The 274,229-nt window shown below is 62.5% G+C and overlaps 9 protein-coding genes across 16 annotated transcripts; 6 read left to right on the top strand and 3 right to left on the bottom strand.

Annotated features, from left to right (window-relative positions):
* Positions 1-79,437: 79,437 nt before the first annotated feature.
* On the top strand, positions 79,438-112,661 carry ADGRA1 (adhesion G protein-coupled receptor A1). 2 transcript variants are annotated; one of them, XM_057737432.1, is made up of 7 exons: positions 79,438-79,676; positions 80,339-80,531; positions 87,868-87,995; positions 89,100-89,223; positions 93,422-93,567; positions 109,848-109,946; positions 110,983-112,661. In XM_057737432.1, the coding sequence occupies exons 2-7, from the start codon at positions 80,529-80,531 to the stop codon at positions 112,202-112,204; spliced, it is 1,722 nt and encodes a 573-aa protein (XP_057593415.1). In that variant the 5' UTR covers positions 79,438-79,676; positions 80,339-80,528; the 3' UTR covers positions 112,205-112,661. The 2 variants fall into 2 exon arrangements, with proteins under 2 accessions (XP_057593415.1, XP_057593416.1); XM_057737433.1 differs by lacking the exon at positions 109,848-109,946.
* A 17,294-nt stretch (positions 112,662-129,955) lies between these two features.
* Positions 129,956-184,350, top strand: KNDC1 (kinase non-catalytic C-lobe domain containing 1). The gene is given in 35 exon segments (XM_057735075.1): positions 129,956-130,048; positions 136,856-137,054; positions 137,295-137,353; positions 149,888-150,034; positions 150,241-150,358; positions 151,578-152,326; positions 154,719-154,833; positions 155,713-155,778; positions 155,876-155,937; positions 162,274-162,432; positions 162,686-162,763; positions 163,289-163,382; positions 163,982-164,144; positions 164,215-164,885; positions 165,150-165,294; positions 165,351-165,423; positions 165,876-166,353; positions 167,001-167,195; positions 167,198-167,311; positions 167,314-167,351; positions 174,006-174,099; positions 174,168-174,265; positions 174,433-174,653; positions 176,210-176,323; positions 176,874-176,886; positions 176,888-177,022; positions 177,093-177,244; positions 177,662-177,685; positions 177,743-177,947; positions 178,297-178,379; positions 178,594-178,744; positions 182,224-182,346; positions 182,427-182,486; positions 183,206-183,363; positions 184,119-184,350. Coding segments are annotated over 35 exon segments (5,679 nt in total).
* Positions 184,351-189,531: 5,181 nt separating this feature from the next.
* UTF1 (undifferentiated embryonic cell transcription factor 1) lies at positions 189,532-190,703 on the top strand. The gene is made up of 2 exons (XM_057734326.1): positions 189,532-190,108; positions 190,222-190,703. Exons 1-2 carry the CDS (start codon positions 189,541-189,543, stop codon positions 190,701-190,703), a joined length of 1,050 nt encoding a protein of 349 aa, XP_057590309.1. The 5' UTR covers positions 189,532-189,540.
* Positions 190,704-201,645: 10,942 nt separating this feature from the next.
* VENTX (VENT homeobox) lies at positions 201,646-203,016 on the top strand. Its single transcript, XM_057735074.1, has 4 exons — positions 201,646-201,870; positions 201,940-202,184; positions 202,783-202,905; positions 202,971-203,016. Exons 1-4 carry the CDS (start codon positions 201,646-201,648, stop codon positions 203,014-203,016), a joined length of 639 nt encoding a protein of 212 aa, XP_057591057.1.
* An 891-nt stretch (positions 203,017-203,907) lies between these two features.
* On the top strand, positions 203,908-209,596 carry LOC130853353 (collagen alpha-1(I) chain-like). Its single transcript, XM_057735073.1, has 7 exons — positions 203,908-203,924; positions 204,065-204,218; positions 204,588-204,732; positions 205,623-206,349; positions 206,400-207,603; positions 207,785-207,895; positions 208,904-209,596. Exons 1-7 carry the CDS (start codon positions 203,908-203,910, stop codon positions 209,594-209,596), a joined length of 3,051 nt encoding a protein of 1,016 aa, XP_057591056.1.
* An 11,955-nt stretch (positions 209,597-221,551) lies between these two features.
* Positions 221,552-233,676, bottom strand: ADAM8 (ADAM metallopeptidase domain 8). Of its 3 annotated transcripts, XM_057734751.1 has the most exons (24): positions 233,210-233,676; positions 232,010-232,113; positions 231,037-231,113; positions 230,800-230,878; positions 230,635-230,706; positions 230,289-230,477; positions 229,969-230,031; positions 229,831-229,899; positions 229,431-229,600; positions 229,252-229,333; positions 228,814-228,962; positions 228,547-228,724; positions 228,228-228,317; positions 227,950-228,139; positions 227,774-227,855; positions 227,327-227,489; positions 226,818-226,895; positions 226,165-226,249; positions 225,333-225,444; positions 224,612-224,798; positions 224,107-224,172; positions 223,869-223,919; positions 222,111-222,188; positions 221,552-221,747 (listed from the first exon to the last, which is right to left on the bottom strand). In XM_057734751.1, exons 1-24 carry the CDS (start codon positions 233,637-233,639, stop codon positions 221,697-221,699), a joined length of 2,895 nt encoding a protein of 964 aa, XP_057590734.1. In that variant the 5' UTR covers positions 233,640-233,676; the 3' UTR covers positions 221,552-221,696. The 3 variants fall into 3 exon arrangements, with proteins under 3 accessions (XP_057590734.1, XP_057590735.1, XP_057590736.1); XM_057734752.1 differs by lacking the exon at positions 223,869-223,919; XM_057734753.1 differs by lacking the exons at positions 229,252-229,333; positions 231,037-231,113.
* A 1,497-nt stretch (positions 233,677-235,173) lies between these two features.
* On the bottom strand, positions 235,174-254,567 carry TUBGCP2 (tubulin gamma complex component 2). 5 transcript variants are annotated; one of them, XM_057734757.1, is made up of 18 exons: positions 254,411-254,567; positions 251,746-251,931; positions 250,351-250,446; positions 249,466-249,630; positions 248,572-248,731; positions 245,064-245,271; positions 244,673-244,872; positions 244,233-244,422; positions 243,686-243,831; positions 242,083-242,263; positions 241,432-241,612; positions 238,854-239,026; positions 238,582-238,710; positions 238,338-238,458; positions 237,739-237,882; positions 237,476-237,604; positions 236,720-236,883; positions 235,174-235,720 (listed from the first exon to the last, which is right to left on the bottom strand). In XM_057734757.1, exons 2-18 carry the CDS (start codon positions 251,893-251,895, stop codon positions 235,585-235,587), a joined length of 2,673 nt encoding a protein of 890 aa, XP_057590740.1. In that variant the 5' UTR covers positions 251,896-251,931; positions 254,411-254,567; the 3' UTR covers positions 235,174-235,584. The 5 variants fall into 5 exon arrangements, 4 of the variants coding, with proteins under 4 accessions (XP_057590740.1, XP_057590741.1, XP_057590739.1 ...); XM_057734758.1 differs by having other exon boundaries at positions 235,175-235,720; positions 244,233-244,302; positions 250,351-250,479; XM_057734756.1 differs by lacking the exon at positions 254,411-254,567 and adding an exon at positions 252,893-253,919 and having other exon boundaries at positions 235,177-235,720; positions 250,351-250,479.
* On the top strand, positions 254,434-258,047 carry ZNF511 (zinc finger protein 511). The gene is made up of 6 exons (XM_057734759.1): positions 254,434-254,691; positions 255,043-255,116; positions 255,384-255,585; positions 255,737-255,912; positions 256,965-257,114; positions 257,761-258,047. Exons 1-6 carry the CDS (start codon positions 254,539-254,541, stop codon positions 257,837-257,839), a joined length of 834 nt encoding a protein of 277 aa, XP_057590742.1. The 5' UTR covers positions 254,434-254,538; the 3' UTR covers positions 257,840-258,047.
* A 274-nt stretch (positions 258,048-258,321) lies between these two features.
* On the bottom strand, positions 258,322-272,448 carry LOC130853347 (collagen alpha-1(III) chain-like). Its single transcript, XM_057735067.1, has 6 exons — positions 272,235-272,448; positions 271,217-271,583; positions 270,275-270,577; positions 270,092-270,179; positions 269,544-269,714; positions 258,322-258,555 (listed from the first exon to the last, which is right to left on the bottom strand). Exons 1-6 carry the CDS (start codon positions 272,446-272,448, stop codon positions 258,322-258,324), a joined length of 1,377 nt encoding a protein of 458 aa, XP_057591050.1.
* Positions 272,449-274,229: the final 1,781 nt, after the last annotated feature.

Raw genomic sequence — 274,229 nt, 5'->3', positions numbered from 1 at the left:
CCAGCCTTGTCGGCCAAACGGGCCCAGAGTACCGTCTTTGCTGTCAAGAGAATAAAACAAATGCAGGCGATGATGACCGCTGGTCATTCACAGCACGTTTCCGGAAGGGCTGGCCTGGCCTCGCGTGGAGTTTCTCGGCCCGATGACATCACCTGGGCTTCAGCACTGAGGAAACCGGAGCAACCCCAACACCCGGCTTCCGGCTTCCTCACGCGACGGCAGGTCCAGGACCGCGTGTGCTCGCTGTTGCCAAGCTGTCGGGCGGCTGCCGTCCCGCAGCGCTCGGCCAGGCGCCCCTCAGCCCCCGGCCCTGCCCGGTGCCCCCGCCCCGGGCCGGCTCTCCTCCCCGGGGGGAGCGACAGCAGCTGCCCCGAGCCCGGGCGGTGCTGCAGCCGCCGAGCCCAGCGCCGAGCCCCGGGCCTGCTCCTGCCCGTCCGTCCGCGCGGGAGCAGCCTTCTCGGGCAGCCGCTCTGCAGGCGGGCCGCCTGCCGTCTTCGGCGCCGCGGCGAGCCAGCGCCGGGCCCGTGCCCGACGCCCTCCACGCCCACCGTCTGCCTCCCCAGAGAGGCCCTCACCCCCGGGGGAGCGCCCCCGGGCGTAGCTGCCGGCCTCTGCCCGCCTTGGCTTCAATGCCCACGGCTGACCTGGCCCGTGACCCAAACGGGCAGAGCTCGCGCCGACCTGCGATTTCTGTGCCTTCGTGTTTCCACTCTCTGATTTTAAACACGGTTCCCCACCCCTCACTCCTAGTTTTCTTTTAAAACCCTGGCCCTTGCCCTTCCTGCCCTGCTCACGGCTGGCTGAGCTGCGGTCTCCCCGGATGCCGTCACCGGCTGGACCCCGGCAGCCAGGAGACGCCCTCCCACGGCCCAGGGCCCCCCACCCCCAGGCCGGCTCCTCTCCCCACGCTGATCTGGTCCAGAGACGCTGCGTAGAGCGGATACTCTCCGAGTCGAGGCCCGTCGCCCCATTCCCAGCGCCGTTTCAGACCTGGACGTTTCCAGAGAGCACTTTGGCCCCAGGACGTGGTAAAGTCATCCAACGTGAGCCCGGCACCAGGAGTGGAGTGGACGGGCGGGCACCCAGGTGAGTGTCTGTGCAGGCTCCGTGCACGCACGCCTGCAGGCACACATTTACACACAGGTGTGTGCACACCCATGCCCCACCCCCGTACAGGTGTGCGCACCTGTGCACACAAGACGCACACACCACACTCACCTGCACACCCACACCCACACGTGTGCCCTCGCCTCACCCCTCAGCCCCGGCACCTCCTAACCTCTTCTCCGTTTCTGCAGCTTCTCCATTTCCAGGCTTCACGCCTAGTGTAACCCCGGGGACTGGCTCTTTGCCCTGAGCGGGCTCCCTGGAGACTCAGCAGGTCATCCCCGCGTTTCTAGGGCTGAGTAGTCTTCCGAGGTCTGGGCGTGTCCCAGCTGCCTAGTGTTGAAGAACATCTGGGCTGTACCTACACTCTGGCTGTTATAAATAAAACTGTCATAAGCATTCGTGCATAGGTTTTTGTGCAGAAACTAAAATGTTCATTTCTCTGGGATAAACGCCCAGGAGTGCAGTTGCTGGGTCGTATAGTAATTGCATGTTTAGTTGTTCTTTTTTTAAACGCCAAACTGTTTTCCAGAGGGCTCTACCGTCTTACCTTCCCAGCAGCTGTGTCTGAGGGATCCCGTTGCAGCCTCCTGCCAGAATTTCGGGTTTTCATCTTCGCCATTCTGAAAAGTGTATGGTGACACCTCCCTGCGGTTTTCATCAGCGTTTCCCTGATGGTTGGTGACGCCAGACATCTTCCCGTGTGCTAGTTTACCACCTGCAGACCCTCTGGGGGACACCCTTCGTGGCTCTTGCTCACTTTATAATCAGATTATTTGTTCTCTCTTCTTTTTTTTTACCTGTTGAGTTTGGAGAGTTCTTTATATGCTCTAGATGCTAGTCCCTTGTCAGATATGTGGTTTGTAGTTTTTTTCTCCCGGTCCTTAGCTTATCTTTTCATCCCCTTAATGGAGTCTTTCACAGAGCAAATGTTTTTGATTTTGATGAAGTCCCACCTCGCAGTTTATCTGTTTATGAGCTAAGCCTCTTGATGTCAGGTCTAAGAACTCTGCTTAGCCCTGGATACGAGCAAGCATTTCCTCTTACGCTTTTGCTAAGGGCTCTGTTGTTTTCCCTTCCACAATGAAGTCCACCATCCACTTCGAGTTAATTTCCACATGAGGTGTGAGGTTCCGGCCAAGGTTCATTTTTCCTGCCCGGGTGCCCACTTGCTCCAGCACCACTTGTTGAAAGACTGAGTTTCCTCTACTGAATTGTCTCTGTGTCTTTGTCACAAGTCAGCTGAGCACATTGCTGTGGGTCTGGGTCTGGGTTTTCTGTTCTGTCCCACCGACCTGTGTGTCTGTCCCTCCACAGACACCACCCAGTCTTCTAATAAGTCTTGACACTGGATAGGAAAATCTCTCCACCTTTTCCTTTCTTTCTTTCTTTTTTCTATGCTTTTCCATATAAATTTTAGAGCAGCCTTGCCTATACATATGAAAAGCATTAGCTGGAATTTCGATAAGCGTTATCTTAAGCCCGTATGTCAGTTTGGAGAGAGCTGGTGTCTTTCATGATCATTGTGTAGTTTTTACATAAAAGTTCTCTACGTGTTTTGGTAAATTTATTACAAGTAAGTCTTTCTTTGCTCCTCCCTTGCTTCCTTGTCTTCCTTTCGTTTGGGATTTGAATGTCAGTTTACCTTTAATTTTGAGTTCCATGTGTTTATGGCTAGTATATAGAAATATAATTGATTTTGTTGATCTTGTATTCTGAGACCTTGCTGTTAGTTCTAGGTGGGTTTTTTTTTAAGATTTTTTTTTTTTTTTTGATGTGGACCATTTTTAAAGTCTTCATTGAACTTTTTTACAATACTGTTTCTGTTTTATGTGTTTTGGTTTTTTGGCTGCGAGGCATGTGGGATCTCAGTTCCCCGACCAGGGATCGACCCCGCACTCCGTGCATTGGAAGGCAAATCTTAACCCCCGGACCGCCAGGGAAGCCTCCGTTCTAGGAGTTTTTTGTTTGCTTTTGTTTTGTGTGGGTTTTTTGTTTGCTTGTTTGTTTGTTTTCGATAGTTATTGGGATCTCCGACATAGACAGTCGTCTCATCTGCAAACGTGGACAGTTTCGTTTCTTCCTTTCTGGTCTGTGTGCCTTTGACCCCCTGTTCTTGCCTTCTTACGTCCACCAGAAGTCCCAGCACAATGTTGGACAAGTTACGGGCGTGGACATCCTTGCCTGTGCTTCGTTCTAGGGGAGAACACTTAGCTCTCCACCATTCAGCATGAAGTCCGTGTGGGTTCTTCTCAGATGTCCTTTATCAAGTTGAGAGTTTTCTCTATTGCCATATTTCCAAGAGTTTTAGTCACGAGTGTGTGTTGACTTTTTCAAATGCTTTTTCTGCATCAATCAATATGAACACATGATTTTTCTTCAACGTGTTCAGTTGATAGATCACACTGATACATTTTCAAAAATTGAACTAGCCTTTCATCCCTGGAATAAACTCTACTTTCATGGTATAAAATTGTGTTCATGTGTTGCTGAATTCTGTTCACTGACATTTTGGAAGGATTTCTGTGTCTATATTTATGAGGGCTGATGCTCTGTGGTTCCCCCTTTCTGTACGGTTTTGGTATCAGGGTAATACTAGCTTCATCGAATGAATTAGGAGGTCTTCCTTCTCTTATTTTCTGGAACAGTTTGTATAGAATTGGTGTTAATTCATCTTTAAATGTCTGTAAAATTCTCCAGGGAAACGATCTGGACCTGGAGATTAGTTTTGGGAGAATCTTTTCATTATAAACTCAACTTTATTCATAGTTATAGGGCTATCCAAATTATTTGTTGTGGTAGTTTGTATTTTCTGAGGTATTGGTCTCTTCTGTCTAAGCTGTCAGGTTTATGTTTCATGCTGTCTGCAGTACTGCTTCTCTTACTATCCTTCTGACAATAAGAGGGGCTCTGCAGGCTCTGAAGTGACATCCTATGCTTTATTCCTGATATTAATCTGAATTTTCTCTCTTTTTAATCATTCTTGATAGAGATATGTCAATTTCATGTATATTTTCCAGGAACCATCGCTCTTTCATTGATGTACTCCATTTTACTACTTTCAGGTTCATTGATTTCTGCTCTTTCGTATTTCCTTCCTTTCAGATTTCTTTTGCTCTTCCTCTTCGAGGTTTTTGATGTGGGATCTTAGATTATTGATTAGACATTTCCCCTTTTCTGATATATGTATTCAGTGTCATACATGTACCTCTCGGCCCTGCCTTAGCTGCATTGTGCAGAATTTGATGTGTTGTATTTTTATTCAGTTTCATGGGTTTTTTTTTTTAATGTGGACCACTTTTTTAAAAATCTTTATTGAACTTGTTATAATATTGCTTCTGTTTTACGTTTTGGTTTTTTGACCACGAGGCACATGGCATCTCAGCTCCCCGACCAGGGATCAAAACTACACCCCCTGCATTGGAAGGCGAACTCTTAACCACTGAACTGCCAGGGAGATCCCAGTTTCATGTATTTTTAAAATTTCCCTTGACACGTCCTCTTTGACCCATGGGTCACTTAGAAGTGTGCTGTTTATTTTCCAAGCATGTGCAGTTTTACCCGTTATCTGTTCATTATTGATTTCTAGCTTGAGTCCATTGTGGTTGGAGAACACACTCTGTATGATTTCAGTTCTTTTGAATTCATTGAGGTTCTTCTTTATGGCCTGCGACATGGTTTAATGTCGGTATGTGTTCCGTGGGCACTTGAAAGAACTCTGCTGTCGTTGGGTGGGGGTTCTTTAAACATCAGTTAAATCCCTTTGGTTAATAGTATTGTTGAGGTATTCTATATCTTTGCTGATGTTCTATCTTTCCGTACAGATGGATGGAAGGGATGTTTAACTCCCCAACTGCAATTGTGGCTTTGGCTATTTCTCCTTTAAATTCTGTCACTTTTGATTCACACACCTTAAGGCTCTGTTGTTTGGTGCAGACACATTTAAGACTGCTGTGTCTTCTTGGTGAACTGACCCTTTTATCACTATGTAATATGCCTCGCTATCTCTCTGTCTGTAACTGCTTCGCCCTGAAGTCTCTACTGTCAATATTAATGAAACCGCTTCTACTTCTCTTAATTAATGCATGCATGATACAGTTTCATTCATTCTTTTACCTTCACCCTGCCCACATATTTGAAGTGAGCTTTTGGTAGACAACAAATGGTTGGATCATGTTTTTTAAGCTACTCTGCCAATCTCTCTCTTTTAACTGATGTATTTAAACTATTCATATTTTTTTAATTACGATACAATTCACGTACCATAAATTCATCTTTTTAAGCGTGCAGTTCAGTGGGTTTTAGTGTATTCACAAAGTTATGTAACAGTCACCACTATCTAACTCCAGACGTTTTCATCACCCTGAAAGGAGACCCCACGAGCAGCGACTCCCCGTCCCTCCTGTTCCCCTGCCCCAGACAACCGCTCATCTACTTTGTGTCCCTATGGATGTGTCTATACTGAGCATTTCATGTAAATGGAACAATACAAACGTGGTCTTTCGCACCTGGCACTTTCCACTTAGCGTCATGTTCCCAAGGCTTACCCATGCTTTAGCGTGAATCAGCCGTTCGTCCCTCTTAATGGCTAGACAGCATTCCATCACTGGAGATCTTTCATCCGTTGAAGGATCCGCGCGCACTGCCTTTAACTCAAGAACTCTGACCTGAAAAGAAAGGGCTTCAGCCACACAGAGGCTGCTGTAGATGAACCGGATCATGAGAATGTGAAGCCATGCTGTGTGCCTCTCAACACCTTAGAGAAACCGTGAACAGAAGCCGTTTCTAAACGCCCACATGGAGGTAAATAAAGAAAGCTGTTCACATACAGTGAAACCGAGCCCGAGACCAGAGTCTCTCTGAAAGGACAAAAGCTCCAGGTGACCCCAGAGTCCTGCAATTTGGGCCACCCTGCACCTCGGGACCCATCCTCCCCATGCACCCCTCTCCCCCAGGCCTCACCAGACCCAGCGGGAGGGCAGGCTTGGGGGCCCCTCTCTGCGGGAAGAGACTTGGCCCGAGAGACCTTGATGGGGGTCGGGGTGGCTGTGTGGACAAAGGGACTGGGCGGGGCCTGGAGAGGTAGGGGTGTTCAGGGGGAGAAAGCGGGGGAGAGGAGGCGTCCTCTTTAAGAACAGAGCGCTTTTAAGGGCCAGCGCGTACACCGTCTGGGGAGACCCTGGGGCCGCGGGAACCCCACGGTGTTGGGGTGAGGCTGCCTACAACGCTGTGTCTGGGTGGGTCTCTGACCAGGTTCTCAGACCAGGGTCCTGACCACGCTGCAACCCGCCCCTGGTGAAGACACGAGAGCGCCCTGTTCCCCAAACGCGCCTCTGGTCGGAAGATAAGCAGACTAGGCAAATGCATCCAGAAGTGAGCAAGAGAAACCCAGGCAGTGGGCTGGAGCCGTGAGCGTCCCTGGGATGTGCTGGGAGGCGGCAAAGCCCGGCTTTCGTGAGCGAGGGCGTCGCTGCGGCCAGAACTGCGATCAGAGACCCCTGGCGGCGCGGAGTCCGACCCGGGTCTTGACCACGCGTGCACATTTCCCGGAGGAAACACTTAGCAGTCCTTGGGTTTGAATCCATACCCAGCTTATTCAGGTTACAAATTCAAACGTCTTTCCTTAAGCCCCTAGGCTGAACTCACAGACCTTGTCATGTTATTCATGGATTTATTACTGTTGGTATAAGAGTAATAAATATCATTCTCCTTGCCGTCTGATTTATGCTCAATCAATTCATAAATATGACAGTTTCCCCAAAACATTTCACAGCATTTACAAATTCAAACACATTTCCTCCAACATGTCAAACTTCAGGCACAGATTTGATCAGCGTCTCTTTGAGACCCTTCCGGGCAGGCCCACCACCCGACCAGATCCCCCTCCTCGGCGGGAAAGCACGCCCGGCAGCCCCGAGGACGCGCAGGGCGCCAGCGAGCGGAGACCCCTCGGGCCGAGCGCGCACAGAGCGGCCCCGGGAAGACGCCTGGCAGCGGGGGCGGGGGTCTGCCGTCCCTGCCGGCCCCGTGCACACGCGCCCCCTCAGGGCGGCCGGGCGGCACCCCGCGGCGAGCGGGACCCCAGGGGCCCTGGGTGGGGGCTCTCGGAGGTGGCGCGGGGCAGGGGTGGGGCCAGAGCAGGCGGCTGGGAGGGCGCTGGCCGCGTGCCTCGAGCAGCCGGAGCAGGACGCGCCGGGGGCCGGGGAGGGGTCTGGGCGCGCCGCGCGGCCCCGCCTCAGGGCCCCTGCCCGCAGCGGCCTGCCCCCGGGGGGCCAGGCTCCGCTCAGCCCCGTCCGCCAGGGAGGGCGTCGCTGTTTGGGCCTGGAAATGAAGCGCCACCGGCAGAGGCACAGGCAAACGGGACCAGACGCCAAACCCTCCTCGGAGACTCGGGGGGGCCGAGGGCGCGGCCCCGAGGGCGGCCGGTGTGGACCCCGAGGCCCGGGCGCCGTGGGTGAGGGCAGCAGCCGTGTCAGGGGGGCCCCGAGGAGTGCGGGCCCGGCGCCACCGGCTCCGGGGGGTCCTGGGGGACGCGGGGGGCCGGGGGAGCCCTGACGCGCCTCCGTGTGCGGCCCTGGACTGAGCGTGTCCCTCCACCCCTGCCCTCTTGTGGCTCCAGTTGCCCCTCTCCCACGGCCCCTTACCTGAAACGCCTGGTCAGGGACCCAGTGGGTGTCTGAGACCCAAACTTCATTTCATGAGCTTCTCGCAGCAAAACCGGGAACGCATGCTGCGAAACCCTGCAGATGCCCACGGGTCCCTCTGGAGCCTGGGCAGCCAGGGGGAGACCGTCTGTCCCCTTCGGGCCCACGGACGGTGCCTTGGCCCCCCCAGGCCGGCCACCCGCCGCCCACAGTCCAAGCCCAGAGGGGGTGGGCGAGCGGGTCTGGGCCTGGGGGCGGTGACGCCCCGTGAACTCTCCTGAGGAAGCCAGAGACCACCCTGGGGCGGGGCTGAGCAGGGGCGCCTGCTGGGGGTCCCGGCTCCTTCCCGTGTGGGGCGCAGAGGGGTGGGTGTGGACGGCCCCTCCCACGGGCGCCCCTTCCATCCCCGGCGCGCAGGTGCCTCTCACAGGGGACCGGGCCTCATGCCAGGCCCTGACGGGCAGCAGTTATGTCCGTAGAGGTCAGTGGTCATGTCCCAAAGGTCAGCTGATGCCCCAAAGGTCAGTGGTTGTGTTGCTGTGCCCAGACGATGCCGGAGGGGGCAGAGGCTCACCGCGATGGCCCCCGGGGCCCGGGCACCCGCAGAGGTGGTCTGCCCAGAGGAAGCTGCAGCCCAGCGCACACGCTTCAGACTGGGCTTCACCTGCGGTCCACGTCTGCGGGTTGACAGGAGGCTGGAAGAGTGCCTGTGAGCCTGGGCCCGGGGAGGGGAGGGCGGCCAGGCTGCGGTCCGTGCGGGGCTGCCCCAGGCGGCGGGGCTCAGGGGGGGTCCGCGGGCGCGGGGTCGGCAGGGGCCTCGCGGCCTCTTTCTGGCGCTCAGATGAAATGCCCTGCAGTGCAGTGGACGGGAAGGGCCCAGTGGGCACTTCCTGGTGCCTCCAGGCGTTCTGCCTGCCCGTGCGCCATCCAGACCCCAGGGGCCCTCGAAGACACTCCAACAGGAAGGGAAAGTCAGAAATGCTGAGGCCACCGCCCTCAGGGAGGACACGGAAACCACCAGGCCTCCCACCCTCCCTCCTTCCTCCTCTGGAAGGATGGACAGGGGACGTGAGCTCGGTCTCTCTGCAAACAGCCCTGCCCCTCTTCCTGGGGCATTTCTGGGACACCTGGGCCTTTTCTGAACATGCTGGTGGGAGTGTGCCTGTCCCGGAGCCGGGGCCTCGGGGCAGCCTGCAGAGCTGAGAGGGTGAGGCCCGCCCAGAGGGGACCCCCCAGAGACGGACGCCTCCATTCTATGACCTCCCGCCCCCACAGGAACCTGCCTTCAGGTCCCAGTCCCCCTTTCCAGGGAACTCCTCCCCAGGGTCCTCTGGCTTCATGAATTTCCTTGGTGAACTGGAGCCCATGAATGCAAGGGTGGACCAGCGGGCAGAGGCCCTCGCCCCCGCTCCAGGGCTCCCATGCCAGCCTGGGGAGGCAGGCGGCGTCGGCCCCGCGTCCCTGCCCGTCCTGCCTCCCGGTCCATCGCTGAGTCACTCAGCATCTGCGTTGGGACAGAATCTGAGGGTCTGAGGTTCTGGATCAGGGACCCTCATTTACGGTTAAAATTGGGGACCACGGTTCGTGACACAGACGGCGGCCAACGCTAGGCCTCGGAGGAGGGGTGAGCAGACCCGAGACGGCGGCGCCAGGCGTCCTGAGGAGCTTCGCCCTCTCAGGTTCCAGATCAGAGCGCGTGCTGATGAAAGGCCACACGCCTCTGCAGAGAAGCGCTGTTCCTGGCTGATCGCAGTGGCTTGTCCAGGGGACGGACGTGTAAAGGTGAGGCGGGGCCCTCCGGTCCTGGGGAGAACGCTTTGTCAAGACCCGACGGAGGGCCCCCTGCTAACGGTCAAGTACGGGGGTGGGGAGGCGGGTTCCCGTCACATCTCCTGAATCTGTGAGAGCAGAGCGTCCTGTGAGTCTGTCACCACCCGCCTGGCTACGTGGCCTGTCCAGGCAGAGACACCCTGGGTGAGTGTAAGTGCACTCAGGGCGGCTTCTCTGGGCTGCGCCGTGGTAGGGAAGCTGGGGTCCCGCTTCAGGACTGGCTGGTTCAAGGTGAGGAATCAGGAGGAAGAACGACAAGGGCCCTCCCGAGAGGGTGGGCTCTGATCAGTGGCTCCCGAGGGCAAGTGGTCTGAGCCTCCCTGAGCCCCTCCTTAGAGACCCTGCTGGTCTGGGGACTGCTGAGCCCCCAGGTCTCCCCTGGGCCGAGAGCGAGGGGACCAGAACGCTGGCTTCACCACGCAGCCACCCGAGGCTCCGGGGCTCGTCTGCCACGCGGCGGCCAGGGCTGCGAGCAGCTCCCCGGCTTGGGGACAGTACCTGCGGCTCCTCGGTGAGCCTCCCGGGCCGGACCCCCCAGCTGTGAAGTGTGGAGACAAACGCGACCGTCTGAGGATTAAGTGAGGAAAGAGGCCGCGTGGAGCGCTTGGCGCAGCCCCGGGAGCCAGGAAGCAGCGTGTGCTGCGTGCACACTGGGGAGAGGGTCTGGGCCCCGTTTACCGCCGCCTCTAGTGCCAGGCTGCGCCCTCGGCACGGGATGGACGGTTGCTGAATGCATGCAGGGCGCGGGCGGGGAGCGGAGGACGCACAGCCAGCCAGGACCTAAGCCCGTCCGGGCAAACGTGACAGCAGGAGGCCCGCCCCGTGCGCTGCACTCAGACGAGGGCCCAGGCTCCAGACAGGCTGGAGTCACGAGGATGAGTCCAGCCCCGAGGTGCCCTCCTGCCCCAGACACGGGAGCAGAGCCGGGCAGGGGTGGCGGGGTGCCCCGCGGGGTAACCGGCTCCGTCTCTCCCTCCCGTGAGGGGCACAGCCCACCGCGTGGGTGCAGAGTCCTTCAGAGCCTGCGTGGACAGATTTATAGCTGTGCTCTGTGAAAAAAGAAGCTGCCCCTCGATGCTATAATAAATCACTTAAATCATTCACTTGAATCTCCCAACAGTATAATAAATCTCCGTTGTCACCACGTGGGGGATTGCATTATATTTGGGGAAGGATTGAGAAACTTAGTGTGTGATAGAAAACGAGACAGAATCACAAAGAATCCCCTGGAAACAGGGTTGGTGCTGCTGCCTGTGGTGGTGCCAAGGTTTGATCAAGGTCAAGGTCGACATCCAAGAAAGGACGAGAGGGGTTTCTGCAGTGCCCCTCGGAGTCTACTGGGATTTTATTGGTGGCTTTTTTACGATCGAAACGAGAGGAGCTGGTTAGCATTCCTCAGACAAGAAAATGACGTAATTTTATAACAAGAACAAGTAAATGCTTGTCCAACCTTTTGCAACTAAATGTGTCCTAGGCCCACACCCAGGGAAGGACGGGAGCCCCTCACATGTGGGGGAGTCCTATGGCCACGGCTCAGAGCCTGTGTGGACTCGGGGCGTGGCCCCCAATCCTGTGTCTCCACCGTGTGGCCTGGCTCCATCCCGGGGCAGGGCTCCCGCGGGAGAGGCCCTGTGGGCAGCTCAGTGCTGGCCCCTCGTCCTGGGGTGTTTCTGTAGCTTTGATTCTGAAGACTCTCAGGCTGTCCCTGGAGAGGACGCCCAGCAGACGGGGCTGGAGGCGGCTGCTTTGTCTCCGAGGGACCCTCCTGCCTGCCCCGCGGGGCCCTGGAAACCCTGAAGAGGGCACCTTCACCCCGCACCTGGAGGGCCCTCATTGCCTGTCAGATGCCAACACCAGGATGTGCGTGTGTGCGTGTGTGCGTGTGTGCACGTGCGTGCATGTGTGTGCGTGTGTGCATGTGTGTGTGTGCGTGCATGCGTGTGTGCAGGTGAGTGTGTGTGCATGTGTGCGTGTGTGTGTGCCTGTAGGCACGTGAACATGTGTGCACGGTTATGTGCGCTTGTGTGTGAGTGTATGCGCGTGCCCCGGGTGTGCATAGCTCGTGCGTGCCCACGTGTGAGTGTCGCGTGTGTGTTTCCGACGTGTGTGCCTGTGTGTGCACGTGTGCAGTCTCCCCCCCACGCCAGGCACTGGGTTTCCGGGCCGAGGGCCCTGTCGTCTTGGGCCCGTTTCCCGGGAAGCAGAGCCGAGACCAGCGCCTGAGCTGCTGCTGTGTGAGCCTCCGTCTCAGGACAGCGGGGTGGGGGCCTGGGAAGCCCCCTAAGTGCAGGGGGAGAGCATGCATCCACTGGCGCCGGCTTCCATCGGTGCCTCCCCGCTGCTCTGGGGTCCACAGCCACGGCCCACGGGGGGCCCAGAGAGCAGCAAGAGGCCCACGTGTGGTCAGGAGAGGCCCATCTGTTCTGGGGGGCAGTGCAGGCGTCCCAGGGGGGCGGGCAGGAGGCACAGGGAGGGCTGACCAGGCGACCAGCAGAGGGTCCGATACAGGGGACCCGCACCCTGGCTCCCTTTGCATAGGGGCCTCCACTAGCGGGAAGACTGGGTACCGGCCCACCACTGAGGGTGCTGCTGGGGGATGGTGCCGGCGGTAGGCAGCTCTGGACGCACCCGGCTACAGCCCCTGGTCAGTGCTGGCCTGTGCCTGGAACTGGAGGGACGGAGGGCAGCTTTGTGTCAACCCTGCCCTGCTCCATGCTCTGAGGGTCCCTCAGAAGCCACAGAGGCCAGGGAGGACCCTTCTCGGGCACAAAAGGAAGCTGCAACACCGCTTTGTCACTTCGGGCTCCCCCCAGAGGGGCTTGGGGCGCAGACCATCACCTCCTCGAGGGCCTCAGGGTCCCTCCTCCAGAGGACCTGGCCCTGGACTTGGGGTTGGGAAGCCGGTGGAACTGGATCTTCCACCGTGACCGCTGCTCCAGCCTCTTCCCCACCAAGTCTTTCTTTTTAATTAATTAATTTATTTATTTATTTATTTATTTGCTGCATTGGGTCTTCGTTGCTGCTCACGGGCTTTCTCTAGTTGCAGCGAGCGGGGGTTACTCTTCACTGTGGTGTGCGGGCTCCTCACTGTGGTGGCCTTTCTTGTTGCGGAGCAAGGGCTCTAGGCGTGAAGACTTTAGTCGTTGCAGCACATGGGCTCAATAGTTGTGGCCCACAGGCTCTAGAGCACAGGCTCAATAATTGTGGCACATGGACTTAGTTGCTCCGCAGTACACGGGATCTTCCCGGACCAGGGCTCAAACCCGTGTCCCCTGCACTGGCAGGTGGATTCTTAACCACGGCGCCACCAGGGAAGTCCCTTCACTGCCAATTTTTGAACTTTCAAGTTTAAAACTAAGCAACGGCCAGGTTGAATGTCCACCTCTCCTGCCCTGGGGACCCCACACTCTGGGGCCGCTGCCCCACGTCCTCGCAGGACAGGCTGCACCCCGGCCTTCCTGACCCTCCTGGTGGGCACGGCCCCTGTGCTCCGGTGGGCACTGCCGGCCTCTGCAGACCTGGACAGGGCCTGGCAGGGCCCAGCCACCCTGGACTCGCTGGGCCTTCTGGAAACGGAGGCATCTGCACCCACCTGGTGGTCCCGGATGCCGTGCACACCTGACCCCCCAGGTGCTGCAGCCTGCGCTCGGTCTCGGGGGAGGGGCCGCTGGACGCCCCGCGGTGGCTCCCTGTCCCTCCAGGATGGAAGGGAAGTGTGTGTCGCGGAGTCCCTTCTCCCCGAGTCCTTTGCCGCTGAACCAGGATGGGGCTGTGGCTCGCCAGGTCCTGTGGAGGCCCCCTCCCTGCTTGTGAAGCAGAGATGCGGAAGGGCCCTGAGGATGCTCACAGGCCGGTGCTTCTGGTCAGCAGCTGAGGTGCAGACACAGAGTTGAAGGACTCACTGCCTGATTTCACGACTCACTGTAAAGCTGCAGTAATCAAGACTGCTCACAAGACAGCAGACACGTGTGTCAACAGAGCAGAACAGAGAGAGGCCAGAAATAGACCCACGTGAATGTAGTCACGGACTCTGAGGAAGATGCACAGGCAGCTCAGTAGAGGAAGGACAAGCTTTCCAACAGCTGGTGCTGGGACCTCCGGCCACGCAAAGAGCAAACTCAAAACTCACTAGAAACATGAAGCTGTAAAACTCCTGGACGACAGCAGAGGAAAATCCACATGACCTGGGGTTTGGCAACAAGGTTTACGAGGATAAGTCAAAAATTATCTGCACGCTGGCTGTAGAATTCATTTTAATTAACTTTTAGTAAAGACAAATACATCATTTTTTGACATAATCTCTTTGCTTTTCAATACACTTTGTCCATCTGTCAACAAGCTTTCGTATCCCCTCATTAAAAAATGTTTTAGGCTGAGCTGCGGGCCACAGAGGCACCACTGTCTTCATTTCTTCACCAGAAGTGAATCTTCATCCTCGTAGGGCTGCTTTCAGGGGACCAGACAGGTGAAAGTTCGATGGAGCAAGATTAGGACTACAGGGAGGACGCTTTAACACCTCAAAACGAAGTTTTTGCAGTGTCGACAGTGTGGGCAGAAGTGTGCGCACGTGCACACCCTCAGACCACAAACAACGAATCCCTGCACGCTGCTCTTCTTTCGTGCACATCACATGTGGGGCATCCGTTTCTGCTCGCACCGCAGTTACAAATGAACGGGTGTAACACATGCACGCCTGCACAGCAGTGACTGGGGAGACAGCAGTCTTGAACAGAAAGCGCTGATAAGACAGTGAGGCCCACAGAAGCTTTACTATAACCGGAGGGAGGAGAGTTTTTGACTCAGCCTCGTAGATTCAACGCCAAACACATGATCCGTGAAAGAAAAAGGGGACGAGTCAGGCTTTATTAAAGTTAAAAATCCCTACTTCTGTGAAAGCATGAATATACAAGCCACTGACTGGGAGAAAATATTTGCAAAACACATCTGATCAAGGATTCGGATCCAGAACATACACACAGCTTTAAACTCAACAAAAAGAAAACAAACAGCACAACTTAAAACTGGGGGAAGATCTGAACAGACGTCTCTGAAAAAGATACACGGTGGCCAATAAGCACATGGAAAGATGCTCCATGATGTGAGATTAGGGAAACGCAGATGAAAACAGCAGTAAGATTCCTCTGCACGCCCATCAGAGTGGCTCAAATCCAAGACCGGGGACACCCACGCCTCGAGAGGCCTCAGAGAAACTGGAACCAGCATTCCTGGTGGGAACGCAGCGGGACAGCCGCTGCGGGAGACAGTTCAGGGGTCTCTTCATAAGTCTAACCACAGTCCCGCTATATCATCACCAATCATACTCCTAGGTATTTACCCAACTGATTTAAACCTCTTTGTCTACACAAAACCCTGCACATGAGTAAAAAGGTGTAACCAATCAGGACCCTGGGGGGCCTTCCTGGGACAGACCCCCCCCCCCACCTCTGCCTGCTCCTTGTCTGTAGAGAAACTTCAGCCTCCTAGGCCTTCCCTGAATTCCAAAGAATAAATTTAATCAGAAAAGTGAGAAAATGCAGAATTAAACGAAAGTCATCAAGCAAGACAAAATGATCAGTTTAGTCATAAAACAAAGTCAAGGACCTTCACGGGCTTCCCTGGCAGTTCAGTGGTTAAGACTCCACGCTTCCAATGCAGGGGGCGCAGGTTCGACCCCTGGTTGGGGAACTAAGATCCCACATGCTGTGCAGCACAGCCAAAAAAAAAAAAACGTCCAGGGCCTTTAGTTCCTGCTCAAGGGCTATAGAGGATATTCTGAGCTGTGTCCTTTGAGCTGTTTTGCAGATACTGAAGCCCCACCAGGTGGAGAAGTTAACTGTGTGCTGCCCACAAGCACACAGACCCCAGACCGGTTGGAACCAGAAGGTAGGTGATGCTGACTCCGGATGACCTCACCACCCGCCAGTCACAAGAGTGTCCCCGAGCTGGTCACACACCCCACAGCCCCCCGCCCTCACCCTGTCTTTAAAACTCTTCCCTGAAAGTCACGAGGAGTTCGGGTCTTTCAACGACTAGCTGCCTGGACTGCTTGCTTGGCGCCTGCTATAAACGCTGCACTTTCCTTCCCCACGACCCGGGCTCAGTAGGTTGGCTTCGCTGCACGCGGGCACGTGGGCCCAAGTGTGGTTGAGGAGCGATTTTGGCAGCCCGGGTGGGACAGAATTCTGGCGTGGGCGTCTCGCCCAGGGCACGTCGGCCTCTGCTGGTGGCAGCTCTTGGATCCTGTCCAGCAGCTGCCCAAGCACCGGCCCCTGACCAGCCTTCACTGGCCCATGGCGCTTCCAGCTCTGTGATGGGGGACAAGGCTCTGGGCCTCGTCAGTCTGGTCTGGCTAAGAGCCCCTCTGGCAGGTGACGACACCAAGGTGTTCCTACCTCAGCGGCTTCACCCACTGCGGAGCGATGGTTGGGATTCTCCCTTTAGGACTAAGGCTCAGTCCTTTGACTTTGTCTCTGGTGGGGCATTTCCACTGCCCACAAAATGGGAGAAAATATTTGCAAATTATGTACCAGATAATGGATTTAATACTCAGAATACAGAGAGAACTCCTAAAATTCAACAACAACAAAAAGAAACCAAACAACTTCATGTAACCATGGCAAAGAGGACTTCCTTGGTGGTCCAGTGGTAAAGAATCCGACCTGCAATGCAGGGGATGCAGGTTCAATCCCTGGTCAGGGAACTAATATCCCACGTGCCACGGGGCAACTAAGCCCATGCTGCAATTACTGAGCTTGGGTGCCACAACTAGAGAGAAGCCTGTGCGCTGCAATGAAAGATCCCACATGATGCAACGAAGACCTGACACAGGTCTTATTATTATAATAAAATAAAAATGGGCAAAGGATTGAATAGATATTTCTCCAAAGACAGCATACAAATGGCCAATAAGCATGAAAAGATGTCCCACATCACGGATCCTCAGGGAAAAGATCGAAACCACGGTGAGGTGCCACTTCGCACCCATGAGAACGGCTGCCATCGGAAAGCAGAGACTGACAGCCGCCGGTGCGGGTCTGGGGAAATCGGAGCCCTTGGGCACCAGTGGTGGGAATGTAAACTGTGACACCAATGCGGCAAACAATACGGAGGTTCCTCAAAAAATTAAAAATAGAACTAACGTATGATACAGCGAGTCCACTCCTGAGTGTACACCCCAAATAACTGAAAGCAAGCACTCAAACAGATATTTGTACATCTGTGTTCACAGCACAGCTAAAATGTAGAAGAAACCTAAGCGTCCATGGATGGGCGGATGAATAAACAAAATGGGATCCACCCATACAAAGGACTATTATTTAATCACAAAAGGAAGGAAATTCTGAGACAGGCTACCACATGGATGAAACTTGAGGACGTTATGCAGAGTGAAATAAGCCAGTCACAGAAACATAAATACTGTATGATTCCACTTACTGGAGGCACTTAGAGTCATCAGAATCAGAGAGACAGAAAGTAGAATGGGGGTTGCCAGGGCTTGGGGGGGATGGGGACTTGGTGTCTAACGGGACCAGAGATGCTGTTTTACAGGATGAAACGGTGGGGGCTGTGTTGCTGACAGCATGCGGAATGTATTTCCATCACTGAGCTGTGCACTGAAAAATAGTCAAGATGGTCAATTTTCTGTTACGTGTATTTTACCACAATAAAAAAAATGTCAAGGTCGTCAAAAACAAGGGACTTCTGAGAAACTCACAGCCCAGAGGAGCCTAAGGAGATACAACAGCTAAATGTCACGTACCCTGCACGGGCTCCTGGGACGGAAAAAGGCTGTTTGGTAAGAACTGAGGAAATCTGAGTAAAGTATGAACTTCAGTAACTGCACCCACATCGGTTCACTAATCGTGTCAAGTGCACCACACTAAGGTGAGATGTGATAGAGGAACCTGGGCATGGGATACATAGGAATTCTCTCTACTATCTTCCCAGTTTTTCTTTTACTCTGAAACTATCCTAAAATTAAAAGTTTACTTAAAAAATAAAGAAATGCAGCATGCATGGTGGTTGCTTAATCAATTAGCTTCTGCAGGCGAGGGAGCTAGACGGGGAAAAGGAAACCTGAATCAGTGACTCAGAACATCGCATCCAGCTGCACGGGTCCAACGTCCAGGGAGACATCTCCAGTCACGGGCCACTGTCCTGAGCCCCGCCGGCCTGGGGAGAATCTGCAGTGTATTGTGTATTCCTGCATCCACGGTCACTGCAATGGAACTGACAAAACCCTTTGCATTCATTTTTTCTGTTTGTTTTCTCACCAAAGGAAGCAGCCTACTGGTGTTCCTCCTACTGGGTGTAAACCTGCTGTTGGCGGTGACTGAAGCCGTGGTCACAGCAACGCAGTGAGAAATGGTGGGCGGATTGTCTCATGTGTGTCCGTGTCCCCCAAGGTCCCTCGGGGCTGTGTCCCCAGTAAGCTTCACCCCACACTGGTCGCTGGTCCCTAGCAAGCCCCGCTTGCCTGGACGACTCTGCATCACAGAGCTGAGCCTGTCCAGATAAACCATAGCAGCAGCTACAAACCGCCAGCGCAGCACGTGCTCAGGTACCAGCTAGACGCAGCCCCGCCGGGACCGGGGCTGCTTGTTTCGCAGCATCGCCAATGGCTGTTGCTTTGCCACCTGCTGCAGCCACACCTGCCACCTGGAAGAACGAATTTGGGCACCAATTTGCCTGCACCCGTTACTCCTTCATGGGCTTGGGTGCAGCGATGAGACCACCAGACAGCAACTGCTCAAATATCCGGCCACGTGCGGCCCCGAGCTCCCTCAGGGGCCCGCATTTTTGTTTCTGTGGAGGTTGTTGCTGCAGACAGGAAAAGTCACAATGGGGAAATCTGAACATAAAGTGAAATCATTATTATTCATCTGGAGTCAAATGCGGTGAGTCTTCAAAGAAGAAAATAAAACAAATCATTACAAGTGAAAAGCTGCCTAAGAAAATGTGTGGTATGTTCTGGAAAATGACAGCCTCTGACGACGTCTCACCTCCCGCCAAACACAGGGAGGTTCAGTGCATGTCGGCAGCTCAGCTGGTGCCCGTGAGACGTGGCCCCGCCAGCCTCGTGACCACTTTCTAGACTTTTCACTTAAAAGCAGTCTGTGCAGATTGGGCCCTCGAGGCCTGGTGGGCACTGTCTTCCTCAGGTGACCTCTATGCAGGCAGGTGAAGTTGAATGATATTTACCGCAGCGTTTCCGGCCCTCTGGGAACACGTCTGTGTCACCCCATGGCCGTGGGGTGGAGACAGGGTTTGGGAAGCAGGATTCTGATCTCTTGGAAGCGGGAGCCATGTTCTGAGCACGCAGACTCGTGTCCCCGCTGCGAAGTCACGGAGGGAGCGAGGTGGGGAGTCGCTCACCAGACCACGCGTGGCTCTGCTAACGGCGTGTCCCCACGGGGCCTGTGAGTCTCCTCTCAGGAGGTGACCACCCTTGCTGGGACGGGGTGACCAGCAGCGCCAAGGGGCTGGACTCCGGGGTGAGATGGACAGGAGCCTTTCCAGATGCACAGACGTCTGTCCGTCGGGTGGCACTGGAGCCACGACGGGGTGTCCGGGCCTGGGCTGGAGCCTCTGCCTCTCAGCCGGCGGGTCCCGCGCTGGGGAATGGATGTGCCACTGGTCCAGTCGACGTGGACGGCTGCCGTGTCTGCCGGCCGATTTAAGTATCCAAACAGTGACATCAGCAGGGAGATGTGTCTCGGGGCCCCAGACGACCACGCAAGGAGGGCAGGGAGAGATCTGTGCTGTGGCTGGGCCCCGGGACAGGGGACGGGCCATCACCCGGTCCACGTTGACATCACTGTTCGCTGGTGGTGTTTCTCTACCTTCTGTGGGTTTGGACAAACGCTCCACCTGTTCACCGCTTCCCTCCCCTCCACCCCCGGCAACCACGGATGGTGTTACTGTCTCCCTCGTTCTGCCTTTGCCGGAATGTCATGTAGTTGGGGTCATGCGGTGGGCAGCCTTTGCAGACTGGCCTCTTTCACTCTGTCATAAGCATGTAATGTTCCTCCCTGCCTTGCGTGGCTTGGTGGCCATGGGACGTCTTTGTACGCTGGACGCACCAGCGTCTACTCACCTGTTTCCCTACGGAAGGACATCTTGGTTGCTTCCAGGTCTTGGCAGTTGTGAGTAAAGCTGCTGTGAACATCTGTGTGCGGGTTTCTGTGTGGACGTACGTTCTCAGCTCCTGTGGGTAAATACCAAGGAGCGCAACTGCTGGATCACTTGTGTGGTAAGAGAATGTTTATTTTTGTGGGAAACCGTCACACTGTCTCCTGAAGCGGCTGCACGGCTGTGCGATGTAGGAGAGCGCCTGCTCCTCCTCGTCTCTCCACAGCCCTGGTGCTGTCGACGCTTCGGATTTTGACCGTTCTCGTAGGTGTGCCGTGCTGTTGTGTGCTCATGTGCACTTTTCTGATGACGTGATGGGGAGCATCCTCTCATATGTTTATTTGCCATCTGTGTATCTTATTTACTGAGGTGTCTGTGAAGGTCTTTTGCCCATTTTGTAATTGGGTTGTTTTCTAATTGTTGAGTTTTAGGAGGTTTTTTTTTTTTTTGTATATTTGGATACCAGTCCATTATCGGATGTATCTTGCAAATCTTTTCTCCCAGTCTGCAGCTTCTCTCATTTTCTTCACATCGTCTTTAGCAGAGCTGAAGTCTTTAATTTTAACGGAGTCCAGCTCATCAATTATTTCTCTCACAGATTCTGCCTTTGGTGTTGTATATAAGAGGTCTTCACCACACCCAAGGTCCTTCTCCGCCTGAGCAGAGGGAGGCGGAGAGAGGGGACCCTGCGGGTGCCCTGGTCGCCTGGGCTGCAGCGCCTGGCCAGCGGGTCAGCCTGCAGCGCCCAGAGCCCGGCAGCCCAGCCCACCTGCCGGAGGGGAGCCACCTGCAGCTCTTGGGCACACACGCCCACCCCACCCCCCCCTCCGCCTTTATCTCTGTGTGTTTTTCCGGTTTCTGACTTGTCCACCTGCCTGCGGGTGAGCCGGCGTGCATGAAACCTGGGTGTGCGTGTGCGTGTGCGTGTGCGTGGGTGTGCGTGGGTCCCTTCCCATCGTCTTGGAAAGCCTGCAAGCGTGTTTCTCAGGGGCTCCGTTGCGTGCAGTGGGGCGGGCAGGCTCCGGGCGCCCCGTGCCCCCCGCCTCCTGCTGCCCCCCGCCCCGTGTGAGCCCCTCCCCTCAGGTGCGTGTCTGGGGTTGGCCTGGGCCTGCCCCCCCGCCTGCCCCGCCCCCACAGGTGCAGTGGCTGGCCGTGCCCGCCAACGCGGGGGCTGCGTCTGTCCAGAGCCCCCCCGTCTCAGCTCAGATTTCTGGCAGAGGCCTGCTGAGCCCTGAGGTTTCCAGCCTGTGAAGGAGCCCAGCCCGGCCCCCTCAGCCTCCCAGTGGCTGTATCCAGGGAGGGTTGAGGGGTCTCCCTTCTCCGGGGGACTCCATCCCGGCTTCGGTCCCGCTGGAGGGAAGGAGGGACCCGCTGGCAGCAGGACCCTCGCTCGGGGGGTAACGTACCCCCAGATTATGAGCAGGGCAGGACACCTGCAGACCCTGGCTCGTGGCTCCTCCCCAGGTCTCTGCCCCCAGCCCTGTGCCCTTGGGGGTGTGTGGAGGCACTCCAGGTGAGACGCGGGGTGGGCTCTGCACCCTGACCTCTGTGTTCAGGGGCAGTTTGTCAAGTTCAGGCCTCGAGGGGTGGGGCTCACCACCCCCCCATCCCCCACATGGCCAGCGGCTTTGTGCGCCGGGGGAGAGGATGCAGGGCCAGTGCGGCCAGTCTCGGAGGCCCTGCTGCTTTGGGACAGGTCACTGCAAGCCCGGCGACTGTCCCAGGGGCCCCACAGTAAAGAGGGCATGGGTTAGATGTGCCTTGGAGCCTCAGGGTCCCTGTCCCCTTGGGAGGCACCTGGGGGTCCCCAGCGCTGAGATGAGGAGGCCGCATCTTGCAAGATGCCTGACTAACGTTTGAGAAGATCTGCGGCGGGACGCGGAGCCTGTGCTGAGGCGCCCGTGACACCCTGATGTCCAGGTTCGGGGGTGGGGCTGGGGGAGGGCGTGTGCAGAGCCGCCGGCGGTGGCTCCCAGCCCCCAGCCCGCTGAGCTCACGCTGGTGGGTATTTTCAGAAGCACCAGCACAGGCTCGCGCGCGCCTCCTCCTCCCCTGAGGCCCTGGACCGGCACTTAGAAGGCTTTTCTCCTGAAGCATAAACAGCGGCGAAGATTCCCTTTAAAACCGTGAACGGGGCCACGCCGCGGGGGCGCCGTGTGACGCCCAGGAGCCCGGGCGCCGCCGTCGCTCCCCGGCCTCTGGGCCTGTGACCAACCCTGCCCGCCCATCCGAGCACTGGATTCTGCACCAAAGCGTCCGTGCAGAGCGGCACAGCGGTTTCTGGGGGATGGAAATGCAACCACCCCCCACTTGCCCAGCTCTGTCTTGGTTTGGCTCAGCCCCCCAACCCCCGCCCCGCCCCGCCCCGGACCCGGTCTCTCCGCTCCGGCCACGTGCTCCTAGCGACGGCGCACACCGCCCATGTCCTGCCCCTCCTCCCAGCCGTGCCCCTCCTCCCGCACCCTCCCTCCGACCCCCTCCTCACACTGAGCCGGACTCCGTCTCCCCCCAGGGGCCAGCGGCCCCCCAAGACCCCAGTCCCGGCCGCATCTACCCGCCCCCCACCCCGGAATCGAGCCTGGTCTCAGCGGGTCCTGCCTCCTCCGGGCCTGTGCGGAACCCCCGCCTTCCCTGCGCCCCCGTCCCCGTCCGCAGCACCTCCCCCCGGTCCTCCCAGCGCCATCCTCCCCAGGCCCGGGGAAGCATGCACCCTGCAGCGCCCCCCCACCCCGCTGGCCCCCCTTGTCCCCAGGCCTGGGCCCCGAGGTGACCAGAGGTGCAGACGCCCAGACGACGGCCAGGGGCCTGCGGTCCATGGTGTCCGCCATGGTGGGGAGCGGCGCCCCTGCGGAGGCGGCCGGCGCTGTCGGGGCCCAGGTCTGCCCACGGGGCCAGGCCCCACCGGCCTCCTGGGGGGGGGTCCCGGCAGGCGGGGGCCTGTGCGGACGGAGCGCGCAGACGCGGGCAGGGCGGGGAGCTTCAGCGCCTCCCGCCCCCGCCTGCTCGTCCCTGGACCTGTGGGGATGCTGTGGAGCACGAGGCCGCCTCGTACGGAGGAGCACCCCGTCCTCACGGGCGCGTCTCCCCGCGGACGCCCCCGCCACCGGGCGAGGCCTGGGACGGCCCCGCGGCCGAGCCTGTGTGCCCGTCGGCTCCCGGGGCCGCGGCCGTGCCCCGTGGGCTTTTCCCGCTCCTGTGCAGGCTGGCGATCTTCGACCAGATCCAGACCCGGTGGGCTTTGCGTGGGCGGGGCTGGGTGCTGGGGGCTCCTGTCCGGGTTCTGGGCTTTGCTCCAGGATTCTGTTACATCACTTGATGCTTGCGGACCTTGCTTCTTAAGATTTGTGCGGTGGGACCAGGGTGGTGTTTTCTCCAGGGCCCATTCTTTTCCACCACTGAAATCCTGCTGTGAGTTCACCCAGGGCCTGGGGGTCCTGAGGTTTTCTCATCCGGCTGCAGGGAGGCCCCTCTAAGCCTCTCGCTGGTCCTTCCCCGACCTCAGGTGGTTTCCACACACACGTGCCGAGCAGGGTCCAGGAGGACGCACAGGGGACCCTCCGTCCCCGTTCCAGCTCCTCTCCTGCACAAGAGGCGGGCTGATGTTCCATCACGGGGGATCAGACGGGCCGTTCGCAGCACCGGGGCCTCCCGCCAACCCCCCGCCGACCCACAGCCAGGCAGGCTGTAATCAGGATGAAGAATTGTTCGCGGGCACCTCAGCACTTGTCACCAGAAACAGGGCAAGAGTGGAAAACCCAGCAGGCTTCAAGAGGAGGAGGGGCCTGGTGCTGAGCTTCTCCTCTCCTGGGGGTGTCGTGGCCTCACCAACCTCCTTCCTCATCCTGAGGCCGTCAGTGCCCACAGGCTTACACTGGTCTCTGCTTTGACCCTTAAAGGTCGAGCACCCGCAGGCTGATGAGGCTCTGTCCTCACGACCCTGCTCACAGGCCCCCCCGCCGGGACGGCGCGTCCGTGCAGACCCCAGCCCGAGGGCCACGGTCTACGAGGCGTTGGCCCTGAGCACAGGACAGCTGCCCCCTGGGAATGTCATCCACAGAGCACCCTCCACGGTGACGTGGAGGAGAGCGGGGCCGTGGGGCTGCCATGGGAGGGTCTCCGGGAGCCACGGCAGCAGGCGGTGCGGACCCCCCATCTCGGAGCGCCCGACGCAGCTTCGGGCCAGGACGCCCCCAGGTTCCGGACACAGCTGGTCTGGGTGCGGCCAGCCTGCGCCCCTCAACGGGCCCGCGCGGACGGCTCCTCCCAGGCCCCCGCGAGAGAGGCAGCAACCTGGCCCCGTGAGCCCGGCGGGGCCGACCCTCGGGGCCTGATGGGGCTTCTTGCCGTGCGGGCACTACATGGGCCCTGCATTCCCGACACTCGTGAGCACGGGGTGGTCACACTGCCACACCGAGCAGAGCTTCTCCCCAGACCCCGGCTCCGCCAACACCCTCCCAGGACCCCAGGCTGTGCTTGTCCTCGGCCCTCGGCCTGGGCAGTGGGTCCCTCCCTGCGGGGCACAGGGCACGGTTCCAGGTGGAAGTCACACCTCCAAACCTGCACCCACGGGACCACCTGTGTGGACGCCGGGCCTGCAGGACAGGGGCCCGAAGGCCTCCGTCCCCCGGGCTCCGTTGGGGAGGGAGGTACCGGGCTCCCTGAAGACTCACGGACACCTGTTAGCGCCTGTCTCGCCACACTTCCCCATCCCGGTGCGTCTGACACGACAGCTGTGGTTCTGACTCGTGTTTCTCTACTGACCAATGATGCTGGGGTCTTCAGTGCACGTGTTGGCCATTTCTGTATCTTCCTTGATGAGATATCTATACATATACGTTCTATTTGGATTATTTATCTTCCTGTTATTGAGTTGTAGGAGCTCTTTATGTATTCTGGATACAGGTTCTTCATCAGATACATGATTTCAATTACTTCCTTCAGTCTATGGCTTATCTTTTCATTTTTCTGTCTTTTAAAATCCAATCTATCGATTTTTTTAATTGTTGTGCTTTCTGTGCTGTATCTAAGAAACCTTTGCCTAACCCAAGGTAACTAGGTCTTACTCCTGTGTCCTTTTGAGAGTTTTGTCATTTCAGTTCCTCATTGCGTTCTTTGACCCATTTTGATCAAATTCACCTTTTTTGCATAAATCCTTCTTCCTGCCCGAGGATGCGCAGGGTCCAGCATCACATGTTAAGACCGACCTTTCCCCAGTGAGTTCGTTTGTGCCTTTGCTGGAAATCAGCTGATGGTGAGTGAGGGTTTATTTCTGGATTCTGGATTCTGTCCCAGGGATCCGTGCTCCATCCTTGTGCCAGAACTGGGCTTGATGACGGCAGCCTCGCGGTATTTTTTTAAACGTACTTTGTTCTTTTTTGGGGTTGCTCAGCCTCTGTGAGGCTTTGTGTTTCCACACAGTGGGGTTGGTGTGTCGGCCTCTGCAGGTGCTGGTTCTTGCTGGTGGTGTCAGCGCCGCCCTCCGAGCCTCCTCGCCGGTGCCCACCCTGAGCCTCGTCCCGAGGTCTGCGGGTCCACGGCTGTGATGCGAGCGGTGTCAGCCCCGCGGTGGTGGCGCGCCTGCAGGAATAGGGGCTCCCGCTGGTCACCCGGCCAGGGTCTGGCCTGTGTCCTCCGGGCACGGTCACAGTGTCTGATGTCCTCCCGCAAGGGCACTTGGGAAGCTGAAGGTTCCAAGAAATCTAACCGGGTGGTCTGGATAAGGCCACGGGGGTGGCCGAGGGGCACACCTGGGTCGTCCTCACCAAGAGCTGAGCATGACAGGTGGATTTTCATTTTCTCTGTAAACAGCCTCAAGCCCACATACCGTGTGGAGGCTCCTACAGCCCCTTCATTGCCTCCCCGTCCAGACCAGGGCCAGACGGGTGGGTCCCAGGACAGGAGCGACGTCGCTGCCCAGAGCCCTGGGCCCGGACAGGAGCAGATGCCAGAGGAGAGCAGAGAGACGCGGGCTCCGGCCCCATGTCGGGGGCCCCTCAGGGAAGCACGTGGGCGCGGCATCAGCAAAGCAGCCGGAGAAGGGACACGTCTGCCACCAGCCTCTGACCCTCCCGACCCAAAGCCAAGGGCCCTGCCTGGCTTGACGGGTGTGTCCGGGTTGATTTATGAAAAATAATTTCCCCATAGTACTAAACATATCAATAGACGCAACTATTTGGCCCCACCCTTCCATCATTGTAAAGACTTTGATACCTCTGGTGGCTGACTCTCCAGGGCCTCAAGCCCAGCGACTTGTGGTTGACATTTAAGCGTCTCCCGTAGAAGGACCAGGAGTAACTGAGGGCTCCTTCTCATCTCCCGAGATCAGGGGGTAACCGGACCGGCTCGGTCAGCGGGGGCCCGGCCTGGGCGTCCGGGCCCGAAGTGTCTGTGAGGATTAATTCTGCTTCCGCTGCGCTGGCAGCGGTGCGCCTGTGGACATCCTTCCCGCGGCCCGATGTGTCACCAAGCAGAAACGACACACGTTCTCCCGGAAAAGGGCAGAGTGCTGCCTGGATTTCAGCTTCTTTATTTCTGTTTTGTTCGTGATTTTTCTCTAGATTGACATTTTGTATACCCTACTTTCAAAGCGCTTTTAAAGGAGGTTTTTAAAGGATCGTTTTTGCCTTGGAGCGAAAACAAAGAAACCTCCTGTTAAAAAGTGCCAATAAAATAGACGTCTGGACACGTGCTGGGGCTTTTCTGCAGCTAATGGGTTTTAACAGCCTAGATGTGGGCAGCGTGTTTGACAATTGGGTCTAAACCATTTATACGTGAAAAGCTGCCATGACAACCCGGACGTTCCCCAGAGCGGGCAGCGCGGGCGAGGCAGGTGGTGGGGCTGACGTGCACGCGTCCCTCTCCGGGGCCCACGTGTCCTGCCTGTGTGCCGGGGGCCCCGGCTTTGCCCGTCCCCAGACCCGGCAGAGGGGTCCTGAGTCTCCCGTTTGGCAGGCGGGGGTCTGGCCCCGGCCCGGGGTGACGGACAGGGTCCTGACCGCGTGGCACCAGGATGGGGAGCCCCCCCCGAGCCCTGGGTGCGGTGAGAGCCCCCAGGGTGCCCGTCTCCTTCCCTTCACCCTCCCCTGAGGAGCAGGACGGTCCACCTGAAACCAGACCCAAGCCCCATGCCCGGTCACACCCCCAGGGGCCGGCCCTGCCCACAGGGCCCCCCGAGGCGGGACAGAGTGCCGTTGGGGGTGTCTCTGGGCAGAGCCGGAGTTCAGGGGCACCTGCCCTCCAACCCTTGGCCTCGGCACCCAGGTGGGGACAGGGAGGCTCCCACCAGCACAGGGGTCACCAACCTCCGACGGGCCCCGGGACTCCTGGCGCTGAGGGTTGGCGAAGCCCCGGCAGGGGCAGCGGGTCTGTGGGAGCAGCCGTCGAGGGAGGGGGTCTCCTGTGCCCAGCCCTCCCCCATCACCTCTGAAGAGGTCGTTGCCACGACTACCTCCGCCAAATTCCCTTCCCTTTCCTGCAAGGGTTTCGCTCAAGAAAGTGGATTATTTAGTAAACTAGAATTTTTCTGTGCTGTGCTGTTTCATGCCCTCCTGGGGTGACCCCTTAGGTTTTCTATAAAACCCGCTCTCTGAGCCTGCGGGAAGCGCCCATGACGGGGCGGGCTGCTGACCTCCTGGGCCTGAGCTCCGCTGCGGCCCTCGCGCTGTGGCGGCTGGAAGAGCCCGGCCTGCCCGGGGCTCCTGGAGCAGCCCCGGGGTCTGTCCGCCTGGACGGCAGCGGAGCCGGCCGGGCCGGGACAGCAGGGGCTTCCCGCCCGCGTGCACCCTGCTCCCACCGCCCGCCGCGCTGGGCAGTTCAAGGCTGAAGGCCTGGTGCCGCGGACGGGGCGGCTGTGACACGTGCTGGCGGTGCAGAAGCTCGGGCGTGTTTTCATCAGCGCCCCACGCGGGGCGCCTGCCCTCACCTTCCTCAGCCCTTCCCAGGCGGGGCGCCCCAAGGAGCTGAGCCCCCAGCTCCCCGCCTGCCCCGCGGAGCGGCCGCAGGGGAACGAGGGGACTCAGGGAAGCACACACGCGAGGGTGACAAGGGGAAGGCAAGGGTTAAAACCGGCCCCTGAGAGGCACCTGCGGAACCGAAGTGACACCTGATGTTTGTGCGAGGAGTTCTAGTGCCAGCGGGTCGTTCGCTGCTGGATTACGTAGAAAACGTCCTTCTGTCTGAAGCACAAGTAATTTTTTAAATCTGGGCTTTTATATTCAATGAAAATAATGCATCATCCAGCCACGGGTTTGCAGCGGCTGTGAAACGTGACGGGGTTTTCTATTCTTAGTCGAGCCCGTCTCCCCGGCCAGCAACCGCCCGTAACTGCGTGTCGGGCTCACGTGTCCCTGGAGCCACAAGGGTGGATGGCGACGCCGCGGGACACGGCCGTGACCTCCCGACACGACATGCGACGGGCACTCCCGGGGCTCGGGGCGCGGCTGGGGGGGGGGGGCTGCAGGGATGCCGTGGGGAGCAGGGACGCCGCCCGCGGGGCACAGCGTGGACTCCGGCGACCCCCAGCCCTCCCTACTCACGCTTTCCTACTTAAACCCACACGTAGCTCAAAACACGGGAGGAAAACCAGGCGGCCAGCGCCTTGCTCGAGGCCCGGCGGTGAAGCCCAGAGGACGCACCGCCCCCGCCCGGCAGCCCAGCTGCCCTCGGCCCCAAGGCGCTCAGTGACCTGCTCAGGGACGTGGCTGAGACGGGCCAGAGGTGGCAGCGGGCGTGTGATCGCCTCTCGTGCCCCCTGGGCGGGGTGCCCCGGGCCTTGGCGCAGAGGGAAACCGCGTCCCGGGCCACAGGGCTGCGCTGGGGCTCCCCCGGGCCTGCCCAGACCGGGCTGCAGGCCTCCCTGTGGCGGGGGTGCCCCGGGGAGCACGCTCACGAGGCCGCCTCTGGGGGCCGGTGACGTGGCCGCGTGGGGCTGGGGGGCTGGGGCGCTTAGCAGGCGCCCTCTGACCCGAGGAGGGAGAAGAGGGCGCCCCCACGGGGCCACCAGGGTCTGGTGGCCTCAGCATCAATGAGAATTTTCCAAGAACTTCTTTCCTTCAAGACAATATGTTAGCATTGTCACTATGCTCGTTTTTAATCCAGGACAAAGTTCAGAAACTGAGGGGGAAGCTGGAGCATGGGGAAGGCTGCAGGGCTCTGGGTGAGTCAGGCCAGCTGGAAGGCCACCCCCCACCCCCCCAGGCCTGGCCTCCAGCCCCCGCTGTGGGCTCACCCTGGCTCGGCCGGCTGTGCCCAGGACCTGCCATTCTGAAGAAGCCAGGGCCCGTCTGAGGGGGCATCTCACCCCATCTAGCGGCCCACCGATGCCCTGGCCACACGTGGAAAGGGCCACGCGCCCACGGGTGTCTCCCTCTGGGCCTGGACACCAGGAGAGCCCCTGTCAGGACCAGGCAGTCTCGTGCAGCCGGGAAAAATGTTTGGGACCAGGATGAAGAGTCACCATGAAAATCTCCATGAAACCTTCTCCAGCTCCCTGCTCAAAGGGCTTCACACAGAAATCTCCTGGACACACTCTAACTTTACAACAGAGTCTCCCCACTGCCTCCAACGTGAGAGGCCGGGAGGGGCCCTCCTGTGCACAGAGGGGGGGAGGGGGCTGGGGGGCTTTCCTGCAGGGACCTGGTCAGCACGCCGGGCACCTGGCGATAAATGGCTGCAGCCCTGGACCGTGCCCTCGGCCCAAAGCGGGCAGCCGCTCTGCCCTCTGGTCCCCGCAGACCCCAGCGAGCCGGGGCTGCCCGAGGGCCGGGTGGACTCCAGGCCGCAGGCGTGTCCTGAGCTGCCCACTCTCCACGCGGCCCCTGCCCCGGGGAGCCTGCCCACCTGATGCAGGCACGTGGACGTGTCTTAGTTCCAGAGAGCCGGCTCCACGAGGCTTCCGGGCCCGAGGAAGGCTCTCATCCCCGCGATGGGCCCGGCTCGGCCCCTCCTCAGGCCCGGAGGCCGCTGTCTCCCGGCTCAGCTGACGCTTGCTCCACACACGCCCTGCTCGCCTTCGTGAGACGTGAGGGGGCAGGTGCCCTGCTGGGCCCTCTGCAGCTGGGCCACAGGCTGAACGTGGTCACGGAGCATCCAGGAGACCACGCCTCGGGCCAGGACGCAGCTCTTAAGGAGCTGGAGTACGTGTCCACGGAGACACACTCTCTAGCTCAGCAGGTGAGCTTCTTCTTTGATGAGTGTTTTCAACAAAGGGCCTGAGTGACCAAGGGGCCAGAATGCACTCTCCACACCGTCAGTGCTGCTCCGGCCACGTCTGGACGGAAATGGGTCCGTCCTCACACGTGGACGGTGAGGCCAGGAAAGAGAGGGCACCGCCAAACTGGAATTGCAGATGAACCGTGAATCCCTTTTTTTAGTTTGTCCCTTGCAATATTTGGGACATAGTTATACCAAAATAATGTGTATCTGAAATTCAAATTCAGCTGGGCATCCTCTTAGCTGCTAAAGCTGGCAACTCTTTGCAACAGTCCTATGAGGAAGGGAGACAGGTAACACCTGGGGCACTGCCCACGTTTATAGATACAAAACCAGAAAGGAGAGGCTGAGTCACGGTCTGAGGGCCCACGACCCCACGCTCAGACCACTGGGCAGTCATATCCAAGGCGCAGAAGGTCCTCTGTCAGCTCTGGCCCAGAGGGCAGGATGGAAAACATCATTCCTTCTTCCACGGGGTGGAGGCGAAAGTGGCATCAGCCCTCGTGAGCTGATCTGGGGGCCACGGCTGCAGCACAGCGTCTGAGAAAACGCACCCCCTCCTCACCCCCCGCTGCCCTGTCAGTCAGGAGCTCTGGGAACTCTGTCCCCCGCCCCGGGAGGTTTGGGATCAGATTGTGAGAAGCCTGTCGGGCTGGGGTCTGGGCACCAATGAACAATCCACTTGACCCTGTGTCCTCCCTGGAATCGGGAGCAGAGCAGCCGTCCCACCTGGCGTGGGAGGTGGCGGCTCTGCTGAAGGCCGTCTCCGCAGCCGTGGCTGTAGCTGTTCTCCGGAGCATCTGACCCTCTTATATCCTTGTCTCATTTGGGAGACGTGGACGTCTGTCCTGCCTCTTCGGGTTTTACTCACCAGCTCTCCGGGTGACATGCTGGCCCAGTGCCCTCCGCCTGTGCCTGCTGCCCGCATGTCACGGAGCCAAACCTAGGTCCTCTCGGCACCCCACCCCCCCGCAGTAAAGCCAATCTACTGACCCCGGGTGGTGGGGAAGGAAAGTGCAGCGTTTATGGCAGGACCAAGCAAGGAGTCCCAGCAGCTAGCGCTCAAAAGACCCGAACTCCCAGAAGGCTTTCAGGAAAAGGCTTTCAGAGACAGGGAGAGGGAGGCGGGCTGTGGGGTTGTGGTCAGCTTGTGGACTTTCTTCTGATTGGTGGGTGGTGAGGTCATCCGGAGTCAACATCACCTACCTTCTGGTTCCAACCCGTCTGGGGTCTGCGTGCTTGTGGGCAGCACACAGTTAACTTCTTCCACCTGGTGGGGGTTTCGGTCTCTGCAAAACAGCGCAAAGGACTGCGGGGAGCTGCCCTGAACAGGGGTCCTGGCTTCCGTAGTTGCCCCCGAAAAGGGGCCTTGGTCTCCAGGACATGGCCCTGGGAGCTGCCTTACTGTAAGGGCTTGCCTGGGCAAGCATAGCTCTCTGTCCCGCCACCCCTGACCTTTGACTGTGTGCTATGGAAAAAGGCATGTGATCCCCTGGGCTGCACGATGTGCGCCCACAGGTCTGTGATCTCGCTAGTACATCTAGAAACAATCAACAGGAGGTCTTGTGCTCACTACGGTAGATGGTTATGGGGAAAACACATTGTTCTCTAAAGTAGGAATCATTTTTCTTTTAGCCTTGCTGTCAATGACTCCTCTGCTTTAATCTGTATAAAAAGCCGCTGTAAAATAAAGACGTTTGTCCGTTGCCTATGAGCCTCTGACCCTCTCGACCCCATCTTTTGTGTGTCTGTCTGTCTTTATTTCCTAGCCGCGTCGTGTTTGCCTAAGGACCTGATCGATTTTGCCGGCAGGCTCCGGCAAAGGACAGGCTGAGAATATCATCTGTAGCCCCTGAGGAGGAACTAACGGTCCTTGACTTTGTTTAATGGGTAAACTGTTCGTGTTTTGTCGTGCTTGACTGTTTTCCTTTGCTTCTGCATTTTCTCACGTCTCTGATTAAATTTCTTCTTCGGAAATCCGGGAAGGCCTCGGAGGCTGAAGTTCTCTACAGACAGAGGCGGGCAGAGGCCACGGCCGGGGCCGGGGTGGGAGAAGGCGTCTGTCCTGGAAAAGCACCCCAGGGTGCTGCGGGATTACACACAGGCCTCGAAGCTCTTCACAGACCCGGTGCCCGTCCCGCCCAGGCCCGGCGGACGGGCTGCTTCCCTCTGCTGTCCGTGGTCCAGCCCTCCACACCCCACGTGCACCCATGAGGTGTGACCACCTGACACCTGGCCAGGGGCAGGGCTGCAGCTGCTCCCCAGCCGGCAGCCAGAGGCTGGCTCTACGTGTGCCGGAGAAAACCACAGGACATCCTGAAAAGGGCCCAGATTCAAAAGCAGTTTCCGCTCTCGGAGCTAACACCTGCTGGGGACCTTCCCCATCCCCGTCTGAAGCCGCTCAAGGAGGTCATGGGAGAGGAGGTGGAGGTAAGCCCCACCGTGGGTGGTGGTCGCTGCCTGGGCCTGGGTCTCGATGCTGCGAGGCAGGACGTGTGCCCACACACGGGCGCCTCCGCCTTCCAGGCCGTGCCCCGAGGTTCCGAGGTCTCCGCACCCTCCACACCTGGGGGGCCGTCTCTCTGTGGGGGAGGGGCCTCTCAAGGCTCCACCAGCCGCTCTGGCCGCCCGGCCACCGCGGTGGCCCCGCAGGTCCCCGCATCCTGGGGTGCTTGCTCTGTGCCTCTGTGGCCCTCGGGGTGGTTCTGGCCAGGGCCCCTCCTCAATGGGAACTCCGCGGAGCCCCGCGGGGTCCAGTCTGCAGAGGCCAGAGAGCCCCAGCCTGGGCCCCGCTGCCCTCACCCGTCCTGGCCGAGAGAGACGGTCAGGAGGGGGCGACGGATGAGGACCAGCCTGTTGGGGAGACTCCAGGGCGCGAGGAGCTCCCACCCGCTCCTGTGTATCTGCTCCACGTCCACCAGCAAAACAGGACCTTCCCCTGCCCCACACGTCTCCCATCCCAGCGGCCCAGGCACCTGTGTCCCCGTTCGAGGCCCCGGGGTTGGGGCGGGTGCCCCCAGCCTGAGTGGGCTCCTTCTGTGCCCAGGGCAGGAGCTGCAAAGAGCAGCCCAGGGTGGGGCTGGCTCACTCGGCCCAGACACGGCCCCCCCAGCACCCAAATGCTCTCCCCTAGGCTGCCTCCCGAGCCTGCTGCTCTCTGGGACCTGGTGTTATCTGAGAGGCACAGTCCATCCTCCTCTGAGGACCCCCAGGCCGGCGACACCACCCGCACTGGTGCCACCTCGGTGTCCCCACAGGGAGGGACGGGCCAAGGAGGCCAGAACGGGGGCTGAGTCCACGGAGCAACTGAAGGCCCCCATGCAGGGGTCCCGCCGGGTGGGCGCAGATGGACATGAGCTGGGCCTGCCGTGCGAAGACGCCTCCTGAATCCCCCGGACGTGGCTCCCACGGGGCCTGGCCGTGCGCGCATCAATCATGGGGCCTCCTTGGGGCTAGGATGCCGGGTTTTGTTTTATTTTATTTTATTTTATTTTATTTTATTTTATTTTATTTTTACGTTCGGTCTTGCCAGCAAACAGGTGGTGAACTCAGAGCTCGTCCCCCCGGAAGCCTGTGTGTCTAACACGGCAGAGGCATCCTCGCAGGCGGGGTCTCCGTGAGCAGATGCCCTGTGAAGTCCCGCTGTCCTCAGTGCGTCCCTCTCCAGGGCCCCGCACATCCCCGCAGAGACCTCTAGGAGGTGCCGGCGGGCGGAGGCGACCGCGTCCCAGGACGTGGGGCTGTGCCGTCAGCACCCACCCAGGGAGAGGCGACGCCCTGGGGCACAGAGAGTAGGTCCGTGAGCCCCAGGCGGGGGCGGGGGGCCTCTGCACGGGGGGGTGAAAGAGGCGCCAGGAGGGGAGAGGAGTGGCCGGGGGCCACAGCGCCAGTGCTGACCTGCGGAGTCTTCGCGCAGGTTTAGGTGAGAATGTGGGATGCAGCCAAGCCCGAGGACCGCGGACTTCGGAGGCAGGGGAGGGCCCTCCCGGGGGGGTGGTCCGGTGGCAGCAGGGTCGGGGCCCTGGCCCTGGAGGGGGGCTGGCCCTCCCGGTCACCCCCAACTGGCCATCACCAGAACGCCACCCTCAGGCCTGCTGCTTCCTGGGAGGAGGTCTGAGGGCTGTGGGTGGTGACTCTGCTGTCCTGGGGTCGGCAGGCGGCCCCACTGCCGGGCCGCCCAGTCCAGGGTAGAGGCGAGCTCAGGAGAGTGGACGGCACAGGCCCCGAACCTGCTTTTGCTGGGTCTGAGGCCACGGGGACGATGGAGGGGACCTGAGAGCCTGTGGGGGCGGGCGCGGGGCCGACTCTGGAGCCCGGCACAGGCGGGGGGCCCTGCGTGGGGGCGCCGGGGGGACGGACCCTCTGCAGAGCCTCGGGCAGCAGCACGGCCAGGGCGGGGAGCTGGGAGGGGCCCAGAGGTCCGGGCGGGACTGACGGCACCTGCGACGGGACGGGACGGGACCGGGACCCACCGGCCGCTCCCCGCACGCCTGCCCTTTGGGTCGCCCCGAGGCCATCCGTCACCCAGACCGCGAGGCGGCCCCTCCTGGGCTTCTGCAGGGGCGGCCCCCCAGCCCTCTGCCCCGCGCCTGCCCTCAGGCACAAGCCGGCCTTCGGCCCATTTTCTCGTCTCAGCTGCTGTCTCTCTGACGTCCTGCAGCCCAGGGGTATCAGCTCTGCAGCCAGAGTCTCTCCCCAGGGAGGGCTCGCGGGACACGCGACACACCTTCAAGCCCCCAGAGACGCGCACAGGGGCTGAGAAGCGGGGGACGCCTCTCGCGTTCGTCAGCACCGTGACGGCAGGGCTGTGCCCAGGGCTGGAAGCAGGCTCGCGCTCCGAGGTGGCAGCCAGCCCAGGGCCGGGTACCGAGGGGCTCCCGGGGCTCCCGGGTGGGGTCCCCGCTGAGACACGGGGTGTCCTGGCGGTGGGTCCGCACCTTGTGACACTGAGGGGCTGGAAGGGTCGGACCCCCGCGGAAAGGGCACAGTTTCCCCGGTGCGTAAACCCGGCTTTGTAGGACAGACCCCAATGCCCCCGAGCCCACAGGCCCAGCCACTGGAGAGGCTCAGGCCTTTGTCCTGGAGATGCGGCCGGGGAGGGTCCCTTCAGCCAGGTACCAGTGGCACCCACCCCCACACCTGCTCACCTGCCCAGCGCTCCGCCTTGCGGGACCAGGCAGTGCTGTGTCCCCACCCGGGGCCTGCCTGCCTTGCACGGGACCCCACGGGGGAGGGAGGAGACGGTGCTGCCCCCGGGCAGAGGAGGTATCCCCGGGGCCCCCGGGCAGGGGGACCTGTCCCAGCCGATGCCCTCCCTGCACCCGGCACTGTCGCAGGCGACGGTGGCCACTGCCGCGCACTGAGTGCCACACGTGGGAGCCCCTCCCAGGACGCCTCATCCTTCACGGCTGCCTCAGCCCCAGTGCGTCGCCCCCGGGCCAGCAGCGCCCAGCTGGGCTCCTCGGAGAGCGGCGCCCTGCGCCCCGTCGCCCGTGGCAGCTAAGCCGCCGCCCGCACGCAGTGGACAGTGGACGGACGCCACCAGGGTGAGGCCCGGCGTCCACGGGAGGCCCCGTCTGCTCCCAATGTCAAAAGCAGACCCATACGCACAGGGTGCGGGGTGCAGACACACGCGTGTGTACACACACGCACACACGCACACATGCCCATGTACACAGCACTACACACGTGCACACGCCTGTATCCACGCGCGTGCACACACGCTGGGGCCCACGTGCACACATGCATGCTCCCAAGAGCACACTCGTGCCCACCCACGTGTACACCGTCCCCCAGGGCCACTGGAGGCGTGTGCGCCCGGCACCGACCCTGCGAGCTGAAATTTCCCAGCTGAACCTCGGGGCAGCTCATGGGAGTCTGTCCCTCCAGCGGCCTCGATCAGAGGGCAGACCGAGCGGCTGAGAGGGGAGGGGAGCAGCGCGGGGATGCCTGGCAGTGTCGCTGGTGGGCTCTCCCTGGTGGGCTCCTGCTCGGGGAGAAAAGGATTTCTTGGTCCGCGGAACACACTTCCCGCTGAAACCCCAACAGCTGACCTGATTTGTAACACCATGGCTTTATTCAGGGCGGGGGTTGTTTCATGAAAGGACTTTTCTACCCTGAAAAAATACCATTTTGCTTCTGCACATCTGTGGAGGGGCCCCTGTGATTTCTTTTCTGTTCGGTGCAGCTTATTGAGCTACGAGGCTGGAGCTTCCTTCTGACAGCTGAGTATCTGATGGCAGCCGAGGCTGCCCCAGCGAGACGCTCTTTCTGAGCAAAGAAAAAACGCATCTTACAGATGGAGATGAAAGGTGGTGCCGTTCCGAGTCTGAAACGTTTTCTTTCTCGTGAGGTGCAAACGTGCATGCCGCCCCGACCCTCTCCTGTGCCGTCCACACCGACGTGGAGCCCCCGCGAGGCCCCGCCTCGGGCCCCTTCCCGCCACACCTCCGCGCTCTGTCCTGCTGGTGTCCTGGGCTCGGGGACCCAGTATCGGCTTCTGTGGGGACAGGGGGACGGCCCAGGCCTGGGCTTCTGCTGCTGGACGCCGTAGCAAGCCCAGCCCCAGGTGGCCGCCCGCAGCCCAGCGCCCGCAGCCACCGGCCGGAGGAGCGGACTCGAGAGGCACGTGGGCTGAGAGGGGCCCCTCCTCTCCCTCCACGGGAAGGGGTATGGGCTCCACGGACCCCCTGAGGCACCACGTTAGTGTTGGGACAGAGGCCAAGACCGGCCTCCCGGAGTCAATGCGAGTGAGAGGGGAGAGCAGGCCAGGACAGCGCCTCGTCCTCAGAGGGGCCTGGTGGCGCCACGTCCTGCAGGGAGCAGGGCGCCCTGTGCTCACGTGGCATCTGCACCGGGCCCTCAGCAGAGCACACGCGTCCCGTGCGCTTGGGTGGGCATTGGTGCTAAGCGTCTGCCCGTGTGGACAGCGTCTTCGGGCAGCATCCTCTCTGTGACACGGAGACCAAGAAGGGGCCCTTCCGAGGGTGTGGGGTCTGAACGTGGGTCTGCGGCCCTCAGCCTCCACCAAGTCCAGGGATGTCAACACCCGTCCACAGGCCACACGGCATTCCCTGATGCTCGGGGCTGGGCACCGGCACCCCGGGAGCAGAGCAGCCAGGGGAGCCCCAGGGGCAGAGTAGCCTCTGCCCGGCAGTCCTCCTGGGGGAGCGCGTTCGAGCTGCACAAAGCCAACCAAAGCTCAGACCACCCCGCGGGCAGTCGGCGTGACCCAGACAACCCGAAGCTCGGGTCTGAACGTGCAAGCCGCCAGCCAGGACCCTCCACGACCGAGGTCCCAGCGGCGCACTTTGGAGGGATGGGGGTGGGGTGGGGACAGGCTGCCGTGTGGCCCAGGGAGCAGCAGAGACGCGGGCCCTGCAGGACTGCCCCTGCCTCCAGGTGATCAGGGAGGAAATGTGACCCCACGGCTCGCGGAGGCTGAGGCTTGCGGCGGGGATCTGGAGAGGGAGACTCGTGAGAGAGCCGGCTGGTTCCTCAGAGACACAAAGCAAGGGTGCCTGGGAGGCCCGCGCCACGCAGGCACAGGGGAGTGGCCCTGAGGCCACGGAGCAGGGGAGGGACGGGAGCTGCCCCCACGTTCAGTTCTGCACAGGCTGGACCGCACCCACTCGCTCCTGCTCTCAACCATGCTTCCAATCATCCAACACGATTTAGGTTTAAGATCCCTTCGCACATGTCCACACCGCAGCTCAGCAGCGCGTGGAAACGTGTCCACAGGGAACCACTGAGGCAGCACTGTCCGTCCTGACCCTGACGCCCCTTGAGAGCTGTGGCCCAGCTCTGGTGTGGGCTCTGCAGGGGCGCCGTGGACAGAGGCCCGGGCGTCGTCCTTCCCTCCACGCAGCGATCAGGGAGCCCTCAAGACAGACCCTGCGAGCCCCACCTGGAAGGGACCCACCTGCTTCGAGCCCTCTCTACACTGGGTGACGTTTCTGGCACTTTGACATGCATGGGTTCACGCCTGACGCTCGCCTGGCTCTTGCCTGGCTCATGCCTGACTCATGCCTGGCTCTCACCTGACGCACACCTGACTCGAACCTGTTTCACACCTGGCTCACGCCTGGCTCACACCTGGTTCACACCTGGCTCACGCCTGGCTCATGCCTGGCTCACACCTGGTTCACACCTGGCTCACACCTGCCTTGCACCTGTTTCACACCTGGCTCACACCTGGCTCACACATGGTTCACACCTGGCTCACACCTGCCTTGCACCTGTTTCACACCTGGCTCACGCCTGGCTCGCACCTGGTTCACACATGGCTCACACCTGCCTTGCACCTGTTTCACGCCTGGCTCACACCTGGTTCACACCTGGCTCACGCCTGGCTCACACCTGGCTCACGCCTGGCTCACACCTGGCTCACACATGGTTCACACCTGGCTCACACCTGCCTTGCACCTGTTTCACACCTGGCTCACGCCTGGCTCACACCTGGTTCACACCTGGCTCACACCTGGCTCACACCTGGCTCACACCTGGCTCACACCTGGCTCCATGGCCAGGAGCCAAGCCCCGTGGGAAGGCTCAGCCTCCGTCCCCATCGAGGTGCAGAGGTGCTTCTGGTCGCACCAGGACTGCGCTGCCCCGCGAGGTGGAGTGTACCTCAGTTAACGAAGCATGCGTCTCTGCAGCTCTTCGGAGGCAGGGTCAGTGAGCCCGGAAGCTTCTGGGTCGTGTATGCTGAGCAGGGAGGAGGTGGATGGACCTTTAAACTCCTCTCAGGATTCTGGTTCTAGATACTACGCTGTGCGTGCAGAGCTTGGGACAAAAATGGACTCTTACACCACCCCTCCTCCGGAGCTGAGTTTTGAATCATTATCTACAAATCCAGACACTCGATTGTCACTTGGGTGACCTTGGGCTTCTGGCAGCTAAAAATATCTGAACTCACCTTGACAGTGATCTCTGTGAGCAATCCATTAGCCCCATCAGCTCTGAGCACGGGGGAAGGGGCAGGCGGGGGGGGGGGGGGGGGGCGGGGGCGGGGTTTCCTCTCCTCCCAATTCCCTCGGGCATCTAATCACATAATCAGGCACCATCAGAAGATTAGCCTCTCCGCGTCACAGGGACAGCGGTTCGTTTAGGAAGACTGTGCTGAATGTCTGCGCGGCTCGGGGGGATGTTTGCAGAAGGCCGTCACCTCGGGGGCCAAGAGGGGTGCCACGTGGAGATGGCAGGACGTGTCTCAAAATCCTGCTTCCTCCCCAGGCCCGACGGGTCTGTGTGGCTGTAGAGGCCCAGGCCCGCACGGGCCCCGATCAGGGCTGCCCTACAGGGCATCCGACCTCACGGGCGTCAAAGGAAGCAGCTGGGAGCTGGTCCTGACCTTGCCAGGTGTCGGAGCTGTGCCGCTGCTACGCCCACTCCCGCCAGATTCCGTCAGGGCTCAAAGGATGGACCGCGTTAGTGACGCAGGCCTAACGGGCCGGCTCAGGGCTTCCTCACAAAGCATGAATCACGTCAGCATGCGTGATCCTGAGCGATGCTCCACACGCCCCGCACATGCGTCCGTGCAAAGGCCGGGCTGGTGTCCAGAAACCCGGCCCCACCGTGGGCTCCTGGGAAGCGTGGAATGCTTCCCAGGCAGGGGGTGCCTGGAGGCCGCCTGGTGGCCTCTGCCGGGCAGCAGGATGCGTGGGCGCCCGCCCCGGGTCCGTGCACCTCTCCAACCGGCCCGCTGGCGGGGCCCCGGGCGGTGGGGGGACACCTGCCGACGCCCGAGTCATCGCGGCAGCAGGTGAGTGCGTGGCGTCAGCTCCTGTTTTGGGCTTTCTTATTTTTTTCTCTGTGGATTGAACACAATGTCTCTGAAAACTCGAATCAGGCGCCTCTGTCTCTGCGGAGCGTGAACCATCACGTGCAGCGGCCCAGCCCCTCGCCTGTCTTCAGCCACGACTCCGGGCGCTGCCGGGCGGCTCCCGCCCGAGGCTGGCGCTGCTTCTGAAGGGCGCGCGGCTCCTTGGGGGTCGGCACCTCCTGTGCGGGGTCCACGCGTGTGGGCGACCGTTGGGCTGGAGCCCCCAGGACCCTCCTCAGCCGCCTACAGCTCTGCTGCTGTCACGGGTGGGCGGTCAGGACGTCCAGTCTGCGCCTGTGAAGTATCTCCACCCGGGCGCTTCCTGCGGAGAAGACCCCGGCCACGAGGGACGCGTCCCGGGGGCTCGGCTCTGCCCCCAACCCAGCGAGGCTTGGGGGCCCGTTCAGGCACGAGGGTCCCGGGGAGCTGGCTGGACACACCCCCGGTCCAGCCGGGCTGAGGACCACCTCCTCGTTCCCGTAAAATTCAGACAGGTCACAGGCGAGACCCAGACTTCATAAATTTTTCTAGGCAGCCGTCTGATTTCTTTAAAGCTGCCCTAGGATTTCTTGAAGACACTGTGCTCTCCACTGTGATCTGAGCAACACGGGCGTGTCTCCTAGAATAAGGCAGCCCCAAGTCATCATTAACCTTGAGGAGAGGCGGAGGCGTCGCCTGAGACCCACTGGACGGGGAGGCTCTGGTCACCCCAGCCTCTCGGCCTCAAGACGGCTCAGCGGGCGTCCTGCCTGGGAGGGGGCGGGGGGTCCCAGGTCGCGGGTCGGGGGGCCTCAGCCCCGGTCGCAGACACACCCCCAGCAGCGGTCCCACAGCACGCGCCCCACAGGGGCCCCGTCTGATGGCCCGGGGGTGGTCTGGCCGCAGGGACAGCCGCGCCCGCGTCCCTCAGGCACGTGAGGGCGGCCGGCCTGTCCGGCCCTTCGCTGGCTGTCGGGCTGTGGGGCAGCAGGAGCCCTTGGCCCCGAGGCTGGAGCCCCAGGGGCACCCCTCTGTCCCATCACGTCCCCCACGCCTGGGCCCCCCGCGCGCAGGACAGGCCACGACGTGTGGGGCTGCGGGGCTCTCCTCCGTGCCCCTTGGCAAGACCGCCAAGGCCCACAGCCGCCTCCCGGGACCGCCCACCAGCCCCTCCACACCAGCGAGGGCCGGGCCCGCACGGGCGCGCACCCGCCACCCTGAGGCCCCTCGCAGGACGGAGCCCGCGCCCGCCCCCAAGGACGGGGAGGCTGTGGGAGGCGAGGGATTCACTGGCCTGTCAGAGGGTGTGCGTTTCTGCGGAGGAGCGGGGGGACGGAAGCTGCTCGGGCGGGCGGGGCGCAGGCCGCCGAGCGCGGGCGGGGGGTCCAGGCTGGAGCCCCAGCCCCGCGGACAGAGGCGGCGGGCAGCAGACGAGGCCCCCACCGCACCGCCCCCATCACAGGAGGCCTGGGCCCGGTGAATAATTAAGCTTCTTAAACAGAACACGAGAAAGTCAGGCGGACCCACAGACCAGGCGGGCCTCTTCACTGCCGTGAGAGTACTGAGCCGGCCGCCACGTGGCCTGTTCCGGGTCACGTGCACGGGCCAGAGGCCGCTCTCGAATCTGGCGCCAGCCTCCCCTCGCCTCTGACCCGCAGGCCACAAACCAGCCAGACCACTGGCCACGCCCCCCGCCCCGAGCTGTCAGAGACCCAGCAGGGCACGGGGGAGGCGCGGGGCAGGGAGGCGCCCACCGCCCCTCGGGGACGCGCGGGGTCACAGCCGCCCGCAGGGAGGCTCGGCAGCCTGTGGTGTGGGTTTTCACGCGGATGTAGGAGATTCCCTCGTGGCCCCCCGAACCCCCCGCCGGTTGGTGTCACGGCCCCTGGTTTTCAACATCCCAGGTCTTGTTCCAGAACCCGTGCGCATCCTCCGAGGCCGCTGTCAGGCCCTCACGCGGCCGTCCCCCAGGTCAGGAGCCCCCCCACCCACGCCCGCGTCCTGGGCATCTGTCAGGGGTCACCGCGGAGATCGCACCCCCACCCGATGCAGCTCCACCCACAGGTAGGCCGGGCGGCAGACGCCGGAACCTGCGATTTCAACACAAGCATGTCTCCTGGGTGGGACCTGCCTGTCCCCCGGCCCCAACCTCAGGGGCTGGATGTTCTGGTTAAAAATAAAACTTTAGAAGCCCATCACCCGCGCCAGCATCGCAGGCAGCACCACACGCCCGTACAGAAACCCTAGGAGCCCGGGCACAGAAGCCGGAGCCTGCGATGGCACTCCTTTGCTTTAACACCAAAAGGTTTGTTAAAATCCTGCAGCTTCTAACAAGAGCCAAGGATGCGCTGTCCCCGTGTGACAATCAAAAGGAGAGGAGGACGCAGCCCTCGTGACCGAGCCTGCCTCGGAGGCCACCCCATGCCGCGCGTGTGCAAAGCCCGCGGCTGCCTCTGGCCTCTGAAGGCCCCGTGTCAGGACCGCAAGCCCTCGCCCCGGCTGGGCCCTAGCCCGAGAGGCCGCCTTTGAGGACGTGTCCGCAGGCCGGCCCCATGGTCGGGGACGCCGAGGCCACTGTCCTGGCAAATGGGTGCAGTGGGCAGAGAGCGGCCCCAAAGCGGCTGGGCCGGGGGCGCGGGGCAGCGGGGGAGGCGAGGCCTGGCCGGCCCGGGGGCGGCTCTCGTGACACGGCTGGACGCGGACGGGCCGGCATCCCCCTCAGCCCACGCTTCTTCCGCGGACCTGCCCGGGCTCCTGCGTGTGACACGTGGCACCATGCCTGGAGCACAAGCGTCTGCGGACGCGGGCGGGACGCGCTCCCGTGTGTAAACGTCTCCCCCGCTTCCCTCACCGGGCAGGGTGGACGTCCTCCCCCACGCGATTCTGGGAAGGGAGGGCCTCCCAGGCGGCGGGAGCCCCGGGCCTGCCCTGCCCGAGACGACTCCACCTGCGGGAACCGGGGTTCGGGGCTCAGAGGAGAGAGGCCAGCTGGGTGGCCCCCACCGCCTCTTCAGGCCCCGCCCCGCCCTCCGGTTGGCAGCCCGCGGCCCGCCCCCCGACCACCCGAGCTCTTTGCTCTGCTGGGAGCGCGGCCCCTTGCCCTGGAATGGGGAGCACGCGCTCTCTCCTCCTCCCCCGGGCGTCCCCTGCAGACCGTTGTCCAGCCCCCAGCCCAGCCTGCAGGGAGCCCTGGAGCCAGGGTGGGCCGGGCCCCTGGGCACCCGCCCTCCTGCACTGGGGCGGGAGCTCGGGGCTGCCCGAGGGTCAGGTGGCAGAGGCTGCGGGATGTGCAGGCACAAGGTGCTCTCAAAGGCACCAGAGGGACCAGGAAAACACCTCCCGCTGGAAACCCGCTGCCTTGGATGGCCAGGCTCTGCCCAGATTGTCCGAACGGAGCCAGCCGGGCCCATCCTCTGAGGCTGGAGAGCCCTCACTGACCAGGAAGGAGACCCGCCTCGGAGCAGGGGGTGCCAGCAGGGGACTCAGACTTCCTGGGCCCCTGGGCACCAGCCGGCACGCCCGGCCCAGCCCCACCTGAACCCGTGGCCCCGAGGCCGGGTCACTGGGCGCCTGGCATCTGGAAAGCTCGGGTGCAGGAAACGCAGGCGCCTGGCTTGGGGGGGCGGGGAGGGGGCCTGAGGGGGTGGCAGACAGGATGGGAGGGTCATTGGTTATTGGAGCTGATGGGCTGTAGATTCCAGACGTGGATAAGGCTCCAAGAAAGGAAGCACGCTGTTAGTGAACCAGGTGAAGGCTGGACGGTCCCTCCCTCCCCGTGGGCTTCTGGGGCCTGCCGGGCCGCAGGTCACCCCTTGGCTGCCAGGGAGGGGCGCCCACTTCGGGGCCCCCAGCGCAGGGCCCAGGACCCCCTCCCGGAAACTGGAATCACCGTGTCTCCAGGGGAAGCACACCCGCAGCCACACCACCCACAGACGCGGTGCCCGAGAGAAACAAGACCCTGATCGAATCAGCCTCCTCTCGTGGTGAGAAATCAGATTTCACACGTGACCCCAGATCGCCGGCTCGGAAACGAACGGCTCTGTCCTCCGGAGCCCTGGGGGCTGCCGGTCAGGCGGACGCCTTTGCCACGGCTCCCCCCTCTCCCCGGCGCCCGCCACCCAGTCGGCCGCCTGCAGCAGGGGCGTTCCTGGCTGGTCCTTGGCCGCGGAAGGGACAGATGGACGGAGGAGGGCAGAGGGCACAGAAGCGAGGCCAGGGGTGCTGTCGACGTTAGAATAAGAACGCCACCGTTTCAAGCAGCGGGTCAGGAGGGACGGCTCAACAGCGGTCGAGGCTGACCAGCCCCTTGGAGAGGTGACGGCGGCAGGAGCTGGCCCACAGGAGGGGCCGGATGTGTGCCCGGGGCGGCGGGGCACGGCCCCCCCACCAGAGAGTGCCCTCGTGCCAGCGCCCTTTCAGCACTGGTTTCTCAATGAAAGAAAATGTGCCTCGAAACACCTTCCGGGGGTCCTGGCTTGCGGCCAGGGCAGGGGTCAGAGCAAGGGCCCGGGCCTCACCACCTCGCCAGACGTTACCAGCCGCGGCTGTGGAAGCCTGGGGCCGGCGGGGCGGCCACGGCTCGGCAGACCGAGCGGCCGTCCCTGTGCCGGCGGACGACGCGGGCCCCCACTGCCTGCCCATCCCCCGGAAGGTTCTGGGCCGAGCCGGGTATAGGAACCAGCCCCCGCCTCCCTGAGTGCCCAGCGACCCAACCCCGGGGCCCACCCGCAGGCTCACGGCCCCAGATGGCACGTCCCGCTCTGCACACACGGCTCCTGGGTGAAACCAGCGCGGGTGGTGGAAAAGTCACCATCCTGGCAGACGCGGCCGGAGGCGCTGCAGCAGGGAGTGGCCGCCGGGTCGCGTGTGGCTGGGAGGTGGACTGAGGAGCCTGCCCTCGGCGCAGGAGCGCTCTCCGCGGGCGCCTCGCGCTGTCCGCCCAGGCAGCTCTAGCTGGTGCCGGGCCTCCGCCCGTGTGGTGCTGGGCTGGCAGGGACCCCGGGACTCAGCTCCCCCAGGCGCGCCTCAGGTGTGTCTTCCCGGGTGCTGCTCTTGGGACGCCACCTCCCCATCCACGCCGTGAAATCACCCGTCGGCGAGCCTGCCGACAAGCGGGGTTCCGGCACACGGACCCCACCCTCCTCTTCGGGGGGACCTGAGCTCCGCCCAGCCTCAGCGGCAACCGCGTCCCCGGTGGTGGCGGGGGTGCCCACGGGGTCGCGAGAGCCCCGCGCGTGGGTCTGGGGACCGGCCTTTGTTCTCTCACCGCCCTCTCCTCGCTGCCCAGCAGCCCAGGTGGGGCTCCCCTGCCCCAGAACCCCTGCGGCAGGGCTCCGTCCCCGAGGCTGCAGCTTCAGGGGGAGGCAGCAGGGCGGCCCCGCCGCTGCGGGAGGGGGCCTCCTCTCCTCACGCCCCCGTGGCATCCGGCTGCAAGGCCAGGCCCCCGTGCGGCCTCTGTGAGCTGGGCCTGCTCCCTGCTCCCTCCTCGTGACCTCGCAGCTGCTCTGTGGAAGGAGAGCAGCCGGTCACCATGGGCCTTGAGCCCGGCTTGGGCTCCTGGACCAGGGCAGGGGAGGGGCACGTTCTCCCTGGGGGCGGACGGCATCTCCTACAGCCCGAGGATGCCTCCTCCTCTGCGGGGGGCCGTGTGGGGCCTGGAGTGCAGGCCCCAGCTCAGGGCCTTCTCTGCCTTAGACGTGACCCCGAGGGAGGCTGCAGACCCCACCCCCACCCCTCCCACAGCCTCAGGGCCCAGGTGTGTCAGGGGCAGGTGGCCCGAGCCGGGTTTGCCCAGAGATGTGGCCCGGGGAGCGGTCAGCACGCTCATACGGCGGCCGTGCCCGTCGCAGGTGCACCCTGCCCCCGGCACCGCTGTCCGTCGGTCCCACACGTGGGGAGGACGCCCCCCTCGGGAATTCTGCCCACGCGTGCGCCCCTTGAGGATGTGGTGCCGTGGCCAAGAAACAGCGTGAACAAACTTTGACGCATAGGCACACCCGGGTCTCCTCTTACTATCATCTCCTGCTAAAACGGTTTGAGCTTGAGAGTTAACCCACTTTGCCAATTTGTAGAAGCAGCTCCTCGAGGACGGCCCTGAAACGGGAAGGAAATGACTCCCCACGTCCGTCTCCGTCCACGCACGTGTGGAGGGAGGGGTGCACCCTGCCCCACCGCTGCACACAGGACGGTGCCCGCCGCAAGCCCAGCCCACGTGCCCAGCAGAAGCCAGGTCAGCCAACGAGGCTGGGGGAGGCCCCAGACCTGGGGGGCACCACTCACCCCGCTGGAAACTACGGAGCAATAGCATCGTCTCCAGTCGCTGGAGCTACTGCCCGCCCCCCAGACCGGCAACCACACCGGACACGGGTGGAAACCTGAAAGGTCAGGACCTCGGCTGTCCGGACCCAGGCTGGACGCTGCGGAGTCCACACGAGGCTGCGTGTCCGAATGGCAGGGACCCGTTCCACTGACCACCAATTGGTCTCGAGGGTCTAGACAGGCCCTGGTGGAGGAGGCCCCACCCCCGGGAGGGGCCGAGGGAGCCTCAGGTGCAGGACGGCAAACCCAGCAGCCGGGGTGGGGGGGCTGTGTGCAGACCCAGGGGCGACATCCTGAACAGCCTCGCTGGGGAGGAGAGAGGCGGCCTGTGCAGGGCGTGGCCGTCGCCAAGAAGGCCAAGGCGGCCGTGGGTCCTCCCAGCCCCTTGGCGCACGGCCTTCCCCACGTGGAGGCCCGCGAGGCTGGGGTCGGCGGCCGAGCCACGCCAGGAGACGGGGGCTGCAAGAGGGGCGTGGGTGGGGAGGAGGCCAGCAGCCGGGCGGGGGGGACACGCACCCCGTCAGAGTGGAAGCAGCAGGTCCAGGAGATGCCGTGGGTCTCGGAGCAGGGACGGAGGTGTCTGCGCCTCCGAGCAGAAGAGGCAGTGCCGCGACCGGGGGAGCTCTGGCCGCCCCGCCCCGCCCGCGGGGGCACGCGGGGCCCAGCCGAGGGCAAGGGTGTGACCGGGCGGAGCGTCCAGCGGGCGTGGGGGGGGATGGTGGCTGGTGGGGTCTCACAGTGGAGGGGCCTGGGGGGTCACACCTGAAAACTCCGCCCGATGCCACGGACGGGGCCGCAGGGCGCAGCGGTGGAGAGATCCCAGGTCGAGGCCGCCAGTGTGTCCCTGTCCCGTGTCCCCTTCAGCAGGGGATTTACAAGCAGGATGTTCCTGGCAGGTAGAGCAGCAACAGCAACACGGAGGCCGAGGGTGAGGGCCAGAGGGACGGGGCGCGGCTGTCGGACCCACGCCAAGTGCGAACACAGGCATTTGTTAAAGGGCGACCGTTCCAACCACTGAGCACGCGCAGTGTTTTTCTTCAGGGCAGTTGGTCTCAGCTTCGGCTTCTCGTTAAAGTCCCGGGGGGGCTTTTAAAGCATAAGCTCGCCAAGCGCCCCTCCGGCCAAGCAACTGAGGCTCTGCTGAGGCAGCCAGAGGGCCGGTGGTCCCCGAGGCTCTGGGGGGGTCTCCTGTGCACAGCCCAGGGTGAGATCGGGGCTCCTGGGGGCCTGCGAAACATCTCTGACCAGACCGCAACTCTTTTAATTAATTTATTTACTTATTGGGTGCATTGGGTCTTCGTGGCTGTGTGTGGGCTTTTTCTAGTTGTGGTGAGCAGGGGGCTACTCTTCCTTGTGGTGCGCGGGCTTCTCATTGCAGTGGCTTCTCTTGTTGCGGAGCACAGGCTCTAGGAGCTCGGCTTCAGTAGTTGTGGCACTCAGGCTCAGTAGTTGTGGTGCAGGGGCTTAGTTGCTCCGAGGCATGTGGGATCTTCCCGGACCAGGGATCGAACCCGTGTCCCCTGCACTGGCAGGTGGATTCTTAACCACTGCGCCACCAGGGAGGTCCCAGGAGAGCCACTTTTATCTGATATTCTCTTCCATTAGGTTCACGTCAACCAAGTTTTCTTTGGTTAATTTCCAGTAAAATTGATTGGGTGTGTTTTATTAGAATACCACATATATATTATCCCAATTTTCAAAAATGATATCTGTCTTTCTAGCTATAAAATACGTGCAAAGCGGTATCTGTGCTGATTGGTTGGATTTGGGGGTAGGTTTTTACTTTCTTGGTGGTTTTCTGTGTAGCTTGAATTTTTCTTAATAAAGAACATATCATACTTTACAAAAACAAGCCATTACAGAGAAAAATAGAAAAATACGATGGAACAAGATGATCAAATGTCCTGTGAATAAAACCCCGGGGCCAGGCGTGGGGGGCGGGGGGCCTGGGTCTGGGTGCTGTGTCCTCCCTGGGGAGGGGGCGCGGGTAGCCCAGCCTCCTTTCTCCTCCAGAGCAGGAGACAATTGCTAACACCTGCCTTCCCCTGCCCATGGGTTGTTTTTTTAGCTCCAATGAGATGCTGGTGTTTGTGAAAGATGCATAGGCCGTGAGCAGCTGTCAGATACTCCTGGCGGCTCAGGGCGGCCAGTCGATTTGCGCTGAAGAGAACACGTTGATTCAACACACCTTGAAGTTTTCGAGGAAGGATGGCCAACCAACCTCCAGAGGAGGCTTTATGAATTATTTAGGATGCAAAATGTTTTAACAGACTAAACACATTAATGTTTAAAAAATATGGAGATGAGAAAGGGAAACTTGTACCCAGTCCAGGGGGGCTTTAAAATTTAAGAGTTTCAAATAAAGCTAATGAATTTTTAATCTGCAAGTAAATGCAGTTTCAAAATACTTTAGGAAAAACTTTTATGATAAACTTTCCATTTCTGCTAATGTATAACATTTTAAATTATATTTAGTATAAAACGATGGTGTTACATTGTAGAATTTCCTCTGCACACCCCATTCCAAAATTGGGAAAGTAGGAAAAAAAACTGGAGTAACTTGAACGAAGAGGGAGCATTTTCTTTTCCCAAGAAGTATCTCAGATCCTCAGGTCCAAAGTAAATTCCAAATAAATAATAAAAACTGAGTATATTATGCCAGAAGCACTGAACCCAACCGTTCAGGGGGAAAGGGAGACCCGCTCTGGTGTCTCAGGCAGATCCGCCTGTTTTCAGGGCTGGGGGCCCCTCACCAGCTCCCCGTGTCACAGCGACCCAGGAGTGGGGGTGCACCCCAGGCCCCCACACGGGCTCAGCACGGTCCGAAGGATGCTGAGTGCGTGGGGGGAAGCCTGACAAGCGGACACGAGAACCCTCACCGTGACTCAGTAACTAACTCCCGGCGGGGCCGCGGGGCCTGGGGCGCCGCGGAGTCCTCCCTCCGCGGGAATCCACCGTTTCCATGTAAATCGCACCCCAAGTCGTCACATTAACATTTAGATTAAGTCTCTTCCACGGAATGACTGGGTCTTCAGAAGCCGCTTGGCGGGGCGGGGATTAGAAGGTAGCTTTAAATATCTTGTCAGAAGCCTTTCCTTCCCTCGGGGTAAAGAAAAGGGATGCCCCCACCCCAGTTGGTAATTACGGGGTGTCAGCAGACTGCTCTCTAACGAAGCTTCTCCCAGGTGTGTCCCAGAGGCCTTTGCACCTACTTGTCCGCTGGGTTGGTGCCCTGGCCCGCCAGGCGCCCCGTGGAGTCCTGGGGAGGCCGCAGCTACCAGGGCCGTGCAGCCTCGGCTGGAGGGTCCCTTCCCGGTTATTCGAGGACGACCGTGCGGGAGGAGGGGGTGGGGCCGGGCCCAGCTGCGCGTATCTGTCCAACCGGGGGTCCTGCCGGGGCCCGGGAGGTACGGGATGGTCCCTGCGCGTCTGGATCTCAGGCTTTAAGCTCAGCGGACTCTGCCCGCCCGGCGGACGGTGCCTCCCGGGCCTGGATCCCAGGAAAACTGTGATGATTGGTGTGAACACACGTTTTCATTGAATTCTCAGCATTCACATTAATTACAGCGTGACAGTAACCTCAGAAGAATATTATCTGGACCAGACATAAGAGCACCGAAACCCACGTACGCGTGAGGCGTCCTCGCGCTTCACCTCGGCGGCCGTGAGTCACCCTGCAGCTTCCTCTCAGGAAACCCTGGACGCGCAGCCCGGACGTGGCCCCCACTGCCTCCCCGAGGCCCGAGCCCATGCCCTCTCTAACGGTGGGCCACCTGACTGCAGGCCGCTGGCCTTTGTTTCCCTGAGAGAGTGATTTCTGTTGTCTTCAGCCCCCAGACGTGGTAATCGCTCAGGGCGGCCCCCGGAAGCTAAGAGAAAACCCTCTTCCCAGCTGGGTTGCAGCGGTTTCCCTACGCGGTCAGCACGCTCTGCTTGGTTTTTAAACACAATTGCATTAGGTGAAAACCGTTCCTTAAGTCCAGGTGAGGAGAGGCCTCGGGCCAGCCCCACATGCTGGAGGTGCCTCCTGAAAACCTCTCCCCTCTTCCTGGGACCCCTGGGGCTGGTGCCAGACCCCCCACCCCACCCCAGGCCCCCCGTGGCTCCATCACGGACCCGAGCCTTTGAAGCCGCATCCCGTGCACCAACCAAGCGCCCCTCCCGCCACGCGCTCCTGTCTGCCGCCTGGAGCCAGGACACCTGCGGTGGCATCGCCCATATCCCCACCGAGGGGGCTGCACGGACAGAGGCTGGGGCTGGACAGCCTTGGCTGAGACCGGCCAGCCTCCACCACGACCCCCGGTGTGGTCGGGGAGGCAGGCTTGGGGAACGGACTCTGTCGGACTGGCCCTCAAGCCATCTTCCCGGGCAGAAACGCCTGGGCCTTCAGCAATGTTTGCAGGCTGGGGCCGGTGTCGGGGCTGGTACTGGTGCTGCTCTGGGGCTGGTGCTGCTCTGGGGCTGGTGTTGTTACTGGGCAGACCCAGGAGGTTCCGTGAGTCCCACATCCCCTCCAGTCACACCCTCCCATCCCCCCTGCCCCGCGACCCCTCAAAGTGAGGCCGCCGCAGCGCACGCGTGTGGTGCCCTCCTCACGCGCCCTCCTGCTGGCTGTGCGTCCCGCAGCTCGGAGAGGCCAGGTGGGCATCGCCGGCACTGCAACACGGTGGACAGGCGTGGAGGGGGTGGCCGCCCGCCGGCCCCTGCACCTTATCCGGCCTGGGGGAGTCGGGAGGGGACCGAAGGGTCCAGCCGCACTTTCCAAGCCCAGGAGTTGGGGGGAAGGTGGGGCGGGGGTCTGGGCAGGAGGTGGCTCGTCCCCGTGCTTCTGTGACCCTGGAAATGAACTTGGGGACCAACCCCTGCGCCCTGGCACGCAGCCCTGGAGGGGCCTTGGGCAGAGGAGGAGTTTGGGGAGGGGGCCCGGGGCCCCCCACTTCGGGGTTTGAGGAAAAAGGGGGAAAACAGAGCCCAGTGCCCTCCTCCCGCCTCGCCCCCAGCGCCCCACCGACCCTGGGGCCGCCGCTTACCGACAGGCCCCGGACTGAGCACTGGGGCCCGGACAGGACCGGGCCCCCCCGTCTGGGCCCCCCTCCTCGAGGGGACCTGCTCTCCAGGGCTCGCTGTTTTCCTCATTAAGTCCCGTTCTTCCATCCGGGTGAAATTTGCGGAGACCACGAGCCCTGGTCTGTAGAATGTCCACGAGGGCCGGAGCGATGCCGTGAGACAGACGTGTCACCGTGCGGTGCACGTGTCACTGCGGGGCCCCACGTGGGGCTCCAGGCTGCGCTGGGTGCGGGCGGGGCCGTGGGAAGGCAGCCCCCGCCGGGACGGGGCGCCCGGCTGGGCTCACGGGTCGGCCAGGCGGACGCTGCAGCCCGTCTGCCGCGTGGAGAGGCATCTCCGCGGGTCCTGACCACCGGCCGCCGGAACCGGGCCGTGGGCTCCTGACCGGCCGTTCGGCCGAGGCACCCAGCGGAGTCTGTGTCCCTGAGAGGAGACCGAGGGGCGTGCGATCTGGGCGTGGGGGGCAGTGCGCCCCCCCAGCAGGGGTTCCCGCCTGAAACAGCCGCCCTGATCCCCGGCTTTGTGCTCCCCAGGAACTCTGCGCACGTAACTCAGGGCCTGAGTGATGAATCCAACGCCCCGTAGCGACGGATTTCCTAAGTGGCCCCTTTGCATATTGTGATGAATCAGGCGTCCCGGGGCTGGAGCTGGAGGGGGTCAGGGTGCGGGCGTGTCCTCTCCCACCCCCGGCTCTGGGTCGCAAACCCACCCCCCACGCAGCACCCGCACCAGCGGCCACTGGACCAAGACGTAGGGACCCAGGGGACAGACCTGGAAGGCGGAAGGCACGGCCCCACAACGACGCCCTTGGCCGTCCCTGCCGGGGGAGAGGCTGGGCCATCCAAGTCACCCGGGCATCCGTGATGAGAGACCGGACGTCCCTGCCCAGGGCAGGGCCCCCTCAGGCCTCAGGCCGCGTCCAGCGAGCACTGCCAGTAGACGAAGGCTCTGACCCTCCTCAGCCGTCTCTCCAGCCCCAGCACGCCGCACCTTTCAGAAGAAAGCCGCGTGATGAGCCCTGCAGCTCGCAGGGAGCCCTGCCGGCCTTAAACCTGGGCAGAGAGAACCAGGTTTGGGGAGCCCATTGCTCTTCCTGCCCCCAGGCTGGCGCGGCCTCCAGATGCTCGGACCAGCTGCCACCCAGGCATCTCTGGAGAAGGATTCGGGACCCAGGGACTGAGGCCAGCTTGTGGTGACTCTGGCCAGATGGCAGCTGGACTTGGCAGTCAGCCCTCCCTGGCCGGGGGCAGCCTGGGGATCACATCCAGCTTCAAGCGGCTGACACTGGACAGCTGTCCCTGAGGACACGGGACTGAGGCTGACCGCTGGGGATGGGAAGGAGTCAGGTTCCTGCCCTGCCGGTGCAGAGAGACGGCCCTGGGTGGCACCGGCCACGGGCAGAGCAAGGGTCAAGGAGGGCTCAGGGGGCCTAGGCCGTGTTTTGAGACCCTCACCCAGGGGCACGGCCCCCTCAGGCCTGGGCTGGAGCTTCCCAGGGGGCGCAGGGGTGTTTGAAGCACATCCACCCAGAGGGGCTGCCTTGACCTCTCCCTGCCCAGCCGGGCTCACCCGTGGTCCTGGGATGTGTCCTCTGCAGGGAACACGAGCTGGTGGCCCCGTATCTCCTTGGGGGCACTTGGCTGCGTCTGCGGTGACTGGGGTCAGGGACGTGGGGGCCTTTTAGGCAGAGGTCGGGACAGCAAGGGTCCAAGTGGACAGGAGTCCACGAGGATGGGCGGACGCTCCCTCTGCTCCCGCAGGAAACTCAGGCCTCAAGCCTGGGCCCTGGACCTGGAAATCTGCCGTTTTCAGGGATGCGTGAGCCTAGGCCCGCCTCCCCCAGGCCCCCTCCCCCAGGCTCCCCTCCCCCAGGGCCCCTCCCCCAGGGCCCCCTCCCCAGAGCCCCTCCCCCAGGGCCCCTCCCCCAGGGCCCCTTCCCCAGAGCCCCTCCCCCAGGGCCCCTTCCCCAGAGCCCCTCCCCCAGGGCCCCTCTCCTCCTGGGTCTCAGGGCAGCAGAACAGCCCCCCCCCACGTCGCTGCATCTCCGTCCACGGCTGCACGTGCCGGCCCCCCTCGTCCGCTGTCCCACAGCCTCGGTGACTCAGCTGTGGGGTGGGGGCTTTGTCCATGAGCACCGGGGTGACCTGCACAGGATCACTTTGATCCCGACAGGAGCTGGGGGAGCTCTAAGGTCTCCCCCGCAAGCCTCCTGTGGGCTCAGCCCTCGGCCCCCGCGGTAACCAGATCGTGGCCCCAGCTGTGACCCCAGCCCACCGCCGTCCAGGACACAGGTCCCACGGGTCGCTGCTCCCCGGTGCTCAGGTTTTCTTCCCCTGGACCCTCCTCCCCGCCGCCGACAAGCCCAGTGTCAGGGAGCGGGCTGGAAGTCAAGTGACCGAACGATCCCGCTCTCAGGGGCGCGGGCAGCCACTGTCCTCAACCCGTGGGTCCACCCACGTCCAGGGACCCTCTTCCGTCTGGCTGCACACTTGCAACAGACTCCATTCTCCCCCAGCGCCTCTGGCCTTCGGAACGAGACAACGATGCGCTCCTGCCTTGGGACGCTCTAAAACACGCGTGACAGGTTTTTAGAGCCACAGAGTCTCACCTCCCGGTCCAGCTCTGGCGGCACGGCCTCCGTCAGCGCAGCCCCTGCACGAGACCCTCCCACTTCCTTCCCCTCGTCCGAAGCCGACTGACCAGCTGCCCTGAGGTCAGGGCGGCCTCAGCGAGCTGATGAGAAATCCAGAGAGCCCCCGGCATTCAATCGCAGCCGCGCCTCTGCCCCCTCCCCGCGAGGCCTGTAGGGAGGCTGGGCTGTGGGGAGGCTGTAGGGAGGCTGGGCTGTGGGGAGGCTGGTTCCGACCCCCGGGGCCCGAGGGAGGGCAGGAGCGGAGCCCAGCTGACACCCGCAGTGACAGCCAGGCCACTTCCTTTGTCCTGGGTTCACAGATGCTCCTGTGGCCAGAACGTCGCTCCCTCCCGTGACCTGCCCGCGGGCCTCCTGACCTGGAGGCCGAGCGAGGAGCTGGCCTTGCTCCCGCCCTCTCTCCTCAGCTCCTGTCTGCTCTCGCCCAGCGGTGTGTCCGGGGGGTTGTGGTCACAGTGACCGGGCCCTCGGCCCTGGAGTCAGGTCAGGATGTAAACATCCCCACCCCCGGCTCACAGAGTCGCCTGGTGCTGAGCCTCTGAGCCACAGGCCTCAGATGAGAAAAGACCAGCCTCAGCCGTGACGGGCCAGGGTGGTGCCCAGACGCCGTCCTGGCCTTACTGCCCCGAGGAGGGGAGCCCTGGATCCCTTCTCCCCCTCCGTCCACGGCTCTGTGGTCCCACGTCCTGTGGTCTCACCCTCCCGGTGGCCAGCGCTTGGCAGCATCCGTGCTCCACCCTCCATGACGGAGCCCGGTGCCCACGTGGGGCGGTCCAGATGGCCCGAGGGCCCTCGCCACTCCCAAGGGACGTGTTCACTGTAAAAACTTTTAAAAAGAGAAAGCCCCAGGACAAAGTGACCGTTAGCCGTAATTTTCAGTGGAGAGTATTTTCCTGAAAAGTTTCGTGCCGGGCGAACACACCCTGGCCCCGTGTGGCGTCTTGTCTGTGGTTCTGTGGCTCGCTGGGGGCGTGTCTGCTGAGTCCTCCCGCCTGGGCGGTCGACACGGCCGCACGGGGTCCCTGTGGGTCCCTCCGAAGCCCCCGTCCCCGAGCATCGGCCGCAGCTGCCGGCAGCTCAGGGAGTGAAACCCTCGCTCTGCCCTCCTCCTGCTCTAAGCCGTTTCGGTGGCGTTCCCACCGCTCCGAGCGGTGCCAGCAGCAGGTCCCCAGGAAACGCCACCCTTTACGGCCCTGAGTGGGGGTCGCCATCCCCTGGGCAGAAGAGATTTGCTCTCCTCCGTTGAGTGAAAAAATGTCCACACGTGTTCCCAAACCGGAGACCTTGCAAGTGTCGAGAGGACATCACCGGAGGACTTGGTCCCGGGGCCGCAGCCGCATCCCAGACCCGCCGCTCTCCCCACGTGCCTGACAGCCCAGCGTCCAGGCAGGCCCACAAAGGTCAGAGGCTGCCCCGTGGGCAGGGAGGTGGGGGAAGTGCACAGACCGGCTCCCCCCCACCCCCGTCACCTGCCGTGTCGCCCGCAGCCTCGTCCCGGGTCCTGGGCGTGGTCCTGGGGAGGGTGGGCACACACGCACAGCGCTGCGTGGACAGCACCACGCCCCCAGTCGTGGTCCTCTGCCCGGTGGTCCCGGGCCCCGCGGAAGGAAACGCCCCTCACCCACTCTAAGGGCGCTCCCGCCGGGCGGGGAGATGGCTGCAGGGCTGCTGTGAGCAGTTCGTTGAATCTGCCCTGAAACCGGAGTGACGTGTGCAGTACTTACACCCGCGTGGCTGCACAGGCACTGCGGCAGAGATCCCACTGCGGCACGTGGGCCGCATCCCCCCACGCCCTCCCCGCCTGCACACGGTGCCAGCTGCCCCCCACCCCGCCCTCTGGGCACACTGCCCGCCTCACAGCTCTATTCACGTCACACAGAAAAACTCAGCCTTTTTTTTCTTGGTTTTGCTTTTTTGATGAGAAGAGAGCCTTTTCAAATGCAAATGGTTTTAGCAAATTGAGTCCAAATCAAGGAAGAAAACTTGAAATTAATTTCTTAAAGTCTCTGTGTGTTATTGGTCAACACCCAGACTAACGAGACGTGCAGGATGCGGTGGGGACTGACCTCTGCTGCAGGCGGGAGGGGGGCCGGCCACCTTGGGAAGCAGAGCGGGGTCTGGTCGGACCGAGGAGTCCGCTCAGCAGCGATCCAACGGTCTTACGGGCAAAAGCTCAGACATGGTTTTCTCCTTTGGAGGTCGATCCAGAAGGGTCTGACCAGGGCCCTCTGGGCAGACTTGGGTCATGTTGGGGAGCAGCAGGTCATTCCCCAGAAGACTCCCTCCAGGTGTTCCCCCAGGTGTCCCCCAAAATCCCTGCCCACAGGACCCCCGCCCACAGAACCCCACGACAGAAAGGAAACACGCCCACGTCTCCCCAGGGTCCTTGACCACGCAGCCGCCGGCAGAAGCAGGTGGAGGACAGGTGCCGGGTCCCCAAGGGACGGAGCTCGGAGGCTGCACCTCACTCAGATGGACAAACAGCCAGACAGGACGAGACTCCAGGCAGCGCGGCCTCCGGCCATGGGCGCGGCGGCTCCTCCAGGCCCAAGGCGGTTTCGTCTGAGCGGCCCTCAGCTCACCGACCTGGTCGCGATGCCCAGGGCCAGGCCGGGCGGCTCCACGTGTGAAATGGGAAAGTCCCCCCTTGACGCGTGGCCTGAACTCCCGCCAGCTGGCGGCTGTGACTTGTGGGTGGAGGAGGAGACTGACCCGCGTCCCATCTAAATCTGGTCTCAGTCTCCGGGGGACAAAGATGCGCAAGGACGGCTGCCCGGGGGTGGGGCAGGGTGCGGGGAGCAGCGTGCCGGGTCCCCGGGCCCCCTACAGGCACCGGGACGGGGCGGGCACAGGGGACAGGGGACTCGCCCAGGTTTCCTCGAGGGCACGCGCGCGCACCAGAGGCTGGAGCCCTGCGCTGGACGGGTGCACGAGCCCTGGGAGGCTGCGGCCCCTCTGAGCCGCGGTGCGGAGCCGTGGACTGGACCGCGGGGCCGGAGGCGACCCCCGCCCGCAGCCCTCTGGTGCTCTCGGAGGCACTGCCAGGTGGGAGGTCGCTTCCCAGCTGCTCCTGACCGGCTGGACAGCAGCCTGGTTGCATCCGCACCCCCAGCCCCGCGTTCGCTGGTTGCCTCTGCTTGCCACGTGCAGAAGCAGCTCCTGAGTCCGGCCCGCGGCTCCGGGCGCGCTGCCGGGCCTCAGTCCCCACCCGCCTCGAGCCGACAGGGGCGGCACCAGCTCCTCCGCCCTCTGTCTGGGCGGACCCTTCTCAGTGGAGTGCAGGCCTGGCCTCTGCAGACGCCCCGACTCGGGCTCAGGGCCAGGTGGGAGGGGGCGCCTCCGTCTGGTGGCCAGGTGACGGGCGTGTGGGGGGTGACACCTTCCCGCCTGCCCGCGTCACCCCAGGCAGGACAAGGTCCACCCGGGCCCCTCAGCGCAGGGCCGTCCCCCCCTCCCCTGAGGACGTGCTGCCCCAGGGGGCCGGGTGAGCCCCTGCCCCCGTGACCCAGCGCCCCTCAGGTGGGGTTGCCTCAGTCTCCCCCACACGCCCCCGTCGGGCTGGAAAATAGGAGGGGGTGTGGTGACGGCTGTGCACGTGGGGCGTCAGCGAGGCCCACCCCTCCCCGCAGGCTGCGGACCCCCGGGGAGACGGCTCAGGAAGACGCTGGGGCTCGCCTTGGGAATGCGGGTGGGGCCCAGGTGGGGCCCACAGGGCAGTGCTGTCGCCTCCACAGCCCCAGCCCCACACGGACAGCACCACGGGGTCGGGGGCCCCACATCCAGCCGGGTCCCTCACCCGCCGGCCTGGAAGCCCTGACCGCTGCTGGCGTGGGACGTGGCAGGTGGGGCGGCTCTCGTGGCCCTGTGCAGGGAGGGCTCGGGCGACCTGGTCCGTCTCCCGCTGTTCCGTGTCCGTGGTCCCCGGGCTGCACTGGGTCGGGCTCCGCGGCTCCACGTCCCCGGTGGGGAGCCGCAGGGCTCCGTCCTGGAGCACACCCGCTTGTCCTCGGTACGGGGAAGCCTGTCCCTTTTACAAGGTGTTCCCTCACGTGTCACCAGGAGCCCACGCCCTGCATTGTGCCTTCACAGGAGCCCGGTGGGCACAGAGGCAGGACCTGACTCAGGCGGGTCTCCTATGAGGAGGTCACGGTTAAGGTGGAGGCTGTATCCATCCTGACCGCGGCTCTGCCTGGAAGTGCTGACTCCAGCCCTGAGGGCACCGTGAGTGACATCTTCATTTAAATGCAGATTTTGGACGGGAACCAAGTCACTTTCCTCTTAAGACATTGCCAGTGACCTTGCACGCTGAATCACAGCAAGATGACTCCAAGTTACGCGGAAGTCACCGTCTGCGCCCCGCCCGGCAGTGGGCTGCGTGTTGTCCGACACGGAACAAAGCTGGGGTGGAAACACAGGCGCCCCTCCCTCCGGGGCAGCTCGCGAGGCCACCGCATCCACCTCGGCTGCAAGGTCACGTGGCAGGACTGTGCCCACGGTCTGTGACGGTCGGTCCCGGGAGAGTCTCCAAGGTGGCCGCCACCCGAGCCCGGGTGCTGGGCTCTGCTGGGACCCAGGTGGGCGCGGGGGCACTGGGTCTGTGGTGCAGGCACAGGTGGGGCCTGGACGGGACGGGCGGCCAGCTGTGGAGATGCTGGGCTGAGGCTGGGATCCCGGCAGCACCTGAGCCTGGCAGGGCCGTGCTGGCTCCCCCGCCCCTCCCCACCGCGGGCCCTCAGAGCCCCAGGCACCGGCAGCCCCACGGCTCACGGGTGGGGAGAGACCCTGTGGCCACAGCCCCGCACCCGGGTCTCGCCTGCAGACTGAGCCTCTGTTCCCACCCGAGGCCGTGGCACCCACAAGCCCACCAGGTGACAGAAGGGGCCTGAGCTGCTTCAGGTCAGAGGTCACAGGGGGCTGCGGTGGCCCAGCCTCAGACGGGCCCTGGGCTCTGGTGTCTGGGGGCGGCAGGCATCCTGCCTCTGAAGTGAATGTGCTGGACCATCTTGCAAATGACCGGAGCCCTGCAGCCCACAAAGGCCTGGCGGGGCTGTCTGGAGAGGGTCTTGGGTGCTCTGGGTTTCTGCTGGGCTCAGGGTTGGGAGAGCAGGGAAGGGTGGTCAGGGTCTGGCCTTTCCTTGTCCGTCGCAGTGAGGGACTGCACCCTGTGTCCTGGGCCCTCACTCCGCAGGCTGCCAGAGCTCACGGCCGCCGTCCGGCCTCTGATGGACGCCAACATTCCCGTCTGTCTGTGCTGACCCGTCTCCTCTCCCGTGTCCGCCAGCAGGTGGCAGGAAGGAGCCAGGCAGCCCCGCCAGGGTCAGCCCTCCCCCCCCAGAGGCGCGGGCAGGGCAGGGCTGGAGGGCGGGCACAGCACCCGAGGCCGGGGTGGCGGCCGCTTGGGCACGTGGATTGGCTGAGAGGTTGGCCTGGGGCCGTGGCCTGGGCCTGCCAGGGACCCAAGGCCGCCTGCGTGCTGGGGGCGGGGGGCGGAGGGCTAGCACAGGCCCTGGCACAGCCGGGTGGGCAGCGGGGGGAGGAAGACCTGCAGGCCTCTGCTCACCACAGAACCAGCGCGGGTGGGGACCTGGCCACCTAGGCTAGGCCGTCCTGCCAGGAGGGCAAGAGAGACTGTTTCCATGGCCAGTCGCGAGAGGTCCCCTGTGGCCTTACCCGACCTGCGGGGCCTCGGGGACGGGCAGGCGGGGTCAGGACGGGGTCTCTGTGCATGTGGAGGGCCCGGGGAGCGTCCGGGACAAACAGGCCCCGTGCTCGCGCTCGGGCCCACAGCCCTGGGCTGGCCGGCACGCGCTGCCCCGTCCGGCCGCCTCTGAGTCCAGAGCAGAGGCCAGTCGCGCTGAGCCCAGGCCTTCGGACGGCCTCATAGACCCGGAGACCCGGCTGGGAGCCTGGGGCTTGAGGACACAGGCCCAGGGCCCAAGGTCGTGGGACGCACTGTCCACGTGGGGGTCACGTGAGCCACTGCCCACCACGCGGGTCTGCAGTGGAAAAGAGGCAGCGAGGGCCGCCGGTGGGCGGGCGGGCGGGGGGGAGAGTGGGGAGGACGCAGGCACATCAGTCCTGTCTGCGTCCCAGGACGTCCTCCCAGAGCCTTCCGGCCGGCCGGGAGAGCTAATTTAGAGAGAATCTAATAAATGACATCGACCTTGGCGAAAACCTCGTCTGAAATCATTTCGCTGCCCGCACACATCACTTGGAGACTCTGAGACCCGGGATGTGGGTGGAGGAGGGTACTTCAGGCTGAAACCCTTCCATGGCCTGCCCCCCTCCCGCTCAGCCGCACAGCCCGGCCAAGCTGGAGTCTGGCGGCAGCGGCCACGGGCCCCCCAGCCCCGCCCGGAGCCGTCTGGGCGGTGGGTGTGCAGACCCGGGCCCACGTGGCGGCCAGCGTGCGGGCCCCAGTCCAGGCCAGCAGACAGGGGGCAGGGCTGGGGGGCGACGAGGGCGGGACGGGGACCCCAACGGGATCCAACAGCCCCCGGGGGCCTGATGAGGAGCCGACCCCAAAGGACAGGCGGTGGTCAGCCTGGGCCTCGGGGCAGGACTGCAGTCCAGCCCGCCTCTCACAGAGCAGGGGTCCTGTGTGACGTGGCCGGAGCCTGGGCCCCGCCCTTCCCACCCAGCGCCGGGCGGGGGGAAGGGGCTTCTCTCCAGACAAAAGGCATCCAGGGTCCCTCATCGGGGCCCAAGTGCCTGGTGTGACCCCCCTGTGAGGAGGTGGGCAGGTGTGCAGGGCCTGGCTTGGTGTGCGTCACCCGCACGGCCCCCGGCAAGGACATCGGGAGGAGAAAGCGCAGGTGTGACGGGTGACGCAGGGTGGGGGCTCCAGGGGGAAGGCTCCACGGCAGGTGCCACGTGCTCCGCCGTCGCTGGCGCCTGTGGCTGCTCGGGTCAGGGTCCCGTGGCCTCCCGGCGCTGCGGAGCCGGTGCTCTCCCGACCCGCAGAGGAGCTGCCGCGGCGAGACCCCGGCGGACGAAGGGCGCGACCTTCACAGGCGCCAGCCACGGCCTCTGCACCACCCCCCACGCCCGTGACCGCGCGCCCTCCGTGCCCGCACGCACCCCTGTGCCTCTCCGAGGACGGTCCCAGCACAGGGAGCAGGGACGTGGCAGCTGCGCTAGCTCAGCGCCCAGAGCCCAGCATGAACGGGCGTCGGCTGCCCCGTCCGGAGACGATGGCGGCCGGGCGCTCGTGCCAAGGCCGGAGCAGAGCAGACCTGCCGCGGCCTCCTCCAGCCGACGTCACGTGGGAGGAAAAGCGGCGCAGCTTTGAGGTCAGCTCTCCGCCGGTTGACACGTTTTCAGGAGACATTTAGGTTCACGCCTGTTTTCCTTCCCTCTCCCAGGGCTAGGCAGCAGGTCGCGAGGCTCCGCGGGCAAGCGAGCCGGCCGGAGGGTGAGGGTCTGAGAGGAGGCTCCGAGGTGGCTGCCCCGTGTGGTGGCACCGCCTCAGCCTCTCAGGGAGGCCAGACCTCGAGGGACCAGAGCGGGAGGCACCCCTCCCCGCCCCAGGCCTCTCAGCACACAGGGCCTTGGGGACCAAAGGCAGGGAGGCCACAGCCAGGACCTGCAGCCCTGCGGCTGCTGGGGTCCTTTGAAAGGGATGGACGGGTGGATGGGCGGACGGGTGGACGTATGGGTGGGTGGACGGGTGGACAGGTGGACAGGTGGACGGGTGGACAGGTGGACAGGTGGACAGGTGGACAGGTGGAGGGGTGGACGGGTGGACAGGTGGTTGGGTGGACAGGTGGATGGATGGACAGGTGGACGGGTGGACAGGTGGGTGATGAGTGAGTGGATACACGGATAGGTAGGCGGATGGGCGGGTGGGTGGAGGAATGGAAGAGAGAGGAAGACAGAAGAACCAGACGGCCGGAGAGTGGACACGGTGGCCAGGAACCTAGGATGATGTCACGTTTCAAAAAGAGGAAAGTTTTCTCCAAAGAAGAGCATTTCCCCACGAGCCAGTTACTTCCTCCTGGCGGGTATCACAGCTTCGTGAACACTGACAGCACACGGGGAGGACGTTATTGATCTGCTTCACAGGGAAACTGTCCTTTAAAAATTCAAATATTGGGTGAAATACAATGAAGCAGAATCATGCTTCAGACCCTACGGAGAAACAGTGAGGAAGTAATGATAAAAACGGGACACAGAAAGAACACCGTTGACAGCGTCCCCGTAGGTCAGAGACTAAATCTGACCCCAGAGAAGGACGCTTCCCAGGGAGCAGCTGCAGCTCCGGCGGCAGCGCCCCGCAGCCCGCGGACGCGGTCACACACGTCCACCCGCGGGAGCCGCCGGGGAAGGGCGGGCGTGGGGCCCAGCTCCCGACCAGCTTCCACGGTCACCGCCCCCACCACCCTGCAGTGGCCCGGAGAGCTGCCCGGCCCGGCTCCCGCCTGCGTCCCCCTGTCTCTCTGCGTTCCCTCGAGCCACCCCTGCCCCGCGGTCCCTCCTCCCTTACCCACCTGCAGACCCCTCCCTGCTTTGGGGATGGCCCGGGGCCCCCAGCGTCGAGGAGTGGGTGTCCCCCTGCCGTGGGGGATCGGGGGCTCCTGGCCTCAGGGTGGCCGCCGGGCCGCGGGGGTCCGGTCCCTGCACGGCTGCCTGTAGCCGAGACGGCACACAACGGCCAGACCGGCGCAGCCCCCGCCGCGCCCCCACAGGCACAGCAGCGATGCGTGGGGACGAGGAGGAGGCTCGGGGCGGGGGGTCTGCGGCAGCCGGTGCCCCGAGCCCACCTCCCTGTCGTGACAGCTGGGAGCCACGGGGGGACGCCGTGGGAGTCGGGCTGTCCGGGCAGCGGTTCCCCCGAGGGGCTTGGGAGCCTGAGGGCCCCGAAGACCACGAGCAGGGTGCTATGGGGGCGCCGCCCTCACCCCTCGGACCCTGAGCCCCCGGTGCACACCACCCGGCCCTGGACGGGCGCCCGCAGAAAGAGGGGAGGGGCCTGCCTGACCCCCCAGGCCTCCCAGGCTCACGGGGGCATCACCCCACCCCCCAGGGAGGGTCTGGGGTCTTGGCGAGGGGCAGCTGGAAGACAGGCGTGAGGGCAGCGGCTCAGACGCAGGCTCGTCCTGGCTCCAGCCTGTGTCTCGGACCAGGGCAGCGGCCTGGAGCCCCAGGGTCCCCCGGGGATGGGCCCCAGCACCTCGGGCTGCACGGGGCCGCTGCTGCCCTCCGAGACCCAGAGGCGCTGAGTGTGGCCTTTCGCCGGGTCACAGAAGGGCCGGCCGTCGGCTCGGTGCTCGGCCCCGAGGCCCGGGGACACCACGGGGCATCTCATGGCCTTCAGGTCCACTCTGCGCGCTCAGCCCCTCTGGGCTCCGGCTCAGGGTGTGGAGCAGAGCTGGCCACCGAGGCCAGAGGTCAGGGTACGCTCCCCGGAAACGCAGGCAGCCTTGGGCAGAGGGACACGGTCTGGGGGCCCCGCGTCTCACCCGAGGTGGCCTCCTGGCTCCAGGTCAGCCCCACAGGCGGCCCCCGGAGAGGTCGGAGGCTCGGAGGGCTCTCCCTCCTGCAGGTGGGAGCTGCGTCCGGCCCTTGGCCTGTTCCCCAGACCCTGACCCCACTGGCTCCCCGGGTCCTCGGAGGCCCCGCGCCTCGGGCACTTTATTCTGTTAATTCTCGCGCCCATGATGCCCTCCCGTCTCTTCTCTGACACCAGGTTTGGGGCACGTCGGGAGACAGGAGAGATTTTCTTGTCTCTCTGACGGCAACCACTGGTTTTTAATTACTGCAAAGCCCCTGGGTGCCTTCTCTTCTGCTTCAGACCGAAACCAATAAACACATTCATTTACGTCTGAGTGACACGCGCCCCCGGGCCTCGGTGCAGTCCTGCGGCCAGGAGGTCACAGGAGAGGCCGACCAGGTCCTTCTCCCCCGGAGCTGGGCAGGGTCGCCCCGTGCGGAGAAGGTGTGCCCTCCATCAGGCCAGGAAGCGGGGCGGAGAGGTCGCCGTCCTGGGAGGCCTGAGGCCGGACTCTGAAGTGTCCAGCCCACCGCACGCGCCGGTCAACAGACATTTGCTGAGCCACAAAAGAAGGAGTGGAAACGGGTCTGAGGTTTCTTAGAAAAGTGAGAAACGACGATTTTAATTGCATTTGCCAAAGGACGCTTAAATCTCCTCAGGGTAACATAGGAAACTCTGCCTGGACAGTTCAGGACCGGCAGCCATGGGGTGTGGTCTTGGAGCAGAGACAGAGAACCAGGTTCTGGACCCTCCGCCCCCCAACCCCGAGCTGACCATCAAGTCCAGGTGCCTTGTCCCTGGGCTTTCGCAGAGCCCCCCCCCACCCAGGGGCCCAGCGAGCAGGGAGGGAGGAGGCCTGCCCACAGGACCCACTAGCGCGCCTTCCAGAAAGGCTGCCAGGAAGCCCTTCCCACTTTGTGGGCACGCGGTCTCCGGTGAGCGGCTGGCTGTGTGCGGACCTGCGCTGCAGCAGCAGAGGTCCTGCCTCTCAGGGCTCTTGCTGCCAGCTGGGGGGGCGCCTGGGCTGGGGTGGGCCAGCGTCAGGGCCCCCGGCCTGGGCTGCCGGCACCAGAGGGAAGGAGCCCTGCAGCCTGAGCTATTCTGGGGTCGGGGGGCAGGAGCTGCTAGAGCCTCAGAGGCTCCTTCTTGGCCCACGGCCCCACTGGGGCCCAAGCCAGGCCTGCTCGCCGCCCGAGCCCCCGTCACCCTCGCGCCAGCCCAGTCCGGGGTCCCCGCGGCTCCTCGTCCAGCCGTCCCCCAGCCTCGGGCCTCCCCTGCGGGCCGGTGCTGACTGTCACTCCCCACCTGGGAAGTGGGGCAGCTTCCTCCTTCGAGGCATCCGGTGAGCCGGCCGGACCCTCTGCCGTGTCACTGCTCACGGCCCCGTTGGGCCAGGCCCCTCTGCAAACACGTCGCCCTGCCTGCTCCCTGCCCTGGCCGCACGGTCTCGCTCCACTCGGTGGACTCCTGGTCACCCTTCAGGGCACAGCTCAAAGGCTGCCTCCTCCCCGAAGCCCTGCCTGCTCGCTCCTCCCCGTCAGAGTGGGTGGCCCTGTGCGCCAGGCTCAGTCTCGTCCACTCGTCTCTCCCCACACGCAGGGCTTCCTGGCCGCTCCGCATCCTCCCACAGACTCTGCCCATCGCAGGAGCTGAGTGAGCCTCGCGCCCAGGATGAGGACGGTGCGGCCCTCGGGGCGGCTTTGGAGAATATCCTTTCCTCCATTTGCTCTCAGATCCAAATGGAGACCAACCCCCACCCCCACCCCAGTCTCCAGGGGGTCCAGCCCTTCCACAAACGGAGGACTGCCTGCCAGGATAAATGCGTCACCATGGAAACCACTTACAGTGACATCCAGGTGTTTGTTTTGGTGGCATCCATCACCATTGAGCAGACAGATCGCACAGGAGTTGGTGACCCTGAGGGCGTGTGACTTGAAGGTCGCTTGGATGGTGGGGGTGCCCGGGACAGACGGGCGGACCACCTCACCTGAGAGCCTGCAAGCGGGAGGCTGCGCCCTCAACCCTCCCAGAGCAAAGGCTTCTGGGAGGCCCAAGCCCAAGGGCCTGAGCACCCACGCTTCTGAGGTCAGCTCCGCGGAGACACGGGCAGTGGCTAAGCAGGTGTGGAGGGGTCAGTGCAGACTTGGTCTTCAGGGTCCCTTGTCCCAGCTCCCTTCAGCCGCCCAGCACAGAGGTTCCTCCCGTGTGTCCCCCTTCCGGGGCCCAGCGTGCCGGCAGCCCTCCAGCTCACTCCCCTCCCTCTCTGTCTCCGTCTCTCTCTCTCTGTCTCTCTATCTGTGTCATGAGGAGCAAGCTGAGCCCTCGCCCCAGGGATGATGAAGGCCGCCAGGAGTGGCAGCCGTGCTCGGGCAGCCGCCTGAGGGGCTGTGACCGGCGGACCTGACGCACCCAGGAGGTCGAGGCAGCGGCCCCGGGGAGAAGCTCACGGCGCTGGGACACCCCCCGCAGCTGCCGTCATCACAGGAGCCTGTCTCAGCCTCCACTCAAAGTGTCAGATGTACATACGTTTATCATACCTCGTTGAGAATTTAAGAACCACAGGTACCTCATTTACAATATTTGCACGTTAAGCTTTTCACTTCACTCCATTGTCTGGCTAGAGTCTAAAGCGCTTCTCCCCGACGCGGTCTCGGGGCACTGCCAGCTTGGCGCCCACCCTGAGCACGCGTGGGTCCCAGGACACGGGTCGTCACTGGGAAGGCAGCCAGCAGCCCTGCGCACAGAAATGCAGCTGTTCAGAAACAGGCATCTTTATTTTCCGGAATTTCCTAGGCAACAAATAACCAGGGGCCGCCAGCTTGCTTGGGGAAGTTGATTCTGGGAACAGTGTTATTTTTACTTCTGTCTTGTATCCATCTCACCGCCTCCCGCCTGGCCCCCACCCCCCGCACCCGCCTGCATCCGTAGGTGAGGAGCTGCTGTGTGCGGGCGCTGGGCCTGGGCGGGCCTGGGGCTGCCCGGGAAGCCGGGGGGCGGGGAGCCAAGGCAGCAGGGACCCGGAGCACGTCTGGGGCCGGGGCGGCAGCTGCAGAGCTGAGGCCAGCAGCCAGCAGCCGAGGGGGGCAGACGTCACCAGAGGCTTTGCCCAGCCATCGGGGGGTTTCGGCAGGTGGCACAGGGCCACATGCCTTCAAGGAGACGTGGGGGTCAGAGCCCAGCTCTCACTGGGGCCCCCACTCACAGAGCAGGTGCCGGGTCTTTGTAAACACACGGCACAGCCACGCACACACTGCACCGTGAGGGTCGGAGAGAAGCGCGGTCGCCCAGCCCTCATGGTGGCAGTGTGGTCACTGCACCTCCGCCCCCTCTCCCTGCGCGCGCACACGCGCACACACACACACACACACACACACGCGCGTGCACGCACACGCACATGCACACGCGCGCACACGCGTGCATACACACGCACACACGCTCACACGCACACAGGTGACTGGGAAGCAAAGCCCAGCGGCTGGTCATCCCCCGTGAAAGCCCAGCAAGTGCAGCCCCCACACATCAGCAAGGAGAGTCCTGGTTTTAATAAATGTTTAGCCCGGGTTCACGTTTTCCGGATCGTCTCACAGTTTTCACAGCTCATTTTTAAATCGGGCTCTAACCGTCCCGGAGCTGGGACCGTGCGTGTGTCTCCTCCTCCCCCCGGCCGTCGCTTGTTCTCGTGTCTGGCTTTGCGGCGCTGCCCCGGGTGCTGTGTGTCCCGAGGCCGCTGGGTCCTGCATCGGGCGTGACAGGGGAGCACGCGGGCCACCCTCCCCGTGAAGGTCGCGCTTATGTCACCAGCTCGCTGGGGCTGCAGGACGGGTCCGTCCTGCGTCTTCCTTTTGCCTGGGGTGCTCGTTCACAGGACGGGCAGGACAGGCGCTGGACTTTTCCCTTCATTAACCCATTTTCACAACAACGAGTTCGTGCCCCAGAATCCTCCAGACGTGACCGGCGTGTCCCGTCCTGAACGTGCGATCCTGAGCGGGAGCCCCAGTCGACCTGCAGGAGATTGCGTGCACTCGGCCGCGGCCGCGGGCGGCTCCTGACCCAGCAGAGGCGGTGGGTGTCGGCGGCCTGCCCCCCGCCGCCCCCTGCCCCAGGAGACCCTGCCGGAGGGCGCCCGGGAGGGCGCGCCCGGGGCCCAGGAGCGCTGTCTGAGCTCACCCAGCCTCGTCTCCTCAGGAAGCTCTGGGTGGGCGGGCGCCCTGCCCGGCCGCGGAGGCCCAGGTTGCCCTGAGGCCACCGGTCCACAGGGGTCCCCCCAGAAACGAACGCTTCTAACGACCCATCCCGTGATCCATCCCAGCTCAGAGGGAAGATGGGGTCACCCTGAGGATGACAGCTCATCGCCCAGGGGCTGGCCCCTGTCCAGAGCGGGACTTTTTGGTCCCCCTCCCCGGAGTGGGGTGCCGGCCTTCAGAGGTGTGTGCTGGAGCTCGGCGGGCACCCCGGGACCAGACCTGGGGCCCACGGTGCCACTGTCCCTGAGGCCTCGCCCACAGCACCCGCCCGCCGACCGAGGCTTCGGCCGGAAGGATTGTCACAGTCTGTGCTCTCCAGATGGCAGCCCCTGCTCCAGGCATAAAGCGACAGGTTCGCCCTGAGGGCACTGGGCCCCTGCCCCCAGCACAGCGAGGAAGGCAGGCCAGGCCCCACGTCCACAGCCCCCGGGCGGCCCCGCCATCAACACAGGGACCTCGCGTGCGTTCCCAGCAGGCAGGCTGGGCGGGAAGGTCCAGGGTGCGGAGTTCGGTGCCAGGACCCGCCGCAGACACAGGAGGGGGAGCCGAGGGGCGGGGGTGGGGGCTGGGGGGCTCAGGAGAGGCGGCCCCGCCAGGCGCGCGTCTCCCAGGAGCGAAGCCCCTTCCTCTGGGCCCGCACCTCGAGCTGCCGCGGGGTCTGTCCAGGTGCAGCCGCGGCTCCCACGGCCCCACGCAGCCTGCGGGGCCCCCGAGGGACGGGCCTGGGGTCCGATCGTCCCCCCACCTCTGCACACACCCTGACCCCCGGATCCTGGGCCCTTGAGGTGCAGGGGCCGCCTGTGAGCTCACTTCAGCGTCGGAACCCGCTGACCCTTCCAGGAATGAGAAGGGACCGTCGGACGTTCGCAGCAGGATTGGAGATCAGCTTGAAACCCTGACTCGGTGGGTCCCACTGTGTCCAAATTGCATCTGGAGACAAGCACCGAGGCAGGAGTCTTTATTAAACCGGGGATGAGGAGGACTTGTTTTCTCAGTGGTTTAGGCGTGACAGAGGGACTCAAGGTAGGAAACGGAAACTTCCTGCAGGGCGGCACCCCTCACGTCGGGTAGGGGCCCCGGGTGCGGGGCTCGTGGGCCTCACGGGACTCCCTTGGGGTGATGAACACAGAGAGATCCAGTCTGGCTCCCTTCTCCACGATCAGCCCAAGCCCGTCCTTGACCATCTAGCGGGCGTCTGTCCCGTATCTCTAGCCACAGGCACCCGGCAGGCGTGCTCAGGCCCAGGGAGACGCGCTCTGACAGCTGGGACCCGGGCCTGAGCCTCCCTCCTGGGTCCTGGGTGCCATCGCTGCCCCCGTGCCCAGGCCAAGCTCCCCACTCGGTCTTGGCAGCCGGCACCCCGCAACCTCAAGGGGCTGAGGCTGTGCTGAGTGGGGGCTGCGCTGCAGAGGGGCCAGGCACCGTGCCCGTGGGAGGACCTCACACCCTTCCTTCCCACAGGACCCCGCTGCTCACCCCACGGATATGCCGCCCGGGCCCCGGGCTTGCTGCAGAGGGGCTCAGGCAGGGAGCAGGGGCTCCGGCGGGAGGCCGCCATGTGGATGACGTCTGCCCGCCTGGACAGAGGTGCGCAGGGCGGAGCTGACAGCAGCCCACTTGGTCACCAGCGATGCCCACAGGACTGCCTGAGGGGCCAGGAGCCTCTGCCCACACTGCCGGCTCAGGGCAGCGCCAAGGAGGCCGTCTGGGGGGGTGGTTTGGGTCCCTCGGGGTGCCCAGGGGCCGGGGCAGTTCACACAGAGGTCAGCAGCCACGGGGCACGGGGAGGCGTGGGGGGGAGAGGTGGTGCAGGGGGCTCGTGAGCCCCACCCGGAATGGGAGGACCCTGGGCCAGTGGGACCTCAGTCCCTCCAAGGGAAGCGTGAGCTCCCGTCAGGGGAGAGGAGCACGGCTTCCAGGCGGGGGCGGGGCGGAGGTCGAGGGTCTCCTCCTCCGGCCGTGCCAGCTCCTCCGGGTGACAGGCTGGCGAGCAGGACGGGTGCTGGTGGCCCTGGCAGGTGCTCCCCCGGGGGCTTGGCTCCGGGGCCCCAACCCTCCCTCCGCCTCCCTCACATCCACTTCCTCCCCCGCTGCGGCTCCTGCTGAAAGGGTTTGTGGAGCCTGCAGACGTACTGATCAAATGTTTGGGATTTGTGAACTGTATGTTGCAATTAATGAGGATCTTAGCTTTTGCAGACTTGGGAGGAAAGGACTGGAGTCCAGCGTGAGGCCAGGTCATGGACCTGACTGCCACCCTGAGGAGTTGGCAGGGCCAGGGCGCCCAGACCGGACAGGAGGGTGGCCCCCGTGCGTCCCGGGGTCTGGGCGCCCCGCCTGCCACCCTCCCCTGCAGGCGCGTCCGCCAGGTGCTGCGAGACAGGGGCTGGGGGAGGGGAGGGCTCCTTGTCACCGTGGCCCCGCCCCGCAAAGGCGTGCAACCCAGGACCCTCTGCCCACTGCTTTCATAGTTTACCCGGTTTGGGTAAAGGGGGATTTTGAAAATGTTTTATCATATTCAAAAGTTGTGATCCTTTTCCAAAATTCAAGGGTTTTTCTACTTTCGTTTCTGTTTGTCATAATGTTTGGTTTTTCCTTATTTCCTGATTTTTTGGCTGGTAACTAATTGCAGTTATTTTGCCTGCCCTGCGTGGTAATGTAGGCAAACTGTGGAACAGACCAAATAACTACAGCTTAGGAGTCAATCAAAAAACCTCAAGGTCACAACCATTAAAATTTTATATTTTTTGTTTTTTAAACTGATTTTATTGGGGTTTCTCTTTACCAAAAAAACAACGCATGGTCAAGAAAGTAATATCTAAAACACGGAGGCAGAAGAATAAGCTGACCAGTGGTCACCGTCCTGCCCAGCTGTGGGTACCAGCGCCAGCCCCGGGCCCCTCGGTGTGCCAGCGCACACGCACAGGTGCACACACTCACGCCATTACACGTGTCCTGTCACATGACTGCTGGCCTCCCCTCCAAGGGCGGCTGACCAGTCACCAGCCTGCAGGTGCCAGCTACTCCCACCCTCCCCTTAGACACTCAGCTTGTTCCAAATCTCTGCTATTCCAACAGCTCAAAGCAAGACTAACAGGCTGAAAATGATTAGATATTAAAATGTAAAGATTATTTTTAGGCTTAGGGATGTTTTGAAAAGAAGAGAAACGTTTCAAGATACAAAGCGTTGGAAGTCTGTCCTGCAGTGTGCCAAATGGCTGATGCTAGAAAAACCAGAGACTTGGGAATATTAATTCTCAATCATTATTTTAACAAAATTGCCTTGTGGAGCAACTTGCTTTTGACCACATCTAATTTGGTAAAATTGCTTTGGCCCAAATGCCAGAAGCGTTGGCAGGGATCGGGCAGCCGGGAGGCAGGGTGGATGCCACGGAGGCCAGTCGGAGCTGGGCCAAGTGGGACGGGCCAGCCCCGGTGGGGCCCCACAGGCAGGGCGCGTCACGCGGGGAGGGGGAGGGCGGCGGGGTCAGGCCCGGGCTGGCAACAGGATGGACGGCTCTGCTGCGGCCACTCTGCCTCTCCTCTTCCCGTGTCCACGGCTCCAGGGTGGGGGCCGCAGGGGGTGGTGACACAGCAGGCACAGCAGTGAGAGGTCTCCGGGCAGGAGATGCCCCCAAGACCCTCCACTCTCGGGGCGACCCGACAGGCAAACCCAGCCCCACAGACAGCACCAGGCCCCTGACCCTGGCTCCAGTCCCAGGAGGCCGAGTGTGTCCACGAAACAGTAAGTCTGGTTACTGATTTGGGTCTGGAAACTGAACTAGTCCCTTAAGTTTATTTCTTTTTTAATTTCTATTTTATATTGGAGTATAGTTGATTTACAATATTTGTTAGTTTCAGGTGTACAGCAAAGTTCAGTTGTACATACACCTGTTTCTATTCTTTTTCAAATTCTTTTCCCATTTAGGTCATTACAGAGTATTGAGCGGAGTTCCCTCAATACCGCAGGTCCTTGTTGGTTATTCATCTTAAATATAGACGTGTGTACCTGTCAGTCCCAAACTCCAAGTCTATCCCTCCCCCACCCTCCCCCACGATGACCATAAGTTCCTTCTCCAAGTCTGTGAGTCTGTTTCTGTTTTGTAAATAAGTCATTTGTATCATTTTTTTTTGTTTCCACATATAAGCGGTATCATTTGATATTTGTTTTTCTCTGTCTGACTTCACTCAGTATGACGATCTCTAGGTCCACCCATGTTGCTGCAAATGGCATTATTTCATTCCTTTTTAGGGCTGAGTAATATTCCACTGTGTATATGTGCCACATCTACTTTATCCATTCATCTGTTGATGAACATTCGGGCTGCTTCAATGACCTGGCTATTGTAAATAGTGCTGCAATGAATATTATGGTACATGTGTCTTTTTGGATTATGGTTTTCTCTGGGTATATGCCCAGTAGTGGGATTACTGGGTCATACGGTAGTTCTATTTTAGTTTTTTAGAGGACCTCCATACTGTTCTCCATAGAGGTTGTACCAATTTACACTCCACCAACAGTGCAGGGGGGTTCCCTTTTCTCCACACCTTCTCCAGCATTTACTGTTTGTAGACTTTTTGATGATGGTCATTCTGACTGGTGTGAGGTGATACCTCATTTGCATTTCTCTAATAATTAGCAGTGTAGAGCACCTTTTCATGGGCCTCTTGGCCATCTGACTATCTTCTTTGGAGAAATGTCTGTTTAGGTCTTCTGCCCATTTTTTGATTGGATTGTTCGTTTTTTTTATATTGAGCTGCATGAGCTGTTTACATATTTTGGAGATTAATCCTCTGTCCACTGATTCATCTGCAAATATTTTCTCCCATTCTGAGGGATTTCTTTTCATCTTGTTTATAGTTTTCTTTGCCCTGCAAAAGCTTTTAAGTTTCATTAGGTCCCATTTGTTTATTTTTGTTTTTATTTCCATTACTCTAGGAGATGGATTGAAAAAGACATTGCTGTGATTTATACCAAAGAGTGTTCTGCCTACGTTTTCCTCTGAGAGTTGTATATTATCCAGTCTTACATTTAGGTCTTTAATCCATTTTGAGTTTATTTTTGTGTATGGTGTTAGGGAGTGTTCTCATTTTTCACATGTAGCTGTCCAGTTTTCCCAGCACCGCTTATTGAAGAGACTGTCTTTTCTCCATTGTATAGTCTTGCCTCCTTTGTCATAGATTAGGTGACCATAAGTGCGTGGATTTCTCTCTGGACTTTCTATCTATATTTCTGTTTTTGTGTCAGTACCATACTCTCTTGATGACTATAGCTTTGTAGTATAGTCTGAAGCCAGGGAGCCTGATTCCTCCAGCTCCGTTTTCCTTTCTCAAGATCGCTTTGGCTATTCATGGTCTTTTGTGTCTCCATAAAAATTTTAGGATTTTTTGTTCTAGTTCTGTGGGAAATGCCATTGGTAATTTGATAGGGGTTGCAGTGAATCTGTAGATTGCTTTGGGTAGGACAGTCATTTTCACAATATTGATTCTTCCAATCCAAGAACATGGTATGTCCCTCCATCTGTTGGTGTCGTCTTCAGTTTCTTTCATCAGCATCTTATGGTTTTCTGAGTACAGGTCTTTTGCCTCCTTAGGCAGGTTTATTCCTAGGTATCTTATTCTTTTTGACTTGATGGTAAATAGGCTTGTTTCTTTAATTTCTCTCTCTGATCTTTCATTGTTGGTGTAGAAGTGCAATAGATTTCTGCATATTAATTTTGTATCCTGCATCTTTACCGAATTCATTGATTAGCTCTGGTAGTTTTCTGGTGGTGGCTTTACGATTTTCTATGTATAGTGTCATGTCATCTGCAAATAGTGACAGTTTTACTTCTTCTTTTCCAATTTGGATTCCTTTTATTTCTTTTTCTTCTCTGATTGCCATGGCTGTGACTTCCAAAACTATGTAGAATAAAAGTGACGAGAGTGGACATCCTTGTCTTGTTCCTGGTCTTGTTCCTGGTCTTTCCAAAGAATCCGCTTTTAGTTTCATTGATCTTTGCTATTGTTTTCTTCATTTCTATTTCATCTACTTCTGCTCTGATCTTTGTGATTTCTTTCCTTCTACTGACTTTGGGTTTTGTTTGTTCTTCTTTCTCTAGTTGCTTTAGGTGTAAGTGTAGATTGTTTATTTGAGATTATTCTTGTTTCCTGAGGTAAGATTATACTGCTATCAATTTCCCTCTTAGAACTGCTTTTACCACGTCCCATAGGTTTGGAATCATTGTGCTTTCATTTTCATTTGTCTCCAAGTATTTTTTGATTTCCTCTCTGATTTCCTCAATGATCCACTGGCGGTTTAGTAGCGTATTGTTTAGACTCCACATGTTTGTGTGTTTTCCAGGTTTTTTTCTGTAATGGATCTCTAATCTCACAGTGTTGTGGTCGGAAAAGATGCTGATACGATTTCAATTTTCTTAAATTTACCATGGCCCTCTTTGGGGCCCAGCCTGTGATCAGTCCTGGAGGATGTTCTGTGTGCACTTGAGAAAAACGTATATGCTGCTGCTTTGCGGTGGAATGCTCTAAAAATATCAATTAAATTTGGTTAATGACTCAGGTCTGGAAACTGGACTAGTCCCTCACGTGTAAAACCATCTGACCACCGGATGTTGCTATTTCTGTCCTGACCCCGGGTTTGAGGTCCACATGGGCGACCTCGATGCCAGCCGGGGAGGAGGAGGCGATTTGACTGAGGACTGTTGAAGCAGAGGACACTGGCTGTGAAGCTCTGCATTCACAGCTGCCCTGGGACCCACACTCACCTCTGAAAGCAAAGCATCTTCCTGCTCTCCTCCCATCTGAGGAGGAAGGGAGTGCTGTCACCTTCCCACAGCCGAGGTTGATGTTCGCTGTCGTGTCATATGCAACCTTTACTGTGTTGAGGTATATTCCCTCTATGTCCACTTTCTGGATAGTTTTTATCATAAATGGGTGTTAAATTTTGTCAAAACTTTAACAAAAGCTGGGGCTCAGCTGTCTCCCCCTTAGTAGACCCTTTGCTGCCCTGCCTGTAGTCAGCCGGCCTCCACAGCATTGTAGACAGGAGGCCTCCTCGCCCGAGCCCGTGCTGGCGTGTGCTCTCCACCAGGTACTGGTGGGAGTACCCCTTGGTCTGTTGAACCCCAACCTCATGTAGAGGGATCAGGGGTCTCCAAGGCTGCCGTGCGTGTCCGGGACTGCCTGTGTGGGTGCGCAGTCCAGACCCTCGGAGGTGACAGTAGGCAGAGGCTGGTCTACAGCTCAGGGTCCTGAGTCCCGGAGCACATCTGGAGGACCGATGGCACATTTTTTCCTGCTTTGAGACTGTCCCTAGCAAGTGTTCTGTTTGTACAGTTTGCGAGGGAAGCTCAGACTAAGAATGGAGCTGTGGGTTTGTGCTGTGCAATGCCGGCTCTGGGTACGATGGCAGGAGCTGCCTTTGGGATGTACCACGTGGACCTTGCAGAGGACGGCTGTGGACACCCTGTCTTGAGCGGACGCCCTGAGGCCCACAGCTGTCACGTGTGGCAGAGCGCCTGGGTCACCACGGCTGTCCCACTGATGGTCTCACCCAGGGTGTCGGGAGGAAAGCCGTGCGCTGGGTGAGAGGGTTGCAGCCCCCACGTGGCCTCAGGGGAGAGCAGGGCGCAGGGCTGGGGGCAGAGCTGAGAGGGGACAGGCTGACCCAGGAGCCGAAGCAAAGTGGCAGCTCTTCAAGCATCACCGTGCAGCTGAGGGCAAGCCTTCCCTCCCCACGCCCTCCCCCAGCAGCAGCCCTGATTCCCCAGGCCCCCCAGCCGGGTCCCAAGTGGCATCCCAGGCTGTTCTTCCTACGCGTACATCCTCCAGGCAAACTGGCGCCCTGGGGGCCCTCAGCGAGGCAGGGCCTCTCCCTCCCCCACCCCACCCCCCTCTGCCTGAGCCCCGCGCCCCCGCCCTGTCACAGGCCAGCCCACCGGCAGCTGTGGCTCCAGGACGCTCTCCGGAAGGGGGAGGGGCTTGCAGTGAGGGTTTGGGCTCCAGGAGGGTCTGAAGGTTACGAAGGAGAAAAGATGTGATTTGAGGGGAGGAAGGAAATAAAAATTGGGGTAAATTGGAAATTGCCAGAAAGAAAAACAGAGAAATGGGCAGTATACTCCTGACATGTAAGCGTGGTCTTCTCCAGGTGTCCCTCGCTCTTCCCCTCCCTTCAAGAGTCTTCTTGGGGACCCTTCTGATGGGCCAAGGATGCAGCTGGTGGGCCAGGGCTGAGAGCCCCGGGGGACGGGGGGCCCGGGGCCGGCCGCCAGCACGGGGCGTTCAGAGTCCACAGACGGGTCCCGCCCCCACCTCCCCGGACTCCGTTCGCCGTGCGGTGGCCCCACAGCCGGCCTGACCGTGGCTCGTGGGGCCCGAGGGGGGCCTGCTCAGGCTCGGCCACGAGAGCCCTGCACTCTGCGTGCACCCGGGAGCCCGGCAGGGATGTGCGTGGGCACAGACCCCCGCAATGCTTCTCAAGGTGAACCCCCGAGACCCCTGTTCTGTGAGGGGCCCACGAGCCCCCGGAGGCTGCCCAGTGGTCACCGGTGGCAGCGAGAGATTGCATGGAAGTAGCCTGGTCCTCTGGGGGCTCCAAGAGGCTTCAAGAGAGGACGGGCGACCATGAGAGCTGAGTGCGTTTGCTAATTTTACTATTTGGTTCTCAGACTCGGCTTGACCTCAGGGTAGAGTGAATTTGTTGGCGTAAATCTTTGTTAGAAACGTTCTGCACAAATTCAAACTGACGCTGTTAGGGGAGAGGGCTGGTTGCCATGGCAACTGGAGAGCGGGTTTCCATTCCGCTGGGTGAGCCGCGGATGCGAGCGCACGACGGTCGGGCATCCAGCCTCGGGGGCCGGACTGCGCGCAGCCCGGAAAGGCCGCCAATGCCAGTCTCGTCCAGCACGCGTGGCCCCCGGGAAACAGCCAGAAAGCGAGAAGCCCAAGGACCCCTGCCGTGCTCACAGAAGGACAGCTCCGGCCCGAGACGCCTCAGCCCCCGGGCCCTGCGCCCAGGCCTTGTCCCGTCCTCAGTGTGCGCCTGCGTGTGGAGCTGGGGCCAGACCTGCGCCCAGGGAGAGGGGCCAAGGCCTGTGTCCCCCGGAGCTGACCCCCAGCGCGTCGTCTGACCTGTGACCCCGTCCACTGTGAGGCCGTCCAGAGGAGCCCAGCAGCAGCATCCGGCTGTTCTTGGCCTCACACCGGCAGCCTGCAGGTTCCCGGAGGCCCCCCACCACCCCGGCTCTCCACCCACGGCAGGGTTCCCCTCCCAGAGGAGGCGGGCCCCACGCTGCCCCCGAAGAGAGCCGTGGGTCACCCCTGTATCAGAAGTGACTCTCCCTCTTGGGGGGGCGGATAGAGGGCTGGGGCTGCCCAGAGGAGGTTGGGGGGGCCGCACCGCCGCCTTCAGTAGCGGGGAGTCCTGAGCTCACGGAATGCGCCAGAAAGGGGCCTTTAGGGAAGGGAGGTGGGGACTCAGTGCGGTGAGGTCACCGAGGGCCTGCCCTCTGACGCAGACACTTGTTTCACCGCGAAGAAGCGCGTCTTTCATGTGGATTGAACGGCAGCCACGCCACACAAGTTCCAGGAGTGAGTTCTAGTGCTAACGGGAGGCCTGGGCCTAGTGGATGTGGCGCTCAGAAGATGAGTCTTTGGTGCATGAGAAACTGTAAAGGGCAAAGAGTCCACTGAACCTGTCTCTGTGGTCGGCTGCAAATTCTAGAAGGCAGGGGCTCCGCTCACAGACAGCAGAGAAGCTCAGGGAACAGGGCAGAAGGCGGCCCAAGGCTCCCCAGTCAGGGCCACCCTGAGGCCCCAGGAGCAAACGAGGACACGTCCGCATCACCAAGCACGGTGCCCGTGACTCTGGGACGCAGCCCCGTCCATGGGGGTCCCTCGGGGTCCTCTGAGCTGAGGCCGTCATGTTAGGGAGAAGGCCTGAGGCTCCTGCAATGCCAGTGGCTGCGGGCACAGGGCTGGCCCATGGTGCCCCGCTCTCCCCGGCCTGGCTCTGCCACACTGACCCACGGGCCAGCAAAGCAGCCAACAGCCTCGGTTTCCCCATCTCACAGGCGTGCTGCTCTGCGCCAAGTACAGAGCCTGGTCACCGTGTGGGGCTGCGCGCGGGGACTGCGGGGCCCACGTTCCTTCCCCGGGCAGCTCGGAGGCCTGGGCCCTGGGTAGCCAAGCCCACGGAGGAGGTGGTACGGCAGCTCCCAGCCCCTCACAAAGCCCGAGGACCACAGACGTGGCTCCCGGGGCGGCCTCTTCCTGAGAAACCACCCCATCCTCACTCAGGCTAATACTGGGGTTCAGGGGGCGGCCTCCACCTGGTCCAGGCCCCCGTGTACAGGGTGAGGATGTCAGCAGCCAGACAGGCCTGTCTGCCTGAAGTGCCTCCTTGGGGGACCCCCACAAAGCGACTGGGGACCCTCTACGTGCCCCACCCGGACCCCTGGTGAGTCTGGGGCTGGATTAACCTTTGCCTTTGGAGCCCATGGGCCCTAGTCCCAAGCGTACAGGGTGGGACAGAGGCCTGGCCTGGGAGGGGCTGCTCAGGCCCCCCCTGCCCCTGCCCTCTGCATCCCTGCGGCATCTCCTGTAAGTTCTCCCAGAACACCTCTGGTGCCAGCCCCCACCTGCCTGAGGCCAGGGCAGGTCACCATTCCCCGGCCAGGGCACAGGGACCGCGTGGGAGGCGGGGCCGTGGGCAGAGGGGCGGCCGCCCCAGGGCCCCTTCCTCGTGCCCCTCCTGCCGCCTGGGCACCTCGGCCCTGTGACGGGCTGCTCGTGCCTTCCTTTCTGTCACCTCTGGGCTGGGAGCCCCTGACCCGTGCCGCCGGTGCCCCTTCCCTGGACAGCCTTGGAGGCAGCTGCAGGTGGGCTCAGCCCTGCGGGGACCACTCCAGCCTGGGGGAGTCTGAGCGGAAGGCCCCCAATCCAGGGCGGGCCTTCCCATCTCCCCCCTTCACCCCACTTGTCCAGGGCCACCAACCTGGGCCCCCAGGGAGCTCCGGCACCCTCCAGTCCTGAGGGAGCCGCCCCAGGGCACCAGGTGGGCCGGGCCTGGGCGGGAGGCTCTCCACTCAGCTCCGACACCACTTGCTGGGAGACTGAAAATCCTTTCACCCCTCGGGGTTCCCTGTCCCTGGCTGGCATCAGGACCACCGCAGCACCCCGCAGAGGGGCAATGGGAACACCGGGAGGGACGGGCACAGCAGTGCTGGGAACTGGTGGGACGGGGGACAGGCATGGGGAGACCCCACTCAGAGGGCTGCTGGCCGGGCCCCCCCCCCGGCCGCTGCAGGCAGGGTCCTGCCGTGTCCCCTCCTCCCCTCCCCTCTGCTCGCTCGCCGTTCCTCTGGGTGCCCCGGCACCGGCTCTAGCACCCAGGCTGGGGGCTGGGTCCTGGACGGGGAGGGGTCTGGGGGCGCCCTTTGTGCATGGCCGAGACCCGTCCACCCTGGCAGGTCCACCCTGCTGACTCACGCTGGGTTGGACTCGTGGGTCCACCTCAGTGTGGCCATATTTGGATTTGAAAATATTTTAATACAAAGACTGAAAATTCCTCCAAAATCAACCTCCCTGCTCACACTTCTGTCCTCAGAGCCCCAGACGGACAGGGGTTTCCTTCAAGAATAAAACAGAATCGCCCGGTCCCCCTTCTGCCTCCTTCAGGGAGACGTTCTCATGTGAGTTGTCCAATTCTGTTGGAAGCGAAGGCAAAACCGCCGGTTGTCTCTTTAAATCGGCTCCGCGGTGTGATGGGGCCGGCCGGCTGGCTGGGAAGAACCATTCCCACCCTGCCGCGGGGAGCCGGCATCCGCGCCTCCCCCATCCCCATGGTTACGGCTCCTGCTTCCCGACCGTCCCTGGTCCCTGGCTGTCGCCCGCCCGCGGGAGCAGGCGCAGGGGCCGCTGGCATTCCTCGCGCGGAGTCCGGGAAGCCGCCTGCTGAGCACGGCAGCGACTGTCTGCTCCTCGGCTCTGACTCATCCTCCCGGCGGCGCAGAGCCCCGGCCGTCGCCAGGCTGCAGCCCTGCAATCTGTTGATAACTCTCCTCGCGGGCTCGGGCGCGCGGCCCCTGGGATGGAAAACTGCTCCCCAGACCGGGGAACTCGCCGCGTCTCGCTGCCAACGGGAAGCACAGGACCACGGCCACTCCTGCTGTTTTCGCCAAAATAGGTGAGAAGCTGGGCTGTGTTTCTCCGGGGTCTGCACGGCAGGCGGGCCCTCCGGGCCAGGAGGCAGCAGGACGTGGGGGGAGGCGAGGTCGAAGGCCGCTGGCCGCCGCGTCCACTCCCCCGGCCGCTTCCTGGCCATCAGCGCCAACCAGGGGCGGGCGATTCCTGCTCTTCAAATGCAGATTCTGCACAACTTTGGGTTACACGGACGGCGTGGGGCCACCCGGGAAACCGGTCTGTGTGGGGAGGTCTGGCCACGTCCAGGAGCGGAAGATTGGCCCGCCCGGGTCTGGCTGTTCGCTGGGGGTGACTGGGGTCTCTTGACTTGCACGGACAGGCATGCCGTACGTGCCTTCTGCAGCCTGAGGTCGGGCGGAGTGTCTCGTGCGGGGAGGGCCGGCCGGGACTGGGTTTTAAATGTGGAGAAGGATCTGCTCCCCCGGGCTCCATCCCGCTGAGGCCCTGAGGCCCCAGGCTGTCCCACAGCCTCTGCCTGACCCAGACGCCCCGAGCCAGAGACTCCAACAGGCTGGCCGGGTGGGGCGCTGCCAAGAGGGGGCAGACTTCGGGAGATGCCGCTGCCCGGGCTGGGGGGTGGGGGGGCCGCGAGAGGCAGGTGGCCGGGGGGAGCCCCGCCCGCCCTGACCTGCTCTGTCCTTGCAGATGGGGGCAGCCCCTCCACCCTCACCCGCCCCATCGCGGTCGCCCGGGGCTCGCCCCTGTGGCCGCTGCCTGGGACCTTGACCTTCCGGACGGCCATGGAGGCTGGCGGGGAGCAGGGTGCGACGTAATTGGCCGCGCCGTGGGCACCGTCTCCATCCCCTGCTCACACTTCAGTAACTTTGCTGCTCTCATGGTGAGTCCACGCGGGGGCCGGGGGGGGCGGGGGGGGGTCACGCCAGGGCTGCCGCCCCTGCTCACGGCCCCCAGGCAGGACACCCGAGCTGCCGTGTGGTCAGCGGGGGGCGGGGGGCGCGTGCCGGTCCGCAGCGGGGGCCCTGGGGGCGGGCCCGGGCGGGGGGGGCCGGGCTGCCTGCTCCCCTGCTCTTCAGCGGGTGGCTCCGCGTGCCCCATACTAATTAGTGGCAGGCGTGCTGCAGTGGTGAATCACCGAATCCGTGGAGGAGACGGCGTCCCGCCCCGCCCCGGGCTGACCCCGGGCTGGGGTCCCTCCCGCTCCCGGCCCCCTGCCCCGCACCGACCCCCCTCCCGTCAGAAAGTTCTGGCCGAAAGGCAGAGGACGTGGGTGGGCTTCAGCGGCAGGTAAGGCAGGCGCGGCAGGCACAGAGGACGCCCCGCTCGCCAGCCACGGGGGTGCGGCCGGCCGGCATGCGGGGCTGGGCCTGCAGCCTCGGGCGCGTCCCTGGCTGCTGCCGGCTGGATCCCGGAAAGGGCGGTGCGCCGTGAATGGTGCTTTGTGCGAGCGCGCGAGGGGCAGCGGCCCAGCGCGTGCAGGGAATGCCGATGGTCGAGGACAGCGGGCCGCAGCGGCCGAGCCTCGGTCCCGACAGCGGGGCGTGCGCGCAGACCTTCGCAAGCCGCGGGTGTCTGAGTCACGTGTCCATTTTCCTCCCGTGGGAGTCGCGATGTCCAAACAAGAGAGGCGTTTTTTGCCCAAGGTCAGCCTCGTCTCGCAGAGCTGCCCCGTGGCCCAGAGGCTGGGAGCCAGAGGCCTCTGCCCCCCGGGTGTCCGAGGGGGTGTGTTCCAGGCGCAGCCCGCCCGCGCCCGGCTCTGTGCCTGTCACCTGTTGCCCGCAGGCCCCACCCCCAGCACCGCCGGGGCCTCCGGGAGCTTTGCATCCTAGGATTGAGATCCTCATTTGCAAAATGGACCCTGCGGCGGGCAGACAAAGGGTGGACAGAGCCGCTGCAGGAGGTGGGGGTGGGGCAGCACCGCCCCGGCGGCCCCACCGCACTGGATCCAGGTCCCAGCATCAGGCCCGGTCTTCGCCTCCGTCTCTGACCCTCCGGCCCTTCTGTGCAAAACTGCGGGGCCGCCCGAGTCCATCCGCACCCCGCGCTCGGCTGCCAGCCCTCTGCAGGCTGGCCAGTGCAGGACTGCGCCAACCCACGGAGCGACCCTCACCTGGAGAGTCTGGAATCTCAGCAGTTTGTCGGGGTTTTATTCCTAACAAACAATATTGACACGGCAGAGTTTCTGAAAGGAAAGGAGACGCCAGCCTAACCTGTGAGGCTGCGGTTCTGCGGCGAGCACTCTCCTGCGAGCGTCTGGGAGCGTGTGGGGTCCGCGTCCATGGCCGCCGGGGGCCGCGGGGAGGAAAGCCAGCGGGGGCGGCTCCGGCCCCGCACCTGGGCTGCCGCGCTCCGGCCGCCGGCTCGCGCCTGGCCCTGGCGGTGGGCCGGCTGACACCAGCTCCTGGGCCCCGAGGGCTCCTGGGGGACGGACCCAAGTGGAGTCGTGCTGAGTCCTGAGGGTCCTCGTGCAGACCCGTGGGTGCCTGTGCCTCCTCCTGAGTGCGCTGCCGGTGCCCCTCGCGCCGACAGGGTGGCGAACGCCCAGGCCCCCCCGGGGGCTGGGGGCCTGCAGCCCGGCCTCCGGCAGGGCAAGCCCGGGCCTCACGGCCCGCCCAGCGCTGCCCCTCGTCACAGCGGGGTGACCGCAGGATCAGACCGCACGGCTGCTTCTGCGGTGATGCTGCTCAGATTCAGACTCAAGCAGGTCCCAAAACACGTGTGCCTTTGCCCGCGTGGTCGCCCACGTGGTCATCCGCGGTCCTCAGCATCAGGGCAGAGGAACACTGTCCGAGGGTGCGAAGGGACAGGTCCGGAGCTGCAGTGAAAACCGTGCACGCCTGGGAGCTCTTTCCTTCCCACGGGCGGCGCCGGCACAGCCACTGCTCCCCAGCCACGCCTGTCGTGGGCAGCGCGATGGGCGGGCCCCGCACGCGGCTTCCCCGTGGCCTCCAGTCGGGCCCAGAGGGTGACCCCCCCACCCCCACTCACGGATGCTGTGGGGCAGATGCCACAGAGACCCGCCTGGCGGCGGCGCTTCCACACGGCCCGGGCCCAGGAGGCGGCCGCGCTGGCTCTGAGCAGGCTGAGCAGGTCCTGCAGGGCCCGGACCCGGGCAGGGTGAGAGGCCAGGCCGCCCTGAGGGCGGGTGCCACACGGGACGCCCCGGGCCACACCGAAGCACCGAGTTCCAACAGGAAGGGTGGAAGTAAAACCGCAGAGAGACCAGGGTGGACGCAGGGCCGGGGCCGAGGCGCGGCGGGAGGCGGGGAGACGCGAGGCGCCGTGGGCTCCGTCCGAGCCGGAGGGACGCGGGCCAGGCCCGCGGGGGCGCCCGCTCCCACCTGCCCGCCACCCACGGTGCTTCAGCGCTTCCGCGAGTCCCTCCAGTTTGCTGCTTCTTATTCAGTCCAATATTTAAATGTCCAACAACTTATAAAACCTGCCTTCGTCTCACAAACAGCGTCTGTCGCCCACCTTGTGCTTCCTTTTAGTGTTGACAGTTTTAAGCAAGTAACCCCCGGTCCGGAAGGAAAGGCCGCGGTATTTCTCAGTGTGTTTTCTTCAAAGTTCTTCCTAATGCGACCAGCCCACACACCCTCAAAATAAGACGGCAGCAAACCACACAAATGTCCAAGCAGGGTGATTTGTAGGCTGAATGAACAAATCACTTCTCTCCTGTGTCCGCCCCTCCCCCGGGACGCCGTCAGGGAAGGCTGACAGGGGGCGAAGTTCATGGCTGAAAAGCAGACATCCGGCCGCAGACTCCACCGAGATCCGTCTTGGTCGGGACAAGCCCGGGCGGAAGCGCCAGCCCTGCCCACCTTCGGCCGCCGGCAGGCCCGGGCTGGACGCCTGGACGCACGGGAGGACGCCCTAGACGGTCTGGACGCGGGAGGATGCCCGTAGACGGTCTGCACTGCGGCCAGGAGAGGCCACTTTGCTGCATTTGATCAGACAAGTGACCCCTGACCTAACCTCTTCCGTCCTTTCTTCTTGTCTTTCTTAACAACCTGATTTGTTTGATTGCAGAACGTACCAAAAAGAACACATCCAACTAAAATCATAATAAGATGTAAACAAAAGGGAGAAACCGAGTGGCCCGGGGACTGCTGCCCTGGGACCGTCGCTCAGAGCCCCCAGGCTCTGGGAAGCAGGAGCCCAGGTTTCCCAGGAGACACATCTTGGCCGTGGCTCCTACTGCAGCCCTGCTGGCACGGACGTGAGCGGGGATCGTGGGCTCCGGCCCCACAGCCGGGTCAGAACCACGGCTCCTGGCAGCTGGCATGTGGCCTCCCTCACCAGGAGGCCGGTGTGGCCTTCGGCTCCCCACTTCCTCGGGGGTGCTCTGGGCCGCTCTCCAGCCTCTCTGCCCTGAGGGCCACGTTCCATCCACCATCCCTGGTCCCCAGAGCACTGCTGGTTCCACAGCCTCGAAGGGCCTTGTCCACCCGACACTGTCTGACCACATATTGGACCGTCAGGAGGGTTTTGCCCGTGGAATGCCTGCAGAGTAGCTTCTTCCAAGAGGAACTCGTACATGTGTGAACTTTAAAATATAAAATACGTCACCATTTTGCATTACCTACTTTGAATTTTAAATGTCACCTCTAAAAATGTAGAAAGCACTGTTGATAACTCTGATGTGGAGAGAGGGAACGAAAACAGGAGGCCAAATAGAACTGAATCTCTGTTTCTCCTGAAACATATACTGTGGGTGCAGCTGCTGGGGTGTCAGCGCCCCCTCACCAGCATGTGACGCCTCGAACCTGGGCCCTCGGGTGAGAAGGAAGGGGCCCGAGAGCGGGGTGACCTCCAGGCTGCCCCAGTACCAGGCTGGGCCCTGTCGGGAGACACGCCTGTGTCCGGAACTGACGCTCTGAGATGTTTTCCTGCTGCAGGAGAACCGGTTCTGACTCTCATTAGGCTTAACTACAGGGGTTTTGTGTGTGTGAACCGAAACCGGCAGGTAAGAGGCGTTTGGAGGTCAGCCCACTGCTGCGGGGACGGGCGCTGCACGGGCCTCCCCGTCGCGGGCCGCATGTGCCGGCGGCCCTCAGACACAGGGCACGGGAAGCACGCGCTGGCTTTGCTCACCCCTCCCCCGCCAGCCCTCCCCCCACCAGACAAGCGTCAGGGGTCTGACCTCAGTCTTTAGGCCAGAGCCCACAGAAAACAGGGAAGGGGCTCGTGAGCCCCCCGAGGGGTGGACGCAGCCCGGGCACGTCAGCTCCAGGCCAGGCACCAGAACACGGGTCCCAGCTGAGCCAGTGAGAGAAGGCTGGAGCAGCTCTTGCACATGGACGTCAAACCAGTAACAGAGGCCCAGGTGCACCTTTGTGAAGAGGCAGGTGGTCTCAGGCCCGGCTGACGTCACGGGAGGGACAGACCGTTGTCTCTCGTGAAAAGAACGACACGCACAGGCCCGGGGACGCCACCGGTGCCCAGTCAGACCCGAATCCAAATGCTTGACCCGGAAAACCTGCTTTTCCTGGACATTTGCAGTGAGTTGCATCTGGCAGGAGGCCGGCGCCCGCAGAGCCTCACAAAAGCAGAAGCACCCTGGGACTCAGCCCGCGGCCCCTCCCGCCCTCGCCCGTCGGCAAAGGCTGCAGAACTCGGGACGCGTGAGGCCCCGGCAGGTAGGGCGCCAGCGGGAGCCCAACGCCCAGAAGTGAGAACGGTGGGCCGTGCGCCCTCTTTCTTGTGGAGCATCTGTTCTCCACCAGGAGACCGCCCTGCCCCTCGTCACGGAGGCCCAGCCCCGCCCAGACGGAGGCTCCTGGTTGCAGGACGGTGGGCCCCGCAGCCTCCGTGCTCCCAGGGTGTGGTGTGAGGCCTGCGGGGATCTGACCACAACCCTCGCCTGGGCCGAGCTTCCCGGCTGGAGCGGGCGGGACCTCCAGGTCTCTGCCGGCACCGCAGCCTCTGCGTCCTGGTCACTCTGACGCCGGCGTCTCTCGGCTGCCTTTCCTCCCGAGCGCGTGACTTCTTGGACTTTGGGCTGTGTGTGCAGCGTGCCCCCAGCTGAAACCCTGTGTGTCTGGACAGGGGCCGTTGGTGTTCTGTGCACGTCTACACCTGCCCTTCAGGCTTCCCGGTCCACGGACGGTCAGGATGGTGCGCAAGGGCTACCCGTGGTCTGCCGATCGGACGGCGCCCCTCCCTGGCCACCTGCTCGTGCTGGGTCAGGGCACTATTTCTGGTTCCCCACGTCAGCGGGGCCCCTGAGCAGCCAGACCCTGAGGCCCCCTTGGCGTCCGGGCCACTCACCGCCTTTTCTCAGGTGACTGAGCTCCATCGGCTGCTGCCACGACCACAGAGACCCCGTCACCAAAGTCCCTGCATCGGAGCAAAGTCGGGGCGCAGAGGCCCCAGCCGGGCCCCGGGGTGGCTCCTCTGAGCACGTCCCCGGCTGGCCGGGCCTCGTCTCCACTGGGCTGACAAGACACGTCCACCAGGAGAGAAGCAGCCTGAGCCCCGAGGCGCTGGCTGCCTTCCTCCCACCACGGACAGCCCAAGGCCGTCTCGGGTTGCCTCTCCGTCCGTCCGTCCCCCACGACTCCGTCCTGGAGGAGCCGGCAGCCGCCTCCACGGCCCTCGTGGCCCCGGGAGGCGCCGAGCACGCGTCCACGTTGCTCCCAGCCTGGGGCGGGTGCGTCGGCCGGGACGCCGCTGTGGTCTGGGGCACAGGGCCGGCACGGCGACAGACCCGCGACCCTGACCACCGGCCACGTGGGCACAGCTGGGGCAGCTCAGGCAGCCTCACAGGGGACGCCAGGCCGCCCCCCACAGGCCCCGCTGGCCTCTGGGCACCGGCCCCCAGCCTGCCCCCCAGAGCCCGGCCTGTCCCCAGGGCGGTGGCGGCAAAGCAGGCGTTGAGAGTGGGGGCTGGGGGGCAGGTGGGGACTCCACCCTCGGACCTGGGCAGCGGGGACCAGAGCAGCCGCTCGACCGGGCGCGGTGTCCCCTGCAGCAGCCGTGAGGAAGCCCCACCGCGCAAGCGGCTTGTACCAGGGAACTTCCTTCTCAGGCCGGGGGGCTGGGTCCACGGCCCAGGGCCTGCAGGGTGGCCTCCCCTGAAGCCCCTCCCGCTGTGTGTGCCATGGCCTCTCCCCTGCCATCCTCCTTCGTACAGCGACTCTGGCCCCTTTGGGGCAGGGCCACCCCGGGACCTTATCCAAGCTGAGCCGCGTCCCTAAAAGCCACCCCCCTGGACTGTGGGGACAGCTCGTCCACAGCAGGGTTCTCCTGCGACGCGGTGACTCACGCCACACAAAGCGTCCAGAACAGGGCTCGGGGCAGGCAGAGGGTCGGAGGTCAGAGGTGGAGGCCACGGGCTCCTGCCCCAAACTCCCAGCCTCGTGTGCCCTGAGCCCCCGGTGCCGCCGCAGCAGAGGAGGGTCCGGCCCCTCCGGGCCCCCCCGCCCCGGCCCTGGCGGGTGTGCCTGGCTCCGCGGCAGGGCTCTCCGGGGGCTGCGGGGGGTGGGGGTGGCCTCGGAGCCCGCGCGTCCGACGCAGAGGCGGCTCAGCTCGCCTGCCTGCTCCGAACGTCCCGCCCGGGGCATTCTGCCCTGCCTTTCACATCCTCCAGGGAAAATGTGTGTCCTCTGAACGCTGACCTTCGCCCCTTTACCTGGGCTGTGCCGCACACGGAGGCGGGACTCCCTGGGGCGCTCCAGCCGGTTCACACCTGCTGCGCTTTCTCCACTGACCTGAGTCAGCTCTGGGCGGGCTCACCGAAACGTGCTACAGATTCTTCCGGGAGACCCTTAAAAGCAGGCTTTAAGGGGGTGTGAGGCTGGAGAGGGACTGGGGGTGATTTGGGGTGAGCCTCACGGGGACAGCTGTGCCGTCAGACAAGCACACTTGACCGAAGCAGGCGGCCCGGGGGGCGAGGAGGCTGGGGGGCGAGGAGGCTGGGGGCCGACCAACAGCGGCCTCAGCGGGAGGCTGCCCCGGGGAGGGGCCGTCAGAGCCCCCCGTCGACGCCCGCCGCCGAGCGGACGGTGGGGAGCCCACGGGGCCGCGCGCCACCTGCCCTGAGCGCTCCCCGGGGTGGGGGGCCCTGCCCCGGCCCCGGCTGGACCGCTTCTGCTGAGACCTAGCAAGCCTCCAGTGGATGCAGGAAATGCCTCCAGCGCCTTGCAGGGCGGAGGCTGGACCTGGGGAAAGCCCGGCCACGTGTGTCACACGGGCCCGCTCCGTGTCCTTTCCAGGATTTGAGGACTGTGCTGTCCCTGCCCCAGTCCCCAGGGGAGTTCCTGCACCCCGTGGTGTACGCCTGCACGGCCGTCACGCTGCTGTGTCTGCTGGCCTCGGCCATCACCTACGTTGTCCACCGGAGGTAAGGCCCGCTCTGCGCTTCACCTTCAAGGCACCCTCTCCTGCCCTCACGTAGCGAGGAGTCCCTGGAAGGGACTCCATGTGTGGCCGGCCAGCTCGAGCCTGCCCAGAGCGCGGGTGGTCCTGGCGGCCGAGGGTGGCCGAGTGCCGGGGGGCAGCCACGCCTTCCGTCCTGGGCCTCCCCACCCCCTCCCCCATTCTTATCACATCGGGTGACACGCGTTCTCCTCCAACGGCACAGCGTCAGGTCAGGGGCCCCGACAGCCCACGTCCTGAGGGAGTTAGAGCAGACGCAGAACCTTTGAGCAGGTTGGCCCCCTGCCTGTCGTCTACAGGGGAGTCCAGTGGGTTTTCTACGGAGCTGGTTTCCTGGACGCCTCTGCCTGGAGGCGGGGACGTCCCTTGAGGGCGCCCTGGGAAACGTGAGGAGGGGTCCTGGCCACCAAAATCAAGGTCGTGGGCGCAGCCTAGGCCACGGTCATAACCACGGTCAGGGAAGATGCTTGAGAACGTCCAGGGCCACGGTCATAGGTGGAGGCTTGAGGGTGTCCGAGGCCAAGGTCAGGGGAAGAGGCTTGGGCGTGTCTGAGACTGTGGCCATAGGTGGAGGCCTGGGAGTGACTGAGGCCACAGAGGAGCTGTGGGCCTAGGCTGAGGATCTGTGTTTGCCGTGGCCAGGGCCGGGGGCTGGTCGTGGGTATCCAGGTACAGGCGCGGCTACGGGGTCCCGCCATGGTCGGTCAGTCACGGCCTCCTCCTAAGGCACAGCCTCTGCTCAGGAAGGGAAGAACCCTCTTCCGGGGCCCAGGAGGCAAGACTGGCTTTCCTCCCCATCCTCCCCCCGCGACCTTGGACACGTCACAGAGTCCCAGGGCCTCAATGTCCTCATCTGTCCGACGACCAGAGGCCTTCTGGTCACGGCCATTCCGGGGTGGCCGCCCGCTCAGGCGGGTTCAGGACATCCATCCGTCCTGCCCTGCCCTGCCCTGGTCTTCCTGGGGGGCTCTCCTCGGCCCGTCTCCATCCCACGTGGACGGGACGTGGCGCTTGGAGAAGGGGGCTCCCTTCCACGTCCGGCCCTGATCCGAAGTCTCCGTCCCCACAGCGCCATCCGGATCAGCAGGAAAGGCCGGCACACGCTCCTGAACTTCTGCTTCCACGCGGCCCTGACCTTCTCCGTGTTCGCCGGCGGCATCAACCGCACCGAGCACCTGATCCTCTGCCAGGCGGTGAGTGCCGTTGGGCCTTCGTTTTGCGACAGAACCTGAAGTGTTTACCGAATGTGCTACCAAGGGGAAATGTGATGATTGCCTTGTTGATGAAACAATGTCCGAGTGGTTGTGCAGATGTTTCTTATGAGGGGACAGTTAAGCACCCCGTGCGCCTGTATCACAGGCTCCCCTCCGTGTGCGTCTGACCCACTCGCGCAGCATTCGATCGCGTCGTTTAGTTTATTTTCCAGTCGGACCCGTTTCCTCCAAGGCCCCTGGTGACACGGTAACGAGACACTCACTGTCCAGCAAACAGGCTCATCGCGGGCGTCGGGACGCGTCTCCCGCAGAGACGGCGGGGCGGGGGGGGCAGGAGCACAGGCTGGACCCCCGCTCCCCCGGCCCAGGGAAGAGTCCGCGGGCGCTGGCGAGCAGCTCCTCATCCGGGAGAGAGTGCTGTCGCTGGCAGGTCACCAGGGGTCCGGGCCACGGAAGATACACGTGCCCCACCCCCCAAGTGGGGCTCCGCGGGGCTCGCCCTGGGGAGGTCCGGCCCTCTCAGGTGAAGGGGAACATCGAGAAGAAGTCGCGGAGGGGTCCTCTTCCCACCCCACGCTCCCCTGACCTTCCTTAAAAGGGGAGGAGTATGACCTACCCTCCAGTCCTGACAGTGCCCAGAAGCAGCCCTTCTGTCAGCGGTGAGTCAAGGGCAGAAAGTCCAGGCGACTTTGCAGCTGGACACCGACGCCCCTCGTGATCTCCCGCCTGCAGCCTCTTGCCAGCCTGCCCGCTCCTGGCCTTAGCTCAGCCCAGTGCACAGTTCCCTCCAGGTGGACAGTCCCCTCCAGGCGGGCAGTCCCCTCCAGGCGGGCAGACACCTCCAGCACACAGGCAGGGTCCGCTGGGGGCTTCCCCACGGACCACAGGCCATCTCACCAAGGACCCACCAAGGATGCCCTGGGGAGGAGTCAGGCTGCGAGTTCCTGCCCCCCACGCCTTCCCACCTGCACACAAGGTGCCAGGCCTGTGAGGCAGGACCCCAGGGGCCCCCACACAGAGGAGAGGTCACTTTTCTGGGAATCCGTGTTGGGTCCAACCAGCCTATCGGGAAGACAATGCTGCCACCTGCTCGTGGACCCCGGCAGAAAAGTCACCAGCACATCCTGAAAACCATGCAGAGGGGCAGACACGCTTCCGAAGCCTCTCTACAGCATGGGAACGCCCCCCGGGAGAGCCTCGGCAAATCCAATTTACGGTCCGCCTGTGAATACCTGCTGAGACGCGGAGCCATCTGGAAGCAGTAAAATGAACTGTCACCTTTATGTCCACACGTTGTCACCAGCACTCCACGTGCCAGGACCCTGTGGTGGGAGCCCCAGACCCGGCAGTGCAGCCAGCCCCAGGCCGCCCCAGCCCCTACGGCCCTGGGAGCCCCACCCCCCAACCTGGGAACTGTCCCCAAGTCCGCTGGCCCAGACAGAGGCTCCGGGGGCCAGATGTCCCTGTGGCGGCCAAGGCCTGGCCAGTCCAGCCGGTTGGACCCCGAAGTGCGTGATGGGTGGGGGCGGGCAGGCCTGGAGGGTCTGGAGAGGCAGGGTCTGCAGAGGTCCTGTTGGTGTGAGACACACTCGGTCCCCTCGTGCTGACAACCTCACGGCCCCATGCGGGGAGCAGCCTCCGCCCCGGAGTCCGTGCCAGTCTGGCTTCCCGACCACGTTTCCAGCAGGAATCACTGGGCCGGGGGTGGGGCAGCACGAACAATGTCCCAGTGGGAGGGCCAGCCACGCGAGCTGACGTCACCCGCCGAGCGCCCGCAGGAAAGCTGGGGAGAGAGCAGGTGCGGGGCTGGTGGCCGCCCCGTGGGGCCTCCGCTCGCTGGAGGAGAGAGACACCGGAGACAGAGCCCAGAACCAGCACGGCTGGAAGGTGTGAAGGTCGATGTCCTGTGTCGAGCCGCCCAGCCATCGTGCCCAGGCGTTTGGTCCAACAGCTTTCTGCACGTGTCTGTGGGGGTGTCTCTGCGTGACATGCACATTCGAGCCGTGGTCCGAGGAAAGCAAACTGTCCTCCCCAACACCGGCCTCATCCAGGACCCCCGGCCTGGGCAGAACACAAGTCTCAGTAAGAGAGACCCCTGCGTGTCCTGGGGCTGGGACCTCCATCTCCCGCCTTTGGACGCGGCTCAGACTGAAAGCACACGGTCGGCTGTCCTGCAGATTCTAGGCATCTCTGCCTCCGTGATCACACAACTCATTGGCGTAAGTGTGGTTCTGCTCCGACCGGCAGCCAGCCTGCCCGCACCGTGACAGCGACAGCTCACCCCTGCCCCTAGCCTGAACACAGACCCCGCGGCCAGCCCTCCCCATCCAACGGTCACCCGGAAATGCGTTACAGGGACATGATGAACGAGAGCGGTCCAGCGCTCGGGATGGCTGGAGAGAACAGACGGTTGTTATGGTGATGAAACCATGGCCGCAAGCCTCCCTCAAGGGCTCTCTGACATCCCCAGCACAGGCAGCCGCCGGCCCACTAATCCCTGCGCGTCAGCGCAGCCCCGGGTCCGGAAGCGTGGGCTCTCTGGACGCCGCGGCGGTGACCCTGCGGCCTCTCCCCGTGTCCAGGCTGAAGCTGGTATCTGGGAGGCAGAGTCCTGCTGTTTGCCCCTTTTCATCATCCACGAGCCTGCCCTGTCCGGACAATGCTCGGAGCAGACGGACCAGGGGCAGGGCCGGCCCCCCCCCACCTCCCGCCTCCCGGCTCCGGGCTCCAGCTCCTCCTCCCGGTCCAGGATCAGCCCCTGAGGCCGAGGGTGGGGTTCCTTCTGAGGCCATGTCTCTTTCTGTTTGCACATGACGAGAGCCACCCTGCGGCCTTTCAGCCGAGGGCCAGGCCGACACGGTCCCCTTTCCTGCTTTTCCCGCTGCAGGGAGTTCCGGCCCCTGGGTCCCTGGCGCCTCCTCCTCTCAGCCAGGCTGGGGTGAGGCCGTGAGCGCGAAGCCCCCGCGCACACACGGCGCGACCAGGAGGCCCAGGCCGGGGGGCCGAGGGAACGGCTGGAGCCCCCCACCTGCAGGGAGCCACCCGAAGCTGCAGACAGCCCGGGGAGTCCCCCACCCGCCCCGCAGCCTTCCCACCTGCTTCTGTGGAGCTTTCTCATACGGAGAAGTTGAAGTCTGGGTTTGATAGACCATCGTAACCGTGCGATGTTCCCTTTACCCGGAGAATCTCTGTATTCCTTAAACACGGACGTTCTCTCCAATTACAGTCATGTTTTACGTGTCATTGCGGAATGTCAGGTCATTACTTCAAAGTAACCTCATTTTACAGAATCGGATGGAGATGATGGGGTGTGGAATACGTAATTAGCTAACGCAGAGCCGCCGCCGTGGGCAACTGGGGCTGTTTCCATAGTAACGAGCGACCCTGGCAGGGAGTGAACTTTGGCCTCTGACCCCCAAGGCGTTTTTTTGGGGTTTTTTTTAATACATTTATTTATTTATTTATTTATTTATTATTTATTTATTGGCTGTGTTGGGTCTTTGTTGCTGCTCACGGGTTTTCTCTAGTTGCAGCGAGCGGGGGCTACTCTTCATTGTGGTGGCTTTTCTTGTTGCAGAGCACGGGCTCTAGGCGTGTGTGCTTCAGTAGCTGTGGCACGCAGGCTCAGTAGTTGTGGTGCACGGGCTCAGTTGCTCCGCGGCGTGTGGGATCTTCCCAGGCTGGGGATCGAGGTCACGTCCCCAGCATTGGCAGGTGGCTTCTTAACCACTGCGCCACCAGGGAAGCCCCCCCGCAAGGCGTTTTTTTCTCACCCGTGTACCATGAACGCCGGCGTCCCGGGAGACCCCACTGCACCACCGCCCCTCCCCCTTCCCTTGGTGGGTACCCGTGGGGCGGAGCCACGCCGACCACACGGGCCTGTGCACACAGCCCTCCTGTGGGAGGGTGTGCTCGCCACTAGGACCACGCCCCGGGCGTCGTGCACACACCTCTCTGCGGGAGGGCCGCGCTGACAGGTCCAAGGGCCCTCCCGGCCCATGCGTCTCCCCCGAGCTCTGAGCCCCTGTGACGTGTGGCGTCTGCCCTGAGGACCCCCGTGCCCCCTGCTGGTCCCACTTCCGGTCACCACAAGCCGTGTCCTGAGGATGCCGAGGGGGGGGCGTTCGGGCTCGGGGGGGCCGGGGCGGGGCGGCCGGCTCACGGGCTGTCTCCCCAGGCGGGCATCGCGCTGCACTACTCCACGCTCTCCGCCATGCTGTGGATCGCGGCGACCGCCAGGAACATCTACAAGCAAGTGACCAAGAAGGCCCCGCTGTGCCCGGGGCCAGAGCAGCCTCCGTACCCCAAGCAGCCCCTTCTCAGGTACCGTGCTCGCCTGGCCACCCCCACCCGCCGGCTCCAAGACCCCCCGGCCCTGGACACAGCAACCCAAGGTTCCCTGTGGCCTGAGGGTGATCGGATGGGAAGGTGGCCAGGGGTGGGCTGGGGCGCTCGCCTGGGAATGGGGTCCGCACCCTCCAGTGCGGCTGAGTTGCCGCTGGGAGGGCCCGGCGCCCGCCTCGGGTGGGCACGGGTGGAGACGGCGCCGCCTGGGTCAGGGCCATCCCAGCGGCCTCGGTTTACTCGCGGGTCTCGGAGCGCTGAGAACGAAACCTGATCTCAAGGTGGCCGCACGGCCTGGGCACGGAGCCGGACGGGGGCCCTGCTCCAGCTGGTCGTGCCCATCACTTCCTCGGGCCCGGAGGGTTCGCGGTGGACACGGTAGGAGCAGGCCTGGGGCCAGCGGGAACCCCAGACTCTCTCCTGGGGTCCGAGCCAGGGAAACCCTGGGGCACCAGCCTGCCTGGGCCACGGCGGGGGTGCGTCCCACGTCACACCGAGGAGCCGTCTCCGCTCCTTTAGACAAGGACACGCCTGCCCCGTCACTGGGCGGCCGTCCGTGGCGATGATCAGCGTTCTGCTGGGCTCTGCCCTTCCATTTTCTGAGCCAAGACTGACTCCAAATCAGCCGCTGGCGAGAGCCAGGCTCAGGGCGGCCTGCGTGGCCCTGAGCCTGGGCCCCAGCTGCCCAAAGCCGTCCGGCCCGCTGCCGTCTCCAGGACGTCACCTGAGCTCAGAGCGCGCGCGCCTCGACCACCTGCAGAGCTGCCTCAGGGTGCCCGCGGGTGGTGGTGCACCGCTCGGCCGGAGGCTGCCCTGGGGGGGGGGGGGGGGCGCTTGGTATTCGGGAGCCTTTTGCCTGGCATCCCTGAGACGGTCCCACCCAGGGGGTCCCTGGGAAAGGCAGCTGCTGCCGCTGCGAGGCTGTGGCCTGTGGGGGCCGCGGACGCGCAGCCCCTGCGACAGAGCTCTGTCTGGCTTCACGTTTGAGGGGCCGCCGGCCCGTCCTCAGGTAGCCCACAGCCCGGCAGAAGCGCCCACTCGTGGCAGATTTAAAACAGGCCCTGCGTTGTTTAAGTGAGTAACGCGGACCCCCCCCATCCCCCCCACCCCCCAGGTTCCCAACAACGATTTTCAGGTGGAAACAGACGCGTTGCCAGGTAGCAACCAGGGCTGGTGGCGCTTCCACAGCGGCTCGGGCCAGGCAGGCGGGATTTCATCATCTCGTCCCCTGCCCAGGTGGCCCCGCGTCCCCTGGGTTTAAAAATCACTCTCGAAATGCGTTTCCGGGTCTGAAACTGATTGAAGAGCTGCCTGGTTTTTGAAGGATGGGGTGGAGCCTTGGAGAAAGCTGTGCTTTCCTCGGACGGCTTCAAAACGCGTGTAACCCGGCTGGGCAGCCGGCGCTGCGGGGCTCCACGGCCCGGGGGTGGGGGTGGGGGCCGGCCCAGCCGCGCTGTCACACCTGCAGGTCGCTCAGGGAAGCTGGCCACGGCTCCCGGTACTGCCTGGGGACCCCTGCCACACACACCCCCGCCAAGGCCCACTTCCTCTGGTACCAGACGCCTTGATGCTGGGGCGTCCACACCGTGCTGTGACCCCAGGAGCGCCCTTGGTTACCGCCTGCCCGTCACCACCCCCTCCCGGCATGCCCACCCCCCACGGGTGCAGACGTGGGGGTTGGGGGCGTCTCCTCCAGGCTCCACCGAGGGGCCTGCTCTCCCCGCCCACCGCCACGATCTGCCCTCTCTGGCGTGGCCCGGCCTGGGGCCGGTGGTGAGTGTGACGGGCCTGGGCCTTCTCCAAAGAGACCAGATGCTGACCGTGGGGACCCCGGAGGCTGGGGGTGACCGTCCGGGGCTGGAGGCTTTCCTCCCAGGCCCCCGGGGGCTGACAGAATGCCCCCCCCACTGCGGGTCCTGCAGCCTGTACCATCGTCCTCCTCAACCCAGACGCACCCTTTTCCGGGGGATCTTCCCGCTGGCCCCACCTGGGCATCCTTTCACTGCATGCCCGACCCCACTCCCAGGACTGGTAAGTCGCCTGTGCTTTACCAGCAGCAGCAGGAGTTTAGCTCCTGCAACTTCCTGGGAGAGGCAGGCTGCCAGGGCGTCGCGCGTAAGCTGTCAGAGCAGAGCACAGCTTGTCTTGCTGGACCCCCGGGAAGGGCAGGGCAGCACCGGCAGAGGCCAGAGTCCCTGCACCCTCCCAGCCAGCTCCACAGCTTTCCAACGAGAAATAAAAAGAAAACAGTTGTGAAATCCCACACAAATGTTAAAATCATTTTCTCTGTTTTTGCAAAAGAGGCCATTGGACACTGCATGGAGAATGCATTGAATCTGGAGGGCATGTTAAGAAGTGTCACCATTTTAACATTATTAATAATATCCAATCCATAACACAGGGTGTCTTTCCATTCACGTAGGTCTTCTTTAATTCCTCCCAGGAATGTTTTACAGTTTCCAGTGCATGTATCTTGTGCCCCGTGGTTAAGTTTTTTCCTAAGTATTTTTTATGCTGTTGTAAATGGGATTGTTTCCTTAATTTTACATTCAGGCTGTTCATTGCTAATGTATAGAAATGCAACTGACTTTGTGTGTTGATCTTGTGTCCTGCAACTTGGCTGAATTTGCTAGCTAGCTCCAGTAACTTTCATGTCATCTACACGTAGGGAGTTTTACTTCTTTCCCATTTGGATGCTTTTCTTCCTTTTCTTGCCTAAACGCTCTGGCTAGGACTTCCAGGACTGTGTTAGTCCTCTCTCTTTTGCTCTTCATCTAGCTAACGGTTGATGAATTCTCTTAATCTTTTTAAAGAACTGACCTTGATTTCATCAATTTTCTCTATTTTTTAATTTTTTTTTTAAATAGGAGACATTTATTGCACACACTCCATCAGGCTCCCTGCTAAAGGGCTGGCTGTGTTTTACAATTATTCACAGTTTGTTTAGAATAGAAAATGTGTCTGACATAAAGTAAGTTTAATAATACCTCATAGTTTATAAAGTGCTTTCACACATGGAGGGAACATGACTATTAGTATTTTACAAAATGAGGAAACTGAGGGATAAAGAGATGCAAGGGCTGTCCCAGTTCATACATCAGCAGCTAATTCGTGGTCGCCTCTATTGTACTTCTCTCTGCTCTAGTGTCTATTATTCCCTTCCTTCTATTGATCTGAATTCAGTTTGCTCTTCTTTTTCCTAGTTCCTTACAGTATGAAGTCAGATTCTTGATTTGAGATCTTTCTGTTTCGACTGTAGAACTTTTGACTATGAATTTCCCTCTGGGCACTGCTTTTGCTGATCCCAGAGGTTGTGGTATGTTGTGAGGTTTCTTCGTTCATCTCCAGATCTTTTATGTTTGCCCTTGTGATTTATTTCTTCCACCCACTGGTTATTTATGAGTGTGTTGTTTATTTTCCACAGATCATTAGGTTTTTGAGGGAGGCAGGGAATCTCTCCAGAATTGTTCTGAAAGCCTTAGAGACAGCTGAGTGAGGAAATTCCAGCTCGATTGAAGGGCCAAGTGACTGAGGGGAGAGATCTTGATTCCTATGATGGGACACATACAGCATGCCTGCCACATCGCATGCCATGGTCACTTTGCATCCATCACCCCCCCACACCTACCTGGTACCTCACAGTTTCTTCATAGTCATGTGACTGTCACCCCACAGTGGACACCAACCTCCTATATGCATCACGTCACCTGTGTCACCCCCCACCCCATGTTTTACTGTCCCATCACATGTGTCAGGACACGCCAGGGGCACTCCGCACATGTCACCGTCCCCCCCACGTCAGTGTCGCGAAGCTGGGCGTTGCCCCACGTTGCTCCCTTCCCCCCCCCCACATCAGGTGGAGCCCCATCTTCCCAGCCTTCCCTGCTCTGTCCCCCCAGCCCCTCTCAGCCACCATGGTCCTCTCAGACCACTCTCCATTCTGCAAGCCTCCCCCCGCCTCAGGCTTCCACCCACCCCCCATTGCCCCAGAGTCCCCTCCTCGTGTGGAAGCACGTGGGGCCCTGACGCTCGGCTGCCACTCCCCAGCCTGAGCCCCCGCCTTCCCCCGGCCACCCCTGTGAGGACGAGGACACCTGCTCCCACCCCATGGAGATGGCCCCTCCCCATGCCTGCCGCTCCCTCTTCTCCTGCAGGAGGGTCTCCCCGGATCCCATGGAATGTTGTCAGCAGTCACCCCCGGACATACAGCAGGGACTTTGCTATGTCGTCCCCCTGGACCGAGGGAAAGGCCTGCCTCCGCCCCTTTGCCTCCTCAGAACTGGGCTCACAGCTCCTCTTCGTTAATGTCGAAACCACACATAGATAAATGATAGCCATTCAGTAAATACTGTTTAATTTGGCCTTGAATGCGTAGCAGTGCTAATCTGAGCTGGGTGCTGGGGGAAAGCTGTCTAATCGAAACCCCGTTCTGACACGAGGACCAGAGGCTCAGCCTTCATCACGGGACCCCAGGGTCCCCCCACCCCCACCCCCGTCCCACTGCTCAGCACAGAGGTGGCAGCTGCATGGCTGTGGTTCCATAGAGGGACCAACACGGGGCTGCAGGGGGACAAGACCCCTCAGGCCAAGTCTGCGAGAATCTGCGCAGGCACTTAAGGTGGGGAGGGGGTTCTAGGAATGTAGACGCTGGATGAGGGGTGATAAAGCATGGCCCCAGGAGGAAACGTGGACATTGTACTCACGGAGGGGCCGTGGAGCCACGCCAGGCACACAGGGCACAGCCAGGGTGCTCGACTCACAGGTGGGGCCTTGCTGGGGCCAGGGGTGTGGTCAAGGGGCATTGGCACCAGGGAATTTCACTGGATGGTCCAAAAGCAAACCAAGCAGCAGGAACAAGCAGAAGACCGAGTCCAGGGCTGGGTTTGCCCCCCCAGGTTCGGCTGGTTGGAGTATGATTCAGGTTTGGGGGTGAGAAGGCGCTGAAGCTCCCAGCAGGAACCCAGATGGAGGAGTCTTCCCACGGGAGTGTCCTTCCTCCAGGAGCAGAACACACACAGGCTTTCTACCCAGGGAAGCCAGCTGGGGATGCGGTCAGGTCTGCCTTGGGGACTGGACACACGGGTGCCCCCTGCAGCCTGACAACCACAGCTGGTGACCTCCAGACCCTGGAGGAAGCAGCTGTCCCCAGACCCTGCCATTGGCACAAGTGTCCAGGCCAGCCCGACACACAGACCAACCTCATCAGTCAGTGACGTAGGGAACTGCTGAGACCCAGGTCCCCAGACGCCGGCCTCAGGGAGCAGAGCCGGCCTGCTGGTTGGCACTTCCAAGTGTCCCGGTGAGAGGAAAGGGAGAAAGCCAGGGCGGGAGAGACTGGCTGGAGACAGAGGAATAACAAGGCGGCATCCACACTGAGGGACCAAGAACTCAGTGCGGCCACTGCGAAAGGCCACCACTGCGAGGAGGGCTCAGTGCCCACACTTCATGACCACTTGGCTCTTCAACCTCATTCAGGCCCTTCTCTGTCCATGTCTCGCTTTCCCTGCCTGTGACATCCCCACAGAGGGTGTCACGTGTAACCCTGCCTGTGACCATGAGTCTCCAAGCCCAGCTGCTCATGGGCAGTTCCGGCAGCTCTGTGGGAACCACTGGAAGAGCTGTGCAGGGTGCAGGGCGTGGTCCACAGCGTCCATGGATGGGACAGGCTGGCCAAGGCCCCCAGCCAGGGTCTCTGGGTGGACAGACCTCCCCACCTCTCCCGCTCCCTTAGTCTTAGTCCATTTGGGTGATGAAAACAAAACACCACAGGTTGGAGGCTTCAAAAACAGACCCTTGTTTCCCACGGTCCTGGGGCCGGAGTCCAGGACAAAGGCACCAGCAGATCCAGCATCTGGGGAGGACCGGCTTCCTGGTTCTTAGATGTCCATCTTCTGGCTGTGTCCTCACATGGCAGAGGGGCGAGGGAGCTCTCCAGGGTCTCTTATAAGGCGCTAATCCCATTTGCGAGGGCCCCACCCTGACCAAGGCCTAATACCACGACCTTGGGGTTAGGATTTCAACATAGAAACTGGGGACATTTAGTCCTTAGCAGTTGGCCAAAGGGAATCTACCTCAGAATCAAACAGAGCTTCTCGTTGTGATTTTACAGATGCTCGGGGCCTAATTCCCAATTTAGCTACATGTAATTACATCTTAATTTTGCAATCTGTTCTGCCCTTTCTGATAAAGTGCACCTAAGTAGTTTCCTATTACTTAAGGTCGGCTGGTGGTTTTCTTATCAGAAAAATGCAGTTGGCACTGGTGCCAAGATGCCTATGTCCTGGGTGACAGGCACCTGCAGAGCAGAGGGCACTGGTTCGTCCGTTAGTCCACGTGCAGTCAGCCCCGACTCTGGACTGCCCTGCCCGGCGGAGGGGTAGTTCCCTGGGGCTCTCTCTGCCAGGAGCCCCTTCTCACAGCAGTGATTGAAGACGGCCGGGGCTTGGGATCCGCGCGGCAAGCACGGGGCCGGGCAGAACCGCACAGCCCCCCGGGCGCAGCCACGGGAGCAGAGGGCCCCGGGGCCACCAGTGAACTGAGCAGGACCGTCTGAGCCCGATGCCCAGGGCCCCGTGAGGCCACACCTGGGCACCCGTCCTGGCTCACAGACCTGGCCCAGGAGCACAGGGGCTCTTTTTAGATAAAAGCAATCACACGGCCCCGTGTGCCGGCACCTGTCACTGAGAGAATCATGGCCAAGCGTGCCACTGCGTTCTCATGCCACTTGGTCTTCATAAAGCACCCCGGCTACATTTTAAACACAGGGCACACTCTGAACGGGAGACCACCTTGGAGCATCTGCACGGCATGGTCAAGGCTCGGACAGACGTCCCTCACTTTCTGCCAGGGCCAAGGCCTTTGTCCACCAGCTTTTCTCCAGGCATCAAATCCCCAAGGGTTATCACCTTCCGCTGTCCACTCCCAGTCAGTACAAGCTGGATGTGAGGGTCTGCGTCTCAGAGGAACATCAGTGTCTCAACCTCTCAGGTTTCAGAAGTCCTGACCAACACGAGGAACGCTACCTGCACCAGGAGATGGAGGCCTCTCTGAAGGACCCCGCGGGTCTGAAGGGCAGTGCCTGGGCAGGTCCACAGGTCATCCTCCCTCTGACCTCCAGCCACCGGCTGCCCCGGTCTTCCCCAAATCCCCAGCCCACCCCTCCTCTGAGTGCATTTCCCCTCCTCCCCGGCAGCAGTGACCCCACTGAGAGTCGTTCATACCCGCTGTTCATGTCAGCGCATCTCGTCCACGGAGACTCAGGATCCACCAGGGCGTGGACCGGCAGGTGTCTGTCAGCCGACACCGGTTCCTCGGGCCGTCCAGGGGGCGGGTGCCTCGAGCACACCTGGCCCAGGACAGTGGACAGACCGTACAGGGGGGTGAGGGGGGCTCACGGCCCTTACCCTGCCCGCGGTCGGGACACTCCTCACGGCCGATGCGGCTCCTCTTCCCAGGTCCTTGCCACGAGCTCGTTCACCCGCGGGTCCTCTCTGGTCACAGAGCCACGGGGGGAGAAGCTGGCCCCTGCTGGCCTCCATCTCCTGCGGCCGCTCAGATGCTCGGGGAAGCGTTGCTCCCCTTGACGTGGAAAGAGGGTCCGCTTGGCTCACCCGACACAGGAGAGGTGCTGGGGGGGGCCTTGGGATTTAAAACTCAGGTTTCCCCGTGGCCCAAGAGGGCTTGCTCTTAACTAGCCTAAACGTGGAAAGGGGATTCTTAAACAAACACCCCATTTAAAGGACCAAAGCAGGGGGGCTTCCCTGGCGGTACAGTGGTTCAGAACCTGCCTGCCAGTGCAGGGAACACGGGTTCAAGCCCTGGTCCGGGAAGACCCCACATGCCCTGGAGCAACTAAGCCTGTGTGCCACAACTACTGAAGCCCACACGCCTAGAGCCCATGCTCTGCAACAAGAGAAGCCACCACAATGAGAAGCCCTCGCACCACATCGAAGAGTAGCCCCCACTCGCCACAATTAGAAAAAGCCCACACTCAGCAACAAAGACCCAACACAGCCATAAATAAATTAATTTATTTAAAAAAAAAAAGAAAAGACTAAAGCTGAGGGACTTCCCTGGTGGCATAGTGGTTAAGAATCTGCCTGCCAATTCAGGGGACACAGGTTCGAGCCCTGTTCTCGGAAGATCCCACATGCTGTGGATCAGCTAAGCCCATACACCGCAACTATTGAACCTGTGCTCTAGAGCCCATGAGCCACAACTACTGAGCCCATGTGCCCCAACTACTGAAGCCCACGTGCCTAGAGCCTGTGCTCCACAACAAGAGAAGCCACCACAATGAGGAGCCCGCGCACCACAACGAAGAGTAGCCCCCACTCACCGCAACTAAAGAAAGCCCATGTGCAGCAATGAAGACCCAACGCAGCCAATAAATAAATAAATTTATTTTAAAAAATAATAACAAGATAAAATAAAACACTAAAGCTGGAGTAGACGGGACCCGTGGTGCTGGAGTCCTAAACCCCGGTAGCCTGAGTTCATCGCCTGCCAGACAGTCACTGAGACCACATCCTCGAGGGCAGCTGGGCCTGTGTGGAGCTGGGGACAGACACCGCAGGGACTCCCCGCCTGCCCCACGGGTGCCCACCCAGGACCTGGTGCCTCCATCTGGGCCGCGTGCCCACGTCCAGGCTCCTCTGTCCCAGGGGCTGGTTTATTCAGACTGGATGTGGGCTCCTGTCGGCATCCAGGAGAGTGTGCAGGGCGGGGCCCAGGCCCAGCTCGGAGGGCAGGACAGAGGACAGGCAGGTGCCCAGGAGGGTGGGCAGCAGGGCCGGGTGGGTCAGAGCTGCCGGGGCCCCCACCCCCGGGCTCTGCCGCATCCCTGGCTCAGGGAGAGGGCTGGTCCTTTCTTTTCTTTTTTAATTTAACTTTTTTTTTGAGAAATAGAATATTTACACCCCCACGTCTAAAACATCAGCTCAGGTTTATGAAATTGTCGTGTGCCCTTCAGGAGAAGGAACGGGAGCCTCCCCTGCGGAAACCTCAGCCATGCCCACGCCCAGCCCCCTCTCTGTCCTGACTCGTGACTTGTATTCTTTTATTGTCTTTTTTTATAGTTTCACCGCCCAAGTATGCACCCCCAGTTTTGTCTGCACGGACTCTGGGCCGTATACTCATGGAATCCCTCATTTTGTATTTTTATCTGGTGTCTTTCACTGCACAGCGTGCTTTTCAGGCCCGTCTCTGTAACTGTGTCACCATCTGGCCACGTGTCGTGGAGGAGTGACCAGCCCTCCTGTAGGAACGCTGCTCCCGGTGGGGCCGGGGGAGGGGTGTGACCCCGCCAGCCCCCTCAGCGCTCGCTCAGCTTTCCCCGGGGGCGGGGCCGCCTCCCAGGTCCCACCTGCGGTTGCCGGCTGAGCAGCCAGCCTCCTCCCTCTGGGCCATCCGTCTGTCCGTCCTTCCTTTGCTGTAGGACTTCGCACGTTCTCAGCATCACCTGCGGCTGCTTGTGTTTCAAATGGCTCTTCCGACTCCCGCCCGCCGGGGGGGCATCTTCCGAAGTAGGAATCTGGGGTAGACCGCGCGTCCATTTAACAAACCCGTCCTTCTCTCCAAACTGCCTCTCGCATTCAGCTCCGTGATTCCACGTCCACTTCTAATTCTGTAATTTCCGCCTGGGGTGTGAATTTCTGGTGTTGTAAGCTTGGGGCCAGGTTACCTTCCTGCTCCTGTTGAAACAAATCACCGCAAATTCAGGGGCTTAAAACTACACAGATTCATCATCATGCGGTCCTGGGGCCGGACGTCCAAAGCCAGCCCCCGTGGGCTACATCCAGGTGCGGGCAGGCCTGGCTCTTCCGGAGGCTGCAGGGTCGAATCCGTTCTCGTGCTTTTACCCGCTTCTCGTGGTGGCAGCCCCCTCGACGCGCGGCCCCCCCAGCACGGGGCTCATGACCTCCCCGCGAGGCTGTGATGCCGTCGGCGGGTGGGGCGGGGAGCTGAGGCTGCTGCAGGAGGGTCCACGCCGGGGCGGGGCCGGGGCAGGGCCCCGCAGGTGTCCTGCACACCCACACCGATGGGCGCCCAGCGCCCGCAGGGAGAACAGCCGCCCTGGGCGAGGGCCTGCGGCGGCCTCCAGCGCCCTCTGCTGACCGAGCCTGCACGGCGCCCTGGGACCCACACGCGGCCGTGGCCCCCGACAGGTGTGGGCTCGGAGCCGGAACAGCCCAGGCGGAGGCCAGGGGAAGCTCCCTGCAGAGGAGGAGGCGCTTGAAAGGCCCTGGCCAGGGGCGGCAGAGGCCGTGACGGCTCACCCTGCAGGACTCCAAGGCGAGAGGGGAGGGCTGCAGCCTCGAGACCCTGGGGGAGGGGGCGGGGAGCAGCCGGCGGGCGGGGCTGAGCCAACCCAGCGGCACCTAACCCCCCGGGGGAGACCCACGGCGGGGTCTCCAGGCAAGCTGTCCCCCCGGGGGCTGTGGCCTAGCCGCGTCACCCCCTTCTCCATCCACCCTGACACCAGAGAAGAGACCACCCTGGGCAACCCACCCCCCCACTGTGGGGCTTCCCGAGGGCTCCCTGGGCCCTGGGGCTGTGGGGTGGGGGCTGCAGGCTTGAGCAGGGGCCCTTCCACGTTGTCACATCGCGCAGGGCAGCCTGCGATGCACCGCGCAGGTGCTAAGGCGCCTACTGCTCGAACCCCAGGATTTCTGTCCACGGAGCCCCGCCAGCCGTGGGAGCAGAGCGGCCGCATCGCGGGGGCGTGGGGGCCGGCAGGCCGGATCCCTTTGCTGTGGGGCTGGAGCAGGACCCTTGGGCCGGGTCCTCAGCCGAGCGCTCGCTCCCGCAGGAAGGTTTCCCCGGCTCGCTGAAGCAGGCGGCCGTCGTCCCCGCAGTTGTATCTGCTGCCGCACGTGGCGTGCCGAGCTGGAATCCAGGAGGCTGGTTCACGGTGCCTGCGGGGTCTGCAGACGCTGCTCGCTTCCCTCGGCCCCGCGTCTGGCCCTCGGGCCACCCTCGCTCAGGCCTCGGGCCACGCTGGCCTGCGACAGCGTCCTGCAAAAATGGCCTGCCTGTTTCTGGGCACGTCGCTTCCCTTCTCCTTCCGCTCTGGGCTGGCTGCATGGGCTGTGCTCACACCTGGAGCCCCGGGGAAGGCGCTTGGAGCTCAGGGCCCTGAGGCGTGTTGTGGACAAGTGCAGGACCCGCACCGCTGGGCCCGCTCTCACCTGCAGAAAGTGAACATCCTACCGGAACAGAGACTCAGCACGACTGCACAGCAGCTTGAGGGGAACGGGGTGGGCGAGGCCCCCGCCTTCGAGGAGAGCGCGCAGGTGCCCACTGGAGGTGGCAGGTCTGGGCCCGGAGCGGCAGGATGGGCAGAGCAGTGCGAGGGCCCGGGGTTTCGGGCGGAGGGACGGAAAGCGGAGGCCCAGGCAGGAGCCGCCTGGAGGGGCTGCAGGCGGGGGACGGGGATCTGGCCCAGGGAGGCACTTGGAGGGGCCCGGTCACCCGTCGCTGGCGGTCATCTGGCTGACAGTGCTAGCTACACAGGCCCCACCTCCCAGAAAGAACCCTGACAGTTTCTCTTCAAGCGAGGTGCCCCCAGCCGCGCCCCAGGCAGGGGGCCCCCCAGCACAGGGGCCGTGCCCAGCTGTCCTCTCCGCAGGAGGACCCCTCGCCGGCCTGGAGGAGCCTAGCGTCCCTGTCCGCTGTCAGGCTTCCCTCCAAGACCACATGGTCCTGGTGCTGGGCTTCACACTCTGCCCTGCGGTCAGAGGGTGTGACCCTCCGTCTTTTTTTCAAGATGTCTTTAGATGATCAAGGCCCCTCATGTTTCCATATAAATTTTAGAATAAAATTTTCCACTTAAAAAAAAAGAATCTGCTGGGATTCCCGTTTGCTGTCATTGTAAATAGCATTTTTATTTCGCGACGGTTTCCTGCTCATGTACAAAGTATAACTGACGTGTGTGTGATAACCCCACAGCCGTCTAAATTCACTCGTCAGTCCCATCAGCTGTCTTGGGGATTTTTCAGGTACCAGTCAGGTCACATGCAAACACAAACGTACTTACTTTGTTCTCACTGGTGCCTTTACTTCTTTGCTTCCTATCACGGTGCAAGGACGTCCAGGACAAGGTTCAGTGGGACTGGGCAGAGGGCCTTCTTGTGGGTTCCTGATCTCGGGGGAACCTCCACCGTCTCACCGTCACAGACCACACTGGCTACCGGTTTCCGTAGATGCCTCCCGGCACGTTGAGGAAACGCATCAATTCCTAGCTTGCTGAGATTTTTCTTATGATGAACGCATCTTAAATTTTCTCAAATGCTTTCGCTGCACCTACTGAACAATCACGCGCTTTCTCCTTGTGTTTATATGATGGGCTACATCCATCGGTGTTTATGAATAGCAAGCTGATTTGCATTTGTGATCATTCTTATTTGGCCATGACGTTTTGTCCTTTTCCTCAAGTCCTAGATTTCATCTGCTGACATTGTTGGAGATGTCCATATCAGTGTCCATGAGGGGTGCTGGGTATCATCAACCCTTTCTCAAATGTCTCTGTCTGGGGTGGGAATAGCTCATGCTGGCCTCATAAATGGAGACAGGAGGTGTCCCCTCCTCCTTTATTTCTGGAATAGACTCTATCAGATTGGCGTCCTCTCTTCCTTAGCTGTGTGTTCAGATTCACCGGGGACACTCGCAGGGCCTAGAGTTTCTCTGTGACATATTTGTGGATATTGAAGTCTTTTTACTGGAAAGAAGACATTCAGATTTCCTAATGCTTCTTGTTTCAATTTTGGTAATTTGTATTTTTCTCAAGGAATTTATCCATTTCATCTAAGTTGTGGAATAGTTAGCCTACAATTATCTATAATATACTCCCATTCTCTCAACGTCTGTAGGGGAGCAATGCTGACCCATCTTTCCAGATGCTGGCAATCTGTGCTCTCTCTCCTTACCCCTAATCAATCCAGCTAGGAGTGTGTAGTTTTGTTGATTTTTTTTTTCAAGAAATCAATTTTGGCATGATAATTTTCACTATTTTTTTGTTTTCTTTTTTCATTTGTTTCCGCCCCTGTTTTTGTCATCTCCCTCCTCCTGGTTGCTTTGAGTTTACTTTGCTCCTTTATTTTCCTGCCTTGTTGAGGTGGAATCTTCAGTCTCTGAACTTTAGACCTTTCTTTTTTTCCTCGAGTATTCATGGCTACGAGTGTCCCTCTAAGCTCTGCTTTAGCTGCATCCCAGAAATATTATACTGTATTTTCTTTCTCATTCTGGTTAAAATATTTTCTAAATTTCCTTGTGATTTCTACTTTGATCCATGAGTTATTTAGAAGCATGTCATTTCATTTTTCAGATATTTGTGGTTTTCCTAGTTATTGTATTGCTATTAATTTCTAATTTAATCTCATTTTGATCAGAGAATACACTCTGTATGATTTCAGTCCTTTTAAACTGATTGAGACTTGTTTTATGGAGCATCACATCATCTGAGATGGTGAATAGATCATGGGCACTTGGAAAGAATGTGTGCTGTGCGATTACTGGGTGTGATGTCCCAGAAAGAGCAATTAGGGAAACAAGATTAATGTTATGTTCAGGTCTTCTATTTTTTTACTAATTTTTTGCCTACTTACTCTGCTAGTTTCTAAAAGGGGAATTCAAATCACCGACTATGATTTTGGAATTATTTCTCCCTTTAACTTTGCCCATTTTTGCTTCACATATTTTGAACCTTGCCTTTGGCCCTCACACAGTTACAGTTGTAATGTCTTCCTGTGAACCAACACTGATGTCATTACAAAATGCCCCTCTTTCTCTCTTCACTTAAAGTTTATTTTATTTGGTATTAATGCAGGCGCTCTGGACATCTTGGGCTCAGTTAGTGTGAATAGCTTTTTCCATCCATTAATTTTCAACCTCTCTGTGTCTTTTTTTTTTTTTTTTTTTTTTTGGTAAATTTATTTATTTATTTATTTATTTATTTATTTATTTATTTATTTTATTGGCTGCATTGGGTCTTTGTTGCTGCACACAGGCTTTCCCTAGTTGCTGCAAGTGGGGGCTACTCTTCATTGTGGTGTGTGGGCTCCTCATTGTAGTGGCTTCTCTTGTGGAGCACAGGCCCTAAGCGCGTGGGCTTCAATAGTTGCAGCACATGGGCTCAGTAGTTGTGGCTCACAGGCTCTAGAGCACAGGCTCAATAGTTGTGGCACACGGGCTTAGTTGCTCCGTGGCATGTGGAATCATCCCAGGGCAGGGCTCGAACCCATGTCCCCTGCATTGGCAGGTGGATTCTTTACCACTGTGCCACCTAGGAAGTCCTCTCTGTGTCTTTTTATTTAAAATGTTTCCTCCTATTGTAGACAGTATATAACTGGGTCTTGCATTTTTTTTGCTGTTGTTAAACTATTCTGATGATCTCTGCCTTTGAATTGGAATATTTATTCCATTAAAATTTAATGGAATTTTGACTTGGCCTCCATTTCACTATTTGTTTTCTGTTTTTACTTTTTTTTTTTTCTCTTTTTTTTTTCTTCTGCCCCTCCCTTCCTTTTTTATTTTCTTCTTTTGGGTTATTTTAATATTTTTAAACATTTCATTTTAATTTATCTATTAGCTTTTTTGCCTATTAACTTTTTGTGGTTGCTTTAGGGATTAAAGTTCATAGCGTTTTCATAGTCTATTTAGTTTGAAATTTTCACTATTTCATGTAAAATATATTAGAAACTTTGCAACTGTGTGGGACCATGTCACCTCCCACCCTCTTTATGCTACAGACGCCACAGATACTACCCCTACATATATTGTAAACTCCATAAGGCTGTGTTAAAATTATTTCTTTAAACAGTAATATATATTTTAAAGAAATTAAGAGGAAACAAAACCTTTTACATTTACCCAAATATTCAGTGTTTCTGATGATCTTCATTCTTTTGAGTTTTTATCTGGTACAACATCACTTCATCCTGAAGGATTTCACTTGACATTTCTGGAAGTGCAGGTCAGCTGACAACAAATCCTTCTGGTTTTATTTTTGTCAAAACATGTCTTTCTTTGTCCTTCATTCTGGAGGACGTGCCCTCTGGATACAGAACTCTGGGAGGCACAGAGTCCTCAGCCATCACCGGGTGTGACCACGTGCAGGGTCATCCCACTCCCACCTGTGGACCTGGAATCCGCGTCATTCCCCTCACTGAGGACCTGGCACCCTCACATTGATTTGGGCGTTTGCAGTGTCCTCTTACAGGGGATGATCCCCAAGTCGGCCTCTTGGTCTCCCCACCAAAGTCACCACCCATCGCTGTATGTGACCACCAGCATTCTCCGTGGCCAGGTGCCCATGGCACGTGTGCTTGGCTGTCCCCGGCCCTCACCCTCCCAGGATCCCACTCCAATGCCCTTGGATGGAGCTGCGGGGCCTCAGACAGTCAGCTCACGCCAGGGGCGTGGCGACTTCCATCCAGGTGAACCCCTGTCCTCCCGGGGAGGGGAGACGCCAGCACTTGCCCCCAAGCAGCTGAGAAGCTGGCCTGCCAGGCAGCACACAAAGGCTCAAGGAACGGCCCCTCCGAGTTTCTCACCCTGAGGTTATCAGGCCAGCTGGCCTGAGCACACACGGCTAGTCATGGACGGCGGCCACCTGCTGGGACTGGTGTGACCTGGGCTCTGGCTGAGCGCTCCTGGCACTGACGGGATGAGCACCTCTGCCTGAAGGGGGCTGGGCACGGACCACAGCATCCACCACAGCCCCATCCTGTCCCCCTTGGAGCTCGCAGAGCCCCCACCCTGTCACTGTGGTCCCACATCCGCCCAGGTGTGGTCTCACCTCACGATGTTCCATTATTTCTGCCGTGTGAACCAGGGCACCACATGCCCCCAGACACACGTGCTGGGCACAGCCACGGTCACCTCTGTGCGAGCATAGCAGCTGGGGTGGGGGGGACAGGTGGGGGTGGGGGATGTGGGGGACCCGGAAGCGGAGGGGGCGGGGGAAATGGAGGAGAGGACGAGGGTGATGTGGGGGTGGGGGCACGTGGGGGGATGCAGGGTGCGTGGAGGACGTGGGGGGCGTGGGGGGCACAGGGGGACATGTGTGGGGGACATGCGGGAGGCCAGGTCAGGCCGGGTGCTGGCAGCGGCTCCTCAGTCAGGCTGGGCCAGTGCCGCGCAGACAGCTGTTCGGCCGGGACACCTGGGCCTCGCCCCCCCACTTTGCTCTGAGGAAGGTGAGGGGGGCTGCCCCGGGGGCGCAGGGGGCTTCAAGGGCAGCGAGCGGCCCCTTCCCGCAGGGTCTACCTCATCAGCGGGGGGACCCCTGTCATCATCTGCGGTGTCACGGCTGCCACGAGCATCAGGAACTACGGGATGGAGGACGAGGGCTCCGCGTAGTGAGTACCGGGCACCACACGGCGGGGGCGGGCGGGGGCCTTCCCAGCACCTCCTGGGTGCCCCGGAGCCGCCGTCCTCCCCGCACATGGGCTTCTCCACCTGCCCCATCCCCCCACCCCCAGCACCATGCGCTGGTTTTCTTGGATGGGAAGGGAGGGGGCGGGGGATGGCAACAGGGCCTCACAGCGCAGGACGGGCACGGGCGCACCCCCCAAGCGTGGCGCCACGACACCCGCAGGCTCGGCCCTGCGAGCGCTGGGCCCCCCCGGCCCCTCACTCCTGGCGCCCCCACCCCCAGCTCTGTCGCCTCCCGCGCCCCCGACATGCCCAAGGCTCCTCTCTGGCCCGTGGGCAGGGGGAGGCCCTCTGCCTTGATGGTCCTGCCCAGGCCACTCCCACCAGGAGGGCACCGGTTGGCTCCGCCTGGCGGGGACCTCCCCAGGAGTCTCAGGCTCCAGGGGTGCGGGTACCCCCGGGCGCTCCCCACGGCTGTGCCTCCTGCCCTTCACAGCAGAGGCTCCTGGGGAGGCCGGTCAGACCCTCAGGCCCACAGGCGCACAGCGCCCGTCCCCGGTCACCGCACAGCCCCCAGCAGACCCCCACGCTACAGAGCCACGCCTGCACCCGCCACACTCTTCCCCGTCTCCAAAGCGCAAAGCCCCGCGGGACACACGGGCCCATCCTCTCCCGGGCTCGCCCTTCCCGGGCCAGCACTGCGGCCCCGCCACGTCCCGCGGAAGCCGGGAGGAAAAGCAGCCTCTCGAGGAAAGCGACTGCGCCAGAGAGACGGGCAGAGGCTCGACACCCAGGCCTGGCTCCCGTCTGCGCCCCCACCCCACCCCCGCCTGCCCTCCCCCACGCCCCTGAACTCCCACCACGCTGTCTGGTGGCGGCAGGATGGGCGGCCTGGTCCCGAGTTTGTGTGTTTCCTTATCACACGGTGACCCCCCCACGAGCTCAGGGAGGCGTGAGCCCTAGTCTGACCCGACGCCCTGCCTGATGCGACCCCCTAGCTGACCTGCTGTCCTCCCACAGCTGCTGGATGGCCTGGGAGCCCAGCCTGGGCGCCTTTTATGGACCAGCGGCCTTCATCGCCCTGGTCACCTGCGTGTACTTCCTTGGCACCTACGTCCAGCTGCGGCGCCACCCGGAGCGCAGGTACGAGCTTAGAGAGCGGACGGAGGAGCAGCAGCGGCTGGCGGGGCCGGAGGCCGGTCGGAGCCCCGGGGCCCCGCCGGGCACGCCGCCCACCCACGACGCCCTGGCCGCCTCGATGCTGCAGAACGAGCACTCGTTCAAAGCCCAGCTGCGAGCCGCCGCCTTCACGCTGTTCCTGTTCGTGGCCACGTGGACCTTCGGGGCCCTGGCCGTGTCCCAGGGACACTTCCTGGACATGATCTTCAGCTGCCTGTACGGCGCCTTCTGCGTGACGCTGGGGCTCTTTGTGCTCATCCACCACTGCGCCAAGCGGGACGACGTGTGGCACTGCTGGTGGTCCTGCTGCCCCTCCCGCGGGCACCCCCGCACTGCGAAGCTCGGCGCGCGCCCCGCACTCGATGCCAATGGGGACCTGCTGGGTCACGCGGCCTGCCTGCAGGACTCACCGTGTCCCAGCAAGACACTGGGCTTCGGCCACCCGCCAGCAGGCCACTGCAAGATGACCAACCTGCAGGCCACCCAAAGCCACGTCAGCTGCCTCTCGCCGGCCACGCCCTGCTGCGCCAAGATGCACTGCGAGCAGTTGATGGAGGACGCGGCCCACGTCCACGTGCACGAGGAGGACGCCTTCGGGCACGACCCGCACCTGCATAGGTGCGTCCAGGGCAGCACTAAGCCTCACTACTTCAGCCAGCACCGGGCGGCCGCGGCCGAGCAGGAGTACGCCTACCACATCCCGTCCAGCCTGGACGGCAGCCCCCACAGCTCGCACACAGACAGCCCCCCCAGCTCGCTCGAGGGCCCAGCGGGGCCGCACTCCCTGGCCTGCTGTGCCCAGGGTGACCCCTTCCCCTTGGTCAGCCAGCCCGAGAGTGGCAACGCCAGCCCTGTGCTCTACGGCTGTCCCCCGCGGCCTGGCAGGGAGGCGGCCCGCGGCCCGGCCCACTTCGAGATGCTCCGGAGGACACAGTCCCTGCCCTTTGGCGGCCCCGGCCAGAATGGGCTGGTCAAGGGTGACTCACGGGACGCAGCGCCCTTCAGCTCCGACAGCACGGGCAACATCCGCACAGGGCCCTGGAGGAACGAGACGACTGTGTAGTGGATGGGGCTCTGTCACCTTTGCCCACGTGGCCTGGATGTGCCTCAGAGCACAGCTGGGGCCTCTGCTACGTGAGATGGGCAGGGGGTCGCCATGGGACCCAGCCTTGGTGGCACCCCCGCCGACTCCTTCACTGTAAGGACCCAAGCGGGAAGACACATTGGGCTGCGTCTGCCCCCACAAACTCCAAGGTCAGACGAGCCGTCCACAGCCACAGTCACCTGTTTTCCATCCCATAGTGCCCAGCCCCCGGCAGCCCAGGGCGGAGGACCTACCTTCAGTGCCCGGCACGTAGCCCGTCTGCCCCGGCACCTTCCTGTGACGGGCCTGGCCGCAGCAGGAGAGGCACCGATGTTTCCTAATGTCTGATGTGGGTGTTCTGTTAAGGTTTGTTCCTAGGGGCAGGCAGGCATCCTGCCGGTCAGTCCAGAGCGCTCTGGGAAGCTGCCCCAGGCTCCTCAGCTGGCGGGGGGGCCCCGTCCTGCAGCCCCGCCCCTGAGGCCTCGGGGCAGCAGCCACACTCTGTGGACACAAGGCAGAGGGACCGTCAGTGGCCCCAGCCTTTCCAAGGTCCAGCAGGGTCTCTGAGGGGCCCGTGCCTTTGGGAGCGCCCACAGGTCCCTTAATGTTGACTCAACTTGCCAAGCCAAGCACCGTCAGGGCTGCACCCCCCTTCCACCCCCCACCACAGGCATTTGGGAACAATAAAGTCCCCTGCCACAAAAAGAGAGGCTCTGGCATTTCCATGAACATCCGAGCACACAGCCGTGACTCGGGAGACAGATGTCGATGACAGAGACCCTTCTGTGACAGCAAGCAGCACGTCCCACGGGAGGGGGTCCATGGGTCCCCACGGAGGCGGACGCCCAGGCGCCCGGAGCCTGTGCAGCCTTCGCGCCCTCCCTCCCCCTCCGGGTCTGTGGCACATGTGCGGACGTCCAGCCACACACTCACGTACGTGTGCATCACATACACGCGCCCCACGCGTGCACAGCACACCATACACGTGCGTGCACACGTATACGTCACACACGCCACCCGTGCACACATGTGTACGGCACACGGCACATTACGCACACGCAGGATAGTCTGTTTTCCAGCCATCTGAGCCCTGGGCTCTCCTTGCCCTGCACTCAGCCCCATCACCAGGACGTGTCAGCGTCTGCAGGGCGCGCGGGAGGGGTCCAGGAGGGGCAGATCCTTCCTCAATCTCGCCTGGCAGGGGCAGGGCAAGGCCAACGTCCCAGGCGCGATGCCCAGTATCTGGGCCCTGGAGTGTCGCTTCCTGAGATTCTTGTAAAGCTGACAGTGACCTTGTAATAGACTGCGGTGTCCGGCGCCTGCCCCGAGCCCCGTGTGTCCTCACAGGTCAACCAGACAGGCGACCGACCACCGCTGGGGGGCTCCTGTCTCTGCAGCCAGCCAGCCAGCCAGCCTGCTCCCCTGCTCCCGCGGCTGACACGCCCAGCGCCCGGGGGCTGTGCTGTGCATGCACGACAGACACAGACCCGTCGACGAAATACAGTGTTGTCCTGGTTTGTGCTTTGTGAGGCTGGTTCATCGCGTCGTGAGCGTCTCTCTCCCTCGAGGGGGAGGCCGGCCTTGGTGCCTGGGGCCAGGGGAGGCCGGGGGGCCGCAAGGTTGCCCTTCCCGGCCCCTCCAGAGGGCTTCCCCCATCCTTCCTGCCCTGGCACCCTTGGCAGAAGAGGGAGAACAGCTCATCATTCAGACCAAAGAGACTGGACATTAACTATTAAACATCGTGTGTTTCAGTAGTGGCTCTGCCTCCTGAGTCCACGTTTGCAGGTAATGTTTTCCAGGAACAAAAATCCACGGCACAACCACATCCCACGCGGACGACGCCTCCAAAAGGACTCGGGGAGGGAGGTCAGAGCCACAGCCCATGGACGGAGGCCTAACAGCGTGTGTGAGTACGTCCACGTGCCGAGTGCGTGTGAACCGCGTGTTCAAGCTGGTGTGTGCACACGCGTATGTGCACATCACACGTGAGCCCGTCACGGGTGCGTGCGCTGTGAGCGCGCGTGCAAGGGTGGGGCCGTGCTTCTGCGTGTGCCGCGCTGTGAGCTGGGTAGGCGGGCGCGTGAGTGAGTGCAGGCGCGTGAGTGAGTGCAGGCGCGTGAGTGAGGGCAGGCGCGTGTGTGCTGTGAGCGCACGTGAGCGTGTGCAGAGGTGCCCGTGCGCGTGCACGCGCGCGGGTGCGGATCCTACGGGGAGGAGCCGCGTGTGCGAGCGCGCGGCTGCCCGAGCGGCACGTGCTCCTGCCCTCCCCGCCTCGCTGTGCTGCCGCGCGGCCGCCACACGGGGGCGCTGTGACAGCCGCTCTCGGCCGGACGCACGCGTCCCGCGCGCCGGTGCGGCGTCTGCCGCCGGGGCCGCAAAGGCCTCGCCCGCGGCCCGGCCCGCCCGCCGCCTGCAGGGGGCGCTGTGCTCACCCCTAGCCCGCCGACGCCCCGACGTCTCCCAGGCGCCCCCCGAGAGCCGGCGCTGGCGGCCGGGTCTGCGGAAGGGGCCGGGCCGGGCCCCGCGGCCAGCCTCTCTGCCCCTCGCCCTGTCGGCCGGCCCGCGGAGCCCAGGGCGCCCGGAGCCCCGGAGCCCAGGGGCGGCCTCCTCGGGGCGGGGCAGGGGCACGATTGCGTCTGCAGCGGCGGGTGTCCGGGGGCCGGTGCGCGGGGCGGGGCCCCCCACGGGCTGGGCGGCGGTGGCCGCGGCCGCGGCTCCGGGAGGCCGGCCCTCCGCCAGGCCGGACGCACGCGGTCAGCTCCCGGGGCCCCGCGCAGGGGCGCAGGCCCGTGAACAGCCAAGCGCAGCCCCGGTGGCCGCAGCGCGGCCGCATCCGCCCTGCGGGCACCCAGGTTGCCCCTGCAGTCCTGCCACCTGCCCCAGACCCTCCATGCTTCCCAGGTGCTGGCCGGCCGCGGGCCTCGGGGTCGCCAGGGCAGCAGGTGTGTGCTCTGCCCCTGAGGATGGCGGCGGGCCCCGCCCCGCACGCCCCCAGGTTCGTCTCCCAGCCGAGGCTTCAGCAGCAGCTTTTACTGCAAGGTGGACCATCAAACAGGCCCCTTGGGGCATAAAGTTGCCTGTTGGATCCAACAGCAAAGAACATTCTGGGGCCTGCAAGCTGGGTTGGGTGCACCTCTGGTCCTGCTGGAGGCCAGCTCTGCGTCCTCCATAGAAGGTGGGGCAGGGGGGCAGGGGACACAAGGTGCAGTGCCACGGTGACCAAGCCAGCCGCACGGTGGAGGGCGCGTCCCTGGTGGGCGCCTGGGGAGGCCGATCGGGTGTAGGGAAGAGAAGGCCACGTTGGAAGCTCTTGGGGGCCAAATCTGAGAGTTTCGGCCATTCAGGAGGGCGGGCGCAGCAAGAAGAGGCACCCAGGAGACCCCCTGGCACGAGTGAGAAGGGCATCCACCAAATGTGACACGGGCCCCCTGTGGCCACTTCTGGGAAGTGGGCATCCACCTCATGTGGGAGCTCAGCCTGCAGGCATTGGGGTGGCAGCAGGACAGACCCCCCACCTCGGGCCCCGGAAGGCGTGGGGTGGGGGAGGGCCTCTCTGGATCCTTCCCACCACCGCCCTCCGGTCACGGTGCCACCGTCCTCCCCGCTGCCCTCACACCCCGCCTCCTGGGTGCCACACACAGCGCGGACCAGCCGGCGGGTGGCTTGGGCTCTGTCCTGCTCAGGGGCCCAGGCGGGCACTGGCCACAGCCTGCCCCACGCCTGGGGGTCCCAGGCCCTCCCGGGGTGGGGAGGGACACTGATTTCCGCTCCCTCTCTGTGCACAGACGTCGAGGCCTCCCCCGACACCGGCAGCACACACAGCTCTGGCTTCACCCCCATGTGGCCCCTCCGGGGGCAGCCCTGCAGCTCAGGCCCAGGGGGCGGGGGCTCCCAGAGCGCAGGCCCTCCCGAGAGCTGGTGTCCGGAGCCTGGTCCCAGGGGTGTCTCAGTCACTCGGATCCGGAAGACACATGTCTGTGTTGGAGCGAGTATGGAGCCGAGGACAGACGACCAGCGTCCTTTTCAAAAGCCCATGAAGCTCAAGCGCGTCTCCGGGGAGGGCGGCTGTGCGCAGAGCCCCGGAGGCATCAGCACGTCCTGCGGCCCCTCTTGTCCGTGGTGGCGGGTCCCTGGAGGCCCAGCAGAGAGTTCAGGCCGGGGACTGGGCCCTGCCCTCAGAGGCCAACACCTCAGCCCCCCACAGCCGGCCCCTGCAGGCAGGGAGGGTGGGACGGAGACCACACGTAAGGAACAGGCTGTCGCCGCCCGGGAGCCGGGAGCCAACCCTCGACGGCCCCATGTGGCAGCCCCTGAGGAAACGCACATGCATGAGGGCCGTGGGGGCTGCAGAGAGGGCTGGTGCCACACAGCTTCCATGCACCCCACGGCAACATCTCCAAACGTGGGGGGTGAAGCAAGCCTCCCTCTGTTTCCAGACCCCCCAGGAGGTCGCAGTGCAGCTGGGACTTTGCAGAGGAGCCGTGGGCTCCACAGGCCAGCAGAAGCCCGCCTGCACCGTCGCCGCTGCCGGGGTGGGTCCTGGGCAAGCGTGGGGGGGCCTGCAAAGGCGGGAGGGCCCCTGCGGCTGGTCAGACACTGAGGCCACCTCTCAGGAGCACGTGGAGACATCGGCAGGGGATGGGGGAGGCCTGGAGACGAGAGCAGAGGGCACGGGCTTGAGGGGGGCTGGGGGGGGCGCTGGGCGCCCCGGGCTCTGGAGGGGGAGGCTGTGGGGTCGGGTGGGAAGCACGGGCTGGAAGCTGTCAGCTCCTTGGCGGGTGGAGTGGGTGAGACACTCAGTGCAAGATTGAAGGGCCCCCAAACTCAGGAATCAAGCAGGTAATGTGAGACACAATCGTTCAAAAAGCAAAATTGATACAAAAAAATTTTTGATTGATTTGGTGACCAGCATCAAAATCGCAAACGGAGACAGAATAAGTGTTACTGGTAGTCCCCAGGGCCCCACTGTGGGAGTTGGGGGTGCTGACATGACATGCGGCTCAGGGGACGGTCCCTCCAGGTATCCGCCAGGTCCTCACCAGAGCCAGCGGCAGATGGGGTCACGGGGAACAGGGACAGAAGGACCCCAACCAGGCAAAGAAATGACCCAAACCAGGCAAAGAAACGACCCCAACCAGGCGAAGTGGGCGGAGAGGTGCTGGACGTGCCGGAATCAACAAGCAGACAGAGGAGCGGCCACCTTCTCTCTCGTGCTGGAAACATACAAAACTGTAAACACTGAAGCTCAGGGCAGGGCCGCCAAAGTGCCTGTCATCCCTGCCCCGGGACTGGCCTGAGAGGGCCAGGAGCGTGCACTGCACTTCACAGTTTACAAAGAGCTGCCACTTCCAAGCCGGGGCAGGAGGTGAGGCCTCGGGGGAGGAGGGGACCCATGGCGGGTATGCAGCCTCATCAGCCCCGCAGCGCTGGGTCCGGGGAACCCTGGGCGCTGGGTGCAGGGGAGTCAGGGTCCACGTGGACAGCAGCTCCCGCCCACAGCCTGCAGCCAGCTCAGGACATCAGGACGGCTCAGTGACCCCCATCTTCCCTGATTTTGTCATCCCCCCACTTCCAACTCAGGACCAACCCGAGAACGCAACTTCCCCAGCCTCCTTCAGGGCACACCCAGGCCCCTTCACCACCTACATCCTCCACCCCCGGCCTGCCTTCCGCTCTCCGCCAAACCCAAGTGACCAAGCAGGCCCGGCCAGGTGCCCTTCACGCGTCACCTGTCAAGTGCTCACATCAAGCCCACTGAACAGGCTCAGAGATGTTGAGCACTTGCCCAGCATCACACAACCAGGGTGGGCAGAGCCACGGCATCTGGGACCCGCTCCCCCGGCGCCTCCAGGGAAGCAGCGCTCGCTGGGCCCCCACTGTACCAGGCGTGTGGGGGAGGGGGATCATCCGTCAGCCGGGGACCCTCAGTCTTCACACAATAAGCCCGTGGCAGGCTGTTCAGAGCCACCTTCACGGGAAGATGTGGGGGCCCCTCCTGGACCAGGGAAGGTGCATGGATGGATGGATGGAGCTCCCCAAGCAAAGCCTCCTTCAAGGCCTCCCACTGAGCTCATGGGATAAAGGTGACGGACAAGTAAAGAAACAGAGTTCTCTCCTTTCCTACAAATGCTCAAAAACCTGAGGCCAGTGAGCAGAAACACCTGGAAGGAGCACCTTCTGGAATGTTCATGAAGATGTGGGATTTGCTTCACCAGCTGCATGAAAACATCCTGCACAAAAAGCGTCAGCCTCCGGTTCCAGGAGAGGGTGACACCCGCCTCCCCCCCCCCGCCCCCCCGCAGAGCCGCATCACACGAGGAGGGTCACGGGGCACTCCCCTGGCGCTCCAGTGGTTAGAACCCACCTTCCAATGCAGGGGATGCAGGTTCGATCCCTGGGCAGGGAACTAAGCCCACACGCCGCAACTACTGAGCCCACGTGCTCTGCAGCCCACATGCCGCAAATAGAGACGCCCATGTTCTGCAGCGGAGACCCAGTGCAGCCAAAAAATAAAAAAAAAAGAGGATGGGCACAGCCAGCAGGCCTCGCGAACCCCACCCAGGGAGGAGCCAACTGGGGTTTGGGGATAAAAGATAGAACTGAACTCTCCGCAAAAAAAAAAAAGAAAGGAAGGAAGGACGGATGGAAGGAAGAACCAGGTCACGAGTCAGAGGGTGGGAAGCACTGAGCGGCAGTGGCCAAGCGGACACTTGAGAAGGGCCCAGGAGCTCAGCCCAGGTCCCAGCTCTGTGGAAAAGTCTCCAAAGCCGTGTCCTGCAGGGACTTTGGGAACTGGACACTGCGAATAGGCAGGCCATCCCCAAAAGGAAGAAACTCACATGGAGTATGGAGCAAAGGGGACGCGGCCACCCCAGGAGAGCAGGGAATTCCTGTGCCCTGCCCCCACCCCACGGCCCCAAGGGTCCTTGTGTTCAGTATGTCAAGAAACAGATAAAAGAAGGAAACTAGAACTGTGTATCTGAGTCCCAAACCTTTTCATCTTTTTCTGAGAAATGTACCCCACTGCAGTGAATGAAATGGAGTTTCTGCTATTTTTCAAGAACGTCAGACATCAGCACGTCCCCAGGAGAGAGGGGCCCACACTGTACAATCGGCGCTGCATTTCATGCAAAGGGGGAGTAGCCAACAAGCGCCATGCTGGCAATGTCTTGTTTACAGTGGGCTTAATTGAGTTTATGCTGGAATTTTGTTTTTAAAGATCAACATTTGCTTAAGATGCATCAGTGCTGGTCTAGGGGCCAAGAAAACCTCAGGCGGCCCTGCCTGTCCGTTACAGAGGGACTACTGACCCTCCGCCGCCGGGGCAGGGGCGCCAAGCACAGCCAAAGCCCTCTGTGAAACTGGTTCCATGAATAGGAACAAAGAAAAAGAATGCTGGTTCCCGGGTGAGGGGCACTGCTGTGCTCACAGACCCAGGATGGGAGCGCCCGCTGCAGGGAAGGGCTCAGCCTTGCCAGGACCCTCCAAACTTAAACAAAATCCACACTGAGCTTTTTATTACAGAGAATCCAGAGCTGTGGGGGGAGCAGAAGAGATGCCGCGGTCGCCCCACCACGGGGCAGGGGTAACTCTGCCCTTGAAGGACCTTGGTGTGCGGGCAGCAGGAGGCCCCAGCCCCACCTGCCCCTGGCCAGCATGCGAGCAGCAGGGCTGGGCCCTGAGCCCCACACCTCACCCATCCTGGGCAGGAACCACTCACGGGCGGCCTGCAGGGACGCACCGTGGATCTCAATCGTTGACGCTGCAGCGGCTGCCTGGCTTGGGAAACAGCCTGTAGAAAGGTGGGCTGGAGGCCCAGGGGCTCCCCCGACACCTGAGCCCGTCCCACAAGCCAGGCCAAGTGGAACAGGAAGGTCTACCTGGCCGTCAGGTGGGAACAGCACCTCTGTCTAGCAACTGCACAATCAGGACACGCGCGGCCCCAGCCTTGGGGCTGCAGACAGTCTCCGGGGCCGGGCCCTGCTGTAGGCGGTCCTAACACAGGGAAGGCTGCCTTCAGAAGCTTTCGCGGCAGCACCAATGGAAATACAGACACGCAGCCAGCTCAGCAGCGGAGAGAGCTGCACGCCACGTGGCCCAAAGCTCAGCACGCTCTCCGGGGAGCAGGCAGAGCCGCTCTGTGCCCGGCGAGGGGCTGCGAACGTGCCTGCTGTTTCTTTACGGTTGCAGGACCAGCTGCGCGGACCCTGTTGTGAGTCACATTGTGCCCCTAAAAAGACGTGTTGAAGTCCTGGCTCCAGACACCTTTGCACATGACCTTATTTGGAAACAAGGTCTTTGTAGATGTGATCTAATATGATGGGGTCTTTATGGAAAGAGGGGAATCTGAACCCAGACACACAGAGAGACACGGGGGAGACGGCCAAGCGATGGTGAAGGCCGCGCCTGGAGCCTCGGGTTGCCGGCCCCGCCAGGGCTGGACGCTCCCCAGGGCTTCCAGAAGGAAGCAGCCCTGCCGCGTGGGCCTGCTGACACCTTGATTTCAGGCTGTAGCCCTCAGAACTGTCAGAGAATACATGTCTATTGCTTTGGACCGTCTCGTTTGTGCTCATGTGTCCTCAGACGCCCCACAGACATTGGTTTTCTGGGTGAGCTGTCTGACACCAGCAGCTTCTGTGATGATGGCACCTCCCACTCTGCATGCACCCACTCTGGCCTCCCTGCTCTTTCCACACCAGGACAGGCCACCTCAGGGCCTTCGCACTGCTGTCCCTCCCCAAGGGTCTGCATGGTCACTCCTTCACCTCCTCTGAAAACTGGCCAAATGTGACCCCGGTGCACCCCTCAGGTGAATACCTGTTTTAATTGTCACATGCAGACCCTAACCCCCGACATACCTACCTCCTAAAATGCTTTATTTTTCTCCAAAGCACCTACAAATCTCTAAATACTGCATATTTTTTTATTAATTATGTCTGAAATTTACTTTAAAATAGTTAGCATAAATAATACCAAAGGAAGAAACTAAAATCCTCTCTGAGGGAAGATAAAGTTATGTTAAGCCTCAAATTATTTCCAAGAATACTTTTGGAGACCCAGTAGCCAACATAAAATTTTAAATAACCAAGCATCCCAATTTAAAAGACCACACAAATTTTAAAAACAGTAGAAGACAAAAGAAAAAGACATGGAGGGCCTGTAGCTGCTGGACTGATCAGACACATGTTAGAATATCCAAGCTCAACAGGACATCAAAGATGAGGCTGAGGATTTTGGCAGAGAAGCAGAATCCATTAAGGAAATTAATAGGAATAAATTCTAGAGGAAAAATTATAACTGAAAGAATGGGCTCAGTGGATGGGTTTAATGGTAGATTAGACACAGCTAAAGAAGAAATTCATGAACTGGAATATAGACCAGATGAAAATATCCAGAATAAAGCCTAAAAAGAAAATACAAGAAAATACAGAAGAGAGTAAAAGATGGAGGACAGTGTGAGGAGATCTAGCACACATGTAATAGGAGTCCCAGGATGGAGAGACAGAGACAGAGAGAGAGAGAGAGACAGAGACAGACAGACAGACAGACAGAGGCTGAAATAATGTCTAAAGAAATAATGGTTGAAATCTTTCCAAAATTGATTTAAAAAACACAAGCCATGGATTCCAGAAGTTCTACAAACATTCACACTAATATAAAGATGAGATAATAAGAGAATAATTGATTTATACAAAATAAGGCAGAAGAGAGAAAAAGCATAGAGCAAGTGGAGAAATAGAACAAAGTGCAGATTTAATGCAAATTTCAGTAATTAGACTAAATACAAAAGGATTAAATGCTCCAATTAAGATATAAAAATTGTCACACTGGAATATACACACACACACACACACACACACACATATACATACACACACACACATTTACAAGAAATGCATCATAAACATAAGGGTGGAAAAAAGCTTGCTATGAAAACGGTAAAAACAATTGTGACCATATTCATATCAAATATAATGTAGATTTTAGGGCAAGAAGTATTTCTACAAATAAAAAGTGTACTTCATAAAGACAAAGGATCATTTCAATATGAAAATACAGCAATTGCAAATTTCTCATGTATATAACAGCAAATATTTCAGATAGAGCCAGATTTAAAAGAAGAAACAGCAATTTCAACCACAGTGAAGGGTCTTCACATACTCTTCCCAGTACCAGAAGGACCAGCAATCCCACTGCTGGGCATATACCCAGAGAAAACCACAATTCAAAAAGACACATGCACCCCAGCGTTCACTGCAGCACTATTTACAATAGTCAGGACATGGAAGACCTAAATGCCCATCAACAGATGAATGGATACAGAAGATGTGGTACATATATACAATGGAATATTACTCAGCCATAAAAAGGAAGAAAATTGGGTCATTTGTAGAGATGTGGATGGACCTAGAGACTGTCATACAGAGTGAAGCAAGTCAGAAAGAGAAAAACAAATATCGTATATTAGAGCATATGTGTGGAATCTAGAAAAATGGTACAGATCAACCAGTCTGCAAAGCAGAAATAGAGACACAGATGTAGAGAACAAACACATGGACACCAAGGTGGGAAAGCGGCGGGCAGGGGTGGAGGGGGTGAACTGGGAGAGTAGGACTGACATATATACACTGATATGTATAAAACAGATGGCTAATAAGAAAAAATACCAAACTGTACACTTTAAATATGTGCAGTTTATTGTACATCAATTATACCTCATAAAACCCTTTTAAAAAGTCACTAACAAAGAGATAACTAGAAAAGTCCCATACACTCGGAAATTTAGAAATAGATACCTAAATAAACCATGGTCAAAGAAGAAATCACAGTGGAAATTAGAAAATATTTTGCCTTGAATGTTTATGAAAATATGACACATCAAACCTTTTCATTAGATCTCCTCATGAGTCCTCCTCATAAGAAAAAAAAATTATAACTACATGAGGTGACAGAAATTAACTAGGCTTACACTGGTGGTCATTTTGCAACATATACAAATATAAAGTAACCATATTGCACACCTGAAACTAACATAAAGGTATATGTCAATTATACCTCAATAAAAGTTTTTAAAACTTTGTCTTGCTAAAATTGTGCTTAGAGAAAATTTATAGCTTTAAATAAATTATATCAGAATAGGAAAAGGCTGAAAATTAGTGAGTTATGCATCCATCTCAAGAATTCAGAAAAATAATAGTAAATAAAACTCTTCCCCAAGTAAGTTGAATGTAATAATGAAGAGAAGAAATTGATAAAAACAAATATCTATTCTTTAGTAAACGTAATATAATCAGCATTATCCTGGCAAATCTGATCAAAACAAAAGAAAGACGGTACCAGCAACAGCTGTTGGGAATTGAGGGAGGCATCACTGCGGATCCCACAGACACTGGAAAGACAGAGAGAGCAGTACGTGCGCCTCCACGCCAGGAAGTGCGAAAAGCTGGATAAAACAGAAGAATCCCTAGCAAAGCACAGCTTAACAAGGCGGACCTAAGAAAACACAGAAACATTACAGAACTGAATCTCTCAATCCCTTAAAACCTTCGCATTAAAGAAAAGCCAGGTCCCGATGGCCGTATGGCTTCCCCAGAGAACTCCATAAACATTTGAGGAAGAAATCATGTGAATTTCACAAGAAGCTTCCGGAGAACAGACCAAGAAGAAACACATCTACTTGCTTCAGGAGGTGAGCATGGCCTTGGTAGCGGGGCATCACGAGACAGACAAACCTACAGCCAATGAAAATACACGCAAAAATCCTCACCTGATCAAACAGCCAAATGCAGCGAGATCTGCGACAGGTACTGGTCACCAGGTGGGTTTTCCTCCCAGAACACAAATTAGTCTCACGTAGACATGAACACATTAACAGAATAAAGGAGACGATCAAACCATCACCTTAACAGACATAGAAAACACGGCTGATAAAATTCAACATCTCTTTGTGATTTTAAAAGAACACTTGGCAAATTAGCAATAGAAAGGCACTTCATTAACCTACAAAAACCTACAGCAAAATTATCCTTGACGGTGAAAAAGGGAGGCCCAACTGCTCACCTTGGGAACTCAGACCAGAGGACCGTCTCACCAGGTCTGCTCAGCAGGGCGCTGGGGTCCCCTCAGGGCAGTGAGGGCGGGAGAGGCATGCTGTCCACGAGACATGGAGAAGCCAAGCTCACTCCCGGGGAGTGTGGCCATTCTCGCAGGAAATCCAAGCCAGTCCCCAGATCAGAACCACTTGGCAGGCTTAGCGCGTTGCTGGACACAAGGGTGTCAGACAAAAGCCCATTTGACTCCTGTAGGCCAGCACTAAACGAGAAACAAAATTTTCACAATGATGCCATTTACAATAGTACCAAAATACGTCCAACATTCATGATAAATACGATAAAAGAAATGCAAGTCCTCCTCACAGAAAACCAGAAAATATTACTGGGAGCCTGACTCTACAGGGAGACACCCACGTTCAGGGTTAGCATACTTGCTGCTCCTCGAAGGGGGTGAGCGGACTCCTCGAAATCCCACTCACATCCAACAGGTTTGTGAAGGCTCAAGCAAGCGGGCTCTCACAGGGCCAGGAAGGGCCGAGAGGCACGTGGAGGAGAAGGAGGAAGCGGGGAGGACGCAGAGCCCCAGAACTTCCAACCGGTGCTTCTGCAAGGCTGACCACGGACCGATGGACACAGACTCACACGTGTGCACATGCACTGCTCGGGCAAAATATGTCCCAAGTGACGCCCCAGACCTAGAACAGCCCAGACGTCCACCAGTGGTGGATTCGCGTATTTAGCACAATTCGGCCACAATGAGCAGATTCCCGCTCCCAGAGAAGCTCTGAGTGAGAAAAGCCAGACAAAAAAAGAAAATGCACACAGTGTGATTCCATTTATACAAATTACCAAAAAAGAAAAAAATGAGCAAAACTAAATTATGTATTTAACGACATATGCTTAGTGGTAAAACTATATGAAGAAAGAGAGCAGGGAAGTCTCTTCTCACGGGCAGGATGGTGACTGCCATCAGGGTGCAGGGGGCGGATTGGGGGGACGTCGCCCCTCTCCCTGGACATCACAGTCCACAATGTACAGTAAGTTCTCCAGCGGCCCTTCTCTGGGGCCCCCGGGACCTGCCCTCCACAGGGTGTGACGCCCCCTTGCTTGGGGCTGGCTCCCCGACATGCTGGTGGCTTGATCTACGTCTCAACAGAAGGCAGGCTCACTGTGTCACCTGGTGCCACCAGACAGGTATCCACGCCAGAGCCAAGGAGCTCTGAGGTGGACCCCCAGCCCGCCAGCCCAGCTCTGAGCTCTGGGGCCAGGACCTCGCCTGGGTGTTCACAGGGGCAGCAAAGCCCCCCAGGGTGGTGCGGGGAGGACGTCCGCGTTCAGGGGTAGGGAGACGGGTGGTTTAGCCCGCAGAGCTCACACGTGGTGGCATCAGAGTCACGCAGCATTAGGGGAAGAGAATGGTTAGAGGCTCAGCTTCCTGACCAGGGCCCCCCACGCTCTGCGCTCCTCTCACCAGGACCCCGCGGGCTCTGTCCATGAGGGGATCCCAGGCTCGTTCAGCCTCCCCAGGTGTGAGAAATCGCATGTGGGGTCTCTGAAGGCTGCCCATCAGGCATGTTCCCGTGCAGGGCAGCTGGACTGGGGGCCTCTGTGGGTCGCGACCTCACCCCAACCCCCCCGAGCGCCATAAGGCGGCCGCAGCACGTCCGAGGAGGCAAGGCGCTCGGCCCAGGGGCGCGGGCAGCGCGGGCGGGGACCGTGAGCTCCCTCGGCCCCGAGCCCACGACTCGGCTGCACGCGTGCGGGGCTGCGAGGACGCAGAGGCGGCCCAGGCACACGGCGCCCGGGGGTGAAAGGAGCTGGTCTGGGCACGAGGGCGGCACAGCCCCTCCGGTCCCTTCTGCAGAGGGGACATGCTCGGGACGCGGTGCTGGCAGGCAAGGGCGGCCCGAGGGTCCTGGGGGCCAGATCTCTGGGGAGGGCCCCCCACCCATGCTGGGGTCCCTGGGGTGCGAGGAGGCTGGCTCTGGGAGGTGGAAACAGGATCCAGCCACCGACGGCCACCGAGTGACAGGTTCCCGCAGAAGAAGCAGGTCAGCGGTCTAGGTCCCAGCGCCGGGAGAAGCATGGTCCAAATATTTCGATACTGTAAAATGAGTCTATGGTCATTGGAAACGGAAATGTTTAAATCTATTACTTAATAAACATTCAATTTATTAAAACTTACATGCGTTTCTGTTGCAAAGTATTATGGAGAATCTACAGAAACTTTCAAGCATAAAAGTATATCACAGTAGGATAAAATTCTGGCCGAAGTTAGAGGGCTGTAATGAGTTTAAGGGAATATTATGATGAAGATTTCCAACTATCAAAGAAAAACATGTTTATGTGTTTTTCTAAATGATTGCTAGTGGGTGTCGAAACCACTTTGGTTTTTAGCTCCTTGGACGCATTTACAGGAGTGACTAACAGCTTTATTTCAAAATGTTAATATTTATACCACACGAGAAATTACATGCTTTGCAATTATTTACATTTTTTATTTTTTCAAAATTGTAGATGCTGACTTCAAAATACAAGTGGTGTGACAGCTTTTCAAAATTCTTTCAGGGAAAATAGGAAACAAGGCTTCAAAACGCACCCCCCCACACACCCACACACCCCCACCCTTGCACGCGGCCTGGTCTAGCTGAGCGCCGACTGCATACAGAAGCCAGGAGAGAGTGCGTGACGAGAGCCCAGGCTGGCGTGGAGCTCCGCTTTCCCGGTCGCTGACCCAGAAGGAGGCCAGGGAGGGCTGAGGTCTGAGGTTGGTGGTGGACAGGGAGAGCACTCAGGCCAGGACCTGCCTGGGGGCAGAGGGAGGGTTTTGGAGGAGACAGGGGTGGAACAGACTGAGTGGACGGGTCGGGGAAGCGCAGTGAGGAGCTGGGACTCCACCAGGTCGTGGCCCTGGCCGTGGAGCTGACCGTGAGTCCCGGAAGCCTCTGCGGGATTCTGGCAGCCCCTAAGAGTCCCTGGAAGCAGGCTGGCACGCTGGGCGCGTGCTGGACACGAGGGTGGTGGGGAGAGGCCGGCACAGAGACCGAGGCAAGGGGCCCCTTTCAGCAGTCTGCTTGTGAGGACTCTTGGCTCTGTTTGGAGCTGAGCTTGGAATCAACTTTGAGTGGGCACCCGGGACTGCCGGGACGTCGTCGTCCCATCTGAGCTGTCCCGTCGGCTCTGGGAAGGCGGGGAGTGCCCGATCTGGACTCACTCTGATCTCGAGAGTAATGTCACAGTCACGTAGTGACACTGATGAGGACCGTGCCCAAGGCACCGGGACACAGGGTGCCACGCCCCTCTTGGGAACCGAGCTTGCCATGAGGGCCGGTAAGTGTGCAGACGTGCCGTCAGACTCACAAACACCCAGCAGAAGCTTCCGCTCACTCCACTGAACAAGGCAGACCAGTGACCACAAACACTTCCGGGGATGCAGGCAGGGAGAAGAAGGGAGCGCAGTGCGGCCCCTGCCAGGTGCCTCCCCTGGGCTCCCACCGGCCCCTCCCCGCCGGGCCAGGCACCCCGGTCCCTGCTTGACTGAGAAGATGGGAAATAGCCACTAAGCGCTTTTAGGCTGCAACGGCCAAAGCTGACTCAGCCGGCATCGGCCCATTTGGTCTGTATTTTACCCAGATTGGATGCACCTTTTCCTGAAGGGGACAAAGCCCTCAGGCCCAGAGCACTGGTGATGCGACAGCTCCTTCAGTTAGGGGATTATCTTTTCCCCCGCACCCCATTCAGTCCTCAGCCCCGACCCTGGGCCCGGCTGCAGAGAGAACTCAGAACCAGGTGACAACGTCAGCACCCTCCCTGTGTGCCCACAGCAGCCGAGGCCCCCGAGTGCAGTGAGGCTGGGTGGCAGGTGAGGGGTGTCGAGGCCACACACAGGCTTCGACAGCCCTGGACAGAGGAAGTGGCGGCCCCGACCCTGCAGCAGGGCCCCTGCAGCCAAGGCACTGGGCTCCGCGGACCCGGGGTCCGAGCACAGGTGCAGCTGGAGGCCGGGGCTCTGCAGCAGGGCCGGCGCCTCTGAGACGGTGCGGTGCCCACCGACAGCCCAGGCACACGTCTCGAGATGGCTCTTCTCCAACTGCGGCCGCCCCCGGCCCCCACCCTGGCGGCGGCTGCAGCTCTAACCACCCGACCCATTTCTCTCAGGTGCCTGGGGGGGGGCGGGGGAGCTGCACAAGGTGAGGCTGCCCCGCCCCCCAGCCGCCAGCCTGAGGCCTCTCCGCGCACCTGTTCCTCCCCTGACCTGGGTGCTCTGTGCCCACTTGGGGTCACATCACAGGTCCCCGAGGCCACGAGGCCTGAGCCAGGAAGGAATTAGTCCCCTGCATCCCCGGACCCTGCAGGGCCTGCCACCAGCCCCGTTCCCTCACACAGAAGCGTTTACGGCGCGGCCGCTGTGTGCCAGCCCAGGCCAGGCTGTGGGGACGGGGCTGGCCACCTGGCCGCGGTGCCCACTGTTTCGTGGGAGCTCTGACCCCCACGCCCACACAGGTTGATGAGATCACCATCCGCCCTCCTGTGGAAAAGGTGGGGGCTGTGCTGTCTGGCTCTTGGCTTCACCGGGGTGGGGGGGTGGCACCCTGGATCTTGGCCAGGCTGGGGTAGGGCGTGCTGCTCTTTGCCCAGCCACAGGCCCCAGCTTAGGGCAAGGCTCGTCTCAGTGCTCGGGAAACCCAGCCCGCGGACCCTAGTGGGGCCGGGAAGCGGTTAGTACCAACCCGCAGGACTGCCGATGGAGGAGAGGTGGTCTGTTCTTCGGGGGTCCTTTCCACACCCAGGAGGCGGCTGGCCAGGCTGGGATGCAGCTCTAACTGCTGATCCCTACAGTAGCATCCCCCGGACCCTCACGCAGGAAGGGGGCAGGCCAGACGGCAACCGCTCAGACGGGTCCCCTCCCTGGTCTCTACCCCGCCCCCCCGCCCCCCCGGCCCCCCCACCCCCCGGCCCTGCCCGCCCGCCTGGGCGCCTCTGCAGCCGCCACTCCCCCTGTTCGCGGGGACTGCGGCAGCCCCGCCCTCGGCCGGTGGGGGCGGGAGCAAGGGGGACCCGGTGGCGGGTGGGGGTGGGGGGTGGGGGGTGGACGACCCGCCCAGCAGTCCGCGCGGGCTGGGCCACGGCCCCGCGTCCGTGTGCGCAGGTGGGCGCAGACCCGGGCGCAGGAACACCGGCCGCCAGACTGAGCCCGCCCCCACACGGTGCCGGCGCGCACGGGCCTCCACCCCCACCCCCCGCGCATCCCCCCGGAAAGCGGCCAACGTCCCCGGGGACAGAGTCCCCAGAACGCCCTCGGAGGTCCCAGTCGCCCCCCAATTGCCGGCCGAAGTGAGCACCGCCCTCCGAGCGCCCGGACCCCCGGTCCCGCGCCCAGGGGTCCCCACCCCGTCCGCGCTGGCTCGGGTGACACTGCGGCAGGGCGCGGGCGGGGCGCCCCGGGGGCGGGGCGGGCGGGGGCCGCGGGGGAGGGCGCGGCGCGGGGCGCGTTGCCATGGCGACGCTGCGCGCGGGGCCGCTCCCGCCGCGGGCGCGCGGAGGAGCCGGGGCCGAGGCGGCGGGGCCGCGGGCGGGGCGCGCCCAGGCGGGGAGGGGCGGCGGGGGCGCCTCCGGCCCGCGCGCGGCGGCACAGGCGGCGGCCGAGTGCGTGGCGCCGCGGGCGGCGCGCGCCAGGATGCAGGCCATGGACGCGGCGGATTTTCACGAGGACGGCGAGGACCTGGACTTCTACGACTTCGAGCCGCTCCCCACTCTGCCGGAGGACGAGGTGAGCCCCCGCCCCACGGCGGGACCGCCGCCGTCCGCCACGGGGGGATGCCCGGAGCGTCCCCGGGCCGCCGCCCCCGGGCCGGGTCCTGGCAACAGGGCGACCCCGCAGCTGTTCCCAGCACCGCCACCGGCCTTTAACCTTTCCTCCCAGAGGGGACAGGACCCTGGGATGCCGCCTGGGACAGCAGCAGAGGGTGGGGTGTCGCGGCAGACGCTGGCGCCCTGCCAGGGTGGGCTCCGGACTGTGGGTGTTGTGGGGGCAGCTTGGCCGCGAGGCCCGAGCGGTGTTTTCCTCCTCGAGGCGGCCCTAGGAGGTCGGTGGAAGGCTCGGGCCGCAGAGCGCGATCAGGCCAGACTGCTGAGGAGCTGGGGGGGGGGGGAGGCGCCCATGACGGAGGGCTGATGCCTGCTTACAGAGGCCGAGGGTGGCCTTCAGTCAGGAGCCCAAGTCCTGAGCCCCCAGCCCAGGTGCGGGGGGGCTCCGTCACACGGGCCGGTAGCCGCCCCGCCGCGGGCGTTTGTCCCATAGCTCTGGCTGCCCCATGGTGCCCCACAGACTGGGTTGGGGTCACATAAACTCTGTGTGCCTTGAACAAGCCAGTCCCCTCCACGTGAGAGGTGGCCCCCAGAGGAGGCAGCGGTTCCCAAGAAGACCCTGTCTTCTCTCGAGGCGGCAGGGTCTGTGCAGAAGGCCCTCCCAGCCCCCAGCGGCGCAGGCCCCCATCTGCAGGGTGCCGAGCAGCCCTTCGCGCCACGCTGCTTCCCTCCAAACGGCAGGAGCCTCCACGTGGCCATCTGGGCAAGCCCCCCGGTGAGGCAGACCCGGCCAGCCCCTCCTGGACTGGAAACTGTAGTCCCCAGGCCCCTTGGCCTCGACTGGTCCTTGCCCACTTCCCCAGCAGAGCCGGTTCTAAGGACAGAGGGGCTCGCGCCCTGGGAGCGGTCCTTCTGGACGGCAGAGGCTGCCAAGGGGGCCGCTGAGGCGGTGCCCCCGGGGTTGGCGCTGCCTCCCCCCCCCCCCCGTGGCCTGGATTTGGCGAGAGAGACGACTGTGGAGAGGAAAGGGAAGGGCATAAATAACCCTGTGGCTATCTCCATGGCTTTGATGGAGAAAGAAAGGGTGCTTCCAGCCTGCAGCCTTCAAACACTGCCTGGAGGACGCATTTCTAAAGTGTCTGCTGGAAGACTCATGTCCCCGCTCCGAACCACCCTCGATGCAGAATGTGGTTGTCCACACGGAGCCTTTCCACACCGGCCACCCCACACTTCCGGGGCCTCCTCCGTGCCTGGCACACGGAGCCGGTGCCCACTGCCAAGTAAACAGGACGGGCAGAGTGGGATTTGGACCCAAAGCCTCAGTCCCGAGCCCGCCGTCTGTGCTCCTGCCATGCCCTGATGCCTTCTCCTGGTGGCAGTGTCCCCAGCACCCCTTGGGGTTGGAGCAGCCCTCAGTCGTGCACAGTGCGTGGGCAGGGGGTCCCCCCGTCCTGCGGCCATCACCTCCAGGTGACGTGGGACGCTGCCGTAGCAGTAGCATCCTGCCAGGAAGTTCAGGGCTCCTCAAACTTCTCGCATCCTCTCAGGGGAGAGAGGGACTGCCTTTGGCTGTGTTCTCCTGAAACGAGAGGTCTGTCCCTGGGGCTCCAGCCGACGTTCTGTCCCTGGTCCAGACTTCGTACTTCCTGCACGTGTTGGGTGTGGTTGGTGTTGAAGGTTTTAAATCCCCACCAGGGACACGTGACCACCAGGTACAGCGTTGTGTCGTCAGGTTGTATCCCAAAAGCCATCCTGTGTGAGAGGAGGAAGGGCCATGCTGAAGGAGCCCCCAGAGGGAACCAGGGGCGAGGACAGTCGGCAGCTTCCAGGGAGGGACGGTGGGCACAGACCCAGGACTGTACAGGCCGCATGAGACACAGGCATTTGCTGCTTGTACAGCTAATTATGTCAACCGACCACAGTGAGCTCAGGAAGTAGAACCCTGTGAACCCCCGACGGCAGCCCCTGGAACGTCCCTGCCCTGTTGTTTCCCCAGAGAAAGTCCAAGTTGCTGGTGGACATATGAGAGGATGTTCGACTTCATTATAATCAGGGAACACGAAATATACCTGCCATGAATGCCCTCCCACGAGCACCAGGTTGGCAAGGGCCAGCCTGCTGGACAGTGGGCCGAGCTGGCTGGGTGTGGGCGGCCGCCCTCCCTCGCTGCTGGTTGGGGGGCGCACGCAGTGGACCAGCCTCTTTGGAAAACAGTCTGACATCTGATAGTAGAGTGGGGGTGCCCGCAGCTGTGTCCAAGCAACTTCACTCTGGGTGCCTGCCACAGAGACATATGGCCCGTGGGTGACGCGTGGGCACAAGAACTTGGGCCTGGAGACCCCCCGGGAGGCGTGCTGAGTGGGCCGGCCCTGCCCAGCAGGGTCCTGAAGGCCCCAGCCTGCACAGTCCCCGGCCACCTGCACGCAACACCGCTGCATCAGCAGAAACAGACGCCAGGCCCTCAGGAGCCAGGCAGTGCCACTGGCCTCCAGGGCCCTTCGGAGGGCAGGGCGTCTCCCAGCCCCTAGACTCCCCTGAGGGGTGAGGAGTGTCCTTACCCCTCCTGCGTCCAGCGGGGCGTCTCCCAGCTTCTGTGGGCCGGGAGCTGCCCTGGGCCCGGGGACCTGAAGGCACACGGGGAGCATCTGAAGTGTCAGAACGACCCGCGGGCCCCGCGGCCCTCCCGCAGCCCTGGCGCGCAGGCTGCGTCTGAGGGGCAGAGCTCCTGCACGGCCGGCACACTGCCATCCCCAGACAGCGGCCTGCGCGGCGGGACACGGGCGCTGCCCTGGGGCACCCAGACTGGCGGCGAGGGGGCTGCCCTGGGGAGTCGCGTCTGCCTGCCTCCCCGAACCCCTCCTCCAGCCAGGATGGGGGGTGTCTGTGCCTGCACGGCTGCAAGGGGGGACCCCTGCTTCCTGCCCTGGGTGGTCCCACCCTCAGACCTACCCCACGGCCCACCCAGGCAGCACCTTGCTGGGCAACGTTGAGGGGTGGGGTGCGAGCCCCGGCAGGCTGGCTAGATTTTGGAGAACCTTCTGGGTCTGCCCAGAAGGCTGGGTCTGTACCCGGGAGGTGGCGCCTCCGCCGGCTGGCCAGCTGTGACCAGGTCAGGCCGTGTGGGCTGCGGCGGCTGATGCCTTCCCCAGGCTGCAGCTGCCCTGTGGGTGCTGGGCCCGGGGTGCCCAGGGCGGGGCTGGGACCCAGACGTGCAGAGCATCCTGGCTGGCTTTTCTATTCGTACCACGTCACCGCCCCTCCCCCACCCACACACCTGTCTCGGCCTGTGAAGGCCCCTGGGGTGTGGATCAGGGCCCCCTGGCGTGAGGCGCAGGGCCCGTGGGGTCCTGAGCTGCCCCTCCAGGAAGAGCACAGGCTCCTGTCTATCAGGGCTGGAATTCGCGGGGCGGAGGGGCCGAAGGGACCTGAGCCGCAAACACGTGCTTCCCAGTCTCGCGCTGTCCTTGTCTTCCGCCCGTTAGCCAGAGCCGCCCAGCACCCCCAGCTGCCCTGCTTGGGCCGTGGATTCAGGCAGGGAAGGGTCCCAGCAGGTGGACCAGAGGGTGGCAGGTCCCAGAGGGAGGTGACTGTGGCCCAGGGTCCGGGACCCCTATCGGGCGGCAGGACCTCCCCTCGGCGTGTCAGGAGCCTGTAGCCTCCCTCCGTGCTGCCCTGGAACCCGCTTCAGCTGAATGCCTTCTTCCCGTCACAGCAGTGCGGGTTTCAGGGGGGCTGAGACCTGGGAGTGGAGGCCTCGGCCGCAGGGAAGCAATGACGCAGGGCCCAAGGAAGTCACCCCGTAGAGTCACGCAGAGAACCCCCCAGCAGGTGCTCCCCTGAGAATGCGTGCAGGCCTCCAGCTTTGCGAGCAGTTTCCACCTCACCCGGGCATCTTCCCGCCGCGCAGGGGTGGCAGAGGCCTGGCCTGAGCAGAAAGCTATGCCGTGGGCCTGCCCTGGACCCCCTGCTCCTGGCAGCCTGTCTGTCACAGCTGCACAGCCACAGCCAGGGGGCCCGCTCAGACTCGTGCTCCTGAGCAGCCAGGCCCACGGGGTCCTCAGGCTGTTTATTGTGCAGGGCTCTGGGTGTGTCCCCGGGCACCTGTGTGCACATGCATATGCGTCCACGGGCATGTGCGTGCACGTGTGTGTCCGCGGGCATCTGTGTGCAGATGCATGTGCGCGCACAGTGCCCAGGCGCCTCTCCTGAGTCCTGAGGGGGCCTGGGTGGGGCAGAGAGGCCCCAGGTGGAGCCAAACCAGCAAGGCGCCGTATCCGCGATCCCGGGAGCGCAGACAGGAGGCTGGAAGCCGAGATTTCTGGGGTCACCGCCCTCTCTGGCTGCCCAGTCTGGTCGTGCACCCTCTTTCTGCTCTGGCTTCTCCTTTTAAGGCGTCCCGTCCCCACTCCCTGCAGGGTGTGCGCCCGTCCGGAGCCCGGAGAGGGGCTCTCTGCTCTCGGAGCCGCGCGGGCCCTGGGGCTGCCTTTCCTCGTCCATCTGAACCGCCCCCCCCAGTAGAAGGAGCCGGGAGGGCCCAGGAGGGTGTCATCGAGCCCCTCCCTGAGCTGAGAGGGAGCGGACGTGGGATGAGCCTGCTCACACGGGCAGACCTGCCGGACCCCTTCCTGTCCCCCAGCCGCACGCGGGGTTGTGGGGACCCGCACAGCACAGGTGGGAGAAGTTCAAGGGCAGGAGATATGGATAGAAGGGTCCTTTCGGGACCCCACAGCTTGGCTACACTTGAGAACCTCCTGTGTGCTGGGGGGATGGGGCAGAGGAGCTGGAGGTGGAAGCTAGGTGGGGGGGCAGGGGGCAGGGGCGCCTCTCTTCTGTACCACCCCCAGCTCACCCCTCCCCTCCCCCCAGCTCACCCCTCCCCTCCCTCAGCTCACCCCTCCCCTCCCCCAACTCACCCCTCCCCTCCCCCCAGCTCACCCCTCCCTCCCCCCAGCTCACCCCTCCCCTCCCCCAGCTCACCCCTCCCCTCCCCCCAGCTCACCCCACCCTCCCCCAGCTCACCCCTCCCCTCCCCCAGCTCAGCCCTACCCTCCCCCCAGCTCACCCCTCCCTTCCCCTCAACTCACCCCTCCCCTCCCCCAGCTCACCTCTCCCCTCCCCCAGCTCACCCCTCCCCCCCCAGCTCACCCCTCCCCTCCCCCAGCTCACCCCTCCCCTCCCCCAGCTCACCCCTCCCCTCCCCCAGCTCACCCCTCCCCTCCCCCAGCTCACCCCACCCTCCCCCAGCTCACCCCTCCCCTCCCCCCAGCTCACCCCTCCCCTCCCCCCAGCTCACCCCTCCCCTCCCTCAGCTCACCCCTCCCCTCCCCCAGCTCACCCCTCCCCTCCCCCAGCTCACCCCTCCCCTCCCCCAGCTCACCCCTCCCCTCCCCCAGCTCACCCCTCCCCTCCCCCAGCTCACCCCTCCCCTCCCCCAGCTCACCCCACCCTCCCCCAGCTCACCCCTCCCCTCCCCCCAGCTCACCCCTCCCCTCCCCCCAGCTCACCCCTCCCCTCCCTGCAACTCACCCCTCCCCTCCCCCAGCTCACCCCTCCCCTCCCCCAGCTCAACCCTCCCCTCCCCCAGCTCAGCCCTACCCTCCCCCCCAGCTCACCCCTCCCCTCCCCCCAGCTCAGCCCTACCCTCCCCCAGCTCAGCCCTACCCTCCCCCCCAGCTCACCCCTACCCTCCACCCCACCTGCGAGGCTGGGTGTCCAGGCCTTTTCCCGACCCCTCCCCCTGCTCCCCCAGGCCCCAGCTCCCAGCCTGGCTCCCTCAGCCCCCCTCCCCCCCTTAGGCAGGTGGTACGTGAACACGCAAACACACGGAGCTGACCGGGGCATCAAATAACAGACCAGGAAAGGGCTGTGAGGTACAGGGTGTCTGATGTGTGTGAGCCTGTGTACTGCGTGCACCTGTGATGAATGTGTTTGTGCATGTGTGACTTTTTTTGGACACGTGTGGGCACATGTGTGGGTGTGCGGGTTTTGCATGCCTGTGCATCTGAGTAAGTAAATGTGTGGGAGTTGTGTGTACGTACGGGAGCGCCTGTGGGCGTGTGTCTGTGAGTACACACACACGTGACAGTGTGTTAGTATGTTGTGTGCACACGTGAGTGCGTGTGTGGGTGTGCGCGTGGGTGGCAGGAGCACAGCGGAGTCAGATGTGGAGGGGAAGCCAGTGTGGCGTGGCCTCGGGGTCCGGGGGGAGGAGCCACATGACTGTGTGCCCTCCACATGCACCACCTGGAGCCCGTGTGCTGGCAGCTCTGCAGCCGTGCTGTCACGCATGTGTTCTCACTGGTCCCCACGTGTCCCGTGACTGTCGTAGGCTCCCGCCGCATTAGTTAGGCTGGCGGCTCCCGGCTCATGGCGGTGCCTTCGTGGCACTTGCTCCATCTTTCTGCACCTCTACATCTGCTCACCTGCTCACAACCTGAAAAAGATGAGGCTCCCTGCGTGCCCGCCGAGCTCGTGTGCTGAGCCCGTGGGCCCAGGGCCACTGGCTGGGTCCGGCTCCAGGGCCAACACCTGCTTCAGCAGCGGCTGACGGCTCAGCAGATGCTCTGCCGTCCTGACAACCCAGGAACGGGGCGACGTCTGGTGGGGTTTCTTAGGACGTTGCCAAAAACCTCCTCCCAACCTAGAATAAATGTTGCCGCAGGGCGTCTGCTTCCGGGAGTTGCCTGGAGGTTGGCGGCCCTGGGGGCCTGGCCCCAGACCCGCCGCCGCCCCGCAGGCGCCCGCGGCTCAGCCCAGGCCTGCCTTGCAGGAGAATGTGTCCCTGGCCGACATCCTCTCCCTGCGGGACGGCGGCCTCAGCGAGCAGGAGGCCTGGGCCGTGTGCCTGGAGTGCAGCCTGTCCATGAGGAGCGTGGCCCACTCGGCCATCTTCCAGACCCTGTGCATCACGCCCGACACCCTGGCCTTCAACACCAGCGGGAATGTGTGCTTCATGGAGCAGCTCAGCGGTGAGGCCCGGGCTGCGCCCGTGGGGTGGACGTGAGCGCAGAGGCGGCCTGCGTGGACGCAGGCCCTCCCCGGCCGCGGTGGTCCCAGAGCCGGGGCTCCATGGTAACCTGCTGGGATCTCCGCCCCCGTGGGGCTCGGGACCTGCTGGCTCGCGCCGCCCCCCATCCTGGGAGAGCCTGGAGGCCCGACTTCCCCGGACGACCCGCCGTGTGACCCGACGCCTTCTCTTCCCTCCCCAGACGACCCCGAGGGAGCCTTTGTCCCCCCAGAGTTCGACGTGACTGGGAACACCTTCGAGGTACGTGGCAGCAGTGGGGCCAGCGCACGGCCCCCCCCCGACCGTCGCCTGTGGCTGGTCGGCCCCCAGGGGCTGCAGGGGGGCACCCCCACCCGGTCCCCGCGGGTCCCCGGCAGCTCGGCTGCAGGGACGGCCCGAGGCCGCACGCTCCTCACTACGGCGCGTAGCACACTGTCTGGGTGTGAATTTACTATATTTAAGATGTTAAAAGTGCCTAAAATTACCAGTGGCGGCTGGCGGGAGCCGCAGCTCCTCTGAGGGACGGGCGGGGGCCGCTCTCTGGGAGCCTCGCGCCCCAGACAGTGTGAGCGGCTGCCACGCCGAGGCCTGCAGGGCCCCTCCCGGCAGGCTGGACGGGCCCCTGGCCCCCCCAGGGCGGTGAGGCGGGCGGGGCCCAACCTGTGCTGTTTTCCCCTCTGTCAAGAGCCTCCTGCTGCGTCCTAGCTTCTGCAGGTTCCTCTAACAGGGCTTCCCCAGAGGCGACCGCGCTGGGTGTCGTGTCCTCGTGTCCTCGTGGGGGAGGCCTGCCGGGGTCGCGCTGCTCTGCGTGGCCTCCGTGAGTCCAGCGAGAGCCCCCGGCGGGGCTGCTGCCGAGCGGGCCGGGCCTGGGCGGCTGTCCCCGAAGGGGCTGCCCGAGGGGCACCCCCACCAGCGCGGAGGGGGTCCGCGCCCCTCCTCCGGGATCGGTTCCGCTGGGGTGGCCGGAGTTTGCGGGGCGGTGGGCTTGCAGGCGGTGGGTGGGGGCTCCCTCTGGGGGGACGCCCGCGTCTATGCAGTTGTTCCGCGGTCCTCCCTGCGTTTTCATCCGTTTTGTCAGGACTGCTAATGCCGTGTCCACCGTGTGTCTCACGTCCTTGAAAGCAGCGGTTCTCAAACTTTTTGGTTCTTGGAACACTTTACGCTCCTGAAAACCGCTGAATACCCAGAGCGCTTTGCTGATGTGGGTTGTATCTGCCAGTACTCTCTGTGTTACAGGTTAAAACGGAGAAATGCGTGTAAAGTCCACCCATTAATTTATCTGATGACAGTTTACACATTCGTGAATCTCTCGCGGGCCCGGCCCGGCGGCGGCCCGGGCTCTCACGGCAGCGTCTGCGTTCCGTCTGCGGCCCCGGCAGGCGCCGCGGCCTGTTGTGACACTGTGTAGCCTCTGCAACCGCCTCCCAAGGCATCCTCTGATGAAAAACAAGGTTCTCGTTTCTAATATAGTCAAATTACTGGTGTTTTCTTTCACTGTTAGCGTTTTTGTGTCTTAAGAAACCTTCCCAACCGCAAGGTCCAATGGATAGCTGCTGCCACGTTCCACCAAGCGTTCCGAAGTTCTGCTCTCCCCCTCACCCGCCCGCGGCTCATCTTGTACGCGGTGTGCCGCAAGGGTCCAAGTTCGTCTTTTTCGACATCAGGAACTGGTGTTCCCAGCTGCCCGTTGGCGGGCCCCGGCTCACACGACCTAAGCCACACACAGCCCAGTTCCAGACAAAACTGGGTCTGCTCCCGGGCCTCCGCTCTAGTCCGTGGGGGTCCGTCCACCCCTGCACCAGAACCGTGCTTGTGGACGCGCCCAGCCTCTCCCGGGGAAAGGGCTCACTCCCTGTTCTTTTCAGAAGCGTCCTGACTGTTCTTTATTCTCCCACGTGAATCTTGCAGTTAGTGTCAAGTTCCACGAAAAGCTCTGTCGGCGTTTTGGCTAGAATGGCTCTGAATCTCTAGATCAGTCTGGGGAGAATTCGCACCCCTGTAGTATGTTATACACGTCATACCTCTTCGTTTATTTAGCTCTAATTTACTGTCTCAGTGACATTTTAAAACCTTCACTGTAGCTTTTACTTGGATGTCCCTTACTAGTTTATTCTCAGGAGTGAGGTATTTCCTGATTCGATGCTCAGCGCTTGGTCCCCTTTATAATCACGTTTTTCTGTTTTTTGTGGCACGTCTATAGAAGTGCGGTTCACTCTAACATCTCAATCTTACATCAGCCGTTTTGGTAAATTCTTCTGTTATTTCTGATAACTTACAGCATCTTTTAGTTTTTCTATTTCATTGATCAAATCACCAGCAAAAGGTGGCAGGCTGTGTTTATCCCGCCGTCCAAAGGCGTGGTGCCGGCTTTCCCTTGCGCGCGTCCTGGGTGGGCCCGGAGCGGCGGTGTGACGGGCGGGGGTCCGTGGTTTCTCCACGACCCTCAGAGAGCCCTTCCCACCTCCGCACCCGGGGTGACGTCGGCAGCGGCCCCCGAGGTCCCCGCTGTGCCAGAGGCGTGGAGTTCTATCAGGAAATGCTTCTGCTCCTTTGAGATGATCGTCGAGATGTTAATATCTCCCTGTTTATTCTCTAACATTAAATCAACCTTTCCTACTTAGAGAAACCTACACTAGCCGCGTCCTGTCTTTTCTTCACACCATTGCATTTGATCAGCTAATGCTTGCCTTGGGTCTCTGTGTGCTTTTCACGAGCGGACGGGCAGTTGTCCATTCTGTTGATGTTTTTGACTGGTGTCGCCATCAGGACTGTTCTGGTCGTTTGTAAATGCCCCTCCCCTCCCCCACCTGCCCCGCTTCCTTTGCCGTGTAACGTTTATGTAAGAATGGGATGGTCTGGTCCTTGAAAGTCTGGTCAAACTTGCTTATGAAGTCATCTGCTTCCTTGGAGCAAACATTTTTAATGACTGCTCTATTTTTTTTATATAAATTTATTTATTTTATTTATTGGCTGCGTTGGGTCTTTGTTGCTGCACGTGGGCTTTCTCTAGCTGCTGCGAGTGAGGGCTAATCTTCATTGAGTTGTGCAGGCTCCTCATTGTAGTGGCTTCTCTTGTTGCAGAGCACAAGCTCTAGGCGCGTGGGCTTCAATAGTTGCGGCACACAGGCTCAATAGTTGTGGCTCACGGGCTCCAGAGCACAGGCTCAATAGTTGTGGCGCACAGGCTTCGTTGCTCCGGGGCATGTGGGATCTTCCTGGACCAGGGCTCGAACCCGTGTCCCCTGCACTGGCAGGCAGATTCTCAACCACTGCGCCACCTAGGAAGTCCTACTGCTCTATTTTTAATAATTATAGGATTTATCTATTTTGTATTTCTTATCGAGTCAGCGTCTTGGTAAACCATACATTTCTAAAAATTTACCCATTGTTACCTATGTTTTTACAGTTGCAGGTGAGAGCCTTTCCTAACTACTGCATTAGGGGAGGTGCCCTCTTCCCCTCCTTGGATAACTGATTTGTGCTTTCTCTTACCAGTCTTGCCGGGGAGCGGGGGGGTTATGAATCATTTTCCTGAGGCTACAAAATGGGGGCTTATACAGGCACACCCGCAAAGTGACTTGCTTGTCAGCAGTTAGGACTCGGAGCTGCAAGAAGTAAGGGTGCTTGTTAAGCCAGCAGTGGTCGGGGTCTGAGCCACTGCGCAGTTACCAGGGGAGATTTGAGACCTGAGGCGGCGGGCGGCAGGTGTGGGTTTGAGGACGGCTGGTGGTGTCCTTGTGTCAGATGGAGTCCCGAGGTTCAGCCCCTCGGGGATGCAGGAGCGTGTCTGAAGCCATGTCCACAGCGGCCACCCAGCTCCGTCCTGGGTGCCTGAGCCACAGTTACTCCATTTTGATTTTTAAATGCATCCGTTTCTCTAACAGTTAAAGCAGTTGTACCGTGTGTGCTCAACGGGCCATAAGATAGGCTGCTCTACATGAATGGGTAAAGAAGATGTGACGTATACGTACATGTGATACACACACACACACACACACGCAATGGAATACTACTCCGCCATAAAAAAAGAGTGAAATAATGTCCTCTGCGGCAGCGTGGATGGACCTAGAGACTATCGTGCTACATGAAGTACGTCAGACAGAGAAAGAAAAATACCACGTTATACCAGTTATACGTGGGATCTCAGATATGACACAAATGAACTTATCTATGAAACAGAAAGACTCACAGACACAGAGGACAGACGTGTGGTTGCCGAGGGGGAAGGGAGTGAAGGAGGGGTGGGTTGGGAGGCGGGGGTGAGCAGATGCAAACTGGTGTATATAGGGTGGGTGAACAACAAGGTCCTACCGTACAGCACAGGGAACTATATTCAGTATCCTGTGATACGCTATCGTGAAAGGAGTGTGAAAAAGAATATATGTATGTATAACTGAGTGACTTTGCTGTACAGCAGAAATTAATACAACACTGAGTCAACTGTACTTCAGTTAAATTTTTGGAAAAAGACAGGCTGCGTGTGAGCCCAGCTGACACGGCACAGCCCACATGATCTGCCCCCAGAAGGGCACACGGGCCCCCTCTCTGCACCCATCAGGTCCACCACCTTCCAGAAGCCTCGCAATCTCTGCGTCCCGTGGGCGTCCCCACCTGTCTGACGCCCTTGGCCCCGAGGCTCGCAGCAGCCCTTCGTGTCGTGAGTGCTGAGCCAAGTCAGTGATGAGATGCTTACTGTGATGATGGGGATTATCAAGTGACGGTCACGCCCTTTGTCCTCCGGGAGCACAGGGACGTGTATCAAAAAAAAAAAAAAAGACAGGCTGCTCTGGTCAGCACAGAGTTCAAGCCAAATCACACATGAGCCGGAGCGACCTCCCCAAACCTCAGGACATGAAAGTTTCTTCCATCAGCGTTCCAGAGAGCCCACCCGTGCGGTGTGACATCCCCTGTCCCGACTCGGTTTCTTCTCCTCCGGCAATTCTGCTCTTACGTTTCAGTCTCCTCCTGCTTGTACTTGTTTCGAGTTTTCCTCACTTGAGCTGGACACTCAGCTCAGCAGTCTGAGCTCTTATTTCCTCACATCAGGGTCGACACCTAAATCCGAGAATTTCCCTCCAAACGCGCATTTTGCTGCGTAGCATTTGCCGTATCATTCAGTTCTAGGCATTATTTTTTTTTAAGATTTTTTCGACAGGGACCATTTTTAGAGTCTTTATTGCATTTGCTATAGCATTACTTCTGTCTTATGTCTTGGTTTTTCGGCTGCAAGGGATGTGAGCTCCTAGCTCCCAACCAGGGACGCAGCCGCACCCCCTGCGTTGGAAGGCGACGTCTTAACCTCTGGCCCACAGGGGAGCCCCTCCAGGCGTGTCTTGATCTCCACTGGGATTGCTTCTGAAAGAACAGGTTGGGTTTTTCTTACTTTTCTCTGCGATGCAGGCAGACCTCACTTTGCTGCACTTCACGTCACTGTGCTCTGCAGATTCTGCATTTTTTACAAACGGAAGGTTGTGGCCACCCTGCATTGAGCAAGTCTGTTGGCGCTGTTTCCCAGCTGCATTTGTTGACTTTGTGTCTCTGTCACATTTTGCTAATTCTCACAATATTTCAGACTTCGTAATCACTAATACTGTCATGGTGACCTGTGAGGAGTGACGGTTAATGTCGCTATTGTCGTTGTTTGATGGCGCAGGGAAGTGACGAACGCTGTGTGCGTTCTGAGCGCTCCGCTGACCGCCGTTCCCCGTCCCCTCCCTCTCCTTGGCCTCCCCTGTTCCTTGAGACACAGCAGTGTTCAAATCAGGCCAGTTAGTAACCCTGCAAGGCCTCCAAGTGTTCACGGGAAAGGAAGAGTCACAGGTCCCCCCGTGCTTTGGGTCGTCCGGGTCTTCTGTCACTTTGTCACTTTTCTTTTCTTGCTGAGTTGTCTGCTCAGGGAGGTGCCCTGAGGCCTCACTCCGCGGGTGTAGACGGCGCTGTGTTCCCTCCCTTTGCAGAGACGGCTGAGTCCAGCAACGGAAGGGAGCCGCCATCCGTTTCCCAGGGGACAGAGCTCCCTGGGCGGCGGGGCTTTCCCGGGCAGGGACCCCGCCTGCCGCGGGGTGCAGGGACAGGCAGGGCTGGGCAGGCCCACAGCATGGAGGGAGGGGTGATGGGGGACGCGCTCGGGGTGGAAGGGGGCTCCCCGGAATCTTCCTGTGACGACAAGTCTTGTTCTCTGCATCGCCTTAACTCCCGTCAGGTGATCGGTGACTTTCCCTGTGGCTCCGCCCACGGGGCAAGCAGGTCCTGGTCCCTCACACCTGTGTCCGCGTGGGCGCTGGCACCCAGGTCCTGGTGTCTGCGCTGCCCGTGATCCTGGGGTCCCCACTCAGGTGGCAGCAGAGCAGGTGGGATCCTGCCTCGTGGTCCACATGGGACGGACGTGACGTGAGTAGGGTTCACAGGATCACCACCGGGGGGCTCCCGAGACAGGAGTTAAAGATGGAAAGACCTCGGGGGGCAAAGACGGTGGTGTTGGCCAGTGTGTAGTGGACATGGTCGTCCGACAGCCGATGAGAGCTTTGTTTGCTGAGTTATTTTCAAACTAAAAGAGATGGATGGATGGATGAAGGTGGGCAGAGATAGGAAGATATAGATGCAGATGCAGGGAAAAGTGGGAAGGGAGGGAGGGTGGAGGGAGGGAGGGGAGGGAGGGAGAATGGAGAGAACTGTGGGTGGTGGGTGGACAGAGAGGGGGTGGACAGATGGATGGATGTGTGGATGCGTGGGTGGGTACAGGGCACTAGTGTTCCTGGAGGGAACAAGAGGGGGTGGAGGGCAGGAGCAGATACCCTGGTGCGGAGCCAGGTTTCACCCCCAGGGCTGTGACTTGCTGGGGGCCTCACAGCTGTGGCCCGGCCTGCAGGTGGGGGCTTGTAGGGTCTTCCTTTCCTTCCACGCCCAGCACCCAGCAGGGCTCCCAAAACAAGGCGTCTGCCTGAGTCCGTGCAGCAGCTCGGCCTACGTTTGGCCCTTTCAGGAAGCCCTGGGCGCTGGCTCTGCAGGGACCCAGGTGGAGGCCCCGGGTGCAGTGGGCGAGGTCACTCGTGAGGTGGGGAGCAGACTGGCGTCCACGTGAGGCCCGGGACGGGGGTGCCAGTGTCTCCCGGGAGAGGCTGGCAGCGGCGCAGGGCCACAGGGAGAGTGGACAGGCCCCGGGCCGTCAGGGCGGGCGTCCACCGTGCTCACGGGGCCCAGCGCGCAGCCGGCTGCCCTCCCTGAGCAGGCTGGCGTTGTCTGTAGGGGACGCGTGTGGGCGCCTGGGAGCCCAGGGGCTTCCGTGGAATACGGCAGAACAGGGGCCTGCGGAGGCCAGCAGAGGACAAGACATCCTCGAGCACGCAGCCTGCCTTCATGCGAGTAACTGCCGGTTAGAGAGGAAATGGAAGGTCCCCTGTGCGAAGCGACCACCACAGAAAGCCCGGGAGTGAGTGTGGCAGGCAGGGCTGGGAACGTAAAGCAAACCCTTTTCTAAAGATGAGAAAACGAGGCACAAGAAGGCAAGGAGACCGACCCTGTCCCTACAGGTGTTTTTTCCAGCTTTATTGAGACAAACCTGACGTTTAACGTTGTGCAGGTTCAAGGCCTACAGCCTGACGCTTTGATACACTTGACGCACTTCCGAGCTGTCTCCGTGGTGGGGCTGGTGACTGCCTCCACCGCGAACGCCCACTTCTCTTTGGTCGTGAGAACACGTGAGATCTACTCTCGCAGCAACTTTGAAGCACACAGTGCAGCACGGCTGCCGAAAGTCACATGCCAGGCGTTCGATGCCAAGAACCCATTCGTCTCACGGGTTTGTGCGCATCGAGCCGTGTCTCCCCATTCCCCACCCCCAGACCCCTGGGAGCCTTTATTCTAGTTTCTGTGAGTTCAGCTTTTTCAGATTCACCGTGTAAGTGCCATCGTATAGAACGTTCTCGGTCTGACTTATTTCACTGCGCATAATGCGCTCCAGGACCACCCTCCCTTCCTGCAGCTGGATGACGTGCCGTGATGTGTACGGACCACGGCGTCTTTACCCGTCCACCCAAAGACAGACGCTTAGCTTGTTTCCACGTCGCGGCTTTTGTGAATAGTGCTGCAGTGAACATGGGGGTGCAGGGATCTCTTGGAGATCCTGATTTCATTGCCTTTGGGTATACACACAGAAATGGGATTGCTGGGTCATATGGAGGTTCTAGTTTTAATTTTTTGAGGAACCTCCATACTGTTTTCCACGGTGGCTGCACCCATTTACATTCCTACCAACAGAACACAAGGGTTCCCTTTTCTCCACATCCTCACCAACACTTATCACTTGTCCTTCTGATAACAGACATTCTAACAGGTGTGAGGTGGTACCTCACTGTGGTTTTGATTTGCATCTCCATGATGTTGAGCATCTTTTCGTGTACCTGTTGGTTATTTGTACGTCTTCTTGGGAAAAAGTCTGTTCAGTTATTCTGCCCATTTTTTAATCAGATTATTTTTTTGCTACTGCATTGTGAGTTATCTACTTTGGATATTAGCCCCCTATGAGACAGATGGTTTGCAAATATTTTCTCCCATCCCATAGGTTGCCTTTTCATTTTGTTATTGTTTCTTTTGCGGTGCAGGAGCTTTTCAGTTTGATGTGGTCCCGTGTATTTGTTTTTCTTTGGTCTTGTGCTCCTGCTGTTATATCCAAAGAAATTACTGCCAGGACCGATGTCAGGGAGCTTTCCCCCTGCTTTCTTCTGTGAGTTCCACAGTCTTCAGGTCTTACGTCTAAGTCTTTAATCCCCTATGCGTTAGTTTTTGTGTGTGGTGGAAGACACAGGTCCAGTTTTCCCGGTACCATTTATTGCAGAGACTGCCCTTTCGCTTTACGTGTTCCTGGCTCCCTCGTCAAGTATCAGTTGGCTGTATATGCATGGTTTCACCTCTGGGCTCTCAGTTCTGTTCCGTTGGTCTGTGTGATTGTTTTCATGCCACAACCATCCTGGTTTGACTACTAGAGCTGTGAGATACACACACCAGGGCGTGTGGTGTCTCCAGCTTTGTTCTTTTTTTACATTGCTTTGGCTATTTGCAGTCTTTTGTGGTTCCGTACAAACTTTGGGATTGTTTTTTCTATTTCCATGAAAACGCCATAGGAATATTGATAGCAATCGCATTCAGTCTGTAGATGGCTTTGGGCAGAATGGACATTTCAACGATATTCATTCTTCTGATCCATGAACACAGGGTATCATTCCATTTATTTGTGTCTTCTTCAGCTTCTTTCATCGAAGTCTTATTCTTTGCAGTGTACAGATCTTCTACATCCTTGGTTAAATGTATTCCCAAATATTTTATTTTTAAATATTTTATTGTTTTTGATGCTATTGTGATTGCAACTATTTTATTTATTGTTTAGATATTTCATTGTTAGTGTATAGAAATGTACCTGACTTATGTACGCTGATTTTGTATCCTGAAACGTTACTGAATTTGTTGATTAGTTCTAAAAGGTTTTTGGTGCAATCTAAGATTTTCTATATATAAGATCATATCGTGTGAAAATAGAGACAATTTTATTTGTTCCCTTCTAGTTTGGATGCCTTTTATTTCTTCTTCTTGCCTAACTGCTCTGGCTAGGACTTCCAGTGTGCTGAAAAGGAATGGTGAGCACGGGCACCCGTGTCTTGCTTTGAACTTGGAGGAAAAGATCTCAGCCTTTCACCACTGAGGGTGCTGTGAGCTCTGAGCGTGTCGTACGTGGCCTTTGTTATGTTGAGGTGCATCCCTTCATACCCAGCTGATGGGGAGTTTTTACCATGCAACGATACTGAATTTTGCCAAATGCATTTTCTGCTTCTGTTGAGATGATCATATGATTTTTATCTTTTATTCTATTAATGTGGTGAATCAACACTGATTTATGTACTTGACCCATTTTTGCATCCCAGGGACAGATCCCACTTGACCATGATCCTTTTAATGTACTTTTGAATCTAGTTTGCTGATGTCTTGTTGAGGGTTTTTACATCTATATTTATCAGGGATATTGGTCTATAGTTTTCCTGTACTGTCCTTATCTGGCTTTGAGGTCAGGGTAATGCTGGCCTCATAAAATGAGTTTAGGAGTGTTCCCTCTTCTTCAGTTTTTTGGAAGAATTTGAGAAGGACTGGTATTAATTCTTCTTTATATAAATGTTCAGTAGAATTCACCACTGAAGTCATCTAGTCCTGGGCTTTTCTTTTTTGGTAGGTTTTTTGATTGCTGATTCAGTCTCCTTACTAGCAATAGTTTGTTCAGAATACCTATTTCTTCATGATTCAGTCTTCATAGGTTGTATGTTTCTAGGAATTTATCCATTTTTTTCTAGGTTATCCAATTTGTTGGCATATAAATAGTAGTCTCTTATGCTCCTTTGTGTTTCTGTGGTATTAGTTGTAATGTCTCCTCCCTCATTTTCTGGTTTTATATACTTGAGTCCTCTCTTTTTTCCCTAGTTCGTCTAGCTAAAGGGCCTACAACCAGGACAGAGGTGTGTCTGCCTCTCACCCGATACACAGGTGGGCCAAGCTCCTGCCAGGTCCCCTGGCATATGGTGCTGGATCTCACAGTTCCCACAAAGGAAATTTTGTCCACAGATGGATGCCAAATTGTTGCTGGGGGGGGGGGGAATACAGCCATCTTGCTGACATCCAAGTATTTTATCTTGTATGACATTGGTCCATCCCAAATTCTGCAACGTCAGACCTGTTACAAAAAAAATTCCAATGCCTTGGGATTTTTTTTTTAATGGGAATGGGGGAACCTATATATATATATATATATATATATATATATATATATAATATACAGATTAAACCTGAGAAATGTGAAAGTAATCAAACATTTTGGGGGAAAAAATGAAGTGCAATTTGTCCTCCAGGTATGAAAATGCACTCTGGAGAATTCCCTGATGGTCCAGTGGTTAGGACTCAGCACTTTCATGGCCAGGGCCTGGGTTTGATCTATGATTGAGGAACTAAGATCCCACAAGTGGTACCACTTGGCAAAAAAAAAAAAAAAAAGAAGGACGGAAGGAAAGAAGGAAATGCACTCTACCATAATTAAAATAGCACAGAAGCACTGTCTGGACAGAGGGAGAGACCCAGAGTAAGAGGAAGGGAGGCCAGCCAGAGCCCAGGGCCCTGGGAAGCCAAGGGCAGCAGGACGAGGGCTCAGGGTGGACAGAGGTGGCACTCCACCAAGAAGGAGACAAAACCAGATCCCTGCAGCATGCCAGCTCAAAGACACATCCCACATGGATTAGAGTTAGAAGCTTTAAAATTATAAAAGTATTAGAAAAAACAGAAGTAAGCTGTTTTTATCGTCTGGGGCTACAGAAGGTCCTCCTAAGAAGCCAATAAAAAAGTTTTCCAGTTTCACAGATTAAACAGAATTTTTGAATGTCAAAAGGCACATGAGCAGAGTTAAAAGATGAGTGACAGAACATACTGTGACACACAGACCAAGGATCAGCCCCTTCACATGCCAAGAGTGCCCCCAAAGCAGGCAACAACTCAGCAGAGAAACTGGCAAAAGTCCACGGATGGGCGAGAAGGGGAAAAGTTAACACAGCGCATGGAGATGACCAGATGCTCAGCCTCACTCGTAGTCACAGGAACGCAGGCTCACAGGAGACCTGAGCTCGGGGAAGCTGCGGAGGCCGCGAGCCGGGGTGGGGGAGGGGAGGGAGTGACCACACACAGGGCCGGGCGGTCACTCCCGAGGGACCCTCTCAGCAGCTCGGGAAACTGCACGCAGATGTGACCCAGACCAGCAGCCCCACCTGTGGGGCCTGAGCCTTGGTGATGCACAAGGACGTCCACGTGAGGACGGCCACTGCAGCACTGGTCACAGCAGCACAATACAGGAACCGCCCTGAGTGGCGCGGGGTGGACCCCCATGAGCCCGGCTCCTGAGATGCCAGGGAGATGGGTTGGGGGGGGGCATCTCAGCCAGGCAGCCCTAGAGCACCGGCGAGAGCTGGCGCTCCCAGACCTCCCCACAGACCGGGAAGGTGGGGTCCGAGGGTCACGTGAGGAGGCCGGGCAAGGCCTCCAGGGAGAGGGCCGGGACCCCACGCTCAGCCACGCTGGGTCCGTGGCAGGGGTTGCCCCCGGACTGGAACAGGCCGGGCACTGGAGGTGGCGGACTCGCCAGGGAGTGGGAGTGGAGGGAACGCCAGGGCAGGGAGGCGGGGAGGGTCGGCCTCTGGAGGCCCGGCCTCTGCTCCTGAGCTGTGTGACTGGCCTCTCCGGAGTCACGTGGCCCAAGGCCCTCACCAGCTCCTCCCAGCCGGGCTGTGTGGCCCTGGGCAGGTGCCTGAACCTCTCTGGGCTCAGCTTCCTGCAGTGAAGCGGGGCTGACAGAGCCCCGCGTGCGCAGTGCTGGGATGCGGCGGGAGGGCAGGTGGTGTCGGCGGCCACCGGCCACGGGGATCCGCAGCCCCTGCGGGGCTCCAGGGCCGAGGCCTTCCCTGCGGGCCTGTCCAGCAGGCACGGGGTGAAGAGCCCCACTGCGCACACCCGGGAAAAGCCTGACTTCAGACGCAGAGAAACCTGCCTTTCCTCCTCCTCGAGTGGGCTTCTGGAGCCCGGAAAAGAGCAGGAGGGCCCTTCGGAGACGGGGCGGGTGCCGAGAGCGCCCGTGCCCAGAGGCGGGCGGGCGGCGGGACCAGCAGGGCCCGCGGCCGAGAGCGCGGGGGCGGGGAGGCCGCCCCGTGAAGACCGGGAGCTCCCGGCCCCGGGGGCACGGCCCCTGCCCGCGGCCCAGCGCGCTCTCTGCTGCCGCAGGCGCACATCTACTCCCTGGGGGCCACGCTGAAGGCTGCCCTCGACTACGTGACGGAGCCCGAGCCCCGGCCCCGGCTGAGCCAGGAGCTGGAGGCGCTGCTGGGCCAGATGCAGGCGGAGGACCCCGGGGAGCGGCCGGCGCTGCAGGTAAGCGCGCGGGGCCCCCCCCCCCCACGCTCCCGGCCGCGTGCCCGCGCGCGCACACCCCGCAGGCGCGCGGCCCCGGCGCCCGGCTCCCTCCCTCCCCACGCGCGCGATGAAGGGCGACGCCGAGTCCGCCGGGGCCTGTGAGCGCCGGGCGCCCCGCCTCGCCGTCCCGGGCCGCGCGGGCTGAGCGCCGGCTCCCGCTGCAGGCCATCATCGCGCTGTGCGAGGAGAAGATGCAGCTCACGTCCTCCTGCCGCCTGTGCCGCAGCCTCTCGGCCGCGGGGAGGAGGGTGCTCTCCATCGAGTCCTTCGGGGCGTTTCAAGGTGAGCGCACGCGCGGGCCGGCGGGCACGCGCGCCCCGGCGTCCGCACGGCTCACGCGCGCGTGGGTGCGGAGAAACACCCGCCGGTCGCGTGCGCCCATTCTCGGCAGCGTCCTCGCACGCCACGGAAACACCGCACCCCACGCACGCGTACGCCCGCCGCACACGCGGAAGCGTGCGTGTATGCGCGAACGCAGACACCCCCGTTCAGACGAGCAGATCACGCACGCAGGACACATCCACGCACGCAGCACACAGCCACGCACGGCGCGCACACCCACGCACGCAGCGCACACCCACGCTCTCCCGCACGCGGCGCCCCACGCGCCCGGGCCCACGGGTAGAGGTGGGAGGCGGCTGCCTCGGGGCTGCTCGCCTCTGGCCTCGTCCGTGGGTGTGGGGGACGCGGACGCAGCCCCAGCCGCCCGGGGGCCGCTCACCTCCCCGCCCCGCAGGCTGTTGCGGAAGCAGCTGGGGTCCTCACCGCTCTGGAGGCGGAACCTCTGGCGGCGTCTGCTCTGGGCTGTGCCTGCAGCCCGAGCCTGGAGGGCCCGGGTGGGAGGCCTGGAGCCCCCGGGGGCGGCAGCCCCCCGCCGCCAGCCGAGCCAGCGACGATTCCCTCCGAGGCCACGCTTGCGACGATGCAGCACCGGGCCCGCTGGCGGCGCTGACAGCAGGGAGGGCGTTAACACCCAAGAGCAGAGGCGCCGCAGGCGGGGCTGCAGGCCGGCGGGTTGGCGGGGGTGGGGGGGGGGGGTGGCTCGGACAGACACGTGTGTGGGGAAGGTCAGGCGTCAGGACGAGGTGCGGCTGCAGCCAGACTTAACTTATTTCTCTGGGGAGTATCACTTGTGTGATTGTAACGGGAAAACGCTGCGCTTTTAGGAGGAGATAATTAGGCCTTAGGAAACCCCTGCGGGAAGCGCATCCTGGATGGCGGGGGGGGGGGGGGGGGGGGGGAGAGACAGGGAGCCTGCGGAGATTCATTAATTAGCCAGGATGGTGTGATTACAGAGGCAGATGAGGACGCTTCTGGGCCGGTAGGGAGGGAAGGGAGGGAAGAGTTGGGGGGCCTGGGAGGCCCCGTGCTCTCCGTGATGCGTGGGCGTCCAGGGGTCCTGCAGCAGTGGGCTCGTCGGTGGCCACGGGCAGGGTGATTGCAGGGGGAGGCCCCACCCAGCCGTGATCCTCGGCAGTAATCTTGTCTTGCTTTTGCCCAGATGTCAGTGAGACCGCCTGGAGGGGGAGGCTGGCTCCAAAAAGTGCGGGGCCCAGGAGGCAGCCGGGGGACCAATCCGCCGACCCAGAGGCGCCGCCTGCCCCCGAGGGCCGGCCCCCGACCCCCGCCCGGGAAGGCCCAGAGCACCCAGGGGCCCCACCCTCCAAGTCTCTGCTGTCAGCCCCTGTGAAGAACGGAGAAAGCCCGGGCCGGGAGGGGCTGGCCCGGGAGAGGCTGGCCTGCCTGCTCTTGGACGCCCAGCGGCCCCTGGCCGACCTGGACAGAGGCTTCCTGGGGAGGAGCTGCCTGAGGAAGGTGCAGACGCTCTCCCGGCTCCCGCCCGACGGCCCCGAGGCCAGCGTCCTCTGCCTCTCATCGACCCGCGCGAAAGTCCAGCCGTCCGCGTCGGAATTCTTCCCCCCCGACCCCAAGGAGGCCTTTACGGGGGAGAGAGGTGGCCTTGCCAGCTTCCGGGCGCAACCCGAGTCCCGACTGCGGCGGGAGCCAGAGCCCGAGCTCCGGCTTGGCGGGGACGGCGGGGCGCGTGGCCTCGGCCCCGCGGAGGAAAGCCCCCCGCCCGGCTTCGAGGGCCGTCGCGATGCAGACAGAGACCCGGGGCCGCCCGACCCTGACCCCGATGAGCGGACTGCGGACGGAGCCGAGGAGCCGGGCAGAGCAGCCACGGCGCAGGTGGGTGGCCGCGTGCCCGGGGAGGGCCTGCGCGCTTGTGCACACGCGTGCCCTCCGCAGGCCCGGGTTGTTGCGCGCTGGGCATTTACTGCAAGGAAGGCAGCCTCGGCTTCACTCCTGGTCAGTGATTTCCAAGCTGTGAGACGCAAAGGCAGGCGCGGCTCTGCTGGGTTCGTTTTCCTCCCAGAGACGCCCAGGGAGCAGCTTTCCCAGGAGGAGGCCCAGCGGGGCTGTCTCTGGGCTCTGCTTGCCCAGTTCTGGTGTTCAGGGGCGGCTTTAAGTGAGAAACTAAGGCTGCGGGTTGGGGTTGCTCACCTGTCAAGCTTGGTAGGTGATTAAAAATCGCCAAGAAGCCTGGGAGCCAGCGGTGCACTGTGTTCTCACCCACGCTGGGCTCTGAGCAGCTGCCTGGGGGGAGGGGGGGGTCTCCCCAGAGGAGGGTGGGGACTGAGGGGAGAGGCCTTCCCCCTCCAGGGTGGGCTTAGGCTTAGGCTTAGGGTCTGGGGGTGGGGAATCTCCCCTGGGGGGTGGGGACTCCCAGATCTGACAACGTCCCTTTGTCAGCTCCGAGGGACAGAGGACTCCTTTAGAACCAGGGTCTGGGAAGTGTGGGTGTTTTGGAGTGACCACAGGTGATCAGGGTGGCCTGTGGCCACAGCTCTCCCGTGGGCGGAAGACTTGACCCCAGCAAGTCACTCCCCCAAGGTGGGTCCCCGTGAGCATGTCGGGACAAAGCCACCTGGGATTCGGTGGCCCAAACACACGTGTGTCTGTGGGGAAGCGCCGGCTCCACCAGCCTCATTCCCACCATGCTTTGCCGACCCAGAGATCAAAGGGGAGGACAGACTCTGAGTTACATTTTTATTCATATCCTTATAAGCACCTGAGGGTAACCTACGTGAAAAATACAGTTACTTTAAAATGAAAGTCCGTCCCCAGCGCACTGACACTGTGCGCGATGCCCACATGCTGTCCACTCAGCTCGCACCGTCTCCACCGGCCTCCTGGGTCCACCCACATGGCCACTCTCATATACACAGAGCACCCAGGCACCAACGTGAAAACCTCAGGCCTGAGCCCAGGGCTCCATCACCTTCAAACGCCCAACAGCTTCACAGATGGGTAAACTGAGGCTTGGGGCCGCCATGTGGAAGCTGGGCAGTCGCTGAGGGGCAGAGCTGACCGGGAGCCCAGCCATGGTCTTAACCACCAGACTTCCCTGCCCCAGAGGCCTCATGAGATCAGGGCCCACCAGACCTCAGCCCGCACAGAAGCCAAAACCCATCAGGTGTCAGGGCTGGCCCGGAGCTGGGGACCCAGATCTCCTCTGGAGAGCACGTCTGGGTGCAAAGTTGGCTGCTCCGATCCCACATGCAGCAGGCAGTTGGGGGGCCCTGTGCCCCAGAACCTGGGCCACTGGCCAGGCATGGGCTGGGTGAGATGGGGAGGGAAGTTGCAGGACCAAGGGGGCTGCACCCCGGGCACAAGGGGGGTCTGGGAGCGGTGAAGACACTGCCTCTGGAACCTTCCTCTGAACATGCACTTCCACATCCAACGGGGTGGCTGTGCTCTCAGCTCTTCCCGTGGGCTCCAAGCGGAGCACTCCGTTCCAGTGGGACTCATTCTTCTGACTCTGGGACTTTCATGGGGGGTTTTGTGCGAGGGAAGGGGTCACATAATGTAAAATTTGCCATCTTAACCATTTCACGTGCACAGCTCAGGGCATTAGGTACGTTTACACTGTTGTGCAACCATCACCACCATCCAACTCTGGAACATTCTCATCTCCCCACACTGAAACTCTGTCCCCATTAAGCACTCACTCCTAACCCCTCAAAGCGCTGGTAACCTCTGACCCCCTGTCTGTCTCTGTGAATGTGACTGCTCTCCGTCTTTGGTGTAAGAGGAATCAGTGTTTGTCCCTTTGTAACTGACTTATCTCACTGAGCACGGTGTCCTCAGGATTCATCTGTGTTGTGGCCGCGTCAGAATTTCCTCCCTTTTTAAGGCTGAGTAGTGTCCATCGTGTGGATGGACCACGTAATGCGTATCCACCCGTCCACCGAGGCACGCGACTGCTCCCGTGTCAGCTCTCGAGAACCACGCTGCCTTGCACATAGGTGCAAATGTGTCTTCAAGACCCTGCTTTTGAGTGGAATTGCTGGGTTAGGTGGTGGTTCTGCGTCTGATTCTTTGAGAAGCCTCCATGCTGTTTTCCACGCAGCTGCACCATCTCACGTTCTCACCAGCCGTGCGCAGGGTTCTGGTTTCCCGCACGTGAACCCCCGGCACCTGCTGTGCTGACATGGGGGCTCTCCCAGCTGGTCGTGCCAGGAGTGCGCTGTGGGGGGCACACCCCACGTGTGCGAGGTGGTCCTCGCCCGGTCGCCCTGCTCCGTGAGTCCCTCCGAGGCGCCTGCACGCTGAATGTGGCCCCACCCCCACCCCCCAGGGCGTCTCCCTGCAGGACCTCCTGTCTAAGCTGGGCCGGCCCTTCAAGGAGTACGAGCTCTGGGCTCTGTCCCACGCCTGCCTCAGCACCCTGCGGACGCACAGCCAGCACCCAGGTGACGCCCTCCCACGCATCCCCGTCCCGCCCGCCCACCCCCACCCCCCCCCCCCCCCGCCTGTCCCGGCAGGGACCCGGGGCCGCACGTGGTCTCCATCCCCCGTGTGGGCCATGCGGGTAGCCTGGGGCCAGGCGACCGTGTCCACGCTGTGAGCGGGGGGCGGCCTGGGGGTGTCTGCTCTGGGCTCGGGACCGAGGGGTCGGAGGGCAGTCTTAGAGCAGGGGCCCTGCTGAGGAGGAGCCGGCGCTGTGCCGGGCCTGGCCCACACCCTCTCAGCGGGGGCAACACTGTCCCCGGGGAGACCAGAATTGGCTGGGGGGCGGGGGCCTCAGACAGCACACTGGTCTGTGGCGCTGAAGCGCAGCCCTGCCAGGCGGAGTGCGCGGTCTCTGGCCCCGCTGTGGTCTTAGCGCGTTGGGCGAGGGGGGCCGGGGGTGAGCGAAGGTGCTGCCGTCCGCCTGCCCTCGGTCCCGGGGGCCTCGGACCTGTGGGTAGCGGGCGCCCAGCCTTCCCGGGACCCCTCCAGGGGCATTGTTTGGCGAGGGGCCGCGTTCCTCTGTCCGCTCCTCTTCCCGCAGCTCCTGTGCCCCCGGCTGCCGGCGGCAGACCCGGGGGTGGGAGGGCGGCTCAGAGGGCCTTTCCGTGCTGTGCCCGCCCGGCAGTCCACCCCCGGCCTCTGGGGAGGGGCGCCAACATCTGGCCCCTGTGCTGCATCCGACAAGGGCCCTGGTGCCCGCGCCTCGCCTGGGGAGCCTGGGGGGCCGTGGGGTGGCCGAGAGGAGGGGCTCTGACCACCCCGCCCGTGGCTCTGCTGGCCCTGAGGGGGCTGGGTCCCCCAGAGAGTCCGGCCGCCCTGACCCTCGCCTTCCCTTGCAGCCTACCTGTGTCTGGACTCTGTGCGGGTGGCCGAGGATGGGGCCGTGCTTTTCGGGCCCCCCTCCGGCCAGTGGTGCGTACGTGGGCTCCCTGGGGGCCGCCCCGCTGCCGACAGCCGGGGCTGCGGGAGAGCTCAGCCGGGGCTGGGGGTTTTCTCTCTCAGGTGCTCACAACCCGCTCTTCCTGGCTCCCGAGGTTGCAGAGCAGAAGCTGACGACCGAAAAGGTACCCGGGCCGTACCCCGCTCCCCGTGGCCCCCTCCCCCCCTCGGTGGTGCCCACACCCCCTGTGCAGAGAGCCTGAGGGGGTGGGGGGGTGCAGGGAGGATGGGCCCGGCGTCAGGACTCAGCGGAGGCAAGGGGGCCCCCTCAGCGCGGCCCCGCGTCTGGAGCCCGGCTCTGCAGGGGCCCCCGGAGGGTGACGGGGTGACCTCAGCTCCAGGCAGTGCGTGTGGGCTCGCGAGACCCCGCGGCTAAACTTTCAGGGATGTTTGCGAGGCGCGCGTCAGACGCAGCTGTCACTAAACATGAAGCTGCACAGACGTGCGATCGAGTAGATTATATTCAAAACCGAGGCAGAGCTTCCGCTCCCGGGAGCACGGGGGAGGCGTCCGTTCCCTGCCCCCGCCACAGAGCACGCTGTTCTGAAAGCAGGCGTGCGAGGACGGAATGGCCCGGGGCCCGCGCCCCGGGAGCGCCGGTCCCGAGAGCCCCGGGCGTCCTTCCCGCCTCACACGCGGAGGGTGGCACCCGCGGGCACAGCGGGAGCCCAGCGGGAGCCTGCAGGCTAGCGTCAGAGCCCCAGCACGACGGGAGGGTGGCCCACCCAGGCCAGGTGCTGTCGGGGACGGCTGAGCTTCCAGCCTACCGCGAGGACCCCTCCCGCCAGTGAGAGGTGCCCCCCGCCCGGGTCAGGGGCAGGGGGTGTCCGTCACAGGAGGCCTCAGGAAGACTTGGGACGTTCACCGTCACCCAGCAGTAACAAGGCCACCCCTCCTCAAAAGAAAAATCACTAAAAAAATGAAATACTTAGATGTAAGTCTGACAGAGCATGTACAGGATTAGGATGCTGAAAACTAAAAGAGAAATAAAGTCTCAACTCAGTAATCTAAGCTCTCACCTCAAGAACCAAGAAAAAGAAGAGCAGGATAGACCCAGAGCACAAAGAAGGAAACCGTGAAGCTGAGAGCAGAAGTCAATGAAATGAAAACAGAGCAGTGGAGAAAACCAGTGAAATGACCAGTAACATTAACAACCTTCTAGCAAAACTGACAAAGCAAAAAGAGAAGGAAGACGCAGGTGATCAACACAGCATGAGGAGTGACGCGCGGGACGTCCCCGCAGACCTGCAGGCGTCGGAAGGGTGATGGGATAGCGCACGCAGAAGTGCAGCGACTTAGATGAAACGGGCCGATTCTGCAAAAAAACACAAACTGCCGCAACTCACCCAGCCTAAAACAGACCTTTGACTAGCCCCGCAACCGTGCAGGAGAGTGAATTTGTAAATTTTAAGCTCAAAATTAAATTTCTAGCCCCAGTTAGTTTCACTGGGGTGCTTTACCAGATGTTTAAGGAAGAATTAACACCAGTTCTACACAGAAGTGAAGACTTCCTAATCCATTTTATGAGACTAATATCACCCTGATACTGGAAACAGACAAAGACGGTACAAAAAAATATGTATGTAAGCCAATATCCCTCATAAATATAAAGGCAAAGGTCCTTAACAAAGTATATGCGGGTAGAATTCACTAATATGTAAGAAAACAATTATAAACATAACCAAGTGCAGGTAATTCCAGGGATATAAGGCTAGTTCAGTATTTGAAAACCAATCAATGTCGGCCACCATATTAACCAGCTAAAGAAGGAAAATGATCACATTATTTGATGCAGAAAAACCATTTGGCAAAATTTAACACATTTATTTAAAAAAAAAACTCAGAAAAATAGCAATAGAAGAAGCTTTTTCAACTTAATAAAGAGTATCTACTGAAAAACCATGCAGCTAACATTATGCTTAATGAAAAGACTAAATGCTTCCCCTTAAGGTCAGGAGCAAAGTGAGGATTACCCCCTCTCACCGCCCTATTCAACTTAGCACTGTAAGTTCTCACCACTACAATAACGCCAGAAAAACAGGTTAAAAAGCATAAAGGCCAGGGACTCTCCTGGTGGAGCAGCGGTTAAGAATTCGCCTGCCAGTGCAGGGGGACACGGGTTTGATCCCTGATCCGGAAGATCCCACGTGCCACAGAGCAATTAAGCCCCTCTGCCACAACTACTGAGCCTTTGTGCTGCAACTACTGAAGCCTAGAGCCCATGCTCCGCAACAAGAGAAGCCATGGTACTGAGAAGTCCATGCACCACAACGAAGAGTAGCCCCTGCTCGCCACAACTAGAGAAAGCCCACCCACAGCAACAGAGATTCAACAGAGCCAAAAATAAAAAATAAAATAAAAAAATTTTAAATGTTATTAAAAGAAGCACTGTTTGGGGAAAAAAAAAGCATAAAGGCCAGGAAGGAAGAAATAATAATGTTTGTAGATGACTTAATTGTCTACATAGAAAATTCCAAGGAAAATACAAAAGAAAAATCTCCCAAAACTTAGGAAAATTTGAGGTGAGTTGTGAAAGATTTTGGATATAAGATAAACATTCAAAAATCAATTGTAGGTCGAGGGGTGGGGGAGTCAAGGAAGGGAGGGAATACGGAGATATGTGTATAAATGTGTGTATAAAAACAGATGATTGAACTTGGTGTACCCCAAAAAATAAATAAATAAAATTTTTCAAAAAATCAATCGTAGGGCTTCCTACATGGCACAGTGGTTAAGAATCCACCTGCCAATGCAGGGGACACGGGTTCGATCCCTGCTCCAGGAAGATCCCACATGCTGCGAAGCAGCTAAGCCCGTGCACCACAACTATTGAGCCTACGCTTTAGAGCCTGTGAGCCACAACTGTTGAGCCATGTGCTGCAACTACTGAAGCCCATGCGCCTAGAGCCCATGCTCCGCAACAAGAGAAGCCACCACAATGAGGAGCCTGCACACCACAACGAAGAGTAGCCCCCACTCACCGCAACTAAAAGAAAGCCCACACACAGGAAAGAAGACCCAACACAGCCAATAAAATAAATAAATAAATAAACTTATTAAAAAAATCAATTGTATTTCTATATACTAGCAATGAACATGTGGGCACCAAAATTTAAAATACTCAAAAAAATGAAATACTTAGATGTAAATCTAACAAAGCATGTACAGAACTTGTATGCTGAAGACTACAAAATGCTGATTAAAAAAAATCAAAGAAAATCTTTGGGATGGAGGGCTGGCAAAGACTCTTCAGACTTGACACTGACAGCACTATCCATACGTTTTCCACAAAAGGAAAACTGGATAAATTGAACTTCATCAAAATTTAAAACTTACTGAGTGGCACTTATTCCATGTATGGAAGCCTGGCTCAGCAACTGAAAATAAATGTGATATATCACATGGACTAAAGAAAAAATTGTATGTTTATATCAATAGATGCTAAGCTTGGACTTCCCCGGTGGCACTGTGGTTAAGAATCCACCAACACAGGTTCGAGTCCTGGTCCGGAAAGATCCCACATGCTGCAGAACAACTGAGCCCATGCGCCACAACGACTGAACCAAGTGCTGCAACTACTGAAGCCCATGTGCCTAGAGTCTGTGCTCTGCAACAAGAGAAGCCACCGCACTGAGAAGCCCGTGCACCACAACGAAGAGCAGTCCCCGCTCACTGCAACTAGAGAAAAGCTCACACAGCAAGGAAGACCCAATGCAGCCAAAAGTAAATAAATAAATAAATAATTTAAAAATCTTTAAAAAATACAATACCATTTATGTTAGCACCAAAATTATTTATAAAATATAACAAAATGTGTATAAGATTCACATGAGGAAACTGTAAAGCTCTGATGAAAGAAACCAAAAAAGATCTGAATAAATGGAGAGAGAGCCCATGTTCCTGGATTGGAAGACTCAATGTTATTAAGATGTCAGTTCTTCCCAATTTGATCTGTGGATTCAGTACAATTTCAGTGAAAATCCCGGCAAGTTATTTTGTGGATAGCAGTGAACTGGTTCTCGGGGTTTTCTGTAGAGGCGAAAGGTCTACGATAGCCAACACAGTGCTGAAGCGGAAAAACAGAGGACTGAAGCTGCCCTGTCCTAAAACTTACCGTAAGCAACAGTAAGCAAGTGTGGTTTTGGCAAGAGAAAAGAGACAAAAAATAAATGGAACAAAATAGCCCAAAATAAACCTCCACAAATACAGTCACCTGGTCTTTGACAAAGGAGCAGAGGCAATCGCTGGAGAACGATAGTCTTCTCAACAAGTGGGGGTGTAACAACAGGACACCCAGGAGAGGGGGGAGTCTTTACACAGACCTTGTACTTTTCACAGAAATCAACTCAGAATGCAGCATAGACCTAAAAGTAAAAAACATACAGCTGTAAAACTTCTAGAAGATAAGGTAGGAGAAAATCTAGGCAATGGCACAGCACCAAAAGCAATTAAAAAGTGGGCTAAAGACCGAAACAGACACTTCACCAAAGGAGAGATGGATGGCAAACAGGCATCTGAAGGGTGCTGCCTTAGGGCATTCGGCAAATGCAGGCGAAGCCAGTGAGCTGCCGCTGCACACTGACTACGAAGCCCGAAATCCAAAACACCGACAGCACCCAGTGCTGGCCGGGACACGGAGCAGCAGGAGCGCTCGTCCCCGGCGGGTGGGGGCGCGACGTCCTGCAGTCCCGAGGAAGACAGCCTGGTGGTCTCCTGCAAAACTAAACTTGCAACCCCCGTACAACCCACAGACTGCACGTGCAAGACGTTTTTCCTGGAGAAGTGAAACTTACGTTCACACAAAGTCCTGGACACAAATGGGGTTTTTTGTTTTTCTAAAGATTTATTTTACTATTTATTTATTTTCATGTTTGGCTGCATTGGGTCTTCATTGCTGCGCACGGGCCTTCTCTTGTTGAGGCGCGTGGGGGCTGCTCTTCGTCGTGGAGCACGGGCTTCTCGTTGTGGTGGCGTCTCTTGTGGAACATGGGCTCTCGGCACGTGGGCTTCAGTAGTTGTGGCTCGTGGGCTCAATAGTTGTGGCTCACGGGCTCTAGAACGCAGCCTCAGTAGTTGTGGCTCACGGGCTTAGTTGCTCTGCAGCATGTGGATCTTCCCAGACCAGGGCTCAAACCTGTGTCCCCTGCATTGGCAGGCGGATACTTAACCACGGAGCGCCCCCGGGGAGGCCCAACACGAATGTTTATAGCAGCTTTATTTGCAATAGCCACAACCCGGAAACAGCTCGGGTGCCTCTCGGTGGGTGGCACGTCCACACCGCAGCAGCCGCAGCAGTGAGAGGCGCGGAGTGTTGGCGGGATGACCAGCACACAAGAGAACACGTCGGCCTGAAAGGCTGCATGCTGTGTGGTTCCACGTACAGGCAGTGAGGAGGGCAGGTGCCAGTGACAGGGCGGGTCCTGGGGATGGAGCTGGGGCAGGGTGCACAGAGTCTCTTGGGATTATCTTCAGCAATCCTATGGGAACCTTCAGTTACCTCCAGGTTAAAAGCTTAATGTTTTTAAAGGTTGATAAGTACTCAAAACTAGCAATTTCCTAACGGTTTGACATAGTTGACTGTCATCTCTGCCACCAGGCAGGAGCCTGTAGGAAGGGGGCACCCATGTCTCCGCCCACCGCCCCCATTCACCGGCACCACCTGGGCAGCGTGGCGCTGGCCGCGTGGGAGTCTTCACAGCGTGGAGACCAGCCCGTGCGGAACTCGGGGCTTGATCCGTGTTGTTGTCACTCAGCTAGACTTGCCGTGGACAGCGTGGTTAAACTGAAAAGTGTGCCGGGTCTGTGCAGAAGCTCCGAGAGACTCTCCTTTGGGGATTCGGCCCCGGTCACCTGACTCAGCACGGATGTCAGCTGTGCCTCCAGTTTCAGTGTCTTTCACTTTTTGAGAGAAACAGGGTATCAGCACGTGCACCCCAGAGCCCGTGTTGCTCGCAGGCGGCTGCAGACGCCAGAGTGGAGTAAAAGTCAGGGAAGGCACTCAGGCAGAAGCTGCTGACGGCATGGAACCTACAGAGAAGAGCACCGCACCTTCACCATTATTTGCTAGTGCAAATTTTAAAATAAACCTCTGCCTGTACCAAGAGGCCTTGGTTTTTGTTCAGAGAGCCTGTCCTTAGCCATTTAGCAGCACAGCGTGGTGTAGGAGGACCCCTGGCCTGAGGCTCCCCGAGGAGTGGCCTTTGCCTCTGTGGAGAGAGAGCTGGGAAGGCCGGGCCGGGGCCCCAGGTCGGCCTGTTCACCCTGAGCCTCTGACGCCTGTGGGTACCAGGTAACCATGCAGATCCCCAGGCCAGGCCCCCGGGTTCCGGCTCAGGGTCTGCGGTGGGGCCTCCAGGCTCTGAGGAAGCGCCCAACCCTGGGGACAGTGCCGGGGGGGCCCCGGGGGACCAGGCGGGGGCGGGTCTGCTGAGCCGACCGGCCCTCACCCCTCCTCCACCCAGGCCTCCGTGTACTGCGTGGCAGCGGTTCTATGGACAGCAGCCAAGTTCAGCACGCCCCGAGACCACAAGCTGGCCCTGCCCCGCAGGCTGAAGGCTCTGCTCCTGCACATGGCGAGACGCAGCGCCCGGGAGCGGCCATCCGCGGCCGAGGCCATCGAGGTAACTGCGCTGCGGTGGGCGGGGGTCCAGCTCGAGGACAGCTGGAGACTGAACGTCAGGCCAGGCCCCCCGAGGCTGGGGTACACACAGCTCCTCCCAAGAAGGGGTGCCGCAGGGTCCCCCTGGAGAGAAGCCCCCAGGCCCGCCAGGCTGCCACGTGTGCCCCGCCGGGCTCCACTGCGGGCGTGAGATGAGCTGGAGCCGCAAGCGCGTTTTCACAGCCTGTCCGGACGCTGGCCTGTCTTGCTTTCAGACCTGCAGTGCTTACCTCCTGCAGCGAGGGATGGACAGCAGGAAGATCCTAGCCCACCTGAGGGCATCCACCTGCACGGTAAGCTGGGCCCGCAGGGACCCGGAGACCCTTTATCCTGCCCCGGGGCCGCGGAGGCGAGGCTGCTTGTTCCTCATCGAGTGGCTGCGTGGAGCCTTTAGGGACAGGACATCCTGCTGAGGTGACTTTCCTTCTGCGGCCCCACGCCCGCCCTGGTCTCTGTTGACCCCAGCATGTCGGGGCGGGGGCACGTCCTGGGGGTCCCGTCGGGTGACCCTCAGTGCCCCTTGGCTTCCTGGCACGCTGGCTGGGCGGGGCCGGGTCGGGCCGGGCGGGGACAGGGCCCCCCAGGTGCAGATGGGAGCGCGTAGCAGGTCTGCAGAGTGTGGGCTCTGGCGGCCCAGGGCCTCGGAAGTGCCCCAGACGCCCGCCGGAACCCCCTGCATTCGGAAGCCCCGTGCCCAGTGGCTCCCTTCCAGGGAAGCAAGCCCGGGCCTGTGAGTCTTCGCGGGTGGGGGCCCCACTCTGCACCTCCAGGGCCTCGCACTGGTTTCGACGGGGGCCGTCCGTGTCCTCCTGCCCCAGGTTTACCAGGAGGAGGAGACCATCGGTCTGCAGAACGCTCTCTCGGTGGTTGAGCTGAACCGCAGCATGGTGCCCACACCCGGGCCCGGCTCAGGTGGGCCCCGGGACCGGCCCGTCCCACCTCCGCGGCCCCGAGGTCCCCCGTGCCCACACCGCCACCCCTGCCACCGTCCCACCAGGGTTTGTGGCCTGGACCCAGGCGGGGTGTCCGGAGCTGGCCCCGACGGCCCCAGCCGTCACTCCTCTGAAGCCCCAGTCACTCAGGCCTCCCTCCGGTGCGCCCTCCCGTCTCCTCAGCCGTCAGGACAGTCCGCTCCCGCGCCCCTCCCGCCGCAGCCTGGACCTGCCGCTCCTCCGTCTCAGCTGCGCGCACCCCATCCTGCTGCCCGAGGAGACCCTTCCCCACAGGCCCGTCCTCGCCTGCTTTGTGGCCGGGTCTTCTGGCCTCTTCCATCGCTCCAGCCCCACCAGGCACTGCACCCCCTCCCTCCCAGCTCAGGGCAGCCCTGGATTCCAGACCCTCCCTCGAGCCTCTCTCCCTGGAGTCTCCCTTCCTCCCAGTGCCCGAGGCTTCCTGGGCCTTTGCCGTCAGCACCCTACTAAGGCCGGCACCCCGTAAGGCCGTCACCCACTAAGGCCGGCTCCCCCCGCTAAGGCCGGCACCCACCCCGCTCACCCCGTGTTTGTCCCCAGGCTTCGTGGGGACCAGCGGGGACAGCAGGCTGGTGGCCGTGCGGGGGCCGGGGCCCGGTCCGCCCTCCTGCCTCCGAGAGGCCGCGTTGCCGCCGGAGGCGTTCACCTCGCCGGCCGCTCTCTTCAGGCCCCTCGTCCTGGCCGCAGACGCGGGTGTCGCCAGGTGAGTGTCCCCGCCCCGGGGCCGGCCGGGTCCCGGGCCCCCCTGAGTGCCGTCCCCTCTCCGCTCGCAGGGACACCCTTGCCCCGGCCTCGGGGCCGGCCGAGAGGCCTGAGGAGAGGAGAGGCCGGTTGGACGGGGCGGCTGACGGGAAGCGGACTCCTGAGGCCCTCGGAGCGGCCTCTGGCCTGACGGCGCCTGAGCAGCTGGCGCCCCCGGGGCCCCTCAGAGGGTCCGCGCCAGGAGACGCGGCCCAGGGGTGCCCCTGCCCCCCGGCCCCTGCCCCGGCCGGCCCCCCGGGCGGGGCTGCACGGGGGACCCCCGCGTCTCCGGCCCCCGCCCCGCCCGCAGCCTCTTCCGCCGGCCTCCGGCCCCGCCCCCCTGCGCCCAGCGCAGCGCCCCCCGGGCCTCGCCGCCCAGCCAGGCCGCCCGGCAGCAGGGCCGCCCAGGGCCCAGGCCAGGAGCCCGAGGGTCCCCTGTCCGCCCCGCGGGGCCCCTCCCCGGCCACAGGGAGTCCGGGCGGCCCCGGGGGGGCCCCTGTCAGGGAGCAGGACGACAGGGCCCCAGAAGGCCACCCCGAGCGGCCCCGGCCGGCAGACCGCACGCTCTGTCCGTCCAGTGTGGACGCCTCGCCCCCCCCGGAAGGGACAGCCTGCGCGTCGCTGCAGGAGGCCACACGCCTCATCCAGGAGGAGTTTGCCTCCGACGGCTACATGGACCACGGGCTGGAGGCCCTGATCATGGGTACCACAGGGCCCACGGACCAGGGACGGGCCCTGGGGAACACCGTGCACTGGGGGAGGGGCCCCCACGCTCCTGTCTCTGCACAAAGGGGTGCAGAGCAGAGTCCCCAGGGGCCGGCCAGCAGAGGGGCCTCGGGCAGGAAGAGGGTCTCAGAACCCAGCTGCCCGCCTGCCCCCCCGCACCGTGCTCCCTCCCCCTCGCCAGCTCCCAAAGAAACGCGCTCCCCGCGTTTTAACTCACCCCTGTTGTTTTTTGCAAACGCAGGGGAGTATATTCACGCCTTGAAAGACCTCACCTATGCCACTTTCTGCGGGGCCGTATCGGAGAAGTTTTGTGACCTCTACTGGGGGGAGAAGTTGCTGCAGAATCTTTTCAAAGTGGTGAACGGGAGGACGTCGCCCTCCGAGAAGTAAGAGCCCCTCCTCGCGCCCCGCCCACACCCCACGCCTCCGCTGTGCCCCACAGGGTCCTCCTCCTGCCCCCACGGCCCGCTCATCGCCCTCCCCGGAGTGGCCGCCCACGGGGCCCCTCCTTCCAGGCCCGAAGCCCACCCTGCTTCCAGAGCTCTCCCCGCAGGCAGTGACTCCTCTTGGCAGGAAGGGGGCTCGTGGGGTCACGGGCGCGGGGGACACGTCCCCCTCCCTGGGACCAGCTCAGGAGGCAAAGCGAGGAAGCCCGGGGTCAGAGGGCAGGAAGCCCCTGCAGGGCGCGGCATCTGCCCCCGCCGTGCAGCTCCCCTCCGGGTGGTAGACGGTGCAGTGACGGCTCAAGCAGAAGCGGAGCAGGCACCTTCCCTCTCCCGCCCCCCGCCCTTCCCAGGACGTGCCTGGGCGCCTCAATGCCAGGCCTGGCCCAGCCCCTCCCAGGGGCTGCAGAGGGCAGTGGGGGGGGGGACCCCGGCGGGGCCTGTGCCCGGAGGGGCCGGGCGCCCTGCCGCCCGGGCCAGCCTGAGCTCACCCAGCCCCGTCCTGGCCCCCCCTCCCGCCCCAGCCCCCGCACGGAGAGCCGGCACACACCCTGCTGTCCGCCCCAGCTGAGCCACACGTTTCCACAGCACTGGGGGTGGGCCCTCGAGGGACCCCAGGAGGCAAACACCCAGAAAGTCCTCTGCCAGAGGGCCCGCTGTCCGTGACCTCTGTGGCCTGCGGCTGGGCTGCCCCGGAGGCGTGCGCAGGGCCTCCGTCCCCGAGGCCCCCACGCCACGCCCAGGGGAAGCCTCTTGTGAGCCTGCGGGACGCCGCGCTGTGCGTGCGGGAGGGTCCCGGGGAGCCTGCAGTGTCCTCTGTCCTGATGGCAGCGCCACGGAGGAGGCTGGGTCACAGCCCGAGGGCCACGGCAGCACCAGCGCGCCGAGCATCTGCTCACCATCCGGCAGGAGGCCCTCGCGTCTCGGAGCGGGTGAGACCCTTCACGGCCGGCTCTTCTCCACTCTCGGCCCGGCTACTCTCTGTCCCTCCAGGGTCCCCAGGTCAGGGCCCATCCTCCCCCGGGGGGGCCTGTGCTGTGAAAGGGGGTGTTCTCCGCGGGCCGGCGCGTGGACAGGAAGGGCAGGGCTGGGGCCAGCAGCTTGGTGACCCGGGAGGTCTGCATCTTCCGCGGAAACGTGCCCTTTGAAGACCCTGATGCTTATTTCCCGGGATCCGAAGCCCAGGATTCCCTGATAACTGACATCTTTGTAATTTCCCCAGATCTGCTCTGAGAGGGACAAGGATTTAGGGACCCGGTTGTGTGGCTGTGATCACACACAGGGTACCACGTGCACCCTGGGGCAGTTGGAAAGCAAAGTGGAGATGCCCAGGGAGGAGCCCATCGCCTGCTGGGACCCCTGGTCCCTGGGGGACTCTCTGCTTCGTCTGTTTGCAAACAGTTCGAAGTTCCCCCGGATCCCCACTGCGACTCCAGCCTGCACGGCAACCCGTTTGGGAGGGGACCCAGGGGCCCCGACCCTGAGGGCTCTTTGTGGCCCCTCTAGAGCAGAGGTGAGGCCGCCTGGCCATCCCGAGGGGCCTCCCGCCCCCCACTTGGGACAGGTCACCGCTCCGTGCGCAATCAGGGATGCCCCCCCCCCCCCAGGAACCCACGTTGTCACGTGTGACCCACCTCTCCCCCATCCAGGGAAGGAGAAGCCAGGCGTGGACTCAGACGCGCTCTCACGGGGCAACTTGGAGGTGGGGTTTCGGCCTCAGAAGTCGGTGAAGGCCGGGAGGGAGCAGCAGCCCCAGGCAGGAGCGGCCCGGCCGCAGGGCGGGGGCCTGGCCGGGGGCTGCGAGGCAGTGGCCCGGCTGGCGCGGCCCCTGGGGGGCGGCCCGTCCGTGAGCCCGGCGCGGCGGGCTTGCGGAGCTGCAGCCCCGGCTGGTGCAGCGCCTTCTACGAGGCCGACTGCTTCGGCGCCGACGTGCACCGCTACGTGAAGGAGCTGGCGACGCAGAGACCGCCGGCCACCCCGACGCCGACGCCCAGAGCCTGGTGAGTCCCGCGCGCCTGTTCGCCGCCGGCAGTGAGGGTGCCGGCCCGGGCCCCGTGGCCACGAGGACGTGTTCTAGCCGAGCTCCCAGGCCCCTCGGGTGGCGGAAGGGCCCCCGTGTCTCCCCCTCCTGGCGCCCACCTGCCTCCAGCGGCCGCCACGCTGGTCTGCGCCCCTCCCTGTGTGTCCTTCCGAGGGAGTGTTGTGCTCGTGTGCACGCGTCCGCCCCGCGTAGAGCAGGAAGTGGCTTCTCTCTCTTTGGGCTCTTGACCACCAGGGCACAGTTGGCAGGACACCTCGCTCTGGTGACCGCGGTCGAGTTTGGGCGGCAGGGTCCGTCTCGGGCAGCATCATAAGATGAGAAGCGGCACAGACGCCCCTGGCCCGTGGCGGTCAGCTCGCGCCAGGCTCCGGGGTGGCTTCTCTGGGGGCAGTGCACTCTGTGTACCACCCTGGGTCGGGGCAGCCCGGGCGCCTCCCGGGTCAGCAGGGCGCGTGGAGGCCCTAGACTGGAGCGTGTCCAGGCCTGGCCAGCCGTGTGCGGGGCAGCCCCGCGGAGCTCTGCACCCGAGGTCACTGCCCGTGCCGCTGCGGGTCTGCCCCCCTGCTCTGCAGTGCAGCCCCCACTCCCGAGTGAGCTGGGCTACATCCTTCCTCTGTGACGTGGGGCTCCCACTTGAGCCACAGCACGTGGGGCCCGGGCCCCAGGGTAGCAGGCAGGAGGGAGCCATCAGCGGCCAGACGTCCCCCTCCTGCCCCCGCCTCACCGTCTGCAGCTGCCGAGCCACGAGCCCCAGGAGCGGCATCTCCACGCATTTCAGTACCGTCCAAACCCTCTCGCTTGGCTGCTGAGTCGCAAGCCAGAAAGAGCCTCTCGTGCCGCAGGCGTGCATCCCGGAGCACAGGCGTGTGCACGTGGGGGTCACGGCGCCCCCCCCGGGTCTCCTTGAAGCCGGGCCCCACACGTCCCTGGCCGCGAACGGGGGAGTGGGAGGGCTGCAAGGGCGGCCTGCACAGCAGATGTGCTTCAAAGCCCCGGCCCACCCGTGTGGTCCAGGACGGGGGAACGTGATGCCTCTGTGTGCCAGTGGCCCCCGGCCCCCGTGCCGACCCACGAGCCTCCGTCTCCTTCCTCCCACGTCAGGGCCTGGGGTCCCCACTCCCGCTGCCCTTTCTTTGTTGTGCCTTTGTGCACAGTGCAGCTCACTCGGAGCTGCTGAGGGTCCTGGTCCCGGAGAGCGCCAGCGCAGCGGCACTGCCGTCGCAGAAGAGGAGGCTGGGGGACGGGGGGGGCGTGGGGACGCGGGGGTGGGGGCCGTTAAGGGACTTGAGAGGCTGATGTGGGGGCCAAAGTGGAGCATCAGTGATGGGGCCGTCACACAGGTCAACCCGGAACAGCGCAGGCCTGGTGGCCGGGCGCGGCGCTGGTGGCCGGGCGCGGGGCTGGTCCCTCCCGAAACGCAGCCACCCCAACAGTGGAGCATGATGAGGAGCCTGGGGCTTTGCTGGCGTGAAGGGTCCTGGACACGGTGTTTGCTGTGAGGTGGTTCCAAGAGGCGGTGGAGAGCCTAACATGCATCTGTAGGCTCCGAGTGTCTCAGTCAAAGGAAGCAGGGCTCCTTGGAGACATGGCTCATCCTGGGACTGGGGCAAGAAAAATACAGGACGAGCTGGGAGCATCTCTAGTGCCAGAAAGTAAGGAAGTGGTCAAGACGACAGCGAAGGCTTCCCTGGGGGCACAGTGGTTGAGAATCCACCTGCCGACACAAGGGACACGGGTTCAATCCCTGGTCCGGGAAGATCCCACATGCCGCAGACCAACTGAGCCCATGCACCACAACTGCTGAGCCCATGTGCCACAAGTACTGAAGCCCACACACCTGAAGCCCGTGCTCCGCAACAAGAGAAGCCACTGCAATGAGGAGCCCGCGCACTATAATGAAGAGTAGCCCTCGCTCACCACTAGAGAAAGTCTGTGTGCAGCAACGAAGACCCAACACAGCCAATAAATAAATAAATAAATTTATAAAAAGAAAAGAGGTTGGAATAAAGGCAGCCTAAAAAAAAAAAGGACCATAAAGAGGGTGTGTCAGAAGTCACAGGAACCAGCTGAAGCTGGAGCAGTGGGAGCTATAAAAGAAATAACGCAGGACGTCCCTGGTGGTGCAGTGGTGAGGACTTGGCGCTCCCCCTGCAGGGGGCCCAGGTTTGATCCCTGGTCAGGGAACTAGATCCCACAGGCGTGTCGCAACTAAGAGTTCGCATGCCACAACTAAGAGTTCGCATGCCACAACTAAGGAGCCTACAAGCCACAACTAAGGAGCCTGTCTGCCGCAACTAAGACCCAGGGCCGCCAAATAGATAATAAATTGCAAAAAAGAAAAGAAAAAAAGGAATAACACAACATTGGACTCTGACTCAAAGTGTGGAATATCCACGCATCAGTACTGATACAGAGGCTGAATTAAAGAGGGAGAGACGGCTCTTCTTACAGAGAGAGAAAGTCCCATCCAAAAATTCATATGGGATCTCAAGGGACCCCGACAGCCAAAACAATTGTGAAAAAAAACAAAGCTAGAGGATTCACACTTCTGATTTCAGAACTTATTACAAAGCTACTGTAACCAAAACGGTGTGGACAGGCCCAGGAACAGACGTATGGACCAGTGGAACAGAGTAGAGAGCCCGGGAATAAAGCATCAGTGAAAGAGTGCCATGGCCATTCAGCAGGGAAAGGACATTCTTTTCAACACTTGGTGCTGGGAAAGCCGGATAATCCCCTTCAAAACACTGAACCAGGACCCGTGCCTCACACCATATACAAGAATTAAGTAAAAACCAAAAAGCCAAACATGAGAGGTAAAACTATGAAACTCTGAGAAGAAAACATAGGGGAGAGCTTCATGACTTTGGATTTGGCAATGCTTTCTTGGCTGTGATGACAAAAGCACAGGCAACAAAAGTATAAAATAAATTGGACTTCGTCAGAGTTAAAACCTTTTGTGCATCAAAGGTCACTGTCAACAGAGTGAGAAGGCAACTTATGGAATGGAAGAAGAATTTTTGTAAACCATGTATCTGTTAAGAGGTAACATGGAGAATACGTGAAGAACTCATGAACTCAGCAACAGCAAGTGAAGGACTTGGACAGACTTGTACAAAGGAAATACGTGAATGGCCGCAAAGCACATGGAAAGGTGCTCAACACCTTTGTCATTTGGGAAGAGCAGACCAGAACCAGTGAGCTACAACTTCACACCCATTGGGATGGCCATCCATAAAAGACGTTTTTAAAAAGCAGAAAACAGCAGGCGTCGGTGAGGATGTGGAGAAATCAGCACCTCTGTGCACCTCACTGGGAATGTGGAAGAGTGCAGCCGTGTGAGAAACGGTGTGGCGGAGCCTCAGATGTTAAACGCAGAGCTCTCACGTGAGCCAGCAGTTCAGCGTCCCGATGTGCACCCGAAAGAACGGAAAGCGGGGACTCAGGCAGACGCTCGCGCCCCTGTGTGCACAGCAGTGTTTTTCACAACGGCCAGAATGTGGACGCACCCCACGTGTCCTCTGGTGGCATTGGCAACATGGGGTCCACCCTACGAAGGATGTTATTCAGCCTTAAAACAGGTGGAAATCCTGGCACTTGCTGCAGCGATACCCCTTAAGGACATTATTCTAAGTGAAATAAGCCAGTTCAAAAGGACAAATACTTTATGATTCTACTTATAGGAGGTCCCTGGAATAGTCAGAGTCAAAGAGACGGGACGCAGAATGGTGGTTACCAGAGGCTGGGGAAGGAGGGCATGGGGAGCTGGTCCTTAGTGGGGAGAGAGTTTCGGTTTGGGAAGATGAGAAACTTCCGGAGATGGCCGTGGTGATGGTCCCACAACAGTGTGACTGTATCTGATGCCACCGAGCTGCACAGGGAGACGTGGTTAAAATGGTAAATCTTATGTTACGTATATTTTGTCACAATTAAGAAATTGAAAAATATAAAAATGTTTAATGAGTTGAGAACAAAACGTGGGGAGGGGTGAGCATTGGCCTTGGGGACTTGAGGGTTGAAGCGCACTTGCATACGTCACTGCAGCTGAATCTAAACAGGGAAGGGACCCTGGAGGTCCCTGATCCCTCATGGGCTTCCCTCCCCCGCCCCCACCTCCAAGCCCAGGCGCCCACAGCATCCCCCCGGGGGGGGGATGTCACACTGACTGTGGTGTCACACTGACCTCAGAGCTGGACCACGAGATGGGCCCCCTGCTGACCGGGGCCGGCGCGTGGCAGGGCCGGGAGCCCACATGCCCGGGAGCAGCCCAGCCCTAGGGAGGACGGGGCCCCTTCAGAGGCCTGCCAACAGCTCCTCTCAACAGCTGGACAGGGTGGGAGACTGGTCCCTGTGTGCCCTCTGACAGCATGGGTCACGCCCCCCAGTGTCATAGGTCACTCTCTGACACCAAAAGTCCCGTCCTCTGGCATCATAGGTCGCAGCCTCTGACATCACAGGTCACGCTTGCTGGCAGCCCAGTCTCCAGCCTGTGCCACGTTCAGGACCATGGAGGGTGGTGCCCTGTGCAGGTGCCTGGTCGGGGCCGAGGGGCCTTGTCCGCGGTCCTGTGCTGTCCTGGGGCGGCCGCTCTCTGGGGGGAGCCCTGGGTGCCCCCCGCCGCATCGCACAAAGATGGTCCTTGAAGGCGGACGCCGAGACCTGTTCAGGTCCCGGGTCTGCCAGGCCAGCGTCTGTTCTCATCTGCTCGCGGTCGTGGAGTCCGGGCGAGGCTCCCACCCTGGGTGCCACGGCGGCTCTGCGGGCGGCTCTCGTGGGGGACGACCTGAGGGGGCTGAGCTGGGCTGGGAGACGCCAGGCGGGCGCCCGGTGACCGTGTTCCTCCCTTTTCCCTGCTCCCCTGGGAAGGCGAGTCTCCTGGAAGCGGAGTGCAGGCAGGTGAGTGCCCTGTGCCCTCCTCTGCCTCAGGGGCGGGGTGGAGGCCCCAGCCCCAGGTCCACACTCCCTTCGAGACCTGCTGTGCGTTTCAGACAGGGGCCCCAGGAAAACACGAGAGGCATAAAACAACGAGTGGACGCATTTCACGTTTGCTGCCCCAAAAGAGAGCGACCGAGAGAGGCCAGGCGCTGGGGGGGCGGGGCGGGCGGGCGCCCTTTCCATTCCGAGAACGGCCGTGGTGGGTCAGGCCCGGAGGAGGTCCCTGAGCTCAGCGGATCCCGAGCACCTCGCTTTGACCCGCGGGTCCGATCAGCCGGGGCCCAGGCTGCCTGCGCACCTGCCAGGCCGTGGCCCGGGGGTGGCGCCAGCTCACGCCGACCGCCCCTACAGCGCCGTGCGTGTGGATCTAGCCGCAGAATCTGTCACGACGGCCCTTTTCTAAGAGCCATCTGCAGTTCAGTGATGTGAGAAGTGCTACGGACAAGCCTCCCGCTTTATACACCGAAGTGATGGACACGCTGAGGCAGGAGGCTGTCACAGCAGGCGCCCACCCCCCCCAAACTCCCGCGAGCCCCTCCTGGGGGGTTTCCTCAAATCAGCGTCTGGACAGGGGGGAGGTGGGGTGGTGAGGAGCTGGACCTGAGCCGCGCGCCGGAGCTCGGGCCGGGGTCTCCGCCACCGTCCTCGGGAAGCCACTCCCCAAAAAGAACAGCCAGCGCCCCCGCCGTCAGGACCTTGGTCCTCATTGACGGCAGGGGCTTCCCCGGGGCTCCGAGCCGTCCCTGGGCCTCTGCTCCCGCCCGGCCCCCTTCTGTGGCCCGTCCTCGTCACGGTCCCAGCTGCAGACCCCCCAGGACTCAAGGCCCAGCTCGCGAGGACCCCCAAGGCTTCCCAGAGCCCCCTCCTGCCCCGGAATCACGGGCTTCTCTCCCTCCTTGAAGGGAGAACCCACAGACTCGCTGGGAAGGGCTGGGACCCGTCACGTTGCTGCCCCGGCTCCCCTGCAGCCTGGGGGTCTTGGTCCCGCTGCCCTGGTGAAGACCTGGCCTCACGGAAGCCCCCGCTGTGTTTGGGTTTCTGGACGAAAGCCCTGTGCTGGCAGGGCCCTTGGCCGGGGGCTCAAGGGGGCCTGCACGGTGGGCTCCGGGTGGGCCTGTCTTGGCACGTCCACTGGAGTGGGCGCCGCTGGCCGTGTCCAAGCTTCGTGTTCACGGCAGGGTGGCCGAGCGCATGGGGGCCTGGGGAGGCCCCTGGCCCGCGCCGCACAGGGGTCTGGGGGGGCCGCAGTGCACGTGGGTGGGGGCCTCGGTGGGGGCACCTGGGACCACAGGTGCCGGTGGACCAGGGAACCGCAGGAGGCGAGGGCGCGGGCCCCACCCCCAACCGTATTCGTGGTGTCTGGGCATCTCTGCAGAAGGCAGGCCTCGGTGGCCGGGACCCGCCCCGTCCGGCTCTGCCCGCCTCTCCTGGGGGGCGAGGGGCGGGAGGAAAGGCTGGTGCTCACGGTGGCCTCTCACACTTGGCCTCATTGTTGAAGCACGTCCAGCGACTCTGGTTCTCTCCAGCTTACTGAGACGTTTGCTAACCCATCTGGGTGGCTGGTTCTGTTGCCCAGACGGGCACGTCCCGTCTCTCGGCCGAAGGCCCGCCTCAGGGTCTGCCTCCCTTGAACCACCGAGGGGTGGGCGCCGGGGGCTCACTGCTCCTTCCTCTCCAGGAGCTGGAGCAGCAGCTCATGATGGAGAAGAGAAACTTCCGGAAGACACTCAAGTTCTACCAGAAGCTCTTGCAGAAGGAGAAGCGGAACAAAGGTAGCCTCGCCGCACGCGGGCCAGGGTGTGGGCCGGGGCCGCTCTGTGCTGACTCTGCCTGCCCCCAGGCTCCGAGGTGAAGGCCATGCTGTCCAAGCTGAAAGGGCAGCTGGAAGAGATGAGGTGCAAGGTGCAGTTCCTCGGGCTGGTCAAGAAGTACCTGCAGGCAAGGCCCCGCCCCCTCCCTCCAGAGGCCTGGCGTTCCCAGGGCTGCTCCTGCTGAAACCCTGGAGCTCAGTCCCCATGAAAACACCCCACCTCTGAGAGGCCGCCCCAGGGTCGGGAGGGGGACCGGGCAGCCGGCCAGCCCGACAGCCGTCACTCGCGCCCCAGGTCGTGCAGGCGGAGCGCTGGGGCCTGGAGCCCTGCGCCCTGCCCACGGTCGTGAACGTCCCGGCCGCGCACTGCGACACGCTGGACTTCAGCCCCCTGGACGCGTCCTCCTCTCTCATCTTCTACAACGTCAGCAAGCATCCGCGCGGCAGCCGGCAGAGGAAGGCCCGCGTCCTGCAGGCCGGCACGCCGCTGGGGCTCATGGCCTACCTCTACTCCAGGTGCCAGGAGGGGGAGGGCTCCCTGTGCCCCCCGGGTCTCTGGAGACGAAAGGGGCAGAAAACAAACAGGCCGGGGGGGCGGCGGCGGCGGGGGGAGGCTCGCCTGCGCTCGTCTGAGGCGGGTGTGCACCGTCTTCCTCGAGAGAGTTCCCGTCAGAGCCTCAGCTGCCTTGCGCCGGCTCCCGCTGGCCTCCTTTGCCGGGCTCCTGGCGGGTGGCCTCCGAACCACGGGCCCGAGTGGACCCGCACCTCTGGGCCCAGGCGTCTGGGTCTCAGGTGGACAGCGGCCGCTTTGAACGCAGCCGCCCGGGACTCACAGCCTGGTGGGCTTCTGAGTCCGGACGCAGCCGGGAGCCTCAGAGGCGCCTGGGCCCCACCCACTTTTCTGAGCCAGAGCCCCGACTCATCCTGGGCTCGGGGCTGCAGGGAGGGTGGACCCAGCCGGGTCTCTGCAGCGTTTCTGGGCACGCTCGGGCCTTAGGCTCGCGGGGGCCCCTGCTTAACCCTGCAGGTGCGCGGGCTCCCCTGCGGCAGGAAGGGCCAGGCCACGCACGCCCAGGGGCACAGGGGCCCGGGGCCGCCCTGACCCCGCCGTCCCTCCACCCGCCCCCCCCCGGCTCCACCCTCCACCAGGTGCTCGGGCATAGGTCCTGGCACGTCCCGGGCCCCATCAGGGTTTGGTACAGACCTCCTGCCCGATGACGGCGGAGGCCTCACCCCAGTGTGGACTGTTAGGGACTCGCGACACCAGTCAGGGCCCCGGGGGTCTTCTTTGGGTGGGAGGCTGTGCTGACCCCAGACCTGAAGGCTCTCGGCAGCCAGCGGGGAGGAGGGAGCGCTCCTGGGCAGCCACCTCCAGACCCAGCCACCCCCCTGCCCCCTCGCGGAGGGCTGATGCGGCCTCCTGCTGGGCGGGGGCTCCCCTCCTCCTCCCCTGCAAGATGGGGCGTCACGCGCCGCCACCGGCCACAGTGCTATTCCAGGGGACGTGCCTGTGTGTGCGTGCGCTCGTACCCAGGTATCACGAGGCATGCTGTGTGTCACGTGTGAGCACAGCATCTCCGAGAGGGGAGGGCCTTATCCCCACAGACCCCTGGGCATCCCCTCTGCTGAGCCAGGCAGCAGTGTCCCCAGCAGTGGCCCGGGGGATAGGTGACCGGCCCCCCCACCCCTTTCGCGCTCCCCTGGCTCCCTGGGGACCCTCCGCGAGAGGCGAGGACGCCCCTGCCCTCACCTGCCTCTCTCCCAACGCAGTGATTTCCAGCTGGGGCTGGACCCCGGCGTGCGCTCAGCTTTCTGAGTTCATAGTTTCTGAAAGCAGACACCGTGAGCACCTCTAAAACGGAGGCTAGAAAAGTCCTCAGGCTCCAGATATGTAGGCATGTCTCGTGTGGTCGGTACCCACCCCCGCATTTTCCGAGCGGAGCTCCTGCTGGCCGCCCTCCCGCGCCGGGCTCACGCACGCACAGACACGCGCGTGCGCACGCGCCCAGCCGGGCCCTCGGGGCTGGGGGAGCCGGCCACGTCCTGGCGGCTGACTGCCCCCTCCGCCCCAGCGACGCCTTCCTGGAGGGCTACGTGCAGCAGTTCCTGTACACCTTCCGGTACTTCTGCAGCCCCCACGACTTTCTGCACTTCCTCCTGGACCGCATCAGCAGCACCCTGTCCAGGTACATCCAGGGCTTGGTGAGGACCAGGGCAGAGCCCGGCGGGAAGGGCCGAGGCGAGGGCAGAGGAGGCGAGGCGGCTGGGGGTGCCCGTGGTGGGGTGGGGGAGGGGGAGGCGAAGGGTGGGGGCTGGGGCGGGGGGGAGGGCCGCTGGCGGCCCTGGGGGGACCCTGCAGGCTCAGCTGGCAGGCGGAGTCAGCCAGGGAAGGGGCGATGGGCAGTGCTGGACGCGCTGGCCCTCGCTGGTCGGCCTGTCTCCGCCCCACAGGCTCCCGCGCCCGTCCAGACCGGGAGCCCCGGGAGGGCAGGGACTCCCCTTGAGATCCCAGCCCCCTGCTCCCCCACACGTGGCGCGGGTGCATCACGCGGGGTGTGGGGGGGCTGCCGCTGCCCCCTTCTGTGCCCAGGTGGGGGGGGCGGGGCGGGGCTGAAGCGCCTCCTGGGACAGAGCCCTCTGGCTCGAGGGCGACGCCGGGCGGGTGCCGGCCCCCGCTGGGCCCTCGTGGCGCGGCGGAGGGGACTCTGCGCGGCTCAGGCCTCTGTCTGCCCCCAGGGCCCACCAGGACCCCCCCCTCCACCTTCACCAAGATCTACAGGCGGAGCTTCTGCCTGCTGCAGGCCTGGCTGGAGGACTGCTACGCCGTGGACTTCGTGAGGAACGCCGGGCTCCTGGGGAGGCTCCAGGACTACCTCTCCTCCCAGGTGGGGGCGGGGCGCGGGGAGCCGGCGCCCCTCCGGGAAGCAGCCGGTGACCCCACGCGCCTCTGCCCAGGTTCTGCCCCTGGACGGGTCCGCGGAGCACCTGCTAGGCCTCCTGGAGGTGGGCACCGAGCGGTGGGCCGACGCGGCGCCAGACGCTCGGTGCACCTCCAAGGAGGCTAGAGGTGACGCCAGGCCCCGTCAGGGAGCCCTGGGAAGAGGCTCGCGAGGGTCACGGCGTGCTCCCGGAGGGGCGGCCTTTCCCGAGGAGGGCTGCCAGCCCCCAGCCGGCGCGGGGACGTGCACACAGAGGCACGCACACACGTGTACGCCAGCACACACACGTGTGCCCTTGTACACACATACAGGCACACATGCACGCGCTTCCCGTGTTGCCGGTCCTGGGCACCAGCCTCGCGGGGCTGGCACTTCCTGCCCCCCCGGCCCTGGACAAGCATAGCAGAGGGCCGACCAGGGGCTCAGACCACCCTCCCTCCCTGACCCTGGGGTCAAGGCGGGGTCAGGAAGTGGCCTGGGACGGGGGCAGGGTCTGAGGGAACCTGATTCATGCACACAGCCCCACACCGCAGCAGCTGCGTCCACAGGGGACCCACTGGAATGACCAGGACAGGCGTCCTCGAGCCAGGACGGCCGCAGGAGGGAGGGGTTGGCCCGTGGGACCTGGAGGGGACCCTCCCCACCTGGCCTTCCTGCCCTGCAGAGCTTCCCCTGGCGGCTGTCCCGGGGCAACGGGCTGGCGCTGCCCCACCACAAGGAGCGCCAGTACAGCATCGCGTCCGCCCTGCCCAAGCCCTGCTTCTTCGAGGACGTCTACGGCCCCTACGCCAAGGCCTGCGAGAAGGGGCCCCACTTCCTGACCGAGTACAGCACCCACCAGCTCTTCAGCCAGCTGACGCTGCTGCAGCAGGTGGGGGGGCACTGCCACAGCAGCAGACCCCCAGCGGGCACACGGGCCCCCGAGGGCCCCCAGGCTGCGCAGGGCGCACTCCCCCCGGCGCCGCGGCCCAGTGAGTGTCGGGCCCTCCCTCCTGGAACTGGACACCCAGCGCCCAGGCTCCCCTTCCCGGGGGCCCCCCCGCCCCGGTCATCCTGTGCCCGTCACTTGGCAGGTGACAGCAGGGTCGGGGACCCAGCGGCCCCCCCCCACCCCCATCGTTGTCTGGGTGGACGTGGAGCGTCCCTGGGGGGCCCAGCCCCATGACTGCAGACACCCCCGGCCCCAGTGCTACCTGACCTCTGCGTCCTTGTCCCGGCAGGCGTTGTTTCAAAAGTGCCATCCCGTCCACTTCTTAAACTCACGGGCCCTGGGCGTCACGGACAAAAGTGCGGCCGTCCCGAAGTGAGTGTCCGGCGTGGGTGTCCAAGGAGCCTGGGATGCAGGGTTGGCTGGACGGTCTCAGGGGGCCTCACCCGAGTGTCTCCTGGACACTCTCAGCGGAAGCGCGATGCCTCGTGGTGCTCTGCTGGACACCCTCCCCCCGCCTCCTGGGCCCCGAGCGCCACCCCAGGTCCCGGCGGGGACGCGCTGGGACGTGCGCCTGCGTCTCTTGCAGAGCCAGCTCCGCCGAGTCTCTGTCAGCCAAAACCTGCAGCTTATTTCTGCCCAATTACGTCCAGGACAAGTACCTGTTACAGCTTTTAAGCAGCGCGGACGACGTCAGCACCTGGGTGGCCGCTGAGGTCGTGACCAGCCACACGTCCAAGGTCGGTGCCCGCGGCTCTGCCCCGGGGCAGGCTCGGGGCTGCGGGCGGCAAGGGCACCTCCCTGGGGAACCGCCTCTTCTCGGGGGTGCGCGGGGCTCTGGGCCCGCCCAGGCCTGTCCCCGCGCACGGACACACAGACCCCACGCAGGCGCAGCCCCCACACACGCCCACACACGCAGTGTCGTCCCGCCCACAGCCCCTCACACCCGGGGTCCACCCAGAGCGCAGCCCCGGGCGCCGTCCACGCTCCTGCCTCAGTCGAGACCCAGGGCGGGGGACTGACCGCCGACAGCCCCGCTGGCCTGAGCCCTCGCGGCCCACCGTCACAGCCGCACGTGTGCACGTGTGTCCTCAGCCAGTCTGTGGAACAAGTGGAGCACTGTCCAGTGGTCCCGTTAGAGTCAGGCTTCTCTAGACCCCCTGGGCCTCGGCCTGGACCAGCCCACCTGCTTCCGGCAGGCCCGTGGGCTGGCCACCAGGGACGGTCGCCTGCCTGAGGGCCAGCGCCCCACTTGGGTTCCACCCACTCCGAGGCCCCCAGAGGCCCCCTGCGAGGACCCTGCTGCCAAGGCCTCTGACGTCCTCCCACCCGAGGCCGGGCGTGGGTGGGGCCGTGGGGCCGGCCTGCACGAGACGCCCACGGCGACACGTGGGAGCAGCGGTGAGGCTCCTGCTGTGTCGCGAGGGCCCCTTCCCGTGGGCGGATGCCCACCGCCTCCCGGGCCCCGGAGTGGGCTGAGCGCAGGGGGCAGCGGGGGGCGGGGGACCCTGTAGTCCTGCCCCGGGAGCGACCCCAGAGCCCACCGCAGCCACCCCCTCGTCAGGCGGTGAAGCCGGGACGTGCCGGTTCCAGAGCCTCTGCAGTGGGTCTTGCCTTTTGCAGTATCCCTGCGTCCCCCGAAGCCCAAGGGGCAACCCCAAGGCCCATGAACGAATGCACGGTTTTCCACTCTTTCCCCCTCTGAGGCAGAATTTTCTAACTTCAGGGGTTAATTAGCTGACAGACTGACCCGTCCTCACCTCTGCCAGGAGGGGGGCCCAGGGGGCCTGCCTCCCGCCCCCCATTTGTTCTGATCCACGATGTTAACACCACGACATCAGAGGGCAGCTCCCGCGACCGGGGCATCACGGGGCCTGTGTGGTCGGGCTTCTCGAGGGGATGCAGACGGGGACCTCGGCTACCAGGGAGTCCTGAGCCTCAGCCCCAGAGCCACGGGGCCCCACAGAGAGGCACCGGCCGCCCCAGGCCGCTGGACGGAGTGGTCTCCAGACCTACCTGAGACCCACCCCGGGCACCCGCCAGGGCGGTGACCACACTCTCCCCAGGGCGTGGAGGCCCCCCGCCCCACCCCCGTCCCTGTGGGCAGACCACGGAGGACTGTTGGTGGGGCAGTGCCGCCTACAGGGCACGGGCCAGTGCAGGGCCTGAGGAGCGCCAGGGATGCTCAGGAGGCTGCGCGGGCGCCGGGCTCTGAGAGGCACGTTGTTCCACGCACTGTGTGTCACTCGCCGCGCTGTCGGAACCGCCCGGGAGACCAACTTCTGCATCCGTAAACTCTGGTCTCGGAGAAATGGTCAACACTCAAATTTTGAGCCAGAGAATGTAACAGGAGGCTGATGACAGCCTCCGTGGCAGCAGTGCGTTCCACTCAGATCACACCCCCGGGAGCGCTGGAAATGCAAGGTCAAGAGAAAAGGAAACAGTGTAACGCTTCTCACCTTCAAGAAAAGCTTCTCGGGGCTTCCCTGGGGGCGCAGTGGTTAAGGATCCGCCTGCCAATGCAGGGGACACGGGTTCGAGCCCTGGTCCAGGAAGATCGCACATGCCACGGAGCAACTAAGCCCGTGCGCCACAACTACTGAGCCTGCGCTCTAGAGCCCGTGAGCCACAATGACTGAGCCCATGAGCCACAACTACTGAAGTCCAGGCACCTAGAGCCCGTGCTCTGCAACAAGAGAAGCCACCGCAGTGAGAAACCCATGCACGGCAACGAGTAGCCCCCGCTCACTGCAACTAGAGAAAGCCTACATGCAGCAACAAAGACCCAACGCAGCCAATAAATAAATAAATTTTATTTAAAATTTAAAAATTTTAAAGAAAAAAGAAAAGAAAGCTTCTCTTTTTTTAGATGAGTAACGGTGGGACTGAAGCAAGACAGGACCCTGGCTTCATCAGACAGATGTAAACATGGCCAAGAGAAGGAAGCAGCCCAATGTCCATCAACCGGCAAACGGATGAACAACTTAGTACATCACCCATCCCATAAAACATCACTCAGGCCTAAGAGGGAACCAGATCATGACACAGGCCACGACGGCTGAGCCTGGAAGGCGGGACGACGACCACAAGAGGAGACCCACTGCGTGACTTGGGGGCTCAATGGCAAGGGGACAGCTCTGCCTGGACGGGCTGGAAACCACATACTTTGCATCTGTTTAAACCTATGAAGAAAATAATGAGATGTCAACTTAAGACGCTGGGGGGGGGGGGGGCTTCCCTGGTGGTGCAGTAGTTGAGTCCGCCTGCCAATGCAGGGGACATGGGTTCGAGCCCTGGTCCAGGAGGGTCTCACATGCCACAGAGCAAGCCTGTGTGCCACAACCACTGAGCCCACACGCCTAGAGCCCGTGCTCCACAACAAGAGAAGCCAGTGCAAAGAGAAGCCCACGCGCTGCAATGAAGCGTAGGCCCCGCTGACCGCAAGTAGAGAAAGGCCACTCGCAGCAATTGAAGACCCAATGCAGCCATAAATAAATAAATAAATTTATTTTTTAAAACAAGGAGGGGGTAAATGTTTCTCAACATCCTTCTAGAGGTGTCCCAGCCAGACAGCTGGGAGGCCACAGTGCTGCCCATTCTGTGACCCAGACGAGGGTCAAGCCTAGCAGAAGGGCGTCTGGTTGGGACCCCAGGCGATGTTCCCGCCTGAAGGATGGCCCTGGCCGTGGTGACCATCTGCAGGGTGAGGCAGCTCTGAAGTGGGGTCTGCTCAATTCTCCAGAAGCTTCCAGAAGTTGCTGGAATTGTGTGAAATGCAAGCGCTAACGGTGGGGCTGGGAGCTGGGGCCCTCGGGTCTGCTCTGAGAGGAGAATCCCGTTGACAGGGTGTTCCCATCACAGCCGGTGAATCTGCCCTTCTACCCAGCGAACCCCGAGGGAGCAGTGGGACCGAGGGCGGCCGCGTCCCCGCCAGGCACAGCAACCCTGTCCTGCTGTGGACTCGGCCGTGGGTTCCCTGTCCAGCTCCATCCCCCTGAGTGGGGGTGCCCTTCCTGCTCCCCCATTTGTCCTCAGCAGAGATGTGTCCCAGGAGAGCAGTGAGGTGGACGTGCACACCTTTGTGCCCTGGTTTTCCTGGGCCCCCGCCCCGTCCCCCACACACAGGTGGGCACGCCGCCCTGTGCCCTGGCACTGGCCCCTGTGCCCTGGTCCCTCATCTGAGACCGAGAACGCTGAGTGTCTGGTTCTCTGGTCTCAGCTGCAGGTGAACGTACTCTCCAAATTTCTGCTGATTGCGAAGGCTTGCTACGAGCAGAGGAACTTCGCGACCGCCATGCAGATCCTGGGCGGCCTGGAGCACCCGGCCGTGCGACAGTCCCCCGTGAGTCCCCCGGGGCCGGCCGCGGCCATGCGGTGGGCACAGGCAGGCCTGTGGGGGTTTCACCTGTGTTTTTATTTTAGGCCTGGAGAATTCTACCCGCAAAGATAGCAGAGGTCATGGAGGAGCTGAAAGCCGTGGAGGTACCGTTTGCGTGAGCTCCTGGCAGTTTGCGTCCCCGGGGAAAGGGGTGTGGGCTGGCCCGGCAGAGCCTGTATCGTGGCGCCCGGGTCACAGCCCCCTTGTAATCGTGCGTGGCTTCCCGTCTCCCCCCCCCACCCCCCGGGACCTCTGCTGCTCACCTGGGCGGAGGTGGCAGGGAGGCTCCAGGAGCCCCACCTGCAGGGCCGTGGCCTCGCGGGTCTGGCCCGGGGTGCCGGTGCCCTGAGGCCCAGCCGGAGTTTGGGCTGGCCCACCTGCCTCCTGGCCGCCCCCTCGTGACATCGTAAAGGAGGACACGCCCTTCGGATGAGGGGGCGTTTCCCAGAAGGAGGCGGCAGGAGAGCTCTCGGCCGGTGTCCTCAGCTGACACCACACCCGGGTTCCCTGCGGCCGGGCAGCCCGGCTGCCCGCCTCCCCCGGCTCTTTTCTGGAGAGGACTCTGCCCCTGCGGCAGCAGGAAGCACGTGGCTTTCTGAGGGGGGTCCGTGCTCCCTCTGTGTCTCGGAGCTGCAGGCGCCTGGACTTTCCCCCGCCCAAGAGCCGGGTGCATTTTGGATCGGGTGGTAGATCAGGCTGCCGTAGCCCCGATGCAGCGGGAACGCAGACGCCAGCTGGGACTGGCTGGGCTGAGCCGGCCCCTGCCGGGCACCCGGGCTGACCGGCCGCCCGTCCCCCACCCACGGCCCCGGCTGGGCCCCAGGTCTTCCTGAAGAGCGACAGCCTGTGTCTGATGGAAGGAAGGCGCTTCCGGGCCCAGCCCACCCTGCCCTGCGCGCACCTCCTGGCCATGCACGTCCAGCAGCTGGAGACGGGGGGCTTCACCATGACCAGTGGAGCCCACAGGTGGAGCAAGCTCAGGTGGGGGCCGCCCCCCTCTCTCCTGATCCTCTGAGGCCCGGGCCCCTCCCCAGCCCAGGCCTCCACACCCTCCCCGGGGTGATGCCCAGCCACCGTCTCCACAGACAAGGGGTAGACGCTTCCGCACTCCGTGGTCCGAGACACTGCCCCGAGGTCACGTGACCTCGCGTGCCGTTGCAAGGTCCCGGCGCAGCCTGAACCCCACCTGTGTGACCGCAGAAGCCACATCCTCCCTCTCTCCCTGCCTCTGCTCTCCCCCTTGGGCCCCTCCCTAGAGCTGTCCGCGGAGGAGCCATGGTCAGTCCCCACCATGCAGCTGCCTGGCACACCTGGGGACCCACCTGGGCGGAGCAGACGGGGGGGCCATGGGTGACGACCAGGACCCCACCAGGGACACGGACACTCCCGGCCAAAGAGGACCACAGCTCACGCCGGCCTCGGAGCCGGCCTCTCCTCGGAGCTCCAGGCCCACATCCCTCTGCAGCGCCCCAGGCTCGCAGCGCCTCTTAGGACAGGGCCAACCCGTCTCCGGGGAGACCCTCCCCCCACGACCTCTTACCCCACTCCATCCTCTCTCCCTCTCCATCGTCCACGCGGCAGTCAGGTGGACGCCGGTCAGGCCCCTCGGGGTGAAGGGCAGACTGGTCCCTCGCGTCTGGACGCGGGTGTGGCTGGGCCGGGACGGCGCCTGCTCGCAGGCCGCGGACGCCGCCCCGGGACACGTGCACACTCGGGTTTCGTCTCTCCCGACACAGAAACATCGCCAAGGTGGCGAGCCAGGTGCGCGCGTTCCAGGAGAGCCCCTACGCGCTCGCCCCCGACCCCAAGCTGCAGGCCCACCTCAGGCAGAGGATCGCACACTTCAGCGGGGCCGATGTCGCCCTCCTGGCCGCGGACAGCAGGGCCGGCGCCCCCCGCGTGCCCAGCGAGAGGCACTGCAGGAAGATCCAGGACAAGCTGCGCAGGATGAAGGCCACGTTCCAATAGCACAGGGCTGGGGGCCGGGCCTGGCGGCCACCCCCGGGACACACCTGGGGCGGGCAGGGCCGCGCCTGCCGCGTCAGACCGGGACCCCCGTGGCCCAGGAGGGGCGCCGCGGCGGGAGCGCGGGCTCAGACCCAGACCCGAGAGACCATGCCAGGAGGGGCCGAGGAGCGCCTCTACGAGAAATTTAAAAGTAAAGATTTAAAATTTAAACCAAAAGAGGGTACGTGAGCTCCCCAGGAGCCGAACACCCGTCTGTAATTCTCAAAGACAGACAGCTTTCACCCAGTTCTCCAGCCATCCGCCCTGCCCCCCAGAAACCCCACATCCCACACCCAGCTCCGACTCTAAACCCAGGTGCCCACTGAGCAGTGAGCCTGGCCTGCGTCTGCCCAACAATGAAGGGCCAGGGCTGCCCTCTGACCTCCAGCCAACCACAGAGTCCAAGGGGGTCTGAAACCTTCCATCCCGGGCTCACAGTCCCTCCCTGCCGGACCTCCCCTCCTCCCCCGTCCCAGGTGCGGGTGCCGGAGCCTCGCCACCCTTCCCGCCGCCCTTCCCGCCAACAGGCCCGGCGTTGCCTCCGTCCCCGCCCAGCCTCCTGCTGCCGGCGAGCGCCTCCCGGCTCCACTGGCAGCCCCAAGCGCCCCGTGGCCCCTGTGCCCACCGCCCCACTGCTGAGAACACTTCCTGGCTGAGGCAGGGGCACCTGGGCCGAGGCCCTGCTTCCGGAGGATGCAGGACTCAGACAGCAACTCCAAAGCAGAGACACAGCCTCAGGGGCCCGGAGCGTGTCCCTCTGCCCACCTGGGGGCCGAGGGCCACACCGGTCCCGCCTTTCTCCAGCAGCCACGCATGCGACGCACACACCCTCGCCTGGCTCCGAGGCTGGCCGTCACCGGCGCTTTCTGACGAGGAAACAAAGTCTGCTGCCTCCCTGATACCAAGCTCTTCCCCAGGGCTGTTTCCAAAGCGCGCTGGGCCAGGGGCACGGGGACCAAGACGGGACATCACACCCTCACAGTAGGGAGGCCCGGGCCCCATCCCCGGCCCCACCCCAGGCACCAACGTTTTTACGCTGCAAATTGCTGCAAGACTGACGATTGTTCTTTTGAGTTCTAGAATTAGTGATTCTTTAGCGCAACCAGCTAGTGGTATTTCTAGGAAAACTATTACCTGTGACCAAACACTGAATTTCTAACGTCAAGATGTATTTTCCCACATATACTCATTCGCGACATCTAGGTCCCGCTTAAATGCAACAGGAGAGGCACTCCTGTCCCTGCAAACATGGCTTTTATATGAGAATTCGGTTCTGCAGATCAACTCTTAGGTTTTCAGAATTTGAATGCAACAAAGATAGTGTCACAAAGCCTGAAATGAAGTTAGTGTCCGGCGCAAATAAACATTCCAACTGTAAGGGTTACCGGGGGAGCGGCCGGGCCCTGGCTCCAGCACGACTGTCTGCATGTCGCCACACTCGCGGTTCAGTTTCTAAATAAAGTTGTTCCTACCACGACCGCCTCCAAATGGCTTCTGCTGTTTATCCGCTCCGTGGGTCAGGGTGGCGCCCTCGAGCCAGACGAGGATGCCTTCAGGGCTGCTCACGAAGGCGGGACGGGACGAGGGAACGAGGAGGCACCAGCCACGGCGATGTCCTCCGATGGCACGCAGGAGGCCAGGCCACACCAGGACCAAACCCCACAACCCCAGGCCCAAGAGCAGGCAGATGTGCCCCGCCATCCAGGACGTACCTGCCTCTGGAGGAGGAGACGGCCAACCTCCCACGATCGCTGACCCGCCGAGGCCACTGGGCACCACGGCCCGAGCCTGTCTGCCACAGTCCCTGCCCATCCTGGCATCGGGCCACCCAGACCTCACCCTCAGCCCACAGGCTGGACAGCCGGCTCGCCCCTCGCCGGGGCAAAATGCAGTGTTCCCGGGGCTTGGCCACCGCCACGAAGGGTCCTGATGGAAGGGTTCAGGATTGGCGGACACCACAGAGGGAAGGCGGACACCAGGGACTCAGAGTCTGGGGTGTGAACTGTCGGTGTTTCCTGTGTAATAAGAGTCGGTGAGTGGAAGGGGCGGGGGGCACGGAGTGAATGATGAAGTCCTCTGCGCACAGGAGGGTCCCGGAAGGGGAAGTTCTGCAACAAAGACAGGGAGATAATGGGGTCGTGTTACTGTGGACCGTAGCTGCCGTGGTCACGTGGCTCCGGGCCAGGGTGGGAGGGTCCTCACCCACCTCAGAACCACCAGACCCTGGTTCCTCTTCCTCCTGAGACGCGAGTACAGCACCAGGAAGACCGGGTCTCCCTTCACTGCACCGGGTCTGATCACGTCAACATGTGTTTCGGAGAACTGCCAGCCACGCGCCCCCACCCCCACCCCCGTGCAGCCCCTCCCACACTGCGTGGATCCCAGCCCTGCGCACCCAGGCTCAGGGAGGCACCCACCACCAAGGGGTCCCACGCCCCAGCGCCCGGTGGGCTGGGATCAAGCCCAAGGCAGCCTCTGGGCCGGCACCCGCACGCGCCACCTAGAGCAGGCCGGTAGGACCCCGGCAGCCAGGCCATCGTGCAGGACACGGGCTCGGGGTGTCTGGTGGTGCTACATGGCCACGGTGCCCGCGGCTGCTGGGTCCGTGCCCTCCGCTGGGACGGGTGTCCTCCTCGCTGCCGACACCTGCCACAAGGACAGCAGGACTTCTCCTGGGACGGGACAGGCTCGAGCTGCAACCTTCCCGCAGCCATCTCCTCACTGCCTCTCCCGCCCCCCCGGGGGGGACCTCAGCGACCATGGGAAACGCTGTTCTGAAGGGAAACGGAGCCGAAGACAAAAGAACGGCAGTGAGAACCGCACTCCGGTCAGGGGCGGCTTCTCAGACGCCAGGCCAGCCCTCGAGGCGCCTCTCCGCGCTCCCCGGGGGGTGGGATGCACGTAGACGGCTGGAGACCAGGGCACCAGGCCACCCATCACCACGGGGCCAGGCGCAGCCCCAGGCGTGCAGAGGTCAGGGGCAGAGAGGCAGGTGGCGCGTGGTCCGTGCGCTTCCCGGCTGCCCCCGCAGGGCCCCAGTGGCAGCAGCACGGGCGTGTCGGCGGACCGCTCTCTGCGGTGCCGTTCTGAGCCTGTAGGGTGTTTCAGCGCTGGGACAACCAACAACTCTCCAGACATCCCCAAATGTCCCTGGGGGAGCAAAACTGCCCCCAGAACCACAGGCCCAGAAGCAGTGACACCCCAGTAGCAGCAGGTGCATCCTATACCCAAATCTTGGTTTCCAGATACCATTCAATTCCCCCAAAAAAGGAAATGGCTGAATGGCTGATTCCAGGGCTGGAATCAAGTGGGGAAAGTACCAGATGAGCAAGGAGCTAGGAAATGCTCAAAGGGGGGTGGGGGTGGGGAGGGTAGATCACGTCAAAAGGACACAGGACAAGAGGGAAACAGCTGTGAAGACTCCCACGGCCAGAGCCGGGCCATCTGAGCCCCCACATACGACGGTGATGGGCTGTGACCCAGGAACAGGACAGACGCCGTGAGTCCACACTGGCATGAATGACAACTGAATGAATAAGTAAGCGCGGAGAACTAGGAGAAACCCAAACGGGACACACGGATGCCCCGGGAGGCATGGCTTGTCACCCCCGGGGGCAGCGGGGGAATTGCGACCGGCCCCCGCTGCAGGTCAGGAAGGGAAGAAGGTGACCTGATGCAGGCACCACGTTAACCAGAGATGGGGGTCAGCGTCCTGGCGCCAAGTCCGCCGAGGTCACCCACCCTGACGCGAACAAGATGGCACGTCACCTCTGGGGTCTCGCGGCAGAACCCCGAACCCCAGCCGAGTCACAAGAAGGCAGCTGACAAACCCAAACTGAGAGACACGCCACAAAATACCCGCAGTCTCCTCAACGCGTCGTGGATGTGGAAAACAGATTTATAAACGGCGCCGGCCCAGGCGAGACTGGGGGGACAGGATGACTACGTGCAGCTCAGCCCAGAGGCGGGGTCCTGGGACACAAAAGGGCCGTCAGCGGGAAACCTGGCGCAGCCTAGCGTGTCTGCGGTTTAGTCAACGCAAACTTCTCGGCTTTGCCAAAGTTCCACGGCCAGGTAAGATGGTAGGGACTCTACCGTCCGCGCAACTCAGACACAGAATTATCTCAAACTAAGGAGTTTTCGAAAACGACTGTAGCTAGTATACAGAAATACAATCGACTTTTACTCTTCTATTCAGCGACCTTGCTAAGCCCGTCTATTCATTCTAATAACGCGCTTGTATCTTTCTGCTCCATGCACACAACCACGTCATTTGCAAGTAAGGCCGGTCTTGCTTCTTCCTCTGCTATCTGTGTACTACCCACTCCTTTTTCTTGTCTTATCGCTCTGGCTAGGACTTCTAGAATAAGGTGGAGCAGAAGCCGTGATGTGGGGCATCCTTGTCTTATTCCTAATCTCTCAGGGGGATGAAGGCCCAGCACTCCGTATTAACCGCAGTGTTCGCCAGGGCCATCCTTTATCAGAATGAAGAGGTTTCTTTCTGCGACGTGTACGTGAACTATGAGAGGACGTCGCGCCCCTGGCCCAGCTCTTTACCAGACCCAGCAGGGAGCGGCCCCCGCGAGCGCCACCTCCGCGCAGACGAACCCCTCGGCGGGGGCAGGGCCAGCACGCAGCCACCTTCACAAACGGCACCCAGGGCGCACCAAACGCGCGGAGGGGCGCGCGGCCTCCGCACCCGAAGGCTCCAGCACTCGCCCTGCGCGGCGCGGGGAGGGCGCGGCACACGCGTAAAGACCACTCGACCCCCGCGCGCCCGGCGCGGGCTGCCAGGCTCGTCTGCGCGGCTCGTCTGCGCCCCGAGGGAGCGGTTGGGGCCGTGCGGGCGGGGCGGTGGGGCGGGCCCTTCCCCGCCGGGCGGGGGCAGGACCCTGCTCGGAGCGCTCGCGGCCCGGGCCCCAAAGAAAGGCCGAGGGGCCCGCGCGCGGGAGCCGCGGAGGCGAGCCCGGCGCGCGCAGGGGAGGGGCGGGGCGGGGCGGGGCGGGGCGGAGGGAGGGCCGTCTAGACCCGGCGGGGCCGCGGCGCCGGCCCCCACCCCGGGCGGACGCTGCGGGCCCCCCGAGCGCGTGTGGGCGGCTTCTCCCGGGCCTCGGCCCCGACCTCCGCGCGTGCGCGCGCGCCGGCCCCGGGATGCTGCTCCGGCCCCGGCGGCCGCCCCCGCCCGCGCCGCCGTCGCCGCCGCCGCCCGCCAGCCCGGACCCCGAGCCGCGGCTGGCGGGGGGCGCCCCCGGGACCCCGCCCGGCGGGCCCGCGTCCCCCGGCGCGCTGGCGGCGCCCGCGCCCCCCGGCTCGCCCGCGTCCCCCGGCTCGCCCGTGTCCCCGGGCTCGGCGCAGCGCACGCCCTGGAGCGCGCACGAGACGGAGCTGCTGCTGGGCACGCTGCTGCAGCCGGCCGTGTGGCGCGCGCTGCTGCTGGACCGCCGCCAGGCGCTGCCCACCTACCGCCGCGTGTCGGCCGCGCTGGCCCGCCAGCAGGTGCGGCGCACGCCCGCGCAGTGCCGCCGCCGCTACAAGTTCCTCAAGGACAAGGTCCGCGACGCGCACGGCCAGCCGCCCGGGCCCTTCGACGCGCAGATCCGCCAGCTCATGGGGCTGCTGGGCGACCACGGGCGCAGACGCGGCGGCCGCCGCCGCTCCCCCGGGCCCGGGCGCCCCCCGCGCGGCCGCCGGCCGGCCCCCCCCGCGCCCGCCGAGCCGGGTAGGTGCGCTGCTGGGGGAGGGGCGGGCGGCGGGCCGGGGGGAGGGGCGGGCGCAGGGGGGCTGGGGGGGGGGCCGGGCGCGCCCCGGGCGACCACCGGCTCCGCGTTGCAGGCGCCGCGCCGCCGCCCGCCGCCCGAGACCCCGACGCGGACCCCGCCTGGACGCTGAGGTTCAGCCCGTCCCCGCCCAAGTCTGCGGACGCGCCCCGCGCCCCCGGCTCCCCGACGGCCCTCTCCGCCTTCGGCCCCGCGCCCGGCCGCCCGGAGGACCCCGAGCCCTTCCGCGCCCCCGGCTCCCCGCCGCCGTCCCCCGGCCCCGCCCGGGAAGACCCCGACTCGCCGGCCGGCCGCCCGGAGGACCACGCGCCCCCGCCGTCCGCGCCGCCGTCGCTCAACGCCGCCCTCCTGCAGACCCTGGGGCACCTGGGCGACATCGTGTCCGTCCTGGGGCCGCTGCGTGACCAGCTGCTGACCCTGAACCAGCACGTGGAGCAGCTGCGCGGCTCCTTCGACCAGACCGTGTCCCTGGCCGTGGGCTTCATCCTGGGCAGCGCCGCCGCCGAGCGGGGCGTCCTGACCGACCCGCGCCAGTGAGGCCTGGCCGCCGCAGTCCCTCCCCGCTGCAGGGACGCCCCTCGGCCCTGACCCCTCCCGCGCCCCCGCCCCACACCCCACACCTAGGTATGTTCAATAAAAAGGTTGCTTTTGCCGACTTCATCCTGTGGCTGTGTGCGGCCCCGCGCTGGGTGGGAACCTAGGGCTGGAGGTCAGGGCCAGGGTAACATGGCCTCGGGGTGCCGGGGAAGGACCAGGTTGGGCTGGAGCCCCGCTGGGACTCTGCCGGGCCTCCCTGCCCTAGCAGGCCAGTCTCCCGTGGGGAGGGGGCCGTGGGCACGAGGACCCCGAGGTCGGGGCCCTTGTGGCACGCCCGCTTCGCCAGGTCTGCGTACCCTCCCCACGCGGACTTGCCTCCGGCACAGGCCAGCCATGCGGGCGAGCCCTGCCGAGCGGGCAGGGGGAGGAGGCGGGCCCCCTGGGAGGGTGCAGGGACGTGGCGGTGGGGGAGGTGTGAGCCGTCTCCAGCCCCCACCACCCACCGCCCAGGGAGGACGGCCTGAGGCTCTCGGCAGAGCAGCGTCCGGGAAGGAGCTGCCTGAGAGCTAAGGCGCACCCCGGTGAGGGGCTCCCGCCCCCAGGGAGGTGGCTGGTCTGGGCGGGCTCGGGGCAGCTGGGGCTGGGCGGTCTGAGCCTTCCAAACGTGGCCGAGGCCAGGCTCCCTGCAGTTTTAAGAGGACTTTGTCAAAACCGCCCCAGGAGCATTTTACAAATAGTAACTGAGGGTCCCACCCTGGGCCGCCGGATCAGCCCCGTGGGGACGGGCGGGGCGGGGCCGGAGGTGCTCCCAGCTGGGTGGGAAGGAGGAAGTGGCCCGAGGCACGGGCCAGCATAACAATACTCCCTGGGGCTGAATGCGCGCGGCTTTTCAGCAGCTGGGGGCTCATTCAGAGACTTAAGTGATTGCTCTGGGCCACAAAGGTGAAAGAGGGAAGGGTGTCCCCATGGGCCCTGCCGCCCTCGCCCTCCGGCGGGCAGGAGTCCGCCCCTCCCCAGCCCTTTTCTGGAGCCCACCTCCAAGAGGCCCCAGTTGGACCCTCTGCCTGAAGGAATCCTGGGCAGACCAAGGGCGCCCGCCCTTCAGCCACAGACGGATGGCAGGTCCTCGGGCTCCTGTGAAAACCCCAAATCTTCATGTAGGACACGCTGGCCTCTGCTCCCCGAGGCTGTGTCCTGGTCCCTGCGCGTCCACAAGCCGCCAGAAACCGGGGATGGGATGACTCGGGCTTGTAAACACCCCCACACACCCCCCCCCCCACAGGTTAGGGGTCTGACACAGCCTTGGACCACATCCTAGCAAAACCACCAAACCCCCCGCGGTGCGGACGATGTCACCCGGGGCCTCTGCTCTGGAGAAAGGCTGCTGGGGGCTCGAAGAAGTCCACGTAAGTCTCCAAGTCTGAGCTATTTGGGGGCACCAAGGAGGACCCGTCTGCCTTACTGCCCATGTCGCTGGGGGCCACGTCCCATGGCTTTCTCCTCGGGGCCTCCTGTGGCAGTAACGACCCTGAACAGCCCTTCCCCAGCCTCGATAACGTCGGGGAGAGGCGCTCTCTCACCCCCACCCCTTGGCGAGTGGCTTTAGTTTGAAACGCAGCCATTCCTGCGGCATGGAAATGCTCACATCCCTCCTGCGGGCCCCGCCCGTGGCTCCCTCTGGCCACAGCGCTCTCACGGGCCTGTGGGGTGAGGTGCGTCCCCATCCTGCTCTGTGACATGTGTGTCTTACGCCGGGTGTCCTGGGGTTGGCTCTGCGCATGTGTGGTGCACACACCCCAGGGGAGGGCGACCCGGACATGAGCACGTCTTTCCCTGTGCCCAACCCCAAGTGCAGGGTGGCGACCCAGCAGGGTCTCCTGGGACCAGTCCTCAGCTTAGTGCCCTCACCACATATCAGAAGCCCCTTGCCCAGCAGATTCACACCTTTCCTTTAAAAAAAAAAATGTTAAAAGGTGAGAGATTCTTTACATCTTTATTTATTTACTTACTTACTTACTTATTGGCTCCAATGAGTCTTCGTTGCTGCACGCAGGCTTTCTCTAGTTGCGGTGAGCGGGGTCTGCTTGGCGGCTTCCCTTGCTGCAGAGCCCAGGCTTCAGTAGTTGCAGCACGCGGGCTCAACAGTTGTGGCTCACGGGCTCTAGAGTGCAGGCTCAGTAGTTGTGGCGCACGGGCTTCGTTGCTCCACGTCACGTGGGCTCTTCCTGGACCAGGGATCGAAGCCGTGTCCCCTGCGTTGGCGGGCGGATCCCTAAGCACTGTGCCCCCTTTCATTCTGTTGTGGTAAATACACACACCATTGTTTCCTATGTTACCCATTCCAAGCGTGCAGCACAGGGGCATCAGGTACATTCACGTGTTTCTGCAGCTGTCACCACCATCAGCTCCAGAACTTAATCTTCCCAAACTGAATCATTAAACACTGCAGCTCCCTCTCCCAGCCTCGAGCACCTACCACCTACTTTCCGTCTCTGTGGACTTGACTGCTGCGGGGACCTCATGTAAGTGGGATCAGGCATTATTTGTCTTTCTGTGTCTGGCTTATCTCACCTACAATAATGTCTCCCGGATTCGTCCAAGCCGTAGCGAACTGCAGAATTCCCTTCCCTTTTTAAGACTGTCCGTTGTGCGCACGGGCCACATTCTGCTTCTGCATCGATCTGCTGGTCAGCCGGGCTGCTTCCACGTTTCAGCTCCTGTGAGTTACGCTGCTGTGAACACGGGTGTGTGAAGATCTCTTTAAGACCTGCTTTCAGTTCTTTTGAGTGTATATCCAGAAGTGGGACGTATGGGTCACATGGTAGGTAATTCCATTTTTAATTTTTTGAGGAACCTCCATACTGTTTTCCAGCTGCTGCCCCATTTTACATTCCCACCAACCGTGCACAAGGGTTCCGATTTCGCCACATCGTCTTCCACATTTATTTTCTGTTCTGTTTTTGTTTTTTTATCTCGGCCATCCTAGTGAGTGTGAGGTTCGTACCTTTAACGGCTGTTGTCACAGCACGTGAAGTCAGCAATGCTGCTGGCAACCCGCTGATGCCCTCCCGTCCAGCTGCTCGGGGGGTCCAGCTGGTGTTTCTGCCAGCGGCTTCCTGTGTTTGTGCCACATGAACTCACCTGCACACCCGTTCTGTTCTGCAGTGTGCTGAGCGCCGTGAACAGGGCACCCGTGCCCCACTAGCTCGGATGACCTCCAGCAGTGACCGTGGGGCCCTGCCCCCCCCCCCAGCAGCTTCAGGGCCCTGGGGCCGGCTTTGATTTTTTCCGTGACCACACATCCTCTTAGTGCTGCCTGTTGTGTGTGCAGGACCGGCCCCGGGCCCTCATCCTCGTGCACCCGGGAACGCAGGGCAGGAGCCACGGCTCGCTCCTGGGGCCGGTTTTGTTTCCATGTGGGCAGCCAGCGGGCTGGAACGCAGCTCCCACCTCATTCAGTGCCTTGGCCTTCCACCCAAATTCCGTTCCCTCCCGGGCTGGGGCCAGAGAGAATTCATTTTCACACCATGTTCCTCCACCAAGGGTCAGTGTGGTTGGGTGGTTATATGGGAACACCTAGTGTTAGAGGTGCTTCCCCCAGAGGCATTAACCCTATCAGTCTGGGGGCGTCTTCACCCCTGAACAGGGCTACATCTTCATCTCTAATTAGTTCTGCTATCTGTGCTGCCTCGGACGTCCGGCCTGTTCCCCACAATTTAACTGCAGTGCGTTTCCTGTACAACCTCGTGTTTCAGAATCACCCATCTTCTTGACTCTTATTTATCTTCCAGTTACTGTCTCCTCTGCACCTGCTCCTCTGATCACACCATCTATACAGCTTGGTATTTATCAAGTCTCAGACCCGGGGGGACCCTGGGGTGCTTGGGCTCGCGGGCTGGCTCTGAATCTGCATCGGTTCCCAAGTCAATGCAAATGGGGCCTGAGGATCCTGATCTACCGTTTTTGCAAAGAACACATCCTTAAGATTTGGTAAACACAGGTTCCTAGGATTTACAGTGAGATAAGGATGGCCCCCTCTAGCATTTGCTCCACGCTTTTACCAGCAGTCCGTGGCCTGCCTATATACCCCCTTCTCTTCCAGGACATCAGCCCGCCTGTGATTTCTTCCCCACATTCTGTGCCCCAGGGTGGGGTGGGGGGACTGTGGCAACAGGCACAAGAGCGCTGCTTCCCTGCCACCCCGGCTCTGCCGCTGAACTTATTTGTCTGCCAGAAACCACACTGCTCTGCGTTATGGACTGAATGTCTGTGTCCCCCAAGTTCCTACAGTGAAGTCAACCCCCAGTGTGGGGCGGGGGGCCTTTGGGAGGTGCTGAGGTCATGAGGGTGGGGTGCACAGTTGGGATTAGTGCCCTTGTAAGAAGGGAGATGAGAGCTCGCTTTCCACCCTGCTCCCCGCCACGCGAGGCCGCAGCAAGAAAGCAGCCAGCGTGTGTGCCGGAGCCCCCAGCCTGCAGGGTTCTGTCGTGGCAGCTCGAGAAGACGGGACCCCACCGCCACCATCACATGTGCATGCACGGCGTGGCACGGCGTCTGCTCCAGCAGGCTGCCGTCCGCCCAGCCTTCCCGCCCGCGTGCTGGCCTCTCCCAGAGCTGCCGTCACTTACGTCTGCAGTTTGTAAACAGATAACGGCTGCTCTAGGTGGGGCTTTCCTCCCCTTCGGGCCCAGATCCAGGCCCTGCTGAGTCCCCAGCATGGACCCTGAGCGTGATCCGTCCTGGTCCTCCTCCCGGGCCTCACAGTCGGGTGCAGCCCCCGCCCGGCCTCCGGCCCCGGTCACTGGGGAGTCTCTGCTGGCCGTTTATCCACGTGGAGCCACTGTCCTCTCTGGTCCGGTTTCTCTTCCCACCGCGGGTCTAACCCAGTTCCTTTCCCTTCAGGACACCCAGGGGCATCCCCTTCCGGCCTTCATTTCATTTTCCAAGCACTTGGCTCTGATCTCTTCCTTCAAGGGCCCTCCTGGCCTCCAAGAAAAGTCAGATCCCTGACTGACGGACGGTTCACCTTACTCTTGACTGTGTCAACTGGGCCGTGGTTCATCCCGCCTGCGTTTTATGGTTCTACTTTCTACCAGATGTTTCACTAATGTCTGTCCCCACACCCACACGGTTCTCTCCCAGAGGCCCGCCTCTGTAAACAGGGCAGAAGGTCCCACATCCCAGGCCAGGCCACCGCCTGTCGTCTCCGCCGTGGCGGAGTTACCACGCTGCTTCTCCCCGCCCTGTCTGCGACCCCTGACCCCGTGTGTGACAGCCCTGCACATGTGCAGCTCTGTGGCTCAGCCTGTCCTGTTGCCTGTCATCACAGTGGCGTCAGTCACGATGGCTGTCCCTTCCTGAAGACCCCCGGGGTCATGGTCCTCAACATGATTGTAAGGAGGTACTTGTCTGACTCGTCTTGGTTCATAGCTGTTCTTCATAACAGCAGCAAGCAAAAGAACTCTCCGGGGTGGTGGGAATGCTCTAGAACGACACTGTCCACTATGACAGCCACCAGCTACATGTGGTCACTGAGCTCCTGAAACGTGGCCAGTGTGACAGAGGAACTGAATTTTTTAATCTAAGTTAATTTACATCGCCACATATGCCTCAGAGTTCCACATTCAGCCCTTTCGTGACATTGTTTTATTTTAGTGCCACTGGTTTCACCCTCCTGTCTTCAGAATCTCACCTTGAAATTTACGTTTAATTCAACCCCCAAATCCCACTCCTTTCACCAAAGACAAAGGCCTCGAGGCAGGGTCACAGGAGGCCCCTTTCTGAGTCTCAGACCGCGGGGACTTACCGCACGCAGCCTGAACCCGCCCCCGTACCACTCTGACCCCGTGTGTGCGGGGGACCGCAAGGCCACAGCGCCTGGCTGCAGGGGGTGACTCTCCGTCTGTCCTCTTTCTATGAACCTTGCCCACGAGAGGCCACACCCCAGCGTGGCGCAGCGCCTCCAGCCAGAGGCCTTCAGGGGACGGGAGGACAGCGGAGGCCTCACCCGCCAAGGGACACGTGGTGGGAACAAGCCAGTGCTGGGATGGCCTCCGAGGCCACTGACCAGAGCAGGGGAGGTGAGGCCTGGCGAGCGGGGGCAGAGCGAGCAGAGGGCGCGGCAGCCGGGCCCGCCGGGCCCGCAGCCCACACACACTCTGCAGCCCCAGCCTCAGGGCAGCGGGTACAAGGGCGGGCGGGGCGGGCTGAGGAGCAGGCGGTGTCCCCCGCCCCTGCCCGTCCGCTCGGCCGGCCTCGCTGCAGCCGCGGAGCCCAGGATGGGGGCAGCAGAGGGACGCTCTCCTACCGGCCCCTAGCAAAGAAGGCGGGCGGAGGCGCCTCCCCGCCCACAGGGAGACCCCGACGGAAGTGCGCGGGTCCCCTTCCCAGACTGGGGGGGAGGGGGCTCCACGCCATCTCAGGCTCTACCTGCAGCCTGGGAATCGGACACCACCCACCCGCCGGGCGCCCTCCCAGACCACCGTCCTGCTGCGGGGGTCACGCCCAGCACGCCCCCACACTCGCACCTCCGTTCTCTCCAGCCGAAGCACGAACTCGCGAGGGAGGGCAGGGGCGGGGCGGGGCGGCAGGGGAGGAGCCGGCCTGCGGGGCGGGGGGCGTGGCCCCGGCCCTCTGAGGTCCTCGCCAGGCCACCGGGCGCCGCGGAGAGATGAGACCGAGCGGCCGTGATGCGGCCGCGCGGGGCCAGCCTCACCTCCCGGCGGGGGTGGGCGTGGACAAGGGGTCTGGGGGGGCCGGGGCCGCCCTCGGCGCCGTCGTCCCCGCTGTCCGCGGAGGTGGTGGCCGGGACTAGTCGAGGCCGTGACGGCGAGAACCCGGCGGGGCTAAGGACGTAGGCATCCGGACCCCGGGACCAGGTGCCGGCACGCAGGGCCGGGGCTGCTGGAAGAACCCGTCTGCGGGGGAGCAAGTCGACTTTGGTTGCGGGCTGGGTCGGGGCCGCACGGCCCCCGAGTGTAGACGGGACTCGAGAGCGCGGGGCGCCCCCTCGGCGGCGCGCAGGAGCGGGACCCGGTGGGAGGTCGGCTGCCGCACGGACTGCGAGGCCCGCGGCCGAGAGCCGCGGCCACGCCCGCGTGTACTCACCGGGCCTCCGAGGGGGCCGCACCGGGGCTGCGGAGGGACTGCACACCCCCGGGATGGGTCCCAGGGCCGCGGGGGACAGGGCCGAGCAGCCCCCGACGCTGCTCCCAGGGCAGGGGAGGAAGCTGAGGCCAGACGGGGGGGCACGGCTGCCACCCGGGCAGCCGGGAGTTGGGGGAGGGAGACCCGGAGGACACGAGCCAGCCGGGTGGGGAGGGGAACCCGCGCCCCCGGCAGCGCTGCAGGGAGCCAGGGGACCAGCCCGGCAGCAGCCGGCACCCGGCGGGGGGCCGGGGAGGGCCCGAGGGGCGGGGCTGGGGAAGCCCGGGGGGCGGGCCTCCCAGGAGGGTCCCGGATCAGGGCGGGGTGCGGAGGACGGTGCCCGCCTGGGCCCAGAAAGGCTGGTGGGGGCTGGGGGGCGGCCTCGAGAGACGGGACAGGAAGGGGTGCTGCGCCTGGGTTAGCCGGCGCGGTCCCTCTCCTAAGTGACTGCTTCTGAGCACACGACGCAGCAACTCCCAGGCGTTCCCCGGTACCGAGCAGCGCCGGTGCCGCCGGTCCTGTGCGCCTGGGGTAGCCGCGGGGGTGCCGTTGACGTCCCTGTGCCGGGCGGGGGGGGGCACCGCCCCGCCGCCACCCGCGTGTCCCCCCCCCAGCCCGGCCGCCGTCGCGGGGGCGGGACAGACACTGTCGCGGCGGCACCCAGGAGCCTGCCCGGGGTGGGGGGGGCGGCCCTGGGGGCGCGCGAGGTGCAGGACACGCTGGTACCCTCCCAGGACGCCCCACCCTCCCCCCGCAGGGTCCGGTGACCCAGCTGGGCTGGCCCGGGGGCGGGAGGAAGACCCGGGGTCAGCGCCCCCGGCTCCTCCCCGCTGGGCCCGGCTCCCACCTCGCCGCCCGCCTCGCCCGCCGGAGAGGCTCGAGGGCGGGGCTGCGGCGTTAATCCCGCGGCGGGGCGGGGGCGGCCTCGGGGTCCCGCCCAGGCCGGCGCCGGCGCCCCGGGAGTCCCCGGCTGCAGACTCCAGCCGGCCGCTCGGAAGCCCTGCGGCGGGCCGGGGGCCGAGTCCGGCCGCGGGGGCGCATCCCGCCGGGGGGTCCCCGCAGCCCCGCCCCGCGGCCGTCTGGGACGCACCGCGTGTCCGTCTGCCTGGCGGCGTGGAGGAGACACACGCGGTCCGGCCGTGGCTGGGGGAGGGGTCCCGCCGCCTCCCCGCGGGGCACCCTCGCCCCAGACCTCGCCGCCGCCTTCCCCGAGGCCAGCTTGGCGCCAGGGATGTGGACGGGGCCAGTGGGGAGTGACGCGCCGGCGGCACTGGTGGGGACGGGACTGGGTGACTGTTCCCAGGGCAGCCCCCGCGGCCCGGGCGCCTCCGTCCCCGGAGGCCCTGCACCCTCCTGGCCACCGTGGGGCTAGCCGGGCAGCGGCACAGCAGAGCCGGAGCCGGCAGGGGACCACGGGGGAGAACGGTGACTCCCCACCCTTCCTGCTCAGTTCCTCCGGGGAGCAGGACACAGAGGCGTCCTCGTCCTGAGCCAGCCGACGCCTTCCTTCCGGCCACCCGAATCTGGAGACAGCTCCTGTGGCACCAGAGTGAAACCCGCTGCGGGTCTGGGCAGGGGCTGGGGGGTGGAGAGAGAAGGGCCAGGGGAGCCCGAGGGACCCTCTCTGACCAGCCCCTCCCCGCCCTGTCTGGCTCGCTGCCCGCCCACGTCCGTACCCAGCGGGACAGCCTGGCTGTGGCAGACCCACCCTAGCCAAGCCCCCTGTCCTGGGAGGAGTGATGCAGACCGCTGCCCCCCTCGCACGTACACACCTGTCACCTCTGGCACTGCAGACCCACAAGGGCAGCCCGGAGAGAGGAGACAGCTCGGCACCCCACAAGACAGGCCCCAGCTGGGGTGCTGGGTGGGAGGGGGTCGTCCTCACCTTCGTGTAGCACAGCCAGCCGGGTGGGGGTGGGGGGAGATGAAAGGATGTAACTTGTCCTCAGTTACACCTCTCCCTGCACCGCTGACGGCAGCCCCGCCCCTCCCCCAGACATCGTGGAGCCGGGGGAGGTGTGAATGGCCTCCTTTGTGCCTCTGAATTGAAAGCAATTAGGTGCTGCTTATCTGGAGGGGATTTGGGCCATCTATGCAAACCCACCTCCCACCTGCCTCCTCCTCCTAAGCTTATAAGTGCAGCCTGGCCAGCCGGGGGACCCCGTTCCCAGCCCCCACCGTCAGTCCTGCCGCAGATCCCGACTGGGCCCCGCCGTCTGTCTGGAGGCGGGTCCTGCGTGCGGGCCCCACCATCCAGCCATGCCTCCCTCCTCTGCCCTTCCCGGCGGCTGCAAGCCGACCTCCAGCTTTGGCTCGGTGGACTGGCTCTCGCAGAGCAGCCGCACGGGGCCAGCGCACACCACCGGGCCTGCTGCAGTCTCCCGGGGGAGCCCGGCTGCCCTGGCCCCAGTGTGCAGCAGGGGGGAGCCCCCCCAGACCGTGGGCGTGGAGGAGGTGAAGTCCTCAGGAGTGTCTGCACTGGGGACGCCCACACCTGGTAGGTGCGGGGATGGGGGCCTTGCCCTCCCAGGCTGGGAAGGGAGTCGGGCAGGTTCAGGAAGAGGGCCACGCGTCCCGGTCACAGACGGGGCGTTCTTTCCAGGGCTGGGGCTGGGTGGTTGCGCCGGTCCAGCCGGTGAACGCTGCCCCTCGGAAGCAGGAGCCACAGTGGGGGTCTTCCCTGCTCAGGCTCCTCCGGACGCCTCTTCCCCACCCTCCTGGAGGGCCTGCCCCCACCCTCTCAGAGCCAGAAGGCACACATGGCTTTCAGGCTCTAAGTCCTTGGGGCCCACTTCTGCGAGAGGGCCACGAGTAAGTGCATCTTGCAGCTCACGAAACCTCCATTCGGAGGGGTCACCGTGGCTCCTCCCGCAGAGCCGGGCACCTTCGTTCAGCATCGTGACTTTGGCCTGTTCGCCGGCCACCTGGCGTCCTGCGGGTCTGCTTAGGGGCGGCCACGACCTGGGCCCTTTGCGGTTCCGTCCTTGTGAGCTTCGCATGGCTTCCAAACTTGATGGGGCACTTTGCCATTGGCGGGGGAGACATTCTTAGTCTGTCTTGGAGTCTTTGTGACTGAATCACTGCTTTTAGGTGTCAGGTCCTACGTGGCCAGAAATGGGGTTGATATTATCTGTAAATTTCCTTTTTTTTTTTTTTGGCACACGGGCTTAGTTGCTCCGCGGCATGTGGGATCTTCCTGGAGCTGGGATCAAACCCGTGACCTCTGCATTGGCAGATGGATTCTTAACCACCGCGCCACCTAGGAAGCCCCTGTAAATTTCCATTTTTAAAGACGTTTAATGACCATAGAGACGTCTTCACCTCACGGGGGTGCTTAGCGCTGCTGCATCTCCTAGTCAGAAGTCAGAGAACAGACCTGCCAGAGACACGGTGCCAGGGCCAGAGCCTGGGTGCACGGGGAGGGGCGGCCCTGGCGGGGAGTCCGTGGGAGGGCTTTCCCAGACCTCACGCCTTTGCGCAGGGCGGGCTCCGCCTGCACCCACCCCCCACGCCGTGAGTTGGAGTTCCTGTCTGCAGGCAAAAGAGAACTGCTTCCTGGAAGGGAACCCTGGGCAGGGGGGTGAGGGGCCGCGTCAGGACTGCCGTCCACTCTGTCGTCCTCTTTCCAACACATGTGCCTCTGGACCCCGTTCCACACTCGGGCTGACGGGGAGGAGGGGCGTCGCCTTGACCCAGCAGGAGGCCGGAGGGCGGGTTGCCCTCCTGAGGCCCCGTCGCCAGCACCAGCGCCATCCACGTCCACAGTCACAGAGCTGGTGGCACCTCCCGAGGGGGAATGCGTGTCCCTCCGGGCGGCACTTTCAGCCACGTGGACTGGGAGCCCTTCCGTCCTCCCTCAGGGCTGAGCCAGGAGGCAGAGGGCGCTCGGGGTCCCCGCGTGCGCACGGCCTTCACGGCGGAGCAGGTCAGCTCCCTGGAGCGCACCTTCCGGCACCGCCGCTACCTGGGCCCGCTGGAGCGCCGGAAGCTGGCCCTGGAGATGCAGCTGTCCGAAGTGCAGGTGAGGGGCCGGCCGGGCGGGGCGGGGTTGCCCCGCCGCTATCCTGCTCTGACCTTGTTGTCCCCACAGATCAAAACCTGGTTTCAGAACCGCCGCATGAAGCACAAGCGCCAGCTGCGGGCCTCCCGGCTGAGCACGTCCTTCCCGGCTGCGCAGCGTGCGCCCCTGGCGCTCTGCCCCCCGCCCTCTGCCCTGGGCTGCGGCCTGCAGCTGCTGTGCCCTTGGGCATCCCTGCCTGGGCCCCGGGCTCCGGCCCAGCCTGCGGGCTCCTTCTGGGGCCCCTGCTGCATGGAGCCAGCCCCCCTGGCTTTGGTGTGGGCCTCATGCAGCAGGCAGCCCCCCATGTGCTGCCTCCCGGATGCTGGGGGCCCGGTGCGCACGCGGAGCCCAGCTTTGCCCTGGGGCGCTGGGGGCCTCTGTGCCCCGCCAGAGACCACGGATACCTTTTAAGGAGTGTGGCCGCCCAGAAGCCCACAGCTGAGTCCTGTCAGACACACTGGGTGTGCAGAGCTGGCTGGCATCTACCTACAGAGACACGGCGGTGCCCTTTGTGGGCCTGTGCCCACCCGCCAGTGGGACCTGGAACCTGCCCGGCCATAGGATTGCGGTGGGTTTACAGAGACGGGTTAGAACCACTTCCTCCCTGAAAACTGCCAAAGGGTTGGTTTAGGAAGTGGTGCATCAGCAAATGGTCAAAGGCCAAAGTGGAGTGTGCCGCGTGGGCCTCACGCACGAGGGAAGGGTAACTTCTTCCAGAGGAGGTGCTGGAAAACTGGTCTCCAGTTGGGATAAGTAAAGGTGGATTCTGATGCTGTATGCCTCCAAGCTTTGTGTATGAAGATGGAAACTGTGACAGGATTAGGAGGATGCGAAGGTGTCTCTCACCTTGGGGTTTGAATTCCGTGATTACAGTGACCCCAGAGCTGGAAACCAGGAAGGAGCCGTGACGGCGGGGTTCCACGGCGAGGTCGCCTCCAGCCAGAGCGCCTGTGAGCCGGAGACTGTGCTCCCTGCGCTGTCCTGCTCCTTCCCTTGGTGAGGACGGGCCCACGCGGCATCTGGCCTGCTCCCCCGGAGCTGTCCTCTGTCCTCGCCTGCAGGACGGTGTCCCCGGAGCAGGAGAGGAGCTCTCCCTCCCCGCGGTAGAGCGGGCAGGCGCGCCTGGCAGTCTTCTCAGTGCTGGAAGAAAGACCCGTGGCCGCCAACTTTCTGGAGGGTTCGGATGGGGTGCACCAAGTTCAAATGCCCACTGTCGTCCACAGCACCCGGGGGGCGTCTGCGCCACGTGGGCGGCAGCGGGCGGGTGGGGATGCCGCCCAGGTCCCGGCGCGGTGCAGGGCTGGTTCCGAGAGGACCCGGCTGCTCGTTACAGGGGTGCTCCTGGGAAAGAGGGACTGAGGACGGGGCAGGTGGCCAGCGAAGGGCGGCAGGGGCGCAGCTGGGAGGGCGAGCGTGTGCCCTGGCGCCTGTGGGCAGGAGGGCGGGGAGGGGCTGGGCACCCTCGCTGTGGAGGGAGGGTTCTGAGCAGAAAGCCTCTGTGCAAGAAGCAGAGGCCCGGGTGTCTGAGAAAAGCCCCCGGACGGCGTGGGGGCAGCTGCCGAAGGCCAGGCGGAGGCTTTGGGGTTTGGACCGAGTTCCCGGCACCACGGCGTGGGGCTTGTCTCTCCACCGCGACTGTGGGTTACTTTACAGAGGCGGGGCTTTTATCGTCGTGCTGAGCCGTTTATTCAGCATTTCTTATGGGGTCAGGATTTGCTTCAACACATACAGGTTTGTGTGATTTCAGTCTTTCTCAGCCCTAAAAACTTAGCGAGTGTCTAACGCGTCTTGTACTCCCAGGCTGCCCAGCAGTTCAGGGGAAGCTGAGCGATGCCCCGTGTCCATGTCCTGTGATTGTGTGTGTGTCTGTCTGTGTGTCTTTTGTCGGCGTGCCGTCGCCGCCACTCCCAGGGCTTTGGGCGTCACTTGTCTGCAACCTCCGCCCACTTCCGGCAGCGATGCTCCCTTGCCTGGTCCTCTCTCTAACCCACGGTCGCCATGACCAGCAGTGACCGGTGGGACCATGCTTCCCAAGCCCTCCCCGTGCAGACACGGACAGCCTCAGGGGTGGCCCCGCTTCCTGCTGCTCCGACAGGCACGTTAGAGCCTCCCTGGACAGCGGGGATTGGGCAGAACACTCTGCGTCCCAATTTAGGGAAACGGGGACTTTGCTGTGGACGCCGGGTGGAAACGCGGGCGAGCCCACGGCTCCGCCAGGTCCGCCTCCTCCGGTTTGGGAGCAAGACCCGGTGATGGTCTGCAGGACCTCACACCTGAGACTTACATTCACAAGGTTCAAAATCCACACGGTGAGGTACAAAGGACAACACACAGCGGAAGCAGCTGTTGGGGTCTGCGGGCAGTCTGTTTTACTTTAAACTTTCCTGTCTTCAGTGGTCCTGGGAGGTGCTGGGTGGGGCTGCTTGGGTGTTGGCCCCGCCCCCTCCTAGGGCCAAGCATACCCCCCCCCCCCCCCCCCCCCGTTCTGAGCCACCCAGTTCTTGGCACCCAGGCTGCGACCCCTGGTTGTGGATCAGGAACAGGTGCTGTCAGCCAGGCCAGCCCCACAAGCTGAGTGGAACGAGTGGGCTTGCAGGACAGACTGGGCCCCACCAAGCCCCCTTAGAGGTGTGAGAGTGCCCCCCACCAGCAGATTCTCAGTCCTCCTCCCACTTCAGCTGCGCCTGGTGGCAGAGGACCTGCCATCCCCAGGCCCATCTTTGTCCAGGGGTCAGGACCGCACAGCGGGGCTCCCGGCCACCTCGGGGAGCACGAGCATCCTGGGCCGGCAGGCAGGCCCAGCACCCCGGCCTCCACAGCTGGGTGGGAGGGCTCCGTGTCCCCCCCTCCCCAGGCCAGTAAGACCCTCGTTCCCAGCCTTGGCGGTAGTTACAAGGGGCAAGGGGCCAGGTGGAGGGAAGCCCCTCCGCAGGGAAGCCACGCTGAGGTTTGTGGGGCAGGATCTTTGCCCCCGTGGTCCCCACCCCCCCATTTACGGGACAAGGGCCGCCCTGGACTGGCGTCCTGTAGGGGTCACCTGGCTTTTCCGAGGGCCTCCCAGCGCCAGGCCTGGCCCCAGGCTGCTCTCCTCAGCTGAACCAGAGCTGCTACAGGACACACTGGCCTGCTCTGCTCGACCTCCTGGTGGGAACTCTGGCTATCTCCCTGCTGGAGAAGCTGCCCACAAGGAACCCTGCCCCCTGCGGCTGGGGCAAGTCCAGAAGCCCGGGGAGGGCATGCCCGGCCGGCTGCAGTGACTGAGGGCCTTCCTTTCCGGGGCCCAGGAGCCATGCCCTGCAGCTGCCGACAGGAAGATGGCGGTAGACAGCAAGGCCCAGTCACTGGCTGCCTGGATCCATCCGTGCCTGCAACCCACCTCTCTCCCATCACAGGAAACAGGTGTCTGGATCAGGCCACTGTTGCTCACGCACTGAGGATGTTGTATATACGTGCTTCCCTTTAATACTCCCAAAGGTCCAGGGGGGCCTCCCCAGCCCCCTGCTGAGGATGGAGGGCACTGTGGAGGTGGGCAGCTGACTGAGCAGGGAGGGCCTCCGGGGGCTGCCCACCCTGCCTTCCCTGCTGCAGCCAACCCCTTCCCCGCCTCCCACAGCCGAGCCTGGGAGGACCAGTAGTAGACGGAGCCTGGTGTCCGAGCTCCGCGTGCGGGGCCGGTACCATCATGGGCTCCCTCTCTCCCTTTCCTGCTGCAGGAAGTGAAGACCACCAGCTCTGGGGCCCCCAGGGGGGCTGCCACCCAGACCAGCAGGCCGGTGCCCTGGGCTGTGCTCACTCCGGCCCCGGGAGTCCTGGCCCGCCCGCCCAGCACGGCCGGCGCCCGGGGAGCGTCCCGCCCCGTGACCCCGGCTATCAGAAAGGTCATCAGGAAGGCCCCGCCCCCCCGGCCGACGTGCCCGGGAATCGTCTCATTGCCTCCTGTTCGTGTATGTTTTATCACGTTCCCTCGAGACCCCTCTTACTGAATGCACCCCGCCCCCACCAGCTGGATGAGGGGAAGCCACACGAGTTTGGGGAGGGATTTGCTTTGGACGCAGCGATGGTCAAAGCCCTTCCACACCGAACCTTACATGAAGCCATCTTTATTGACATTTCCCGACAGAAGATCCAGCGCCTCGTGATGACAAGGACGGGGAAGGCGGAGGATGACGCCCCGCCGGCCCCGCGACACCCCCCCTCCCCCGGCCTCTCCGCGGGTCCCGCCCCGGGGGCCCCGGGCCCAGACCCCGCGGCCGTCCCAGGTGGGCTGCCCCGCGCTGCTGCCGGGGCGGGCCCGGGCCCCGCGGGCCGCGGCTCTCGGGCACCCACGGAGCCGGGGCTCCCCGAGCTTCTCGTCCCACGACGCGTGCCCCACCGGCGCCTGAGGAGCAGCGAGGGCGCCGTCCTGGTGCGTCCGCGTCCGGCGTGCGGCAGTGCAGGCGGGTGCGCGGGCTCCTCGGCGCCCCGTTTTCCCATGCCCTACACCTCTTTAGGCCAGACCCTCAAAGAAGTATATGCATAGGAAAAAGGAACGGCGAGCGGCGTGGGCGCGGGTCCGGGAGGGTCCGTCCGGGGCGGCGAGGCGCGGGCACAAGCTGCGGGCGTCCTGTGGGGGCGGGCGGGAGGCAGGGAGGCCGGGAGGCCGGCGGCCTTACCTGGTCAGCCTCGGCCCGGGGTCTCGGCGGGAGCGCGGAGGAGAGCCGCGTGTGCACCGCGGGCTCTGCCCCTGCGGCCGCCGGGCGCCCCTTTATGCGCGGCCGAGACCTTGGCGGGCGGCGCCGGAGCCGCGGCCTCCCCTGCGGTCCCGGGCCGCGCTGTGCCAAGGACCCCGTCCGCCCCCGCACCTGCCAGATTGGGGCACAAAGACCCGCTCTGAGCAGGGCGCCCAGCCTCCGGAGGCGGGTGGGCGCTGAGGCCCGCGGGGCCGGGGGCTGCCGGCGGGACCTGGGACGGGGCCAGCCGCGGCCGGCAGCCTCCTCCAGACCTTATCTCGCGGCGTGCCTCTGCTTGCGTCATGGCCCAGAACACACACTCGGGGGAGGGACAGCCGCCAGGGAGGGAGCATCTCTCCCCTCCCCTCCGGGCCTCCTGCCCTGGGCACGGAGCCCCAGGACCCCGGCCCCGGGGAGGCCACCCGGGTGGGACTGGGGCTGCCAGGAGTCCCCCGGGTCCCACACCTGCCCGCTGTGCGCTCAGCTCCGCGCCAGGGCCCTAGGATGTCTGGAGAAGGACCGGGGTCTGCAGTCTTCGGGGGACACTGCAGGGACAGGCGAGGGCGACAGCAGCCAGGGGACAGCTGATCGAAGGCCCAAGGCTGCCCACGCAGAGACGCGCACAGACGCACCGCGCCTCTCCCAGGCCCGGGGGCCCCAGGAGGGCCGCTCAGCCTGCTGCCGTGTGTGGAAGTGGCTCACCTCCCTGTCCACCCGCTGGAGGGTGGACAGCTGGGTCCACGTGGATGAGCGTCCACCACTCAGTTCACAGACATTTCTGAGCTGCGGGGAATGGGCCGTCAGGTCCCCTCCCCCGTCCCTGGGGGCCCCTCCCGAGCAGCACCCACAGCTCCGTGCCCCCCCCACCCCCGGGGTGGTGTGCGCCTCCGGGAGCAGGGACAGCTCCCCTCCCTGCCTGAGGGTCCAGAGAGGCCCCTGCACCCTGCCCTCCCTTCGCCCTGAGGCCGGCTCCGGGTGTCTGTGTGTCTGTCCGAGTGTGTGGTGTGTGTGCAGCTGCTCCTCGGACTCTCGCGGGGCCCGTGGAGGCTTGGGGCTGTTGCATCAAACCCCGACTGGGGGGGGGAGCTCCTGGATGGGCAAAGGCCGGTGGACACGTGAGGGGAGCCAGGTGAGAGAGTGACCATCCATGCCCGTGGACACGGCAGGGGCCCTGCCGGCCTGGCCCAGCCCTGCTGTCACACCTCCACCGTCGCCTGGACCCCTCGGGGCCGAGCGGTGTGGCTGAGAAGCTGCAGACCCTGGGCCGGGGGGAGGTGGTGGGTACCCCTGCCAGGAGCTTGCCCACAGCCCCAGGGCCTCTGGGGGCCCTGCAGCCTGGAGTTGGGCTCAGGGGCTGAAGACGTCAGTGTGCGGTTGCCCAGGGCTCTCCCAGGCGGGAGGGGCCCGGCCGACCTCTGGGCAGGATGGGGCCACAAAGGGGCTGTCAGATCCCGACCTCTGCTGGGGAGGGGAGGGGCCCGCGGTGGAGGGGGACCCCTCCACCTGGGGGCTCCGAGGCCCGAGGAGAGCTGCCTGCTACGTCTCAGGCTGACGGGTGAAGCCCCCACTCAAGCGGCGACTCCGGGACCATCTCCTCGGGCCCCAGTTCCCCCGACGCTGGGGCCTCCCTGTCCCGAGCCACCATCCCTCCCAACCCTCCCCCTCAAAGCTGCCTCCCTCAGCTTTTGGGAAACACTCTCGCACCCGTGACCTTGGGCTCCTCAGGCAGGCGGCCCGCGGGCCTGCAGGAGGGAAGCGGGCGAGAGGCAGATGGACAGACGGAGCAGAGACGGGGGTCAGGGGGCGGTGGGCGCAGCGGACCTGCTGCTCTGAAGCCCCTCAGAGGCCGTCCCTTGGTCTGCTTCACCTCCCCGTCCTGATGCTAAAATCCACGCCTGCTAATTACTTTTCGAAGCCAGAAAGGCGCAAGGCAGATGGGGCAGGGACGGCAGCCTGAGGCCTTCTGGCCCCCGCCCAGGGCCTCTGGCGTGTGGACCCCAACCCGCCCGCTGCTGCGCCGCTGGCCCTGCCCGTCACCTAACCCCCGCCTCCTCCCGCTTCCCCTCTGGCGGTGGAGGGTCGCGGGCCCCCCACCCTCCGGAGCCTGCGGGGCTTGGGTGGGAGGCCGACCCGTGGAGCGGGGGCCGGACCCAGCGTCTGTGCGTCCCCAAAGGCCACGGGCGTGTGTTGGGTGTCCGGGAGCCTTCCTCGGGCTGCCACGCGGAGCTGGCCAGAGGGGGGAGGGGGCTGAGGAGCCGGGCCTTCCACGGGGGTTTCGATCCCAGCCAGCCCACCCCGGCTCCCGGAGAGCCCAGACCCTCGGGGTCTCAGCCCCTCGAAGCCTTGCTCTGTGGCTCCTGGAGGTGAAGCAGCGGGCTCAGGGCAGCTTCCGCCCAGGGTGGCCGAGGGGAGGGAGGCCCCAGCCGGTGGACGCTCGGGCCGCTCGCTGCGCCACGGGGGCGCCCCAGGTGGCTGCCCTGCTCCCGGGCGCTGCGCGGGGCCTCAGCAGCCCCTTCTGCACTCCGGCCACGGAGCCTGCCGCCACCGTCTGGGGGACCCCGTCAGACTTTTCGAGGAGCCGAGGGGAGCAGGGCACACTGGGTCCAGCCCCCTCCCCAAGTGGTGAGGACGGTCCCCGCCGGGCAGACACAGCGGCTGGATTCCGGGGGGGCTGGACGAGGGACTGGGGTCCAGCTCCTGCGGGGTCCCGCGCCCCTGAACCTGCGACTGGCGGCCACCCCCCCCCACCGTGGGAAGCCTTCCCGTTTGCCGACTCTGGCACCCACACAGGTCCGGGCACTGTGTCCTGGGCCCGGTCACCTGGGGCAGGGCCCCTGCTGTGTCCAGCCAAACCAGGGCGCTGTGGCCCCCGCGCGTGGCCCTTGGAACACAGAACACGCTGGGCCCGGCCCTCCCTCTGCCCACAAGACAAGAAAGTATCCTTGCTGGCCCTGGAGGACGTGCTTGGCAGGAGTTGACGGGCGATAAGGGGTGTCCTTCAGGACTGCTCACTCCTTCCCCCGCTCATTCCTGGGGCGGGGGGGTTCCTACAGCTGTCTGCTCAGCTCGGGCCTCAGCTTTCAGCCCCAGGACTGGCCTACGTTAACCCTTGGTGGGCTCCCAAGAGGGCGTCCTCTGGAACACAGAGACCTCGGCCTCCCTCCTGGCGCCGCAGTCCTGCCCCTCACCCCAGCCCGGCGCTGCGTGTGACCCGCAGTCCCCAGGGCTGTCCTCCCCCGGCGCCCCCGCCCCGAGGGGCAGGCCGGGTAGGGCCAGTGGTCCCTCCACGGTGAGCGGCGGAGGGCTGGTTGCGGCTCACGTGGCTGTGGTGCGCAGGCCGCCTCTCCTGGCCTCAGTTTCCCCACCCGTCAAAGGAGGCACTGAAAATGGCCAACCCCTCTGGAGGCAGCAGCTTGAAGCAGCGTCTTCCCGGTGACGTGGCGATTCCACCCCCAGGCGTCTGTCCACCCAGGAGGAACTGCCCCACACAGACTCGAACTGCAGTGTCTTCAGACGGGAAACCTCCCCAAGGCCCCTCGAAGAGCGGGAGGTGGAAATCCTGGTGGCCTGAGGTCCACGTGGTGGAGGACACACGGTAATGAGGGGCACGTGGCCACGGTAAGAATTATGCATTATTGATCTGAAACTGGACTTTAACTGGGTGTCCTGAATTTTTATTTGTGAAATCTGGCATCCCCCACACCCTGTTTACGGAGAGGACGTGGGCCTGGAGAGCTGGGGTGATGGGACACCGCGTCTGGGCCAAGACCCTGTGGCTTCTGCAGCCTCCTAGGCTCGGGGCTTCTGGAGCCGAGAGCCTGAGCCAGGCCCTGTCGGGAGGGCCGTGCGGCCAGCACGACTGCAGGCCGAGGCCCCGGAGGCCCTGGGCACCTGCGGCAAGCCCCTTTGGCGCCGGGTCCCCGAGCGGGACCCGTGGGCAGGCCAGGCTGGGCCTGGAGGCTCTGAGGAGGGGCCGGGAGGAGGACAAGGAGTTAAACCTGGGCCTGGGCCCCCCTGCCTCCTCGTCGGGGCTTCAAGGCTGTGTCTGAGCGACTCACTTGCTGGGGAGATAATCTCGGCTTCTGGATATTTTCTTTCCCCTCTCCGGGGCGGATCCATGGGAACTGCCCTCCGCGCTCCAAGGCCACGGCGTGGACGGCCCTTCCCAGGACACCCTTGGCCTTCCCAGGACCCCCAACCCGAGGAGCAACGGTGGCTTCTGTGTCCAGACTGCGGACCTGGCAGCCCCACCCCCGGGCACGGGGCGCCCCTCCGCGTACCTGGGCCGCTGGGCTGGTCGCGCACACACGCGCACACGCGCACACGCTCACACACTCAGCCCTGCCCGCAGCCCCGGCCCCCGCACCCGCACTGCTGTCCGCGCCCCAGGGGCTGGGGGTCTCTTTCTCACTGAGGGGGGCAGGCCGCCAGGTTTGGGGAGGGACCTGCCACCTTCAGGCCGTCCACCTCCGCAGCCGCCACCTCCGCAGCCCCCGGGAGTCTCCTGGGTCCTGGGCTGGCTGACCCACGGGCAGATGTCCCCCCTTAGGCCAGCTCAGCGTCCCTGATCCAAGGCCCCTCAGGGTCCCCGCAGGTGCTGAGGGCCCCTTAGCAGAGGTCTGGGGGTCAGTTAGGAGTGGGGAGCGCTGGGGTGGGGCACAGCCTGAGACTGGTCACCTCCCGCCTCCGTCAGCACCAGCCCCGCTCTGCTGAGGCGGACACGGCCCACACCAGCAGGGAGAGCCTAGCTTCCCAAGGACAAGGCAGCCTAAGCCAGAACCAACATCCTCCCGGCTCCAGGCGCCTTCCGGGGGGGCCCCTTCCCGCTCCGCCCTGGAGAAGCCGCCTGGCCCGGCTGGGCCGGTGGGGGCCCTGGGGGCACCATCTCCCAGGGGAGCCCCCAGCTGAGCAGCCCCTGTGGGCTCGATGCCCCTGACCTGTGTGGGGGCTGGGAAGGCTGAATGGACCCTGGACCTGGGGAAGGGGCTGGGCTGGGGCTGACCTGTCCTGGCCGCCGAGGCTGAGGACCACGTGGGGGGACGTCTGTCCCGAGACCCTCCGGCTCCAGGCAGCCGTGGATCACAGGGGAGCGCCCAGCCAGGACGGTCAGAGCCTGGGCCGCAGGCGGTGGGAACAGAGAGGGGCTGAGTGTGCACGGGTGAGCACGTGTGTGTGCACGGATGGTGGGCTTTCCTCTGGCACCCCAGAGAGGGCTCACCACCCACCAGCCAGCCGCCCAGCCTGACTGCATCCGGTGGGCAGGGTGGGCGGCCTGGTGCGTCCAGGGGTGGGGCCGGCAGTACAGGTGACCGCCACTGTAGGGCATCCAGACACGCCACACACCTTCCCTGCCTGGACGCCACTCAGCCGACTTGAGGGACGGAGGCGGGGCACAGAGGGCGGAGACCACCTCATCCCACTGTGTGGCCTCTGATACGGTAGGGACAAAGACCCCCCCTCCCGCGAAGGGGTGAGGGGTCTGGGCCTGGGGTCCTCACGCCTCTCCTGGGAGGCCGGGGCTGCTCTGGTCCCTGGATGCCCCACAACCCCTCCCGGCCAGGGGTTCTGCTTCTGCTGGTGGGCCAGCAGGGCTGAAGGCCGAGAGGTGGACGGGGCCCTCGGCTGCCTGGCCGGCTGGTTCTCTGAGGCAGCTTCTCTCTTCTGACGTGTGTGTCCTTTCCAGGGCCTATGAGAGGACGTGGCAACCGGAACGGATGTCAAGCGTAAGGGCGGCCCAGCAGCAGGGCTGTCTCCCTCAGGCAAGCGTGTTAGAACCATTATTCTCATTTTTTCCCAATTATAGAACAACACCTTGCTATGACCTTCTGCCACCCGAGGGCCATCACTGAATCGTTTGGGTTTCCTCCAGCCTGTTCCCCAGGCATCTTTTTACCACTTTCTCTGTGTGGGCCGCATCCCCTCCAGGGCAGCCCCTGCCGGGCGGCACGGGCAGGAGCCCCGCCCCCCAGCAGCATCCAATCGCTGCCCAAATGTGCTCACGTGCCCTTTGCCGCGTCTGTCCTGTGCCTTCATTCCTAATCTCCACCCACTGCAATCTGCACGCGTTATGTACTACCTGAATTTTTTTAAAATTACATTCTTTTTATTTATTTATTTATTGGCTGTGTCAGGTCTTCCTTGCTGCACACGGGCTTTCTTTAGTTGCGGCGAGTGGGGGCTACTCTTCGTTGTGGTGCATGGGCTTCTCATTGCCGTGGCTTCTCTTGTTGCGGAGCACGGGCTCTAGGTGCATGGGCTTCAGTAGTTGCAGCACATGGGCTCTATGGTTGTGGCTCACGGACTCTAGAGCGCAGGCTCAACAGTTGTGGCGCACGGGCTTCGTTGCTCCGCGGCATGTGGGATCTTCCTGGAGCAGGGCTCGAACCCGTGTCCCCTGCATTGGCAGGCGGATTCTTACCCACTGTGCCACCAGGGACGTGCACCACCTGAGTTTAATCAAACCTTTGAGCTCAACAAACTCTGTGTTCTGGGAGAGCCTCTAAGTTTTACGGACGCTTCCCATCACCAGTGCACGTCTCACACATTCTGTGCATCTAGGGTGTTTTTCCTGAAAGGTGCTTCTTAAGTGTCACAGAATATTTAATGCACGCACACTATGCGAGCTGCTCCACCTTCCACCTCAGAGAACTCAGCCAGGGGAGCTCGCGCAGCCTCCACGCCCCTGAGGAGCTGGAGCCCGGGGCTCGTCCGCGCTGCGCCCCGCTCCCGGCCCCTGCCTCCCCCTCCCCTGCACCACGATGGCTGCGTGGCCCTTTGGTCCAGCACCCGCCCTCCTGTCTTCTGGAACTCGCTCTGAACGTGCTGCCTCAGCGGTGCCCGCCATGTCGGGCCCCCCGGCTTCGCCTTCCAGGTGCCCCAGAACCTGATTTCTCAGGGGTCTGCCGCCCCATCCTGGTCCTCGGGCCCCAGGGCTCTCCGTCGCCGCCCTGCCGCCCCGCCCCGCCCCCCAGCCCCGGTGCTGAGCCTGCGCCCCGCTTTCCGCCCGGGCCCCTGCACCCGCTGCCCCTCTGTCTGAGCCGCCAGCCCCACGTTTTCTTCCCGCCTGCGCTCAGAAGTCAGTCGCGGGGAGCGTGTGTGGCTCCCACTACCACACGTCAGGCTCTGTTTTCATCTCCTCGTCGCAGCTCTGCTCCTGGGGGCACCCCTCCCCCACCCCTCCCCCACGCCTCCCTGCTCCATCCTGCTCTCCGGCTCTCGGCCGCTGGACGGCGCGCACAGGGGAGGGCGGTGCTTCCTTGCCGGCCTCCAAGCGTGCTGCGGCTTTTTAAGGAGGGTCAGGAAGGCGTGATGCCTGCCCCCGCCACGCGGGGTCGCCCTCGGGCCAGCCTGGCGGAGCTGCTGGGGCGGGGTGGGTGCGGCCACCCTGGGTGCCTCCACGTCCCCATTCCACCAAGGAGGCTGGGAAAGGTGGCCCGCTGCCCTTGACCCACCCTGGGCGGGCGGTGTCCCTGCTGGGCCCACAGGCTCTCGTTTACAACTCTGTGCCTCTGAACGTTTTCCCCTTAAAAATGTTTTTAAAATTATTAAACATTTAACAGGTGCAAAAAGATCTACCAAAGGACACGCCCGCCTCGCCCCTGTGGACACTTAACCGGCCTTGGCGCCTGCTGCCTGGCGGGGGGAGCCTACGGGGTCTCTGCGCCGCACGGTCCACAGCAGACTAAAACTGGAGTCACCAAAGAGTGACCTAAACCTCTCAACCCAGAGAGCTGCCTTGAGCCCATGGCCGGCAGCGCACAGGCACGGCGGCGCCGTCAGGGCGGGCCAGCGGGCAGCCCCGGGGCCAGGTCACCTCCTCACGCTCTTCCGAGGGTCCTGCCTCTGCTTCGCCCCAGGGGCCCAGGCCTGAGCCAGCTCAGCACAGAACCCAGCAGGACTCGGACCCCGTCCGTCACACGTGCCCCAGGCCCACCGTCCAGGGTGGCTCCTCTGCGCTCCCTGCTGGTGGCAGAGAGCCTTCAGCGGGGGAGGGGACGCAGCCCTTCCCGAGGTCTCCCCAGCTCCTGCTCCGTGGGGAGCCCCCTGCCTGCCCCAGCCCCAGCCCCAGCCCCAGCCCCAGGCTGAAGCCCTTCGAAGCTGGAGTGGGGCAGGGGCTGGCGTGCAGGGGCCTGCGGCTCCCGACCTGGGAGCAGCCCTGCCTCAGGCCCGTGCCCCCAGGCCCCCGTGAGGGTGGCCCTGGGCCCTGGACGGCGTTTCCCAAGCTCCATCCTCTGTCTCCAAAGCCCAGCCTCCGGGCCAGCCCCACGGCCACACCGCGGGTGAGGGAGCACACGTGCACCCTCGCTCACACACAGGCACGTGTGCGACACGCACGGCAGGCTCCGCGTCAGCCAGGGACCCGCCCGCCTCGCACACACGCGCGTCTGGGTGTCTGGCCCAGAGCAGAGGAGCAGCCCCCTTGCTGCACCCCGGGGTGGAAGGAGGCTGCAGGAACCCCCAGCGCACCCCGGCTCCCGCCCCAGGCCCTTCCGCCGCCGGCAGGACGCCCTGCGCGCTGGGCGGGGGGAGCGCGTCTCCGGTGGCCTGCCAGCGCCCGAGGCTAGCACCAGCGGGGGCTGCTCGGAGCCCGGACCCCCCAGCGCACAGAGCTTGTGGCCCCCCCCCCGCCCCCCGGAGGCTGTGCCCCGGGAAACCTCGCACACGGCCCCCCGGCCCCTTCCAGGCTCTCCCGCAGCGGCCCCCTCCGGGACGCAGTCCCCGCCCCACCGGAGTCTCCACGTCCCCCTTCCTGGGGAAGCAGATCCTCAACCCCCCTTCTCTCCACGAGGGCCTTGGAGCCCGCCCTCTGCGTGCCGTGGCCCTGACCTGTGCTGTGCGGCCACGGCCACGCCGTCTGACTCAGGGAGGGTGCTGCTGACTCAGAGCTGGAAGCAGCCCTGAAACCCGGACAGAGGTTTCGGCTCTGACGCTGCTTCCTGAAACCCTGCAGGGGCCCAGGCGTGTGGGGCGGGCGGTGAGTCAGTGGCGGGGCAGCAGAACCCGTGCTCCGGGGTGCCCCCCAGCCCCCCGCCCTGGATGCAGAACACAGAAGCCGGCAGGACGCAGCCACCCGACCCCCCCAGCCGACCTCAGCATCTGGGGGCGCCCTGGCCACACCCACACACGGCACTGACGTCCCCACCGAGGGCCGGGGTCCCACGTGGACTGGGTGGGGCCCATCCCACGGGTCCTGGCTCTACTCTGACCCCCCAAACCTCCAGAGCAAAGCGGGGTTACCAGCCACCTTGGGTGTTACCATGAGGCTCTGACCAGTCCCCACAGGCTCCCTTCAGGGCACACGAGCTCCTGGTGAGCGTTCCTGCAGGGTCCCCGGGGACTTCAGGTTGGCGGACTCGTGATGCTGGCGGCCCCCCCACGGCACACAGCACCCTGCGGACCCTCCACGTCACAGACACAGTGATGACAGGACAGCCCAGGGGCTCCAGGGAACCAGACCCAAGTCTTCACGTCCAAACCGGCCTCAGGGCCAGTGGAGAGGGGGAAGCTTGGGCCACACCGGCCGGGACGGGTCCAGGCCTCATGCTTGTGGGCACACTTGCTCAGGCCCCCGCAGCACCCCGAGCCTGCTGCACGGGGCGCGGTCACACCAAGGAAGCACCTGGGCTGGGAAAGTTCCGTGTGGGTTCAAGGTCAGCGTCTGATGGACGGCGGAGAGGGGCCCCTCCAGCCCCGGGAGTCCCTCTGTCACTGGGGCTGGTCCCTCTGTCGCATGAGCTCTCCAATTCTCTGGTCCTTCAGCTTCACCAGGTGCTCCAGCCTGACCACCTTCATTTGTAGGACCTGCAGGAAAACACACGTCCCTGAGGGATACCTGTCTACCCTCTGGAGCCGGGCAGCTTCAGCCCCGGGCTGCATGTCCAGCCAGCCCCCTGCAAGGCCACACAGCCAGCAGTCAGATCAAAGGCCCTCGCGTGGGGCACCCTGGACAGAGACAAGGTGGGTCCCTGAAATGAGACCGAGGGACCCAGGGTGATGGAGGGCAGGACGTGAGGGGGAGGGGCTGCCTTCCCTCCCCTCCCCCTTCCTGCCTACTCCTGGGTCCCACCAGCTGTTGGCTGAGACCTCCAGGAGCCTCCCGGCCCCTGCCCTCTGCAGCCTCGCGCGGCAGCCCAGCCTGGCCCCTGGCAGGTCCTCAGAGCACGCCTGCCACGGGAATGGTGCAGCACCACGTGCAGGGCTCACTTCTGAAGGGAACAGCCAAGAATACGGTCCCGTGAAGACGGACCGTTGGGAGGGACCGCCCAGCACCCCTGCTCAGCTGTCCTGCCTCAGGCGTGCCCGCCGGCCCTCCTCAGCCTTCCCCAGGTAGGCCTCGGTGCAAACCTCCCCTTTCCAGGAGCACAGAGCCTGCCTTGCTCCAGCAAGTGAGAAAAGAGAATACATTTGGAAAAGCTCCTCTGCCCCGAAACGCTGTGTCCAAGGACAGATGGCTCCAGCTGGCCGAGCAGGGGGTCGGTGTCTCGGCAGACCCCCTCCGAGGACCCTGGGCAGCATGCGGCAGCAGGCCCTGTGTGGCCTGGCCACACCTCTCCCCAGTGACAAGCTGCGAAGGGCAGGGGCGTCCCGGGGCTGCATGCCAGTCGAGCACGGTCCAGTTCTGATCTCAGTCCAGGAAGGAGGCTCTGGCCCTGGCACACCCGGGCCCCGGGGCCGCTGCTTCCCCCACCGCACCCCGCCGTCTGCTTTATCTCACATCAGTGACAGGCACGGAGACAGCACTTAACAGTGTCACCATCTTAAACAGCAGGTGAGCTGTTCTCCCCTCTGAGTTTCATAAAATAAAATACAGTCGGCCCTTGAAAACGCAGCGGGGAGCGGGGTGGGGGTGGTTAGGGGTGCCAACCCGGCCCCCCACCCCGCACAATCAAACCCCCGCCTCCTACGGCAGTCAGCCCTGCATCCCGGGTCTGCGGCACAGACCATGCAGCGCTGCAGTGCGTATCTACTGCGAAACACCCTCGCAGCTCAAACCCACGTTGTTTAAGGGCCTGTCTTAGCGCAGGGACCAGAGCCACGGCCACGGGTTTGAGGGCTGCAGGGGCCCTGCTGAGACAGCAGCTCCGTTCCTGCCACGGCTTCCTCTCTGCCGTCCAACAGAGCAAACCACACGATGACACCACTTTCCTGCTTCTTCAAGAAATCTGCGTCAGGATCTGCGTGGCCCTCAGGAACCGTGCTGTCATCACAATTGCTGACAACCTCTCTGACCCTGCGGCCTGACCGGTGTGGCCGGCACACCCACCCCACCCCCCACTAGCTTGGGTCCAAAGGGGCAGCCTTCGCTCTCAGGGGCTGGGGGCGCACGCAGTGCTCCCCGTATGGCACTGAAGGGACCTGAGCCCTTCCCGAACCCAGGAAGGCTGGAGACCCTTGGTGAGCGGGGAAACAGGCTGCGTCCCCAGAAGCAGGTGTGCACCCTGGGGAGGTACTTTCTGCTCCCTGCCCTGGTCCCACGGCCCCTGGGCTGCTTGCTGTCCCGCACACGTGGGCGGCAGTGCCTGTGAGTCTGCAGCCCCTGGCTCGTGGGCCCTGGGGTTTGATGAATGGTGAAGCTGGTGGTTGGTCTGCGGGGGGTGGGAGCTTCTAGGTATCTTTGGAATGTCCTGTATTTAAACAATCACACTAAACGTGGGTGCCCCGGTCAGGGGCCGTGCCTGCCCCAGCCACTGCCGCGCCGCACACCAGTCCGAGCTGCTGGGAGGGGCACCCAGGTCTGCGCCTTGACTGTCCGCTGCAGGACAGTCAGCACCCGCGCCTTCTCCTCCCGCAGCTGCGGCGGCCCACGGTCCAGGTGCTGCCAGGACTCACCAGCTGGGCCCCGACTGAAAGGCAAACACGGGGCCCCCAGCCCAGCGGGCCAGCGGAGGTGGGGCTGGGAGGCAGAGGGTTCAAGATGGGGCCTGCCCTCTGCGCACACAGTGGCCAGTCTTCTCCTCCAAAGGGTCTCCGCTTCGGAGGGCAGCGAGGGGCTCGGCAGGCCTGCAAAACAAGCGGACACGTCAGCTCAGGGCCTCTAGCTGGGAGAGGGGCCCACAGGGGCGGGTGGGGGGGACCTGAGCCCACACGGAGAGCGCCACGTGGGCATGGTCGGGCCTGACATCGTCCCCTTGACGCCTCTGAAGGGCTTCCCCGTTTGGAGAGAAGTGCATGACGGCTGCCCCGTGTGCCTGTGGACAGTGCCCGGGGATGCCCGCTTGTCAGGGGCAATGGAGCCAGGGCTCCCCCTGAGCAAGGCGCTCCCCTCCTGGTGAACTTGGCGGGGGGTGGTCTGGACACTACCAGCGTGTGCAGAGGCGGTGAGCCCTGCCCACCGTCCACCAGCGTCGCCACGGGAGGGTCCTGGGTCCTGCAAAGGGTTCAAACGTCACGCAGTGAGACCAGCCAGGAGGGGCTGACTCCATTCCTGTTTCCCAGTCACAGACGGGGAGCAGGGAGGGGCTCACCAGAGCTTGGAGCGTGGCCTGGGCCTGAGCACTTCTGGAAAGGGAAGCAGACGGGTCAGGCTGGACAGGGGCCCAGGCCTGGGCACCAGCAGCGTAGCCGAGATTTCACTGTAGTCTGGGCCCTGGGGCCGTGGGCACCAGGGCTTCATCCCCATTTATTTCCTGGTTTTACTCTGTCATCGGCAGATAACGAGCCCACGTGCAAACACAGCAGGTTCCAAGGCCGCACAACGGTACCCACAGGTCCAGCCGTGCTGGGCGGGTCCTCGCCAGCCTCTACCTTATCTCTCACTGCACACAAGATGGGCTCGATGGCCCCAGGTGCGTTGGCCACCACGTCTCGGATCTCCTCCTCTGAGACACAGAAACCCAGCTTGTGGAGAACTTTCCTGAAGAAGTGGGGTGCAGCCCTCAGAGCAGAGCACCCTCCGGGCAGAGGGGCCAGGACTGGGGCACCAGCTTTTCCCTGTACCCACGCAGGCCCGAGGCCATCTCGTTCCCGGCCACCCCATCAGGGGCCACAGAACACACGATGCCCCATGCCTTCAGGCCTGGCGAGTCCCAGCCTGGACCACCGCCTCCCCAGTACGTGTCCCAGGGACCCGGCGCAGGACTCATCTTCCTGCCTGAGTCACCTCTGCCCTGTGCAGAAGGCCTGCTAGCTCACCTCCAAGGTGCTCAGAGCCTGACCTCACCAGGTCTGCCTGCAGCTGCCGCCGCCCTGCCTCCACCTCCTCCAAGGTCTCCTCTCCCCTCGGCATAAGTCCTCACCCCTGCCAAGGCACTGCTCCCCCAGGCCGCATCCTCCGAGGACCCTGGGCGCCCCCTTCCCCACTGCAGCCCCACGCCTCTCACGGCCACTTGCTCACGGGGCCTGCCACGCTGCCCTTCACGTGACGTGTGGCAAGTGCCACTGGCCCCATCTCCTCACGCACCTGTCTTCCCCACAGACGCACAGCCCCGTGAAGGCAGGGGCCCGTTTACTGGTGTGTCTGCTGGGCCTGAGCAGAGCCTGGCACCCAGAACTGTGAGTGGGTGGCTGGGAGGTGTGGTCGGCACGGGCTGGACACACAGAGGGCGGGACTGGGCCCTGGTGAGCGGGTCTCCAGCTGGCCGGCGCTGTCCTCTTGGCGGGGAGCCCCCAGGAGCCCCAGGTTGGACTGGACGGAGTGCCAGGGAGACCCACAGCAGGGACACAGCCTGAGAACTTGTCCCAGGGGCTGGGAGGGAGGCTGCCCGTCCAGGCCAGCCTTGGAGAGCGAGGAGTGGGGCCCCGGCAGCAAAGGCAGGGCCCGACAGCCGGCCGCGCGGGGCCCTGCCTCTTGAGAAGGCTCCAGCTGCAGGAGCGGACCTGGGCGTGCAGGCCCGCGAGCCGCGGGCGGAAGAGCTTCACGATCTCCGCCAGCACCACTGGGGCGGAGGGCAGCGGCGCGAGGTGAGCTAAGGGTCCTTGGAATCCTCACGTCGTGCGTCACCCGGGGCCTCGGACGCGGATGGGGACGGAGAGGAGCTGCGGAAGCTCCCGCAGGTGCGGGCGGCCCCGGGGAGAGGGCCGCAAGCGCTGGCGGGGTCAGAGGCGCCGCTAGAGGACCCCCGGTCTGCCCACCTCTCCCGGGAAGGTGCTGGGGCGGGAGGAGTCCCCGCGGCCCCGCCGAGCACGCAGCGGCCCCTCTCTCCGCCGCACCCCGCCTCCTCCGGGGGCCGTCGAGGCGGCGCCGCGCGCACCGCTTCCAGAGGCCCCCGCCGGGCCGTCCCGTCTAGGGCACATCTCTCGGCCTCGAGGCCCCGGCCAGTAGGGAGGCCCGCCGGGCTCCTGCCCCGGGCGGAGAGCGCCAGCGCCCGGCGGACAGGCGGCCCTGCGGCCCGGACCCCGGGCGGTCACCCCGGCCCCGCCCTCACCGCCGTCGCTGAAGTCCCGGGCCAGGGGGCGCGGGCCACGGCGCAGCGGCAGCGCGTCCGGCCGGGCGTGGAGGCCGTGGGGCTCGGCCGGGCCGTTGCCGGGAGACCGGGGCGGCGCCAGGCGGGCGCGGGGGCACCCCGGCTGCTCGGTGTTGGCGGCGGAGGGCCAAAGGCGACGAGCCGGCGAGAGCGTGCCCTTAGCCGTTTACAGCAGACTTTTATTTGAACAAAAGTTGGACCTTTAAGTCACGAATTCCACGTTGTTTCTCATGCAGCACTTTCCACGGATCTAGTAAAAATCTCCCGCCATTTACAACGTGATCAGTAGTTTCACCGTAAGATACAGAAGTTTCCTTCAAGGCCTCAGCCCTGCTGGATGTGCCCCTGAGGTTTCCAGAGGCCCAGACGGCGCGCCCGCGGCAGTCTGCAGACTCACGTGGGCGAGGCGCGGCTGCACTGGCCCCGTCCCTGAGGTCAGGACCGCGGCCGGGGGCCGGGGCTGCGGCCCCGCGCTGCTGAAGAGGGACCTCGGCCGAGCGGAGCTGGCTCTTCCGTGGGGACTGCTCACAGTGTACCCAGTCCTCGGGGAGGGGGACGCAGGGCCTGGGGCCCCGCAGCTGCCTCTGCTGGTGCTGGTGGCAACGCCACGTGACCGCAGGCAACGTCCAGACAGGTGCACAGCGGCCTCCCAGGGTGCTCTGGGCTCGGGGCCCCATCACCTCCTCTGGACGGGGGGTTTCAGAGCAACCTTTGGGCCAAAAACTCCCTTGAAAAAGAAAAAAAGAACTGATATTGAAACCCATCTGCCACAAAGAGCACAACTGAATCTCGTTTCCTTTTACTTGCTTAAAATTTGGATCCTCAGTTTATCCAACAATGTGGCTGTGCTCAGAGCGGTGACAGCCCTGATAGTTAAGAGCCGACACTTTAACAAGAACAGACTTCTATACTCACGCGGGTGGAGAAAAAGACACATAAACAGCCAGAAGCGGCAAGCGCTGAAAAGTCCTTTGACAGAGCAGAGAGCAGATGTTACAGCTCTCCGGGCAGTGCCCCAGGCAGCCGGCTGGGGGAAGACAGCTCGCTCTGCCCCGCCAGGTGGGCACTGCCCTGTGTGTGAGGGCCTCACCTGAGTGGGTCCAGGCTGGGCCCCTCCAGCCTCGGGCTTGACGGGTGGTATCGGGGGAGCGCAGGTTGGCTTGACGACCTGGGAGGAGGTTGATACTGCTGATGGCGGGCCATAGCAGGGAGCTGGCTTCCCAGCACCTTCTAGAAAGTTCCCTGGGTTCTCTGATCTGCTGGAGACAGGCCTGCAGGCTTCTCTTTGCTGAGCTCTCTACGGAAAAGTGCCCCCAACACCCTCCCACCCATGGCCGCCGCCGCCCAAGAACGAAACCCAAATGTGGGAGGGCCCCCATTCCTGGGCCCTTCTTGCCGCCCTGCCCTCTCCCCCCAGCTCCCCTCCACCCTACCCCCGTGTTACCCAGGAAGAGCTCTTAAATTGTCAGAATGTGGGTCTTTGAAGTTCTAATGCCAAGGATTCACTACGAGAATTTGCATTCGTTTGCATTTCAGCTTTCCCGGGGCCAGCCGGGCGGGGGCGGAGAAGGAGGGCCTCTAGCAGGAGCCACTGTGCAGCTCGGGTCCCTGAGCAGGACGGGGTGGGCCCAGCACACTGAGACGGGCCCCGCTGAGCAGCCGGGCGCCTGGAGGTGTGGAACGGGAGCGCCGGCACCTTTCTCCCCCAGCACGGTCCCCTGGCGGCCGCCAGTTCCTGGGCCACAGATCTCGCTGCCCAACCCCCTTCCCTATGTGGCCTCTCAAAACCCCTCCTGACTTTCTTAAAAACTATTTTTGTAACTTTACTGTAACGCTAAAATTAAGTCAAAATAAAAAGTAAAACGGGGACTTCCCTGGTGGTGCAGTGGTTAAGAATCCGCCTGCCAATGCAGGGACACGGGTTTGATCCTGGGGCTGGGAAGATCTCACATGCCGCGGAGCAACTAAGCCGGTGTGCCACCACTGAGCCTGTGCTCTAGAGCCCGAGAGCCACAACGACTGAAGCCTGTGTGCCTAGAGCCCGTGCTCCACAACAACAGGAGCCACCACGGTGAGAAGCCCACACACCACAGGGAAGAGCAGCCCCCACTCGCTGCAGCTAGAGAAGGTCCCTGTGCAGCAACGAAGACCCAACACAGCCAAATAAATAAATAAATAAATAAATCTTAAAAAAAAAAAAACGCTGGAAAAGGAAAGAGAAATAGAGAATCTCCATTAAATAAGCACCACAGTAATGGTTGTTGCAGGTGAGATCCACGCACAGGGGCACTGCGGGTCAGTTTAAGGAGTAGCCGGCCAGGCACCACTGCAAGTGCCTCTAAGACACTAACCACAAAGAGAAGACGGGCTCTGCAGAGACTGAGTCCCCGCAGACACCGCGGCAACCAGCCGGTGACGCCACACGCCCCGCAGACAGGCTGACAGGGCCCCACAGGCTGCCTGGGGGGTGGAGCCCTGCCCCGGGGGAGGCGGAGGGAGGCAGCCCGGGTCTCGCCGGCCTCACAGCTTTCCAGAGCAGGTGAGGCCGCCCCCCCGCCCCCCACCGCCTGCTGGGAGGTGGGCGCCCGTCCAGGGGCGCTCAGGACCCTCCGCAGTGCCCACGGGGCTCGCAGCAAAGGAGGGGACCCGCCAGGGCCGACTCAGGGTGCGCGGAAGGACCTCCCCTGCGAGCCCAGAGGCAGGGGCTTCTTGGAGCTCCCGTGACGCACATTCGGGAGAGGTCTCTCCCAGACCCCTGGAGCCTCAAGCCGAAGGGGACGCCGAGAGGCAGCCGACAGGCAGCCCCCGGCCCCGCAGCGCCCCGAGCCTCCCCGGGGGGTCCGCTCACCTGCTTGGGCTTCAGCACCGGGAGGGGCTTGGCGGGAGGAGCAGGTCTGAGCTGATGGGGGGGGAGGAGCCGTCAGGACCCCCGGGTCCCCTGGGTTCGGTTAATGCCGGCCCCCTGAGGGTGCAGCAACCACCACCCTGGGGACCCCGGCCCACCAAATCCAGCCCCAGACCCTCCGCCTCCCGGCACCTGCTTCATGCCACCGCGAGGGTCCGGCTGCCAGCCCCCTGCCACTCACCTGACGCGGGGCCTGCTGGCTGTACACAGGAACTGGGGACGGGGAGCTGGCCATGGCAGCTGGAGGCTGCAGGGAGCCCCCTGTGAGCCTAGGTCTCACGGGCGGCCGCCTCCAGGGAGCCCTGGCTTCGGAGCTGCCCCCAACCCAGCTGAGGGCCCGAGCTTCTGGCCCCTCCCGGAGTGTGCCCAGGGGCCGCCCCCGCCCGCCCCCCGCCAGGGCAGGGCCCCGAGGTGTTCTCCCTTCCCGCAGCCCTGGGGACACACGGAGGGGCGCGCAGCAGAGGGCGTTCGGTCCTTCAAACCCTCCTGAGGGGGACCTTGCAGAGGCCTTAAGCCTGAGATTCAATTCTGTCCCCAGCTCCGGCGGGTCCTCAGACCGTTTGTCCTAAAGCCTCGTTTTGCCTCTGAACGGGGGTCGTGAGGGCCGCTCTAAGCCCCAGGGACCGCATCCTGGGCTGAGATTTAGGGGTGGCCTGGGGCGCCCGTTGGGGATGGCTGGTGCTTACAGCAGGGGGTGGCCGCTTGGGGGTCACCGCGGGCGCTGTGGTTTTGGGGGGCTGGCTGGGGTGGGAGGAAAGGCCCGGAGCCGGGCGCCCCGCACTGGGGGCTGGAGCCCCGTGCTTCATGGGCATCGTCTGCCCCTCGTGGAACAGGGGGTTGGAGAGCCCCACGGCTGTCTTGGGCGCCACGCTCCTGGGGAAGAATAAGACCGGTCAGTGCTTCCTGGCTTCAGGATTCAGCCCAGGGACTTGGGGCTCCTGGGCATGGGGACCCTGGCCTGGCCAGAGGCCCTCCCACCTGCGGCTGCCCCGTGGGTCACAGCCTCGCGCAGAGGGAGAGGCGGCCTCACGTGTCCTGGCCCCAGCGGCTCTGGGGTCCAGGCGGGCCTGGTGGGAGGTGCTTGCAGGCCACTGGGAAAGTGGGTCCTGCTGGGGCCGGCATGGGGCTCGAGGGCCCCACAGAGCGGGCACTGGGGACACGCAGAGCCCAGGGCAGGCTCAGAGTGCAGTGTCCACTGAGGGCGGGTGGGCCGGTGCCAACCGGGGTGCAGGGGGAGACAGGGTCCTCTCTGAGCTTCCACATCACCAACCCGTCACCACAACCCACACCTGCTCCTGTGTCAGCGAAAGCAGGGGCCCCACTGCGGGTCCTCCCTTCCCCGCCACAGCGAGAGCAGGCAGCTCGCTCTGCACTCACGGACGTCCTGCAAGCCCAGGGCGCCCTCACCTCCTTCGGACGGAGCTCCGGGCTTTGCGGTAGACGACCACGCCTGCCGCGACCAGCAGCAGAGCCACCAGGGCCACAGGCACCAGCACGCCCACCAAGAGTCTCCTGGACGCTGTGGGGGCACAGGAGGCCAGGTGTCACGAGGGCCGGCCGTGTCTCAAGGCAGCAGGGGCTGGGAGGGCCTGCGGGCAGCTCAGCCCCTGTCCAGGCCGGCCTGGGGCCAATGAGGCGCCTGAGCAGGTGTCCCTTCCTCGGCCGTGCCGACAACCAGAGCCCTGGGTCCCCCGCGAAGCCCAGGGCCGTCTGAGGACCCCTGGCCGCGAGACCCGGAACGGGACACCAGCGCTCTGGGCTCTCCCTGGGGGCGGGGCGCAGGCCCGGTGGTGAGTGGCCCCGGGCCCTCGGGGATGTGGGCGCGGCTGGGCGAGACCCTGAGGCCGTGCGCTGCAGTCGGCCGCGTGGTCCGTGGCTGCTGGGGAGGACACTTGTGGGGGTGGGAGGCCCCGAGATTCCCAGGCCCAGGTCGGGGCTGAAGGCGCCGTGAGGAGCAGGCGCCGGCCGTGCTGCTCCTGCAGCCAGCGCTCCCTCTGGGACAGGCCTCCCCCCTCGCGCAGGGCCTGGGTGGGCACTCAGTGCCTGGGCCCCCCCGGCCCTGTGGGGCCAGGATGCCGGGGCTGCAGGGCTGCATCTTCACCACGCCCCTCACGGTTTAGGGGCACACGGCCTCTTCGCAGCCCCGCCCAGGTGGCCTGAGACACAGCAGGACCCCCGGCCAGACCCCCTGGGCGTGTGAAGGTGTGTGAAGGCCGGGCGGGGGGCGGGCCCTGCCCACCTGTGCGCGTGCGGGACAGCAGCTCTGCGCAGTAGGGCGGGGCCCAGCCCGGATGGCAGTGGCACTGGTCCTTGTGGTTGCACACCTGGGGGACGGCCAGGCATCAGGGCCTCCAGACCCCCACCCGCCGCGCGGCCCGTGCCCACCCGGGCGCCATCTGCCCCCCGACAGAGGACAGGCGGGGGGCCCAGGACCACCCCCACCAAGGTTGCGTGAGACGTGCTGACGGCAGCAGCCCCTCCCCAGTGCGGGAGGGGCTCTGACGGGACGCTGCGGGCTCTCTGAGCGAAGCGGGCATCGCCGCAGGGCCGGCAGGGTGGCTTCACGGTGGGCTGTCCTCCTGAGATGGGGGCGCAGGAGGGCACTGCCCCAGGACCCTCTGGTTTCAAGCCCTCAGTGCTCTGACCTCCCCAGTGTCACTAAGAGCTCAGGATAGGACACGTCACGTCAGCCCGGCCTGGCCCCCGTGTCCACCGCACCGTGACCACCCTGGGCTTCAGTGTCTGCACTGGAGGCCCGGATCCCCATCAGTTTCGGGCTTGGGTGGCCCCAGCGGTTCCCGGCACAGTCCTGGGGCACCGGCCTCTGCCCTCTGTTCGTCTGGGCTTTCAGGCCCAAAGGGCTGGAGGCAGGCCCTGCCCGCGCCCACATACCCCGTGGTGGCTGCACCGGGCAGAGCAGTTTCTGGATCTGTAGACGTGGAAGTCGCGGCAGGAGCCTTTCCAGCAAACCTGGAGGACAGCAGGGGTCTCCTAGGACAGCCGGTCTAGACCCCTGCCTGAAGCGCCCCCACTCTCCACCATCCGCCGGAGCTGACCCAAAACCTGCGCTGGGCTTCAGGGGGGCAGGCCTCAGCCCCTACCCCCTCGCTGGCCTCACCCGCAGCCCATCTGCTGGCCGGCCTTGGCCTCGGCGAAAGGCACCGCCCAGCCAGCCCTTGCTGTCACCAGGGCCACAGAGGACCGTCCCCGCCCGTCCCCAGGGGGCTTGCAGGACAGTCTTCAAACCCATTAACTGAGAAGGGGCTTCTCCCACACCCTCCACGCGCCTTCCGAGCTTCCGCCCAGAACAGGGCCCTCCTGCAGCAGCCACCACCCTGCTCTGGGCCCCGCGAGCTCGCCCTGGGGTCCAGCAGCCCGACCAAGAGGCGTGCCCGGCCCACCTGCTCCTCGCCGCACTTGGTGCCTTCAGGCACTGGCTCGTACGCAGCACCGCCGTCCTGGACAAGAGCCTGGCAACCGCCCGAGGAGGCGGTGAGGGTGCAGGAACTCCGCTCCAGGGGCTTCTGCCCCCCCTCACAGAACAGAGTGCCACACTTGTTGACCCTGAGGACAGAGAGATGCGCGTGGAGCCGGCTCTGCAGGGCCTCCGCGCGGCACTCACAGGAGAATCTGGGTCCCCCGCAGGTGACCCCACCCCAGCCACAGGGGCCCACCCTCCCACAGGGCAGATGCTCTGGCCGGGGGGTCCTGCAGGGCAGGGTAGGCTCTCAGACAGCCCCCGACCCAGCCCCCAGCTTCTTCTGTGCAGCGGACGCTCCTGGTGGCCCCAGTGGTGGACATGTCCGGCACCCGGCACCCGGGACAGCCCGGCCACAGATGACGCTCACCTGTCAAAGTTCAGGGGGACCCCACCCCTGCAGCCTGCAGAGATGCTGTAGCTGTAGCACGTCTCCACGGCAACACGAGTGCCTGCGGGCCAGGAGCAGGTCAGCCCTCCACTCAGGACCGGCGGCCACCCCAGCAGGCCTGAGGGTCCCACGACCGGGGCCCACGCCCGCCTCACCTGGCCCCCACAAGTCCTGGCACCTCTGGGCCAGCGTGGGGCAGGCCCCGTTGTAGCAGTAGCCCCCCGGGCAGGGCGTGCCATTCTCCTGGAAGGCGTCCTCAGGACACAGGGGCTGCTGGCCGTCACAGTGCTCCTCGAGGTCACACCGGTCCTTCGCGGGGCGGCACGGCTCTCCGGCCGGCTGCACCTAGCCCCGCAGAGCCAAGCTCACCATGGGAGCAGGAGGCCCGCACGCACCCACCACGCCCGCCGCTGTGCCCGGGCCCCAGGCTCACCCTGCACTCCTGGCAACAGGCGCCGTGGGCGCACTCGGCCCCCTCGGCCAGCAGGCAGGTGCTGGCGTTGCAGCAGCGGTTCCGACAGTCCTGGGGGCGGGGGTGACAGCCGAGGTCTGAGCGGGCCGCAGGCGGGGCCAGCCCCGGGCCCCTCCCTCGGGAGGCCTGGTCACTCCCACCCGTGAACCCTGCCAGCGGTTTTGGTGCCAGGGGACAGGAGGAGCCGTTGCGGGTGCACAGGGCACCGGGGGGTCAGGACAGGGGCCCGGCCCCCGCGCGGGCAGCGAGGAGAGGGTGGCGGCGGCCCCCGGCCCTGTACCTCGGGGGGGCCGCAGTCACACTGCTCCCCGCGCTCCACGAACCCGTTGCCGCACACGGGGCCGCCCACCAGCCGGTCGGGGTCCGGGGCGTCCACCAGGCAGGCCGTCCGGGGCTTCTCCACGAACGTCTCCAGGTCAGCCTGGCTGCAGTGGCTGAACCTTCTGGGGAACACGGAGCTGTGGGGAGGGGCGTCCCGGTCATCGGGAGGGCGGGTGGGGCCGGCCGACCGCGCCCCGGGACGCGCCGCTCGGCGGGCGGCCCTCACCTGATGCTGGCCGCCATCACGCAGCCGCCGCCGGCCTGCGGCACCGGGCAGTAGCAGCCCGGCACGTTCTCGTCGTGGTCCATGCCCAGGTTGTGGCCCATCTCGTGGGCCATGGTGCTCGCCACGCCGACGGGGTTCGGGCTGTGGTCCTGCAGGAGGGGCCGTGCTGGCTGGGCCGCGCCGTGGCCTGCCCCCCACCCGCCCCCGGCGCCCCAGCGGGCCGAGGGGCTTGGCGGCGCCTCCTGCCGACGTCACTCCTTCCCTCCGAAAGCGTCAGCGCATCCTCCGGAAGAGGCGGCCGCTCAGGCGCCAGGAGACGGCGTGGGGACGGGCGGGGGGACCTGTGTCCGGGGGGGCCCCGCGCAGCCCCCAGCTCGAGCTCGGAGCCCCGCTCCCTGCTCCCCGCTCCCGCGGCCCGCGCGGCCGGGTCCCCCGCACCTGGTTCACGGCCCCCGAGCCCTGGGAGCACATGCTGGACACCCTGGCCAGTCCCACGGTGGTCCCGGTGAAGTCGACCGCGCTGGGGAGCAGAGCCGTGTCTGCGCGTGGACACCCCGGCACCCGCCTCCCCGCGGGCCCCTCGTCCCGGGCACGGCGCGGCCCCCCCGGCCGCTCACGTGATGAGCTGCGCGTTGTCGTGCGGGTGCCGCCCCGCCAGGTCTCGATTCCGCCAGGCCAGGAAGCCGTCCAGCGTGTCCTCGGGCTGGGAGCTGAGGCGGATCTTGTCCCCGCTGTTCCACATCTCCAGGCCCACGAGCACCACGCGGAAACGGAGCTCCTGATAAAGCTGCCAGAGGACAGGGAGCGCCGAGGGTCGGGTTCCCGCGGTGAGGCCGGGGCAGGGCCGGAGCCCCCCCATCCCCTGGCGGATGGTTCCACCTGCAGCCTGGCCCCGCCACGGCCAGCCCTCCGCTCCTCTCCAGGTGCTCCCACAGACCTCTGCAGCCAGGGCTGCTGTCGGGCTGGGGTCCCGGGGGCCCTGCTGGGAGGACCCCCCAGGGCGGAAGCGGCCCCTACCTTGTCCACATGGTTGACCACCTCCAGCACCCGCTGGCGCACAGCCTCTCTGCTCCCCAGACTCTGGAACTAGAGGACGGCAGACGCTCAGCCGCGGCCCGCGGGCCCGCCCGCACCGCCCTCCCTTGCCCTAGGTACCTCCGAGCTGTCCGTCACCACGAACAGCTCCACGTAGCGGGTGTCTCGGGGTCCTGGCCGGTTCTGAGGAGCGGTGACGAGAAGCCGGTCAGCCACCCAGTCACAGCCCTCCTGTCCTCACCCCGCCTCCACACGCTGACCATCTCCGGGCCCTGGAGCTGGCGGCCGGCCCCCGCCAGCGTTGGCGGAGCCGTCCGGGGTGGGGGCGGGAAGGGGGAAGGTTCTGGCGCAGACCACAGAGCCGGGGGGAGCCCGGCCCAGGCCCACCCCAGCTCTGCTGACTCGGACGCACAGGCCAAGCGGACGGGGCCTCCCCTCACCCGGGGCCTGAAGGCTGCCGAGACCCGCGGCCCCAGGATGGTCTCCAGGCTGCTGTCGTTGACCCCACAGGTGCCGGCCTTCTGCTGCAGGTGCTGCGCCTGGTACAGGGCGTGCTGCCCCTCTTCCCCGCCCCCATCCAGGGGCTCGATCAGGTGGACGGTGGAGCCGGCCCGGAAGAAGCCCCTGAGGTGGAGGGGAGCCCGTGGCCCGGAGTTAGCGTGTGCCCCGGGGACCCTGGGCAGCAGGGCCCCAGCCCACCCTTCTTCCCGGCCTCCGTTCCTTCTCTGGAGAGCGAGGGAGGGCTGGGCCCTGCCGTCCCGACGCGCCCCCCGGGACCCACCTGAGGCCGGCACAGGTGCTGAGGCTGGCGGCGGAGCCGTGGTGCCCCTCCACGTGGCCCTGGTAGAAGCAGTGGTCCTGCGGGAGGAGGGCGTGAGGACTCTGCTTCCGGTGCCCGCACGCCCTGCACCCCCACTGCTGGCCCCGGGGAGGGGCACCGGGGGCCCGTACCTGCCCCTGCAGCTGCTCTGTCACCTGGGAGCCATTGGCAGCCACGTAGGTCTCCGTGCAGCCCACGCCCACCAGGTCCCTGGAAAAGAGCCACTGTGGTGCTCTGGGCCCCACCTGCCTGCCCCAGAAGCCACCTCTGGTGCGGAGGAGAGGCCGGGCCCAGGAGCCAGGCGCCTGGGACACAGGTGTGCTGGGCTCAGGGGTGGGAGCAGCCCGCAGGCCTCGGCCTCTGCTCACCTGTTCTTCCGCAGGTGCAGGGTGAAGGTGCGCCCTGGGGCCCCCAGGACGTAGCTCACACTCTCCGGGTACAGGCCCTGGGCCGGGGGGAAGGGAGGGGTCCGGGGTGAGGGGCCCTGCCCCCGCCACGCCCACCTCAAGCCTGGGGGCAGCTCAGCACCCCGCTAGGAGGAGGCGGTGGGGCCTCGGGCTGTGGGGGGGGGGTTGGGCAGGCAGGGCGCTCCACCCAGAACCCCTGGGTGCCTCGAGCCTCACTTTCCTTACACGTCCACGGGGGGAGAAGGGCAAGGCCCCTTCCCAGCACGCAGGGGGAGGGAACACAGCCCCCGACGGGCGGCCTTAGAAACAAGGCTGCAGAGGCGGCCCTGCCCTCCCAGCCCTGGGCCCGACTGGAGGGGCGCCCCCGGCCTGCAGCTGACCTCCGGGACAGCGTGCCCTGTGCCCGCAGCCTGGGGCCAGGATGGGGCTGTCCTTGCACACTCGGACGCGTCCACCCGCACGTGCACACGGCGCCCGCACACCCCGGAAACGCAGGCGCGCGCTGCAGGCCTCGGGAGCGCCCCCGGCGGCCGGGGAATCCCAGCCGGGCCCCAGGCGCCCGCAAGAGCTGTGAGCCACACGCCCTGCTGAGCCACCCCCTCCGGCCTCAGAGGAATCTGACTTCTCCGGAGTGAAACTGGGGAGTGGCCCCAGCTGGCGGCTCCTGAAAGGAAGGCAGGGCTGCCCCGGCGGGGAGGACGGAGGAAGCAGCTGAGGCCGGGGTGGGGGGTGGGGGTGGGGGACGGCGGGGAGAAGGCTGCCCAGGCAGAGGTGGCCCAGGTGGGCTGCGAGCCCCCAGGGGTCTGCCCTCAGCCCAAAGGCGGCCCCCCTCCACCGGCTGGGCACGCGGGGAACTGTCGTTCCGCTCACAGACAGACACGGGCCCTGAGAGGCCAGGGAGGGACCCCCAGGCCAGCCTCCTGCCCAGACTTACCAAGTGGGAGGGCAGGGCTCGGCGGGCGCGCGGTGCTGGCAGGCGCCGGGGCCGCACCACCTCATACTGCTCCACGTGGGGCAGGGCAGCCCTGGGGGCGACCTCTGCAGGAGGGGGGGGGTCAGCAGGCACTCAGGGCCCCCTCCCATCCCAGCGGTCCCTTCCCAGCCTGCTGTGCGCCAGCCGCTCCTCTCGGGGAGTCACTCGGCAGGCAGGGCAGCGCAGGGATGCAGACTCTGAGGTCTGGCTCCCCAACCCAAGTGGGGTTTTGCCTTAAAAAGACCACAGGACCCCTGCCCTGGGTGGCGCCAGGCAGACGTGTGCCTGGCCGTGCCCAGAGACCCTGCCCAGCGCCAGCTCTTCCGGGAGCCCGGCAGGCTGCCTCCCCCCACATCAGGAACAAGGACGCACACCGGCTCTGGGGGGGGGGGGGGGGGGGTAGCACCGCGGGATGGGTCTGCCTGTCCAGCACTCAGAGCCGACGTGTTTCATCTCAAGGAGTCACGTAACTGCACCTAACAGGGAACTGGCAGCCCTCTTCCCCAGGGTCCACACTGCCAGACCTAGAAGCTACCCCGTATCCAACAACAGACAGCAGGGACCCAGCTCAGGCCTAGAGGTGGAGACCAAGCCCCGGTGACGCTTGTCTCCCTCTTTCAAGGTGTTAACAGTTGTGTCTCCGTGACCACTAGCTGGCACACCTGCAGAGGTGCAGGCCGCGGGGAGGGCCAGCCCAGCGTCGCCGGCCCAGGAGGCGCCCTCATCCCGGAACCCCCGGAGGCTCTCCGGAGCCAGGGCGGGGGCCGAGGCCAGCAGCAGTCCGTGCCCTCCAGCGGAGAGGCAGGTCCCCCTGTGGCAGCACAGCCCCCTGGGGTGCCGCCAGCCCCTCGGCTCCAGGCCACTGCTCCTCGGTCCTCCCTTCCCTGCCAGGCTGGGGGTCCCCCTGGAGGTGTGCAATCACCCCAAGGTCCTGGCTGGAGCCGGAGCAGCCGGTCCCCACCTCCAGCACAGGCAACGCCCAGGTGGCCGTGTCCCCACTCAGTTCCCTTTAGAAGGTTCCGCGTGTCCACCGCCCAGAGCCAGTGCGCTCACTGGCTACCTCTGTGCCACCGACTCCCAGGACCAGCCCAGAGCCCCGCGCAGGGAGCAGGGGGCCAGGCGACGGGGCCAGCCCGCGCCGGACGCCCAGCACGCACTCACCCTGCGGCCACAGCGCAGCCAGCAGCAGGAACCCCAGGCCGCGCATGGCGGGGGTGCCGGCAGGGGTCCGGGCCCGAGCCCGCGGTTCCGGGGACGGGGGAGCGCGGTGCGCACGGGGAGCGGGCTCCGCGCTGGGACTGGGTCTGGTCCTGCCCTCCGCCCTGAAGCTCATTCCCGAGCCCCGCCCGGCGACCAGCCCCCCCGCCCGCAGCCAATCGGCCCCTCGGAGGCCAGGAGGGGCGGGGCCTGGGTGCCTGGGGGCACGCTGCATCCCTACCTCGCCCGCCGTTCTATTTCTGGTCCCCTGGGGCTCCTGGGCTGTGCCCCATATCCAGTGTGAAGCACGCGGAAGTTTTGTAAACGTGGCCCGAGTTAAGCAGGGGCAGGCGGACAGACCAGCCTGGGCCACTCCTGCCCCTGCATCCCCCATGCAGGTGAGGACGGGCTGGGGCTGCCCGGCCCTGCTGCGGGGGAGGCGGAGGGTAAGTGACCGTGAAAGGCTGCGTGTGTAGCATGTGTGTGTGTGTGTGTGTGTGTGTGTGGAGGGGGGGGTGCCCTCGGGCTTCTTGAACAACAGGAAGCTCCAGCAGCCCACGGTCAGCCCTGCTCCCAGGCTCCTGCTGGCCAGGTGCTGGGCAGCCGCCTGGCTCAGGGGGCACAGACCCTGCCCTGTGGAGACAGCAGGTGTGGAGGCCGCCGGCCCAGGGGGCCGCCCCAGGACGGGGTCCCTATGGGCCAGTCTGCAGCTGCCTCCCCCACTGGTGCCTCCCCCTGGTTTCTGCCCACCCTGCCCTGCTCTGTGGGGTGGGGCCGCCCCACTCTGGCCTGGTACCCGGGGATCCAGGGTTCCTGCAGCTAAGCCGGCTGGTGGCACCCAAGACTCGTTCTGGACAGGCTCCCTGGGATGGCAGGACCTCGGAGCGTGTCAAGGTCGCAGGTGAAATGGTGCGGTACCCACAGGTGGTTCCAGACCAGAACTCAAAGTTCAGCAGACCATCACTTCCCCCAAAGTGAATGGAAGAAAAATCAGGCAGGAGGGGCTCACACACACTTTGGGGTGTCTTGGGCACGGGGGACAGAGCCCCAGGGCCACAACGAGTGAGGGGCACAGGCAGCTTGCGTCTCTGCGCCCACACGTGACCGCGTTTCACAAGACAATGTACGTGAACCACCCACACGCTCCTGCCCGTTTTACTTCTCTTCTTTGCTATTGCATGTCATCCGATAGCAGAAGTTCAAAGGCTGCTTGTCCCTATTTGGGCAAAAACACCCGCCGCTGGGGCTGCGCGGCCCGCTGCCCAGGTCACAACGGGGAGCTCGCCCACAGGGGCCCAGCACGGGCAGCCGGGACCCCCAGCCCCACTCACAGGACCGATGTGGGCCCCCAGAGCCCCGCCTACCAGAGGACCCCCCCCCACGCCCACAGGGAGCTCCCCTCCCACTGTCCCCACCTGCAACCAGGTGTCTCAGGAAAGCCCAGTGCCCAGAGCCCGGGACAGGGACGCAGGGCTCCTGGGCCTCGGGCCAGCGCTGCTCAGACCCCGCGTCACAGAACCCCGGACGGTGCGGACGCCTGCTCACTCACGGGCAGCCGCACACACCGCAGCGCCGAGAAGCGGAAGCGGCGGGAGGGTGGAGCCCCGCCCCGCGGCTCGGGCCACGCCCTCCGCAGGGCGGCAGCAGCCGGGCTGAGAGCCGCCCCCATCCTGCCCCCGGGCCAGCCCTGTCAGTCCTTCCTCCTCTGCCCAGGGGCCACCCGCATTGAATTTTGAAAACGACACACGTGGATCCTGCAGGAAGGGGTAGCGTGGCTGGCAGGGGAGCAGAGCCGCTCACACCTGGGCTGGCTGGGCCACCCACCGCCCGCGGGGAGGGGCGGAAGGGGACAGAGGCCACGGCCTCAGCCGCCACCCCAGGGGGCGGGTCGGTGACTCACCCCCGCCCTGGCCGCTGGACAAGGGGCCGCGCTGCCCTCTGCTGCCTGGAGCAGACCCCGGGCCGCAGCCTGAGGGGCTCCTGCTGACCCCAGAGAGCCCAGCCCCACCCAACAGGGCAGGCGTGGACACCAGGCCTGCATCGCACCCCTGCCCGGCACCGTGGTGACTGTCCTGGTGTCGTTCAGACGCCACGTGTTTTCACCTTGTCTTATTTGAGACCAAAAAATTCTTTGAAGGGACTGCTCAACTCAGGAGAGCACAGACCAGCAGCCCCGCCCTGATCCAAGTGTGTGAGCCCCGAGAAACGAGAGGAGCTGAGTGCAGACACTTCAACTTTATGTTTGAACAGGACACACGGCCACGCGGTCTGGAAGTGCCTGGTGAGGAACCGCGGAACTCCTCCACCCGAGGCTTCAGCTGTGCCGGGCACGGCCGGCCTCACTGCGCGGTGACAGTGACCCTGGGCGCCGGAGCTGGGGGCCCCCGCGGGCCGGGCACTGGGGGGGTCGCCTTCTGGCTCCTCTCTGCAGACAGGCGCTCCAGCCGCTCCGTGTAGAAGCCGTTGAAGTCAAGCCTGTGGGGGAAGCGGGCAGGGTCCCTACAGACACCTTTCTGGCCATGCCTGCAACCCCTTACCACCCCACAGTGAAGGGCACGGGGGGGCACTCAAGTCACCAGCACCTGCACACACACACACGGACCCCAGGCTCTACCTGCTCCAGCAGTACTGACAATAGAGCTTAAAGACACAGGTGAAAACACACAGGTGAAAAGCGCGACAGACGTCTCCAGCCCCTGGGCGCTGGGGCTCTCTGAACCCCAGAGCCCAGGACGTTGGAACGCCTGTAGGCAGACAGGGAAGCCCCAACGTTTGGCTGAGCCTGAGGCCACCCGACAGGAGCCTGCCCAGGGCAAGACAACCCACTCCCCCCCACCAAAGTGAGCAGGCCCACCACGTCCCCTCTGAGGAGCAGGAAACCGCCAGCTCCAGATCCACAGTCCCCACTGACCAGCCCTTGGTCCCCGGGCACCTGTCCTCACCGCTTCTGCACAGCCCTCCCCACGGCCCCCCAGACTCTGCAGACGCCTGCCAGCATCACACGTGCACACGCACTGCTCCCGGGGGCACCAGAGGAGGACCCCAGGGGCGCACCGGCACGGGCCTCGAGGCGCAGCCAGCCCCACAAGGCAGTCCGGGCGAGCGCTGCCCTGAGCTCCCTGGGTTCCCCGCGGTTTCCTGACCCGCCGCCAGCAGGAGGGCAGCGCCTCCCCACTGCCCATCTGGAAACGGGACAACGGCCCAGGTCTGGGAGCCAAAGGGCTCTTCCGGTGTCCTGAGCCCTGGCTCAGGGCACAGCAGCCGGTGACGCTGACCCAGGCCTGGCCTGACGTGCACCAGTCAACACGTGCTCACACATGAGCGTGCAAGACACACGTGTGAACACACACGCGTGAACACACGCACAGCAGCAGCAGCAGCAGGAGCAGCACGGGAGGCCGAGGCCGGCGCCCCAGCCGAGCAGACGCGGCCCCAGTCCCTCCCGCTGAGCGTCCGGCGGCGCGCAGCACCCACCTGGAGATGACGCTGGCCATGCCGTGCTCGCAGTCGCTGGTGCTGTAGATGCTCAGCCGGGCCAGGAGGTCGAGCAAGTGGGCTGAGAAATTCTTATCGAACTTACTGATGGTGGCCTCGAAGCTGGAGGCCAGCTGCGGGGCATCCACGTGCTCGGCCACACACTGCAAGACACGGCCGCTGTGACTCGGCCCCCCAGGGGCTCAGCCCCACCCACCTTCCTATTTTTTTTTTTTAAGTAGAAGAATGTGTCTTGGGCATTCTTCACGTGACGAAAGGTAAAAAGTTAGGGCACCATGAAAATTCCTGAGATGGCAGGACCTAGAGACACGCTCTGGGCAACTGGCCCTGCATCCCCCACCACACGGAACCAGGAAGGACGTGTTGTGTGTAGCGCAGGTTTTCCAGCTTCCGCTCTCTTCTCCTGACTGTCAAGTGGGGGGTCCCAGGGGGGCCTACCCCCGCCACCCCCCAGGACACACACCTGCACTGCTGAGCCTCCCGACCCGGACGACTGCAGTCACAGCGACCGCAGGGCTCAGCCTAGCCCACACCCCCGGGAGACGCGGCCTCGCCCTGGGAAGGCAGGAAGGGAGACGCCCTGGCTCGTGTTTGGAATGTACATCTGAGACAGTCTTTTTATACCAATCGGAGGGAGACGGGAACGGAAGGGGGTAGTGACCCCAGCGCTGGGCCAAGTCCTAGTGAGAGGAAGGAGGGTCTTGGGGACGCCCGCTTGGCCGGCCGCCCACACACCTTGCAGGCGAGCTCCTTGCGCGCGCGCTCCTGGGCCCACTCGGCCTCCGTGGGCGGCCCCCGCATCGTGCCGCGCTCCAGCGTCGGGCGGCCCAGCTCGCTGTCCAGCTTCATGCTCTGCGTGAATCTCTTGGGGGTCAGGAGGAAATGCCCATCAGCCACGACCAACCCGCTCGAGGACACGCGGCCCCTGCGCAGCCAGGACGGTCTGCAGGACGGGGGGGTCGCGGGCTCCCCCGCCAGCCCGCGTCCCGGCGGCGCACCTGCATGCAGTTGGTGAACATGACACACACAGACATGAGCTTGGAGAAGACGCGCAGCAGCTCGGGGTTGGTCAGCATGCAGTCCTTCAGGCAGTTGTCCAGGAAGCTGGCGTGGTGCCCCAGCACGTCGTCCATGTTGGAAGCCTGGGAGGGAGAGGCCGCCAGAGCCGCTCTGTCCAGATGCGCGCGACGCCCCAGCGGGGCCACCGTGAACGCTCTGTGCTCTTTCCATGGTTTAAATGATCCCGTGGTCTTTCAGGGGAACACTTCAACTTATTGCTCAAAGAACACACTGAATGTGCCCCGAAAGGTATAAGGTTTTGGTTTTTAACCACACAAAACAAGGAGGAAACTCCCTGCACTTTCTGCTCCTGGAATCTGGTGACCTGACCTTTTTGGCGGACGTGCCCCGGGGCCAGGGATGGGAGCCGGGGGAACTGCACGCTCTTTCGCAGCCCGGGCCTCCCCACCCGGCCCTCCTCTCCTAACGGGGCTCTGGCGGAGGCAGGGGAGACGTCCGGGGAGCCGTGGGGTCCGCGCCTCCCCACCACCGCCCTGGCCCTGAGACCAGGCGTCAGGACCAGCCGGGCGGAACTCACGGATCGCAGGTTCCGCTCCAGGACGTGCCAGGTGGGCTCCATCACCTCGAACATCATGTAGTACTGGATGTTCTGCACGAAGTTCAGCATCCGCTGCTGCAGGGTGAAGGCGCCCGCGAACCTGCGCCCGGCGGGGCCGTCAGGGACGCCCGCGGGCGGGGCCCCCGCACCCCGCACCCCCGGCCCGGCCACGCCGGCCGCGTGGAGAGGCACCGCCTGCGCCCGGGGGGCCCGGAGGACGTACCACCTGGCCGAGGGCAGCGAGTGCTGCTTGGCGGCCTTGCTGCCCACCCAGACGCTGCAGAGCTGCCGCTCCACGTGCTTGCAGTAGAACATGTGCCTGAAGAGCATCTGGTAGCGGGTCAGCGCTTTCCTGCGAGGAGGGCACAGGCGGGGTCCCACGGCGCCCAGGGCTGCCGCTGGCACCAGGTGGCGGACGCGACGCCACAGACACGGCACGACCCGGCAGCCGGCGACCCCCGGGGGCGCGTGCTGGCGCCAGAGCCCGACGCGTACCTGTTGATGATGAGAGACAGGGGCCACTTCACCACGTAGTCGAAGGAGAAGGCCTCCAGGCCGCTCAGCGTGAGCTCGGTGGGGTCGGCGTGGACCATCGCCTTCTCCTGCTTGGTCTCGATGGCCAGGACCCGCAGGAGCTGGGTGATGAGGTCGTGAGGCATGAGGTCGATCTGGGGAAAGAGAAACAAAAGAGCATCAGGTCCCGACCCCACCCCTGCATCACGAACTGGAAAAGCAAGTCCAGGGCTGAGGAATCGCCTTCAGACCTGGATTCCACGTCTGGGAGGCTAGCTCAAAACACCGAGCATCTGCGGACAACCTTAATTAAAAAACAAAACTACTTTTCATCAAAACAGAAAAAAAAAAAAGAGCACAGAGAAATTACTTTAAAAACACCCCCGATGGGGGACTGCCCTGCTGGCGCTGTGGTCGGGAATCCACCTGCCAGTGCGGGGGACACGGGTTCAAGCCCTGGTCCGGGAAGATCCCACATGCCACGGAGCAACTGAGCCTGCGAGCCACAACTATTGAGCTCACGCGCTGCAACTACTGAAGCAGGCCTTGCGCCCGTGCCCGTGCTCCACAACAAGAGACCACCGCCATGAGAAGGCCGCACACACAATGCGGGGTAGCCCCTGCTCGCCGCAACTAGAGAAAGCTCGCGCAGCAACAAAGACGCAACTCAGTCAATAAATAAACTAATTTAAAAAAACACCCCTGATGGTATCAATGAGAAACAAGACCAAGTGAGAAACCCTGAATCCCAGGAGACTTAGCCCTTCTCCACCAGCCGCACAGGCCCAGGTGGAGGGAGCACGTGGTGAGGACGGCAGCGCAGATCCGGCAGGGAGTGCGGTCCACATGCCGCCTCACTCACACCCTTACACGGTGCCTCCTACATGCCAGAGACGGACGGCGGGACAGTCTTGCGAACTGATGAGAAGACTGAGAGGACAGAGAATCAAGGACCAGAACCACGACAAAAGACAGACAGGGAGGGAAGAAGAAACAAAGAGGCCCGCAGATGAGAACGCACGTCCCTGCTGCAGAAGTGGACCCTCCCTCCTGCAAGGGCTGGCCTGACTCGGCGGGCAGCCCAGCACCTGGGGACAGAGCGTCGGGGACGTCAGTCCAGCTGAGTGCTGGCCGTGTGCTCTGACCCAAGAATCTGACTTCCAGGATCTCATCCTGTAAGAACACTCCTGCACCTCAGGAGAGACCCCAAAACGTGAAGCGCGAGCTGACACAACTAAGAGGGTCTACGACGGCAGCAGGAGACCTGACACCCTGCTGTCCACACGGGGACAACCAGGCAGGTCAGGGACAGGGCCTGAGCACAGGGAGCTGCCCGACCCCCCAGGCACGGCCTGGACAGCAAGTGCACAGGGCACTCCCCAGCACAGACCATCTGCGAGGCCAACAGCAAGACTTAACTACGCTGGCAAAAGTGAAATCATAACACGCCCTCTGACTACAAGAGGATGAAGTCAGAAATCAGTAACAGGAAGAAACCAGAAAATTCACAACTGGTGAAAATCAGACACGCTCTTAAAAACAAACGGTTAAGGAAGAAATCATAAGGGAGATTCAAAAACACCTGGAGAAAAATGGAGATGAAAACACAGTAACCAAAGCTGACACAGGACCCAGTAAAAGCAGAGCCTGGAGGGAAATTCACAGCAACAAGCACCTGCATTAAAAAGAACAATCTCAAGTCAACAGCCTGACTTCACAACTTAAGAAACTAGAAAAAGAACAGACTAAACCCAAAGCCAGCAGAAAGAAAGAGAAAATAAACTTCAGAGCAGAAATAAACAAAACCCAAAATACAAAAACAGAAAACTGATGAAACCAAGTTAGCCCTCTGAAAGATTAGCAAAACTGATAGGCTCTTGGCTACATTTGACTAAAAGAGGAGAGAAGACTCACATTACTAAAACCAGAAATGAAAGTGAGGACGTTGCTGCCAACCTTACAGAAATAACCACGATCAGGAGAACTCATTCCTACGCAAGTTCCTGGGTACACACAAATCATCAAAACAGACTCCAGGGCTTCCTAGGTGGTGCAGTGGTTGGGAATCCGCCTACCAATGCAGAGGTCATGGGTTCGATCCCAGCTCCAGGAAGATCCCACATGCCGCTGAGCAACTAAGCCCGTGTGCCCAAAAAAAAAAAACGGACTCCAGCAGCAGCAGAAAGCTGGAACAGACCTGTAACCGCAAGACACCACCCTCACCACAGAGAGCTTTGCTGCAGAGTTCTAGCAGACCCTCCAGGGAGGGTGAACTCCAACCCTCCTGAGACCCCAAAAGCCCCGAGAGGAGGGAACCCGTCCAGCTCAGTCCGCGAGGCCAGAGGTGCTTCAGAAGACTAGAGCCAACAGCCCTGGCAGACACGGAGGCGGAGTCCTCCAGAGACCCGGACCCCTGTTCAGCAGCCCGCGGGGACATCACGCCCCCAGACGTGAGCCTCACAGGGCCAAGGAAAACCCCGCGGGCACATCAGCGGAGGCAGGACAGGCACCCGCGGAGGCTGGCTTCTCCGCCCCTCCGCCTGGGCCCGGGCCGGCCCACCTTGAGGTCGTCCTTGAAGGGGTCGGTGTTGGCGGTGCTCATGCGCAGGGCCAGCTCCAGCAGCGCCTCCAGGCGGGTGGGCGTGATGTCGTCCACCGGCTTCTTCAGCTCCTCCTCCGTCAGGTCCATGAAGTGCACGAAGAAGTCGCCCTGGTCCATCAGGAAGTAGCGCTTGATGGACCTGCGGGCAGGCGGGGTGAGAGGCGCTGGGCACGAGGGCAGCCCAGACCCACAGAGCACGCTCCACGGCGGGCGCGGGGCAACGGGGGGGCCGCGAGAGGCACACCGCCCGGGCCCACTGGGGCCCACGCCAAGGAATACATGTACGGGGGGACCAGGGGTCAGCTCACAAGGAGCTGAGACGGAAGAGCGGCCACGCAGGACACCGAGGGGACTGCAGACGGGTCCCTGGGAGGGCGGGGGGGGCGGGGAGGGGGACGGGGGGCGGGGGGAGGGACCTGTGCCACCGCAGACGAGGGGCCGTGGGCAGCCCCTGCTGTCAGCTCTGGGAGGACATCTCTGGGGCGTCGGGTGTGAGGCCCGTGGGGGGCTTCTAGGGCCGGCCGTGGCCTAGCGCCGGCCCGCGTTGAACACAAGTGCGCGGCTGAGTCAGCTCCCGGCTGCGCGCAGGGCCACGTGGGGCTGGCGCACCTCAGGTGGGCCACGAGCTCCTTCTCCTCCATGAGGAAGTCCAGCAGCACTTTGCTGGCATAGTTGAAGGCCTTCTCGATCTGCTCCACGTACGCCCGCTCCTTCAGCGTGTAGATGACCTCCTTGGCCACAGGGCAGGTGACGTCATGACCGCACTCTCTGACCACGTTCAGGTATTTTCCTGGAGAGGACGGGGAGGTCAGAGTGCAACATCTGCTGCACGTGTGATGACGCGTAGGCCCAAACCCCAGACGTCACAGCCCAGCGCCGGCCAGAGACCAGGAATGAACCAACCAGGCGAGCAGCCCCAGAGCCCTCACCCACAGCAGAGCAGCACAGCTACCGCCGCCAGCAGCCGCAACTTCCTGCAATTCTTTATACCTGGACGGTCCTCATCGAGGGCATAGGGGATGACCTCCGAGAGCCTCACGAGAACCAGCTGGTACACCGCCTCCCAGCCCCGTCCCTCAGCCCAGCTCTCAGAACCAGTGTGGGGCCCTGGCTGGGGCGTGTCTCCAGGTAACTCATCCCACACGTGTCTCTAAACCAGGTTCCTGAGCCACAAGGAGATGACTAAAAACACTGCTGGCCCAGTGGGACAGGTGTCCTTCACTGCTCTTCCTGTGCTGGCCTGTGATACCGAGAAATACAAGACACGTGCGGCTCGTCCTTGTTCCCGGATGCCGGGCACTGAGCTCCTAACACCCCTGGGACTCTGTGGTCCACAAGCCCCTTTCACCCACACCCGAGTCCACGCTCACGAGGCGACTCCTGGCCGTCCCCACGGAGCTCCAGGATGGGGCTGGCGGCCAGAGGAATGAGCCACACGCCGGGAGCGAGACCCCAGCCCCGTCCTCATATCTGGCGCTGAGTTAACGACCAAGGGCCCGTGAGCCGACCGGTCGTGCCCCGTCCTGGGACCCGCGTGAAAACCCTGCGGGAAGGGGCCTGGAGAGCTTCTTGGCTGGTGGACGGGTCCACCCGCCGGGAGGGTGGGGCCCGACGTCCCCCCAGCTCCACGGGAACAGACGCTCTCTGGGCCCGGGACCTTCCAGACCTGCCCCAGGGACCTCCTCGCCGGGCTGCTCACCGGGGTCCTCCCCAGCGCCCGCTGTGACAGACCAGCGACCTAGTGAGCAAGGTGCTTCCTGAGCCCGGGAGCCGGCGCGGCAAACAGCGACCCTGAGGAGGGGGGCGTGGGAACCCGATCTGGGGCCACATGGGACGGAAGTGCGGCGGCCTGGGGACCCGACCCCTGTGACCGGCGCCCGGTGGGGGCAGCCTCGAGGGGCACAGCCCGGGCCCTGTGGGGCCTGCACGGACCCTGGCAGGCAGTGCCAGGACCGAGTTGAGTGGGCGGTCTCCCAGCTGGAGTCCACGGGGACCTGAGAGCTGCCCGTGCAGACACCCACACGTCTGGGCTCAGAAGGGCTGGGAGCAGGAAACAGCCTTCCCTTCAGTGGCCACGGAGCTCGAGGAACCACGGAGCGACGGAGGGCCAAGCTCAGGAGCGGGCGACGAGCGCGTGCAGCAGGTGTAGGCTAGCGGGCGCCGCCCCGGGCAGGTGGGCCCCCCGCCCCGCCCCGCCGGCCGCCACGGGCACCTGTGCTGAGCACCTTGCCCGCCATCTTCTGCAGGAAGGACGGGATCTGCCGCTGCACCACGGTGTAGCGCTGCTCCCAGTACTGGTCGTTGTAGTCCTCCTGGATCTTCTCCTTGCGCAGCTCGTGCTCCTCCACCATGAACTCGCTGCAAGGCACGGGTGCCGGGGGTGCGCGGGCGGCCTCGACCCGCTCACCCTCGGGGCGGGTGCCCACGACCCAGGGGCGGCGGGGGCTGGGGCTGGCGGAGCTGGACAGACGCGGGCAGCCACGCGGCGCCCCTCGGGCCCGCGCCTGTCACGCGGAGCCAGACGCCGCCCGCGCGCCTCGCCGTGGGGGGGCTTCCCCGCGGGGCCCCCACACTAGCTTGTGTCACTGGGTCGTTCGTAAACGACTTCCAGCTTCAGAACTTTTTCTAACGTTTTGGCAGACGCACGTCAACGCAGACTCCTTCCTGAGCCGACAGGCTGCACGTCGTGCGCCGGACGTGGCGTCGGCCGAGAGGGCCCACAGCCCCCCGCGACCCCCGCGGCCCCCGCCCGGCCCCACCTGTACGGGTCGTCGATGATGCCCCGGTAGATCCACTTCTCCAGGATCTCGAAGTAGGGCACGCTGGCGGCTGTGGTGAGGTAGAGGCACAGCTCCTGCGCCTGGCTGTCACCCGTGTAGCTGAAGCTCCGGTCGTGCAGCAGGCTCAGGGTCGACCCCCCGACACACTCACCCTTGTCCACCGAGGTGGCTGCCAGGGCAGAGGGCGGCGCTCAGCGCCCAGAGGGCCACCGGCCAGGACGGGCTCCTCTCCCGCCTCCCCAGGGGACAGGCCTTCTTCTCGGGATAAACTCAAACTATAGAGCTGCGGTTTCTGGAAGCTCCCAGTCTCCCTCCCACAGGCTGATAAAGCACGAAGCTGCGTGGCCTTCGGCCTCCCCGGAGTAAGACTCGGAGGACGAGCACCCTGGCCCGGGGCCCCTCCCGCCAGGCCCGCGCACCCAGGGAGGCCAGGATGTCCACGGTGCGCATGGCCGGCTGGATGTAGAACCAGAGCTTCTGCAGGGACAGGAGGCCCTGCCTCTGCAGCTGCTCCAGCTGCGTGACCAGGATCAGGTACTCCTTCACCAGCGTCCTCATGGCAGCTGCCAAGGCGTGGTTCACCTGCCCATACTCGAAGGAGGACTTTTCCTCGATGAACCTGCGAGGAGAGGCGGCCCTGAGCGCCCAGCGGGAGAGAGCTGCACCCCCAGAGGGCTGCTCTGAGCCCCACCCTCCAGCCGAGAGGGCACTGCGGGTGCCGCCTCCCCCACGCCCAGGAGCGGGGCCGGGACTCTCCCCAGAAGGGGGCTGAGGGCACCCTCTGCGTACTGCGGGTGAGCGGGCACCCACCTGGCCACGGTGGAGTAGCTGGAGGCCACCGGGAGCGTCCTGCTCACCAGCTCCCGGATGGACAGGTCCAGGCCAGGGTCCACGAGGAAGCTGCGGCTCTGCCTCCCCGTGAGGGGCTGGGCGGTGATGTACCTGCCGTCCACACCCACCAGCACGTACAGCAGGTCCTCCACGATGGCCGCCTCCTGGGAGGCCAGGGACAGCGTGCCTGTGGGCGCAGACACAGGCTGGGCCTTGCCCCCGCCAGGCCTCCCCTCCGCCGGCCTTGCTCTTCCCACCCGCCCCCCTCTGTGTAACTCCCTGCGGTGCTCGTGGAGGTAAAAACCAAGGCGATCACGCCGCTTAACGCATCCCCTCAGGGCACCGACCGCTGAGATTCCAAAAGCACCCCCGACAGGCCAGGTGGAGCCCGGGCCAGCCGAGCGGAGCCTCAAAGCAGATAAAACCCTCCACACACAAACGACCGCCTGACACTGAAAAGCACGAGGTTGGGAAGCACGGAGCACTTCCGCCACGTGCTGTGCTCACGGCGCTCACTGCAACCTGGGAAGCCCGGGGCGCTCAGGGAGGAAAAGGGTTTCTCTGGACGCTTTAATACCCTGATGATTTCTCCCTCACACAGCGTGAGATGCTTCCCTCTGACCCTGATGGACTCAGGACAGTCACAGGCCACGGACCAGGGCCGCCCCCAACACCTCGCAGCCCCAGTGGCTCCCCAACTCTCGGCTCTCAGCCCAGAGGACCCTCGGCGTCCCCCCGACACAGTGGGGGCGGAGGGGGAACCAGGAGAGAGGCGTCCACGCAGCCGCTGGCCCTGCACCCCACCCCCCACAGGGGCGCCCGTCTCGGCCCCAGGGCACCCAGAAGCCACAGCTCAGCAGCCTGGGAAGGGGCCACGCCACGCACTCACACGCGGAGAAGCCCCACCACCCTCGCACAACCGCAAGCACACACCTGCCTGTGGAGGCGGGACAGGCCCGAGCCAGCGGCCACCAGTCCAGGCACGCGTCCCTCGGGACTCAGAGCCGCCCCTGAACTTCGGGTGGTTTTCCTCCCGGCTCTGGCAGCCTTCCAACTCCGACCTCCACGACCCCTGAGGGAGGCAGGTCCAGCCGCCTGACCCCTGAGCGCAGAGCTGCTGACCTCTGCACTGCGGACCGCCAACCACAGCTGAGGCCCTCGGGGAGGAGGCCGTGGCAGCGGGGGAAGGGTGCAGGCTCCGGGTGGGGACCTGGGGGTCTGGGGCAGATGCCGCCCTGGCCCCCCCGCCCCCAGCCTCCCCCCAGCGTGGAAAGCAGAGCGTCGTGGGCTGCGTTATCGTGAGGCGGGCCGAGAGGGTACAGGACCGTCGGGAGGCACGGCCAGCTTGGGGCCAAGCTCTAAGGGACACGGCGCAGGGCCTGGGACGAGAGGCCGCGCGAGCCGCCAGGGTCTCTGCAGCTCACTGGGGTGGGGGGGGTCACTGCAGAGGCGGCGCAGGGCACAGGCCGGACACGCGAAGCCAGCTCCGGGACGACGCAGACAGCTGCCGGGGACCAGGCAGGCCGGGGCTCAGGACTGTGCCCTCACGTGGGGCCACCGACCACCAAGGTCAAGTTAAAGGAAACCAAAAGTCCACTTCTCAGCCACACCAGCCGCATCCAACATCCACCAGCCGCACGTGGCCGGTGCACACAGGGGACGGGACAGAAAGCTCTGTGAGATGTGCTGAGCCCCGAGTCGTGGCGAGCAGACAGATACCTTGGGCTGGCAGGGCGCGTGGAGGTGGGGCTGGGGCCAGGCTGGCGCAGTGGGAGGGATGCAGACACCACGCGGCGGTGAGGACACGGCGGGGAAGGGCGGGTCCTCCCGGAGTGCAAGAGAGTGGCCCGGGGACAGAGAGCTGGGGCCACACGGGGGACGTGGGACTCCTTGGCATTGACGTGGTCGCCCGAGAAGCGGAGACCTGATGAGCGCCAGGAGCTCCACCCGAGGATGCGCGATGAGGTGGGGGAGGGGCCACGCCCAGAGCGGCCTGAACGTCCGGGAAACCGGCTGCGTCCACAGGACCTGAGCCCGAGGCTCGGGGACCCCGCAGAGGCCACTGCGCAGGAGCTGCACATGCCATCAGAGGTGAGGAGGTGCCTGCGCTCACGGCCTCGGGGACAAGGCCCTGGGTCAGGGCGGGCGCCGCCACGACGCCCGGCCAAGGAGGGGCCGGCCCAGGCGAGCGGACGGAGCTGGAAGCTGGCACGAGGGTCGGCCCGGCCCAGCTGGGTGGTGTGCTTACGGGTGGGGAGACCCGCCTCAGCCCCAGAAAGGGACTCAGACAGCAAGAGGACTGCGGGCCACGGCGGCGGCACCACAGCCAGCGGGGGGTATGCGGCAGGGCCGCTGCGCGTCACCCGAGGAGGCAGCCCCTCCCCAGGGTGAGGCTCTGCCCAGGGGAGGCCAAGGGAGGGCCGAGGTGACCACGGCCACCACGGGCACCTGCGAGTGGACGGGACCGGCAGCCCGAGGGCTGCGGAGGCCGCTCAGGGCCCGACGCCGCTCCCGCCTGCAGCACCCAGGGGCCACGGCTGCGGGAGGGACACGGGCCAGGCCACCCGTCCTGCCCGGCTTCTTCCCGGGAACAGCGTTGTGCAAGGCAGCCTCGGGGCCCCCCCAGACCAGCACGTGCACCGGCGGCCACAGCAGTCCCGCCACACGGGAAACCTTCCATGCCAAGGAGCGCAAGCGCGTCCTGCCCTGAAGCCAGCACCTGGCTGCCCTGCTTGGGCCGAGCCGCCCGTGTCTCCTAACTGATCCCAACAGACACGCAGCATGGACGGAGCCCACAACGGCGGGCAACAGGCTCCCTCGGCGCTCCTCCTGCGAAACCTCTTCAGTTTCTGCTTCATGCGCAGGGGAGCCCGCAGCGTCTCACGGGCCTGCCCAGCTGTCCCCCAGGAATGCCGGGCCCCAGGCCTGCAGCACTGGGCCCCCTGCCTGCCCTGCTTCTCGCCCTTGGACACGGCCACGGAGACCAGCCTCCTCTAACGGCCACAGAACAGGCGCGGCCGCGCTCCCCTCCGCGAGCAGCTCTGTGGGCCTCTGTGAGCACCGCGCAGCCCCGGCCACCCCTGCCTCCCGCGTGCCCCCAGGTGCCCCCCGGTCTGTCTGAACATGATACACGAAGGCCTGTGGGGCCAAGGCCGTCACCCCCGCAGCGGAACCTGCAGCAACGTGACTTTGCTGGGAAGGCCAACCCGGTGACCTCGCCGCCCCCAGGGCTGCCCGGGCCCAGGACACACGCACTCCTGAAAGTACGGCAAGAGCCAGCCCAGACGCGGGCACGTCCCCTCCCGCTGCTGACCGGGGACGGGCGCGTGGAAGACGGCGTCCAGCGGGCACTGCGTGTTGCCATGTGGCCAAGGGCAGCAGAGGGCCTGGACGACGGCGCGACGTCCGCCTGCCCACCGTCTCTGCAGTGCGTGACCCTCCCTGCTGCGGCGAGGCCCCCACGGTCAGAAGTCGGCACGTCACCTACCAATGGGCACAGTCGTGTCCGTGCTCGCACCCGGGCCCGTCAGGAAGTCCCCGAGCAGCGTGGGCCTCTCGTACACCCACGCCGGGAAGACGGGGAGGCGCTGGCCCGCGTTCTTTTTGTTCTGTTTGTCCCGAAGCATCTTCCTCGTGAGTTCCAGAGACTGGGGGGGGGGGGGGGGGGCGCAGTTTTTAGAAACAAAAAAGAAAGACACACCTTCAGCACAAACACTTAAAACTGACACACCTACAGCATAAAAAAGCAGGTCCCTGAGCACACGTGAGGTTCTACAAATATGCGTGGAAGTGAAACGCACACGTCCAAGCCCATTACAGCGTGAGGGGCCGGGACAAGGCAGGTGGGGCCAGCCGCCCGTCAGGCTCGGGTCTGCACGGGCCCGTGGGCAACGCAGGAGCCCCTCGCACGGCGCAGGCCCCCTCGCCGCTCCTCCCAGCAGCACAGGGTGTACCCCCGAGCCGCCAAGTGAGGGAGAGGGCTGGTGAGAGCCAGCTGGAGACAGGGCAGCCCCAGCCGAGCCCCCCCCGGGCTGAGGGACACAGGGAGACGGCCGCTCCGGCTCGGACAGGGAGCAGCGGTCCCTGCAGGCACCCGGCGTGCAGAAGCACCGGCGGGGGGGGGGCGGGGCGGATGTCGAGGAGAGGAGCGGCGGCGCGCGGACCACGGGAGGCGATAAAGCATCGCCTCAAACCGCCCGCCCAACGTCACCGCGGGGAGCCAGGCAGCCGGGACCTGCACCGGCCAAGCCCACGGAACAGGCAGGCGCCGACCCCACGGGCGCGTCAGAACCCCACCCCTCCCGGGGCCCGGGAACCCCGTCCCAGAGCCGGGCCACCGCTGGGCCAGTCCCCACACTCTGACGCCACAGCCACAGGGTACCTGCTGCCACGTGGGGCCCGTGGCCACGCTGCCCAGCTGCTTCCTCAGCTCCTCCAGCTCCTGCATGGATATCCTGGAGGCCGCGGCGGGGGCGCCGAAGCTGGTGGCGCTGCTGGCTGCGAGCTCTGCTCTCTCCCTGGCGTTGTGCTGTAAATACTGCAGGGTCTGGACGCACACGGCCCCGGCGTCAGGCACCCCCCGCGCGTGCCCTCCGCCGGGCACCCCCTCCCCACCACCCCGTCCCATCGCCCAGGCGGAGGCTGAGAGCAGGCGCCCTGCTCCCTCGCCCGGGCGCTGCGGCCTGGTCTCCCCATGCTGCCCGCCATGAGGGGCCACGTGCCCAGATCACGGGAGGACGGGATCCCAAACTCCATTCCCAGCGAGCGGCTCGGCCTTTTCTCCACACGAGACCAGCCCCCTTGCTGCGCGAGCCCACATCCCTTCATCTGCCCCAGCGCAGTGGCCACCACGCTTCTCCCCTGCACAGACCCCGGGCCTCGTGATGCGAGAGGAAGCCCCGACCAGCCCTGGACACCCCGGGCCACGGCTCTCCGGCCTCCGCCCGCGCTTCCCTCAGTATCACAAGGAACACACTCTCGGTTTAAAAAGGACAAACACAGACACAGCCTGGACAGCGAAGGACAAAGGCCTTCAGCCCGGAGGCCACTGCTAGCGCCTCTCAGGTTTCTCACCACCCCCAGTCACTTTCACTCGGGGCACGGATCTCCGCGCTGCACGTGGGAGGCTGGCAGGGCCAACGTGGGGCCGCCCAGACGCGCAGGACCGATTGCGGCAGGCCAGAGGGCCACCCGCCCGCCCATCCCCCCAGAGGCAGAGGGGCTCCCTCCCGCACACACCCGCCCCCCAGCCCAACACGGCACCCACCTCCCGGTCCTCCGTGAGCTTCGACAGCAGGTATACCAGGGGGTCAAGGTTCCTGGTGTTCTTAGATTTCAGTTCGTCATATTTCTTCAGAAAGTCCTCAGGAGTACGAGAAAATTCTGCTATTTTAACCTCAAAAGCATAGACAGAGTGATTTAGAGACAATAATCAGGAACTTTAAAAAGCCTTGCAAAAACCAGACCCAAAAAGCAGAGTGACGGCAGCCAGGTGGAATAGTCATGTGTCTCTAAAATAAAATGAAAAAACGCATCAACACACTCTGCTAAACTCCCCTGCGCTCTCCTCTGTGGTCCCCCCGCTACACATCCTAGGCCTCGGCCCCGACAGGAGCCACTTCTGTCTTCATACACCCGCTCCACACTTAACTCGACTCCCCCAGGAGCTCGGCTGAGGGCTTCGCTTTCTCACTGAGGAAAATGCTCCCTTCAGAGTAAGTTAGACAGAACTGTGCCCTAAACTCTCCATTCTGCTCACTAAGTTTCCTGAACCATCCTTGTGCCATCACCAGGCTGTCAAAATAAATGAAGCCTCATAATGCGTGTTTTTTAAATAAATTTATTAAGCTTATTTAGTTAGTTATTGGCTGTGCTGAGTCTTCACGCACAGGTTTTCTCTAGTAGTGGGGAGCGGGGGCTACTCTTCATTGTGGTGCGTGGGCTTCTCATTTCGGGGGCTTCTCTTGTTGCAGAGCACGGGCTCTAGGAGCCTGCGCTTCAGTAGCTATGGTTCATGGGCTCTAGAGCACAGGCTCTAGGGCACAGGCTCAGTTGTGGCGTACAGGCTTAGTTGCTCCACAGCATGTGGGATCTTCCGGGACCAGGGCTCGAACATGTGTCCCCTGCATTGGCAGGCAGATTCTTAACCACTGCACCACCAGGGAAGCCCCTCTCATGATGTGTTTCTAAAATAGATTTCAAAACAATCTTTTACTGAAAAGCTATAATTTTGAATTATATATTACCTAAACTTTAAAAAATCCACTTTAAAGGGATTTCAATGTGGCTAAGGCCAGGAGCTTCCTTTTTCACTCAAAGCAGAATCTCTGTCACAATGTGAACAGGAATCAGGACCACCTGGGCCTCGGTCCTCATGGGGCTCAGGGACGGCATGGCTAAGCGCCTGGGTTCTCAGGTCAGGCTGCCAGCCCAGCCCTCTCCCTGAGCCTTCATTTACTCATCTGCACAACAGGGGGAGGGGGAGGAGCCACAGAAGCAGAGCCGAGCAGAACGCCAGGTCCACGAACAGCATCTGACAAGGGCTGTCTGCCATCACGCGGCACCGCTGTGGCCGCCCAGCCAGAACGGTGAACTCTGTGCCCAGCGCGGCACCGGGGATGCGGCCGCCTGGTCCAGCACGGCACCAGGGAGAGGCACTCACTTTGGCACTGTGTGCAGACACCGTGGTTGTGACATACGGGGTCCTGTTCTTCTGCAGCAGGTCGATGTAGACCTCGGCCCCGTCCCCGCCGTGCACCCTCAGCAGGCTGAGCAGCTCGTTGACATCGTGGTGAATCCGAAACTCACTCATGATTTTGGCTCTGAGACAACATCACAATGTGTTCTCCTACAGGTAAGAGGAGAACCGTTTATAAAAGTAAAACCCTGTAAATAAAGAAATCTTAAAGCAAGCAAATTTGGCCAACGTCAAGTCTTTGAGAAACCAAACTATCACGTGGGCCATCCTGGCCGGCAGGCTCCCCGGCGGACACCACCAGGGCCTGTGCCGACCAGCACGTGGGCCCTTTCTGGGGAGACGTCTCCTCACCCACCGCTGGGTCTGCCATCTCAGTGGGCGCTCAGTGGGCAGCTCCTGTGGGAATCTGCCCTGAGCCTCACCAGCTCCGGCCAGTTTCCAAGCTCGCTGCTCAGCTCAGAGGGCTGGCACGTGTACACAGAGGAACAAGGTCCTAAGGCCCAGGCCCTCCTTCCTGCTGGGTGACTCCAACCACACGTGGCCCTGGGCCAGGGGGGAGCTGCTCCCCTCGGGTGGTAGAGAGCACTTTCTAGTCCCAGCTGCGCAGACACAGTGGTCCCGGCCCTTCAGCGGTCCTGCTCTATACAGGGAGCTCAGCACAGGCCTAAACCACCGCCCGTCCTGGCTCCCACGAGGCCCACACCTGTGGGTCCAGTCACCTCCAGTTTTGCGTTCTTTGTGCACTGTTACCCAGGACGCTGCCTTGTCTCGTCCAGGCCAGGGTTTGCTAAGACAGCTACACGTCTCCTATGCGTGTGATCGGCCCTGTTTACCAGATGTCCTAGGGTCTCCCCACTGGACACATAACCCTCTGGGTCAAAATCATAAATGAGATCCCACCAAGCAGACAGAGGCGGCCTGCATGAGAACTTCTATACCGATGTCCCCAAGGGGACAGTAGTGGCCTGCAGGGGGACTTCTGTTCCACTGATGACCGGTCCAGTTAGCCATTATTATTAAGAGTAAGACAGACAAGCATGGGCAATTCATCACAGATTCAAAAAACAACACAAGCAAACTTTACACGCTTCACATAAATGTTTCAACGTACCTACACAGGGTTCATAATCTGGGATCATGAACAAGACTGTTGGAAATTACAGGCAAAGTCATCTCTGTTTGTGACTTTTCTGAGAGAAGGGTCTTTCAACAGATTCTCAAAGGCTCTGTGACCCCAAAAAGGTGCCAACGGCTCCAGTGAAGACAAGCCATGAGTTAAACATCAGAGGCGGGAAGACTCGGCATACACGCCCCAACACGAATATTAACGTGTGACTCTACGTGAAGCGAGACTCTAACCCCGAGTGATGGAAGACAAGTGCCCCATATACAAGTGTCACGGTCACTGTACATAAACATCAAATATCGGCCAGAGACAGGGTGTCAGCAAACAACAGCAGAACGGTAAGTGTGAGCAGGTGTGTCCGTCACCAGCACCCACGTGTTTCACATCAGGAGGCGCTCACGGTGACCAGTCACTGGCCGCGAGGCACTGCGGGGCCTGGGCGGTGGGCTCCCAGCCGGCCTGAACCCTGCCTTGCTGCTTCCAGGCTGTAGGGCCCTGGACAAGGAGCCTGTCCTCTCTGTAAGCTGCTTCTGGAAAGGGGTGAGTACTACATCTCACCCACGAAGCTGCTGTGGAGAGTAAACAGGGCACCTAAGGGCCTGCACTGTCCTCCTCAGAAAAGCGGAAACAAATGCTTCTACTGCCATGTGCGGGGTGGAAGACCACCTGACCACGCCCACTGGTCCCTGAGAAACGGAGCCTGGATCTGAGTCACTGCCAGCACGCTCCGGCACCGGGCACCTGACAACTAGCCGCAGAGGGCACTGAACAAGGCCAGACAGGAAGGGCGGCACCTCTTTCACTCCAAGCGCAACGGCTTTTACCCACGTCCTATGAGGCTGCCGAGGACAGTGGGTGTCCTCTAGCAGCGGGACTGGGGATCACTTCGCTCACGCAGATGGCAAGGACACTGCGTTTGCCATCTCTCCACCGGCTGCACGTGGGTGGACAGGGCTCTTCTGAAGAAAGACTATTTAAGTAAATAAGTGTTTATTTACAAACTATCTTCACGAAACTTTGCATCCGGGCTGGAAACGAGAGCAGAGACCGCCCACATCACAAGCACCCACACTGCAGGAGCCAGCGTCCACGCGGGCCGGCGCTCTCCCCGCAGGCAGCGCCTCGCCCGCGGGGGGCCTGCCGGCTGTGACCCCCTGCGGGCGAGGGGCCCGGGGAGCCGGCCGCCGGCAGAGCCCCCCGCCGAAGCTGCCGACGGCGTCCCAGCCCGCCGCGCCTGCGGCCGCTCGGCTTCTCCCCGCCGGCGGCCGCCGCGGACCCGCACCCCCAGGGCCGCGGGACGGAGGGCTCCGCGCCACGCACGGCCCCGGCAGCCCGCCACCCTCCCGAGGGCCGCTCGGGCTCCGGCCCGGGGACGGCCCCGCACACAAGCACGGCCGCGGGCCTCGCGGCAGCCCTGCGGGGGGTGGGGGGCCGAGGGGAGGCGGACGGCGAGGGGCGCGAGGGAGCCTCCGCGGCCCGGAGCCCGCGCCGCCCCCGACTCACCGCAGGCGCGCGCCCGGCTCGAGCCCGCCGAGCCCGCAGGGCCGGAAGCGCCGCGCGACGTCACGTCCGGCCCCGCCCCGCCCGCGGACGGTGGCCGACAGGCTCTGGGGAGGCCGGCGCGCGGCGCGATGCAGCTGCCCCCCGCGCTGTGCGCCCGCCTGGCGGGGCCGCCCGGGGCGGCCGAGCCGCTGCCCGTGGAGCGGGACCCCGCGGCTGGGACCGCGCCCTTCCGCTTCGCGGCGCGCCCGGTGCGCTTCTCACGCGAGCACGCCTTCTTCGAGGTGCGCGAGCGGATAAAGGAGGGGGCGGTTGTGCGCGGAGGCGGAGCCGGCGCCTTGGGGGCGGGGCCTGGACGGGCTGGAGGGAGTGCTCGGGTGGGGCGCTGGCGGGCCGGGCCTGGGGGCGGGGACAGACTCCCGGTGGGCGGGGCCAAGGCTCGGCTTGGGGCCGGGGTCCTGGGGGCGGGGACAGACTCCCGGTGGGCGGGGCCAAGGTTCAGGGTTGGGGCCGGGCCTGGGGGCGGGGACAGACCCCCCCGGTGGGCTGGGCCAAGGTTCGGGGTTGGGGCCGGGGTCCTGGGGGCGGGGCCCGGCGTGGAGCCGGGTCAGAGCCCACCGCGCTGTCTCCCGCAGGACGGGGACGTGCAGCGGCATCTGTACCTCCAGGACGTGCTCACGCAGGTGGGCGGGGCGCCCGAGAGGCCCAGGTGAGCACTGTGGCCCAGCTCGGGGCCTTCTTGCCCCCTCCTCGCCCCCGGTGCCCGCGCTGCTGCTCTCCCTGGACCACCGACCAGCTGCGTGTCCGGCCTCGCCACCGCCTAGCTGGTCTGTGGAATTGTAGCTGTTGTGAAAGCAGGATTTGGGTTTGCAAGAGAACACCCGAAGCTTCGTCAGGCCACGTAGAGGGGAGTGGGGGCAGGGAGCCTGCCGTCTCCTCCGTGGAACGGCATCCCCACCCGGCCTTCCTCTGCCAGGGTGCCCGAGTTCACCTGTCAGGTGGCCGGCTGCTGCCAAGTGTTCAACGCGCTGGATGACTACGAGCACCACTACCACACGCTGCACAGGAACGTCTGCTCCTTCTGCAGGCGGGCCTTCCCCTCTGCACACCTGCTGGACACCCACATCCTGGAGTGGCACGACTCCCTGTTCCAGATCCTGGCCGAGCGGCAGGACATGGTGGGTGACGGCTCCCCCGCTGGGGCCACGAGCGGTCATCACGGGGGCTTGTCCCTGAGCCACGCGCCTCGTGCTGTCAGAGCCCGGGGTCAGGGGGCCGTGAGGTGGGCGGCCCCAGGGTCAGGGTGGGGTGATGCTGTTTCCGTTTCAGTATCAGTGCCTGGTGGAGGGCTGCACAGAGAAGTTCAGGACCAGCAGAGACCGGAAGGAGCACCTGGTGACGCGTCACCTCTACCCTACCGACTTCCGCTTTGATAAACCAAGGAAGAGCACAGGGTGCCTGGCAGCGTGCCAGGAAGCCACCTCCCGAGCTTGGAAAGCCTTTGCGTGCGTAGACCTTGAGGGTGCAGACGCCCCCACTCAGCATCCCTCTTGCTGACCTCACATTTAGCTGCAGGTTATGGCAACCCTGACAGGTCGGGAGTTATTAACCAAGAGGGGTTAAGCAGATGGGGGTGGTTCTGTTTGTGGCCACCCCGGCTGCAGGGAGGACAGGAAGGGGAGAACCTGGCTCCCCACGTGGGTGCTGGGAGTGACTGGGGTACCCTCGAGGCACCTGCTGGGTGTGCAGAAACATCACCGCGTCCCTCTGCAGTCACGCTTCGCCCCCCACCCTGCTCATCACCTCCCCTCCATCCTCATGTGGGCCTTGGGGAATCTGTCCCAGCCCCTCGTCTCACATGGGGCCCCCTGGGTTTTTGTTTGTCCCAGCAGCGTGTGTTTACAAACTTGACAGCAGAGCCGTGTGATACGTGTTACTGTTCAGAGCGCACCCTGGAAAGTGCCTCTGGAAGTAACGCTTAAATTCACGTTACGTTCCTTTGCCTTTTCATTAACTAATTTTCTCAGGTGATGCTTCACCACCATCTAAAATTTGCATTGACTGAAGTCGTTTTGACTAAATTGTTGTCCCCAGACAGGACTTTACTGTTCAAAGTAGAATAAACAGGAGAACCCACGTCAATGCAGGAGATTTTTATACAGTCTTGAGTGTAAGGTAACTCCTTTCTTTGCAAAGAGTCATTTTAAGGAGAAAAACCCTACAATGCTGGATTGAGATGTTGAGGAGACGCTCACTATGTATGGTTGCTTTTAGCCAATTTCTCACTGTATGTCGTGGAGAGACATTTGGTACCCGTGGTAGTCATTTACCGTGTGACATCATAAAAATATTTTTAAAAGACAGAGTGTGATTGTCACATCTAAGTTCGTAGGACGTGGCACACGTCATATGGACAATCACTCCTCCTTGTCCCTGTAGCCTGAAAATTACTATCTGACAAAACAGTCATAAAATAGCTTTGCGAGTTCAGTCACGGGGGAGCCCGGGGCTGCAGGAGCGGACGCCTGGAAGCGCCCTCACCACTTGTCTTCCCCAGCCCGGCCACGCCCGGGGCCCCAGAGCAGGTGTCCACAGACGCCCTGGGGGATGACGGGGGGCCATCGGAAGAGGACGCCATGGACGTCTGCTCTGAACACACGGACCCGCCCGCAGAACGCGCAGGAGTGAGGCGGGGCTACAGCCACAGGTCCGTACCCGGCACCTTTCTGAAGCAGGTTCTGGACCTGTGCGTCTCCCGGAGAATCCTGGGTGTGATCCTGGGCCGGCCCCGTTCTCCCTGAGAGAAGCCACCCCTGGGTTGGAGCGTTGGCCTCAGCGGCAGGGGAACGCCGCCCGCCCGGCTGCCCTCCGACGACCCGGAGCCCCGGCCGCACAGGACTGCCCAGCACGGCCCCCTCTGACCGTGGCCCAGGCTGGGATGGAGAGATCCAGGGAGCAGTTGTTGAGTTACACTCTACGAGCCTGTCTTTCTAGTATTAACTGTGCTTTTATTGGGTTAAAGTTGATTTCAAGTCTAATTTGGGGTGAATGTTGGAAAGATGGAAAAAGTCGCCAGAAAATCCCAGCCGACAGGGAGATGAGCTCGTGTCCCTCGGCTGCCCTCGCGCAGCCGCCGGGACTTTGGCCTGAGAGTGAGTCGCAGGTGCCGGTGGGTGGCTCGGGGCCCCCCCGAGGGTGGGCCACAGGGAGCCCGAGCCCAGCCCGGCCGCGGAGCGTCTCCCACCCGGGGCAGGGCCGGGGCCGCGGGGAGTGCGGGGCCAGAGCCAGCAGACACGCCGCGAGCCCGCCGGCCGACCGCAGCAGGTCAGCGTGAAGGTTTCTTTCCGTTTCAGGGTCCCGTCTGCCATCTGTTTCGGTCAAGGCGCCGCGCGAGGATTTAAAAGCACCAAGAGGAGAAACAAGCACCAGTGAGGGCAGCGCCGGCCGCCCCGCGCCCCGCCTTGCCCCGAGGGCCCCCGGGGCCCCGCCCGCGCCGCCCTCCTGCCTCCGCTGCTGGAATGCGGCCGGAGGCCACGGGGGGGAGGCCGTGGGGGGCCCGCGGACTCTGGGGAGCAGCCCCCCAACGTCCTTTAGAAACACAGGGAATAAATGGTTTCACGAACAGTCTCTGGTCGTCGTTCTGTGTTGGGTGCTGGTGGGCACCTCAGCAGCAGTTACCGGTGAGGATTTTGTCCTCAGGAGCCCCTTCTCAGCGCGGGTGATGGGCGTGCAGCTCGTCCCGGGAGCGCAGGGGTGCTGCTCCTGGCTTCGCGGGAGCCGCCCGTGGCCCTCGCACCCATGCAGCGCGAGGCGAGCAGAAACCCGGTGAGGTTCCTGGCCTGGGGTGGGGCTGGGGGTGGGGCTGGGGAGCCGGGAGGGACCCAGCCGGGGCGGGCAGCTCTTGGAGCGCAGACCTAGGCGGGCAGCTGGCTCGGCTCCGCTGTGATGACGTCAGGGCCCCCGGGCTGGGCCTGGGGAGTGGGGACCCCCCGGCCGCTGTCCTCGCCAGGCCCCGTCCCCCGGCAGTGCCCGGTGCTGCCCCGCCCACCTGAGGCCCCACGTGGCCCATCTCGCCCGCCCTGCTCCGTGTCTGGCGGGGGCAAGCAGCTGCTGGCCTGAGGCCCCTCCTGTCGAGCCCCCGCACGGCTCTGCGGACATCGGTCGGGGCTGGCGGTTGTCAGTCTGAAGTTGTTCTTTAGGAGGTACCTTGTCTCCTCTGTCTGTTGTTCCACTGAGCTGTCAGGGGAAGGTACGCGTCCCCCTGCTCATGGGTGGATGTTTTGAAGCTGGTCTTAGCTCTTCAGATGTTGCCTCTACCCCATTCTTTGTTCCTTCTCCTTCTAAACCCCCAACTAAATGTACCTCACACACCCTTGCTGTCTTCTAACAGCCCTTCTGTATTTCCCCTTCCTTATCTGTCTTTGCTACATTCTGGGTAATTTCTTAAGATCTACTTTTCAGTTCATTAATTTTCTTATCAGCTGTATCAGATGTGCTATTGAACTCATTCAGTGATTAGTTTCCATAGTTACGATGTTCGGTTCTGTAAGTTCCACGTTGTTTTCCTAATTTCCTAGACTTCTACAGCTTTTTGTTCATCACATTTTCAACTCATTCTTTTCTTTTTCAACATATTAAAGTTCTTGTACATTCTCTGATTGTAATATCAGTATCTGCAGACTCTGTGGGTCTGATTCTTCTGTCCATTTTTTCTGTTGAGTCACTCATGGTGGCTTGTTTCCTGGCTGTGAGTTTGTATTTCTTGGAACTTTACCTCTGGAGTTTCTCTGACAGGTCTGGGTTCTTCCTGAAAAAAATTAGTATTTACTTCTGCCACATGACTGGGGAGCTATGATCTAGGACCACTTTAACTTTAAAGTAAATTTTTAGAGGAAAAAAAAATAAAGTTTAAAAATTAAAAAAAATTTTATTACGTTTGCGTTTTCACCCCCATTTCACTTTTCCACAAATGCCCTTTCTGTGCTGCCTTTACACAACCTTAGCCAAAGCAGAACACCTGAGTAATAGAAACAGACCCCTCATTTCACACATAGCAAGAGAAATAGAAATAAAAATACACAGAGAGACCCTTTCTTACACATCCACTTGATGAAACCCGAAGGTTTGATGGCATACCCTGTTGGGGGTTTTGGGGGGACACGCATCTTATACTCTCACGCGCTGTGAGTGGGGGTGCTGAGTGCTGTGACCACCTGAGCAGGGGCGTTTACCAACACCTCACAGAATCGCTTCTGCACTTACCCTTTGACCTAGCCATCCTACTTCTAGGGATATATCCTGAACTCACATTGGCAAAAATTCAAAAGATCTACCCAAAAGGTATTTCACTCTTCAGAGAAATTTTTAATAGGCAAATACTGAGAATATGTCATATGTCCCAAGTACCAGACGACGGCAGCAGTGTTGAGAACGGAAATTTGGGGGCTTGGAAAAAAGATACAGATTTAGAATCATTGAAGTTAGCAAAAACCCAGTGGTCCTGAATTTGAATTAGAAGTATTGCTATAAACCCATAATATATACCATGTATTTATTAAGTTGATACCTCTACTGAAAGCCCAGGTTATTTTCTTGACATCAAGGAAGTTATTGAGGAATACCAAGCTTGGACTCAGGCGCCACCTTGAAAAGACCCCGCTGGCCGAGGACAGGACAGCGTGAGTGGCCCTGAGAACAACAGCTACAGCCGAGGGATACACATCAAATATACGCAAGTCCACGAGTTCATGATGATTCTTTAGAAACAAAACCACATTGACCACCTTTGGGAGGGAATCAGGAACTGACGTCTTTTGAAAACACGTGAGTCAAGGGACAGTCAAGAACTTCTCCTACCTTTCCTGCAAGAACTATACCCCCTGGTAACGAGGTGCTGATGTCAGCATCTGATGACAAAACCAAAAGGGTGAAGTGGACACTAGCTGTTTCCTGACAGGCGTTCACCACACAGCCTGTTACGCAGTCTTCCCAAAACATCAAGGCAGACCTGAGGAAAGGGGCTGCGTGGGGGGGGTTTCTTTTGAGAAATGATCCCGAGGGACAGGGCGGGGGGCTGGGAGAGAGAAACAAGGAGAGAGGGAAAGCCCACCGTAGGGGGCATTATTGCAGTGGCCCCCACTGTGGGCACCCGGGGTGCCGGGAGCCGTCCGGGGATTGCCTAAAGGCTCAGGCAAGGCCGAGCACTTCGGGAATGGCCTGCAAGGCGGGAATTCCGATGAAGGCATCTTCGGTTCGGGAGAGCTGCAAAGCAGGCATCTTGGAAGTACCGGAGTTCTCCGAGATTTAGTTTCACTATGAGTCTCCTTTGTGTACTTTTCTTTCTAGGAATGATGAGCTCTCTGGGTGAGGGGCGCCAACGCCGCCTTCAAGAATGGTGGCTACCCCCCGCTTTCTTGGTGTTGTGGAAATTCTATGGGCCACAAACAAATCACATGTAGACCCTTAGGGGGCCCGGGTAATGGAGGAATGTTTAAACTTATTGTCCCCACCCTTGGGCCATGCTGGCAATTCGGCCGTCATGGGCCATGCGTTGTGATCAGGAATGCTGCCTCACCCAATCACAATGATCCCAAACCTCTGAAGTGAGGGTCCGTCAAACCAAAGTTGCCTATAAAATATCCCATGCACCCTTCCCTTATAAGAACGGAATAGTACGGGTATCTATGTTATGTCCATGTCCTGTATGTCTGCTGTCACGTAGCATAGAGAATGTAGCTCACTGATTAAGCTTAACCTGCTAACAATGTGTCTGTCACGTCAAGCCTGGGCGCCCGAGAGGCCTGCCCTTAGAGATTGTTATCCTGTGTTCCCCTCCCCCTTGTAACCACTGGAGGGTTAAAACAAGAATGGTGATGTAAAGCATGGGGAAAAAATGTTCGATTGTTTGTGGACAAGAACGTGAAGAACTGATGAGAACTGATGAGTACATAGAAGACTCGTCACCTGACTAAGGACTGGCCCCCGGCGGAGTCATTGGGACATTTGGGGGGGGGATATGGGGCCCCTAATGGAAAAATCCACATAACAAGCTGTAAGATATATAAGATCGGAGCAAAAATTAAAGTGACTCTCTCACTCTCACTCTCTCTCTCTGCCTCCTGTCTCTCTCTTTTTTCTCGCCGACTCTACCCCTCCCAAGGGACTCCCTGGATCCTGCCTGGGCTGGACCCCGGCACCGGGGCTTGTCCCACTGGGAGCCCTAGAGCAGGGGGTTCATCCGGCGGCGGCCCCAGGGCACCGGCTCCCTCACGCTTCCAGGGCTGCGGCGTGAAGGGTGAGTGGTCAGAGGAGCCGCAGGGCAGGAAGCGGGAGCCTCAGAGCGGCCTGTGGGAGATGCTGTCGGCGGGCCTGGGCATCTTGGGAGGAGCTGTTGCTCAGTTCACAGGTGATGTGAGAGATGTGAGGTGGGCACAGAGGCGCCAGGGCCCTGGTCAAGCTTCCAGACAGAACTTGCGAAGGACCGCAGGGACGCAGGGAGCACACCCCAGACACCAAGTCCCTGAGACACACACCAGCCAACAGCAGAGTGTGGACCTCAGTGGGACCCAGGTGCAACTGAACAAACCGAAAAACCAAACCAAGGCTCCTCGAGGGTTGACTTCCATGAAGGCAGTGTGAGGCACGGACGGCCCAGTTCCCAATGAAACCCGCGAAAACTATAACAAACACCAGCCAGGGGCTCTGGGAATGGCCCTACAGGCCGACAGCAAATAGAGAAGCATCTCTCCAAGAAAACCTGAAAATTTGCCAAGAAAGGAGAGCGTGGCTTCTGACCCAAGACCACTGCCTCCTCCCCGCTCAGCTCGGGAAGGCAGAGTCCCTGCTCCAAGAGGCTGCAGCCAAGAACACAAGGCTTCCGGTGCCCCCCCATCCCGGCTCTGAGTGGAAGGGCTTCCTTCCCTGGCAGCTGGCCCCGGCGCTCCCCATCCTGCCCGGAGCCTGCTGCGGAGGCCAAGTGCGGGCTAGGCTGGTTGAGAGCCCGGCTCTACCTTGGCTCTACTGAGGGTGCTGGGGCCCTGGTCACCTTCCCTGGCTGGGGGGCACCGGTTCTCGCCAGGAGAGGTGGCTGAGAGGACAGCAGGCTGGTCCCCCTCCCGCCGGGCTCCAGGAGCAGGGCCGTGGCACAGAGACAGCTCTGCCCTTGACCTCACCCCAGCTCCAGAACCTCAGCTCAGAGACTGGGGGTGGGTGGGTGGTGGGCAGGTCAGAGAAGCAGATCACTCCTAATTTCTTCCCAAAGGAACTGACTGTTGGCAACAGACTGTGGAGAAGCTCAAGCCCAAGTTCTCAAGAACAGTGACGTGGTGGCGGTCCCGCAGGAGGAGGTCCAAGGTAAGTTGGAGGCTGGTTCACAGGAGGGAACCGGGGTAATAAGAAAACTGAGGGGTGGGGCAGCCCCTGTGGGGTGGAAAGAAACAGGAAAGCTCCCTCAGGAGAGACTGTCAGAGATGCCAGAACTCGACTGGATTCGTTGGTGGAGGAGTCTGTGCCCTGGGGACTGCCGACGGCAGCAGAGCGATCAGCTGGCAATCAGTGGAGTTTAACAGCTGGGTGTGGTCCCAGGTGACTGTGGACGCACCCAGAGCTGCACCTTCCCTCAGGACATCGGCGGCGGAACACGGAACACGGTGGGGGTGGGGCGACAGTCTTCCCTGCAGCAATTCAGCCAGTCACCAAAGCGAATAAACAAGCACATAAGGATGAGCCCCAGGGGAGGGGGACCAGTACCCAGAGCTGCTACTCTCTGTCACGCCCAATCTCCAAAAAACGTTATGAGGCAGCAAAGAACCAGGAACGCAGGACCCACACTGAGGCAGGTTAATAAGAAAGCAGGGAAGGACAAAGCAAAAATAGGAAAATGCAAGCCCCGGGAATAGATAACTCATGGCCTCTTTCACAGGACCCTGCCCAAGGCAGCACAAACGTCTGGGTCCGCGAGATGAAAAAAAAAGCTAACGTCTGCACTCTGGCTTCTGTGCATTGCTTCTGCACAGATAAACACAGCTCTAGGCTCCCAAAAGCGTGGGAACTGGTCTACAAAAGGAGAAGCCCTCCTTTAGTTCGGGGCTCAGTCTTTGGATGTGAGTCCACTGGGCCTGTACCGGCACAATAGACATTGCCTCCTGCATTACAAGCCTCGGTATCCTCCCTGCCTCTACCGATTCCTCCAACAACATACCTTCAAAAGCAGCAGAGACTGCCTGTGAGCTTACAGGCTGTCAGCTCTATCAGAAAAGGCTTCGGAGGAGCCCTGATAAACGTGTTACAAGCATGTTCACAGAACTCAGGAAACTTTGATTAAAGAATTAAAGGAAGGGGGCTTCCCAGGTGGTGCAGTGGTTAAGAATCCGCCTGCCAGTGCAGGGGACATGGGTTCCATCCCTGGTCCAGGAAGATCTCACGTGCCGCGGAGCAACTAAGCCCGTGCACCACAACTACCAAGCCTGTGCTCTAGAGACCTTGAGCCAAAACTACTGAAGCCCGTGCGCCTAGAGCCCGTGCTCCGCAACAAGAGAAGCCACCGCAGTGAGAAGCCCGCGCACCACAACAAAGAGTAGCCCCTGCTCACAACTAGAGAAAGTCCACACGCAGCAACGAAGACCCAATGCAGCCAATCAATCAATTTAAAAAATTATCTGAGATGGGAAAAGAAAGAATTAAAAGAAGGGTTGATGACAATGTCTCACCAAATAGAGACTATCAGTAAAGAGAGAGACATTTTTTAAAAAAGAACCAAATGGATGTTCCTGAGTGTGTACAGTGTACTTTGTACAGCTTTACCAGTTTTTTTTAGGGGCTTTTCATGAGTTCTGCTATAACTACTATGGCTTATTTATTGTTTGTTTTCTTTAATATTTGTGGAAGTCTTACTCTTTTCTTATGTAGTTTTGTTTCTGCACAACTACTGTACTTTTCCATATGCAATAAAGACAATTAATAGAAAAAAATAAAAAATAAAAAAGAACCAAATGGAAATTCTGGAGTTGAAAACGACAAAAACTGAAAAATTTCTAAAAACTCACTAGAGGGACCTAACAGTAGAGTTGAAGAAAGAAAGAATAAATGAACTTGAAGAAAGAAAGAATAAATGAACTTGAAGATAGATTGACTGAGATTATGTGAGACAAAAAAACATGGAGAAAAAATAATGCGGAAACATCAGGAGAGCCTCAGTGAAACCCGAGGTGCCGTTAAGAACAACAACATACACGTGGTGCGGCACTGGGGGAGAAGGGGAAAAGAGCAAAACTATTTGAAGAAATACTAGCTGAAAACTTCCCAAATTTATTGAAGAACAAATAAGCGATACATCCAGGAATCTCAACGAATTCCAAGCGGGATAAACGCAACGGGAGCCCAGAGACATCACGACAACAGTAGCAGCTGATGTCTCATCAGAAATAACAACGGCCAGGAAGAAGTGAGGTGACATATCCAAAGTGCTCAAATTAAAAAGCTGTCAGTGGGACCTCCCCGGCCATCCGGTGGCTAAGAGTCCACGCTTCCAGTGCGGGAGGTGTGGGTTACCTCCCGGCCGGGGAAGTAGGATCCCACATGCTGTGCGACACGGCCAAAAAAAAAAAATTGTCAAGAATCCTACATCCAGTAATCAGAATGAAAGTGGGGCATTACCACCTACCATACAGAAATAAAAAAAGACTATGAAGGAATATTATGAAACAATTGTATCCCAACAGATTAGATAACTTACATGAAATAGGCACATTTCTAGAAAGTCATAAAACTGAGCTGAGAAGAAACAGACAATGTGGATAGACCTCAGCAGCTGAAAAGATTAAATTAGTTTAAAACAAAACAAAACAAACCTACCCCTAAAGAAAAGTTCAGGACCAGATAGGTTCACCAATTGGAAAGTGTTGGAAAGAGAACACTTTCCAACTCCTTTTATAGTCCCATGTCAGTGTGTTACCAAAACCAGACAAAGCCATCACAAGAAAAGCACAGTCCAACATCTCTTGTGGCTATGACACAAAAATCCTCAGCAAACTTCAGCAAACCAAATCCAGCAACGTATACAAAGAATCACACACCACGACTAAGTGGGGTTTGTCCCCGGAATGCTAGGCTGGTTTAACATCAGGAAAACAGTTAGCGTAATACCTCACATCACTGGAGTAAAAAGCCAAAACCACACGATCATCTCAACTGATGCAGAAAGGTCATTTGACAAAATCCAACACCCTTAACAAACTAAGGACAGAAGGGAACTTCCTTAATCTGATAATAGCATCTGTGATAACCCCACAGCTTAGAGTATATTCAATGGTGAAAGCCTGGATGCTTTCAGGAACAAGACAAGGATACCAGTTCTGGCCACTTCTATCCAACATTGTACTGGAGGTTCTGGCCAGGGTAATTAGGTGAAAAAGAAAAAGGAAAAAAGGAAAGAAAGAAAAAGCATCCAGATTGGAAAGGAAGTAAAACTATTTCTATTCACAGATGACATGCTCTTGTATGTAGAAAACAGTAAGGAGCTCACCGAAAAATGTTTAGAACTGATGCATGAACTCAGCAAGGCTGCAAAATAAAATTTCCATGTAGAAAATCAATTGTCTTCCTATACTCTTGCAATGAACAATCCAAAAATGGATTTAAGAAAACAATTCCAATTGCAATAGCAGCACAAAAGAATAAAAGCCTTAGGAATAAATTTAACAAAAAAATGCAGCACATACCCTGAAAGCTATAGAACATTGTTCAAAGAAATTAAAGAAGATCTAAATAATTGGAAAAACATCTCACGCTTGTGATTGCAAGACTTAACATTGTTAAAATGGCAATATTTCCTAAAACAGTCCCTAACCTACTGATTCAATGCCATCTGTCAGAAGCCCAGCAGACTTCTTCATGCAAATCGATGGCCTGATTCTAATATGGAATTGTGAGGAACCTGAAGAGCCAAAACATTGTTGAAAGAAGAACAAAGTAAGACTTCAAAATGTACTACAGAGCAGCAGCAGTCACGACACTGCAGGAGGATAGACACAGAGATTAACGGAACAGAACCGAGGGCCCAGAAATAAACCCTCACACCCATGGTCAAGTGATATCTGACGGCATGAAAAGACCATCCAACGGGGAGAGAGGAGTCTTTTCAACAAACGGTGCTGGGATAACTGGATAACCACATGCGAAAGAAGCAAGCTGGACACTTACCTCACAAAATATTCAAAAATTAATTCAAAATGGATCAAAGACCTAAATGTAAGAGGTCAAACTGTGAGACACTTAGAGAAAATCACCGCGTGGACCCTCACCATCTGGCATCTGGCAGAGGGCCCCCAGGTGTGACACCAAATGCATGGGCAACACAAGTAAAAACAGATAAATTGGATTTCATCAAAACTAAAATATTTTGTGCTTCAAAGGACATGTCAAGAAAGTGGAGAGACAACCCACACAATGGAAGAAAATATTTGCAAACCCTGTGTCTGGTGAGGATTGAATATCCTGAATGTATAAAGAACTGCCACAACGCAACACAGAAGACAACCCAACGAAAAACACGGGCAAAGGGCTTACGTAGATGTTTCTCTGAAGAAGATATACACCTGGCCGAGGAGCACACGAGGAGAGCATCAGCATCTCCAGCCAGCAGGCAAACGCACATGAAAGCCACTAGGCCGGCTGGAATCAAGATGTCAGACGATAACCAGCATTGGGAAGGATGTGGAGAAGTCGGACGTGCACGCTAACGTACCACAGTAACAGACTCAACGGCGGCATCAACGGACCGTCTCAACACGTGCAGAAAAAGCATTTGATAAAGTACAGCATTCACTGATGAGAAACACGTCCTATTAACTGGCTGCGGAAGGAAACGTAGGTCACCTACGTAGGAAAAGGTGTTTTCAAAAACCTCCTGCACGAATCATGCTCATGGTGAAACGTCAAAAGTATTTCCTTTAAAAAGCAAGAATAAGACAAAGATGCCCCTTCTAGAAACTTCTATCCACACTCACATGGCAGGCTCTAGCCAGCCCAGTAAGACAGGAGAAAGAGGTAAGAGATGTGTACCACTGTGCTTCATGTCAGCCCCATTTAACAGAAAACTCAAACAATTGCTTAAACAGGTAAGAACGCAACCCTCTCTGGCCCCCGAGGCCTCCCCAGCCTCCCGCGGGGTCCTGGGCCGCTGCCCCTAGGCCTCTGGGTGCAGCATTCATCACGCCACGTTGTGGAGACAGGGGCTCACTGAGGGCAGGGGTGAGTACATGGTTCCTCATTCTACAAATTTTCACAGTCAACCTGGAAAGGTGGCAACAGCCCTTGAATGCTTACAGGAATGACGAAGCTCTTTGGTGTGGCTTTTAAAAGCTCATGCTTCACACCTGCTGAGACATTTCCTGCCGTATTTTACTGCCTCTGAAATTAGCATCTTATCTTCACTGGCCATGCTGGATAACTTGCTATGTGGTTATTTTTCTTAACGGTCTAATCGATGGAAATACAGCATCGTGTATAGAATATCAGAAATAGCAAAAACTGTGTATATTTAATTAATGAGATAACACTTTTTTAAAAAGTCACATGAAAGGACCAGAGCCCTAGGCCGTCTGGATGGCATCATGCATCATCCCACCAGGGAAACACGGCGCGGTGCAGTGATGCAGAAGTACGTCCTGAGGGCGTGCGCAGCTCCGGGACTGGCAAGGCCAGCGGAGAACCCTGCCCTCTGGCTGCCCCGGCTGTGTCCATGGAGCATGGCATCTCGGGCGATGCGGAAATGGCGTTGTTCTTAACAAGCCAATCATTTTACCTTCACAGTCTATTGGGAGGAAGTACTGCCTAACTAGTGTTTTCTTGTTACGAAATGTTTTATATGCACAAAAACAAATGTAAAATCGCACGTCCTGGCAAGGACAGTAGATACCACAGCCCCAAAACCCAGCTGAAGAAGCACCAGTACTGCACGTTTAGGAGTCCACGAGGAGGCCTCTGCCCTCCCGGCGACTGCTTCTTTACGATCACTCAAGATCTACAGGCAGATTGCGGGGGTCCCTCCCCAAGAAGTACTGAAACAGGACTGACCTGGCCCCACCCTCTGCGTGGCCCGCAGGCACAGGACCTGTGGCTGGGGTCCGTGGCTGGTGTCCATGCCTGGGGCGGGCCGAGAGCAGCACCCCCAGACACAGAGTAGGCCAGGCTGGTTCGGGGTCCAGCAGGGGCCCTAGAGCTGACTGGGCACCAGGAAGGGACCCTGGGGTCCAGCCTGATCCCCACCCAGGAACCAGAGGTGACAATGACGTGGGAGCTTCAGGGCCGTCTCCCTGAGACCCAGGCTTGCTGGGTGGGTCACTGTCTGGGGTCCTCCATGGTCCCACTTTCCCCACTCTGCCGCTACCAGGGGTCACCCACAGTCCACACCTTTGCACGACCTGGCCCACTCCTTGTCCTCAGATCAGGTGGCCCCTGCACCTCCAAAGAGGTGTGGTCTGCGCTGAACTGCTCTCCTGTCTCCCTGTCCAGGTGGTTTCCCAAGGGTAGGGCTGCAGTCTCTGAACCCAGCAGCAGCAGCTGAGCACAGAGCAGAGCACTGGGCACCAGCGGGGGAGGGGAGCAGGACTCTGGAATTCCCACCCTTCCGTGCAGGGTCCTTCTGTGTTGGCTCCACCAGCTCAAGGCAGCCTCGAGGCCTTGGAGATGCAGTGGCTGAGGAGGTGGCCAGCAGCGGCCCCGCTCCCCCGGCCCTGGGACCTGCCCCAGGCTGTCCAGGGGCCCAAATTGTCTGTGAGAAGGTGGACAGGCAGTAGAAGTCCACAACTGTCCCGTCCTGAACAGGAGCCAGCTCCAGAACAGTGCAAAAGTCTTGGTCTTGACAAGTCTGCTTCAGTCTTGCCCAGCAAGGGCACCCAGCTACGGCGCTCTGGGCCCCCACAGAGCCTTGCTCACCCTCTGGTGGTCTGGGTGCCAAGCCCTGAGCGAGACAAAGGACGGTGGGCCGGTTCCGTGGGGACCTGGGCGGTGAGAAGGTATCTGGTCAGAGCTAGGTATGGAGAGACAGGTAGCAAATCGAGGCAGCGACACTTCCCCCAGCCACAGGCTGCCCAGCGCTCTGGGGTGTGGAGAAGATCAAAGCATTGCCGGGCCTTACAAAGCAGCACATGTGCTCCTGCAGGGGCCTGGGCAGACACGGAAGGCGGCTGGTGGCCCTCAGGCCCCCTCGGCCAGCTCCCTTGGTGCAGTGGCCCCCACCCGCCTTCTCCAGCACATTTCCAGACCACGGCGGGCCTGGCCCCTTGAAAATCGTGACTGTTGTTGGGTTCTGGGTGTACACAGCACAGGTTCAGGATGCGAAGGTCCACACCCGAGGAGGCATGGGCCGCATCTGGCCTCCGCCCGGCTTCTCTTCACCAGGCCTTCACTTTCAGCAGCTGCACTTCAAGAACTGGGTTAGTTTCTCTTTCAAACTCCTCCTGAGTTTGCATTTCTCCACGAAACCGAGGGAGGATGACGGCTACAACAGGCAAGCTATCATCCCTGCAGTATGATCCTGCTTCCTGCGGAGCCCAGTCTCCGCTGCCTGCCCGGTGAAACTCAGTCCTTCCCCTTCTCGGGGGCGGCAGGACCGCAGCCCTGCAGTCATCCCAGGGAGGGAAGGGCCTGGAATTCGCCTCTCCCGTAGTCACTGCGCGTCCTTACCCCCACGCGGCCCCGGTGCCCGCTGCAGCCCCGCGGGTGAGGGAGGGGAGGGGAGCCAAGCCCCAGATCGCCGGCCACGGCCCCAGCCCTGAGCCGGAGCGCGGGGGGCGGCGCGGCAGACCCTCGGGGAGGGGAGAGGGTCGGACCGCCTTCTTACTTGGCGCCCGGGCTCCCTATTGCTACATTGTCAGCAGGCCGTCAAGAGGCAGCAGGTCCCCGGCCACCCGCCACCCCGGCGCTGGAGAGCCCCTGACCGCGGGCGCGCCGGTCCTGCTGCGCGGGCGCGGCGACTCCTTCTCCCTCCGGGCCCCGCCGAGCCCTGTCCGGCTCCGGCTGCGGCCCCGCGGAAGCCAAGCGGCCGCGCCGGGCCCGCCGTGCGCCCCGCGCTCCACCGAGTCCAGGGCTCCGAGGCCGCCGGCCCCGCGCACACTCACCACACGCACGCGTTCCCATAGGGACAGCCCTCCCCCCAGGCGCCCGGACGTTCTCCAGGAAAATAAACAGAGGAACGCGGGGAAAACTCCTTAAAATAAGCGTGAGAGTGTCCACTCGGTCACGACGCTGAGAACCCCAGTGCGTGAGAGGAACCGGCAAGTTTCTCCTTAGCAATCCCGCCGGCAAACTGTTATCGCCATTTCTCTGTTCGGAATCAGCTTCCTGCCGCCGCAGCCACAAACAATCTTCTAAGCTCTTCTGAGCCGCCGCGGTTACAGGAGGCAGGTCCGCAGAGTACACCTCCGATACTTTATTGGGTGCTTTGTACACAATGGGAAGGCCTGTTTGGGGCCATTGCAAGGGCCAGACTATGCTCACTGTCTTTCAGGAAAGTTTGTACGAACATGACTTTTTAACAACAGTTTTTAAATATCCGTTAAGATACAGACAGGCTTGTGGCATCTGTTATAACACTGTATCAACAGCGACAAAAACAAGCAACAGAAAAACAAGACGAGAGCCCCGAGATGCCCTCTGCGCAGGAGCGCAGGGCCCGGCCGCCGGGACCCATATCCGGCGCTGGGACCGGTCGGCCCCGGTGGCGGAGGCCAACAGCAACCCGTCTGCCCCTTCCTCCCCAGCGGACCCCCAGGCCCAAGGCCTCGAAGCCCTGGGACGTGTAATACGTGCCGTCCCGGCACCTGCGGCAGGGAGCCCGCGCCGCCGCCGCACACGGCCGGGGAGCCGTGAAGGTGCGCGCCCAGCGGGAAGGCCAGGGCGAACGAAGGCGGCAGCGGCTTGGCCGCCAGCTTCAGCGTCTCCAGCTCGGCCCCCTGCAGTCGCTTTGCCTTGGCGCGGTGGTTCTGAAACCAGATCTTGGCCTGCGTCTCGGAAAGGCCCAGGCTGCTGGAGAACGCGGCGCGCTCCGCGATGGCCAGGTGCTGCTTCTGGCGGAACCTGCGCCCCAGAGCCAGCAGCTGCGCGGTGGTGAAGGGCGCCCGCGGCTCGCGGTTGGTCCCGGTTTTCCGGAGGGTGCAGGGCGGAGGGCTGGGGGCGCCTGGCGGGGAACAGAGCACAAAGCGGGCGCTCGGGCGCCGGCCGTGCGCGCCCCTTTCCCGCACTCCCGGATCGCCGCCAAGGCCGGTTCCGCCTGCGAGTCCCGGCTTCGTGAGCGCAAGCCTCAGAGGAGACGAGACCCCCGAGGCCTCTGGGGTAACAGAAGCGAGGCCCCGGGGAGACGGCGCGCGGGGCGGGGGGGGGGGCGCTGTGGACTCGGGCTTTTCTCCCCAGATCGGTGGCCCTGCGCGCCGGGGCGGAGGGCAACTCTGCCCATTTGGAGAAGCGAGAAACTTGGGCGGGAAGGCGCCGCAAGAACTGAGCGGTGCGCGCAGAGGCGAGGACTAGGCGAAGCAGAAGTCAGGCATCGCGGGCAGCGACGGGGCTGAAGGGGTGCTCGGCCAGACAGGCTCCGAGACACGAAGGCCCGCATCTTGGGTTGCGGGTTCCGCCCCAGGGTAACTGGCGTGGGACCGGGGAGCCGCCGCGGGGCTCGCGCGCGCGGGACCGGTCGGGTGGGCTCGTATGGGCCGCTTTCTTTCCCTGCACTCAGGCCGGCGCGTTCGCGGCTGCTTACTTCGCTTCCCGCCCTGGGCCTCCGCGCCCGGGCGGGCTCCTCTCGCAGCCCGGGACCGTGCGACAGGGCGCTTACGCGGGGAGGACGAGGGGGCGGCCGCCGGGAACCAGGCCCGGGGCTCCACGGCGCCCCGCGGCCTCTCCTCCCGGGGTTCCACGGGCTCGGCGCCCAGCCAGCGCTCTGCCTCCAGCCGTGACTCGACGCTGAAGGGCAGCGGGCCGGGCCCCGCGCGGCCCGCGCTGCGCGTCCCGAGCCCGGCAGAGCGCACGCGGAGCGGCGCCGGGGCCATGCGCTGGCCGGCAGGCGCGACGCGGGGCCAGCGCGCCGCTAGACTGCGCGGAGCTGGGCCACGTCCCCGCCCTCCGTGCCCTATAGAAAGGCGGCGCCCCTTTCACGCCCAGCTCCCCAGCCGCCGCGGTGGCTGCCGCGGGGACCCAGGCGCCCACTGGTTTCGCTGACCCGGGAGGGAGGGGCGGGGCCGCCGACGGGGCCCCCGGGTCGCTTGCCCCGCGCCTGGCTGTCCTCTCCCGGAGCGCTGCGGCCCGGGTGGGAGGCGGCTGGGGCACCCGGGGAGCACGGCGCGCTGGCCCCAGCCTCCCCACGCGGAGGAGCCCGCAGCGGGCGCGACCCGGTGGAGCCGCGGTCCGGGCAGAGGTCGGCGAGCGCGCGCGGATGCCGAGACGCGCAGAGCTGGGCGCCGTCAGAGACGCGGCGCCGCGCCTCCCGCGGGGGCCTCCCTCGGCCGCTCGCCGGCTGCGCTTCCCGCTGCGCCCCGGCCCGCAGCCCGAACCGAGGCGCGTGCCTGCCGTAGCCGGGCACCGAGCCCCGGGGGCCGCGTTTGAGCGACGCTGCGCCCGGACTGGGGACTCTGCTCCCGTCGCCTCGTAGTCGGGCCTCGGTGCCCCGACCCTGGGGACACCCGTCGCTGGCGAGCTCTCTCCTTGGCGTCCCACGGCCCGGCCCCAACAGCGGGCGGCGGGGCGCCGGGAAGGTCCCCGGGCAGGGCCCGCAGCCGCGGAGAAGGCGGAGCGGCCGACCCCTCACCCGCTTCCGACGCAGGGCTTGGGGCGCAGGCAGGTCGGTCGCTGGGGGTTGGAGCCACCGTCAGCCTCTCCCGCTCCGCACTTGCTCGGCCAAATCGTCCGGAGACCCGGGATCTGGGATAAGCCCCGCGGCGCGGGCTTCCGACCGACCCCGGCCGGACGGGGCCGGGCTGCCCCCGGGGCGCCGCGGACCAGGCGGAGACTGGATCCCGGACCGGGCTTGGAGAAGGAGGAGCCAAGGCCGGACAGAGATTTGCACTAACTTGGATTCTTTTTCCAAAACGGAACCAATCGTTGGTTTAAAAACCTTCTGGGGTGCTGCCCACGGGACACCGCTCTGCAGTCTCTCCCGGAACGGAAAAAACCCCAACTGAGTTTTAGAACAAATCATGAGGTTGGTTTGCGGGTAACGCCTTTATGTGTCTGATTAATATCTCAGAACACAGCACTGGCAAACAGCAGCCGAAATCCATACGTGTTTATTTTTGAAAGACCAAAGTTGTTTAATGAAATCTAGCTTTGGGTGACGCTTTGTCCAGTTCAGCTAGAGAAATTGAATTAGAAACTTTCTCTGCATGCAAATGGAGAAGCACGACTGAAAGGGCCCCCGCACCCCTCCAGGCCAGGCCTGCATCTGTGGCTAGATCTCTGCATTCCAAGATGGAGTGCCTCTTTCTAATGTAGTAAAGATGTTCTGAGTTGATTGAAGATAATTGCATCTTTAAAGCACTTTCTTTGAAGGCCTCTCTCCTGATAGTTTATCTTTAGCAGGCCACTCGCAGGAGCGTTTGAAAAAGAACTTTAATGAGGATGACAGCCAGCTGCCCCCGCCTGCCCCACGGCCACTCAGGACGCTCTGGAGGTGGTGTCTGGGCCGATGAAGAGGGGGCCTGGCTGTGGCCTGGCAGCCTGGGGGTGGGATGGGGCTGCGGGGCCAGGCGCAGGAGCCCACCTTCAGGACCATCTCCCTGAGGGTGTTGGATTGGTGTCCCTTCTCCCAGCCAGGCTGGGCCGGTGCTGACCAGGC

The sequence above is a fragment of the Hippopotamus amphibius genome, chromosome 5, assembly GCF_030028045.1.
Source record: "Hippopotamus amphibius kiboko isolate mHipAmp2 chromosome 5, mHipAmp2.hap2, whole genome shotgun sequence".
NCBI classification, from domain to species: domain Eukaryota; kingdom Metazoa; phylum Chordata; class Mammalia; order Artiodactyla; family Hippopotamidae; genus Hippopotamus; species Hippopotamus amphibius.
This window is presented reverse-complemented; position numbering and strand designations above follow the sequence as displayed.

Bases quoted from the DNA above. Each gene is read 5' to 3' on its own strand.
- ADGRA1 (XM_057737432.1), top strand. The intron at 93,568-109,847 runs GTACCGTGCTCG...CCCTTCCCGCAG, and splicing joins CCCAAGCAGCCCCTTCTCAG to GGTCTACCTCATCAGCGGGG. The intron at 109,947-110,982 runs GTGAGTACCGGG...GTCCTCCCACAG, and splicing joins GAGGACGAGGGCTCCGCGTA to CTGCTGGATGGCCTGGGAGC.
- UTF1 (XM_057734326.1), top strand. From the start codon at position 189,541: ATGCTGCTCCGGCCCCGGCGGCCGCCCCCGCCCGCGCCGCCGTCGCCG. The intron at 190,109-190,221 runs GTAGGTGCGCTG...TCCGCGTTGCAG, and splicing joins CCCCGCGCCCGCCGAGCCGG to GCGCCGCGCCGCCGCCCGCC.
- VENTX (XM_057735074.1), top strand. From the start codon at position 201,646: ATGCGTGTCCCTCCGGGCGGCACTTTCAGCCACGTGGACTGGGAGCCC. The intron at 201,871-201,939 runs GTGAGGGGCCGG...TTGTCCCCACAG, and splicing joins TGCAGCTGTCCGAAGTGCAG to ATCAAAACCTGGTTTCAGAA. The intron at 202,185-202,782 runs GTGGGCCTCATG...CCGTGATTACAG, and splicing joins CCAGCCCCCCTGGCTTTGGT to TGACCCCAGAGCTGGAAACC.
- LOC130853353 (XM_057735073.1), top strand. The intron at 204,219-204,587 runs GTGAGGTACAAA...CTCCCACTTCAG, and splicing joins CAAGGTTCAAAATCCACACG to CTGCGCCTGGTGGCAGAGGA. The intron at 207,896-208,903 runs GTGGGTACCCCT...TTTCGATCCCAG, and splicing joins CCCTGGGCCGGGGGGAGGTG to CCAGCCCACCCCGGCTCCCG.
- ADAM8 (XM_057734751.1), bottom strand. From the start codon at position 233,639: ATGGGGGATGCAGGGGCAGGAGTGGCCCAGGCTGGTCTGTCCGCCTGC. The intron at 226,896-227,326 runs GTGGGCCGGGCA...GCTGTCCTCCAG, and splicing joins CCAAGTGCGGCGAGGAGCAG to GTTTGCTGGAAAGGCTCCTG. The intron at 224,799-225,332 runs GTGAGGGCGCCC...ATTCTTCCCCAG, and splicing joins CGGAGCTCCGTCCGAAGGAG to GAGCGTGGCGCCCAAGACAG.
- TUBGCP2 (XM_057734755.1), bottom strand. From the start codon at position 251,895: ATGAGTGAGTTTCGGATTCACCACGATGTCAACGAGCTGCTCAGCCTG. The intron at 245,272-248,571 runs GTAGGTGACGTG...CTGCGCCCACAG, and splicing joins GGACACGACTGTGCCCATTG to GCACGCTGTCCCTGGCCTCC. The intron at 243,832-244,232 runs GTGGGGCCGGGC...CGTGCCTTGCAG, and splicing joins ATCATCGACGACCCGTACAG to CGAGTTCATGGTGGAGGAGC.
- ZNF511 (XM_057734759.1), top strand. From the start codon at position 254,539: ATGCAGCTGCCCCCCGCGCTGTGCGCCCGCCTGGCGGGGCCGCCCGGG. The intron at 255,117-255,383 runs GTGAGCACTGTG...TTCCTCTGCCAG, and splicing joins GGGGCGCCCGAGAGGCCCAG to GGTGCCCGAGTTCACCTGTC. The intron at 257,115-257,760 runs GTCCGTACCCGG...TTTCCGTTTCAG, and splicing joins AGGCGGGGCTACAGCCACAG to GGTCCCGTCTGCCATCTGTT.
- LOC130853347 (XM_057735067.1), bottom strand. From the start codon at position 272,448: ATGGCCCCGGCGCCGCTCCGCGTGCGCTCTGCCGGGCTCGGGACGCGC. The intron at 270,180-270,274 runs GTAGCAATAGGG...GCTCCGGCTCAG, and splicing joins CTTGACGGCCTGCTGACAAT to GGCTGGGGCCGTGGCCGGCG. The intron at 258,556-269,543 runs GTAAGGCCCGGC...CGATGTCCGCAG, and splicing joins AGGAGCACATGTGCTGCTTT to AGCCGTGCGGGGGCTCGACA.